At 43.7% G+C, this 288358-nt stretch overlaps 2 protein-coding genes, 1 long non-coding RNA gene and 3 pseudogenes across 9 annotated transcripts; 5 read left to right on the top strand and 1 right to left on the bottom strand.

Moving 5' to 3' along the window:
• The first annotated feature begins 38842 nt into the window (after positions 1-38842).
• On the top strand, positions 38843-65875 carry CNN3 (calponin 3). Its single transcript, XM_082672976.1, has 7 exons — positions 38843-39124; positions 59429-59550; positions 59758-59824; positions 60645-60782; positions 61131-61247; positions 63293-63439; positions 64764-65875. Exons 1-7 carry the CDS (start codon positions 39068-39070, stop codon positions 65103-65105), a joined length of 990 nt encoding a protein of 329 aa, XP_082529102.1. The 5' UTR covers positions 38843-39067; the 3' UTR covers positions 65106-65875.
• Positions 65876-67338: 1463 nt separating this feature from the next.
• On the bottom strand, positions 67339-146306 carry SLC44A3 (solute carrier family 44 member 3; the record flags this gene model as incomplete). 4 transcript variants are annotated; one of them, XM_082660945.1, is made up of 13 exons in its annotated part: positions 67339-67658; positions 68772-69008; positions 71534-71671; positions 92368-92451; positions 94921-95077; positions 105709-105874; positions 116755-116941; positions 120944-121068; positions 122498-122587; positions 124246-124406; positions 142809-142900; positions 143921-143963; positions 146164-146306. In XM_082660945.1, the coding sequence occupies 13 exons, from the start codon at positions 146304-146306 to the stop codon at positions 67560-67562; spliced, it is 1722 nt and encodes a 573-aa protein (XP_082517071.1). In that variant the 3' UTR covers positions 67339-67559. The 4 variants fall into 4 exon arrangements, with proteins under 4 accessions (XP_082517071.1, XP_082517069.1, XP_082517068.1 ...); XM_082660943.1 differs by having other exon boundaries at positions 142809-142902; positions 143827-143963; XM_082660942.1 differs by having other exon boundaries at positions 92368-92454; positions 142809-142902; positions 143827-143963.
• A 4385-nt stretch (positions 146307-150691) lies between these two features.
• On the top strand, positions 150692-192828 carry LOC309836982. Its single transcript, XR_014298194.1, has 3 exons — positions 150692-150717; positions 159842-159903; positions 192766-192828. It is a non-coding gene; the product is annotated as an uncharacterized lncRNA (long non-coding RNA).
• Positions 192829-198555: 5727 nt separating this feature from the next.
• Positions 198556-199259, top strand: LOC309818236 (eukaryotic translation initiation factor 4E type 2-like; annotated as a pseudogene). Its single transcript has one exon. The product of its transcript is annotated as a eukaryotic translation initiation factor 4E type 2-like (transcript).
• Positions 199260-232519: 33260 nt separating this feature from the next.
• LOC309828367 (hypoxanthine-guanine phosphoribosyltransferase-like) lies at positions 232520-233393 on the top strand (annotated as a pseudogene). Its single transcript has one exon. The product of its transcript is annotated as a hypoxanthine-guanine phosphoribosyltransferase-like (transcript).
• A 13975-nt stretch (positions 233394-247368) lies between these two features.
• Positions 247369-261743, top strand: LOC309828442 (phosphoglycerate kinase 1-like; annotated as a pseudogene). Its single transcript has 2 exons — positions 247369-247563; positions 260287-261743. The product of its transcript is annotated as a phosphoglycerate kinase 1-like (transcript).
• The last annotated feature ends 26615 nt before the right edge of the window (positions 261744-288358 follow it).

Raw genomic sequence — 288358 nt, forward strand, 5'->3', positions numbered from 1 at the left:
TAAATATCAGGACAGAGTTTTCGCTCCTTTCATTCAGCAGACATCTGTTGAGCGCTTACTGTGGTGTGCCCTGATTCCCCATATACATCTGGTGGCCATCCACCCTGGATTTTCTAGAACAATCCCAATTTTAGATGTCTTTGGCGTCTTTTCATGGAAATAAATTAACAAGGCAGGGGGGAAAAAGCCTTTGTCGGACCCGCTGGCCAGAGTTTTGTTTTGTATTTACTTTCAGCTGGGTTTTTGCTTGCCCCAAGCTTAGGAGCTGTCTAGAAACAAAGTCTCCAGGGACGCTTGTGCCAGAGGACGAGGTACCAGCCTGTATCCTCTGTTTCCCTTTTGGAGGAAGAGACTTAAATATGAAAGGTTTTCATCTGTAATTCTGGTTGTTTCTTTGGGTCTGGCAATACTGGAAACTAACTTTGTATATTTCATATTCTTGTAATGTTTGCTTTTTTCCCTTTTACAGTGAGGTGTATCACTGTGATAAGTAGAAAAGAAAGTTTTTTAAACTATTGACTTGTTGCCACAAATAAAATGGACGTTCTCTTTCTAAGCAACCCAGTACGGTGCACTCCAGGAAGCCAAAAGCTATATACTCTGTGGGGACAGGGACCCTCTGCTGTTCCCACCTTTGTATTCCCACAGAGCAACACTCGATAAATATCTGCAAAGGAATAACAAAGGCCTCTTTAGTGTACCTTGAAACATCTTTACTTTCCCAAATAGGATGACCAAACATTGTAGCTCACCTTAAACATGCCAAAAATTATGTATTATACACGTATGTATATGAAGTCTGGATTTACACACAGACTGTTGTTTACTTGATGAAAGGATTCCCCAGGTCCTGTAGATAGCAAATCTCAGTAGGTTTAAAGTGTAATTTGATTTACTTCATTTTTCCTATGAGATAGCGGAGTAGATGAAAAGAACTCTGGTAAAACGGAAGCCCTGACATTTGAATCCTGCTTCTACCTCTGACCTGTTGTATGTCTTGGGCAAGTTTTTGTTTGTTGACCTTACCTCTCCGTGCCTCAGTTATCTCTTCCGTACAAATGAGAATGCTTGGAGATGTTAAAGGTACCCGTTAAAGCAGCTGGTGCGCTGCCAGGAGCATAGTTATAAACGGTAGCTGCTATTATTGTTGTTGTTTTATTAAAGACTTTCAGAACATCCAGTGCATGCATTGAAGTATAATTACAGGGATAACCAGGAGTCCTGAAACAGATCGTGGAGGCTCATGCTTAACTGATTTGAAAAAGTAAAGCCTTTCATGCTTAATCCCAGGTGAGTAATATAAATGCTCAGACTCACAGCATTTCATGCTTGGCGTTGTAAGAGTACAGAAGCTTCCTTCACTTCCTTGTTTATGTGGGGAGGGGGCGGGAATCCCACCCTCCTCCAGGCCCTCCCGGCTGCCCTGCCCTTTTGAGGCTCAGCAGGGGTGAGGGCGGGGCTGGGCAGGGGGGCAGCACGTAAATTCGGGAGCAAGGACTGGTAAGCTGAGATGTTGGAATTGCAGCCTAGCCAGGGGAATTATTAAAGGTTCAATTCAACAAAAATACCTAAACTTCAATATAAACCTTCAGTCTGATAAATAAACCAAGAGCTGCACCATATGGGGAGGTAGGAAGTCTCCTCCCAATGGCCCCCTCCTCTCTGAGGCATGAAAGACACCGGACGGGCTGACAGGCCTGCACACTGAAGGCCTGGGCATCCCTGCCACGGTGCCAAACAAGGAGGATCTGCTCCAGGTTCATGGTTCCAAGACCCCCTGAGCTTCAAGAAGTAATGACAGGAAAATAAAAGGAAGAGGAGGGGAGGGAGGCAACGGACGGGTGGCTTCTTGCTCCAGCATCTGGTCTCCAGCAGTCAGGTTGTACAGGCACCAACCAAGCTGAGCCTGTGGGGTGGCCTTGCCTGTTGTCTGGGAGTGCAGTAGCTCTAGTTTTGCTAACACCCTTTGCAAGTCAGCAAGCGAACAGACTTTCTCCTCATGCCACACCTGCCATGATGTCCTTCTAGAATCGAGGAGGGGCCACTGGGAAGTGGATAAGGGGCCATGGGCTGCTGGGCACTCCCACCCCGACCCCACAAAAGAATGGGTCTCCATGTCCCCTCTTGTCCATGTCGTGAGTGTGTAATTTCATTACAGTTCAAAGATCAGAGAGATAGAATGGCCTTCAAGGGAGGAGACCCAGAAAACAGGCCCCTTTTTCCAGAACACATGGTTAAAATAGAATAGCCTTATCCTTTACATGTATACACACAGACACAAAGTTACCGTACATGGAGATTATATAGTAAGAGTTTACTGAGATGTGTGAGACTACAACTTGTACTTCTTTGAATCCTTTATAATTCCTGATACAGTGCTATAGCCATAGTAGATGCTCAATCAATATTTGTTAAATAAATGAATGCATGCCTGTTGAAATAAGGAGCTCTGGGTTGATTAGGGTGGGTTTCAGGGAGAAGATCATTATGCGGCATTGACCAGAATGTTGGGTATAGTAAACTTTTCAATGTTATTGTCAGAGCTACACAACCTGTAGTGTTGTGTAAACATTGAGAAGCAATACCAATTCCCTTCCAGCTCTTTCTTATAAGATATATGGGGTCAGTGAGACACTTAGCTTCTGAGTGAGCTTTTTTTGCTGTTGAAGGCAAGGAAGTTATTTCCTGAGATACGGATGTACAGCAGTCCTCTTTTCAGTCCTGTTTTTCTCCTCTGCTTACAAGCTTCGTAATAAGAACCATGTCATGAAATCCGCAGTGGTGAACAACAGGGGTCGGGTGATCTCACTTGAAAGACCATGCATCACAAGAATAACACATCACTTAGTTCTGTTGAAGATGGACACGTAGGGCAGGCTCCTTGGTGATCATCTTCACTGTGCCTGATTCTAGGAAGAGAGACACATTGTTTATTGAAACTCAGGTGACTGTATCTTTTCTGATGCAGACATGATGGATTACGGTGTAATGATTATAGTGTATTCTCCAGTGCTTTGGCAAATAATTTATTATGCCTTTGTAGAAAGTTTGATGTTTTCAGCATATTTTGAAAATAACGCGTCTTCCTCTACCAGAGCAGGAACAGCCTCTGAGTGAAGGCAGGGGCATGAGAAATATGCCATTTCTGCATGGGTGGCTCCCTATTCTCAGCACATCTTGGTGTAAATTCAGGCTATACTGGCTGCTTGTGATGGTTAATTCTGTGTGTCAACTTCGCTGGGCCATGGTGTCCAGATATCGAGTCAAATATTCTGGGTGTTTCTGCGAGGGCATTTTTGGATGAGATTAACATTTAAATCGGTTGCTTCCGTGTATAGCAGATTGCCCTCTGTGATATGGACGAGCCTCATCTAATCCGTTGAAGCCCTGACTAGAACAAAGATCTGACCTTCCCCAAGCAAGAGTGAAGCCCTGAGCAGATGGTCTTTGGACTTGAACTGCAGCATTGGCTCTTCCTAGGTCTCAGCCTGCTGGCCCACCCAGTAGATTTTGAACTTGCCATCTACCACAATCACATGAGCCAGCTCCTTAAAATAAATCTCTCTGTAAATAGATACACACATCCTACTGATTCTGTTTTTCTGGAGAACCCTGATGAATACAGTGCTATAACAAACAATCCTGCACATTTCAGTGGCTGCACACAGTAGAATTGATGTCTTGCTCAGGGAGCTTCCCAATACCAGGGCTCCTTGTCAGGGGCCAGTTTTCCACTATGTGGTGATTCAGAGACCCAGGCTTCTTTCATCCTGTGATCCACTTTCCTCCAGGCTTGAGTCCTCTACGTACAGCCAGCAGAAAGGAAAGTGAGAGTAGAGAAGGCACATCTTTTAACCACCTTGGCCAGATGAGACATATATCATTTCCACTCATTTTCCACTGCTGGATATTAGTCACATGACTCCATCAAGAAGGATGATGGGGTTGAGAAATGTGGTCCTTGACCAGGAAGCTGCTTCCTGACAACAACTCTCTACTATAGAAAAGGAAGCAAGAATTTGGTAGCTACCACAGTCGTCTTCGTGAACACTCATCTTCTTACACGTATTTTTAAGAAGATTTACTACACCTCAACTCTAATTCCTTTTGTGTTTTCTTTGGTGAATTTGTTTCCTTCTGAGATGACACAGAGCCTCTTGTGTCAGTTTCCTGAGTGATTGACCTCACATCATTAGACTTTTCACAGATTTAAAATCTCACAAGGAAAGCAAGGTTAAATAACAACAGAAAGCAGAACATATTACATGTGCAATGAGCAGGATGGAAGGTAAATACAGTGGGTGTTCAGAGGAAGGAAAGACTCTTGGGCTGTTATGTTCAGAGAGAGCGTTTATGGAAGATGTGCACTTGAACTGAGACATTAAGTATGAGTGGGATTTCTTTTTTTTTTTTTTTTTGCTGTGATGGGTCTTCGTTGCTGCGTGCGGGCTTTCTCTAGTTGCGGCGAGCGGGGACTACTCTTCGTTGCGGTGCATGGGCTTCTCATTGCGGTGGCTTCTCTTGTTGCGGAGCACGGGCTCCAGGGGCGCGGGCTTCAGTAGTTGTGGCTTGGGGGCTCTAGCTGAGGCACACGAGCTCAGTAGTTGTGGCGCACGGGCTTAGTTGCTCCGCAGCATGTGGGAATCTTCCCAGACCAGGGATTGAACCCGTGTCCCCTGCATTGGCAGGCAGATTCTTAACCACTGCACCACCAGGGAAGTCCCAAATGGGCAGAGGGAATGGGGAGGACATTGCAAAGAGGATGAATAGGAGGCTTGAGTAAGAAAACAGAGACAGAAATGAGAAAGTAATTTTTTGAGGAGTAGTCAGAAAAACAATTTGACTAGAGAGAATACCAGGGACAATATTGACTTTTTTAAAAAAGCAAATTAAATCTGGATTGTGTTTGAATTGAATCAAAGTAGTATATAAATAATGGAGATCCTCAGAATATTTTTGCATACAAACAATAATATTTTAGAAGAACAATGTAGTGGAAGTGTGCAGGATGGCATGGAGAGGAGTGCACAGAAGTAACAGACCAGAATCTTCATGACCCCTGATTGTACAATCTGTGGTTGTTTTTTATTAGTCAGAACATTTTTAGTTGCATGTGAAAGAAGTGCAACTTAAACTGGCTTAAGCAAAAAGAGGATTTCTCGGTTTGTGTAAAAGAGAAATCTTGGCTACATCTGTTTTAAGCATGGCTGGAATCCAGGAGCAAAAAGTGTACCATTAGAGTTCAGTCTTTCTATCCCTCATGAGCAACATGGCATTGGCAGCTCCAGCCTCATGTCCTCACGGCTTGGCAAGCCCAGCAGAAGGAGACAGTCTTACTAGACAGTGCCTGTGTGCCATCCCAGGGCAGTTGCTTCTCGTCCAGGTTTCGGACATATGAGCATCCCTGAACCAGTACTATGGCCAGAGTGGGGGACGCTCTGGCCAGTGCTGGACCTTGTGCCCCCAGAGTGGGAAGATATGTGTATTTGGGGGAGGATGTAGACAGGCCAACCAGTCCCATCTGAAACATGCAAATGGATCTACCAGGAGAAAGCTTCTATTATCAAAAGGAGAAAAGAGGGGTACACTTCACTACCACCTCTAATTTTTTGCATAAGGTTTCTCCTTTTCCTAAATATGTGTTTCTTTGTTTTTTGTTTTTTCGGTACGCAGGCCTCTCACTGTTGTGGCCTCTCCCGTTGCGGAGCACAGGCTCCGGACGCGCAGGCCCAGCGGCCATGGCCCATGGGCCCAGCCGCTCCACGGCATGTGGGATCTTCCCGGACCGGGGCACGAACCCGTGTCCCCCGCATCGGCAGGCGGACTCTCAACCACTGCGCCACCAGGGAAGCCCCCCTAAATATGTTTTAAGTTCCAACTTATACAAACATTTAAGTGCTTCTACATTGGCTGGATTCTGTTTTACTAGTATCTTCCATCTCATCTCTCTATATCACCTATACTAGTACTGAGCCTATAGTAAATACTCAACTCTCTCTGAATTCTACTCCAGAAATTCTACACTCATCCTTCTATTCACACTCCCCATCCTTACCCCATGACCAATGCCCTCACATTTCTTCCCTGGCCTACTGCAACAAACTCCCTACTGGGCTTTCTACCTCTCATCTCTGGCCTTTCTAATTCATTATGTACAATCTACCAGAGTTATCTTCCTAAAATGCAGGTCAGATTGTGATAGATCTTGACATAGGACAAATTCCATCATCCTTAGTATGGTCATGTGGTCGCTTGTTTCATGCCCGCAAATTCCTCCCATCTCAGTATGTATGCTCCTTTGCAATGTGACTTGGCCGCTTCTGCCGCTGAGAAGTGGAGTCCATCTTTCCGCCTCCTTGAATCTGGGTCGGCCTTGGGATTTGGGTTGACAACTAAAATGCAGCAGATATGACATGAGAGTTCTGAAAATTAGGGCTCACCTGCATGGTAGCTGCTGCTGGTTTGGAGCGTTGCCCTGAGACTGCTATGAGGGAGCCAGTCTAGCCTGATGGAGAACGAGAAGCCAGGTGGGGAAAAGCCGAGGTTCTCTAGCCAGCAACCAGCCCCCGACACCAACTGCCAGCCTCGTGAGTGAGGCCACTTGCACCTCCCAGCCGGCTCATTCTCTAGCTCTCTGCAGGCAGCGTAATGAGCCCAGGAGAAACAAAAGAGGATTTCCCAGCCAAACCATGGAATTATGAGAAATAGTAAATCGTTGTTGTTTTAGGCCACTAAGTTTGTGGGCATTGTGGTATGCAGCGGTGGATAACTGAAATAGGTAGAATCACTAGAATTTGTTGGAAGGTGAGGAATAAAATGACTAGAATGACTCCCATTAATTGAGGTTTAAAGAAATAGATGAAGGATGTAGATGAGGGTGTAATGAGCATTGGGAGCCTTTGGGGTATTCCAGTGTGTCCAGATGTCCAGCCGTTAGGTGAATACACGGGTCTGGGGCTGCCTGGATTGAACCATCCTTTTCAGTACTTGAGATTGGATTAAGTCACCAAGGAGCATCCAGCAAGTGAGGGGAGGCAGAAGCCAAAGTTCAGAAGAGACAACCTTGGGGAACACGAACTTTTAAGTTTGAGCAGAGGAAAGAAAGCCAGGAGAGGAGATGGAATTTTTTAACACAGTTAAAAAAGGGTAGAATATGTTTATGTACTTTGCTTTTGTTCTTCCTTTTTTTCTGGCTGATCAATGAGGAAAGAAAGAAAAGCAGTAGAAGAAATCAAGACTCTACCTGGGATGGTAATGGAAGGGTATCCCAAGGACCTAATCAGTCATTCTCAGGATGCAAACTACCCCTAGAAACACAGCAGGTCAGTGGTGAGACGTTCCCCATCGCATTCCAGGGCACGGGGGAGATGCTCAGCAAAGTGGCATGGCAAACCCTGAGAAAAAATTATTAAACAACCTTGCTGCCTGTGCTCCTCATTCACCCAAACAGAGATCTGAGGAAAACCCAAACAAATGCAGAGAAATATGGACAAACTAGCCACTTGTCAACATCAGAAGAGGCAGAGATGTGTGCAGAGGCAGCCGCAGGTGGACAGAAATCAAAATCTATAGAACATAGACAACACAGTGAGAAGAGACAAAGATACGTGAACATAGCAAAGGGGCATGTTTCTTGAACTGTGCGACCTCTTCCTCAAGTTCGTATCTCTCTCAGATACAACATCAGTGTCGCTTTATGGATAAGGTCCTGTGGGAAACTCAATTATTCCCTTGTATGTTTCAGGATATGTAAGTATACAATTACATATTTATGCCAGAGTCACAAGCTCCCCATCCAAAACCCACCATAACAGTTTAAATTAACAGAGCTACTGATACTCTTTACAATATGCAGGGTATGTGTGGATGTGTGTGTTTAGTAGTCACATCACATCCCTCAAACAAACTCAGCTATCTTGGATTTGGTCCCCTCATTTTACAGTTTTTTTGACATTTTTGATAATAAGACTGCAGCACTGTTTGCAACTCTCTACCTCTTAACCAAAGACTCACTTTAACAAGCACATGCTGAGCACCCACTCTCTGAGGTTCTGCAGGGCCCACACAGATGTAGGTAGTAGTGCCCTGGTAAACCAGCACTCCAGAAAAGATGCCCTGATTTATAGCATTTGCCAATTTTTGTAGTTGAAACACTCCCACTGTGGCTGATTTCAAGCCACCGAAGGTTTTACAACTAGCTCACAAAAATCCTGACTATTTAGCTGTCCTGGGACAAACATTTAATAATGAGTTGCAGGACTTCCCTGGCAGTCCAGTGGTTAAGACTCCACACTTGCTTCCACTGCAGAGGGCACGGGTTCAATCCCTGGTCAGGGAACTAAGATCCCGCATGCCACGTGGTACAGCTGAAAAAAAAAAAAAAAGCAAAAAGAATGAGTTGCCACATGGAGGAAATCTGAGGTACCCCAGATGACAACCAGTACCAGCCATCAGCTATGTGTGTGAAACCTTGTTGGTCCTTCCAGCCCACCTGACTCTCCAGCCAAAGTGTGCCCAGGTGAGACCAGCACAAGAACCTCCCAGCCAAACCAAAGAAGCATGAGAAATTATGCGTTATTGTTTTAAGCCACTAAGTTTTGAGACGCTTTGTTATACAGCAGTTGCTACCTAATACACATAAAGTACAGATTGCATGGGAAGGGTCAGTCTATAGAGAAGCAAGAGCCTTTTTTTAGCCTTCCCATCCCTTTTTTTTCATCCTCAGCCCTATTCCCAAGTTATCTGGGAAGTTTCAATCTCTTTGCTACACCAATACTTCCTGGACACCTAGTGCTGAACATAAGCATTGGCAGCTCCAATGCTCTAACCCCTTTGAATATGCCGCCCGTCCAATTTTTAATCAGACTAGGGGCTGCACAAAGCAAAAATTCGTATTTACAAACAGTGGTTTTAGGAAAATGTGTTTTACTGAAAATCAGGACTGATAATTCCATGAAGTGAGGGGAATTGGAACCCCCATGAGCAAGGCCACCCAAGGCAGACAGAACATTTAATAACACCTTCCTCCTCTGTTTTATTGTCTTCTCTGGATACTGACATTTCTTATCTGTCCCACCATCAGTAACGGACTTTGACCAACTGTAACTGATGTGTTAAATATTGACTTGGTACAGTAGCGAGGATCCAGGATCCATTTCTTCCAGGACAGTCCACTCCCATAGTGAGTATTTTGGGGGACGGGGTGCCACTGTTTCTGCACACTTTTGCATAGCGGGCTCCTCTAAGGGATCTTCTCCTACTAAAGATTTCCAAAGACAAGGTCTGTCACTTTGGCCTGTGTACTATCATCATGTGTGAAACACTGGTGACTCCAAAGTGTCAGGAACCAGGGATGAAAAAGCATCACCTCAAAAATTCAGTTTTCTAAAGAAAAGCAAGAAAATGACGATCACAAAAGTCAAGATAGGGTTTCCTCCCAGGAGAAGGGAGTGGGTTAATGATCAGGGAGGGACACAGAGAGAAGGCTTCAGGTAATGCTCCATTTCTTACCTGAGTGCTTGGGTCACATGGCATTTGCTTCATAGCAATTTTTTAAAGTATTCACGTAATTTTTTTTATTGAAGTATAATTAATTTACAATATTGTGTTAATTTCAGGTGGATAGCAAAGTGATTCAATTTATATATATATGCATTCTTTTTCAGATTCTTTTCCATTGTAGGTTATTACAAGATATTGAATATAATTCCCTGTGCTATAGAGTAGGATCTTGTTTATCTATTTTATATATAGTAGTGTGTATCTGTTAATCCCAAACTCCTAATTTATCCCTCCCCCTCTTCCCCTTTGGTTGGTTTTCTTATTTTTTTAATTTTTAAAATCTTATTTATTTTTTATACAGCTGGTTCTTATTAGTTATGTGTTTTATACATATTAGTGTATATATGTCAATCCCAATCTCCCAATTCATCCCATCACCACCCCCGCCCCACTTTCCCCCCTTGGTGTCCATATGTTTGTTCTCTACATCTGTGTTTCTATTTCTGCCTTGCATACCGGTTCTTCTGTACCATTTTTCTAGATTCCACATATATGCATTAATATACAATATTTGTTTTTCTCTTTCTGACTTACTTCATTCTGTATGACAGTCTCTAGGTCCATCCACGTCTCTACAAATGACCCAATTTCATTCCTTTTTATGGCTGAGTAATATTCCATTGTATATATATATACTATATCTTCTTTATCCATTCGTCTGTCGATGGGTGTTTAGGTTGCTTCCATGACCTGGCTATTGTAAATAGTGCTACAATGAACATTCGGGTGCATGTGTCTTTTTGAATTATGGTTTTCTCTGGGTATATGCCCAGTAGTGGGATTGCTGGGTCATATGGTAGTTCTATTTTCAGTTTGTTTTTTTTTTTTAACATCCTTATTGGAGTATAATTGCTTTACAGTGTTGTGTTAGTTTCTGCTGTATAACAAAGTGAATCAGCTATATGCATACGTATATCCCTATATCCCCTCCCTCTTGTGCATCCCTCGCACCCTCCTTATCTCATCCCTCTAAGTGGTCACAAAGCACTGAGCTGATCTCCCTGTGCCATGCAGCCGCTTCCACTAGCTATCTGTTTTACATTTGGTAGTGTATATATGTCAATGCAACTCTCTCACTTTGTCCCAGCTTACCCTTTCCCCTCCCCGGGTCCTCAAGTCCATTCTCTACATCTGTGTCTTTATTCCTGTCCTGCCCCTAGGTTCATCAGAACCTTTTTTTGTTTGTTTTTTTAGATTCCATATATATGTGTTAGCATATAGTATTTGTTTTCCTAATTCTGACTTACTTCACTCTGTATGACAGACTCTAGGTCCATCCACCTCACTACAGATAACTCAACTTCGTTTCTTTTTATGGCTGAGTAATATTTCATTGTATATATGTGCCACATTTTCTTTATCCATTCATCTGTCGATGGACACCTAGGTTGCTTCCATGTCCTGGCTATTGCAAATAGGGCTGCAATGAACATTGTGGTACATGACTCTTTTTGAATTATGGTTTTTTCAGGCTATATGCCCAGTAGTGGGATTGCTGGGTCATATGGTAGTTCTATTTTTAGTTTTTTAAGGAACCTCCACACTGTTCTCCATAGTGGCTGTATCAATTTACATTCCCACCAGCAGTGCAAGAGGGTTCCATTTTCACCACACCCTCTCCAGCATTTATTGTTTGTAGATTTTTTGATGATGACCATTCTGACTGGTATGAGGTGATATCTCACTGTAGTTTTGATTTGCATTTCTCTAATGATTAGTGATGTTGAGCATCCTTTCATGTGTTTGTTGGCAATCTGTATATCTTCTTTGGAGAAAAGTCTATTTAGGTCTTCTGCCCATTTTTGGATTGGGTTGTTTGTCTTTTTGATATCGAGCTGCATGAGCCGCTTGTATATTTTAGAAATTAATCCTTTGTCAGTTGCTTCGTTTGCAAATATTTTCTCCCATTCTGAGAGTTGCCTTTTCGTCTTATTTATGGTTTCCTTTGCTGTGCAAAAGCTTTTAAGTTTCATTAGGTCCTATTTGTTTATTTTGTTTTTATTTCCATTACTCCAGGAGGTGGGTCAAAAAGTATCTTGCTGTGTTTTATGTCACAGAGTGTTCTGCCTATGTTTTCCTCTAATAGTTCTATAGTGTCTGGCCTTACATTTAGGCCTTTAATCCATTTTGAGTTTATTTTTGTGTATGGTGTTAGAGAGTGTTCTAATTTCATTCTTTTACATGTAGCTGTCCAGTTTTCCCAGCACCACTTATTGAAGAGGCTGTCTTTTCTCCAGTGTATATTCTTGCCTCCTTTATCAAAGATAAGGTGACCATATGTGTGTGGGTTTATCTCTGGAATTTCTATCCTTTTCCATGGATCTATATTTCTGTTTTTGTGCCAGTACCATACTGTCTTGATCACTGTAGTATTTTTAGTTAAGGAACCTCCATACTATTCTCCATAGTGGCTGTATCAATTTACATTTCCACCAACAGTGCAAGAGAGTTTCCTTTTCTCCACACCTTCTCCAGCATTTGTTGTTTGTAGATTTTCTGATGATGTTCATTCTAACCAGTGTGAGGTGATACCTCATTGTAGTTTTGATTTGCGTTTCTCTAATAATTAGTGATGTTGAGCAGCTTTTCATGTGCTTCTTGGCCATCTGTATGTCTTCTTTGGAGAGATGTCTATTTAGGTCTTCTGCCTATTTTTTGATTGGGTTGTTTGTTCTTTTAATATTGAGCTGCATGAGCTGCTTATATATTTGGAAGATTAACCCTTTGTCCCTTGATTCATTTGCAAATATTTTCTCCCATTCTGAGGTTGTCTTTTCATCTTGTTTATGGTTTCCTTTGCTGTGCAAAAGCTTTGAAGTTTCATTAGGTCCCATTTCTTTATTTTTGTTTTTATTTCCATTACTCTAGGAGGTGGGTCAAAAAAGATCTTGCTGTGATTTATGTCAAAGAATGTTCTTCCTATGTTTTCCTCTAAGAGTTTTATAGTATCTGGCCTTACATTTAGGTTTTTAATCCATTTTGAGTTTATTTCTGTGTATGGTGTTAGGGAGTGTTCTGATTTCATTCTTTTACATGTAGCTGTCCAGTTTTCCCAGCACCACTTATTGAAGAGACTGCCTTTTCTCCATTGTATATCCTTGCCTCCTTTGTCATAGATTAGTTGACCATAGGTGCGTGGGCTTATCTCTGGGCTTTCTATCTTGTTCCATTGATCTATGTTTCTGTTTTTGTGCCAGTACCATATTGTCTTGATTCCTGTAGCTTTGTAATATATTCTGAAGTCAAGCAGTCTGATTCCTCCAGCTCCATTTTTTTCCCTCAAAACTGCTTTGGATATTTGGGGTCTTTTGTGTCTCCATACAAATTGTAAGCTTTGTTGTTCTACTTCCATAAAAAATGCCATTGGTAATTTTTTTTTTTTTTGCGGTACGCGGGCCTCTCACTGCTGCAGCCTCCCCTGTCGCGGAGCACAGGCTCTGGACATGCAGGCCCAGCGGCCATGGCCCACGAGCCCATCCGCTCCGCAGCATGTGGGATCCCCCTGGACCGGGGCACGAACCCACGTCCCCTGCATCGGCAGGCGGACACTCAACCACTGTGCCACCAGGGAAGCCAGCCATTGGTAATTTGATAGGGGTTGCATTGAATCTGTAGATTGCTTTGGGTAGTGTAGTCATTTTCACATTATTGATTCTTCCAATCCAAGAACATGCTTTATCTCTCCATCTGCTTGTGTCATCTTTGATTACTTTCATCAGGGTCTTATAGTTTTCTGAGTACAAGGTATTCCTGAGTACAAGGTACAAGGTATCCCTAGGTATTTTATTCTTTTTGTTGCAGTGGTGAATGCAATTGTTTCCTTAATTTCTCTTTCTGATCTTCCATTGTTAGTGTATAGGAATGCAAGAGATTTCTGTACATTAATTTTGTATCCTGCAACCTTACTACATTCATTGATGAGCTCTAGTAGTTTTCTGGTGGCATCCTAAGGATTCTCTATGTATAATATCATGTCATCTGCAAACAGTGACAGTTTTACTTCTTCTTTTCCAATTTGTATTCCTTTTATTTCTTTTTCTTCTTTGATTGCTGTGACTAGGACTTCCAAAACTATGTTGAATAATAGTGGTGAGAGTGAACATCCTTGTCTTGCTCCTCACCTTAGAGGAAATGCTTTCAGTTTTTCACCATTGAGAATGATGTTTGCTGTGGGTTTGCCGTGTATATGGCCTTTTTTGTTTTTGTTTTTGCGGTATGCAGGCCTCTCACTATTGTGGCCTCTCCCGTTGCGGAGCACAGGCTCCAGACGCGCAGGCTCAGCGGCCATGGCTCACGGGCCCAGCCGCTCCACAGCATGCGGGATCCTCCCAGACCGGGGCATGAACCCGCGTCCCCTCCATCGGCAGGCGGACTCTCAACCACTGCGCCACCAGGGAAGCTCCAATGGGGCCTTTATTATGTTGAGGTAGGTTCCCTCTATGCCCACTTTCTAGAGACTTTTTATCATAAATGGGTGTTGAATTTTGTCAAAAGCTTTTTCTGCACCTACTGAGATGATCATATGGTTTTTATTCTTCAGTTTGTTAATATGGTGTATCACATTGATTGATTTGCATATATTGAAGAATCCTTGCATCCCTGGGATAAATCCCACTTGATCCTGGTGTATGATCCTTTTAATGTGTTGTTGGATTCTGTTTGCTAGTATTATGTTGAGGACTTTTGCATCTATATTCATCAGTGATATTGTTCTGTAATTTTCTTTTTTTGTAGTATCTCTGTCTGGTTTTGGTATCAGAGTGATGGTGGACTCGTAGAATGAGTTTGGGAGTGTTCCATGCTCTACAAGTTTTCGGAAGAGTTTGAGAAGGATAGGTGTTAGCTCTTCTTTAAATGTTTGATAGAATTCACCTGTGAAACCATCTGGCCCTGGACTTTTGTTTGTTGGAAGATTTTTAATCACAGTTTCAATTTCATTACTTGTGATTGGTCTGTTCATATTTTCTACTTCTTCCTGGTTCAGTCTTGGAAGGTTATACCTTTCTAAGAATTTGTCCATTTCTTCCAGGTTGTCCATTTTATTGGCATAGAGTTTCTTGTAGTAGTCGCTCATGATGCTTTTTATTTCTGTGTTGTCCATTGTAACTTCTACTTTTTCATTTTTAATTTTATTGCTTTGAGTCCTCTCCTGCTTTTTCTTGATGAGTCTGGCTAAAGGTTTATCAATTTTGTTTATCTTCTCAAAGAACCAGGTTTTAGTTTCATTGATCTTTGCTATTGATTTCTTTGTTTCTATTTCATTTATTTCTGCTCGGATCTTTATGATTTCTTTCCTTCTACTACCTTTGGGTTTTGTTTGTTCTTATTCCTTTTTCTAGTTCCTTTAGGTGTAAGGTTAGTTTGTTTATTTGAGATTTTTCTTGTTTCTTGAGGTAGGATTGTGCTGCTCTAAACTTCCCTCTTAGAACTGCTTTTGCTGCATCGCATAGGTTTTTGATCGTCGTCTTTTCGTTGTCTTTTGTCTCTACGTAGTTTTTGATTTCCTCTTTGATTTCTTCAGTGATCTCTTGGTTATTTAGTAATGTTTAGACTCCATGTCTTTGTGGTTTTTACTTTTTTTTCCCTGTAATTGATTTCTAATCTCATAGCATTGTGGTCGGAAAAGATGCTTGATATGATTTCAATTTTCTTAAATTTACCAAGGCTTGATTTGTGACCCGAAATTGTAATCTGTTTTTTCTGGATGGAATGTCCTATAAATATCAGTTAAATCTTTCTGGTCTATTGTGTCATTTAAAACTTGTGTTTCCTTATTAATTTTCTGTCTGAATGATCTGTCCATTGGTGTAAGTAAGGGGTTAAAGTCCCCCACTATTATTGTGTTACTGTCAATTTCGTCTTTTATAGCTGTTAGCAGTTGCCTTATGTATTGAGGTGTTCCTATGTTGGGTGCATATATATTTATAATTGTTATATCTTCTTCTTGGATTGATCCCTTGATCATTATGTAGTGTCCTTCCTTTTCTCTTGTAACATTCTTTATTTTAAAGTCTATTTTATCTGATATGAGTGTTGCTACTCTAGCTTTCTTTTGATTTCCATTTGCATGGAATATCTTTTTCCATCCCCTCACTTTCAGTCTGTATGTGTCTCTAGGTCTGAAGTGGATCTCTTATAGACAGCATATTTATGGGTCTTGTTTTGTATCAATTCAGCAAGCCTGTGTCTTTTGGTTGGAGCATTTAATACATTCACGTTTAAGATAATTATCGATATGTATGTTCCTATTACCATTTTCTTAATTGTTATGGGTTTGTGTTTGTAGGTCCTTTTCTTCTCTTGTGTTTCCCACTTAGAGAAGCTCCTTTATCATTTGTTGTAGAGCTGGTTTAGTGGTGCTAAATTGTCTTAGCTTTTGCTTGTCTGTAAAGCTTTTGATTTGTCCATCGAATCTGAATGAGATCCTTGCCAGGTAGAGTAATCTTGGTTGTAGGTTCTTCCTTTTCATCACTTTAAATATATTGTGCTACTCCCTTCTGGCTTGTAGAGTTTCTGCTGAGAAATCAGCTGTTAACCTTATGGGAGTTGCCTTATATGTTATTTGTCATTTTCCCTTGTTGCTTTCAATAATTTTTCTTTGTCTTTAATTTTTGTCAGTTTGATTACTATGTGTCTCAGCTTGTTTCTCCTTGGGTTTATCCTTCATGGGACTCTCTGCACTTCCTGGACTTGGGTGGCTATTTGCTTTCCCATGTTAGGGAAGTTTTAGACTATAATCTCTTCAAATATTTTCTCGTGTCCTTTCTCTCTTTCTTCTTGTTCTGGGACCCCTGTAATGTGAATGTTGTTGCATTTAATGTTTTCCCAGAGGTCTCTTAAGCTGTCTTCATTTCTTTTCATTCTGTTTTCTTTATTTTGTTCCACAGCAGTGAATTCCACCATTCTGTCTTCCAGGTTACTTATCCATTCTTCTGTGTCAGTCATTCTGCTATTGGTTCCTTCTAGTGTATTTTTTATTTCAGTTATTGTATTGTTCATCTCTGTTTGTTTGTTCTTTAATTCTTCTAGGTGTTTGTCCTTTAATTCTTCTAGGCCTTTGTTAAACATTTCTTGCATCTTCTCGATCTTTGCCTCCATCCTTTTTCCGAGGTCCTGGATCATCTTCACTGTCATTATTCTGAATTCTTTTTCTGGAAGGTTGCCCATCTCCACTTCATTTAGTTGTTTTTCTGGGGTTTTATCTTGTTCCTTCATCTGGTACAGAGTCCTCTGCCTTTTCATTTTGTCTATCTTCCTGTAAATGTGGTTTTCGTTCCACAGGCTGCAGAATTGTAGTTCTTCTTGCTTCTGCTGCCTGCCCTTTGGTCTTGTTTGTTTTCTATGTCTGTGAGTCTGTTTCTGTTTTGTAAATAATTCATTTGTATCATTTTTTTAAATTCCACATATAAATGATATCATATGATATTTGTCTTTCTCTGTCTGAATTACTTCACTTAGTATGATCATCTCTAGGTCCATCCGTGTTGCTGCAAATGGCACTATTTTATTATTTTTTATGGCTGAGTAATATTTCATTATATATATATGTATATATATGTACATGTATATATATATATACACCACATCTTCTTTATTCATTCATCTGTCGATGGACACTTAGGTTGCTTCCATGTCTTAAGTGTTACAAATAGTGCTGCTCTGAACATTGGGGTACATGTATCTTTTCAAATTAGAGTTTTCATCTTTTCCACATATATGCCCAAGAGTGGGATTGCTGGGTCATATGGCAATTCTATTTTTAGTTTTTTTAAGGAACCTCCATACTGTTCTCCATAGCGGCTGCACTAATTCACATTCCCACCAACAGTGTAGGAGGGTTCCCTTTTCTCCACACCGTCTCCAGCATTTATTATTTGTAGATGTTTGATGGTGGCCATTTTGACTGGTATGAGGTGATACCTCATTGTAGTTTTGATTTGCATTTCTCTAATAATTAGCGACCCTGAGCATTTTTTCATGAGCCTGTTGGCCATCTGTATGTCTTCTTTGGAGAAACATCCATTTAGGTGTTCTGCCCTTTTTTTTTTTTTTTTTTTTTGCGGTACGCGGGCCTCTCACTGCTGTGGCCTCTGCCGTTGCGGAGCACAGGCCCCGATGCGCAGGCTCAGTGGCCATGGCTCACGGGCCCAGCCGCTCTGCGTGTTCTGCCCATTTTTTGACTGTGTTATTTGTTGTTTTGATATTGTTTTGATATGAGCTCTTTGTATATTTTGGAAATTAATCCCTTGTCAGTTGCATTGTTTGCAAATATTTTCTCCCATTCTGCACGTAATTTGTATACTTTTGTGAATGTAGGTTTTCTTTCACCATAAAAAAATACTTTAAAAGTAGTGCCTTCTGCATTCTGATTTCTTATCATGTCACCTGGAAGCTTGTTAGAAATGAAGAATCTGGACCCTACCTCAGACCTCCTAGACCTACTGAGCCCCAGTGGTTTGTCTGCACATTAAAGATTGAGAAGCACTGTCCAAGCTTAAAAGACCATAAATCACTAGTCCCAAGGTATTGGGAAAGTCACCTTATCCTTGAGTCTTAGTTTCTTGTCAGCAAAATGGGCATAATAATACAGATGTGGCCTCCCTTCCAGGCTGCTGTGAGGAGGATGTGTGATGATGAATGTGAAAGTACTTTGAAAAAACAGTAAAGCACCATCTAAAAATTAGGTATTTTTATAACCTTGGGGTAGAGCCCTGAAAGAATCGATTACAAAGAAGCAAACAATTATCATTCCCTCAGTTTCATACTTTCTGGAATCTTTTCAACTCTAATTTCCTGGCATCCTCACGCTTCTTGGTTCTTCTTCTTCAAACTTGCTTTCCTCCCTGCCCTAGGACCCAGATGCTGGGTCCTCCAGGCCCCTTACAACCTCTCTAGGACAGTTGGCCTCTTTCAAAAGGCACTGGGGTTGCCAACGTGACTTTCTCACAAATCAAATTGTGCTGTATAACAACAGTGTTCTGGCTTCACCTGGGCGGAAGCTGAGCTCCAGAGAAATCTGTGAACAGTGTATAGGCAGGCCTCCAATACACTTTCCATTGCTCATGGCTCTTGTTTTTTAGGGAAAAAAAGCAGAAATCCTGTGGTCTACACATTGGAAAAACTCAAAAAGTGATGAAAAATACATGCATTATTTTGTAAGATATTAAGTCTTCTAAACTTTGAAAAATACACAGCAATTCACAAAATGTCCAAATGGACAGGTAAGGAAAGTACTTATGCGTGTGGCTGGCCCAGGTTTCTTGCATTGGGCTCCTTCTGCTGAGTTTCAAGAATCAACATGATGTTATTTTTAAGGATGAATTTCATAAACACTAGGCATTCAGTTGTTAAGGTTAATCATTTGTTCATTTAAGTATGTCTTTAAAGGCTGGCCCACACCAGGTTCTGTTCTTGGTTGTCCTTGTGACCTACTAGTACAACATGGAGAGATATAGATTGTGTGTGTGTGTGTGTGTGTGTGTGTGTGTTTGTGTTTGTGTGTAGGTTTTTCAGTAACCACATTAAAGAAAGAGAAGATATCAAAGGGGTATAGTGAAATTTTTAAGAACTCCCCCCAGAGCACATGTTCTAGAGTCAGACCTTCCTGGCCAATCCTAGTACTACCAGTTATTAGTTGTAAGACTGGGTAAGTTACTTAATTGCACTGGATATAAATGTTTTCATCTGTACAATGGGGACAAAAACATGACCTGCTTTTTAGGTTTACTGTAAAAATTAAATGACTTAAACCATGTGCCTAGTATGTGATAAGGACTCCATAAATGTTAATTACATAACGATCAAAGAGAGGAACTAGACATCAACTTAGGAGAAAAAACTTCAAACTTATTAATGTCATTATCATGCTTATTGATGTTCTTCTGATGATATTTGTGCAGAAAAGAGTTAACATAGCAGGCTCTTTTATTTTCAGACAAATTATGCTCAGAGACTGAGAATGTGTTTGCCAATAATTTATCTAACATAGGTTCACTGTGGGAATTATAATAATTTCACAAGCCGATAACATACAGGATAAGTCTCTTAATAAGCCAGTAAAAAAATAACATAGTCCAAACCAATGATAGATTAATTACAGTATTGTTCCAGGTAAGGGGGGAGAGGAAACGAATAAAGTCCAAATTTAGTTGAGGTGTGCCTTTGCACGAGCTGGTTCAGAATAGTCAGCTTAGCCAGCCAAGAGCTGACTTCCAGCTGCTAGAGAAGTGGAAGTCCCTTGTTGCTAGGGATGCAAGCATTGGTGTTGGCGGGCAAGATGCTCCCCTTCATGAGGCTGCTGCAGTTTTCACCACTGCTGGCAAAGAGTCACCTTGCCGAGGCAGGGGCTGGTGCCCCAAGGTCTTCAGAGAGCTATTAAGATCAGCAAAGGGTAGCCTTGCCCAGACCGAATGGTCTTGGTAAGTCCTCACCAACTCTTGGTGTTTAAGGCTGAAATGTCCCCTAGCCAGAGTGGCTCCTCACGCGTTCTTATCCATAGGCCCCCAGCAGTGCCTGCCGACAGCTGAGCTACTGAGCGCTTAGAGACGACAATAGATGTTTATGACATCAGGACACAGCTTCCTCGATGTAAACAACTTCACTCTTGGATCAAAACTTCAGTCTTAGATCAAAAAAAAAAAGTGGGTTTGAAATCATGTGAAACCAATACACAGGCCTAAACTGCTATACACGGAGAGGTCTGCTTGCAAGGTTGGCCCTTGGTTGGTGTCTGGGAACATAGATTTTAAGAAGGTTCCCACCCTTAACTGATAAGACCGGCTTGCTGTGTCCAAACTGTTTATACAAACAACGTGGTTTATGCTCAACCCCCGCTTTCCTTCTGAGAGTCTGGAATTTGGGCTTGTTCCAGGCAGAGGCTGCCTGCGTGCACAATCAAAACCTTGGGCACCGAGTCTCCAAGGAGATCTGGTTGGCGTCTCTCTCACGTGCAGAATTCTTTGCTTAATCAAAGAACCAAGTGTGTCCTTTGGGACTCCATTGGGAGAGGACCCATAGATGCTTGTGCCTGGCTTTCCCCAGACTTCGCCTACCTGCTCTTCCCTTTGCTGACTGTGCTTGGTGTCCTTTCACGGTAATAAGTCAGAGCCATGAGCAGGACGGGATACTGAGTCCTGTGAGTCCCTCTCATAAATCATCAAACTTGGGAGTGGTCTTAGAGACCTCCGGATACAGTGGTAGACTAGTTGCCTCTGAAGGGAAAATATTTTTTTGGAAAATACTGGTACCAGGGTATTATCTAACTTAACATCAATAAATGAACATATCATTTTCATAAAAAGACACAGAAACATAGGACTTGAAAAAAATGTTCTTGAAAGAGTAAAGGATAAAAATGCTACCAAGCAGCGTTCTGTCCTCAATAACCCCTCTGTAAAATTGTAAAGATATAGGAATCTTTCAGCGCTGTAAAAGTTAACTGCAATGTGTAGAGGAAGGCAGAACATGGCAGTGCTGTAATTGATCATTTTTAAATCTTCACACTTTAAAAGTCCGCCTAGGGGCTTCCCTGGTGGCGCAGTGGTTGAGAGTCCGCCTGCCGATGCAGGGGACACGGGTTCGTGCCCCGGTCTGGGAAGATCCCACATGCCGCGGAGCGGCTGGGCCCGTGAGCCATGGCTGCTGAGCCTGCGCGTCCAGAGCCTGTGCTCTGCAACGGGAGAGGCCACAGCAGTGAGAGGCCCGCGTACCGCAAAAAAAAAAAAAAAAAAAAAAAAAAAAAAAGTCCTCCTGCTCCCTTCACACAATTTACCCCCTAAGGGACTTGATTTCATTGTTAGTATAAATTAATTTTGATATTCACTCACAAGTCCTGTGTTTTAAGAGATAAATGTAAATGTATCGTGTTACAGATATTTCTAGACTAACTGCTTCAGCATCAGTTTTGAAATGTATTCATTCAACAAGAATTGATCGAATACCTTCTATGTGCCAGGCAGACATGTAAAATCTTTAGTTTAACTTCCGTCCTGCTGTTTTCATTATGATACCACGGAATGCAGCTTACTGGCCCTGGTTAGGCGAGCCTCTCAAAACCCCTTGCTTTATTTTCTCTTGAAGCTGATCATCAAACCATGTATTTGGGTATGTTGTTGTGCTGGGCTTTGTATCAAATGAATTAGGCAAAAGTATTGTTTTCCATCCTTTTGATGACAGCAGCTTTCCCAGTAAAAAAGCAAATCCTTCGTTTAAAAAAAAAAAAACAAAAAAACGTTTAATAGCATGGTACTCTTTCCAGCTGGTTAAATTTAGAACACTGAAAAAAAAAGTTTCATAAAAGACTCTTCTCCAAGACTGGGCTGGAGTATTTTCAATTTGAGGGTGAGCTGGATGAGTTTGTATTTAACTCACATATCTACAATCGTTTGTCCCTTCACACGAGGGGCCCAAGCCCTGCTGGTCCTCCCAGTTTGCATAACGGTGGGTGAACGCTGCTGTTGCATTATTGCCGCTGATGACGGCGCCTCCCTCTGAGTGGTGACAGATTTCGGGGAAAGGCCCGTGCCAAAGCTGTTAGTATTTCCACTTCAAGCCTCAAATTGAAACATTCCTGATCCCCTCGGAGGCCCACCCTTTCTGTTCTCTGAAGTAATTTGGAAGCCTACAGTCTGTAACTGGCAAAAATGATGGAGACAGACAGTCAATACATCCAGTTGCAAAAGGAAGCAATACATTAAGTCAAATCAATGTTTGTCTACTGAGCACGGAAGCTGTGGAAAGGCTGAGTCAGGAGTAAGAAAGTAAAATGTTGCATTCATGGAGCATATAATCTGGTTGACTAAGACAAGGCTTTTTGGTGTCAGGGAACAGAAAGCACCCTTGGGCTGGCTTATGCAAAACCAAGCCTTTATTATAAGTGAGAGAAAGAAAGTTGCTGGGTCTCACTAAGAGCCTGAAACCGAGGACTGAGTGCCAACAGGAACCAGTGTGGCTCTCCTTGTAGGTCTCAAGTCTCTCGCTGCCTCTTTTTCTCTGAGTTTCTATTTCGTGGTAACTCCATGCTGACCAGCTGTGTGAACTTGAAACCAGCTGAGACTGCTTGTTGTATCTGCGAGATCATTCCTCCCCTTCCATGGGAATAGCGTTTTAGCTGGACACAAAGCTACCAGCCAAAGGCTATGCTTCCACGCCTCCCTTGCTGCTAGTTGCAGCTGCTGACTAGGCTCTGGCCAAATGTGATACAGACAGGAGTGACGTATGTGTACAACTTCCAGGTTATGCTCTTACATAGAAAGGCGTGAGCTCCTCTCCTCATTTTCCCTCCTCACTGCCTAGGTGTGGCTGAAGATGGCAGATCTAAAGCTATGTCTTCGACCTGGAGATGGAAACTGCCAGTAGAAAGTGGCAGAGACACGAGGTAGAAGGAGCCTGGGTGTCCAACTCCGTGGAGTCATCAGGCTAGCCTTGGACAGCCTAGGTTCAGACACTTTTAGGAAAGAGAAACATGCTTCTATCTTGTTTAAGCTGGTGTTATTTTGGTCTTTATGAAAGAAGCTGGAGCCTGGAACCTAACATATAAACCTGCTTTCTCTGCTTTTCTACATATAAAATGGAAAATGACCACCTCATATCTTCTAAATTTATAAGACCTAAGTTGAAATGACCAACCAAGGATCAAACTCCCAAGCAAGAGAATTGATTGCCCCATCTTGGTTTTCTAGTCAGCTAAACTGAGAGGGGAGAGTTGAAGGATACAGGCCTAGGGGCTGGGCTCACCCTGTGGGTGGGGCGGATTTCAGGGGTCCTCAGAGACGCCCATCTACTTTATTGACCCAGGCTTCCGTACTGAGACTAACCATTCCTAGAGGCATATATGTACTGTTTTAGAAATAAATAATGTGTAATATGTAAACGTAAAGCATATGCATTAAGTGGATTAGTGAGTGAGAAGGAAAGCTCAGAAATTGGAAGGGGAACCAACATCTCTCTCCCAATTAATAAGGTCTCCTGTAGACCCGTCCTCCCACGTGGATCTTCCAAAGCTGCTGGTTCTGCCAAGGAGGAGAATGATCCCAAGTAGAGAAGAAAGACTCTTCAGTGAAGGGTATCCCAGGAGCTGTGTTCTCCTGCTAGACTCTCAAACCAGACAGAGTAACTATGAGGTATGTTTGGTAGGTAGGTGAGAGTTTGGGATGAAAGGAAAGGATGCCAGAGTGGAGAGCAGCACTTTGGGTATATGGGTGTGTCACCCCCAGGGACTGAGATAACAGCAAGGAAGAATGAGGCAGGGGATTCTTTGTGTTCATCATCTTTTCTCTTCCCCTATTTTCCCTCTCAGCCAGCAGCCAGCAGCAGGGCGTAATAGTTAAGGGAATGGACTCTGGAGCTCCCCTGAGTAAGCTGGCAGGTCGCCCTCTCTGGGCCACAATTTCTTCACTTTCATCTGTAGAAGGAATACAGTAGCACCCACCTCACAGCATTATGTGAGGACTAAGGGAGGTAATAATATGGGGAAAGTGCTCAGAACAGTGCCTGGCACAAAGTAAGTGCTATGGATGTTAGCTATCATTATTAAGCCCGTAATAATCATTATTATCCTTTCATTAAGCAAATGCTTACTAAGCCCCTGCTTAGCGCTGAGAACAAGAGACCCAGCTGAGTTAAGTAACTTGCCCAAAGTTTCACAACTAAGAATTATTGATGCTGGGTTTAGACCAAGTGGGTTTGGACCAAATGGGCTCTGAGGGGAATTCTTATCAGTTTCGCCCCACATGTTCCCTTTCTTCTTTCTTTTTCTCTCTCTCTGTCTCTTTATTTAAAATACTTATTTATTTATTTATTTGGCTGCACCGGGTCTTTGGTTGTGGTATGCGGGATCTTCGTTGCAGTGTGCAGGATCTTTAGTTGCTGCATGCGGGATCTAGTTCCCTGACCAGGGATCGAACCCAGGCCCCCCTGCATTGGGAGTGTGGAGCCTTAACCACTGGACCACCAGGGAAGTCCCTTTTTTCTCTTTCTTTTAATATGGTCATCAAAGATGTAAAAGAATTAATCTCTAAATTAAAGGAGCACACAGTCTAGTGAAAAGAGAGGCTAGACAATTATAATATGCAATAATTTCTATGACAGAGGTTAAAAACTAAAAGTCATAGGACCCCAGAGGAGGTACTTAACCGGATTAGGGGGAGCCAGGGAGCCTTCCTGAAGAAAATGACTAGTGAGCTTAGTGAGAGAGAGAGAGCAGGTAAAGCAGAAGATGACATGGAAAAAGGCTTTCTGGACACAGATGGTTTACTAAATAACTAAAAGCAAGTCATTGCCTAGAACAAAGAATGTGAAGGTGAAATATATGAGGCTCAGAGAGTGTCCCCCTCCCTACCCCAGTAGTTATCAGTGAGACATTCCATGTGAGGAGAGCTTTGTAAACTCAAAGATGTGTGCATTCATCCTGGAAGCACAGGTGAGTCCCACGAGAGTAGGACAAGACTGGGTGTGCTGCTATCTTGGGGCACGTGTGTTTTTCGTTAAATCAAAGATATAAAAACAAACATCTTGACTTTTCATGAATCAGTTCAAATAGTAAAATCCAAGCAGGGAAAGCCATGACTTGGAAGGCATGTACTGTGTCTTGCACACTGCTGTCTCTCTAGAGTCTAAAACAGAACCTGGCACACAGTAACCACCCAACAGATATTTGTTGAGTGAATAAATGAACTGGATGAAAAGATGTGTGCATTTTAAGAGCACTGTTTGCCAACCTTCAGTTATCCTTTGTGGATTGATGCTGATTAGAACAGTATTTTTGGCTTACATCTGAAGGAGCTGATAAGTTACATATTAATCACTCTTTTGGATGGTTGTATACATAACTCAGTAGTCTTCAGGAGGTAACACGGCATTTTTAAACTGAGGTGTATGCAGTATAATTGACTATACTGCAATTTGAACTCATAAATAAGAAGTGGGCACCTGCTTTGCACTCAGAACTCAACTAGGGATAAAACATGACCCCATCCCATGGATGTAAGATGTAATAGATGGGGATAACATGTGAAGAGGATCAGAATATGCCGCCCCCACCAAATATGTTGCTTTGGCATGAGGATTATTTTGAAGTGAAGGCAATTAAGAAACAACAGACACAGGAGGAACCTGCTGCCTTCCCGTTTTCTGACTAAAATCAGGGCATAAGTTTCCCTTTGTGAAGGTGTCACCCCCCTTCCCTCTCCTGTACTAAGAAGAGACCCTTAATCACAAGAGATTCTTATCACTGGAGTTTGCATAGCAAGCCTTACTAAAATAACCCTTATCTGCATTCATTTCCCCCATATACTTACCTTCCCCCAATTTTATGCCACTAGAAGCCAGAACCTCTTTACTTTTGTCATGTCACTCTTCCATATTCATGGCCCTATGTTAAAATGGTATATAAGCGGGCTTCCCTGGTGGCGCAGTGGTTAAGAGTCCGCCTGCCGATGCAGGGGACACAGGTTCGTGCCCCGGTCCGGGAAGATCCCACATGCCGCGGAGCGGCTGGCCCCGTGAGCCATGGCCACTGAGCCTGCGCGTCCGGAGCCTGTGCTCCGCAACGGGAGAGGCCACAACAGTGAGAGGCCCGCGTACCGCAGAAAAAAAAAAAAAAAGAAATGAAATTGAGTTATTTGTAGTTAGGTGGATGGACCTAGAGTCTGTCATACAGAGTGAAGTAAGTCAGAAAGAGAAAAATAACATATGCCAACACATATATACGGAATCTAAAAAAAAAAAAAAAGGTTCTGAAGAACCTAGGGGCAGGACAGGAATAAAGATGCAGACGTAGAGAATGGACTTGAGGACACGGGGAGGGGGAAGGGTAAGCTGGGATGAAGTGAGAGAGTGGCATGGACATATATACACTACCAAATGTAAGGTAGATAGCTAGTGGGAAGCAGCAGCATAGCACAGGGAGATCAGCTCCGTGCTTTGTGACCACCTAGAGGGGTGGGATAGGGAGGGTGGGAGGGAGACGCAAGAGGGAGGAGGTATGGGGATATATGTATATATATAGCTGATTCACTTTGTTATAAAGCAGGAACTAACACACCATTGTAAAGCAATAAAGATGTTAAAAAAAGAAAGGGTGATCATTATCAGTGCTAACTGTGTGATAATGACTAATGGTGGTTTAACTGATATGCAAAGATAAGAGTATGTGAATAAATGTAAATAACTGAGGGATAGTTTTTAATGAAGTACGTGCAATTTCACCTTGGGAACATATGCTTAAAAATAATAGTATATGATCATTTAAATCTCATGAAACCATTGGAGGAAAAATATCCTTTTTTTCTTGTATAACTTCTGGCAGGACAGTAGTAAAACCGAATAATTCAAAGGCAAATTACAACAGCTGAAATTGATTTTTGTTTTTGGATTTGGAATACAAGAATGCATTGTTTTATTGCACTTCATTTATTGTGCTTTGAAGATACTGCATTTTATATAAATTGATGGTTTGTGGCAACCCTGCATCGAGTAAATCTATGGTACCATTTTTCCAATAACATTTACTCCATGTCTCTGTGTCCCATTTGGGTAATTCTCCCAATATTTCAAACCATTTCGTTATTATTATATTTATGATGGTGATTCTTGATGTTACTGTTGTAATTGTATAACATAAGACACCCATATAAGGCGGTGAACTTAACTGATAAATGTTGTACGTGTTCTGACAGCCACTCCCCAACACTCTCCCTTTCCTTGGGCCTCCCTATTCCCTGAAACACAGCAATATTGAAATTAGGCCAATTAATAACCCTGCAATGGCCTCTAAGTGTTCAAGTGAAAGGAAGAGCCCCACATCTTTCTTAAAGATGTGAGACTTTAAATCAGAAGCTGGAAATAATTAAGCTTAGTGAGGAAGGCATGTTGAAAACAGAGAATGGCTGAAAACTAGGCCTCTTGTGCCAGTTAGGGAAGTTGTGAAGGCAAAGGAAAAGTTCTTGAAGAAAATTAAAAGTGCTACTCCAGTGAACACACAAATGATAAGAAAGCGAAACAGGCTTATTGCTGATACATAGAAAGTTTTAGTGGTCTGGATAGAAAGAAAGTTTTAGTGGTCTGGATAGATCAGACCACCCATGACGTTCCCTTAAGCCAAAGGCTAATCCAGAGCAGGCCTTAACTCTCTTCAGTTCCGTGAAGGCTGAGAGAGGTGAGAAGCTGCAGAAGAAAAGCTTAAAGCTAGCAGAGGTTTAAGGAAAGAAGCCATATCCAATAACTTAAAAGTACAAGATGAACCAGCAAGTGCTGATGTCGAAGCTGCAGCAAGTTATCCAGAAGATCTAGCTAAGATCATGAAGGAAGGTGCCACACTAAATGACAGGTTTTCAATGCCTGGCTTCAGAGCTTCAAAGGCAGGCTGACTCGGTTAGGGGCTAATGCAGCTGGTGACTTGAAGTCGAAACCAGTGCTCATTTACCAATCCCAAAATCCTAGGGTCCTTAAGAATTAGGCTAAATCTACTCTGCCTGTGCTCTATAAATGGAACAACAAAGCCTGGATGACAGCACATCTGTTTACAACATGGTTTACTGAATATTTTAAGCCCACTGTTGAGAGCTACTGCCCAGAAAAAAAGATTACTTTGGAAATGTTACTGCTCATTGACAATGCACCTGGTCACCAAGAGCTCTGATGGAGATGTAAAATGAGATTAATGTTGTTTTCAAGCCTGCTAACACAGCATTCATTCTGCAGCCCACAGATCAAGGAGTAATTTCAACTTTCAAGTCTTATTATTTAAGAAATACATTTCATAAGTCCATAGCTGCCATCGATAGGGATTCCTCTGCTGGATCTGGGCAAAGTGAATTGAAAACCTTCTGGAGAGGATTCACCATTCTAGATGCCATCAAGACTGTTGTGATTCATGGGAAGCGGTGAAAATATCAACCCTCACAGGAATTTGGGAGAGGTTGATTCCAACCCTCATGGATGCCTTTGAGAGGTTCAAGACTTCAGTGGAGGAAGTAACTGCAGTTGTGGTGGGAATACCAAGAGAACTAGAATTAGAAGTGGAGCCTGAAGATGTGACTGAATTGATGTAATCTCAAGATAAAACTTGAATGGATAAAGAGTTGCTTCTTATGGATGAGCAAAGAAATTAATTTTTTGAGATGGAATCTACTCCTGGTGAAGCTGCTGTGAAGATTGTTGAAATGAAAGCCAAAGATTTAGAATATCACGTACACTGAGTTGATAAAGCAGCAGCAGGGCTTGAGAGGACTGACTCCCATTTTAAAAGTTCTACTGTGGGTAAAATGCTGTCAAACAGCACTGCCTGCTACAGAGAAACCGTTCATGAAAGGAAGAGTCCATCTGTGTGGCGAACTTCATTGCTTTATGTTAAGGAGCTGTCACGGCCACTTCAATGTTCAGCAATCACCACCCTGATCAGTCAGCAGCCATCAGCATCGAGACAGCATCCTCTACCAGCAAACAGATTACGTTTCGCTGAAGGCTCAGATGATGACCAGCATTTTTCAGCAATAAAGTATTTTTTAATTAAGGTGGGTACATTGTGTTTTTAGACATAATGCTGTTGCACACTTCATAGACTACAGTGCAGTGTAAACATAACTTTTCTATGCACGGGGAAACCAAAAGAATTGTGTGACTTGCTCTATTGCAACATTTGCTTTATTGTGGTGGTCTGGAACTGAACCCACAGTATCTTTGAGGTGTGCCTGTAAGGCCTATAAATCATACCTATACCTGCTTCAAGCTGAAAGTAAAGAGTGCTTCCATCACTTTACAAAGCAGTTTCTCTGAAAACTTTTTGAAACAAAGGCTGAGTGAGGTCAAAATATTGTTAAAATCTGTGATCATGATCCAAGCATTTTAAAATGCAAAATTGGAGAAAGAAATGGAAACTAGTAGAGTAGCCAATTCTAAACACACAAAAAAGAGTGGAAAAATGTTTTCCTGTTATGTTGACTACATTCTCCCCTAAGTAATAAGGATTTTACTTGAACAAGCATTATAATATAATAGGTGGTTATTTATCTAGAATGGCTGGGAAATGGGCCCACCTACTTAATTTCATTTTTTGGATGAGTTATCAGATAACTCACTCAAGAATTTCTTTCTTTCTTTTTTTTTTTTTTTTTTTTTTGTGGTACACAGGCCTCTCACTGCTGTGGCCTCTCCCGTTGCGGAGCACAGGCTCCGGACGCGCAGGCTCAAGTGGCCATGGCTCACGGGCCCAGCCGCTCCGCGGCATGTGGGATCCTCTAGGACCGGGGCACAAACCCGTGTCCCCTGCATCGGCAGGCGGACTCTCAACCACTGCGCCACCAGGGAAGCCCAAGAATTTCTATTTTTAAGTCACCTCAATACTTCACTTCTCTGGGCTTATTTTAATCTTCCTTTAATTCAGAAAACAAGCACAAAAGAATTTTTAGGGCCTCAGATCACCACTGTTACTCTTTTAAGGCCAAATTCCTCACAGCCTTCAATACCTTACTTGATCTGGCCCTCTGCCTACCTCTCCCACGTCATCCTTCTCCCTCTTGCTCCAGACCTCCAGCCACTTCTCTCTGTTTCTTGAATCCTCCAACTCATCTCACCATTCAGATCTCAACTTAAATATCACCTGCTCCCTGACCACCCTCTCGGAAGCTGCACACAGACTCTCTAGCACAATGTCGATTTGCTGTCTTCATGACTACAAGAAGTTATCTTCCCTATTGTATTTGCTTGATTAAGGCCTGTGTCATCGTCCCCCCGCCCCCGCCCCCTCCCAGGAGACTGAAAGCTCCTAAAGAAGGATTTTTGTTTTTGAGCAGGTTTTGGGGTGATTTTTATTTTATAAATTTTTAAAAATTTTACTTAAAAATTTTTTTTCTATTCTTTTTCAATTTCTTTTTCCATTGGGACTTCCCTGGCTGCCCAGTGGTTAAGACTCCATGCTTCCAATGCAGGGGGCACGGGTTTGATTCCTGATTGGGGAACTAAGATCCCACAGGCCGCACGACACGGCCTAAATAAATAAATACATAAATAAAAAGAAGGATCTTAACTGTCTCATTTACCATTGTATTTCCTGGGCCTAGAAGAGCCCCCAGTACAGGATGGGCACTCAACAAATAGCTAATGAATGGGGAAAGGTTGACCAAATGGCGTACCTTCAAAAATGCATTCTATAAAGTACATTGTTATCAGCTTATTTTTCATTCATTTATTAGATATTTATTGAATAGCTACGGTGTACAAAGTGTGGGAGATACAATGTTGAACAGATTGGTTCCTGCCCTCCTGGAGTTTATAATCTAATGAGAGGTAAAAGAAAAACCAGTTAGTTTAGTTTACTATGTTAATGTTTTTAATACTATTGAATAAAATGCCTCTTTCCCAAATGCCTTCATTGCCAAAAGTAAACATGTTTATTTCAAGAAACAGGTGCTAAGCAACTTTCTGTGGAAATACTCTCCTTTGTTAGAATAGCTGTGTGCTGAAATTCAGACCATTGAGAAAATGATTCCTGCTGCCTCAAAGAGTGAAAAGGAATTGCATTTCAATAGGGAGCTCTGGTCTTTGCATTTCTGAGTGAACAAGTTTACAGAGGAATTAAACTGTATTAGTATTTTGATACCATCTTAAATTATCTAAGCTTTCCGAAAAGCAACAAAGATTGGAATGTGAGTCATTTTGCACTTCAAAATGGTTGCTTAGCTGCGATTCTTGATGTTTACCCTACTCGCTGCAAACCGAACCTTTTAACTACATCCTTATCAAAATCAAGAACGCAATCATTATAAAGAATCTCAAAAGAAGCAACTGTATTTGATGAAGGTGAAAGGCAATGAGACTCTGAAACTTTATGATCCTCATTCCCTTTGAGAATCGACGAAAGCAGTAGGATCCTCTCCCAGAAAAGTGTCCCTGAGCACATACACAAAAATCACTTGCATAACAGTCTTGCGAAGGTTATGAATCCCTGATTGGGACCTCACTGCTCTTCCTAAACTCTTGCCACAGACTGCCAAGTTCTGGCAGCTGTTGAAGGATTGGTTTGATTTTGAACACCAAACTTCAACAGTCGGCAATTTCTTTGATCCTGAATGACAATAGATAAAATGACTGGGATTTAGCAGTGGCTTCAAGCAGGAATAAGGCAAGAATAAAGGCCAAAGGAGAGAGAAGGGCAGAGGAGACACAGGGAGAAAATGAATGAGGAGTGAATGAATATGGGAGTGAAGAGAGGAAGGAGAGAGAGAAAGGGAGACAGAGGCAGGAGGTGGGGGATAGGGAGAGGGGGGCAGCCTTCCCGTCCAGACCTCCAGAGGAAGCACTTACTCCCTCAGCTCCTCCTGGCCCCTCTGGTCCATGACCAGTCAATCTGTCCAGCTCTCCCGGGCCCCTTCCATTGGAAGCCTAGGGTTTCTTTGCTCTGCTTCTCTCAGCCCACCTGCCTTATTATTAAGGACCGCTGCACTTCTCTGCTTCTTCCCGCGAGAGATGGGGTTTCTACTCCTGCTGCCTCCATTTCTTTACCAACCCTTCCCTGTCTTACCCAGTTATTTGATTTGTACCGTGGTCTTGGGGCTTCTCATCAAGAAGGACCATAGTGAAAAATAAAATGTTTTTTCTTGTCTTCACTTATTTTATATATAGTTACTCACCTTTGCCCTTAAAACTCTCTTCTACCTTGTTTTCTGGGTTCATTTTAGTGACTTTTTTGCACTTCTTCGTTGTTTCACTTGCTCCATCTCTCTTTTCCCCTCCAAAACTGAGCAATCCCAGAGTTTAGCTCTCACTTTTCTGTTTTCTTTACACTCCCTCCCTGAGGAAACTATGGATTATAATGATGTAGTATAGTGTGGTAAGAAAAACATGGGGTTCAGAAGCAGAAAAAAACCCTAAATTCTGGTTCTAATATCACTGCTGTGCAACCTTGAACAAGTCACTAACCTCTCTGAGCCTCTGCTTCTTCCATCTGAAAAAAACTGAGGACAATAATATATCTCTAAAATTCTTGTCGTGAAGATTCAATGGGTTAAGATTTGTAAGAAAGTGCTTGTCATAGTCTTTCACTGAGTAAGCATCTTGACCATCGAGTATATGCCAGCCTCAATATAAGATGGTGCAATCAACAATACACAATTTTCTGCCCTAAATCTACTCACAGTCTAGGAAGATGATTGGCATGTAAACAAGTAAATTAAATACACTGTGTCAGGAGCAACAATAGGAATATTTACAAAATATTTAGAAAGGACACACAGGAAAGGGAATAAATACATCTACAGGAGGTTTGTGATACAAGGAAGGCTTCTGGGGAAAGGTGATATTTGAGTTGGATTTTGAAGGATAAATGTTAAACAATAGAAGCAGAAAAAATCAGGTCATGTAGAGGCACCTAACTGTGAAACAGCAGGGACTACTCAGGCTGGAAAAGTGTGGAGAGGCCAGAAAATACTGCGGTGATGATAATGGTGATAACACCCAATTATTGACAGATTGCTCTGTGCCAGGCACTGCCATGTAATTAAGCACTTGCACACGTGATTTCTTGCAATCCTCATTACAACAACCCTGTGAGCGGAAGAGCTTGGGGCTTGGCCCTGTGGCCAAATGAAGAGCCACTAGACTTTTAAGTAGGGCGGATACTATGATCATAGTGTATTTAGAAAAGAGATTAAGGCATCAGGGATTTTTTAATCATGGTGAAGTACACATAACATACATTTTATTTATTTATTTATTTTTTGGGGGGGTATGCGGGCCTCTCACTGTTGTGGCCTCTCCCGTTGCGGAGCACAGGCTCCGGACGCGCAGGTTCAGCGGCCATGGCTCACGGGCCCAGCCGCTCCGCGGCATGTGGGATCCTCCCGGACCGGGGCACGAACTCCTGTCCCCTGCATCGGCAGGCGGACTCTCAACCACTGCGCCACCAGGGAAGCCCCATTTTATTCATTTTTAAGTATACTGTTCGGTAGCATTAAGTATATTCACATTGTTGTGCTACCATCACACCATTCATCCACAGAACTCTTCATCTTGTAAAACTGAAACTCTGTACCCATTGAACAAGAACTCATTTCTCCCTCCCCGCAGCCCGTGGCAACCACCATCCTACTTTCTGTCTCTGTGAATTTGACTACTCTAGGTACCTAATATAAGTGGAATCATACAGTATTTTTCCTTTAGTGACTGACTTATTTCATTTAGCATAATGTCCTCAAGGGTTGTCCATGTTGTAGCATGTTTCAGAATTTCTTTTTATTTCTTTTTAAGCTGAGTGATATTCTATTGTATGTATATACCACATTTTGCTTTTCCATTCATCCATCGATAGACACCTGGGTTGCTTTCACCTCTTAACTATTGTGAATAATGCTGCTGTGAACTTGGGTGTACAAATATCTCTTCAAGGTCCTGCTTTCAGGTCTTTTGGGTATATACACAGAAGTGGAATTGCTGGATCATATAGTAATATTCTATTTTTATTTTTATTTTTTTGGCCGTGCTGCATGGCTTGCGGGATCTTAGTTCCCCCACCAGGGATTGAACCCGGGCCCTTGGCAGTGAGAGCATGGAGTCCTAACCACTGGACCGCCAAGGAATTCCTAGTAATATTCTTTTTTTTTTTTTTTTGAGGAAATCCATGCTGAAAGGCATCAGGTTTGAAGATAAATCTGGAAGAGGAAGCCTGTGGGCAGGATGCCATTCCCTGACTAGAGATGGTAAGAACCTCAACTTCAGGCTATTGGGAATGAAGAGAAGGGAATGTAGGTAAGCAATTGACAAGATCTTGGTGCCTAACTGGCGGGAAGAGAAGGGGATTCTGGATGACTCCCTTACAGGGTATCTCCAGACTTTTTGCCTGAAGTGTATATAAGTTTAGGGACCCCCTTTGAGAAAAAGAATTTTTAAAATGAACTAAAAAATTAAGTGCAAGGTTCTGAAAGGGGTCCATGGAAGTGAGGGGGCCCTTCTAATGTACACCTGAGGGAGAAGAGCACGTGCAGATGACATGGGCATCATTTTATCTGGCCTGCCGACATCCTTTTCCTCTGGGGTTATGCGTCTCCCCTTTCTCAGCTCCTGTGGTGATGGAGGAGCTGCCTACTCACCTTCCATACCATCTCAGGTCCAGACCTCCCAGTCAGGGCTTTTCTCCCTGTGGCTAAGACATTGCTGTGGAGAGGGGTAGGTGACCCAAAGTAGGTCAGTGAGACTCAGTTCTGGGACTTTTGTTGGAACTCTTGGGAAATGGTTCATTTTTCTATTATGCCTTTTTTTTCTTTTCTTTTCTTTGTGGCTACTGAGAGGTTAGGATGTAAGCCTGAACCTTTTGGTGGTAAATCTGACGCCAAAAGGGAAGAGTCAGTGGAAGAGAAGAGGTATATGGGGATACACTGGCTTGTGATACACTTTGATTGAGTCCCTGGGTCCAGTCATGCCTAAAGTTAGAACGACTTCAGCCATTTTTGTCTATGTCACTTTGAGTTAGTCTTCTGTCTGCTCTAACCAACATATGCAGCTTCTGTATCTGTTCACCAAAGAGAACAATGGTGGGCCCTGCTTGGATCACATGCCTCCTTGGACCCAGTAACTGTGCCTCGGGGGATAGGGCAAACACTTTGACAAGTCGGCCACGTGAAAGCCTCTGGTGGGGAAGGAGGTGGCTCTGAGATTGAGCGACTGACAGTATCCCATGAAGTGAGTGGTGGGTACTCCCGAGATGAAGCCAAAAATTTTTAAAAAGGAGTAGATGCGCCTTACAAAGGGTGATTTTAGATTCTTGAGGGATCTAGGAAGTTGGTTCTTCAGAAATCATCCTAAAGCAAGCCCAGTTTCAAATCCTAATTTTGCTCTCTATTAACCATCTGCTTTTGGCCAGGTTGTGCATCCTTTCTTACTGAGTCAATTTCTGAGTGTAAAATGGGTATAGATAATATTTACCATTTTAGGATTGTTGTGAGGGATGCCTATAAATGAATGACCATTTTATTTATCATCTAAACAGGGACACTTTTGAGAGCAAAAAGGAACACTGTCAAGGAGCCTTATCAGGACTGCCTGAGACAAAAAATATTAGCAGTACCCCCTTTCACTCTCAAAAGTATCCCTATCTGGGTGATAAATTGTATGATCTCTCTGCCCATGATGCACCTCTAATATTGTTTAGCACATAGTAGCTGCTGAAAAGTCGCTTAGCCTCCTCTGAGCCTTCTAATAGAACTGACTGTTTCCTACTTATTATACTTCTTTGTAATTCTCTGGCATTGTGTTTCTACAGGGGATATTCTCCAAAATATTTTTTACTATTGTCCTGGTGGGAAGGTACATGACAATACGATCTACAGACTTGTATCTGTGAAAGCACTTTCTTAAAGCTTCCCACCAACTGCTTTTAATTAATGGGCATTTGGAAAGGTAGCATTGACCTCTTTAAGAGCATTTATTTCAATTCAAAGCATTCTGCATATTAAAGACAGCCCCAGTTAAAATACTTGAGATTGTTGGGACATACCCTGGTAGCTATTTTGTAATGTGAAATTTTACTTAAACTCTAACATTTGCTGACACATTTGATTGTTAGACTTTGGTCAGGATTTTCTAAATCTGTCCTGGCAATGATAAGTTAAAGATGTATTCTATAATAGGAAAACACAAAAAATGGAGAAAAGATTGAACAGATACTCCATGAAAAAGATATACACATGAAAAAATAAGCACATGAAAAGATGCCTAACATCATTACTTATTTGAAAAACTAAAATTTAAGCCACAATGAGATACCACCTCACACCTATTAGAGTGGCTAAACTTAAAAATATTGACCATAATAAGTGTTGGTGAAGATGTAGAGAAGCTACAACTCTCATACACTGCTGGTGGGAATGTAAAATAGTACAATTATTTGGGGAAAAGTTGGCAATTTCTTAAAAAGTTAAATGTATAACTTTCATATGATCCAGCCATTCCACTCATAGGTATTTATCCAAGAAAAATGAAAGCATATATCCATAAAAAGACTTGTACATGAATGTTCATAGTTTTATTTGCAATAGCTAAAAATGGGAAGCAACACAAATGTTCATCAACAAGGGGATGGGTATATATATATATATATATATATATATATATATAGTGATATATCCTTACAATGGAATACTACTCAGTAGTAAAAAGGTATGAACTACTGATATATGCTACAATGTCAATGAATTTCAAAATAATTTTGCTGAAAGAAGCCATTTAAAATGGACACACTGTATGGTCCCATTTATGTAAAATCCTAGGAAACACAAACTGATATGTAGAGACAGAAAATGTATCCGTGGTTGCTTGACCAGGTTGGGTAGCAAGGAGGAGAAAGAGGGAGGGATTAAAAAAGACCCACTTTTAAGTATGTAGTGGCATTAAGTACATTTTCATTGTTCTGCGACTATCAGCACTATCCATCTCTAAAATTTTTTATCATCCCAAACTAAACCTTTGTACCTGTTAAACAATAACTCCCGTTACACAAAACTCACATTTCTGTCAAGTTTTCATGACAAAATTGAATATGATTCTTGTACATTCTACAAGGAATGACCTTGAAGCAGATTAAAGTGATTTTGACCCTGTGTTCTCCGTCGCCACTGTAGTGAGACAGGCTTACATCATAGCAGGAACGGAATGTGATAGAACTGTGATTTGTACCTCAGATCTGGCCACCATTTCCCACACTCTTTACTCCCAAAGAAAAGTGGGTAAGGTCTTGTCCATGACACTTGGCCACTATCACACTACTGGAAAAACAGCCCAAACGGCTTGCCTCACTCATCCTGTGTCATATTTGTGTGGGAAGACTGAGCTAATTATCATTCCTACCTCCTTACTAAATTAGCAAATCACATATAAATCATTCACCTTCCTCCCTATTAGCCTCCTTCACCTTCTCCCCCCCACCCCCCAGTCATTCAAAAGTCCTTGAAAAGCTAATAGCAGTCTTGTGCATTTTCTTTTAAAGTTGACTTATTCATTTCTGCTCCAGGATGGCTCAACTACGGTAAAATATTTGGTTCCTCTTCTCAAGCAGGTTGCCACACCTGGTTCCATGGTCTGTCCTGGCACAGTAGCTGGTGTTTGATAAACAAAACTCTTATACTAGGGTCTCAGGGATGGAAACATGTCCTAAGTGTGCAGGAGAAAGTGATGGCAGGAGGCACAGCTTTGGAAGCTGGCAGACCTGTGCCAGGATACTTAGGTCTCTGGGTTTCAGCTTTCTCACCTCTACAACGGACATGATGTCTACCTACCGGTTGTTTGGGGGTAGTAAATGAGAAAGTTTGGAAGGCATCTAGAACAGTGCCAGGCGCTCAGGCGAGTGACCAAAGTTCTGTTCCTTTCCTCCTCTCTATCAAATTACTTCGAGATCAGAGGGAAAGAAAGTGGTGGGTTGGAAGCAGGACCACTAAAGAATGGAGGCCACTTTTGGCCGAAAGGATACAAGGATATTTATCTCTACACAAAGATCTGGTTCAAAGAAGCCTACAGATTTTTTTAAAAAAAACAGCCACCTGGGTTTTTGGATTAGCTGAACCCCGTATAAAGATGCTTGTAAAAAGGAGCTGGTGCGAATACAGAAAAGGACTTGAAATGCCCAGGCTCTGCCATGGCACATTCCCCAGTATTTTCCGCACGGCACACACAGAGTGAACTCGAATTTGGCCCAAAGCCTTGACTGTTCCCATGGCGGCAGCAGGGGAGAGGTCAGACCAACAGGCGTGGGAAGCTGCTAGGTATGGGAGGAAGAAGCAGGTGTCGGAGGACGGGCCCCTTTTCTCAGGCAGAGGGGCCCCAAGGCTGCTCCTGGTGCTTCCCGCAGCGGGTGGAAGGGTCCTGCCCGCCACCTGCGCCCGCTGGGCCTGGAGGCGGGGAAGAGACAGAAGGAGGTGGCGGGTCGGCGGCGGGCCAGCCGTCGTGGGCTTCCCTCCCCTCCGCCGGCCCCCGAGCGAATGCCTGGAAGTTGACGCGAACTCCGGGCCGCTGGGAAGCCCCCGGGCGCGGGGGCAGGGCCGGCTCCCGTCGCGGGGCTGGCCTCCGCCTGCGCTGCCCCGTCGGCCGGGTCTGGAGGAGGGGCAGTCTCGCCGTGGGCCTGTATGGCGTGAGGGCGGGGACGGGGTCCAGGGACCCGCGCGGGGAGGGAGCGCCGCGCCCGCCGCCCTTCAATTGGCCGCGCCGCCCCTTCGCGGGAGAGGCGGGAGGAGGAGGCCCTCCATTGGTCGGGCTAGCCGGCCAATCCCTGAAGGTCCGGAGGAGGCGGTGGGGGGCAGTTCGTGCGGGACTCCGGAGCCGACCGGGAGGCTCTGCGGGACCTCGTCCGACTGATTAGCGGAGGCACCGCCCGCGACCGGCCGCCGAGTCCGGGCGATTCCTGCGCCGCCCAGGGGAGCGAGCTCCGAGCATCTTGTGGTGCGGCCACTCCTCGGGGCCAGGAGCGGGGAAGCCGAGTGCGAGAAACCCCCGGACCAGAGCTCAGCCTCTTCCCGCCTACCGAATCATCATGACCCACTTCAACAAGGGCCCTTCCTATGGGCTCTCGGCCGAAGTCAAGAACAAGGTACGCCTGGGCAAGGGTGGGGCGGGACCCCGAGGCCAGAGGTGGGATGCAGGGCGCCGCCCAGGGGACCCTGGGACGGGGGTGGCGTGGGCACTTCGCCCAGTGCGTCTTGTCTCTGGCGGGCTTCGCGGCGAGGAGATGTCGGGGCGGCGCGAGAGTCGCCGCGCGTCCCCGACCTATCCCCGGCTCCAAGCGCCGCCTCCCGGGCTCTCTTCTGGCTTTGTTCCAGCGCCGCGGGCCGGGACTGGCGGCGGGCGGTGGGTTCCTGGGCTCCTGGAATCCCGCAGCGCCTGCCTTCGGCTCCAGGAGCGGGTCTGCGGCTGCAGGACGCACCCTTCCGGGAAGGGGGCGCTCCTGCGTGGTCATTCGCCCTTAGGTGGGGTCAGTCCGCGCGGCTGGGGACCCAGCAAGCAGCCTTCGCCACCCGCTCCGGCCCGGGCTCCTGGCGGACCCTGAACCTTTTCGCTCTCCAAACCCCAGGCCGAATTCAAGTGCGCGAGTAAAGTTAGGCGGTTACGTGGCCAAACTGGGTCCCCCATTGTTCTTCGCCTCTTCCCGGGTGGGAGACCGCTGAGCATCCCACGCACAGACCTCAGGGACCACGGGAAGAACGGGAGCCGTCCAGAACCCTTCACGGTTGTCGAATACCGGTGCCAATTGCTGCTGCTTCTGCGGGAAGCGGAGACAAAGCCTGAGTGCGCCGCTTTGGGAATATCTGCTGTAGACTTGAGATTTATTTTTATAAAACACTGAGAAGTTTGTAGTACGTTAGACTTCAACGATATCAAGGAAATCTTTGTGGGTTGCTTTTGTTTCGGGTTTATTTGCTGAGGCGGGCTGTAGTTTGGAGTGATTGGGCTTTGGTAACGGTCGGTTCTGCCACTTTGCCCAGCATAAGAATGCGTTGGGTTTATCTTTAGTACTTTCGGTCTGGGAAAGAGATGAGAGGCGTCCCCCTCCCCAAATCCTCTCCTTCCTTCCTCCCTCCCTGCATTCCAAGCCCATGACATCAGGGGTTTCTGGGGGGAGAGAGCAGCCAATCGGCGCGGAACTGCTCACAGAACGCTCATTGTCTCCTTTCTGCTGTTCTGGCCAAAGCGCCACAAAGGAGGGCTGCTGTGGTTTAATTCCCATTAACCTCCCGGGAGCCGAAGCATGTCAGGATTGCCACCGCACCGTCCTACCGCTTGTAGAATTCACTGGCATTGTCAGAGCTGTAACATCCCAGCGTTGGGGGTGTACGCGCTGTGGAGTGAATTATGTAGAGGCCAAGAAGCGCACCATTGTCACACCCCAAGGGAGAATTGTGGCTCTTCTCACCCCGTTATATAGTCTCCAGATCATATTATAATTCAGTTGTTAATAAGTTCTAAACAATCTCTGAAGCAAGGAGTTGATTTTAGTCTAGGTATCCAGAATTGAAATTTAGATCTTTTACCTTGTCAAGTGTGTTGCCCATTTTAGAGGACGATTTTCTGACCATTTTTGTAAAGAACAGAAAAGTGAGTGGTTTGTGTATGATTGATTACAAACCCCACCAATTGAAAACTTGCAGAATATTGTTCACTTCTTTCCAAGGTTTGCAAGCGGAGCTTTAGGAATCCTTTCAGAGTACTCAGCATGTCCAAACTGCTGGATGTGATACCCTGGCCTGGCTTGTGCACATTAATTTTAATTTGCCCTTGTGATTCTTGGCTGGCAACCGTTGAGTCTCTACCTTTTGCATTGTAAATGAGGTACTGATAACTTTGGCAGTCCTTTTAGAGACTTACTTTTCTTGGACGTTAATATCCATGTTAATTTCTTCTGGCTGACTAATGAAGCAACTTCTGCCCTTTGCCTACTTATCATTGAGCAGACTGAAGGAAATGCGTGGACTGAGGCTAGATCATTGTAATTATTATACGTTTTTAAAAATAGTAAAACCTCAGCTTTCAGAACCTTTGGAAAGTTAGTTTTAACTTTAGGTTTATATAACTGTGGGTTTATCCCTTTAAGCATCAAACCATCCTTAATAACCCCTTTCATTTATATGGTTCTTTCATACAGTTCTTTCATAGGAAGTCTTTTTTATATATATATAAATTTATTTATTTATTTTTGGCTGCACTGGGTCTTCGTTGCTGCGCGCGCTTTCTCTAGTTGTGGCGAGCAGGGGCTACTCTTCGTTGCGGTGCGCGGGCTTCTCATTGCGGTGACTTCTCTTGTTGCGAGCACGGCTCTAGAGTCGCGGCCTTCAGTAATTGTGGCTTGCGGGCTCTAGAGCGCAGGCTCAGTAGCTGTGGCGCACCGGCTTAGTTGCTCCGCGCATGTGGGATCTTCCCCGACCAGGGCTCGAACCCGTGTCCTCTGCTTTGGCAGGCGGATTCTCAACCACTGCGCCACCAGTGAAGCCCCATAGGAAGTCTTGATCTCAGCAGTAGAGCAGACCTCCGAGGATTCCTGGGATTATCCAACATTTACAGATCAGAATGCTGAAGCTCAGAAAGATGGGATTTGCTCAAGATCACAGAAAAATGTTGGAATATTCTAAGAATTTTAATTCTGTGAAATCTTAGTTTAGTGAGGTACTTAGGGATGTTCTGCTACATGTCACTATTGTGCACCCTCCTCCCTGCTATTTTTACTGTTCACCTGTCAGTTCCTGGCATCATGATTATTCATTTAATGCTGTTTTAATCTCTTCTGGGCTTGGAAATCAAATATCCATGTTTGCTAGTCCTTTGTATGAGATACTGCATTTCATTTGAGGGCTCAGAACCACCTGATTGAGTGGGTCTGTGGAACATGATCTTTGTCATTGCTTGGTTTGGACACCTTTTGATTTCTTCCTGCTTTTTCTTTATGTATTGCATAACTGATATGTTGCTTAAATATTAATTTTTTTTCTTAAAACCTCTTTAACAAAGTGGGGGGAGATAGTGTGGAGTGGACCTTGGAGTGATGCAGATGTGGGTTCTAATCCCCCTTCTGCCACTTACTGCCTTGGATGATGTTGGGCAAATTATTTGGTATTTCTGTCCTAGTTTCCTAATCAGTAAAATGGGGGAAGTGATAGTTACCACCTCTAAACTCTGCATTGTTGAGATGTATCTGGCTTGCAGTAAGTACTCAATGACTATGTTGTGGCTATCAGTTCTTAGTAATAGAAAACTAGTATTGGTATTATATTTCTTAGACTTGTATGTCACTGCCTCTTTAAGTATTCCATTTCTATTAAAAAAGCCTTTGGTCTTTTTATATTTGAATTGAGGAAGTATTTGATCTTAGATAGTTTTAGTTAGTAAAATTTCAGGGAAAAGTCAGTAAATTTAAGATACTTGTTTGATAAGATAATAATGCCTGGTAGAACATACAAACTTACTTTTTTTTTAATAGGCAAGAAGATGTTTGAAAACAGCCTAAAAAAAGTAGAATCCTTCAGCCTGCGATATAATCAATATGTCTCTAATGACAAGTAAAGGATCATAACTTGCAATCTACAAAGACTATAATGGAGTAGAAGGTCAGGGAATACATAGAAGCTGGTGTAGATAGTTCAGTGAGGGATGGAAACACTCGTAAAGTAGTAAGGTCTTACATGTATCACACAGGTTACGCCAGGCCCTTGACTGCATCTTGGGGACCAAAGGTAAATACCTCTGTGCCTTATAAGCCATGGAAACATGACAGGTCCCAAAAGGAAGCACAGCATTTCCTGACACTTGGCTCTGAACAAGATGTTGGAGTCAGGTACTTTCCTGTAGAGCTGAGGATGCAGTGAAGCATACCCTCACCAGTCTTAGAGCACATGCTGCCGGGAGCTTTCTTACAGGTCTCAGGGAACGTGGAGGAAATTAGTTGTGGGGTGGGAGTGGGTGGAGCTGAAATGATCTTACCTGGGCATGTTTCTTAGGAGGAGTCTAACTGAGATACTAAGAAGAATGGAATTGGAATGCACATTCTAACAGTTTCTGCTCCCAGGGAATGTCTGATTTGAGCAAAGTAGCTTCTCACAGAATCTTGGTTTCAAAATGGTATCCCTCAACAGATAAAAACCACTTTGGAAGGCTAATAAGCCTTTTGAAGTCTTTACCAAAATTGTAAGTCATTGAAGAGTAAGTTAAACAATCATATAGTAATAATTAAATAGGACCAAATGTCCCATGAGGCCATGCTGGCCTACCAGCCCAGTGCCACTTGGACAACCGGTATGCTCTGCGGATCAGAGTAACCCCAGGGTGTCTGTGGACTCCTGTTGTAAACTGTATCCGAAGATAGTCTGCCTTGTTTTCTGCTAGAGGAACAGAAGCATGGTAAAAATGTATTGATGGGTTTAGCTTTAGCTTTTTTTTTTTTAACTTTACAGTTCAGAAATAGGTTTTTTAAGATTTTTTTTCATGTGGACCGTTTTTAAAGTCTTTATTGAATTTGTTACAACATTGCTTTTTTAAAAATTAATTTATTTTTGGCTGCGTTGGGTCTTCTCTAGTTGTGGCGAGTGGGGGAGGGAGGCTACTCTTCATTGCAGTGCACGGGCTTCTCTTGTTGTGGAGCACCAGCTCTAGGCGTGCAGGCTCAGTAGTTGTAGCTCGTGGGCTGTAGAGCACAGGCTCAGTAGTTGTGGCGCATGGGCTTAGTTGCTCTGCGGCATGTGGGATCTTCTCAGACCAGGGCTTGAACCTGTGTCCCCTGCATTGGCAGGTGGATTCTTAACCACTGCGCCATCAGGTTTTGGTTTTTTGGCTGCAAGGCATTTGGTATCTTAGTTCCCCGACCAGGACCAGGGATCGAAACCTGACCTCCTGCATTGGAAGGTGAAGGAAGTCTTAACCACTGGACCGCCAGGGAAGTCAGTCCCCAGAAATAGGTTTTTAATTCAGAACTTTTTGTTTATTGTTTCTTTCCACCAGCAATAAGATCTCGGTCTTATTCACTGATGAGATATATCAAGATCTATATTTTAGAATATAACTTGGCACATAGTAGATGCCCAATAAATATTCGCTGATTTAATGAATTTACCCATCAGGAATACATTTTACCATCTCTAGAAACTGGAAAGTAACCATATTTGACAAGTCTGTGTAAAGGAATTCTGTGGTGCAAGTGTGATGCTTTTGAAGGACATGGTGATTTTTATAGTTTGCTTTTCTTGAGCAGTTTCTTTTATTAGTTAATATTACACTGAAAACTTATCAGTAAGATAATTCCTTCTTTGTTGCTGAAGTTCTTTCTTAGACTCCCAGATTAGGGAGGAACAGTAGAGGCCCCTTCTGCAAGGCTCTGTCAGATGCATCTCCCAAAAGACCTCCTTCGAAGTGGCCATTTAGCCTGCCAGGGTACTGTGCTCCTCCAGGTAGGGATGTGCCATTGTGGTTTGCCTGCTTTTTTGGTTTGTTTTCCTGTCTTGGCCAAAACAGTTAAAGAAATAGACAGTTTGCTGAATTGAGAAGAGGTACCATGCTACCCCTTTAAAAATACTCAGACTTACTTACTCTGGAATAGTAAGTAGTGGGGATCATCATCAAGCTCTCTGTCCTTGGTCTACAGCTTTTTACACTCTTTCCTTTGCCTCTGTTCTTTAAGATTCCAAAAATAAGCTTGACGATGAAGACCTTGCTGCTACCATCATCAAGCAGAGGCATCTCCTCTATTTCCCTATGCCTTTTCCCCTTCCAGGTGGAATCATGAGGTTAGTGTCTTTTCACTTAACAGTATATCGGGAACCACAGTTAATATTATCTGTTACATTAAAAAAAAATTTTAAAAAGAAGAAGAAGAAGCACAATTGGTTTTTCAGCCAATTATGAGCATTATATCTAAGAGAGAGAGGAAATGTTTATTTCTCGTCTCAATATGACTAGGTGGTGGAAAGGAGCTTGTTCTTAGAATTTTCTGCAAGTTTCATTTTCTTCTAGGCATTAGCCTTCTATAGCATATACCACGTGCATTGGCTTTCCTTAACTCTGAACTTGTAGCCATGGTGGGCTCTTAGCTATTATTCATATGTACTTGTGCTCAAGTTTTTGTTAAGGGTTTTTTGAGCCTGGGGTTGATCCACACTGTTTGTGGGGCCTGAAGCTTATATAGTTTAGGGTTTATCATTACAAAAAGTACAAAAGAATTTTGCACATTTTATAAAAACATGACCATGGGAATCTTTGTGAACTTGAAGATGTCGGGTAGGTCCCCTCTAGGTTCCTCTCAGTGAGAAAGTAGAACCTGGGGGCCTTGGAGACTGACTGGGTTGTAATCTTGGTTCTGCCTCTTACCCTGTGACTTTGGGCCAATAACCTGTCTGTGTCTCATCTGTAAAATGAGGATGTGCTAGTTCCTACGTTTATAGGGCTTTGGGGAGAAATAAGCAAGATAGACAATCCACGTAATGTGTTTCAAATAATGCCTAGAACCAAAAGTACACATTATGTAAATGTTAGCAATTGTTCCATTTTGCTCTGCTGGGTAGGTTCAGTCCCGTGTTCTCCTGATTAGTCTTCTAGATTTTGAGATTATCGCCAGGACTTGGACATACAGGCACGAATCTGTTTGTATCTGAATGAGGCTTCTGGCAAATAGGGGACTAAGGAGCCAAGCAGTACCTCTCGATTTCACTTCTGTGTCAGGACTGTGATCTGCCCCCAGAGTCGTGATCCAAGCCTCCTACCCCGGCAGCCTGTGATGCATTCCTGCAGTGAAATCCTGGGGTCTCTCTCCCTGTTCTCACTCTGTCCACATTGCCCACAGGGCCACGGACTTCTTTGTAGAGCTAGAGGCCTTGTTTTCTGGGCATGCCATTACTTGGGTTTTTCTTCCTAAGAAGTCGATTTCTATTAGACAAGACACATCTTTCATTTCTTGGTTCAGACAGGGCTTGTATTCCTTCATCCACAGTGGACTGATAAACATATTTACCTTGTAGTGTTGTCATTGGAGGCCTCCAGTTTTAAATGGTCTTTGCAAGGATCTACCTAGACCTGTGTGGACCTGAAGGAAGTCCATGAGTAGAGAAGCCTAATTCCTAGCTTTCCCCCGGGTGGTAGGGAGAGGACCTCTTCAACATCTTCCTTCCTCCCAGGACCAGGAAGCTTCAGGGTGTGAGCACGGGCACTGTTGGGCAGGCACATCTGCAGTGGGAAGGCCAGGAATTAGGGATGTGAGTGCAGAGAAAGGAGAAGGCCCTCTGGGCTGGGAAGGACTCTTCTGGGCAAGTCATAAGCTAAGCATTTATGGCCCTTTTCCTCTCTTCCCCCACACATTTTCTGAGGGATCCTAGCTGCTGAGTGGTGGCTAGGCATGCTGGCTATGATATCACTGTTGTTTCTTCTCTCCCCTTCTCAAATGTTTGCACACTAATCTTTCTTCATTATCTCAAGCCTCTCTGGCTGCTTAGCACTGCAGAAGGCCCTACAAATGGATAGAGAGAGTGCTTTATCATTGCAGTTTTCCCTCCTTCCTTTCATTTCACGTGGGAGGAAATAGAGAAAATAATCAATACCATGTGTAGTGAGTCTCTCATCATTCAAACATGTGATTCTACTTTGGATGCAAAAATAGCAACAGCAATCATACTTATAATCGAGTATAGAAATTATACTTATATTAAATAGCATATTTTGAGCTTGTTGGAGTCCTTAGCCCTTAGCAGCTGAGCTGGAACCTTAGGGCTGCTCTTCAGAGTCCACACACAGCCAGATCTCTCCCCCTGAATGGACATGCATTTGTCTCTTCTTTTCCCTTTCCTCAGAGGCCTGGATGTTGAATAACCCCCCGTCCCCCAACCTCACCTCGGCCACACACACACACACACACACACAGGTGTGGGCTTTGCCAGTCAGGCTTTCGTTCCTAAATTTCTTCCTCTGTGGGCTTCATTTTTCCATTTTCTTTTCCTCCTTTCAGTGACAACTCTGCTATTGACATCCTCTTCTGCAGTCGGTTTTACAGCATTTTCTAAAACATGCGTGCGGTAGGAAGCTACTTTTTATAGGGGCCAGGGGAAGAATTAAAGTCTGAGGCATCTCTGCCAAATCTCTTACTGTGAACTTTTGAACCATGCTGGCAACGCCCTTTGAGACTACAGATTCCGGGGCTGGTTTGAATCAAAGCCGCAGCAAGTTCACGGTGTATCGGTCTGCTACAGTGATGGTGGTGGTGGTTACTTTTGGTTGCACTCTCATTTCTCCGTGAGTTGGAAGGACTTTATGTTAAGCCACAGTATCTAAGGCACCACCCTGTTCCTGGTTCTTGATCCTCTGTCTGCAAGCGGCGTAGTTGCCTGTGCTGTATTCTCTGTGTATAGCTTAGAGTTCCTATCTCAGTTTGGTTAGAGGGGTGGGGTGAGTGGGAGAACGTCCAGTGGTGGAAAAGCCTTAGACTTCGGAGCCAGACCTGGGTCCGAATACCCTGCTGAGCCCATGACCATGGACAGGTCATCTCTGCATGAAGATGATGCATCTACCTTGGGATGCCACCTTCCTTGCCTATGAGAACCTCTTCTCTTTTTTGATCCTTATTTTGTGAATGAAATATTTGTCAGGAAGAATGCAAACCGTACCAAAATACAAAAGTAAAGAAGTGAAAGCATCCTGCATCCCTTACCCCTACCCAACTGCTTGTACAGCTTTAAATATCATTTGAACATTTTAGAAAGTGAATTACTGTGTGGATTTCCACTACGTATTTATTCATTACTTCCCTACTGGTGGATATTGTCGTAAAACGTACTTGTGTGGAAAAGTGTGTAAGTTTTGACCTAACATTTAAATGTGTTTATAGGTATTACCAACTTGCTGTCTAAACAGTTGTATAGTTCCCACCAAAGGTTCAGAAGAGAAGGAAGATCTCCTCTTGATGTTAAGAACAAATAAAACTATCAAAGCAGCCTTGTCAAAATTCAAGTCACTTGCTTTAGTTCTTTATTTTCAAGTCTTGAGTCAGTGACATTTGTGACCCCTACGCCATCTGTCACCCCCACCAGACTCAAGTGGGAGTTGGCAATGAGATGAGGCCAAAGAATGGGGCGAGGGCAACTCTTACAAATTATATGATGAGATAATTTTTTAAATAGAAAGCTCAGACAGCATCACAATGACCTCTTATCAAAATAGCTATCAAATAGTAGTATCAAGTAAATGGTTTTTATAGTATATTGGATTTGAACGAGGAAATCTTTCTAGTATCTGGACAGAAGTGGCCAGCAAAGTGTAGATAGAAGGTTAGGGGTGGACATTTATTGAGTTCTTAAGATTTATGTAAATTAAGTCATTGATTCTTCTCAGCAGCTTCTGATGGAAGCGCTATTAATGATCTCTGATTTACTGGTGAGGAAACTGAGGCATGGTGGAGATGGAATTCTAAACAGAGCATTCAGTTTCCAGAGCCCACGCCCCTAACCATTTTAATTTGAGGCCAGAACTCGGGGAATCGGCATCTTTCAGGGGAGGAGGAGAAGGCAGACCAGAGAGGGAAGCTCCAGGTCCTTTAACAAGAAGCCAGAGGGAAGAGAGACGGGAGGGGGCCCCAGGAGTGCTGCAGAGAGGCCAGGAAGAGGAAACAGGCCACTGGACTTGGCCACAGAGAGATCACTGGTGACCTTTTAAGAGATTGTTTTCAGTAGAGCAAATTTCCGGTGGGGGTTAGGAAGGAGTAATAAGTGAGGAAATGGAGAGGTTTGTCTTGAAATAAAAGAGAAACAGGACAGTGTTTGAGGCTGGCAGCAGGTTCAAAGATGTGCTTGTTTCAGACAAGATAGGGGGTAGTCTGTGCCCACTGACGGACCAAATAAAGGAAGGGCTCGATACACAGGGTGGGTGGGAGCAAAGCAGCAAAGAAGCTTCTTCGCCATGAAAAGTTGGGAAAGGAAAAGGAGCAGGAAAACAGAACTGAGGTGGATAAGACATCCCCTTTTTCCCCTTTTCTGTTGCAAGTGCTGTGTTCCTCTTCTCATGGAACCACTGATGTATGATGGTGTATGCAGCCAGGGGTAGGATGAGAGGGTCCAGGCCAAGGCCTGCTCGTGGAATACACTGTTGATTCAGTTGCTTCTCTCTGCTGAGTCCTGCTGGGGCCCCTTTGCAGCCTGGGTACTGCTGTCTCCTCAGTCCCTCGGCCCTTGACCTGGAAAGGATGCGAAGCTGGGCTTATTTTGTTCTTTGTGCTTGGGTGTCCCCTAGCAAGCCTTCATGACATCATGTCCAGGGGACCTTGGTGTTGCGGTGCAGCACTCTGATGGAGGGTGCAATGCTTCCAGAGACACTCACTTTCTCCCCACATTTCTGTGCTCTCAGATGACATTACAATCAGGTAAAATGTGGAGTTAGTTTTTACTGTTGAGATGTGGAGAGTAGCATGTGACCTCACTGAAATTTCACACCCTCTAGTTTTCATTGGGGAGAAAACAGCAGTGATATCTAGCACAGTTAATACCTCTGTAAAACTCCATTGAAATCTCTCTAGCCAGCATCTATCCTACATTTAAAAGGAGGTGTTTCAATTCTGTTCTTCACTGGTTGGATAAAGCCATCTCTCCTATGGGCCAACTCAGCTGTAGTAAGCAGAAGAGGGTCCCCAAGAGGAGCTCCAGATGTACTGAAAGCTGACTGAGATGCTGGGGTCTGTTCCTCCTTTGGCCTCCTTTCCACCCTCGTCTCATGAGTAGTTCAGAGTCAGGGGGCAGTGTGTGTTTTGACTCTGTTCTGGGGTAGACAGCTGGGAGCACTTGGATGAATGTGGTCAGTGGTCTGGGAGCGGAAAGGGTTTCCCAGCTCCAGAGATGAGTTTACGGTTGACACTTGGGACAGTGGGGGTGGATTTCTTGCCTTCCTCCTCAGGTCATAATGGACTCCGAGACTCATCCTATGAAGCAGACTTGCCAAGTAATCGATGAGGAATGAATAGACATTCCCAAGCTACTGCCATGATTTTCCTTGTGATTATGGAAAAAGAAAGGAAGATTCTTCAGTGCTATTCACATGCCCAACTCAGATTATTTAGGAGGCATCTAGAGTCCTGCTGAGGAGACAAGTGTTGAAAACCTGGATAGCAGCGAAAAATCTGGTGGATACCTGCAAATACTGTGATGAGTGAGGTGTAGACCCTTAAATATTCTAGAGGTGAGGCAAAGCAAACAAAAACTTGAAGAGCATCTCTGTTTTCCTTTATCTCTGGGGGCTTTCGTTAAGATCCCCTTTCTGCAAGATCTCTACAGTGACATAAAACTCAAGACCCAGCCGGCCTCCTTCCCGAGAGAGAGGATGTCCTCCAGCAAGCTTTCTCATGGGTCTCCTTCCCACCGTTGCTGCATTGGCACACGTGCTCTCTCCACTCCTGTGTGCCTCTCTGGTCGGCTCCCTAGGATTTCTGCGTTTTTATCCGTGGTCTGCCCTATGTGTGGCATTCAGAATTTCTGTGTGACTTCCATCTAAGTAGTTAGATGGTACTAAGCTGTTTCTCCTGCCCCCAAAGTCCCTTCTAGGCCATATGTAGCCATTCCTGGCTGACCAGTCTCTCATGATAGGCTGTGTATGATTCTCCTAATCTTTTCTGCACCCAGTTTGCTCCTTCTCAAAACTGATGCCAGTTTGTAAATGTCCCTTTTTAGAGTGTGGCCCACAGAATTGACTACTAGGTTACAGTGGGATTATTAACTAGCTCCTTTGTTTGACTACAAAGCACTAACTCATTCTGTTTTGATCAATGCCATCACCTGGTGAGGTGGTTCGAAGGAGGATTCCAATCCTTGCTTTGGCAAGTTGATTTTCTGAGTCTAGAGGTGACTAATTGCCTAAGATTTTATAGTTCACATACTCCTCTCACACCTGTTTCATTTAAATAATTCTTTCCTTGATTACCTCATGAGGCTGTTTCCATCAAACAAATAAGATGAGCAATAGTATTTTATAAATAATTGTAGACCTGTGCAGACCAAGATAGCATTCGCTTTTTTAGGCTCACTGAGTAAGCATTACTAGTTAGTTCTAGAACATTGGACAGGATCTTACATATGTCTTGAAGAATTTGTTTTATTAAGCTAGGATCTTTCTGAATCTTGTTTCTTTTTAACTATTCCCAATTTATTTTTTATAAGTTTATTAAGTATGCCCAATAGTTTCAGATTGTTAGCTACCAGAACAGAAGAGCACAGATCTAAATCTAAGCCTCCGGGTACACATCCCTAGGAGCTCCTCCCACCTTGACGTAGATCAGCACAGTGGGCATGGTTGTTCCTTCTGACCAGGCCCTACTTCTAGGGTTACGAAACTGGACTTCAGGAGTGCCATAGACATAAGGGACTTTTATCAGAAAGTAAAACAGATATGTCCCTAGTGATCCATCTAAGATGAGATCTAGGAGATGTGACGCCCATAAAAACCAAGCATTCAAATGCAGATGCCTTTCCGTAACAAGAGAGATCTTTAGATCTGTGGCATTTCCCTAGTCTGGTAATACTATCGGTAAATAAAAAATCATTTACTGAGTACCCGCTATGGGTCAGGCATGGGCTCTAGGGGTAGAAAGATGAATGAAGCCTGTTTTGACCTCAAGAAGACATAGGCAGGTGTTCTTGGATATGCCTCACATACCTACCCGGGCTCCTGGTGATGACTACCCTGCCCGCCCCCCGCCCCCCCCCCCCCGAGTGCACACCCTCTCTCTGTAGTCCACTCGAATATGACAGCCAGGTTCTTCAGCCTGTAGTGGAGACACCCTTGGCTTCGGGTGGGAGTGGGGAGGAGTGGGCCCCTCTCTAGGTTCCTGTTACTACTGTTTGCCAAGATTTCTCACATTGTGAGCTATTCAATGTGCACATCTTTATTAATCATTATTTCTGAGTCTAGATTTTTCTGGGAATCCAGCCTCTATGATTACTTCCTCATTGTTTAAGTTTCAGCTTTCAAAATCCACCTTTAACTATGTATGTTCTAAGCTTTGTAGTCTGATGGTCATTTTCTAGATAGAGAAGACAAAGTTGACCTTCTATTGTTTCTGCATTTTTCCTACCATTTGTTAGTTACGGTATTTGCTTTAGACACTGGACCAACTCCTCAAGTTATTTTAACATCTTTCATTTCTTGTTAGTTTCACAATATTCATACATTGAGCCATAGTATCGTTGTATTTATTTGACTATACATGTTTGGAGGGAAAAATTTGCTGATACCTTGATCTGAAGATGTGGCCGTACCTCTCAGAGAAGGGCCAACATTTAAAATGCCCTTAGACGTCACTCTGGTTTACCCCAGGCAGATGTGATTTTCTCTAGTTTTGGAATATATAGTCATTTCTTCTCAAATATTTAGTAAGTTCATGCCATAGAATGAGTCTCAGATTCTATAGTGAACTTGAAGAAGGCACGCAATCTACCTTGACATCAATGTAAAGTGATTTTCTCTAGAATTCCTACCCCCTACTCCCCATAAAATACAAACCCACTTTTAATTTTTTTAATTAAAAATTTTTTTTCCAGTTTAAAGAAAAAATATATATTAAAAATCTCATTCTTTCTTCCCTGTAGAAACTGTTGTCTTACATTTGGTATTTACTATTCCCACAGGATCTGATTTTAATCCAGTGTTTAAAGTTGATGATAGTAGACTGAACATTTGTACTAGCTACTTCTTTTTTTTCTTTAATTTTATACTTTTTATTATTATTTATTTTAAAAGTTAAAAAAATTTTATACAGTTTTTAAATGTTCCTTTCCATTTACAGTTTTTACAAAATATTGGCTGTATTCCCCATGTTGTACAATACATCCTTGAGCCTTACACCCAGTAGTTTGTACCTCCCACCCCCAACCCCTAACTTGCCTCCCCCCCCCATAACTACTAGTTCTCTATGTCTGTGAGTCTGCTTCTTTTTTGACAAACTTACTTAAAAAAAAAAGTTAGTTCATCTCTTTCACCAGCAGTAATCTGGAAGAGAATGAGAATTTGGGATGCAAACACAGGCAGGAAGGAGAGTGGAGATGTGTGGTGATGGGAACGGACCGTGGGGATGGGCAGTATCTGAGGTGAGCCTGTCTGTGGTGGAATGCTTTTTGAATTGTAGACAGTAAAGGGAACAGGTTGCGGTGGGGTTTGGTTCATACCAGTTCTGTACTCAAGCTGATATAAATGGCGAGTGTTAATTCTGAGGTGTGTCAGGCACTGAGATGGGCTTCCTCCTCACAATGGCCCTGGAAGGAAGGAGACAACTTGCAAGAAATGAGGTCACCAGGGTTAAGTTACTTACTTATGTCACTCTGGAACTGGGAACACAGTTTTTGGAAGTTTTTGAAATTTGACTTCAAAGCATGTGATCTTTGGTTTGTTGTATCCCCAACGTGAATACTTAAAACTTTGCAAAGGTATTTTACATGTTTGGAGGATCTGTTGGGGGAAGGGTTTAAGGTAGGTCAACCCTGTTAAAGCCTGTTCATTCTCTTGCATGAGATATCAACAAGGACAAGTGATAAAGCAAAGGAAGGGAAGCGGCATCTTGATATTTCAGATGGAAATTTACCATTCGTTTCTTGTTTGAGTCTGTTGTGGACCCAGTCTTTCTAGTCTCCCCTTATTTTAAATACCCTACTTTATTCTTTTTTTGACAAATAACACACCTTATTTAATATTTGTCTCTTTCCACTAGAATGTCAGCTTTTAGGACAGAGACTTTGCCCTTGAACCATGCTTGTTACGAAGTGGCCATTTGAATGAAGGACAAAAGGAAGGAGTAATGCAGAAAGAAGTTGAAGGAGGAAACCAAGACACACAAGGATCACTTGAAAGAGAGGGAAGCTGACACTGAATATGATTTTACTCAGAGAGTTTGGGGTAATGCTGGATTATTCTGGTGGCTCAGAATGGCATCTAGTGAGAGAGTTCAGGCACGACTGACATTTGGGGGACACTCTTGTAACCACCAGAGACAGTAACCTGTCTGTCTGCTTCAGGTTTTAACGACTGCTGGGATAAAAAATGTATCGTGGGAAGGAATATAGAGGAAAGACATGTCTTAATTCCTTAGCAGACTCTGCAATATCCTGGGTGTAAGCCAGCTGTCAGACAGTTCTCGTACATATGTGATCATCACTCAGCCTCATGCCAGGTACAGCCCCCTCTTTCTACTAAATCGCGTCTTGGCCAAACGCTCCATAGAACAGTGTGGAACAGCACACTGGGTCAGTCTGTGGAGATGTTTTTGAAGCTCGGTTTCCCTCATTACTCAGTATCCCCTCTTAGGGATTCTGCGAGGGAAACTTCTCAGACCTCAGCGCCAGGCAGGGCTGGGCAATTCTTAACAGCCAGAAGGAGCGGGCTTTTATCTGATCTAGTGTCTCACTTTACTGCTAGGAAGTTTAGGCCCTCAGGGCTTGTGTTGTTGAAGGGGATCTTTTTCTAGTGCTGTTTTGTACACGATTCACTGTAAGACATGTGCATGTGGTCTGGAAGAAGACTTGGCAGATGGGAAGGAGCTTACTTCTGGGGAGGTGGGAAAGGGAGTAGGATTTGGAGGAGGGGTGAAGAGGGACCTGTGCTTTTTCGCTCTGTCTAGTGTTTCGCAACTTTGGTTTCCGCATCTCTTTCCCAAAGAGCCTTTTTTTAGACGTTTTTCCTAATTGCCTCCCGACCTCCACCAAATTTAAAACAAAGGAACAGAGTTTGTTGGGGAGGGTCACAAATTATTGTAATATCTAAGGTGGTCTTCACTCCCTTGGGGGGCAGTATCACCCCCACTGAGAACACGTGCTCTACATACTTATACCTGTTTAATTTTTTAAAAACAAGGGCTATGGGACTTCCCTGGTGGCACAGTGGTTGAGAGTCCACCTGCCAATGCAGGGGACACGGGTTTGAGCCCTGGTCCAGGAAGACCCCACATGCTGCAGAGCAACTGAGCCCGTGTGCCACAACTACTGAGCCTGCGCTCTAGAGCCCGCGAGCCACAGCTGCTGAAGCCCACGTGCCACAACTACTGAAGCCCACGTGCCTAAAGCCCATGCTCCGCAACGAGAAGCCACCGCAGTGAGAAGCCCGCGCGCCGCAACAAAGAGTAGCCCCCGCTCGCTGCAACTAGAGAAAGCCCACGCGCAGCAACGAAGAGCCAACGCAGCCAAAAATAAATAAAATAAATAAATTTATTTTTTAAAAAAGAGGTCCTCAACAGGTGGCCTAAAAAAATAAATAAAAATAAACAAGTGCTATTTTAGAAATCCAGAAGAAAGGCCTTTGTACTGGAGGGTGACTCCAGACTGGTGCTCTTAGCTGCTCTGAGGAGAATGCAGGGACGAGCAGAGGCTGCAGCCCCTCTGGGCATGGGCCCTGGGCTCAGAAGCACTGGATGGCAGGAGATGGTCAATCCCATCAGATGCCCTAGAGGCTTTTTTCTTAGTCTTCATTTCTTTGCTTTTTTATTGTATTGGGGGGGGGGAGGCGTTTGGTGAGCTTTAGCGAAAAGCCTCTAGCAGGTGTTCTCAGCGACCATACAAAAATCATTTGCAAGTGTGTCTTGATGTGAGAAGAGTTGGGAGGCCCCGCTGCAGAGAATTCGTGGGTGATTAGGCAAGGAGGCAGGGCCATGTGAGGAAGAAGGGGCTGCTGTGGACTTGAACGCATCAGGCAGAAATTCTGAAATCCACTTAGGAGGGTCAAATAAAATAAATCTTAAAGAATAGTAAAGAAGTGAATGTTTATAAACAACTTGGAGGAGTGATTTTTAAACAGACTGGAGTGAAATTTCCATGCGGTGTTAATGAGATAAGATTAAGTAATTTTTGAAGCTAACTTTCTTGTTCTGAGGAGGAAATACCTGCATTTACTTCCTGCCTGATGTTCAGTAATTAAGGCTTTTTAGATGAAAATAGTAAATAAAGTTTATTGGCCAAAGCTTACATTTATTTTTAATTGCTCTCAGTCCCTTGATTTTAAAAGATGTGTATAACAAACAATTTAAAAATAACCTGTGTAGTTAAAGAATATAATTATGTTAGCTTGGGTTGTATTCTAGTATACATCTAAAGGAAACTTATGATTTCTGTATCCTATGGAGCAGAGCTGCAGGCCAGAAGCCAAGAGACAACTTGAAATAGATTTTTTTCCCTAGATGATTTTGAAGAATTTTTTTCTTTTTTAATTTTGAACTTAAAAAAAAAAAAAAAAAAGGACGGGCTTCCCGGGTGGCGCAGTGGTTGAGAGTCCGCCTGCCGATGCAGGGGACACGGGTTCGTGCCCTGGTCCGGGAAGATCCCACATGCCGTGGAGCGGCTAGGCCCGTGAGCCATGGCCGCTGAGCCTGCGCGTACGGAGCCTGTGCTCCGCAACGGGAGAGGCCACAACAGTGAGAGGCCCGCGTACCGAAAAAAACAAATAAATAAATAAATTTTAAAAAAAGGACACATTCCTAAATCTTGAATTCTATTTAGCTGACGTGACTTCAGAAAACTCACTTATTAGCAGTATTTGGGTAGAAAAATCCTTGCTGCTCCTTCACTTAAAGGAAAACTCTAAGTCAAAACCAATATGATGTGGAAGCATACCTAGTTTTCATTTTTAGTTTACCACCTGGTCTCTTGGCTTTGCATGTACGTGCTTAAGAATTTTTTCTGTGCATGTGCTATTACATTAAGTCTCAGAGACGGAGTCAGTGAGCCACCCAGAGCCCCACGTATAACTAGTCAGAGTCAGGGTTTGAACCTGGGTTCATCTGAGTCCAGCCCTTGATTTTTCTTTCATCATTCCCTTGATTAGAACAGTGAACAGAGAAGATGAAAATTCTCCCTGGTGTTCCTACTTGGATATTTCATGTTAGATCTGTAATCACTCCGTGGTTTGGGGCACGGCACCGAACCTGTCAGAAACATTTTGAACAAAGGAAACATAAATACGCTTTTATGCTTTTTTGGTTGAATAAAAATAAATAAAAATAATAAAAATAAAAAAATAAAAATGGTTGAGAATTACCACCACCACTAACCAACACCCCTCCAAGAAAGACAAAACTCCTCCAACATAACTTCCAACTCAACATTTGAAAAAATGAAGAGAAAGAATTTCTTTACAATTTCTGCTGATTGACCAAGTTATTTAACACACAGCTTAGAATGGGAGGAGACCTAGTACCCTTATTCAGCCAGCCTTCCTGTCGTACAGACAGGAACAGGGTCGGAAGTGAGACGAATGAACCGGTGTCCCATGGTAAGATGGGGGGAGCCAGGCTCTAGCTAAGGCAGAGCCCCTCCTACCCTAGCATATTGTGTTTCTTTAGATTTATTGAAATGCATCTCCTAGTTGAGAGTGCTTTGCTTTCGAAAAAAATTCAACTCACTCTTAGATATTGCTTTTCATAGCTGATGCTTAAGGAGTACTACTTCCTACTTTTCTTCCTTGCCTGTGCCTTTCTGTTTCCCCCTACCCCCGCATTCATATAGAGAGAATTTCTTTTTCTAGCCACCTAGAACAAGACTCCAGTGTGAAAATATAGCCATCTTAAAATTTTTCTAATGTATTATTTATCCGTTTTCTAAAGGTGCCGTATGTAAGTGGATGCGTTTGATGTGTTGAGGAGGTACATTATCCAGGACTGTTGTCTGGGATGTAATAGGAACGATGGCTCCCTCCTGTGCACCAGAGGCTGAGTCCCTGTGGCAGAAGCTTCGCGCATCACTACCTCCTCCTTCCCTGTCCACACATCCAGATGCCAGTGTAACTCAGACTGGCAGGAAGTCAGAATAGATGTGCGATTTTTAGGGGTTGGGGGTCCCCGGAGCAGGAAATTAACACATTAACATTTTGCCTGATCTCTCTCATAAACTAACCTCCAAGCCAAAACTTGATCCGGGAAACATTGCACAGTGTTAGTTATCTTAACATGAAAATATAAACGCACTGAATTTCCATTTGTGATGCTGATTGAGTAAATCTACAGCTTAAATAAATTATCCATTATTCTTCAGAGGTGTAGAGCCATTTCTCTAACTTGGAAAGCAGTGCACACGGTGAGGACTTGCTGTCTCCTTAAATGACACAGCACTTGGTGAAGTCATTTGCCCTCTGGTGAAGCAGAGGCCCCTCCTCCACACTTGGTGGGAGGCAGGGGGAAGGTTTCCTCTGTGACTGGGGTAGACTGGAACTTGGAGGGCCTCTCCATGACGAAAATGTCCTCATGCCATCTCATTTCTTTCGGTAATTAAACCTAATCGTGTGTTACAGAAGCAAACATTTCTACTGATTATTTCCATTTCCAGCAACGCTGCCACCCTGCAGCTGACTCCTAAGCTCACCGTCATTACCGTCCCCCTGGGCATTGTCTGTGGCTTGTTGGCACTTTCACCTGTGCTAATGAGAAGAAAAATGACACATAATCTTTCCTTCTTCCCAGGCGTGTTCTTTTCCTTAATAACTCTGATTGATAAGGACTGACCCTGGGACGAGGAATAGCATAAGAACTTGAGCGTGTGATCTTTAACAGTACTTAAATTGATTTATTATTTTTTAATTGAGGTTTATGGTCTTATTATGAAGGGATCTTTCAAAACCTGTGTTTAGCAGGTAGTTTTAGCATGTATGATAGTAAAGCATCTGTGTTGGTAATGTTGCCTTTATCGTAGAATTCTGTAAGTAAAGTGTTAACAACTTTTAATTTTATTAAATGTTTGGGTGTTAGATGCAATGCTGGGTAGGTACTAAGGGTCCAAAAGCGAATCAAATGCTTTTCCTTCCTGTGAGGAGTCTAATATGACACAGACTATACATAAGCAGAATTTCAGTATTCTAGTGTAAGTACAGTAATTATTACAAGGAAAGCGTGTGTGTGTGTGTGTGTGTGTGTGTGTAGGGTGCAGTGTGTATTTGGCTGAATAGAAGGCATAGAAACACCAGAGCTTTCCAGGCAACAAAACTACTAGACTGGTAGGTATTGCAATACTGTGTAAAATAGTTGGATGTGTCAGAAAGCTGCCAGTCTCACTCCCTCTCACTCTTTTTTGGAATGTGGTAACTGATGGCTTAATCTTTAACGTTTCCTGTGGCTGCTGCCATATTGTAATGCACTATTAGCCCCTGTCACTTCCTGTCATGAATGGGAATCTGTTTTATCTTGATCCATATTTTCTCCCCCTTAGTCCCAGCTTCCCTCCATGTGTTGCTCAAAATGTGTATGACACCTCCTCAACCAAAAACGTTTATTAGTTACTGAAGCTGTAATGGTTAGGTTCGCCAGTGAACTCCAATGAGTGTAATTTACTGCAGGTCACAGCTGTGGTCTTAATGGATCATTAAACCAGAAGAAGCCAGCAGTTCCGGGTGCTTTAGTGAAACTTCTAAAGTTAGTTAACTTGTATTTCAGATTGCTTCCAAGTATGATCATCAGGCAGAAGAAGATCTTCGCAATTGGATAGAAGAGGTGACCGGCATGAGCATTGGTACCAACTTTCAGCTGGGCCTAAAAGATGGCATAATCCTCTGCGAGTGAGTTTTGGTCCTGATGTGGCCACTCTTCCAGTCCTTTCCACAGGCCTCTGTCTTGCCCACCTTGCCAGTCCAGGGTGTCAGACCTTGATATTCTGCACATGTTTTTAATGCTTTCCTTTACTGATGTCAGAAGAACCAACTTTACATTCCAGTCCTTGTTTGTTGTTCCAATAAATATGGTATCACTTATGCTTTTCTTTTCAGACTCATAAACAAGCTACAGCCAGGCTCAGTGAAGAAGGTCAACGAGTCCTCATTAAACTGGCCTCAGGTAACAGCCAAACCAGCAACCCCTGATTCCAGTCGGTTACTCTTTATGCAGTGAGAACTTGATAACAATTTTAAAATAGACATTTTAGCAGAAATTTGTGCACATGACTATGTTGTTTTTTACAATGTTATTTTAAATGTTTCCGTAATTACTTACAATTAGTTCTGTGATTATTAGATGTTTAGCTTAGAAGTTTTCTTATTATGTATTTAGTCTGTGTACTTTCAGAGAGGATTTGACACAGCTTACACAGAGAAATACAAGCTATGGTCTGGGTCCTAGAACATAAGATAAATGAAGGAAAAAGCAAGGAATTTAACATAACAACTAAGAGTTGACTGTAGAGCACTGTATTAAGCACAGTCTTAGTTCATGAATGTGTATGATAAGTAAAATTGGATATTTTGTCTTGAGCATATGCTTTGAGTTATGAGGATAAACATTTAGTAACCACACATTTTTTTAATTAAAATTTAAACATAATAAATTGTGCATTAATTTTGTACCTTTTGACAGAGAAAATTCCAGCCCTGGATAGGTCAGACACAGAATTCTTTAAAACATGCAAGGAAGATCTTGACTTTAAAGAACTGAAAAAACTTGACTGCTTAAAAATATTAAAAAGACCATTATGTGACCAACTATGAAAATACTCTTCCTTTTCCAGAGAGAGCTACACACACCGTGTATCTGGTTGAGAATCCTTGCCAAGGAGCTTTCTGCCTGGCATCTTGTACCCAGTCATAAAGCCTTAGAATTCTTAGATAATATGAATGTCAGTATTTAGCTCCAAAAGTTGTCTGCTTTTTTTTCTTTATAGTTGGAGAATATTGGCAACTTTATCAAAGCTATTCAGGCTTATGGTATGAAGCCACATGACATATTTGAAGCAAATGATCTTTTTGAGAATGGAAACATGACCCAGGTTCAGACTACGCTGGTGGCCCTAGCAGGTCTGGTACGTATATGTCTTTAATGACTGGTTAAAAAATTCCCCACTGTGTTGGTGATTAATTGCATCTTTGCTCTCATAGGAGTTCAGACTAGGCAGGGAGGAGCCTGTCTCTTCCGTAATTATTAGCTTTGTGGAAAGGCTGCTGACATCTGCTGCCTAGTACTGGATAGCTTAATCAGAATACTCACATTTCAGAGGTCTGGCGTGTTTTTGAATGGCTTTAGATGTGTTTTTACCCCTAGCTTGGGTCTTAAATGAAACCTTCATCTATGGACAGTATCATTTCTTTGTTGTTCCTTCTGTAAAACTCTGTTGGCAGAATCACTAGTTAGTGTGTATATTTCCGTCTAGGCTAAAACAAAAGGATTCCATACAACCATTGACATTGGAGTTAAGTATGCAGAAAAACAAACAAGACGTTTTGATGAAGGAAAATTAAAAGCTGGCCAAAGTGTAATTGGTTTGCAGGTAAGTAATGTATTGCGTATCAGTTACTTATTCAGTGTCATTAATTCTTACCATGCAAAGCATCTCTCATAAGTAAGGAACAGATAGATATACTATAGTGTATATTTTGGGATGGATCTGTGGTTTATACAATTTATGTCCATTTAAAACCCATGAGACGATGATGGTTTTAGAAGCCTCAGGCGTGCCATCTGACTTAGTAATTGTTTCTCCAGGAAATGATTTTTTTTCCTAATTACATTGTCCTATTTTTTTAAGAAAATGTACTTTATAAATTCCTAAATGTTATTGACCAAATGAAGCAATTTTAGAAAACCTCAATACCATTTTTTTACCCTAGTAAAGCATGATTTATCAGTCCTGCGGAATACTTTGTTCAGTTATTTTTTTCCCTTCGTGTTGTTCCCCTGCAGAGTGTCACAAAAACACCACTGCTAAATGCCTAATATGCTAAGGGCTTTACTGTCTGATACCTGCTGGATACAATGCCTCACTGTTGACTGAGTCTACATGAGTTGGGTTTATTTATTTATTTCAGCTTTATCGGGGTATAATTGACATGTGGATTTATTTTTATACAGTACAAAATCATGTCAGCGGCGAGAAATTGGAAACCGGAATTTCCAGACAGTAATCAGTTGTTTAAATTGTGAGAGCTCCATAAAAGGAACTAGTAATGAAGAAAATGATATACAAGAGTTCAAAGATTAAGGAAGACAAATCAGGTCATAAAATATTGGGTTGGCTAAGAAGTTTGTTTGGGGTTTTTCAGAAGATGTTACGAAAAACCCAAATGAACTTCTTGGCCAACCCAATACTATATAGTCAGTGTGATCCCAATTTTATTTTTTAAATGAACATGCATATTTTTGTATGTATATGTATGTGTATCTGGATATGTACACAGAAACCTAAGCTAAAAAAGCTAGATGGTTGGGCTTCCCTGGTGGCGCAGTGGTTGAGAGTCCGCCTGCCGATGCAGGGGACACGGGTTCGTGCCCTGGTCCGGGAAGATCCCACATGCCGCGGAGCGGCTGGGCCCGTGAGCCATGGCCGCTGAGCCTGTGCGTCCGGAGCCTGTGCTCCTCAGCGGGAGAGGCCACGACAGTGAGAGGCCCGTGTACCGCAAAAAAAAAAAGGCTAGATGGTTATACACAAATCTTTACAATGAATGTCTAAATGGTAGGATTTCAATGATTTTTTTCCCCTCCCTTCCTTTTTGCTTATATGTGCTTTTTTTTATCTTCTCCAGTGACAGGTTTGGCTTGTAGTAATAAAGTTTTCCTTTAATCTTGTTTTATAAGGAAAAAAGACCAGCAGTAGAAATGTGTCCCCAACCAGTAGAAGAACAAGGTGTACTGGTTGGTCCTGAAGCCGTGTTATTCTCAGTGGGGAATGAAAGTTAATTATTATTCCTCTGAATATTGCTAAGTTCAGATTCGCCATTCTGCCCCTCTCTGACTCTGTCTAGTGACATGAGAACTAGAGGAATAAAATGTGGTTCTTTTCCCATGAAAATGTTGGTGATTTTAATGAAACTTAAGCCCTTGCTAAGCTGCCATAGAAGACACCTGGCATTTACTGTCACATTTTATGCAAAACATGTTTGGAGTAGAAAAGCATGTTGTTTAGCCAAAGATTGCTCTGTCCCTTTAAATGGCTGAAGCAGGTACCTATAAATTTGGTTATTTGTGCTAAAGAGGGTAGAGGAAAGAGTTGGAGAGGAAATTATTCATCATTCTGCCACTGTAATAACTTTTCGTGTCTGTCCTTCTCTTTCTATGTGCATGTTTGTATCTGATGAATTATGTTGTGAGGCTTTATATCCAGTGAAGCTTTTGAAATTTTTCTTTTTAAAGTGAGCACCTTGAAATTTATTTGTAAAAGCGTAGATTTTGTATCTAGTTGACTGCAACCTCAGCATTGGAAGGGGCTTGTCAATTGTGTCCCTTCTAAGAAATCTCTTCAGTAGAACAGAAAGTTTTGTTTGTGTCATATATATTGGTGACTTCTGATAATTAGTGATTTTATTTTTAACTTAAAAGATGGGAACCAACAAATGCGCCAGCCAAGCAGGTATGACAGCCTATGGGACTAGGAGGCATCTTTATGATCCCAAAATGCAAACTGACAAACCTTTTGATCAGACCACGATTAGTCTGCAGATGGGCACCAACAAAGGAGCCAGCCAGGTAAGCAATCCCTTTTTGTACTTGTTTCAAAGAGTACAAAAGGGCTATTTAAATTCACACTTACCTTATTCTTATTAACTGAGTCCAAAGCGGTTATTTTTTGTACGAGATATATATATATATATATATGTGCCTTCAGGAAAGTAAGATTTGCTGAGAAAGCAAAAGAATCAAAGGGCCTTTTCTGTAGCCACACAAGTATGGTGTGGCCCATGGCTGTTATTGGCAGTTAGAACAGCTGGCCTTTCTACCTAACCAGAAGAAAAAGATATGTTTATTACAGTGTTCTTGTTCCAAATCCAAGTGAATTGCTCATTCTGATGCTTCTTTTATTTTTAAAGAAGCCCTCAGCTAATTTGGTGGGTAAAATTATCTGGTGTTTTACAAAGAACTCTAGCTAGCATCATGGAAAATGTGTGAATCTAAGGAGATGGAAATACAGCATGGTGAGAATGCTAGTATTCTACCACGACACGAGATGGAAGTATTTCCTGTGAAGAATAAATAGATCACCAGCACCTCGCAAGGCGGTGTGCACATAACCATATCAGAGCGGGACATGTCTTACATCCAACAGGAGTGGGGGTAAAGTTTGAAAAAGCTTTTCATCATGACCTCATGAGGTGTGGTGGTGGTGCCCTCTATGGAATATGTCCTGCCACACGGGGCAGTGTCTCAGAGCTACCACTCAGGTTTGCTTTTTTACCGATTAAATCTGAAAGCATGTGCTTGGCATAAGTGGAGAAATGAGGTGAGTTACAGTACCCTGAAAAGGAGGGGAGTGGGAGTAGTTGTTCTGAAGTAGCTGGCTCTTTGGTGTCTCAGAGCCTTCCGAAAGACTCAAGTCCTTAAGGACTGCTCAGCATAATTTTTGTTGAATGTATTACAGGCTTTTGAAACTGGTAACCTGGATAGCGTGTATGGTCATACTAGGTACTCAGATGTAGCTTTCAGGTATGCCAGCATTATGCTTTGTTTTTATATTCGTTATGTCCAATCTTCTTATTCCAAAGTAGGTAGTATTGTCTCCATTTTGCATATGAGAAACCTAAAACTGAAAGTAAGTTAACTTGTCTGAGGCCACATAGCAATTTTATAGCAGAGCAAGGATTTGAAGTAAGGGCTGACCTTAACTCGAAAGCCAGTGAATATTGCTTTGTAAGAGAATCAGCATCAGGATATTTTGGTAAGCTAGCTTTACCCCTGAACCGAATGAAAGTTATTAGTGTTCACATTCGATGGGAATTTCATAATTTATAAAATACAAGGAACGAGAATAGATTTTAGCTGCTGTTTTAACTTTTATACTATGTTTTAATACCAGGCGGGGATGTTAGCACCGGGTACCCGAAGAGACATCTACGATCAGAAGCTAACATTACAACCCGTGGACAACTCGACAATTTCTCTACAGATGGGTACCAACAAAGTCGCTTCCCAGAAAGGAATGAGTGTGTATGGGCTTGGGCGGCAAGTATATGATCCCAAATACTGTGCTGCCCCCACAGAACCTGTCATTCACAATGGAAGCCAAGGAACCGGAACAAATGGGTCGGAAATCAGTGATAGTGATTATCAGGCAGAATACCCAGATGAATATCATGGCGAGTACCAAGATGACTACCCCAGAGATTACCAATATGGAGACCAAGGCATTGATTATTAGATTCACAGAGGAGCTCAGTATTTAGCCCGTTGTTTTTATTCAGTGAGAACCAAGCTAGCCTTGAGTAATTTTTATCTTGTCTTCCTAAAACACTATTATGCTTATTGTACCTAAAGGAAATACTGCCTTACATACATTCCTTTTTCCTTTTTCTGCCTCTTCCCTAAATAGTTGCCTTTTAGTGCTGTAACAGTTAAATCCTACAGCATAACCAATAACTCACATATGAAGTAAAAAGGAATACTGTGAAAGGGGAGTACTCTTGTACAGTCAATTCTTTTATTAAAGATCTATGCATTTTTACAATCCTCTACTTAAATTGGTATTTTCAGACGATAGGAAGCTTTTTTTTTTTTTTACAGTGTAGTGTCTGGTTTCTCCATGGAAGACTAAACTCATGCTTATAGCTAAATGTGGTCTTTGCCAACTAAATTTAAGATGCAGCATTTTAGAAATTTATATATCAATGTTTCTACAGTATTGTTTGCTAATTTTTAAATAAAGTCCTGATCAGTGTGCATTTGTGATTATATGTGTACTCATTCTTACCTAAGCCGACAAGATCTTTTCCGAGTGGTGTTTCGAAAGGAGCATGTACAAAGCTGGCCTGCAGACATCGAGGTCTGGGGGGTGCGTTTGCTCTTCCTGTTTGTGCCAATGTATCGATGTAGAGTTGCTCTGTTTTCTTCCACTGTATTTATTGCTGCATTTCTCAGCATAAACTTTTATCCCATTGTATTTTTTATAAATAAATATTTTTTTTGAACATTCCTACGAGCCACAGGCTGATTATTTTCTGGCTAACTTCCAGATGGGTAGAGTCAGATTTTTTTTTTTAAGTATTCTTTCCCAGGTACTGTTGTTATAAGATACTTGAACGTTTCTTTACTGAATCTCTACACCAATGCACTGAGTACTTGAGAGGGAGGCTTAGAAAAACGAAGGGACCTGCCCATCGCACACAGGAAATGCCAGCTGGGATTCAGACTATCATCTGACCTTTGCTTATTCCATTGTGACTCATCTGCCTCCAGTTCATTCTAAATCCAACTTGGAATAATCTGAAAATCATCTTGGGGAACATTGGTGGGGATGGGGTGGAGCGATTTTATATTCATATTCTAGCGTGAATAAATATTAAGAAACATACTGGATCAGGAATAGGACACGCTGTTTGATAATGAACTAGGATTTATAGTAGGAAGTGTTAGCAAAACCTAACCTTCAGTTATGATCTAGAGGAGGTCAAACAGCTAAGTGTTGTAATGATAAAAAATTCAATCGCTAACACACTTTTTGACATTTTCTCAGCCAAGTGATTTCCTCTGATAGCACTGGTTCTATTAGGCCTTGGGGGTGAAATGTGCCTGCTTGTTTTTTGCTGAGGCAGATAATGAGGACATAGGGGTGTTTGATGAACCCACAAAAGCACAGTTGACTTGCTCATCGTGCTGCAGTGACTAAGGTTAATGCCTCGGAGAAACTGCTCTGTCGTAAATCCTTTTCCTAAAGGAGACTGTCAGAGCTCAACTAATAGTCTTGTTTAAGAGGAAAGTTGTAATTTGCATTGTTAAAGGAGACCTGAGCTAGCATGCTGTTTCCTGCCCTCCAGGAAGAGGGGTTTAGGGAAACCTTATATTGCACTGCTTGCCCTGCCAAATAAGCCAGATTGGGCGTCCTGTTAGGAGAGTTAGTAATTCAGTTTACCTGTTATCTAGTTGAAACGAGGCTGCCAATCAACACGTTAGATGTTCCTATTTGTTTAAAGCTTTAAAAAGGAAAAGCCGCCAGTGCACGCCCACCGTGGCCCTTTCCTCTGACCCACCACTGAATCTAAATCTGGGAATGGGGTCCAGGCAGAAGGACTTTAAACCTTCCTCCGGGCAATGTCAGGTGGGGCTGTGGTTGAAAACCCGCTTCTGCAGAACGTTTGCTAATTTGTAAGACTTAGCCTTGTACTTTTAACAAAATTTAACTCCTCACGTCTGGTTAATCTTCTGCCCGTTCTATACCACGCCCATCAGGTGGTAGTTCCTTTTACACTTTCGGTTTTAACTGTCCCTAAATCTAAGAATTGTACTTTGAAAAGCTATAACATATTTAGCACATTTCCAGGAGTGGAAGAGTAGGGAAAAGTCCTCTGTACTAGGGCAACATTCCAGAGATTTTTGCTAAGGTTTACTGGTTGTGAGTGAGGAACTGTCCTTCAAGTTAGTTTTTACATAATGTGCTTTTTAATTGACCACATAAACATGTTGTTAAAAGGTTTTTCAGTCCCTGTTGGTACAAAAAAGGTTGTATACTTTTATGGTTCTCGTATTGTAATGTGGTCAAATAGTGGGGACAAAAACAGGAAGAGTAGGGTCCACGTTGGGCCCTATCGTTTATTCTGCGCACAGCTCTTAGGAGAAGGAAACTTTTTCCAGGTACAAATACCTGATGGGCGCGCTTATCTTACAGAGGCCGGAGTTCTGTTCCCTCTTCATTCGTTAATGAGTTCTTGTCTCTCTGTGCCCTTGCATTATTTGATTTGTTGATCCTTTTTATAAAACTCTGAAAAACAAAAGAATGAGTTAGACCAGCGTTCTGTATCTGCACGGATTGGCAATCATATACTTGGCCATATCATTTCGGGGAATTTAATCCTTAAAGTTTTCCCTGTTGAACTAAAATATCTTAGGGGGGGTGGGTAGATTTCAAAGTCGGTTTTTAATCAGAAAAGTGTAAATTGGAGAAAGAAGACCTAGTTGGCTTCCTACCACCATCAGAAGTATTTTCTTTGGAGTACATACCAAATATGTTAAAGTGCTACTGTATTTTTATGTTTTATTTGGAGAAGAATGAGGATACACTTAATTATAAAACTGTAGAAGTGCCTGTTAAACTTCAGTGCCTGGCCGGACTAAGGAGTGCTTTGCATGCTCTGTTTAAAAGCAAAAGGGCCTATGTTTTAGGGTAATAGAATGAAAGAAAATTGTTAAAATGTCACTTGACCCAGACAACAGAAAGAGACGAGAGACTTCATTCAGCTGTTAAAATATGCCTGTCTACACAGGATAAGGCAAATCAGCAACAACTGTGTTGCAAAAGCTGTTGGAAACAGCTGCCTGCTATTTCCAGATAGCAGTATGGGGGCTCTAATGAGGGTGTGACATTTCTCAACATTGTGTGCTGTGGTTAATAAAGGGCCTCAGAATCGCAGATCTGTCATACTGGCGCTGAAGGTGATTGGTCTACACTGGAGTGGGTGTTCCCTAAAATACACCCACTGGAGTGGGTGTTCCCTAAAATACAACGATGCTTGGGGATGCAAAAATGCCTTAGAAAAAGATCAACTGTGAAACCTCCAGACCATCCAAAAGGCCAGACCAAGCCATTAGCACCAAAGGAGACTTGCACTGCTACTCCACCCAGACGCTCCTACCCTGGGTCATTTGCTTAGTGATAATGGCTCAGTTTCACTTCTTTCCAGGGAGAAGGTTTCAATAAGGGAGGTGGGGTCAACCTCAGAAAATACGGCCCAAATCTCACTCTCAGGACATTGGGGTCATGTGGCCCTCCGGAAGAGAAAATAAGCCGGGAACCAGCCTCCTTTATGTGTGGGTCTTCAACGCTTTTGAGATTGTGAGGATGGAGTCTAAAACAGGAAATGAGATGTTTACTTACCAAAAACTCTTGGTCCATAAAGTAGGGCTTTTCTGATGATCCATCATTTGTTTCCAGATCAACAGCAAAACACAGGAAAAGTGCATCCAGCACAGTTTCAAACATAGATAAAAAACTATGGGCTACTAAGTAGGCAAAAAAAGCAACCAATAGTAGTGGGATTGCCCACACCTGGAGCACACGGTGGTAGTTAAATGCCATCAGTCCTCCAAAAACCGTGAAACACACCACTAGCACCTGTCCAGAACAAGAGTTTGTTAAAAATGTTTATAAGTTAGTTAGGATATTTTAGAAAAGACATTTGTCAGGTATAAGCAATAGTTTTCATGTATGTGCATGTGTGGGAGTGTATGTGCCTTACTGTAAAGAGTGCTTGTCAGAAAATTGGGTACAATGAAATAGGAAGAAGAAAAACGAAAAGCTATGATACCAAAAGAAAACCCAGCTAATTTGGAGGATGAGAAGAGTATATATACTTTCATTTTATCTGTGCCCAGTTTTTGTATTTATGCAGATGTAATGGTACCTCACAAAATTTTTAGTGTTTTTTTCACTAAATGCGACAAAAAGCATCTTCATTAAAAAAAATTTTTTTTATAAATGCTATTTTTTAATTTTTATTTATTTTTGCGGTACGCGGGCCTCTCACTGCTGTGGCCTCTCCCGTTGCAGAGCACAGGCTCCGGACGCGCAGGCTCAGCGGCCATGGCTCACGGGCCCAGCCGCTCCGCGGCATATGGGATCTTCCCGGACCAGGGCACGAACCCGCGTCCCCTGCATTGGCAGGTGGACTCTCAACCACTGCGCCACCAGGGAAGCCCTATAAATGCTATTTTTAAAAACAACAGCACAACAACCCACTGAGTGAATATGCCGTAGTTTAATATGTGAGTACTTTTACCCTGGGGATTAAAGTGGATGGGCTTTCCAATGCTGGTGTAGGGAGCTAATAGGATAATAGGCTTTTGCTATATGTAATTACTATATTTCCAGGAATATGATTACAGGCCATGATGTACCTAACTGTTTAACAGACAAATTGGAGCCCCTCTGGAGCCCGCACTGCACTTGGATATCCATAAAGATGGACGCGAATGTCTGCATGCCACTTCATTCAAAAAAAAAAAAAATCAGCAATTATGCGTTCCTTTTGGGAAATATAGGAAAATGAATTACTGCCTAAAATAAAATACAAGTCTGTTATAGAAGAGTAGCTCCTGCTCACCCACCGCAACTAGAGAAAGCCCGCACGCAGCAAGGAAGACCCAATGCAGCCATAAATAAATAAATAAATTTATAAAAAAAGAAAAAATGAAACCTCCTTCCAAAAATTCTGGGAAGTAGTTATTACAAAATATATCATCCACAATCCTACCAAGCTAATGTAAACAATACCACTTATATACAACTACAACTTAGATTATTGGGCTGTTTTGAAAGGCGTAATCAGTTTGTTCTTCTAGAGCTACTGTCCCATGAAAAGTCTCTGGGGCCCAGCTGTGCCTTAAAATATATGTGCAATTAACACACACCTGTGAAGTCCATGCATGTTCTAACTTGTTACTGACAGCTAACCAAGACAGTAACGCACCAGAGATATACACCAAATGCCACAGAAACGCAAAATGCTAACAAGGAGCCCAGGGTCCCCATATTTGGCACTGGCACAACTGGAGCCTGATATCTTGCTCATTTTAGGGCACCACGAATGTCCCTGGCATTCGTGTCCTATGTGGAGGACTGGCTGGAAGAAGCAAGGATGTCTAGCTTAGAAGAGGGAAGATGTGGAGGGAGGGTCAGGACATCTGTGGTCAAGAATTTGAAGGGCAGTCAACTGGAAATAGGACGAAACAGGTGCGTAGAATTAAGCCCAGTGGGTGACATGGAAAGAGACACGCTAGTACAGTATAAAGAATCTTCAACTTGAGGCATGGTCAAGTAGGGGCTGCAGCACCACTTTCATCACTCTTTTAGGGATTCTTCCCTGTAACCCAGAAAGGGGATGTGTTATCTTTAGTTCACAGATAGGAAAAATGAGGTTTTCACAAGACTACATACAACTCCTTGGAAAAAGATGACAGCAGAAATGTAACTGGCTCCATTTGGGACATTAACCATTCTATCTTTATATTTATGGATTCAATGCTCTTAAAATCATCAGGTTGCAATACTATTTCCATATATTGTTATGACAAACAACCCCTATTAAACATTCATTTTCTGAGGTTAGTAGCATTTTCATTTTAGATATGAGAAAGCAGGATTCAGAATGGTAGAAAGAAATGATCATAGCTAAGAGTAAGACTAGGATTCGAATCCTAGCTCTACCTATCGTGGGATCCTGGACAAGTTATTAAACCTTAGTTTCCTCATCTGCGAAACGGGGTTACTTCACAGGATTGAGGATTAAATGAGAGGATGAGGCATAGCATCTACCACAGAGTAAGCACTTGGGAAAGAGTAGTTCTCCTTCACGGTCTTGTTGTATGGCTTAATTTTTTTTTTTTTTTTTTTTTGCGGTATACGGGCCTCTCACTGTTGTGGCCTCTCCCGTTGCGGAGCACAGGCTCCGGACGCGCAGGCTCAGTGGCCATGGCTCACGGGCCCAGCCGCTCCGCGGCATGTGGGATCTTCCCGGACCAGGGCACGAACCCATGTCCCCTGCATCGGCAGGCGGACTCTCAACCACTGCGCCACCAGGGAAACCCTGGCTTAATTTTTGAATCCCAAGTTCCTTTATTATTTTAGTGAAGACATCTCACCTTTCCTAGAAAAATTACGAAGTCTCCAAAGCAGTTAACAGATGTAAAATGACTTGAATTCTTGGATAAGAGTTTGAGTGCATCTTTTGCTGATGTACAAAAATCTGTCCCATTAATGGCAGTTGTAGTGTATGCATTCTGAAACAAAAGACAATAGTGAGAAAGATGATGAGTCTTACTGTTGTAAAGACAATATAATGCCAATGCAGAATATTTTCAAAATAGAGAAAAATAGTTACTATTAACCCACTATCTCTACCCGTAACAGGTCATTTCATTTTCAAAGTCCCTTCCAGTCTCTGGAATATATACACATATATTTTCATATAATTGTAATAAATGGAAAAGATAAATAAGTATTTCTGGTCAGTATGGTGGATTGAGCATCACCGCTACAAACACATGGAAATGATGCGTAAAGCATAACTATCTTAATGCACAGCAGAGTTTGAGGGGAGGAAAAGAAGTTTAGGCGCTAGAAACAAAGCAGACCCTAGCTAATGGTGAGCGCTGAACCCAAAGACTCAATGGGCAGGGAATCAGTAAAGGCTTTAGGAGTGAGGGGCTGGGGATTTAACACCTTGGGGCTAAGAAACAATGCTCAGGCCCATGCCAGGCAACTGAGCTGTCTGCATAAATACAGAATTTATATTCAAACTCAATCAGCCATTCCAGGAAAGTGGTATAGAAATGCAACATCTGCCTAGGACCATTGAAATTACTAGGGTCTGGCCATAGGCAGAGCAAAACCACATCCGCCCAGGCCAGGGAATGGTGGAGGCCCACAGACAACCATCCTTGAGGAAGATGAAGAAGCCTTCACAGGAAAAATGTACAGGTGACTCAAGGAAATGAACAGCACGTCAAACAAAAGAATCTGCACCTTGAGAACAATCTGAAATAAAGCATTCAAGGAAGTATGTTTAAGATGTTAAGGAGCTAATAGAAGGAAGAGTGACCATAAAGAATGAACAGCATGGTGTAAAAAATGAAGAGGCAGTGTAGAAAACAAACAGAATAGAAATTCTAGAAATGAAAAGATACACAATTTGAATGGTTCAGTGTCATTGTTATATATCTGACTTATTTTCCTTTATATAGAAAATAAGCATTTTCATGTTGCTCCATGGCTTATTTATAATTTTAATTTTTAATAAATACATATTTTATCAGGGGTGTGTGTGTGTAGCTAGGGCATATTTAGACTATTTCAAATATTTTGCTATTATAAATAACTATGCAATGAACATCTTAATTTCCTCATTTTGGATAATTTCTTAAGGATAAATTTCCAGAAATGAGATTACTAAGTCAAAGAGGACAAGTGGGTATATGTGTTCATATAAGAAGATTTCTTTGGTAATTTATCCAATATACCTTTTCCTTATAACTATACGATAATTTCAAAACCATCTATTTCTTACATTTCCCTTGAAATCTTTAAAATGCTACTTGCACTGCAGTTTACAATTTATAACTTCCCTGGGAAAATACACTGGAATGCTACCTGCTTGGGTTTTGCCTTGCCTTTTGGCTTAAAGGATGAAAGTTTTATCTCATGATATAAAAGTAATCCTTTCATACACTCATTCAAAAACATTGTAAAGAAACCAATTTGGAGTCTACTGCAGTAATTTAGCCCCAGTGATGCAGGTCTTAAGCAAGGTGAGTTACAGAGGAGAAGGAGACTAAGGCCGTGGAATTAACTGACCCTCTCTTGGTAACCCCCTCTTCCCCAAGGCCAACTAGAGAGGAATATTTGACTCTTAAAGATGAAAGGCTGGTATTCACCTCCCCACACAGGGTACCCTGCTTGCCTCAGAGGGGATATTCTCAGTCAGATGTCAGATGAGGTCCCTGCGGAAATGCCTTAATGGGGCTTCCCTGGTGGTGCAGTGGTTGAGAGTCCGCCTGCCGATGTCAGGGGACACGGGTTCGTGCCCCGGTCCGGGAGGATCCCACATGCCGTAGAGCGGCTGAGCCCGTGAGCCATGGCCGCTGAGCCTGCGCGTCCGGAGCCTGTGCTCCGCAACAGGAGAGGCCACAGCAGTGAGAGGCCCACGTACCGCAAAAAAGAAGAAAAAAAAAAAAAAAAAAAGAAATGCCTTAATGGTATTCCACAAGAAGTTTTGATTTCTGACTTATGTAGAATGCATGTGAAATTGCTTTTAATATCCCAAACTGGCTGTTGGTGGACTTAAGTCTTGAGTGGGGACGTGGAAACTCATTGCTCATAATTTGATCAAGCATCTTTGATCATCTAAGGTTCTCAGAGCCCTGACTACCAGCTCATCATCCTGAAGACACATGTGCAGGGTGGGTAGGTACAGACTGGAAACCAAGGTCAAAGGCATTGTCCCAGGTGCTCTGGAAAATCAGGGAACTTTTGTTTTTTCATTCTAACTTTATGGACATGACACTAGCAACTTTAATTAGAACAAAAGGCTATTTAAAAGCATGGTGGTTAAGGTAAGCACAGGCCCTGTAGCCAGTCTCTGGGTTCCAATCCTAGTTCTTTTTTTTTTTTTTTTGGCTGCGTTGGGTCTTTGTTGCTGTGCGCAGGCTTTCTCTAGTTGCGGTGAGCAGGGGCTCTTCGTTGTGATACGTGGGCTTCTTATTGTCGTGGCTTCTCGTTGTGGAGCATGGGCTCTAGGTGCGTGGGCTTCAGTAGTTGCAGCACGTGGGCTCAGTAGTTGTGGCTCGCAGGCTCTAAAGCGCAGGCTCAGTATTTGTGGCGTACAGGCTTAGTTGCTCTGGCATGTGGGATCTTCCTGGACCAGGGCTCGAACCCATGTCCCCTGCATTGGCAGGCGGATTCTTAACCACTGCGCCACCAGGGAAGTCCCTCAAATCCTAGTTCTTACCACCAACTGACTGTCGGTCTTGGGCAAATGATTTAACCCCTCTCAGACTTCAGTGTCCTGATCTGTAAAGTGAGTTATAGCACCTACTGCAAAGGGTTGTTGGGAGGATTAAAGAACAGATTCCCTATAAAGCAGTTAGCAAAGCGCAGGCACATAGAAAGCATGTAATAAAGGGTGGCTATTCTCCTCCAGACCTCACCAATGATGAACTCATTTACTACTGGGAAACACAGAGGCCATTCTTTAAGCGCGGAGGAGGTGCGGAAAGGACCCGTGGTTTCTTCATCTGTAGACTTTAATCCCTCACATTCTCAGGGACCCAGGAGGGGCAGGACCTGCTTCCCAGACCACGTCCCAGGCCCCCACGTGGTCTTGCTCCACAGCAATACCCCATGCCACTCAGCCTCTTTCTTTGCATTCGGGCTCTGTCCCCAGCCCCCCACGGCCCCACTTCTGCCCTCTGAACTGAGGTTCTTGGTGTTCTTCCTGATTCAGGCTGGGAACAGAGTTTCTGCGGGACTTCCTTTACCTACAGATCGTAACCTCATAGTCAGTTTAGCACAACTGCTTATAAGCAATAAAAATAGATTTTGCTCCCTGGCTAAAATGATTAAAGGTTAAAATAGTACTTTCCCATGCATGTGTTGACTCCACAGATCTTGGGGGCCCATAACCATTTATCTTTTCTTTAATGTATCATGCCCAGTGAAAGACGGCATTAAAACCACTCTGACAGGGAAATTATATATACGCCTTCCTGCAGCTACTACACCACTAGTATTTGACCACAGGTTCAACCCTGATTGCCGCAGAGAGACCTAGAATTAATGTCTGAATGAAGAACTGGAGGAGGGAAGAATTGCTCATGACACAGGATATGGAGTGCGAATTTCTGCAGTTTCAGCATTAGCTAATTTATACTTATTCTGAGGAGAAGTGCTTCCTTGCCAGGCAGCTGGAAGATGGACTGCAGTAAATGTTCAGTGTTGTAAGTCCTGGATTGGAGCATTTGCATTTGCCTGGCATGACAGAACGCTAAGGCAATCTGCAGACCCTCACAATATGTGGAAAGGATAGATATAAGGAAGAGGGAACACGTTTTGTTGGTTGTGAAGGTTAATCAGGAGATCCTGAAGCAAGAGAAAAGGAGGTAGAGGTACCAGGCTTTTATTACCAGACAAAATTCAGTGTGTCTGTTTAGCATCACCAAGCAAGTGGACACATCTATGCCTGAGACTGAACCCGTGAAAACACAAAATCGATACAGGGAAGGATTCCCCGCTTGACTATGGAAGCACGTCAACACTAGGTTGCATTCTCATTCCTTTGCCTGGGACTGAGGACTCCCTGCACGCACAGGTAGCTTTGCTTTCAGATTCGCATGCACTGTCCACCAAGGTCTGTCACAAGCTGCAGGGGAGGGTGGGTGGAGGTCTTGTGTGGCTGGGAGGATTCGTGAACAATGAACTACAACTCAAGCTCAGGTGAGACAGCAACGTGGAGTGGAAGCCCAGCCTGGGGTGAGGGAGAGGAGAGCGCATGGGGGAGGGGAGGGGGTAGAAGACGTCACATTAGTGGCATTAGGCCGGGCCCCTGCAGGGAACGTGGGGCAGATGGGGCCAAGGCAGCAGCAGAATGCGGTGGACTGAGACTCAGGGGTCAAGCAGAGAATTGTGGTGGGACTCCTCCAGACCCAGATCTCGGCGGGGCTGAAACGCCATGCTGTGGAGCAAGGGGAGTGACAGGAAGGTTCAGCCTGTGCTTCTGGAAGCTCTCCCAAGGCTGTCCTGTGAAGGTTCAGGGCAGATCTCTCATTACTGTCTAACGCTGAGCTACAAAGCCCTGCACCTCCCAAAGCTCATTCTCACCAAAGCCCTTGCGGAGCCCCCCAAGGCACTTCCACTGTGCCTCCTGGGCTCTGCTTGAGTTGCACATAAATGCCCTGTGACCACTCAAACATTGAGTGCGTTGGAGTCATTAGCAGTCATAAGCCAGGGGCCAGGCCCAAAGAAAATGAGCTCTTCTGTGGGGAGAAAATAAGTACTAGGAATTGTGGGACTTCCCTGGTGGCGCAGTGGTTAAGAATCCACCTGCCAATGCAGGGAACACAGGTTCGATCGCTGGTCCGGGAAGATCCCATATGTCACGGAGCAACTAAGCCCGTGCGCCACAACTACTGAGCCTGTGCTCTAGAGCCCACGAGCCACAGGTACTGAGCCACGTGCCACAACTACTGAAGCCCACACGCCTAGAGCCCGTGCTCCACAAGAGAAGCCACCACAATGAGAAGCCCGCGCACCACAACGAAGAGTAGCCCCCACTCACCACAACTAGAGAAAACCCGCTTGCAGCAACAAAGACCCAACGCAGCCAAAAATAAAATAGTAAATTTTTTAAAAAAAGAGTACTAGGAATTGTAACTCTTTCCAGGTGCTCTGCTCCCTTCCACCCCACTTCAAGAGATGCCTTAGTGATATGTCCCGAATGGCTTGCCACAGACCTGGCAGTAGCTTCCTAATTTGTCCCTGTGGCCTTTTTTTCACTTTCACTATCAGTAGGCAGGTGTGCAACTTCTGTGTGTAAATAAATAATAATAGTAACTAATAATGGCAAGAAACACGGAGTGCAGACTACGTGCCAGGCCCTATTCTATATCCCCCTGAATGCATTTAGTCCTGTTAACAACCACAACTGGACGATGAGGTAGCTGCAGAAACCGGGGTGCAGAGAGGTTGGGTAGCACACCCCCGGCACACGCATGCGACGGAAGTTGCATCACTTACAAGAAATGGACCTCTGACTCATTCAGGCCCATCAGGAAAACATTTACTTTGAGCTGCACTCTGTGCTTTTCCTTCCAAAAGGTTCAAAATAATAAAGTGGTGCTCTTAGGAGACGTGTCATTAAAAAGAGCCAAGGATGCAGCAGGATGGTTTAGTAGAAAGAGGCTGGGTTCCAATCACATTGCCTCCAAAGACTGGCTGAATGGCTTCCACTAGGTAATGTCACTTCGCACTTACACGAGCCCTCAGGTTCTAGCTAAAGATGCTACACGTCTGTGCGGTACTTCAAAGTGGACTAGGCACCCTCCTGCTATTGTCTTACTTAATCTGCTCCTCACCACGACTCAGTGAAATAACCACCATGGGTATATTATTCCTATTTGACAGAAAATTCTAATCTTTGAAGAGAAATGAAAGAGATTTAAGTGTACTTTTAGGTAACAGAAAAGTTGGATTACCTCTTTACTTTGAGAGTTGTCCAAGAATGTTAATTGCAGCTTTTACACAGAAAGAACATTTTTCCTCCTTAACTCAAGCCGGAAGCCAGCCCAGTCTACCCTGTATCCTTCATCAGCGAAGGGCAGCCATTCGTCCTCCCACGAAACTGAAGCGGGCCCTTCTTTTGGTGGCAGAACTGTGAACCCGAGCTTCTGCTGACTCTTCAAAAAGGTAAACAGTTTCCCTCCGTACAGGAGAGAAGGCATTTGCCAAAAGCCATGCCGTGAAGAGCCAGCTTTATTTCTGGAATGGCTTCCTAACAAAATTCTGATATTTATTAACTCAAAATAAAACAGGAACTACGAAAACAAACCTGAGAAACTGGATGATGAATAAATAACACTGGTATTCAGCCTTTCCTCAGAACCAAAAGTAATACAGTGAAATCTGAGGCCAGAGTGATCCCCGTACATCCAAGGGTCTTTTCTGGTGAAACCTGCAGGAACCGTCACAAGCTAGTTTCATCTCAGCCCTGTTTTTATCACAAACACATGCTGAGGGAGGTGGGGCACAGCCTCCAGACCTGGCGCTCGCTGCTTGGATCAGTCCAAGAGCTCACCGCTCACCAGTTGCAAAAGTCCGGCGAGACGGCGAGTGGGGGAATCTGCCGGCCCCTCGGGGTTGGGACCAGGTGGGGTGGAGGCACTGTAAAGCCGGGTGCTCGGCAGTGCTGTCCTGTTTGCGCCTTTTAAATGTTATTTCCTTTTTGCTTATTTTTTAGAATAATGGCTTTAGCATTTTCATGCTCATCATTAAAGAAAATCAAGCAACATGGAGACAAAGAAGAAAGTAAGAAAATCGCTCTGATCCCACCCCTCACATCACATGGACCTCACCCCAATGTTTCCCTGCAAAGATACACAGAAGGGAGACAGACAGAGAGAGGAAGTATGGGCAGGCAAGCAACAGTTATAAAAATGGAAACAAAAAGTACAGTTTAAGTAAAAGCACGAATGTGAATTTGACTTCAGCAAAGGAAACTGAAACTGAAGGAATATTTGAATGTCAGACACATGTATCTTCACACACAAGACCTAGGTTTCTAAAGAAAACTTTATAAAATTATTATGAAAAACATTAAGAGGTTAGAGTGCTTATTATTATTTTTTTTTTTTAACACTGTGGCTTAAGTTTCAGCAGCATGGATGGTGAAAGATGAGTTGTCTTACGCTTTCTCCCGCGTCCCGAACTTAGTGCGTTTCGTTATTATTCTGACTTTGTCAGGCTTTGAACATCTACAGCCTCTTCTGTGGTGACGGCTTTAGTTACTTAACGGAGTGTACCCAGCACAGCTACTGTGCCTGCCGCCTTACATTCCTGCTCTGTGCCAGCTGCTCTGACACTCTCCTGCAGGACGTGGTGGCGGGGTGGGATTCCTTGGCCAAGACGCCCTCCCTGTGAGGCTCGTGCTCATTGAATGGCTACAGGAAGATGCTGTGGCAAACCAAGAATGGCCTCCAAATAATACTTCTTCATGCAAAGCCAAATTCAATTCACTGGTACATTTGTTCCTTCCGTAGAATGTTAGGATTAAAAGGCTACCCCAGACGTCACCCAGGAAAACCCTCTCATTTTACTGATGAGGAAACGGAAGTCTCAACAGGCTAAGTGACCAGACAGAGGTAACCAAGATGGACATGAATCAGATATTCACAGCCACGCCCCTTCCTCCCCCAAATCCAGAAAAAGCCAAGGAGGCCACTGCATTTTGCTGAACTTGGCCATCATTGATGTGCTAGCAGAGTTCTGCCCTCCCAGTGAAAACCCACCGGGACAAGGATGTGATGCTTAGTGATGAGCAGATCCTGGATACGGGGCTGCGCAGCAAGTGCCGCCTGCCTCCCCACAGGCCCACAGAGGGCTCTCCCTGCGTCAACCTCATCCGACCTGGGTATAATCAGCGGAGGAAATGAGAGAGGCGAAGGGAGGCCTGGGCGTCCACAAGGCAAAATTAAAGTTGCAGCCTGTGAAACAGAAAGCGCAGGGGATGGGAAATGTGCGTACTGTATTTTTTTTCTTCTTTTTTTTATTTTATTTTTTTTTTCGTATTGTATTTTGATCTTAGGCTTTATTAGAAAGAAGACTAAATGGACGGGCTGTCCCCTGTGAGTGATGACCATTGGCTTCCTCTCCTCCTTACTCTTACTCTTGACAAGGAACTGCGGGCAGCACAATGAAGCCATTAAGGCTACAGACCTGGCGTCATACGGATCCCCACAGAGCAGCCAGCGTTCTAGATAAACTCTTCAGCCTCCGGGCCTCAGCTTCCTCATTTGTACAGCGGGGGTAATACCCACTTAACACACAGAGTCCTTGAGAGGACGAACTTAGACCGCATGTGTAAAATGTGTACCAGGGTTCCTGGCAGACCCGCAAAACTCAATAAATGGCCATGTTATTCACAGACCTGAGGAGGTTGGTTCTTTAGTTGAGAGAATGCCAAATATCTCTCATTTGAAGCTCAGCCCGCAGAAACGGCAAGAGGGAGATGGAGGGCAGCAGTGGGAATGTTTACATGTTTTCGTGTATTGCACATCCGGGGGAATAACTTTTGAAGTCAGGTGTGTGTCCCTCCATGAACACACTGTTGATGGGTGTGGGGCTGGTGAAGCAACGGCCGACCTGTTAGGCTGCACGAGAAAGGCCTGCTGACAGAGAGCCTGGTAGTCGACTAAAGGTCGCAGGCTGCTGGGAGTAATTACTGCTTTGTGCATGGCTTAGCTCAGCATGCAATGAAAACTCTTATAAGAAAAAAGCATGTATTTAAAGACACTGGCTGTAACAACAGAACTCTTCTTTCTGAAGCTCCGTAGACTATCAGCCCTTCCACTCTGGCCTTCTCTATCCACTGGCACTTCTGCCTGGAAAGCAGCTTTTCTTGCAGTCAGTCTTAGGTGTTGTTAGGGCAGCTCCAACAAGAAAGGGCAGCTCTTTGAGCTTGTATTTCCTTTTTCTTTATTGTCTCCCTGCTACTCTCAGCAGATGCTCCAGGCTCTGTGAAGGCCGCACGAAGCAGGGCTGGGCTGAGAAAGTAGGGGCTCATCCTTCCATCCACAGACGCGTACGGAGGGTGTGCCTCTACTAAGCTCGGGGCTGGGCACGGGCCACTGAGCCAGACCGACAGGCTTGTGTTCTTGCATCTCAGGAAGTTCCTTTGTTGCTGCCTTGATGGAGGCAAGACGTGGGCATGGCCAGCAGGCCCAGAGGGCCCTTCTCACCCCCACTGAGATTCATCCTCATGAAGTCATCTGGCCTCAGCTGTCTCACTGCTTAGATGAATGCAAGTCTAGCAAATGCTTCTCTCTGCCTCACCCCTATGCCAGCTGAGGCCTTCTATAAAAGGCAAAAGGAGGGGGAAGATGAAACCATTTGAAGAGCATCAAAGACTGGATCCACTTGCTGAAACTTTTAGGAACTTTCTAGTCCTGCCTAGATAAGAATGCTAACGGAGCCAAAATTCTTAGTCACTTCCTCTCCTATTTGTCACAGACCTCGTTTCTGAAATGTCTATAGAGATGAGACTCTAAACTGAAGGAGGACTGTCCAGCTATCCCCAGTGTGTGTGTGATCGTTCACTTTGCTATCCTGACTTCTGTTTCGCTTCCCTCATGTATTTCCTCCTTTCTTGCCTCTCTGCCCACCTCATTCCCGCAGGACTGGGAGGGCCCATTCCCCCAGGTGAGGGGAGGGAGCTGGGGGGGTGTGCAGGAGAAGACACCCAGTCTGCAATTCTTACTGGCTTTTGATTTCTAAAATTTTAAGCTCTTCAGGCCCTTCCTACCAGTGGAGAAGGTGAAGGAAGGGGTTTCCCAATATGATCCGAGTCTGGGAGCAACAGGTGGGTGTGCAGGTCTTCCTCCACCCCCGGATTAGAAAATGAGACTCCCCTGCACTGGGGAAAGAAGCGGGGGAAGAGATCTGTGGGTCCTGACCAGGCATCCAGCTCTGCTTTTTTTTAAGCAGAGCACGGAACAGTGGCAAGACTCTAAAGGCGAGTGCCCACGCCTAGGGTCTGAGTTTGCCAGGAAGTGAGGGGGTTCCAGAGACGTGGGGGGCTTTCATTGCTAAAACCAGAACAGTCCCAGACAAAGCAGGAGGGTTGGTTACCCTACCACTAGCACATCTAGGCAGACAGGGCCATAGGCGGCCTTCCAAAAGACTCCTGCTTCCCAAGCAGAGCTTGAAGGAGCCATGAAGATGGGAAGATGGATGTCTCAAGGGCAACCTGTGTGTACTGACGCCTGGGGCTACCTGACACCTCATATAACCCCATGGGGGGACAGCCCGAGAATAATGGATTAAACTTTTTGCCAATCCAGTGGAATGGGAGTTCACAGACAGAAATTAGGTTGAGAGACATGATAAAGTATTTCTTGCACATCTGAGATTGTGGATGAGGCGCACATCTGGGTGGAAGTCGGTCAGAGATGAGACTCAGGCAGTGGCAGCACAGAGCACTGTCAGACTCTAGCTTTGAGCAGAACATGGAATCCGCAGCCGCTGCATCAAAGTGGCTTTTATTCCCTTGACCACTGTGACTCACACCGCCTTCCTTTTTTTTTAAAAACATTTTTATGAATGCATTCTCTAGTCTCTGGCCAACAATCACTACCTTCTCCCAACAAGTCTAATGTCTAAGACAAAGACAACTGGGGAGCGACAGCTGAGGACCGTATTCACAGTGTCTTGCTTAGAAGGGGATGGAAGGGGATGAAGCATGGGCTTCAGAGGTGGCCACTCTGACAATGACTCTGTTCCAGAAGCAGATGCAGATAAAGAGAAATGACATGAAGAAACCTGCTCTCCATGATAAGGAAGATTAGATTTGGGGTAGGAGCTATTTAATGGTTTAATTTCATTTCCCACACTAAATGAATTTGGGAAATGTCGAAACTAATCTACAGTCTTTCCATTTCTTAAGCACTTCCATTTGAACCAACCCCCCACCCGGCCCCCACCCTGGCTGCCATCACAGATGATGGGCCAGCGTCGGTGGTAAGCATGGCGTCCACAGCGGACACTAGGCTGTGGATGAGAAGAACACAGGAGAAGCCAATGGGCAGCTGCCTCAGCCCCACGTGGAACACTGTCCATCAGAGCACAGTGTTTTCATGGGTCACCTGCTTCCTCACTTCTGGGGCAACTGGTGACCCCAAAGATAGTTTTCATAGAAAGTTAAACACACAGGCAATCTCCCTCAGCACATTTGCAGCATACCTAGAGCATGTCATGACAGGAAGGGAAGGACAAAGAAAATTAGGGTTTGCTTGATGTCCTGCATGGAGCTCAGACTTATGAGAGGAGTCTTACAGATAAGCAAATGGCGATTCCTTGGATCAGATGACCTTTTGAACCAATGTTGTTGGAGACAGTCCCAGTCATCCTCCCTAGGTTGTGGCACAACTACCCTTGAGAATGGGAGTGACGAGGAAGAAAATGAATGCTAGATGCAGAAAAGCGGGGGCCAAACCGATGTGCTATGCAGGGGATGTTTCCTTAACCTCGGGCCACAGTCATTTTCTGGTCCTGGGTTTGGATTTGAGTACTGGCTTTCCCTCACCATCATCCTTTGTGAGGGGAAACTTAGTCATTAAGTTCCCTGGACTGCAAGGACCAGAAGGGCTGCTCTTAGCAATTCAACTCCCCCCAACAAGTCATGAGTGTGGTGACTCTGGCTGAGGGCAGTGGGGAAGGAAAGGTGTTCTTGGAGAAGTTCCCTGTGGATGCTGATAGACCCCTAGCTGAATAATAACCCCAGGAACCCAGCATTGCTCTAAGTGCACAGGATAGAATCAGAGCTTGTACACTTAGTGGGTTGGTAATGATAATGACTCCCATTTATTCAGCACATACCTCAACATGCTAGGCATAAAAGCAAGAGTTTTGCAAACATTATCTCTTTAATTATTTATAATAATCTTGGGAGACAGGCATTGTTATACCCAATTTGTCTGGTACATGGTAGACTTCCAGTATGTGGTGAATAACTAGGCCTCTCCTTCCCCTCACAGAAGAAACGAACATTTATGGAGCAATACTAAGAGCCAGACACCACACCATGTTTATGTGTATTAGTTTAATTAACCCTCTCAGCTGCCTATGAGGTAGGTGTTAAGAACTTTGCTTTATATATGGGGAAACCAAGGCTAAGTAAGAGAGGTGAAGTGACCTGCCCAATGTCACACAGTAAGTGGAGAAGCTATGATCCAAACCCTGACCTGTCTGCCTTCTTCCCATTCCATCACACTGCTGGGAAATGAACAGAGGGTCCAGGTCCAGAGAGGGAGGAGGGGGAGGAAGGAAGAGCTCTCATAAGAGGTGGACAAACATCTTCCAGAAGAAGGGGAGCGCTAAGGTGTAAGAAGGGAGGGTGCTTGGAGAAGGAAGCTGGAGGAATGGTACCATTAATAAGAGGTGCGATCCCATCCTTCCCAGATCCAAGCATTCCCCACCCTCTGCCCTGTGAGCATGGGCCCTGACTTCCATGTTGCCCAAGGGAGTGGGGTGATCTACGTATAGTTCTTTTTATGAGGTGAGCCGGGGCAGCTCTCATCGACATTCTGTGTACTGTGACATACTTGTTTGTCCCCAGTGTCTCAGTGAAGCTCGGGAGGGTGGGGGGAGAGAAGATGCGAGGTAGAGAAGAGGAGAATCAGAGAGAGCCCCGCCCACTGTGTAAGCCTGGTTGAAGCACTCAAGCCCTCTGGACCCCAGATTCTGCTGTAATGAGGGGCAGGGCTTCCATGATCTCTTAAGTTCTGGGGTCTGAGTTCCTCCCTGGGGAAGGGGTACCCTGGTGGACTGGTAAAGACCTGGTTTTAAATCCTGGTGGAGGTAACCCTGTGTTTGTATTTCCATGGCCATTCGTTCCCAGAGGAGGTAGATGACTTGAAGGACTTAAGGGTGAGTTTGGAGGGAAGAGCAGAGCACAGGCTGGCTCAGCACTTTGCCACTGTCTTTGGGATCTACCTAGCACTGAGGACACACCTCCTCAGCTTCTCAGCTGAGTTTGCAGGGGAGACCCCAGGGGCAGGTCTACATTGTTGGCTGGGCCTGGGACAGGGTGAGTTGGTCTCTCCATTTCAAGGCTGAAAACTTTAATAAGCTGCTCCTACACTGTATTTTCCAACCCGGCCATTAGGTACTCAAGGTGATATTTTTAATCTTCACCTGCTGTCTCTTGGGTCTCTCAGTTGTTCAGAACTTTATGAGGAATAGGGGATGACTTATTATGGCTCCCAAACCTTAACACTCAACTCTGTTACTTTCCTCCTGTCTAACCTGGAGCAGGTTGCTACTTAACCTCTCTGAACCTAAGTGTCATCATCTATCAAAACAAGAAAAAGGGTAACGATTGTACCTTTCTCACAGGATTATTTGTGAGGATGAAGGGAGTTAATACATGTAAAGCAGTTAGCCTGGTGCTTGCTGCACAGAAGTGGCCAATAAGTGGTAGGAATTCCTGTCTTGAGGAGCCTAACAGTTGCCTCCCAAGAGGTTTTCTGATTAGCTGAGGGCCCCTTGCAAAACTCACCCTCCCTTCCCTATAGTGGGGCAATCATTCATTCGACAAACATTAACTGTTTCTCCGAGAAGGTAGAAGAATTTCAGGTCAGAAAGGACGGATGGCAGCTGCCCAGAAGGAGGAGAGGCTGCTGAGGCCCATTTAGGGCAGAGGGCTGTAGGGTATAGAAGTGAGCTTGAGCTCCCCCTCTTGAGCCCCAAGCCTTGCAACACACCCACAGCAGGTGGGAGCCGGGCTCCAGAGAGGCTGCTCCCCAGGAAGCCACATAAAGCCACAGCGCTGAGCCCAGTAGCTCCTGAGCCACGCACCAGGAAACAGGAGGATACAGTTGGTTTTCTCCCAGACAGCCTGGGGTCTCTGACAAATAGGCGTCTCAATTCCTTTCTATCTAAAGTCAGGACAGGAGCATTTGCCACAAAGCAGCTGGGCTGTGAGGATTACCATCATCTAGAAATGGGCTCTAATGTAAACGATCATATTGACACACATGCGAGCTTCTCCTACAACATGCACACACGGAGGCATCTCTCCGGGGCTCTCAGCATCAGCTGGCTGCCCCAGAATAGCTCTAAGCCAGTCGGTGGGGGGCAGGAGAATTCGGAACCGCCGCTGTCATGCAAAGAACAGCTGTCTGCATGCTCTGTGATGAGGCAATGTCAACTACCCCAAGAACTCTGTCCTCTTAAGAACCTTTATATCATTTTCATAATCGAGTTCGAGAAATTGCACAATATTCATGACTTTTCTTTTCTGAGCTGCACACATTTTTCTGGGGAGAGGAGAGGAGTCCCTGGAGGTCTGCCAGCTGGCTGACGATGAACCAAAATCAGACAAGGAAAAGTTACCCAGTGCCTTTGCTCCTGATGGACTGTGAGAAAGAGAAGCATTGAAGTCGAGCTAACTGCAAAGGAAGTGGAGGGGGGAGAGAAGGCTTTGGGATATTACAGAGTCAAGTCTGCCACAAAGGCTTAGAAGACAGAGACCGACTTTACGTGCCCTGAAAAACAAGCACTGGCAGGCAGTGTGGGCTGGGGTGTCGGGGTGGGCTATGAAGCAGGGAGGGGAGAGATGTGTATATTTTCCTAGTAGCGGCAAGTTTTTCTCTGCGCTGGACTCGACGAGATTATCTGGAGCCTTTCTGACCAGTATATTTGTTAGTTAGGAAGCCAGGAAGCTATGGGCATTTCAAATCAAATGCCAAGAGGCAATAATCTATGCATTTCTTGGTATCTCGTATCTAGACGGACGCTACAATAGAGCAGGCTGGAAGCCTGATGGGCTGCATGAAGGCAGATCTGACCAGGAGACACAGCAGCGATCCACTGGGCACCCAGCTACCCTGCGTAATGGCCCACGGCAGAAATGGGAGGTGAAAGCTGCGACACAGTACCCTCCGCTGTTGAGAATGACCGAGCTGACTGGCATTTTACCAGCATCTCATCACCAGTTCAATGTACTTATTGCTGTCACTACAGCAGCAGTGTTGGGAGAATCGCTGTAAGGGGATGCAGATAGCGGTCCACTCATATTCTCAGTCCACTCAACAAAGATTCTGGAGGCTTGAGATCTGGGCAACATAAAGCATCATTAACCTTTGTGATCCCCAGGTAAGTCCTCAACATGGATAAGAAAACCAACATTAAAAATAAAAACAGATCCTGCCATTCAGGACACAGTGGGAGGACACATCCTGCCCCACGTCCCGCACCAAGCGTGTCACGGATATGATGCGGCAACACGGTACCCGTGTGCCCCAGCCCTCGGCCGGCACCACGGCAAGGCTGAGCACGCCCCACGAGGACCTCAGATCATTTAAGCTGATCGTCTTCTTTAGAAGCTCAGTAAGGCGGAGGGATTTACCCAAGTTCCACAAAGACGGCAGAAGCCAACTGCTGCCACACCTGACTAGGGGTCGCCTTTACCTAAGAGCTCCTCCCAGGAGACGGAATGGAAATCGTCGTTCTCAAACTTGTGTGACCTCAGCCCACAGCTCACTTCCTATACCCATTCCCACTTCTGCTGGAAGAAGGAAGAATTGAAAAGGAACGCAATGCTCACCATGATAAAAGTACAACACATTAAACAAGAGCCAAATACGCACCAGAAGTGAGGTGGTAAACAAGGCAAGTATAACTGCAGTTGAATAACACAGCCAACCCAAGGCGACTCTGGTGGCACTCATAGCAAAGGGTTCCCTCCCCAGTCTGCAAAATCCCAGCTCTGCCTGGGCTCATTCACAAGCATTGCATGGTCACCAGGCATCGCCCTGGCAGTCAGAGGCATCTTAACAGAATTACGAATTTGAGTCCTCAGGAAACCAAGTAAAACATCAATGTTGGTTCATAAATGACACATTTCCGTAAGCTTTAAGTAACACACTATGCACTTTATTGATTGGTAAAAAGCCTTTAGTTGTATGCGAAAATGAAAATCCATGAATTGAAGAAGAATGAATTTGCCTGTAAGAATTGAAGAAAGAACACTCTGGAATATTCAGTCAGTTTGGAATCATCAGGAAGAGTCCTGTGGCCCACCAGTGGGTTTCAAACCTAGAGGAACACTGACCTAAAGCCACCATCAGCTCTGGGACAGACATCTGTGTCCTCCATGAACAAGACATGCACTCAGGGAGACATTTCCACGAGGAACCGTGCGTGGACCGAAAGAATAAGGGGCAGGCGGTTTCTGCCGAAGGATTAGCCTCCAGATTCCCATGAGGGGACTTCTCAGTCGGGCTCCTGGGAAGTGCTGGGGGGCGGGGAGGCTGCAGGATCTCCTCGTCTGAAAATCTCTGAGAACACCCAGGCCAGTTGGCCTCCCAGAAGCTTTGACACAGACTTGCCTGAGGGGAGGAGGTGGGCTCAGACCGCCCTGACTAGCCTTTTCTGCACGATGCAGCCTTCGACGCCTTCACTGTCCCCACACCTTTCCTGTCCTCCTCTACAAAAGTCTGTCTGAAGCCAGGCTTGCTCAACAGCCAGCAACTGACTTGTCTGGACTCTGGCTTGGGCAGGCGCTCAAGCGATCCACCCCAGACAGTGGGTGTGACTCCCGCTCTGACTGCTTCAAAATGCACAGTAAGTATGGGCTTGGGTCCCAGAGGCAAGGCAGATATGGATTCAGATGCTAGTTATGCCACTAACTAACTATGCGCCCTCTCTAAGCCTCGGCTTCCTCACCTATAAATTGGAGATAACTAGCTCAGGGGGCTGCAGTTAAAACTCAAAACTGATCCAATGCAGGGGAAGTGCTGAGCACACAACTGGCCATACAGTGAGTGCCAGGAGGCCATGGCTGTTGTTGTCGCTATCAGCCGGTGACCTCCGGTGGTGCTCTATGCTCACGCCTGACAAATCCAACCTCTTCTGTGCAAGCTCTCCTAATCATCAGTACCTCCCCATACCGACTCCCCTCTTCTGAACTTGGCAGTCCTCATTCCAGCACATGTTGCTCTTTAAACGTCTCATGCAAGCGCCTCATGATCTTCCTCATTCCCCACGCTAGCTTGTCAGCTCCTTGAAGGCCTGGCTTGCTTTATATTGACTCTGTTTCACCACAGTCCCCTCCCCCATTAACCTGGTTCAAATGGCTTGAATACAGCATAAACAAATAGATGTTGGATAAATAAACGTGTGAGGTGTACACACATAATATTTTCAGCTATCTACACATTCGGTATTTATGATGTAGAGAGACAAGTCATGAAAAATGATGGGATGTGGGATTTCATCCCCCACCCCGCAAGTGAATTACCGCTTAGCCTTAGGCTGGGTGTCGACAAATGTGGCAACTGCCACCAGCCTCCCTCCCTCCCAGGACCCGTGAAGACGGATTAGGCTTTTAAGCAGCAATGCTGAAACACAGCGGGCTACTTGATCTTAAGTAAAGAAGAGCATCTGGGTTCTGTTGGTAACAAATGGATCTCATACTCTTCTAGCATTTCCCAGCTCCTTCTGCACAAAACTAGCAAAATAAAAAATAAGCCTCAACTCTTATGAATCTGATTTCCAGAGCAAACCTTTTCCTAGCAACTCATTCCCGTGCCAGGACATTTTTCAAGAGGCTAATCTAAATTCCTTCCCTCACTTTGAGCTCACTTTCCTTTGTCTACTGCCAAATGAGATCAACAATAGCTTTGACTACCATTATACAACAACTATCTTTATTCTTACAAATCTTTAGTTCACGCTGCTTTCCAGTAGTTGATTTAGACTAGAGGTGACCTTTCCCTCCCCACCAATAGTCACGGCATTCTTTCTTTCTTCTCCATCCTTCCTTCTCTTCTTTCTCAATCTCCTAAGCCTTAGGCCTCCCAGTGGTGTCCACATCAGCTGGCAGTGCCTAGTCCTGTAGGAGTCACCCCACGTTAAAGCTGCCCCGACAGCTGGTTTAGGCCCAGGCCTAGTGCACGGGCACCATGAACAGAATCCAGAAGACCTATCCCTGTTTGCAGCACTGATTCACTATGAGCTGGATCCTCGAGGCTCGCTGAGCCTTCCTGTGATTCAGGGACAACCATTCCCACTGTAAATCTGTTATAAGGATTCCTCCCCTTTATAATGGTAATTATAGTGTGATTAAATCTAACACTACTTAGGATCTTGGAAACATTTTGAACTCCCCAAAGAAAAGGTACTGGGCTAATGTAAGGTGCTGAAACTTCAGAATGCAGCAAACACATCCCTTAGGATAAGAGGGCAGCGAAAACAAACATGAACATGGTATGAGACAGTGACTTTCAAACATGTTCAAGCAGCAGAGCCTGTCTTTAAATGAAACCTTCAGTGGAATCCCACTCCTAAACCAGATAAAAGTGGAGCTGCTCTGGTTGCAAGGCAGGGGTGGGTGCTGGTGGTGGTGCTGGTGGTGCTGGTGATGGTGCTGGTGATGGTGTTGCTGGTGCTGGTGGTGGTGCTGGTACTGGCTGTGGTGGTGGTGGTGGTGGTGGTGGTGCTGGTGGTGGTGGCAGTGCTGGTGGTGGCGGTGCTGGTGCTGGTGGTGCTGATGGTGTTACTGGTGCTGGTGGTGGTACTGGTGCTGGTGAGGCTGGTTGTGGTGGTCTTGGTGATGGTGGTGGTGGTGCTGGTGATGGTGCTGGTGCTGGTGGTGCTGGTGGTGTTGCTCGTGCTGGTGCTGGTGAGGCTGGTGGTGGTGGTGCTGGTGATGGTGCTGGTGATGGTGTTGCTGCTGGTGGTGGTTGTGGTGATGGTGTGGTGGTGGTGGTGGTAATGGTGCTGGTGATGGCGTTGGTGGTTTTGCTGGTGGTGGTGCTGGTGGTGCTGGTGCTGGTGGTGTTGGTGGTTTTGCTGGTGGTGGTGGTACTGGTGATGGTGGTAATGGTGCTGGTGATGGTGTTGTTGGTGGTTTTGCTGGTGGTGGTGGTGCTAGTGATGGTGTTGCTGGTGGTGTTGCTGGTGCTGGTGGTGTTGCTGGCGCTGGTGGTGGTGGTGGTATTGGTGGTGGTGGTGGTGGTGGTGGTGGTGGTGATGGTGTTGCTGTTGTTGCTGTTGGTGGTGCTGGTGCTGGTGCTGGTGCTGGTGGTGGTGCTGGTGCTGGTGCCGGTGGTGCTGGTGGTGTTGCTGGTGGTGGTGATGGTGGTGGTGGTGGTGGTGGTGCTATGGGCCCAGAACCCACCTTTCCTCCTCCTCACCCATTTCTTCCCCCTCCTGAGTGGTGGTCCCTGCCGCACCCACAGGGAGCCCCTAGGCTTCCATGGGGCAGTGAACGAGGGACATGGAAAGAACGTGAATTTACATAATACAATGAGGGCACTGCAACTCAACCTTCAGTTCTTAAAGGGCTATGTGGCCAACATATTAGTATATCAACGGTCCCACTGCTTTTGTCTTTCTCATCTGTCTATATGTTTCTTAGCTTGATTTTCATGTAAGTGTATTTTATCACAGTACTTTTTTGTAATGCATCTCAAAATCTTTGTGGAATAAGTTGGTATCTGGATATGTGCACAGAGTTCTAGGAGAGAGAGGCTGGCATATTACACTGCGACAAAACACTCATAGGGTTTGGCCTGACTTTGCTACAGGACCCACCATTCTGAAGGTGCTGTGGTATTTTACTGTGTTTTATACATACTGGCTTGAAGTGATCCAAGTGAAAACTAAATACACTCTAAAATGTATTCCAAGATTCTTAAGAAGAGCCTTAAATATAGGGTTTTACAACAAGACGACTACAGTCTCCCCAGAACAATGAAAGATATTCTTAATGCCACTTACAAGACATTAAACATAGATGGCCTCATTAGTCCCTTTACTGCTACTGGCATATTTATTGGGAAGAGGGGCAATAATAGGAAGTACTTTTCTAAGTGAGACAAAGTATAAAACAGCCTGCTGACTTATAAAAATAATGCTTTGTGTAAATTTTACTAAGGGTTATTAAAATTTCCTAAATTATCTACAGAAAAATAAAACATATATTTAAATTTCCATCAGTTTGAAAGACTCAGGAGAAAAAAAATCCGAAATTCAAACAATCACAGTATGCAAGTTTTCTGATTTTCAAAGGAGTATTTATAGCTTGAAAGGGAAAGGCTGGCAAAATATGTAAAAATTAGGGAGGCAATTCTTTTCCTATTTCAGGAAAATTATAGTTCTTGGAGAAGACATTGAAAATTAGCTCTCAGTTGATACACACGCCTTGTGTTAGAGTTTCTAAAGCCCCCTCCTCTTTTTATTTCTGAAAAGAGAGACACTTTTCTTTCAGAATTTGAAGAATGGCATTAATGACCTAAAGTTCTAAGGTAAAGGTCTGCAAACTACAGCTGAGGAACTAGATCCATCAGACACAGAGTGCTTCCCTCTGGCCGGAGCTAAGAATAATTTTCACATTTTAAAAATAGCTGGAAAAATTCAAAAGAAGAATATTTCTTGATACATGAAAAATACAAAATTCAGATTTCAGTGCCCATAGGTAAAAGTTTACTGGAACACAGTCAGGCCCGTCCAGTTACACCTTGCCTACGGCTGTTTCTTGCTGCCGCGGCGGAGCTGAGTAGTCGTGACCCAAACTGAATGACCCCAAAGCTGAAAACTTTTACACAATCTGGCCTTTACAGAAAAACTGGCCAACCCCCGACCTAAGAGATGACGCCCACTGGCAGGCCCCTCCGTGTGTCCCTGGGGCACGTGGCAGGAGACATACCTGGTTGAAATGGCCCAGGCATTTGTCAAGACACCGGAAGCAGCAGTAGCAGCATCGGGACACACAACTCGACCAGGCGCCGTGCTGCTGGGGTCAGGTTAAGAACGAAAGGATCAGTGTCAGAAACAACACAGGAGAGAGGTAAGCAGGCAGTTTCTGTGAACATACCGTGTTCCTACTTGGAGACCCACGTACCCGGGGAAGCACTGCGGCAGTTCTCACTCGGTAGAGAAGTTCTTCTATTCTGCATAGGCTACTCCTACTACTAATTATTATCATTTCTACTGCTGATGAGCATGATTTCTCTCCTGTGGGCTTACCTGTTAGGACTGCTGTTAACTTCAGCAGAAAGGGAAATGGGTTAGTCCATATGTACTAGCAAAGGTGAAGTAGACCTCCTGGTTCTAGTTAAAAAAAAAGAATCAATCTCTCTTCCCTCTTCACCTTCCCCTAAGTGTCTTCAATTATAAACTCTGCTTTTTCAAACCAAAGTCTGTATTCATGAAAAATTCACATCCCTGAGACAATAAAGCGAATGCACTGTAGATACTAGTTACGTGTTCACGTAAAAAGAGTCAGGTTTAATTTTTTTGGAAATACATCCTATAGTGAGCCTTTCAGGGCTAAATTTTTAGGGATAAATCAGTCCTTCGAAATGTAACTTGAACTTGTGTATAACTCAGGAATGAATAATTTAACGAAACTTGTTGCGGGGAGGGGTGATTGAATGTGCCCAGACCCAGAGTGGAGGATCCCTGAAAACAATCCTGAAATAGCTCTCTTTGAGGACCCCAGGAATAACTCAGCCTTACCTGGACATTTTCTTGTCTCAATGTTAATTCAATTGGATGAAATTTGACCGGGATACTTTTCAGCCTGGCCATGGTTGTAAATAAGACACTTAATGTAAGAAGGGTCTCACAGTGGCCGTGTGAAATGTTTCACTTGTAGGTACAGTATGGGGCTGTAAGGCTGCTTAGGAAGACCATTTTTTTTTAACCTAAGAAAGGACACATTTCTCCAACAGTGACACCACTAAAAGGGAGTTTGGCCCCTTAGTCCTTATGGGATCTGGCGAGTAATAAATAACCTTTTAGACCTCTGCCGGAGAGGATGAACCAGTAACTTCTCTTTCAGATTTATGGAGGCTGTTTCCCCAAAGAATTTAAGGTGTCTAGCTCTAGGGGAGATAGTTAGTCCCCTGCTGCTCATTAATTTGTGAGTATCTATTACTAATGCATACATATACCTATAATACCTAAATATGAATATATTTAATATATATAAACTATATGAATATATTTAAAATAAAAAAGCTGCTCTGTTCTTCAAGAAATCCTTCTCCCAAGTTTCCTAAGATTGAAGGATCAATTTCAAAATGCAAGAGCCGGAGTAGCTTGATTTGTCCTGGATGTGCAAATGCTTCTTTAAGTCACAGACATGTAGCTAAGCAGTGCTTCAACAGAAATACAAGAAAATACTCTCTGATCAGGGGCAACGGTTTAGCACGCATTTCAAGATGAGGAAGCTAGATAATTTTATGTGAAATTCAATCAATTGTTCCTAATTAATATACTAATCTTAAATCTTGATTACAGACTTAAATATCAACAATTCAGATTTCTGCTTAAAAGAGCAAACAAAAACAATTCTAAAGTATAATTATGAACCCACATGTAAAACTTCCCCAATTAACTAAGAGCACACACGTATACCCAAAAGGTTGGACTCATGTACGTTTGAGAAACTCTGACCAAGTCACCAACGCTGAGGTGGGGATGGGGTCGAGATTAACATTGTGTGAGAACAGAAAAGTTGGGGAAAATCCAACCTTCCCTTGTTTGGCAGGCCAGAAATACCATGAGAACAGCTGTTTTCCTGGTGTTTTGGTTTCCACTGCCATTCATAACCAAATGTGCATGGAAATAAAAACCAGGGAGGAGAAAAAACCCCAGGCACAAAAGCTCCACAGTTTTCTGTCTTTGGAGCTGAGATTGAGGTCAGCTTGCCCATTTCTAACTATCAAGCACGTGCGTGTGTGTGCACGCGCGCGCGCGCGCACACACACACACACACACACACCAGCAACTTCCCAGGTCACCCTCCAGGAAACACAAAAGGTGGGGAATATTTTAGCATTAAAACAGAAACAAACAAACATTATTCTTATCTTATAGTGTATTTTTCTTTCTTTAAAAAATAAAGCATGATAAATGTCCGTAAAAACTTGCTTAAGTTGCATGTTAAGAATTCCTCCCATTTTTTCAGCATTTAAATAAGAAGGAAAACCAGCAAACTCAGAGCTATGCCCTCTCCACCCCACCTCTGCCACCACATTGGAGAAAATCCAACAAACAAAGCTATGAACAAAACAGGGACCGGGACAAAAAGATTGCTGGGGGTGGGGGGATGGGACCTGAAGAACACTGGAGCTTTCTGAACGGCCACTGGCACAGGTCACATTCCTGTCCCAGGACCCAGTGTAGTTTTCCAGCGATTAACTTTTCTGTAACCCAAACACGGAGCGCACTCTGTTTTAGGGTGCTGCCTTACCTTCTCTTTCAGAGTGTTATAGATGTACATGAGAACGGCTCTTGGCATCCTCACCACAGTGATTAAAAATGACCCTTTGACAACTGTTCCCTGATGGTAGCAGAAAAGAATGGAGAGAGATGAAAGGATCGGGCGATCAGGAGGGTCATTTTTATTTCTGGGAACAGGAGAAAAAAAGACAGCATTTAAAAAACACTATTTAGAAAGAAACGAGAAACTTCTCTCTGGTTCAAATCATCTGTGGTACTAACAATTTAGAAAGCAGGGATGACATCCGCATTTGGCAAGTTTTTTACACTCCTTGGTAGCTAAGGTTAAATGATTTCTTGGACGAAGTTAATTCCATTTGGTGGCGCTCAATGTTACAAACATGGAACAGAAAATTAAAAAAAAAATACTGATGAGTTAAACAAGTTTTCCTCTTTACCACGCCTACCACCTCCACCAATCCATTAAATTGCGTATTGATTTCATTTTCAGAAGTTTAATTATATAATAATCCCCAAGGTTTAAATTACACACGTGCATCTGTAAATATTGCCAGTATTAGCTCGGTGATTAAAATCACCACCAAATCACATGACCAGGATTGGCAGCCAGAGAGGAACCAGCTTACAGCGAAGGGAGGAAACGTTCTGGCTTTCACACAGCTCCAAGCTCCTGAAACCCAGCTGATTTCTGCTCTGCTCTGTAAAGGTCACTTCACTATGAATCATTTACCGGACTTCATGACACAGCTCTCAAGAATGCAAAAGTCAGTTTCACAGGCAGGAAAAAAAGTGAAAAAGAACAGAATGGGCATATCCCCTACCCAAGCCTGAAAGATAAAACAAAGGAGGGAGGGCTGATGCAACCCCTCCCCCGACACTCTGATGCCAGTTCTAGAAAATGAGGCCCTTTCCGAAAAGCCACTTCACTGATTCCAAGTGAAGCTTGCTTTCTTCATAATGGATTATTCTACAACTTGCTCTGGTTGCTAATAAGTCACTATGAATTAAGGTTTTGACAAGAATCTAGGTTTTGAGGGAAGAAAAGGAAATTGTCCAGAAATGTTTCAAGAGTTGGCAACAGCCGTATTTTGCTGTTACTTAAATCATCCAGGAAGGAATAGAGAATATGAAAGTAATATTGCGAGCAGAATAACTGCAATCCAGTTGTGCCACAAAAAGGGCGATGTGTGTTTCAACTCAATATTGTTGAAAATAGGAAATACCAGGGAAGCTATTGCTGATATGAATTCATTTAGATCTGATAAACTAGAAAAGTAGCACAGCCAGGAAAATCTGACACTTTTTTTTCCTTTTCCTCATTCTTTTTTTAAAAAGGAAGAATGTTTACTTTCCCATTTAGGAGATTTATGTGCCTTAGAACATATTATGGTGCTCAAGAGGGGATGCAGAGAGAAGAAGGCAGCACCTGCTTTCCATCTGGTAGGGAAACAAAGGATTCACAGGCCACTGTGAACTGGGCCTTGGGGGCTGGTCCTCCAGGTACTGAAGTTTGGGGTTAGGCACCTGATTGCCAAGGCTTTGCTGGGATGGGATTAACCATTTCAGGCAGAGGAGTGTCTGCACTGTCTGGACTGCCCTTATCCATGTTGCATCCCAGTGATGGCTCCAGCCGCTCCAGGGCTTGGCTGGAAGAAGATGTAGACATTCCAGAAGCTGAGTTACCACGTGAGAGAGAAAACCTGAAAAGAAGGCTAGCTTGTGGAGCCAGGAGTCACTCGATACCCACCCTGAGAACTATAATGCCACCCCACAGGGAAAGGTCAATCAGTGGAGGGTCTTGGAGTCCCCACTTTCTCTCCCTAGACCTTTTTTCCATGTTCAAAGGTAACATCACCTTATCAGCCCTCCTCCGCTATGCATGTGGCTGGGGCCTTCACCTCTGTTACCTTCACAACCAGCAAAAACTGCCTTCAGGAAGAGGCTCTGATTACACCTGGTGAAGCTGAAACTGAGACTTCACCATATTTTGAGAATTGGCGTTCGGGACTGCAGTGCAGCGAGGGGTGTATTGGGCAGCTCAGTGATGGGCTTGTGAGGATGCTAGGGCCTCCCGTCAGGCCTGTGCCTCTGTCTCTAGGGAGTACTGCACGCTGAGCCTCTTCCACTGGGTTCTGGGGGTGGTGGCAGTAGGAAGACCCCGGGCAGTGTGAGAGAGCAGGAGACTCGAGGATGCGCCCCACACGCCTAGCTCCCCTACTTTTAAACTTGTGGCTGCTGAGTGCTAAAGGTGCCTGGCCCTGTGCAGTGGAGCCAGGGCCCCAGGACACTGCATCAGCTCAAGTCACTGGACAAAGCATTTAATGGTTCCATTCATCCAAGTCTGTAGCTCCTCTGGGTCATGGTACGTATGTGCTGTTTTGCAACTACTATCTGCTGGGACCGTAGAGCATAAGTCGAATCCAGCAACTTCGGGGTCCTAGAGGCACGTTTTAGCTCCAGTTAGATCCAGCCTAGTGCTCATTGAGAACTCTTCAACAGTATGGAAAATTCATTTTGTGCTATGGCTCCTGGACAAGGACTGGGCTGCACAGGATGGATGGATGGCCTCCAGTGCCAACCTGGTCCTGAGCAAAGGAGCATGGTGTGTCCCTGCAGAGACCTTGTCCTTTCCTGATATTTCTTTCAGCAAAACTACTGCAAGATGGGATTGTGATGACTGTGGGGAAGCTGTGAGATTCATCTTTCCAGTCTCAAAGAAAATGGAAGCTCTTTGCTCTGAGGAACAGGTCCTCGGCGGCTCTTCTCAGGGTTAGGAAACTCATCTGTCTCCTACCTACATTCCTTAGGCTCCGCTGTGATTCCACTTCCTCACTTCCTCCTCAGAAAATCCAAAGCAGCTGGAAACCATCTTTTGTATAGTTGCAAACGATGAAGTCATGCCTCATGCGTCCCTTCTCCAAACTGAGCGGTGCTGGTTCCTTCCTATCACATCTCAGCCACATCTTTATGGCTCTCAGTTGACCCCTCTTCAAGCAAATGGTTGTAAGAGGGAAATGACATAGGTTGCCCATGTCCTGGTACTTGATGGTCTTTGTATGAACTCTTCAGCCCTCTTACTGCTTAAATGAATGACAGAGATGAATGCACTCTGGCTATATTTAATTCTCACCCTGAGTGCAGGCTAGAACATGAGATTAAAGAATGGTGAGCCCTGAGATAAAGAAAAACCTTGAGGTTTCAAAATTAGCACACGGTCAAAAAGAATGCAGAGCTCTTTAATAAATGAAACAGTAGTGCTAAAAATAAATAGCATGCATTTTACTTTGAATTAGTTTGTTTATTTTTATCAAATATATGAAATATCTTAAAAAGTCAAATAGTACTGCTAGGCGTAACAGGAAAAACAACAGTTTTCTTTCCCCACCACTAATTTTCTCTCCCTGGAGGTAATATTTTAGCTGTTTCTTCTGGAACTCACCCTCACACTTCTAAATTACTTGTTCTTACTGCTATTTCTTGATTTTTTTTTCAGCCTCAGAGACTGTCAACTGACTTCCCACCATGGAAGATGCAGGTTTTATTCTCCTACACAGCCTAAACTCCCCAACACACTCATTTTCCCACCCCTCTTCTTCTCAACATAATTACACTGAAGTTTTTAATGTTTTCTTCCCAGCTTTATTGAGATATAATTGACATATAACATTATGTAAGTCCAAGGTACATAATGTGTTGATTTGATTCACTTATATATTGAAAAATGATTACCACCATAGCGTTAGCTAACACCTCAATCACCTCATATATTTAACCATTTCTTTTTTGTGGTTGTGAACATTTAAGATCTACTCTTTTAGCAACTTTCAAGTATATAATACAGTCTTATTAAGCATAATCACCATGTTGTACATTAGATCCCCAGAACTTATTCATCTTCTATCTAGAAGTTTGTACCCTTTAACCAGTTATCTCCCCTTTCCCCTACCCCCAGCCCCTGGTAACCACCATTCTACTCTGTTTCTGTGAGTTCAGCTTTTTTAGATTCCACATATAAGTGATATCATCCAGTAACTGTTTTTCTGTGAATTATATCACTTAGCATAATGGCCTCAAGGTCCATCCATGTTGCTGCAAATGGCAGAATTTCCTTCCCACGGCTGAATAATATTCCATTATATATATCACATCTTCTTTACCCATTCACCTTTCGATGGACACTTAGGTTGTTCCCATACCTTGGCTACTGTGACTAGTGCTGCAGTGAACATGGGAGTGAAGATATTTCTTCAAGATAATTTTTTTATTTCCTTTGGATATACACACAAGAAGTGGGATTGCTGGACTGTATAGCGGTTCTGATTTTAATTTCTTGAGGAACCTCCATACTGTTATACTGTTTCCGTAATTGCTGTACCAATTTACATGCCCACCAACAGTGCACAAGGGTTCCTTCTTTTCTACATCCTTGCCAACAGTTATCTCTTGTCTTTTTTTTTTAAATGCTTGGCTTTATTTATTTATTTATTTTTGGCTGTGTTGGGTCTTCATTTCTGTGCGAGGGCTTTCTCTAGTTGTGGCAAACGGGGGCCACTTTTCATCGCGGTGCGCAGGCCTCTTACTATCGCAGCCTCTCTTGTTGCGGAGCACAGGCTCCAGATGCGCAGGCTCAGTAGTTGTGGCTCATGGGCCTAGTTGCTCCGCGGCATGTGGGATCTTCCCAGACCAGGGCTCGAACCCGTGTCCCCTGCATTAGCAGGCAGATTCTCAACCACTGCGCCACCAGGGAAGCCTTCTTGTCTTTTTGATGATAGACATTCTGACAGGTATAAGGTGATATCTCATTGTGGTTTTGATTTGCATTCCCTGATGATTAGTGATGTTGAGCACATTTTCATGTGCCTGTTGGTTATTTGTATGTCTTCTTTGGAAAAGAAGTTCAGTTCCTCTGCCGATTTTTTAACTGGATTTTTTTTTTTTTTTTTTTTTACTATTGATTTGTGTGAGTTCTTTATATATTTTGGTTCTTAACAGCTTATCAGACATGCAATTTGCAAATATTTTCTCCCACTCCATAGGTTGCCCTTTCATTTTGTTGACTGGTTCTTTTACTGTGTAGAGATTTTTAGTCTGATGTAGTCTCACTAATTTTTGCTGTTGTCACTTGTGCTTTTGGTGTCATATTCAAAAAATCATTTCTAAGACTGATGTCAAGGAGCTTTTCCCTTACGTTTTCTTCTAGGAGTTTTATGGTTTTAGTTCTTAAGTTTTAAGTCTTTAAACCATTTTGAATTAACTTCTGTGAGCAGTATAATACAGAGGTTTAATTTTTTTATTCTTCATGGGGTTATCCAGTTTTTCCAGAACCATTTATTGAAGATATTATCCTTTCCCCTTTCTGGGATCTCAGTTCTCTTCTATTGATCTATGGGTCTATTTTTATGCCAGTACCATACTGTTCATATAGTACCATACAACACTATAGCTCTGTTGTATAGTCTGAAATCAGAAAGTATGATGCCTCCAGGTGTGTTCTTCTTTCTCAGGATGGTTTTGGCCATTTGGGATCTTTTGTGATTCCGTACAAATTTTAGGATTCTTTTTCTATTTCTGTGGAAAATATAATTGAAATTTTGATAGGGAATGTATTAAATCTATAGATGGCTTTGGGTAATATGGATATTTTAACAATATTAATTCTTCTGATCCATGAACACAGGATATATTTCCATTTGTTTGTGTCTTTCTTTCATCAGTCTTGTACTTTTCAGTAAACACATATTTCACCTCCTTAGTTAAATTCACTCCTAAATATTTTATTGTTTTTGATGCTATCGTGAATGGGATTGTTGTATTTTGTTGTTAGAGTATAGAAATGCACCCATTTTCTGTATGCTGATTTTGTATCCTGAAACTTTACTGAATTCATTGATTTAGTCTAACAGTTTTCTGATGAAATCTTTAGGATTTTCTATATATAAGATCATATCATCTGCAAACAAAGGCAATTTTACTTCTTCTTTTCTGATTTAGATGCATTTTCCCCCCCTTTTTCTTGCCTGATTGCTCTGGCTAGGTCTTCCTGTACTATGTTGAATAGAAATGGTAAGAGTGGGCACTCTTGTCTTGTTTCTGATCTTAGAGAAAAAACTTTCAATCTTTCACCACTATGTTTTAGTTAATGTTTAGGGTTTACATTATCAGTACATAAATAAACTAAAATCAGTACATAAAAAAAAATACAACTGATCCAAACAGTGTATTCTGATTATATTTCCTTTTCTGTACAACTTTTGGTTTTTCCTTAAGTTGATAATGTTTCACATTTTTTATTTGCTTGGTTTTCCATGGACTTCACCAAATGCTTCACCAAAGTATAAATTTTTTCTCCACATATTCAAACAACACATCTGATATTCTCTCAGTTTGCTTTTTATTTTTTCTTAGAGACATCCCTCCTGGAGCCCACTGCTCTCCAGCTCCTTCTTGGACTGGTTGTGCTATATACCTGCTGACTAGCTACCCTCCTGGGGATTCCCTTCTTTTCTTCACTGTGTTGGAGCCCATTTCCTGAAGCTCATGTTTTCCTCCCTGGCTTACTCATTAGTTTCAGTGGAGAAAGGATGTGGGGAGGAAATCTTTTGGGATGTTGTATGTCTGAACAGGACTTTATCCTCCTTTACCCTTGACTGATAGTATGAGTAGGTCTAGAACTTTAGGTTGGAAATAATCTTTCCTTAGAATTTTGACAGCCTTGTCCTACTGTCTCCCTGCTTCAGAGTTGCTGTTGAACATCAGATCTCATTCTAGTTTTTTTTAAATTTAATTTTACTTTTTATTGAAGTACAGTTGATTTACAATATTAGTTTCAGGTGTACAACACAGTGATTCAATATTTTTAAAAATTATACTCCATTAAGGTTATTATAAAATATTGGCTGTATTCCCTGTGTTGTACAATATATCTTGTAACTTATTTATCTTATACATAGTAGTGTGTACCTCTTAATTCCCTATCCCTACCTTAACCCTCTCCACTTCCCTCTCCCAAATGGAAACCACTAGTTTGTTCTCTAAATCTGTAGGTCTGTTTCTGTTTTGTTATAGTCATTCACTTGTTTTATGTTTTAGATTCCACATATAAGTGATAACATATAGTATTTGTCTTTCTCTAATTTATTTCACTAAGTATAATCCCCTCCAGGTCCACCCATGTTGTTTCAAAATAGCAAAATCTCATTCTTTTTTATGGCTAATATTCCATTGTATAAATATGCCACCTCTTCTTTATCCATTCATCTACTGATGGACACTTAGGTAGCTTCAATATCTTGGCTGTTGTAAATAATGCTGCCTGAACACTGGGGTGCATATATCTTTTGGAATCAGTGTTTTCATTTTCTTTGGATGTATACCCAGCAGTGGAATTGTGGGATCATATGGTACTTCTATTTTTAGTTTTTTAAGGAACCTCCATACTGTTCTCCATAGTGGCTGCACCAATTTACATTCCCACCAACAGTGTACTTGGGTTCCATTTTCTCCATGTCCTTGCCAACACTGGATATTTGTGGTCCTTTTGACTACAGCCATTCTGACAGGTGTGAGGTGATCTCTCATGGTCTTGATTTGTATTTCTCTGATGATTAGCAATGTTGGGCATCTTTTCATGTGCCTGTTGGCCATCTCTATGACTTCTTTGCAAGAATATCTATTCAGGTCTTCTGCCCATTTTTAAATTGGGTTTTTTTTTTGATATTGAGTTTTATGACTTCTTTATATATTTTGGATATTAACTCCTTATTGGTCATATCATTTACAAATATCTTTCCCATTCAGTAGGTTGTCTTTTCATTTTGCTGATGGTTTCCTTTGTTGTGCAAAAGCTTTTAAGTTTAATTTGTTTATTTTTGCTTTTGTTTCCTTTGCTTGAGGCAATAGATCCCAAAACTATTACTATGGCTTATGTCAAAGAGTGTTTTGCCTGTTTTCTTCTGGGAGTTTTATGGTTTCCAGTCTTACATTTAGGTCTGTAATCCTTTTTAGTTTATTTTGGTATACAGTATGCAAAAATGTTCTAATTTCATTCTTTTACATGTAGCTGTCCATTTCCTGGCATCACTTATTAAAAAGACTTTCTTTTCCCCACTGTATATTTTTGCCTCCTTTGTCATAAATTAATTGAACATAAGTTTATTTCTGGGCTCTCTATTCTGTTCCATTGATCTATGTGTCTGTTTTTATGCCACTGTAGCTTTGTAGTTTTGATTACTGTAGCTTTGCAGTACAGTCTGAAGTCACGGAGTGTGAAACCTCCACCTTTGTTCTTTTTTTCAAGATTGCTCTGGCTATTTGGGGTCTTCTGTGGTTCCATATAAATTTTAGGATTATTTGTTTTACTTCTGTGAAAAATGTCATGGGTATTTTGATCAGGATTGCATTAAATCTGTAGATTGCTTTGGGTAGTATGGACATTTTTACAATATTAATTCTTTCAATCCATGAACACAGGATATCTTTCCATTTATTTGTTTCATTTTCAATTTCCTTCATCAAAGTTTTATAGTTTTCAGTATATAGGTCTTTTACCCATTTTAGTTCTTGATATTTTGCCTGTGATCTGTTATTCTCTGTAAAGCTTCTGGGATCTTCTCTTTACTCATGTCCTCCAGATCTGGGAAATTTTGATAATTTCTTCCCTTCTTTTTTCTTCGTTCTCTATTTCTGGAACTCATATTAGTCAGATGTTGGGTGTCCTAAATTAGCCTCTGATTTTTTATCCTTTTTCTCCCATTTTGCATCTCTTTATCTTTTTGTTCTACTTTCTGAAAGAGTTCTTCAACTTTATATTTTAATCCCTCAATAGAAAAATATCACTCTGCAATCATATTTTTAACTACAAAGAGGTCTTTCTTGTTGTCTCAATATTCTTTTTTTTTAATTCTTATTTTATGGAAGCAACATTTCTTGGTTCTTTCTGAGGATATTATAGTTGTCGTTGTTGTAGTTTTCTTCTGCTGCCTGCATTGTCCCTATTTTCCCTAAGTTCTTTTTGTTTGTTTGTTTTGTTCATTTTGATCTTTTTCTTTCACTAGAGGCTCCTTCTAATGTTTAACAATCACTGGTTATCAGCTCACATTTAAGAGTGAGGCACTGAAAAGTGAATTAGAGGTTCTATATGAGGGTGACTGCTGACCGGTGAGTTCCACGACCTGGTTCAGAGTCAGGGAAACAGGCCATTTCATTGGGGGACCCCCACATGGCACCATCTGTAGGTCCTTTCTTTGGGTTAGACAATTTCTCCAAAGAAGAATCCGATAATCTCCTGCCAAGGAAATATCAACCTGGCTGTCAACATCCTGGAGGCTAAGCTGTGGAGTGTGGGTTGGTAGTAGGTAGAACACTATTCAGTATTTAGACTTTCACTTGCTCCCCCTTCTTTCAGTGCAGAGCCTTGCCCCAGCCTCAGCTGTGCCAGATGCCCCACGTCCAGACCCTCTCTGATGACTTCTCCAGAGAGCAAAGCTCCCGTCTTGTCTTCTGCTGGTGTGAAGGAGGGGCCCTGGGGCCCAACTGCTCCTTAGGAAGACCTTTTTAAACTAATCTTTGGAAGCACATTTTACACTTGAATTCCTGAGCCTCTCTAGTTTTTGTGGCTCAAACCAGCCTCCTCTCCCACCGAATGCACAGAGATAGGGAGATATTCATTTCACTGGAATTTAAATAAAAAGCTCTCATTGAAAATGCTTTGATTTTGTGGTACTAAAATAGCACAAAATCACTGCTGTCAGAGAGATATGACCTGCTGGCCAATTTGGTTAGAATAATCTCTGCTCCTCTACTCAGGAGTAAGCAGCACACATCACCCCCTCCAACGGCTCAAAGGTTCTCAATGCCAAGGTCTACAGCCCTATGTGCGTTCTATGGGCTCTCTAATGACGGAGGCTCCCAACAGCACCTCTGTAATAAAACCCACAGTACCCCTTACCATCAGGAGGTAATTGCTCAATGGCATGAATCATCCCTGGTTGACTTTCTTACCCCCACGAACCCTCATGTTTTTCTGCTCATTTAGGCTGAGAGATTAGAGGAGGATCAGCCCCATAGGAGTAAACTTCCTGTTCTGAGTCCAACCCTGTCATTCTACTGGCCGTGTTCTTCTTGCCTGTGGCTTTCTCTTTGCCTCATGGAGAGCAGCATACACAAAAGAGGTAAAGGGTTGAGATTGTGTGTGTGTGTGTGTGTGTGTGTGTGTGTGTGTGTGTATGTCCTCAATTATTTTGATGAGGTAAAGGAGGATGAACACTTAAATAAGTATCATAGCGAACAGAGAAGCAAGTAATTAATTCACTAGCACTTAACTATATGAACATGAATTATATTTTATAGTCATGTACACTTCCCTTAGGATTTAAAATTGCTTTTCAAGAAAACATTCTCCTCATTTTGCATAGGATGAAATGAAGCTTGCAGAATTTACTGAAGTGTGCTCCAAATAGATCAGTAATGTTTTTAAAGTTTGAAGTCCGTAAGAATGGATATTTACAGGAGAAGTCAACCCCTTCTTTTGGATATCTTTCAATTCTAAACGGTACAAATACTTCCCTGTTGGGCTTCCTTCTGGATTTTCTAGCTTAAAGTAAAAGAGGTTGGAAATGTGACAGATTTAAGATACAACATTTCTTTTTACTACCAAATGAATATCCCTCCTAATTTTGAGCTTGGTCTTTTACTCTTGCCAATCCTTTTTGAGAGGTCATGTCAAAATTTCAAAATATCTTTTGAGATACACAACATGAAGCACATAGACAAATCAATAGGAATAACATGCTAGACCTACCTGTTGAAATACCATGTAACCACTGCCCCAGCTATAGTCATTTGCTGGCATGCAAGGATGAATTCACTAGTCCAGATGAGGCCAATTAAATGGTACCACCACATATACCGAATGCCCGAAAGAGGCTTATATTCCACTTGGCCGCCTTCGATGACCTGTGCAGCTCCTAAAGTTTAAAACACAAACATGCTTTATACCTATGTTTTCCTAAGTATGGAAGAAGGTTCAACAGGCCATGCTTCCTCATACCTGGGCTTTGGCATTACACAAAACACAGATGCCAAAGTAAATTTTGAAATACCCACCATGATATAAGATCTTCATAGCAAAACTAAAAATTGAGCACACACATTTAACTTATGAATAATATTAACAGGGATAATTATGATGACTGATTGGCAGGCAATCTGCAAGACACTTGACCTATACTCTAACACTCGCCCCACTTTACAGATATGAAAACTGAGGTTTGGAAGAGTCAAGTGACTTTTGCAAAGTCTCATTGCTCATGACTGGTGGAGGGAGAATATAAACCTGGACACACTGGACTCTAAAACCCATGGTTTTTCTACCACAACACTTAGTGATGCAAATAAAAATTACGTTCATGGAAGCACACAAAGCCATTAGGACTCTGTTATAGAACCCCACTTCACCAGAAGTTTAGACTTAATAAAAGAGACAAGGATCTTCATTTTTTCAAAGGGATTCATTTCAGATTTCATTTCAAGAGCAAACTCTTCTAGGACATTTAAAATATCTACTGGGCCTCAGTGTTAAGCTTCTAGGTCCAAATCTCAGCTTCACCCCTTCTTGGGTAGCTTGGGGCAAGTTATTCGGCCTCTTGGAGTTTTAGTATCCTTATCTGTAATACCCATATGCTGGTGGTAGTTCAAGAGAGAGTAGAGTGGGATTACCTGGTCAGTGCTGGCCCAAAGAAATATCACTACGTAAGTGATAACGATTTTTATTATTATTATTAAATTTCAGGAGCACAACACTGTATTAAAGCGAGGCCAGTGATGCAACCCCAGCAATGCTCTGCCATTCACTGGTTATACCCTGCTTTATTTGCTCTCATCTAAAGAAGCCTTTGAATTAGCTCTGCAATTCAATTCAATTCCATTTGGATCTAGTAAAACCAAATCCCAGCTCTGCAGCTGCATTTGACCTCTAGGCGTCCTCTGCTGTGTGTTTTAGATAAACTACTGTGAGAAAGAAGACGGCACTTCGCTCTTTGGCAAAACCTACAGCTTGAAGAAAATTTAAAGATAGTTTCATATTTCCTTTCACAGCTATCAATTGCTTTTAGGTTCACAATTCATGTGTCTTTAGACATTCACAATAGGGTCTGTGCAAAGGAAGTGGGAGAAGATAATCATGCTGTAGAGCGAACTAATTCCACAGACTAAGGCTGGTCTTAGTAACTCACGCTCTGTGTTCTGCTGAACAAGAGTCACATTGTGAGACATAGTGCAGCAGCTTGGTTTACAGAGAGAAGTTAATATTTTATTGAACAGTGGGCTCATTCTGGCTTGGAAGCAACCTCTGATTCAGGTAAGGCGCTGATAAATGCTTATGCTTTTCCAAAATGGGTGTGTTTCAGAAAAGCATTCCCAATCCCAAACGAGGTGACCCCTCCCAACTAACGAGCAAGTGTAGGTAGATCAGGTGAGTGGAGACTTGGAGAGCCACTCCTGGAATAGCAGAAGTGATGGGGCCAGTCAACATGCACGCTGATGCCCCCACAAGGTCGCCAGTGATGGGGACAGACTACAGTTTGCAAGAACAGGTCTATGACATCACACATGGTTCGGAGGGTGGACGACGTTTCCAAAGAACAGGAGGGATGATTTCCTTGACAGACAAAAGGCAAGTAAGTACAAAGGCCCTGGGTGCTAAGGGGGGATCGTCTCTCCTTGGGGCTGCCCTGTGCTGCCAGGGGCACATTCACATACATCCCAGCTTGGCACACAGATGGCGACAGTCAGCAAGTAGAGAATGGCTAAAGGGATAAATCATGATCCACGCAGGCCTTCACACCCTTGGCATTCTGCACAGAAGAAGAATTCATAAATTATTCTTGACTGCCTACTTGTTTTTGAACATCTTTACTGAAGCCATCATCTACTTATTTTTCTGGTTCCATTATACCAGACTGTTTAAAGGTTTTCCTTTAGTACAGGGATTTTCAACCTCTCAACGTAGCAACTGGCATTTTGGGTCAGATAATTCTTTGTTGGGGCGGGAGGGATGGAGGCCTGTCCTGTGCATTGGTAGGATGTTTAGCAGCTTCCTTGGCCTCTACCCATTAGATGCCAGGAGCTTCTTCCCTCCCCTCCTCCAGTTATGACAACCCAAAATGTCTCCAAACATTGCCAAATGCCAGGTGGGGGACAGAACTGCTGCTTCAGAACCACTGCTTTAGGCAAACATTCTCCGAAGAATCAGGCGCTCTGGCTTCAGGAAGAAGCTTAGGGTGGGGCAGGCGTGTTTATGCGCACAGGACTGCCCTCTCCTGGATGGCTGGGTCGGTGCAGGCAAGAGCCTCTCATCAAAATACCAGTCGCTTGGTTACTAAGGACCATTACCATATAGCTACCACTAAGTGTAGCTAACGCGCGTGGATAGCTACCACTAAGTGTAGCTAACGCGCGTGGGAACTGGATCCCAAGATAAGATTGATCTAGGGGGATGGTGGTGGAAAGGACACTGAACTGGAAGAGGGCGTGGTTCCAATCTCAGCTTTGACGTTTGTGATAAGCAACCTGGGCCTCGGTTCTCTTATTTTAAAGATGAAGCGGGAAGATGAGATGAACTCCAGGGCAGTAGTTATACAGTGTGAGAGTCACGCAGGCTGAGATTCACATCTCCGTTCTGTCTCCTAATGGCTGACCAACCTCAGGCAAGTTATGAGGTTGTGGGACATTTTAAAATCTCTGTTTCATCATCTGTAATCTGAAGACACTAATACCACTCCCTTGTTGATTCCATCTAGTCTCACGGCTCTAAAAGCCATACACATAGCTGTTACGAGGATTAAACAGGTAGGTGCTTAGAACAGTGAGTACAATATAAGGTTAGCTATAGTAGAGGTACAAGCAGATATGATTCCAGTTCTGAAATGAGCAAATATTTATTTAGCATATACTGCATGCTAGAATTATGCTGGACATGAGCTATCAGGGGAAAAGATGAAAAAGGCAAACACAAAAATCAGATATCATCAGAGTGAATATCACATTTGCTACATTAGTTTATTCATCTCCCCTTCTTCTGGACTGTTTATAGTTCCTCCTCCAACCTCTAAGAGTTTTTTCCCATCCTCGCGCTCAGTCAGTGGCCTCACTTCCGGTTTCTCTGAGAAAACTGAAGCAATCGGAAAATCTCTGCTAGCACCTACCCCCATCTCTACCCCTTATCGGCATGTGTCCATAATCGGACCCCCCCTTAATATGATAAACTGTCTGTGATCCTAAGGCCAACCCCTGCACTAGATCCCCTTTCTCACCTACTTTAAGATATCACTCCAGAAATTTCCCCTCTCTTTCTTGCTTCATCAGAATATTCCTCTCTACTGAATCATTTTTAATCACCTCACATCTTTAGAAAACAACCCTACTTTTTTTTGTGTGTGTGTGTGTGTGGTACACGGGCCTCTTACTGTTGTGGCTTCTCCCGTTGCGGAGCACAGGCTCCGGACGCGCAGGCTCAGCGGCCATGGCTCACGGGCCCAGCCGCTCCGTGGCATGTGGGATCTTCCCGGACCGGGGCATGAACCCGTGTCCCCTGCATTGGCAGGCGGACTCTAACCATTGAGCCACCAGGGAAGCCCCCAAACCCTACTTTTTGACTCCCTTTCCTCCTCCAGCTTCCTTTCTATTTCTCTGTTCCTATTTACAGCCAAACTTCTAAGACTGTCTCTTATTCTTTCCAATTCTTTTTTCTCCACCTTTCTCTTAAACGGCTCTAATCCTGATCCAGCCCCCACGCTTCTCTGAAACTGCTTTGTTTCACTTCCATGTTGCTAACTGCAATGGTCAATACTTAGTTCTTACCTGATTTGTCAGCAGCACTTGACACATTGAACCCTTCACCCCAATTCCAGGACAGCACATTTTTCTCCTCCTGCCCACTGGCTGCTCCCATTCAGTTTCCTTTCTTTATTCTTCCTCGTCTCCAAGACCTCTTAACATTGACATGCTCCAACGCACAGTCCTTGAATTTCTTTTCTATCTACACTCATTCAAATCTCATGGTTTTAAATACTATTCATGTGTTCCCCAATTCCCAAAGGAGGTCTATAGCTCGCCCTCTCCAGAAACTTCAGACTCAAACAGCTAACTCCCTACTTGACATCTCCATCCAGCCGTCTAAAAAGCATCTCAATCAACACAACTAAAAAAGAACTTCTGCTCTTCCCCGAAAACGCTCCAAAGTCTTGTCCCATCTCAGCTGATGGCCATCCCATCTTCCAGTTGCTCAAGCTAAAAAACCTCAGTTTTATCCCCAACTCCTCTTTCTTTCACACCCTTCATCTAATATCCGGAAATCCTTCAGAATCTGATATGTCACACCATGTCCATCATTACAACCCTGTTCTAAGCCACCATCACCTCCTCCCTGGAGCACTGCCATGAAAATGTAAGTCAGGTCATGCCACTATGCTGCTTAAAATGCTGTAATGACTTCCCATTTCAGAAACAAAGTAACTATAATGGTCTACAACACCCCAGGATCTGACCCTGTGCTCTCTCTGACACTCACCTGAACCATTCTCTCCCTCGATCAGGTCACTCTCACTGAATGGGCCTCCTTGCTGTGTCCCCAGCACCTCTCCCTCTTGTGGTTCCCTTTGCCTAGAACATTTTCCCTTCCTTTGCTTAGTCTCATGGCTCTGCCCTCACTCCCTTCAAATGTTTGCTCACAAATTATCTTCTCAACAAGGCCCTCCCCAGTCACTCAATTCAAAATTGGACCCCCCTCCTTAAGCATTTCCTATTACTCTTCTCTGCTTTATTTTTCTCCTTACCACTTATCAACTTTTAATATACTATAAGATTCACGTACTCATTTAATGCCAGTCTTCCTCTAGCTTCCAAACTAGAAGGAGAGCTGTATCTCCAGCATCTGTAACAGGGTCTGATATAATAAATATTCAATAAATATTTGTTGAATGAACGACTGTATGAATGAATGAACCAACTTTCCTCAAGTAATACATCCTATCATAGAGATTTGAGACAACTTTCTAGAAGTCTTCCTAGAGATCATCATTATATCCTGGAGGAAATGCATCATGCAGCTAGCTATAAGTCTGGGTATTACAAGCAAGTTTTAAAGCATTTTGAAAGACTGAGGTGATACTGATATCATATTAATGATCAATGTAAATGGCAGTTTCTCAAGGGAGGCAGTCCAGTTGGTTGGCTAGCTAGCTATAAGTCTGGGTATTACAAGCAAGTTTTAAAGCATTTTGAAAGACTGAGGTGATACTGATATCATATTAATGATCAATGTAAATGGCAGTTTCTCAAGGGAGGCAGTCCAGTTGGTTGGGATAATTTCCCAAAGGATGCAGGCCCGACTTAAAAGGGTTCCGTATTCTGGCACATTCTGTGCACTTGGCCTCGTCCAGCAAACGGGCTCAGTGTTCTGCTGACACCCATCCTGCCTGTGCCTCCTGCTGGTTCAGCTTCTGCTCTGACAGCACGAGGGTTAGGGAAAAAGAGAAGAAAATCTCACTGACAGCGCACCTGTGGTTCACCGAGTTCCTTCTGTGTATACATCTCATTTAACACAACATTGATGTGAATTCACTTCCTGACTCAGCACACACGTAACTGAACTCACTCAAGGGCTGTGCACTGACCGCAGAGACAGAAAGAAAGAGACACAGTCCAGGCCCTCCAGATGTTCATTCTCTTGAGGGAAGACAACACACAAGTCATTATCTTGCATTATTGTTTTTTTATAGACCTTATCACTACCTGACATAATCTATCTACTTATTTATGCTCTCTTTCCCCACTCACTAGTACCTTTATCTGGTTCACCGCTGTATCTCAGTACCCAAGCCACATAGCAGGCATTTGAGGAATATCCGTTGAAAGAATGAAGAATATAAAAAATGCAGGGAAAAACGAAGAAGAAATATCTAAGTATGCCTGGGCAATTTATAGGAGATTTTCCAAGAAATATATTACTCAAAACAAATCTTGGATAATGACTAGTTTTCCATGAAGTTTGGGGGAAAAAGTTGGGGTGAAAGTTAGGAAGAGGAGCAGATTCTAGACAAAGACCACAGCAGGTGCAAAGGCACCGAGATGTTCACAGCGATTGTTTCCCCTCACATTTCCCCACAGGGACCATAAACTTCTGAAAAGCAGGGGCTGTTTTAAATTTCTCCTGAGCAATCTCCCTTCCCCCTGTTCCTAGGACAGGACTGGGCCACTAGGAAACTTTTGTGAAATAACTTTAATCATCTTCTAGATCTCTGATAACTTAAAAAAGGACAATTTTCTTTGAGACTGTGTTCTCAAATATAACAGGCAGAGCAGAGAATAAACCACAAAGCTGAAGCGAGTGCTAGACATTGTCTAGTTGACATTAGTTCCTAATATAAGGAACACATACTGTCCCTTATCTGCAGAGCAAAGCTCTGGTCCCATCTCAGCCTCCTAACATCATTATGAGGCAGCCTGGGGAAAGCACCATTTTTCCACTGTATAAAAGGAAAACATGAAGCCCAGAGGATTAACGTACAAGGAAGGCCGGAGCCATCCTGGATCCCAGGTCCCTTGACTGGAGACCCTCTGTCTGACCTTGCTGCCTCCTTTCCAAGCATGGTCCTTTGCCTTTAAACACGCTGAGCACATCCCTGCGATGACCTCTTCTAACTGCAGTACCACTGCGAGAGAAAGCCCCCCCTTCCCCAAATGGGCCTCCTTCTTCTACTGTTCCGACTGTGGGGCATCCTGACCACCTTACGGTAACTGGGGGTCATCAGATCAACTGGGCTCTTTCCAACCTGCCAACTGCACCTACTGGATTCCCAAGGTTATTTCCGTTTTCCTGTAACTACTATTTTCACTGGATTTAGTAGTCACTGTCACATTGCTGGTGGCAGACAAGTCCCAACTGACTCGTTACCATCATTACTGAGGGCCTGGTTATGCTCCACTGAAACAATCCTCAAACAAGCCAGAGTTTGTCAACTAGTTAAGAGACTGATTGACAGTCACTAGAGAAACAGCTCATCAAAAAAATGGCAAAAAATGATCAACCTAAAGTTCACTTTTTCTGCATTTTCTTTTCTTTTTTACACATTAAAATATTAACTCATTCAATCATCTGACACAATAAAAGTCTTACAGTATTTACCCACTGAGGACACCCCACAGCATTGGGAACATTGGGTGGAGACTGAAGAGAGAGCCTGAGGGTCCTGGGACTTCCTGAGGGACATGAAATGAGAGAGTCAGGTGCTGTGCAGGCATCTCTCACCACCCGGATCACCTGGGCACCTGCTGAAGATCAAAACAAGCAGCAGATGACCTGCCCAGGCGCAGAGCCCATCGTCCGGGCCCTGCATGAAAAGGCCTTTGAAGTCAAAGGGAGTTCTGTGCACCTGGGTCAGCCCACAGGTGAGTGGAAAGAAGAGGCAGGTGGCCTAAGGGGACGGCGGGTCTGGTCTCTATGACGCCCAGCCCCGGGGAAGGGGGAAGGCAGTCGCTCTGTGCGCCACCCTCTCCTGTGAAGCGGAACATCACCTGCCCACAGACCCCTACAGTAGGGCCTGGGCACCCGGCTTCCTCTTCTTGCCCTTCAACTCCTCTCACTTTTGCTCATTTTGCTCCTTCCACAGATAGAGAAGGGCTGTGCTTTAATATGTGACGCTCTGATGTGCTGCCTTCGGCCCTACAGAGCAGCGCATCCTCTCCCGGGCCCTCCTCTCAGTCCTGTGGCCCAGGCCCTGGGCCCAGCTGGGGCCGAAGTGGGGGAACTGAAGGACAGCCCTACTAGCAGCTCACCCCCAAGCTGGCCCTGGGGCGTGTTCCTTCCAGCTATATCCCCAACTCCCAGGACCAGCTCTCGCCTTGTCCCCTGTGAGCAGGCTCCCTCCTGAGCTTGGACATGACCCCACTAAATCCCCTTTGCCTTTTTCTGTACTTTCCGATCTTCTGGTAATTTCCAGCCCATCCTCTGAGAAGCCTTCCCTGACTCGCAAAGGGGGTTGGAGCCTCACCGTGGTGCTCCACAGCTCCCCAAATGTCTCCTCTTGCGATGCTCATCGGCCTTTGCCATCCACACCGTGGGGAGAGGTCACCACTCTTCCCCAGCGCCTTGCCAGGGCCTCGTCCCCCCAGTGCTCACCTAACGTCTGTGCATTAAAGAACGAAAGAACGTGTCCTGCTCCAAATCATTGAGGGTTTAACCACAGAGACAATTCCCTTCACTCAGACTCAGAGCCCATAACGACAGCGGGGCGGGCAGCTGTACCCTGGAGGCTGGAGTAGCAAGGTCCCTCCCTGGTCCTGAGCTGTACTTCCCAGGGCCTCACCTCTCCTCTGTGATTCTTTTTTTTTTTTGCGGTACGCGGGCCTCTCACTGTTGTGGCCTCTCCCGTTGCGGAGCACAGGCTCCGGACGCGCAGGCTCAGCGGCCATGGCTCACGGGCCCAGCTGCTCCGCGGCATGTGGGATCTTCCCGGACCGGGGCACGAACCCACGTCCCCTGCATCGGCAGGAGGACTCTCAACCACGGCGCCACCAGGGAAGCCCTCCTCTGTGATTCTTTAGGGCGAGGGCCCAGCACCACAGTCCACCACCAGGGCGTCAAGCCCTGCCACCTCCTGCCACACCTCACTCCCAGCCTGATCTGGTTTTAGCTTCTGGCCCTGTCATGTTGCCCTCTGGCCACAGGTCCCAAACACCACATTACAGGCACAGCTTGCATTCACCAGCCAGCTGCTGTGGTCACAATACTGCTTCAACTTGAACAGACAAACCTGAGGAGGTCTAATTTGATCTCCTAGCTTTGTATCCCAGACACAAGGGACATGCGACGTAGTGGAAAGAGCACAGGCTCTGTTCTAGAGCTCTGGCGTCAGTAAGAGCCATCACACTTTCTAGCTGGACCTTCAGCAAATTGCTTTCTCAGAACCTCAGTTTTCTTGCCTGTAACTTGAACATAACAACACAGGCATCGAAAGGGGGTTGCGACACTTAAAGGAGAGAACATAAGACAGCACCTAGTGCAGAGCTTAGAATTTGGGAAATTTTCAATAAACGCTTGCTTTCCTGGAGGCACTGAAGCCATTGCTTCCCTTTCCGCCAGGACTAAGACCACATCAAGGGAATGAGCTGGAAGATGTTTGTTCAGTGTTGCCCTAGTTAAAACTTCCAACTGTCCTGCAATTTCTGTTCTTTCATCTTTTCTTGGTAACAGAACCTCTTATTTTTAGGCTGTGCATGGCCGCCACCAACGAAATGACATTTCCTGTCCCCCCTTGCACAGAGGAGTTGCCATGTAACTGCGATTTGGCCAATGGGTGTAGGTGGAAGTGTTGTCATGACTTCCCTGCTACCTTCCTCACAGCCCAATAAGACGGGGTGGTTGGAACTCGAGTGTCTATTTCAGCTCTGAGCTGGAAGCAAGTGGTAGGCTGTGCAACAAGAAAAAAGGTGCGTGGGTCTGTGACCTCCGGCAGCCCATGCTGGCATGGGGTCTCCTCCCGTGGGCTTCATTTACATGAGAGAGGAATTGTCCGTCATCTTGTTTAAGCCACTGTTTTGAGGTTTCTGTCACTCTCACACAAAACTCATCCTGATTGATTACTCTCCTGTAATCAATTTGAACAAGGTTCCCTGCTGGATAATTTTCGGAAGTGCATTGCAGGCCTTCAGCAAGCTTCCAGAGACCCCCGCCAGAAGAGACTGCCCCTAGAGCATCTCTAAGCTGGAAACATGGGCTTTCAAGGGCTTGGACCTCCCGAGAGCTGGCTGCCCATCTTGAAGTAATCTCCATGGGGGCAGTTGACTCCAGAAGAGAGGTAAGAGAACCTAGTTTACTAAGAATCTACTACATGTAGTTATTCCTACATATACAACTGGAGCCTACAGGGAACAGAATAAACTTGATAAACATTAAGAAATTATGTTAGCCTGTTGCTTTGACATCTGCTGTGGTTCTTATCTGCCTGGTGAAAGTCTCCAAAAGCAACTTACTCTTTTGTACTCACATCAGAGTATGAGTTTGGGCCTTAACTAAATCAAATGGAGGAGTGAGTGAGAGAAGACCTAGAGCAGTATCACTCAAAGTGGGGGCCACAGACTAGTGGCCTGGGCTCACCCTGTATGTGATTAGTCCACAGTGAGATAAGGAGCTCGTGCCAGAAGTTAGGTCAGCTGCATCACGAGGCCTATCGTCTCATTCTGCTCACTTTTTTTTTTTCACAGCAAGACTTTCTTGATGGAGGAAGTGATGGAGGGATATACATTCTGGCATAAGCTCCTTATCCGGTGTCAGACACCCCTTTGAATAGCACTGTTCTGGAATGTGGTTGCTCTCTTACAGGGATCCAAAAAAACATAACCGTACCACAAACCAAGTGAATCAGAGTCTCCGAGGATGGGGCCCAGGCATCTGTATTTTAGTAAAGCACCACAGCTGATTCTGAGGAATATCTCTGGTGGAAAACCACTGTATAGATATGATAGCAGAATGGAGGGTAGTATTGTCTTCTCAGGAGCAAAGCAATGTGAACATCTGTGCACACTTGCTTTAAACTTAAGCTTGTTCTGAGCACAACGTTTTAACAGGGTCTTTCCTGGGTTCTTTTTTTCACATACTGATACAAAAGAGGAAAAAGAATTTCCTGCTTTTTCTCCCATTACAGAGACCCAGGCACTGTCACTGTTGGCATCAGATGCCTTTAGCTGCATGGGAAATTCGGTCCTTACAAAAACAGGCCAATGGTTCCAGAATGGTGAGGCCTTCCGTGCACGACTCCAGGGTGACGGACCCCACCCCCACTGCCCTTACCTGCAGTTCCCAGGCTCAGGAGCACGGCCACCCAGGAGACCCAGAAGAAAATGAGGATGGTAAACGTCCACAGTGGCTGGAACAGCAGGAAAGGAGAGTTGCTGATGGCTTTATTTGTGACTCGGAGAAGTTCAACTGTCAATTTTATTCTCTTTCTGAGGACAAAAATCAAGACGAGCAGAACTGCCTGGTGAGAAAGGGGTTAAATTATTCAAAATAATGAAGAACTGAGATGAGCTGAAAACAAACCGTAATATTTTATTGACATCTCAGCAAACAACTCTTTTAAGATAGTTACTCCCTACTTTTATTATAATAGAAGAGCCATATTCTCAAATACTAACTGAGCATCTACTATGTGCTGATACTTATGCTAGATCCTGCTGCTACAACAGTGGACAAGACACAGCCCCTGCTCTAAAGGAGCTTGCAATCTGGTCAGAGAATGAGAGAAAACGAGAATAAGGTCCTCTGGGGTCAGGGAACCGTCTATTTCTTTTTCCCTCCACAGCACCCAATATGCTCAGAGAATGCAGAAGGACTGCAGAAGGTCAAGGGGACACAAGTATGAGGGAAGAGGACAGTGATCGTGCCTCAAAGCAACCTTCTGTGCCTCCTCCTCTGCTGGCTTTGGCCTCCCTGTATATAAATATCATATTAAAGAAACAAACCTCCCTCTGCCCTCACACCGCGGCCCAGCCACCGTCATCTCTCATCTCCTTCACAGGCGAGCTTCTTCAAGTTCTAGTGCACACTAGCCATCTGCACGTCCACACCTGCACTCATCCTTCAGCTGCCTGTAAACCTCTGGACCCCAAGACTCTCCTGAAACTGCTCTCCCCAAGGTCACCTCATCTGACCTCCTGAATGTCAAATCCCACAAACATTCCAGATCTCGTTTGACCTCAGCATGGCGTGTGAATCTCTTGTCCCCTCCTCTTTTCCTAAAACTTTCTCCTTCGACTTCTGTGACTGCTGTTTCCTCTGGCTCTCCTTCTACTTCTTCAGTTGCTATTTCTTGGGATCCTTTGGGTGGCCTCTCCTACTCCTCTGTGGTTTTAGAATCCTTCTTAGATGCTGATAACCTTTAAATAAAAATCTCCAGGGTCCAGTGATTAGAACTCCACGCTTCCACTGCGAGGGGCACGGGTTTGATCCCTGGTTGGGGAACTAAGATCCTGCAGCCAATTAAAAAAAACATCTCCAGCCTCACCTTTCTCTAGGTGCTGGATGAGTAAGCACTTCAGTTACTGATCAGGTGTTGGGTGTCCTACAGTGTGTCAAACTCAACTTGTCCTGAACCAAATTCATTATCTTCATACAAAAACTTATGTCCCCTGGATTCCCTACTCCAGTGGCCCTAATTTTCCTGGACTCTCCAAAAAAAATCAGGCTCCTCTCTTGCATGCTTCCATCTTATCCCATACTTACCCTACCGTAGCACTCAACATACTCTCCTGTAGATGTTTATTGCCTGCATTTCACATTACGTCAAGCTCCTTGAGGGCAGGGCCGTCTGTTACTGCCAAGGACTGGCACAGTCCCAGCGCACAGCACAGTCTCAATCACCTTGGACTCAGTTTCCCGATAGAGCTCTCAATCTCTCCTCTCCTCTCTATTCCCACGTTGATGCCACAGCTCAAGTCTCAACATCTCTCACCCAGACCCCAGTAGCCTCTGTACTACCTTTTGCTTTTAATCCCCTTAGCCCCCTACCCTTGCCTCAATCCCTCCTCCAACCCAAGCTAAAGGGATCTTTGTAAAAGGTAGAGTCAAGGATATCATCTCCCTGCTCAAAATCCTTCAACATCTCCCCAAAGCTCCTGGATAAAGATCGAAATCATCATCACTGTAAATCAGGATCTTCCTGGCATGGTCCCTTCCTGTCGAGAGAACTTTCTGCAGGCTCCTCTCTTGTCTCTGTGACCCCTCCCATGCTACTCCCTTGGCCTAAGATGCCCTTCCTCTTCCAGCTGGGCTTGGGCATTGCTGCCCTCAGGGACCTCATAATCAAGTGGAGGAAAGTCAGAGGGCAGTGGGATAAAACTGTGCAAAACTGCTCCAGGGGTTGGGAACAGGGCCTCCTGCCGTAGCTGTGGGGACTGGCCTGAGGAGCCAGGGAAGATGCCCGGAGGAGACGGTAGGAATTTCCATCTCTGTCCTCAATGCCTAGCACAACCAACAAGGAAGAGGGACATTTTTTGTTGTTATCGTTTTTTACTAAAAATTTTAATGAGGCAAAATGATACAATCTTTAGGCAAATAAACTTGGCTTCTAGCTCCTGAGTGGAATGGTAAAATGTGTGTGTTTAAATGTGTGTGTCTTTCAACTATATTATATATATATATAAAATGCTCCCCTCACGTTCAAAGTACACCAGGATATTGACTACAAGTGATGAGTTAACTCTAACCCGTCACTTCCCCAGTCTCAAGGGAGATCAGCATTACCCACTGGGGATGGTGCTAGGGGTGCTGGCTGGGCGGGGTGGACAGCAGAGCTGACTCACCACAGGGGTCAAGCCTCAACTTCACCCTTCTGGGCTCTAAGATGCACCCCTAGGCTGACACACTGAGGCGAGCATTCGATGCCATTCATCCCATTTTCTTCATCGCTGCTAGTGGTTTTATTGAAACCACTGAAATAATATTCCTAGGCAGCCCCCCTCATAGGCCGCCATCGCTCCCTGTGTACCACGTCATGGCGTTGCTAGCCCTGTAATTCGTCTCATCGTGGGGCGTGTGCTACCTTCGTGTTGTGTCTTGCCAGGTCCATTGCTTAGTGCAGGGCCCTGGGCGTAACAGGCGCTCAGTGAACGGTGATGGTGACGAAGAAGCTAGGGCTCTTATGAGAACAGCTCCTCAGCAGCAGTCCTTGGTAGACTGAGCGGCAGTGACACGTGTGTTAAATGAACGGTGTGCGAGCCGCGGTGCGCTTCCTCACTCTGCTCTCACGGTCTGCCCTTTCCCTAGCCTTTTGCTTGGTGAAAAGCATTCCCCCGACCCTGGCATCGGGCGGCCATTAATGGCTCAGTGTGTGAAGACAAAGGGAGCCCTGTGGAGGGCTGGGGGTGGGGGAAGGGGAGAAGCAAGCTCTCCCGGCTCCCAGCCCTTCTCCTCCCTGGCCCTAGTGCCAACAGCCCAGCACGCGGCCTCGGGTGCGGGGGGCCTTTCTTCTCCAGCCTCCTGCACATGCCCTGGCTCAGCTCCGGGCCTGGTCCCGGGACGAACCAGGAGCTTTGCTTTATCGGATACTTGCTCACTGAGATGCAGTTCACGTGACAAACGCAAACCTGACACCTCACTAGAAAGGAGAAAACGGGAAGCCTGTACCAAACATGAGAACCGAAGGATCCCCGTAGAGGAGAGAGCTGAGCTGGTGGGAGAATCTGCCCTTGCTGAAAGATTTAATGGGCGTGTGGAAACCCCGGCTGCCATGCCTGCGTGAAACAGTTAGCAAGCAACACACCAAAGGATGCCCGTGGGCCACCTGAAATCAGTTCCCGACCCTTTCCGGGACCCTATGATTCCAGAGCTGCTATCAGCACCCGGGGAGGGCCCAGAATGATTTTCAGTTGCCAACCACCCTCCCCCAACAACCAGGATCTCCAGGCTCAATGCTCTCTGTTTGCCTGCTCTCAACTAGGGAATTCACCAAGGAGGCGGCGGTTCTCTCAAACCAACTTAGCCTAGCAGCCGCACGTCTGGAAACAAAGGGCTCTCTGTGTTCAAGGGCAGTGCGAGTTGTCACAGCCTTGAGAGCAGAGCATCCACTGGCTAGAGGGGTGGCGACTCTCCGCAAACCAGGAAATGGGAACTGTTGTATGTCTGGCTCCCTCTCCGCGCTGCGGCATCCCCCCTGTAGCCGCCTGTGGGTGCAAGCGGTTCTACTGTGTTCAAGGGTAATGAGTCAGCAAGGGTAACGAACCAACCTCTGAGATGGCGGACGTGACGGAACGAAGTCAGAGCGTTTACTCATCTTTTTTAAGGCTGCAATGCATTCCTATGTAGGTATCTCAAATAAAACACAAAGGCACTAGATGTGTGTGTACACTCACTACACTAACATGTATATACATTCTGCAGTGAAAGAAAACAAGTGCTCGTTGCTTTTTGGTTAAAATCTAATTATTTGGATTTCAGAGTTCTGCCTGGCTACTTGACCTACTGCTGGCAGGGTGCTTCTTACCGTGATAACTGTAGACACAACAGCAAACCCCAGCAAACACTTCATGTTCTCCCTTTCTGTGTCCAATTCTGTGCTGAGGTCACTAGTGTAGTCATAATACAGCCACCATAAGACACCACAGACAACTGGAAAGCAAAACACCAGCAGAACTCAGCGCGCATGCCATGAGGTAAGCACCCGCCCCTCCCTTCACACCAGGCGGCCCTGCTCAGGCAGTGGGTCCCAAACCCCTGGGGCTTTGCAGGCACTGACCGGCCCTCTGAAGCAGCTGGATGGGGCCAGCTGAGGACCTGCCAGACCTGGGGTGGCTGCCTGTCTCTGGGAGACGCAGGGAGGTAACTCCGGAACACAGATGTGTCCTGTCAGCCTAGCCCATGGGTGGGGCTGGGTGTGAGCAGGGAGGAAACCACACTGACGGCATGGTGAGAGGAACAATATTAGAGTCTAAAGTCTAAAATTTCCAAGTGAGCTCTGCGGGTGACAACTCCAGGGGCAGCCTGGATATTGGCTTGGCACCTACAAAACTGGGCGGACGCCTCGACATTGCACATGCTCTGCATTTAGGTACTCAGTACCACCTGCAGTGCATCCACAGCGACGACAGGGAGGTCACAGTCATCTTTCCTAGCCGTAGGTGGGGAAGGCACCCTCACAAGCCACAGTGCGTGTCCTCCAGCACCTGCACGCTGGGCACCTGTGATCTGCAGAACTGACTGTTTAGGGGATGAAACTCCTACGGTCATGCCAATTATTAAAAATTAAAATATCCTATACTCGTTCAGAAACAGCTGCTGCCTTGAGCTCCCTGCATGCCTCTGCCCCTCGGACCTTCTTCCCCGACATCTTCTGGGTGGATCCAGGATCCAGCACTGAAAAGGAAAACAGTGGGCACCGGGCAGGGTCTCCAGGACCCTGCCCCAGCTCAGGGCCTGCGTCTCTTCAGATTGGCCGGAGCCTTTGCACGACAATGTGGGTACCCACAGGTGATGTGAAAATTCAGAAGACATCCTTTAAAGCAACGGTCCCCAACCTTTTTGGCACCAGGGACCGGTTTTGTGGAAGACACTTTTTCCACGCACAGGGTGGGAGGTGGGGGGATGGTTCAGGCCATAATGCGAGCGATGTGGGGGGGGATGGAGAGCGGCAGATGAAGCTTCGCTCCATCGCCTCCTGCTGTGCAGCCCGGTTCCTAACAGGCCTCGGACCGGGGGTTGGGGACCTCTGCTTTAAAGGGCTTCCAACAGGCATTGGAACTGACTTTTAATGGTGTGGAAACCACTACCACTCACCTGGCCAGCTCATCTGAGAGGCGGCACAGTGCAGAAGAGACAGAAGGCTGAGCAGGAACTCTGCTGTGATCTGTGAGACAGAAGCAATCCTGTGGTCCTCCCTGACCTCTCTGGGCCTGGGTCTCCTCATATGTAACATGAGGGAGTTGGACGAGAGACTCTCTAAGACCCCATGTAGCTCAGCAATGCCAGCTTTTAAGTTCTACACTTAATGGAAAGGCTTTTCATTTAATCAAGAAGAAATCAATCAAGTGGAAATACTTACACAGCAATCCCAAAACAATCAGTGCAATGAAAATGTGAACCAGAAGGGTGGTGATGAATCGGAAGGTGAACATCATGGCCAAAGACAAGGCTAGAAAATTAAGCAAAACATATAAATTCTAACAAGCACCAAGGCATGAGGGGGATGATGATGGGGCTGGAATGCCTAAACCTTCCAAAAGAGTGAGGGCTGAGGACTTCCTTCAATCTCTAGATATCTTGGACATCTACCAAACAAAAAAACAAGACACACCCAGGCCCCTCTCTGAAGCATACACAAGTTAGGTCTGTGACAGTGCCACTTCCTGAAGGTGCTAGCATTCTTCTTGACTTAAAAAAATTTTCTTTTAAAGCAGGTATTATTCCCAAAAACCCCTAAACTTTCTTTTTTTCTTTTAAGTCCAAACGAACCATCTAAAATTTTTTATCAAACTTAACTCTTTTGATTTCATAACTTACCTAAAGTTCTAATTTTGTGTTCTCAGATACTCTCATTAAATATGAAAGATGAATGCCTTTAAAAATGAAAAATTTAAGATTATAAGATGTATGTATAAAAATCGGCACATCAGTTTCCAGTTCGGGGGTTTTTAAGCCTATGAATTTATTCTAAGTACTTCAGTGAATTTATAAATACTATATTACTTTTTTTTCTAAACAAGAATTCAAGATTACATATAGATATTTGGGTATAGTGGTTAAGAACATGGGTTTAGAATCAGATAGGTCTGGGCTGAGTCTCAGCTCTGCACCTCTGCTTGGCCAAGCCTCAGACCTCTCTAAGCCTCAGCTTCCTCTCCTGCAAATGGTGATAGGGTTCTGATGAGGTTTAATGTGTTAACAGCAAGCAGGATGTCTGGCCCATCCGGGTCATAAGAAGTCTGGAAGTTACATAACGGTGGCTAGTTAAGCATCCCCAAGCATTCAGGAATTAGTAACCTTTAGGTAATGAAATTATGGAAAACTCAATTTGTAAACTGGCAAAATTATGTTAATGGCTGATCAAAGAGTTTCTTTCAACCTTCCAAGGTTGGGAGGCAGCCGCTGTAAATAACAGGGTAAATAAGAGGCCACTACTATTGCCTACAGCAGCAGAGAGAACTAATTCGTTCAAAGAGAAGGTCGACTCTTAAAGGAGCTCATCGAGCTGAAATAGCAAATGGGAAGTCCAATGGTGATGAGCGCCTGGGGGGCTGCTTCCAGAAAGGCCGGGAAAAGGCATGATCTGGCTCAAGACCTTGACCCTCCTACAACCCAGCAGGCCTGTTCCTAGGAGGAGCTGGATACATCAGGCCAATGCCCTCTGATGCTATGCCCTCTATGCTATATGCAGTGATGCACACACCTCCTTCCCTTGCTCACCAAGCAGCCTTGTGATCGGGCTTGCCTAGGGGAAGAGGGCACACGGGCCAGAGGACGTGCGTTCCTGGTACTTATCATGGCCAGTTCACAAAGTGGCAATCTGCTCTGCACATCCATCCTTATGCAGAGCTGAGGGGCAGGCCCTGGAACGCGGTCACTCTCTAAGGCAGCCCCACCTAGTGAGGCCTCGGGGCAGAGAGCCAGCTGGCCTCTCCCCAGTCTTACTGCCCCCTGCTCCACTTGAACCTGAAACACTGAAAATAACTACAAAGAAAATATATGAAGTTTTATATTTAAGTCAAGAGGCTAATTTCCATTGTACAACATATATAAGTGCTAGAAACTTTGGTATAAATAGTCACTGAAATAAAATTAATTGAAAATTACCGAAGGCGAGGACACAGAGACCGAGGATTGTGTCTCTTCCTGACATTATTCCACTTAGAATTCGATGGAGGGCGTCAACATCATTGATCAAAACAGATGCAAACAGGGAGTAACACTCAGGAGTTTGAGGGATGCATCGATTAAACAAGGGAAAAGACTTGCTAAAAAATAAAAGAATAAGTGGCAAAGATGTTTACTTAATTACTTATCTTAAAAAAAGATGTTTATTTAAAATTCTCAGCAACCAAAATGTATAAGATCTACAATAATAAAAAGAAGTTTAACATCTTGTTTGCAGTCTACACCTTACAAAGCCAGGCATCTGTGCTGCCACAGTGTTCAGCTGATGCCCGGATGGGAAACTGATTATGGAGACCCATAGACACCAGGAACCTCATCTTGGGGAGTGACATTGCTGACTCTCATGTCTTGGCCCTTCCTGGATAACAAACTACCAATTCCAACGCAAGAATCACCTTTCTTTTAGGAACTATTAGAGATAAGGACTGGCTCAATCAAAAGCTGTACTAATGAAACCACCAGCTTTATTTCTGTCCTCTTTAAGAAGACGTAAAAGCCTTGAGAGTTTTGTTACAAACAGAGTGAGTGCTTAATAAATGAGTGATAAATGTATGAACGAAGCTGTGGTTGATAACTGCCTTGGGTAGATGAAAAAGCTGACCTCTTTTGGGGCCCTTCCTGAAATGGAAAAATGCCCAGGAATGTTCATCCTAATGAATCCTAATGAGGCCACACATACCTTCACAGCATCCTGCTCTTCTTTCCTTCTGTGGGCCCCAAACAGTGGAAATAATCCTGATCCAAGAAGTGCTAAATTACCCGACAAGTTGCTAAAACATTAGGCGGTCGCCAACATCGCATTGCCATGAAGGCAAAATGCCTTCTGAAACCCCAGGGAAGCTCAACACAGAACATACAGCAGGATCTTTCTCAGGAGTCACAACAGTATGTGAGAGTTCCCGAGTCGCTGAATGGTGATTTAAGAGAACAGTAATACAACCGAGCCGTTGTTTTTTTTACATTAAAAATTTTGCAAGGGTGATACATTCACACATTTCAGATTCCAAAAGGTGCAATAGGATAAACTGTGAGTAACTGCACTTTCTTCTCCTTGGGCCACGGAAATACATTTCCTCACAGGCGACCGTTGTTTTGGTTTCTTGTATATCATTCTAGAGACGTTTTTAGCATACACGAATGTAACAGGAAATTTAAATAGGAGTCTGCTGCTGGGGCTCAAAGAAAATAAAAATTATATCCCCAAATGAGATGCCAGACCCCACCAAGCAGGGCTTGTCAAAAGACAGGTAGGAGAAAACTGGTTATTCTCTTAAACCTTCACCCACACTGAATATAAGAGTGTTGGAAGTTGGAGATTAGAAGAGCATTTTATAAAATAAACTTTTAATTTTGGAATAACTTTAGTGTTACTGAAAAATTGCAAACACGGTACAGAGAGTTTCCATGGACCTTCACTCACCTCCACCTAATGTTAACATCTGACATAATAGCCACAGTACATTTGTGAAAATTAAGAAATCAACATTGGTGGGCTTCCCTGGTGGCGCAGTGGTTGAGAGTCTGCCTGCCGATGCAGGGGACGTGGGTTCGTGCCCCTGTCCGGGAGGATCCCACATGCCGCGGAGCCGCTGGGCCCGTGAGCCATGGCCGCTGGGCCTGCACGTCCGGAGCCTGTGCTCCGCAACGGGAGAGGCCACAGCAGTGAGAGGCCCGCGTACTGCAAAAAACAAAACAAAACAAAAACCAAAAAAAACATTGGTGCTACACTATTAACTAAACCACAGTCTTTATTTGGAAGTCACCATTTTCCACCAATTCCTTTTTGTGTTCCGGGACACCACACTGCATTTATTTGTTGTGTCTCTCTTGGTTTGTGACAGTTTCTTAGTTCTTCCCTATTTCTCATAACTTTGACACTTTTGAAGATTCATGGTCAGGTATTTTATAAAATGTCCTTCAAGCTATAGAATGACCCTCACATTTTCTCATGATTAGGCTGCAGTTATGGGTTTATAGGAAGAAAACCACAGAGGCGAAGAGCTATTCTCAGAGGATCACATCAGGGGACACGACAGCAACATGACCCCACTGCTGAAGTTGCCCGAAATCACTTGGTTAAGGTGGCTGGTACCTGCCAGTTTTCTCCACTGGAATGTGACTATTTTTCTCTTTCTACACTCTATTCTTTAGAAGTGATTCACTAAATCCAGCCTGCTCTCAAGAAGAGGGAAATTAAGTTCCACCTCCTGGAGGAGGAATATCTACACACATTATCTGAGATCCTCTGTAAAGATTTATCTCCTTTCTCCCATTTATTTATTTACTTAATCAGTCATTTATTTATATAAGTATGGACTCATGGATATTTACTTTATCATCAACCCTAGTACGTAGCTTCAAAATTGCTAAATAGTACCCCGTGAGAAACAAATTTACCAACTAGAGCACAGTGTTTATGTACAGTATTTTAAATTTTTTGGTGGTTTTTTTTTTTTGGCTTTAGCTTACAGTATGTAGTCACAGGGTTATTTCTCAAAGTTACCTAGGCCAGCTCCTTTTCTCTCTACCCCCTTCAGTTAGGTTATGTCACACATTTATAATAAGTTAAATTCATTTGTTGCAGTCAACATTTTATCCTGAGATCTCCTGATACCTTGGTTGATTGTATTTTTTATTTGGATACAGTTGACTGTGTACAGGTGTTGGCAAGTGCATAGACTCACGTACAAGAGCAATTCTAAAGAGATGTTTTTGTTTTTGTTTTGAGAGAGAGAACTGCCATGTGAGTCTATCGCTGTCCCTTAGGGCGAGGGATACTACTCCTAAGTCAGATGAGAAGTGTTTCCTGGAAAACTCAGAGGCTTTACAGACCTTAACCCATGGGTTAAGGTCTGAGCCCTGAGAACGGGGTGGGGCTGGTGTCCAGGACGGCTACATGGACGACTGTGGGGACCTCAGCGGAAAGAAGCTGTGGGTAGCTGCTCAGTGCCTCGGGAAAGGGGAAGGAAGGCCCGACCAGAGGAATAGGGAAATGATCAGCCAGGGCAGAGATGCACTCGACCATGTAAGGGGCACTGCTGGTGAGAAAGCCCATTGGTGGAACTTTCCAAATAACCCGAAAAGTGCTTCATGGAGAAAGCTGGCTGGAACATCTCCCAAGCCCAGAAGACTCATCCTAGAATCAGTACTAGTCAAGTAAAAATGCTCCTGGCTCCTTCTGTCTTCTCTTCACTTTTGGTGTGCCAGCCCCAAGAGTCAGAAGCCCGTTTTAGCAAAGCTGGGAAAGGAAGGGGTGAGGAAGTAGGAGAGGAGAGAGAAGCAGAGGATTGCACCTCCCCTGACCCAAGCCGTCCCCCTGCTCCTGACCCAACCTGGGGGATGGAGAAGCTTCAGCTTCCGGTCAAGTTTGAAGTCTGTCACACAGCGCTGAACATTTTAATCCCTGAATTGAAAGTGTCTTTTACCACTTAAAGTGACTGAGTCCTTACTACCTAAAAGTAACCAGAGAAGTCTTGCGAACTGTGTTTTCATTCAGGGGCAGAGAAAAAACTAGTCTGGCTGAATAAATTTAAAGGGACAGAGAAACAAAACTAGAGTAGCTTTCTAACTACATCCTATAGGTTATGTTTGATGTAATGATTATACAGGCAAATATACACACACACGTATACATACTTATATGTATATAAACACGTAAGTCACACTTATGATATTTCCTTTTTATGGAAAAGGTGGTACACTGCATACTGCTTTATAGTTTGCTTTTTTTTTTAACTTAATACATCTTGTAGCTCTGCTCATATTAGAATATAAGAGACTCCTCTTATTTTTACTGAGGTAAAATTTGCATATAGTGAAATGTACAGATCTTAAACATACAGTTGGTGGCTTTTGACAAATACATATGTCAATGTAACCACCAGCCCTTTCAAGGTGCAGAACAGCTTTTTTACCCCAGAAAGTTCCCTCATGCCCCCTTCCAATCAATCTCCATGGCTTTACAGGCACTATTAATCTGATTTCTATAACTAAACATTCGTTTTGGCTCTTGTCTAATCCCATTGAGATGGAATCACATAGTATGCACTTTTCTGTGTCCAGCTTCTGACACTCAGCTGTCACATGTATCAGCAGATCATTCCTTTAACTGCTGAGTACTCTTCCGCTGTATGAATATACTACCACTTGTCTGTCTAGTCTCCTGTTGATGGCCATTTGAGTTGTTTACAGTTTTGAGCTATTAAAAATAAAGTTGCTATCCAGGACCTACTGTATAGCACAGGGAACTATATTCAGTATCTTGTCATAACCTATCATGGAAACCTGAAAAAAACCATATTTATATACATACATATATATGTGTGTATCACTGAAACACTTTGCTGTATACCTGAAACACTGTAAATCAGCTATACTTCAGTTAAAAAAAGATGCATCATCATCAGTTTTAAAAAGCTGCTAGCAACATTCGTATATGTCTTTTTAGGGACCTACGTTTTCATTTCTCCAAGTAACTACCTAAAAGTGGAATTGTTGGGTCATATGGAAAGTGTATGCTTAGCTTTATAAGAAGCACCAAACTTTTTCCAAAGTGGCTGCAGCATTTATATCCCACCAGCAATGGCTGAGACTTCTAGCTGTTCTACCTCCTCACCAGCACTTGATATGGTTCACCTTTACAATGGGAGCCCTTCTAGTAAGCATGTAGTGATATCTCACGGTATTTTCAATTTGCATTCTCCTGATGGCTAACAATGGTAAGCATCTTTTTATGCACCTATTGGCTCTTTGTTTATCTTCTTTTGAAAAGTGGCTGTTCAAGTCTTTTGCCTGGTTTTATTGGGTTGTCTGACTTTTTGTTATTGATTTAAAGTAGGGATCAGCCAAATTCAGCCCACCATCTGTTTTTGTACATGAAGCTTTATTGGAGCACAGCACAATGTATTTCTTTATGTATTTTCTATGGCTGCCCTTGCCCTGCCCTGGCACAGTTAAGTACTAGTGGCTCCTGAGATGATAATGCCCACAAAGCCTAAAATATCTACTATATGGCCCTTTAAAGAAAAAGACTGCAGATGCTGATTTAAAGAAATTCTTTATACACATATTCTGGATTTAAGCATTTGTCATATATACATATTGTGAATATTTTCTCCAAGACTGTTGCTTCTTTCTTTTTGTTTGTTTTGCATCTTCTTCACGGTATCTTTAGATGAATAGAAGTTTTTAATTTTGATGAAGTCCAATGTATCATTTTTTTTCTTTTATGTATAGTGCTTTGTGTGCCCTCTCAAATTTTTGCCCACGTCAAGGCGGCAAAGATATTCTTCTACTTTTCTTCTAGAAGCTTTATAGTTTTAGCTTCTTAGGTTTAGGTCTAGGATCTATCTAAAATTAGTTTTTGTGTGTGGTATAAGGTAAGAGTCCTCAATCAAAATGACCAAGTCATTTTCCCCCATGTCTTCCCACTGATTTTAGCACCATTTGTTGAAAAGGCTTCTTCTCCCCATGAAATTGCCTTGCCACTTTCACTAAAAATCAATTGGCCATGTATATGTTACTCTATTTCTGGGCTCTCTATTCTGATTCACTTATCTGTCTATCCTCGTTCCACTTTTTTGTGGTACGCGAGCCTCTCACTGTTGCGGCCTCTCCCGTTGCGGAGCACAGGCTCCAAACGCGCAGGCTCAGCGGCCATGGATCACGCGCCCAGCCGCTCCGCGGCATATGGGATCTTCCCGGAACGGGTCATGAGCCCCTGTCCCCTGCATCGGCAGGCGGACTCTCAACCACTGCGCCACCAGGGAAGCCCCCACACTGTCTTAATCACTGTAATTTTATAACAACTTTTGAAATCAGGTGTTATGAACTCTCTAACTTGGTTCTTCTTCAAGTTTTGTGTGTGTGTGTGTGTGTGTGTGTGTAAACCTATGTCTTTAGCATTTTCTATATTTTTTAGAATAAACTTTTCAATTTCTACAAAAATTATATTGGGGCACTGTGTTGAATCTATAGAACAATTTAGGGAGAAGAGACATCCTAACAATATGAAAACTTCCAATTCATGAATTAGGTATATTTCTCTACTTATTTAGGTGTTCTTTAATTTCTCTCAGCAATGTCTCATCAAAGTTTTCAGTTGAGGGCTCACATGTCTTCTGTTAAATATATTCCTAGTTATTCTATACATTTTTGATAGTGCTGAAGATGGACTTCAAAATTATTTCCTAGTTGTTTGCTGCTAATACAGAGAAATGTAACTTGACTTTGCAGTTTGCAGATTTGCTAAATTCACTAAGTAATTATTTTGTAGATTCCTTTGGATTTTCTATGCAAACAATTAGGTCATCTATTAATAAAGATGGTTTCGCCTCTTCCAATCTATTTTTTTCCCTTACTTTATTGCAATTCCTAGGACCTCTACTACAGTGGTGAGTAGAAGTGGTAAGAAAATATATCCTTGCCTTGTTTCTAATTTTAGGTAGAAAGCATTTTATAGTTCACCATTATGTATAATATTAACTACAGACTTCTCATAGATGCCCTTTATCAGACTGAGAAAGTTCTCAGCTATTCCCAGCTAGTCTCTTATTAAAAAAAAAGAGCTAAATAGTGTTACATTAAGTGATATACCATTATTTATTTAAGCAGCCCTCTATTGAAAGCCATTTAGATTGCTTTAATTATTTTGCTATTATAAACGCTGCAGTGAATAACCTTATACAAATGTCATTTCACACTGGTACATGTATACCTGAAGATTAAATTTCTAGAAGTAGAAATGCTTGATTAAAAAGTGATGAATGTAGGGAGGGGGATCAAGATGGCAGGGCAGGAGAATGCGGAGCTCACCTCCCTCCACAAACACATCAAAAATATATCTACATGTGGAGCAATTCTCATGGAAAACTAACTGGAAACCAGCAGAAGAACTCCTATACCACCAAGGTTGCAAGAAAGATTTCTACATAACCAGTTGGGACAGAAAAGGCACTGGGTTGGGACCTGTGCCCCTGAGAAGCAAGCAGGTCAAGCCACAATCTGGGCATCCGAGTCCTGGGCTCCTGTGTGGAGAAGACGAGCCCCCTTTCCTGCTGGAAAATCTGCTGCGACAGACAGAAGGGCTAGAGAAGCCTAGACTCTGCTTGCAAGGAGTGTGCGACTGCTGTCTTGCTGACAATCAGGGTGGAGAGAGCCATGCGCGGGTGGCTGCTGCCTCGTCGCACTTCTTAAACAGAAGGGGCAAACACCCTGGCCCTGCTCATTCCACATCACAGTCTGCTGTGAGATTAGGGCAAAGATTCAGGTTAGCTATGCAGAACCAGACCAGGTCACCTGGGGGGTGATCCAGGGGAAGCCACAGAGGCCATTGCACATGGATGGGGCGAGTGGAGCCATAGTGGCCACTGTCAGGGTGAGCACAGGGAGGTGCCACAAGAGCACACAGAGGCTAAGGGCTGAATCTCAGGCAGACAGGCCCTGGGAATTCATCTAGCTACACAGAGACAGCCCAGAGGGCCTGGAATGCGGTCCAGGTGGGGCGGTGATGGCCACCGTCAGTGCATTCAGGAGTAGCAGATTATCTCCCAGTGAGAGCACCCCAGCTAAGCCCACTTCACACCACAGCTTAGCCTAGACCTGGGGCAGACAGGTCCTGGTAGAAAACTGGCACCGAAGCAGCATAGATGGCAGACAGGAGCATAGCCACCTAAACTCCTGCAGCCACAACGTCCTGACCTGCAACCCCAGCCCACTCCACACCACAGCCTTGCACTAGATATGGGATGAACACAACAGAGAAAGGGATGCGATCTTGGGCTGCTTCTAAGCAGAGCCATGGGGGCCCACAGGTCCTCTGTGACCGCACGGGCCTCACTTGCTTTAGTATTCACCTCCCTAGGGGTGGGGCACGCACTCAAGAGCAATAGAGCCTGACTGAACCTGACCTTCAGGGCTTCTAATCCAACAACTGGGGAGCAGACCCTGCCCCTGACAGGGTGACAACAGCCACAGAACAGAAGAGAAGCCCCACCTCATATCCTGCACAGGGTCTAGAAACAACAACACGAACTACACCTCCTATCAAGGGGATAATGGCCAGCAAACTCTGAGGAAAGACCTGGCTGGCAGCCATACCCAAGCCAGCAACTTGCACCAAAGACATTGGACATGGACAGTCTACACAGAGATGCTCCCACATAAAAACACCCCTTCAAGACCACAGTAGATAATTGTGTCTCCTAGATTTATAAAGACAGAGAAAGTTAAATAAAATGAAAAGGCAAAGGAACTACTCCCAATTAAATGAAAAAGAAAAATCCCCTGAAAGAACAAACAATGAAACAGACCTCTCCAATCCACTACACCCCAAGTTAAAAAAGTTGGCAATAAAAATGATAACTGAATTAAGAAAGATTATTGATAGAAATGCAAATCACTGTAACAAGGAGCTAGAAACTATAAAGGTGAACCAATCAAAAAGAGACAATTCAACTGCCAAGATAAAAACCAATCTAGAAGCAATTCATAGCAGAATAAATGACACAGAAGAATGAATAAGTGACTGGAAGATAGAATAATGGAAATCACCCAAGCAGAACAGCAGATAGAAAGACAAATGAAAACAAATGAAAGCAACATACGAGGCTTATGGGATAATGTAAAATGTGCCAACCTACACATAATAGGCGTTCCAGAAGGAGAAGGTAGCGGGGATTGAAAATGTATTTGAAGAAATTATGGCTGAAAACTTGCCAAACCTTAAGAAGGAAACATATAACCAGGTGCAGGAAGCACAGAGGGTCCCAAACAATATGAACCCAAACAGACCCACACCAAGACATATCATAATTAAGATGGCAAAAGTTAAAGGGAGGATTCTAACGGCAGCAAGAGAAAAACAAAGAGTCAGTTACAAGGGAACCCCCATAAGGCTATCAGCTGATTTCTCTGCAGAAACTTTGCGGGACCTGAAGGGAGTGGCAAGATGCATTCAAAGTCCTGAAAGGGAAAAACCTAGGATGCTCCACCCAGCATGATTATCATTTAGAATAGAAGGAGAGATAAAGATTTCCCAGAGAGGCAAAAACAAAAATCATCCAGCAATACTAAACCTACCCTAAAAGAAACATCAAAGAGTCTTCTCTAAATAGAAAACCCGCAAGAATTTATAGGAAAGGGAAAATCATAATAGAAAAGGCAAATATATAAAAGGATTGACGATTACTTAAATAAGCCAGTACATAGATTAAACAACAATAAAAAATTGTAAAAGCAATTGTACTTACAATAAATAGGAAAAGGATAAGCATGAAGATGTAAAATATGACATCAAAAGCACAAAATGTGAGGGAGAGGAGTATAAAAATGTAGATCTTTTAGAATGTCTTTGACCTTGAATGACTATTAGTTTAAAGCAAGTAAATAGATATAGTTGTGGGTCAACATGCTTGAACTTCATGGTAACTACAAATCAAAAGCAGAACAGATCCACAAAAAACAAAAAGAAAGGAACTCAAGCATACTACAAAAGAAAGTCATCAAATCACAAAAGAAAATACAAAAAGAAGAAGAAATGAATGAAGAAGAACTACAGAACAACTGGAAAACAAGGATTAAAATGGCAATAAATATATACCTATCAATTATTACTTTAAACGTCAATGGACCAAATGCTCCACTCAAAAGACATAGCATGGCAGATTGAATAAAAGAAACAAGAAACTACAATATGCTGCCTGCAAGAGATTCACTTCAGGACAAAAGACACTCACAGACTAAAAATGAGGGTATAGAAAAAAATATTTAATGTAACTAGAAACAAGAAGAAAGCAGGGGTAGCAATACTCATATCAGACAAAATAGGCTTTAAAACAAAGGCCATAAAGAAAGACAAAGAAGGACATTAAATAATGTTAAAGGGTTCAATACAAGAAGAGGATATTACACTCTTTAATATTATGCACCCAGTATGGGACCTCCTAAATACATAAAACAAATACTAACAAGCATAAAGGGAGAAATGGACAAGAATACAATAATAGTAGGAGACTTCAACCCTCCACTGACATCAATAGACAGATCATCCAGACAGAAAATCAATAAGGCAACAGAGGTCCTAAATGACACAATAAACCAGTTGTAACTAACTGATATCTACAGGACACTACATCCAAAAAAACCATAATACACGTTCTTTTCAAGCGCACATGGAATGTTCTCCAGGATACACCACGTACTAGGTCACAAAGCAAGCCTCAACAAATTCAAGAGGACAGCAATTATTTCAAGCATCTTTTCTGACCACAAGAGTATGAAACTAGAAATCCACCACAGAAAGAAAAAGAGGAAAATACTAAACAACATCCTACTAAAAAAAAAAAACCCCAAAAAACAAACAAAAATGGGCCATGATGAAATCAAAGAAGAAATTGGAAATTACCTTGAGACAAATGAAAATATAACCTTACAAAATCTATGGGATGCAGTAAAAGCAGTTCTAAGGGGGAAGTTCATAGTGATACAGGCCTTCTTCAAGAAACAAGAAAAATCTCAAATAAACAACCTAACCGGTCACTTAAAGAATTAGAAAAAGAACAAACAAAACCCAAAGTCAGCAGAAGGAAGGAAACAATAAAGATCAGAGAGGAAATACATAAAATAGAGATAAAAGAATTGAAAAGATCAATAAAACCAAGAGGTAGTTTTTTTAAAGATAAACAAAATCAACAAACCTCTAGCCAGGCTCACCAATAGGAAAAGAGAGAGGATCCAAATAAACAAAACAAGAAATGAAAGAGAAGAAATAACTTAATAACACAGAAATATTAAAACATTAGAAAATATCATGAGCAGTTATACGCCAACAAATTGGACAACCTAGAAGAAATGGTAAAGTTTCTAGAAACATACAGCCTGCCAAGGCTGAGTCAAGAAGAAACAGAAAATTTGAACAGACATTACTAGAAGTGAAATAGAATATGTAATAATAATAAAAAAAAAACTCCCTGCAAACAAAAGTCTAGGACCAGACAGCTTCACTGGGGAATCTTACCAAACATGTAAAGATGAACTTATATCTATCCTTCTCAAACAATTCCAAAAAGTTGAAGAGAGAGGAACACTCACAAATTCATTCTATGAGGCTACCATCACGCTGATGCCAAAACCAGACAAAGACACTACCAAAAAAGAAAATTACAGGCCAGTATCTTTGATGACTATAGATGCAAAAATCTCAACAAAATATTAGCAAACCAAATCCATACATAAAAAGGATCATACACCATGATCAAGTTGGATTAATTGCAGGGTTGCAAGAAAGGTTCAACATATACAAATCAATCAGTGTGATTCACCACATTAACAAAAGACAAAAATCACATAATCATTTCAATAGATGCAAAAAAATTTGACAAAATTCAACATTCATTCATGATAAAAACACTCACCAAAGTGGGTATAAAGGCGACATATCTCAATATAATAAAAGCCATTTACGACAAATCCACAGCCAACACAATACTCAACAGTGAAAAACAAACGCCTTCCCACTAAATTCAGGAAAAAGACAAGGATGCCCGCTCTCACCACTTCTATTCAACATAGTATTGGAAGTCTTAGTCACAGCAATCAGACAAGAAAAAGAAATAAAAGGTATCCAAATTGGAAGGGAAGAGGTAAAACTGTCACTATTTGCAGATGACATGATACTCTATGTAGAGAACTCTAAAGTTTCCACACAAAAACTACTAGAACTAATAAATGAATTCAGCAAGGTAGCAGGATACAAAATTAGTATACAGAAATCTGTTGTATTTCTTTACACTAATAACAAAATATCAAAAATTTTAAAAAGTCCCATTTAAAATCTCATTAAAAAAACACATAGGAATAAAATTAACCAAAGAGGTGAAAGACTATATGCTGAAAACTATAAACATTGAAAAAGAAATTGAAGAAGATTCAAAGAAATGGAAAGACACCCCATGCTTTTGGATTGGGAGAAGTAATATTGTTAAAATGGCCATATTACCCAAGGCAACCTACAGACTTAATGTGATCCCTATCAAAATATCCATAACATTTTTCACAGAACTAGAACAAATAATCCTAAAATTTATATGGAACCACAAAAGACCCCATACTGCCAAAGCAATACTGAGAAAAAAGAACAAAGCTAGAGGTACAACCCTTCCAGACTTCAGACAATGCTACAAAGCAACGGTAATCAAAACAGCATGGTACTGGCACAAAAGCAGACATATAGATTGATGGAACAGGATACAGAGCCCAGAAATAAATCCACACACCTATGGTCAATTAATCTACGACGAAGGATGCAAGAACATGCAATGGAGAAAAGACAGTCTCTTCAATAAGTGGTGCTGGGAAAACTGGAGTTACTTGTAAAAGAATAAAATTAGAACATTCCATAACACCATATACAAAAATAAACTCAAAATGGATTAAAAACCTAAATGTAAGACCAGATACTAAAAAACTCCCAGAGGAAAACATAGACAGAACACTCTTTGACATAAATTTTAGCAATATTTTTTTGCATCTGTCTCCTAGAGCAAAGGAAACAAAAGCAAAAATAAACAAATGGGACCTAATTAAACTTCAATGCTTCTGCACAGCAAAGGAAACCATCAACAAAATGAAAAGACAACCTATGGATTCGGAGAAAATATTTGCAAATGATGAGACTGACAAGGGGTCAATATCCAAAATATACCAATAGCTCATATAACTTAATACTGAAAAGATAAACAATTCAATTAAAAAATGGGCAGAGAACTCAATAGACATTTTTCCAATGAGGAAATGTAGATGGCCAAGAAGCACATGAAAAGATGCTCAACATCACTAATTATTAGAGAAATGCAAATCAAAACCATAGTGAGGTATCACCTTGCACCAGTTGGAAGTGCCGTCATCAAAAGTCTACAAATAATAAATGCTGGAAAGGGTGTGGAGAAAAGAGAACACTTGTACACTGTTGGTGGGAATGTAAATTGGTGTAGCCACTAGGGAAAACAGTATGTAGGTTCCTTTAAAAAACTAGAATTAGAGCTACCATATGATCCAGCAATCCCACTCCTGTGCATATACCAGAAAAAATGAAAACTCTAATTCAAAAAGATACATGCACACCAGTGTACATAGCAGCACTATTTATAATAACCAGGACAGGGAAGCAACCTAAAATGTCCATCAACAGATGAATGGATAAAGAAGATGTGGTATATACATACAATGGAATATTACTCAGCCATAAAGAAGAGTGAAATACTGTCATTTGCAGCAACATGGAGGGACCTAGAGAATATTATACTTAGTGAAGTAAGCCAGACAAAGACAAATACTATATGATATCACTTATAATGTGGAATCTAAAAAAATATTATAATACAGATGAATCTATATACAAAACAGAAACAGACTCATAGACATAGAAAACAAACTTGTGGTTGCCAAAGGGGAGAGAAAGGGAGTATGGGATTAACAGATACAAGCTACTATACATAAAATAGATAAGCAACAAGGATTTACTGTATAGCACAGGGAATTATATTCAATATCTTATAAGATATAATCAATATAATCAGAAAAAAAATAACTGAATCACTATGCTGTACACCCGAAACTAATACAATATTGTTTTTTTAAGAGTTCTTTAAATATTTATTTATTTTTGGCTGCATCGGGCCTTCCTTGCTGCACGCGGGCTTTCTCTAGCTGCGGTGAGCAGGCTTCTCATTGCGGTGGCTTCTCTTGTTGCGGAGCACGGGCTCTAGGCTCGCAGGCTTCATTACTTGTGGTTCGCAGGCTCTAGAGCGCAGGCTCAGTGTTGTGGCGCGCGGGCTTAGTTGCTCCGCAGCACGTGGGATCTTCCCAGGCCAGGGCTCGAACCCGTGTCCCCTGCATTGGCAGGCGGATTCTTAACCACTGTGCCACCAGGGAAGTCCCCTAACACAATATTGTAAATCAACCATACTTCAGTAAAAAAATTAATGAATGTATGTATCTTCATGACTGATGAATATTGATGAATTACCCTCAGGATCCTGCCTCAGCATTGTATGGAAGTGCCTATTTCCCTACACTCTTGCCAAAGGTGTGTTTTTAAACATGTTGCCAGGCTATGGGGTGAAAACATTAGAGTCTTAAATAGAATTTACCCTATCATGAGAGAGGTTCATTCTTTTTTAGTATTTTTAAAAAATATTGTGCTTTTTCTCTGCAGCATCTATTCACATTCTTTTTTCATTTTTATATTGAGATATTGGTCTTTCAAAAGTTGACTAGTAAGGCCTTTCATAAATTAGAGATTAATCTTTTTTATATGAATAGCAATTTATTTGCCTGTTAATTTTACTTCTAGTGTTTTGCCATGCAGAAATATTTGTTTTTAATGTAGTCAATGCATTTTTAATTTTATGCCTCCTGAGTTTTAAGTCATGGTTAGAAGCCTTCCTTACTTCCAGGCTATAAGAGAATTCTCCCATGCCTTCTAGTACTTCCTGGTTTCACTTTATAAGTTAAAATCTTTAACCCATTTGCAATTTATCCATATAAGCCACGAGGTGTAGATCCAGCTCTTCCCTCTGGATGCCTACCCAGCTGTCCCAACCTACATGTTGAACAGTCCGTCTTTTTGTCACTGATTTGAGGTGCCTTTTTTTTTTATCATTTACTAAATTCTTGTAAGAATTTGGGTCTATTCCTGGATTATATAATATCTTTCACTGATCTTTCTACATATGTACTAGTACCCAGCATTTTAATTATTAAAGATTGTTTTAAAAACTGGAAGGGCTGGTTTTCCTTCATTGTTTTTCTTTTTCAGATTTTTCTTGGCCATTTAAGAAACTTTTTTCCTTGCAAACTTACATCAGCTTATCTAGCTACTGAAAAAATCCTGCTATTATTTTTATTTTAATCATGATAAACCTATTGCTCAACTTAGACAGACATAACATCTTAATAATGTAGGGAGAAGTAACATTTTTATAATGTTGAGTCATACTGTCAAGAACAATTTCTGTCTTCTGATTTGTTCAAGCTTTCTTTGTAGCTCAGGAATATATGAAAGTTTTCTTCCTGTGGCTCTTGTATATTTCTTGTTAAATTTATTTCTAGGCACTTTTGTGTTTTTGTAGGTGTTTTTTCTTGCTGTGGTAAAAGGAGTCTTTTCAAAAAACATATGAATGCTACAGATTTCAGTATATTTATCTTGTTCCCTGCCACCAAAGTTTCTTGTCATTTGTAGCTTTTCAGTTAATTTTCTTACCACCTACAGAGTAATAATTTTACCTCCTGCTTTCCAACTTCTAAACCTCTATTTTCTTTTTCTTTGCTTTTACTAAACAGTCTTAATACCAAAGAATCTGAATTGTTTTGAAAGAAAATGTTTTCTGAACTTTCATTTAGTGTTTCTGAAAAATAAGGTCAGATGTATAGATTCAATGTCATTTTATACTCCCCCAAACATAATTTTCCCTAAGAGCTTAATTTTGTCAACATAGTTTGTTAAACATGGTGCTTTTTAGGCATTTAACTTCCCTGTACTGGTAAAGAATGACCCATCTTACCCCAGAGAGTGATGGAGAGAGGCATGTAAAGTGTGGGTCACCCCTAGTGACCAGCTAGCTGGTAGGTGGCTGACCAGGTAGCTGCCTACGGAGTACCTCATGAGCTGGGGCAGGGGATGTGTCTCTTGGCCACAAACTGTGATTTCTTCCCCACTTCTGCTTTTCCTCTCCCCACCAGCAAAGCCACTCAGATATGCTGGAAGTAATTTGGAGAGCTGACTGTATATTTAGGTGACTCTCTATATGGAATTTATTCAAGCAAACAATGCAGTGACATGCACAGGCACCAAGGTGAGAGGCTAGAATTTACTGGAGGGAAAAGCCCAAGCCTTTTACATTTTAAATATATGGGGGACTCAAAATACAAATATTACGCTGAACACCAAAAGGAAAAAGATATGCTTGCTTGTTATCTTCTGCAGTATTTTTTCACTGCTCTTAGAAGCTCATTCCTAGGTACACAAATCTTCTTGATACTCAGTCATTGCTCTAAAAGGGTATGTTATACCTCACGTGACCAACCCAGAGAGAAGAAACAATTGGCTTAGTCAAAAAGAGGTATTTAGAAAATGTGCTTTGGCCGTATAGCCACACTTCTCATGTTCTCAAGCTTTTCACTCTTGGCACTGCTCTTCCATGATAAATATGATAATTTCCATCTTAAAACAACCACTTGCTTGTGTAGGAAAAGGAAATGGAGCCCTCGAGCCTATTTCTATCTCCCTAACTCCATCCAAGAAAAGCCAATCAGCAGTTTTGTCTTCACTTGAAAAGTTAGTGTTGGAAAGGTCTGCATTTAAGGGGTGAAGGGCGTAGGATCGGCTGGAGCGGTAGAAAAGATGGTGCCCCGAGGACACAGTGTACAGGACCAACCTCCTGGCCCCCCTGCCCCCCCCCCCAAGCTTGGTGTGAGCCTAAGGAGGCCATTTGCCAGGCAAAAGAAAACCAACGAAGTCTCGACTGTTTGTTTTGGGTTACAGGAACAAACATGGACACTGTTTGGGTTTGAAGGCCAGCTCTTCCACTTGTGCAACCTTAACCTACCTCTGCATCAGCTTTCTCAGCTGTAAAATAGGGTTGAAACGATATCCACAACACAGCGGTTTTATGAGGTCCAAGTAAATTAATACATGTAAAGAGCTTAGAAAAGTACCTGGCAAGTATCAGAGCTCAATAGATGTTTGTTGTTATCATCATCAATATCAAGATATAAGCTTCCCATGGAATTACAGTTACCATCCCATTTACAGTAAGAGGAGAGTTTATCCAACTCTGGTTAAATTACAGCCTTAAAAATTCTCTTCTCTTTCAATTCCTTCTGCAGGTCCAGTTACAAATAGTGTTCTTTAAAAAATCCTTCTCAAAACACAAACACTGCACTACATTACTTATATGTGGAATCTAAAATAGTTAATCTCACAGAGGCAGAGAACAGAATGGTAGTCACCACAGGGGAGGGAGGGAAAAGGGGAGATTGTTGGTCAAAGGGTATAAAGTTAAAAAAAACTTCTCTCCGCCTGTTAAATAATTTTCTTTCAAGTTACTACAACATTTTTGGGTTTTTTCCCCTGGATTTAGTTATGTTTCATTGAGACATGTTTATGACATCTAACAAAAATCAGAATTAAAAAAAGAAGATATTAGAGAAAAACGATATGGTGTTCTCCTCTGGAAATAATTCTCCCCTCTTTCAGTTACTTATAACACAAAGTATTTATTTTAGAAAAGAAGGGCACAAGGATGGTTAACTATATTCTTCCTCCTATTCTGTTAAAATCTCATTTTTTAGCACCTGCTATCTCAGCATTTTTCAAGCTGCATCTGCAGCCTGTTAGAAGATTATGAAATAGATTACTTTTTAAAAAAGTGAAATAGAATAGAAACTATTAGTGTGAATCATATGCAGTAAGGGGAAGTCTTGTTTTGTGAGACTTTTATTTCTGTTCCATATACAGAAGTATGCATGAAGCTATGTATACTGGGGTCGTGATGTAATACATGTCTTACTGTGAATCCCAGTCACAAGTTTGATGAACACCATAGCAGGGGGTTGGCATGATGCCTTGGTTCTACTTAAATGGTCATTGTCTTGAAGGGATTGTGCACAGAGGTCTCATTCACTGTAAACATATGTACAGTTTTCAAAAGAATGGCAATGCAAAATAAACCCAAGTCCTCCTTCAGTACATCTCAGCATCCTGATGGTGGCAATGATTATTCACTGCATTTTTCCCTTTAGTCTTCTCAATGGCTCACACATGAGGCATTTACCATGGCAGTGCAACTACTGCTTCACCATTACAACTTTAACTATAGGGGACCTCCTCTGTGCCAAGTACTGCCCTAGTTGATTGGGATGAATAAGATGCTGAAAGCAGTTCACTGAGTGGTGTTCTTGAGAAGGACCTGTTTTCTATTCTCATTGAGAAGAAAGGTGTGGACTCATTTGGCCTTGCCCACCAAGGCCTGTTTCTTATGGAGGAATCTAGAGCTAAAAAAAACTAACAATGTCTGGTTGCAATAAAAAAGCAAAAGTAAATGATTTCTACTTTGTGATAAACAGCTGGAGTAGAAAAAACACACCAACTACTTGATAAAATCATTCATTTGGTAATAATTCATATAGTACTTTTTGCTAGCTCCAGGGTTGTCATTTGAAGACTACGTGTATTTTTACTGTTTGAGTTTTCTCCTTATTTAGCCTGGTTTCTAATCCATTGTCCTAAACCAATACGTATATTGCAAACAGCCCCTCCTTGTTTATCCCTGGCCTTCTGTAAACCGTAAGCTCCCTGCAGGCAGGGGCTCTACTGGATATCTCCTTTGCAGCTGCTTTCTGTGATACCCAGAGGAGTAACAGCCTCCCACCAAGTACCCAATAACTTTTGTTAATGGATAAGGAAAACGTATGGAAGCTTTTACCTTGGAGGAACTGGTAGCCTGGGGCACAGCGAGTCTGCATTTGGATTCTGGGTGTAGTTGAAGGAATTCAAACTATAAACACACAGGAAGGACCCTGGAAGCAGAAGACACACAGACTGTACCACCTTCCTACGTTGTGCTTATCTTTCTAGGGGAGCCAGTAAGGAAACCATAGTCATTTTACCAAACCAGGAAAAAAAAAAAACCCAATAAATCACTCAGGTTTAGAAAACAGGTCTCTGGGTGACCTAAGACAAAAAGAATCAGCATCACAACTGAGACTGAGCTAGGTCCTCTCTTTTTCTCTCTCCAAAATGCCAAATTCAAAACTGAAAGTTATACGATAGGTACTAAAACGATAGGAAGATGAATTATTATATAGGCTTCATATTTTTAACCCAGCCTTGCAAACAGTTTTTAAAACTCTGGCACCCCATTTCACAAGCAGATGAAATTTGCAGTGGGTTGTCTCGAATTTCTTTTTACTTTCCTTTGCTTGTTTAATGCTTAAAATATAAATCTGAAAAGCAGGCTCAGAGCAAGTTATACAAATGCTTTTGGAACAGCTTAAGGCTATCCCACTGGTCAGTGAAACTATCCATGGCCCGAACATCTTAATGAAAGAACATACCTGTCGGCAATTCAACCCAAAGCCTGTGGGTGCCTCTCTAGGACTGGATGTGCCAAGTGCACAGAGCTCTCTGACCTCCATCTGACCTTGCCTTTGGGCCCTAAATGTCTGCTGTCTCCTCCCGCTCTCTACGGCAGACCAGTCCCTGGCAGTTAGCAGAGAACAGCTAGGGTTTCAGATGAATTCCAGATAAACCTGAATGAAACTGAACAGCTCAGGAGAAAATGTTTATGGCCCTTTCTACACAAGGAGAGGCACCCACAGGAAGGACAATTTCCAGTTTTGCAGAGAAAGCCAGGGCAGGGCAAGTTATCTAGGTCTGCACAGGTTACCCTGCTGTGGTCCCCAGCCTCAGAAGGAAGAGTGACCCCATCCCTCGGTACCTACCAGTAGTGTTTGCAAAGAGCTGGACCTCTTCCAGGGTATTAAGCTGCTCTTCAGGACAGCTGGACACACAGAGAACGGTGGAACTGAACCTCACATCCTTGACTTCCAGGTTGCAGGAATTCATAAAAAACACGTGTCTAGGAGACAAATGAAACAGGAGAAGAATGTCGTAGAGCATTTCCTGTCATTGAGTTTGATTGTGGGACTTAAAAATACCCACACGCTATCAAATGTGGGAATAATTAAGGCAAATTTTCATCATCAAATACTTCCACATAATTTAACATGTATTATGCCTACCTGGGTTCATCTATGGAGTTGTGCAGCTTGGCAACCACACTCAAATGTTAACAAAACTTCCCTTTTCCAGATTCAGCATTTTCTGGGATGTTGATTAACACTAGGGAGTTCTCCGAACAAGTCACTGAGGAAGGGAAAGGACTGATTAAACGGTCCCTGGTTTGCTAGGTGAGGCCAGTGCAGGAACGACTCATGAAGTCCACAGAAAGCATATTTGCACCCAGAGTGTTCAATTATACCTCAGAGAATAGCTGAACCCAGGGAAGTGAGACGTGGAGAGGAGGAGACCGAGGCTGTGAATTAAAGGCTTACCCCTCCCCCTGCCTCCCAGTTTGAGACAGGAAACTCATGAGACCCTTCCTGCTGCAGCTGCCCAGCCACTGGGCACAAGAACAAAACTGGTTGTTGACATTAACAGGGTCACATGCTGGTTGGCAGTGGCAGCTCTCAGGCCCATGCCCTACACTTAACCGGGTTGCTGAGATCAGAGGAATGTCAGACCAAGAGCCCTGTAGGCAGTCCTCCAGGGGAGGGACTGGAGAAGGGGTGCCAGAAGCTTCTTCTTCCTCCAACTGGGGTTGGGAGAACGGTGGGTGGTGTAACAGGAGATGGGGGAACAGATTTCCTTGGTGTAGGATACATACGTATTTTATTCTACTTATTAATTTTAAAAAATTGTAGTAAAATACACATAAAATTTTACCATCTTAAAGCTTTTATGTGCGCAGTGGCATTAAGAACATTCACATTGCTGTGCAGCAATCCCTACCACCCAGAACTCTTTTCATCTTGCAAAACTGAAACTCTGTACCCATTTAACAATAAGTCATCACTCCCAAACCCTGGCAACCACCATTCTACTTTCTGTCTCTATGAATGTGATTACTCTAGATATCTCATATAAGTGGAATCATAAAATATCTTTTCGTGACTGACTTGTTTCACTTAGCATAATATCCTCAAGATTCATCTATGTTGTTACATGTGTCATAATTGCTTTCCTTTATAAGGCTGAACAGTATCCCAGTATATATATACATACACATTTTGTTCATTTATTCATCTGCTGATGGACACTTGGTTGCTTCTACCTTTTGGCTATTGAGAATAATAAAATATGTACTTTTCATTTCAAAGAGGATGACTGTTTCCCAGCATTGCATTATGAATACAATGTCTAAACAGGAGCACAGGTGCATCTGGGGAGCCCCTTCCTCTCCTGTCTTCTTTGTGAGTGACACCCACAAGTGCAGGGAGAAATGCCCCTCAGGCAGTCCATGTTCAGCAGTGCAAAGCCCCCCTCCTCAAGAGCAAATTCAGGGGTAGAGGAGGCCTGGTCGCAGATTTGTATTTGGTGATTCCAAACTTATACTCAGGACCTATCTAGACCTTTAAGATTTCTTTCCTAGGAGCTGCTTTTGATTATCAAGTCTTGAAATTATCACAAAGCTGTATCCATCTTAGAAAATCATGGCCAGGGATTTCTCTCCCCTCAGGGATTCCCGTCTCTTCTCTCCCCTTTTTGTTTCTGTGTTGGAGTTGGTGGGAGAAAAGTGAGACACCAAAGCTGAGAGTGCCGTAGCTGAGAGTGTAGGCTGGGGAGGGAGTGGGACACAGGTTCCCAGCATTCCCAGGTGGGATTCAGGTATTTCCACACAGAAACAATACTGTGGATGGTGTATAATTAGTAACATGATTCTGATACATTATGGATAATAATAGTGACAACTAACATTTATTAAGCCTTAGCTCATGCAGTGTCTCAGTGGATCCTTAAAACAATCTTGTGAGGTGGGTCTAATAACCAGTTTAAAAAGATGAAAACTCAGCTCAGAGAGGTTAAGTACTCTGCCCAATTTCAATTTAGGGCTGGCTGACTCTAAAACTTGTGTCCTTACTACCACACACGTCTCCCTCTCATGAGTTGGGCGGACAGAGTTTTGAGTGGGAAAACAGTTTCCAGGCTCAAACGACTAATTGATACAAAGTTTTGAAATCTAGCCCCTCTGTAGGTTGGGGACTTACTTGAAAACTTACTTTTTTAGGGTCATGTCCTGCCCCGAAAGAGGGGCCCCTTCTACTGGGGAGTTCTTCTTGCCACACACGTTGCCAAAGCTGTCGTAGCCGAAGAGGAGTCTTCCTGTGGCCCCAGCCGTCACTGAGTAGCCCATGATGAACATCTGGCAAAACCCAAGTAGCCGCCATGAGAGCCTGGCCAAGGGCTGGAAACTGGTCCCCCACATCCTTGGATGTTGATATAAAATGGAACCGGGTGGAAACGAATCTCCCCAGCATCACTGCACTTTCCTCCTTCATCAGTAATACCAGCGAATCAGAGCAGTTAGCGCGCTGCTCCTCTAGTACGTGCTTTACCAGGTTAGGGAGGGAGAACATTCTAAAACACTGAAGCAGATTCCTCTCTATTTTCTCACCAGTTTGTGCTTCTCACCTTCTTCTCCAAGAGTCTGTCATTTTTTTCTTCTTGGCCTAAGTTCACCAGGATAATTCAATTTTTTTCCACTTGAGGTTCTTGTTTTATTAAGGTCATAAGCAAGGCTATGCTGCCTTCCCTGAGGTTCTATCCATCCGTCCAACCCTTACTTCCTTCCACCTCCCTCAACTTTTCTTTTTGTCTTGTATTTAGGGGATTCTAACCCTCTGTCCATAACAAGTGAGAAAATGGTGTTTTGGAGTAAGTCCTTAAAAATACACAAGATAAAGAATCTCAGGAATTCTGCTGGACAAGAACATCACGCGATCTATAGTCACTTTTGTCCAATTCCGGAATGAATGTGGACTATTTAAAATATTCAGCTCAAACGACTGTTCCCTTAATATGCATTGACGGGCCCTCTACTCAGATTGAGTCTGTATCTTCCCATAACATAAGCTTAGTGTTGTAAGTTTCTCAATCTACAATGAGTAGAATACCATTTAATACTTGGAATCTATAGCACTGGTACCATATGTTCCAAAGGTACATTGTCCCAAAGTCAAATATGTTTCAGATACTCTACATTCATTACTAATTTAGGAATCAAAATAACAGTCTTACAGTGCCCAGTGTGTGCTAGAGACTCTGTTGCGGAGGGACATAGAAACAAACACAACCGAGCCCCTGCCCCCAAGGAACTCGGCCTAGAAGACAGGCAGGGCTCAGGGCTTATAAACAGCTGGCTTCCTGGGGAAGGAGGCTCTCTGTCCCTCCTACTCTGCCAGCACCTCCTCAGTCTTGAGGTCAAACTGCAGGACGAGTGGGTCACCCTTGCCGGCGGACAGACCCCTTACTCTTTACTCTGAGGCTGTGGTTCTGCGTGTGACCGTGGGCCCATGTGGCTGACGTGATAGGCTGACCCAGCCCCCGGGTGTTCCCTTCCTGCCCTTCCTTCTGGAGTGTGGTCAGATCCTGATTGGTTTTGGACTTAGAGGGAGGAAAGGAGTCCTGGGCTTTTGCCCGGCTCACCAGAGATCTAATAATGAAGTGATATTTCCCATTTATCAGCATTCTTTATGTTAATGTCCCCCTTGGGAAGCTTGTGGGGAGGAGTAGAAGGTTTTTTTTTGGGGGGGTGGTTTCTGAGGGGAACAGATTTGGGTAATCCTGAGTCCCTGTCATACTACTACTACTTTAAACCATCAAAAGTTTTTTCCAATTTCAAACACACAATTGCAATTCCAAAGAGTAGGCGTGTATAGCAGTTATAGTGGGTTATCAAGGAGGTCACTGTCAACTGTACTGGGGGAGATCTGGAAAAAGGAGTGTTGAAAGATGAGTAAGAAAAGGCAAGGTGGGAGAGGACACTGGAGAGGTAGTAGAGGCAGAGATGGTCCAGGATTTGAGCCGTTCTGTTCTGTGTCTTACGCACATATAAAGAAAGGCTGGCACTCTTTCTGTTTATAATAGACTGTCCCTGCTTGTAATTCTGGCCCCTCACCCCAAATCTCCTTCGTCTAGCCCTAACTCAGGGCAGCACCATCAGTAATCCCATCCCGCATGTGCCTTGTCACTGGTCAGGATGTCACAAGACCGACCAGAAAGCCGAACAGCAGAGAGGCAGAAAAAACACTCCTTGCTATCTTGGCTGTGGTTAAAAAACTGTTGCAAAGATACTAAAAGCTAGTCACCTAAGGAAGAACTATCATTATTCAAATTTAATATAGTAAAGAGAATGTGGGCATTTCAGATTTATTTTGCAAAGGACATATAAATTTAAAGCAGCTTCTAGCTCTGTACCACCTCTCAGATGGTTCTTAATTCTTCAGGCTGTGATGGGCCATCTACAAATCCTCTCCTCAGAAAGCCGTTGGTTGAAGGTTTGGTAGTGCTGCACTAGGTTTGCATTGTAGAGGGGCCAGGGAAGATCATTAACAGCCCAGGTTCAAAGCTGCCAGGTACTGGCAGAACAGCTGCTCCCTGCATTTATATAATAGCAGATCCAGAGAGAAATACCAGCATCTGTGGGCAAGTATAGGTGGAGGTGTTGTAGGCACAGTTTCTCGCAGCTCCTAGAGAAGAGCTCCAAGGGTCATAATAGAAGCAACACAGAACATTCAATTATGCCTTTAAGGACCAACCTTCCATTGTGCCTGTTACCCATCTGCCTGTGAGAAACCAGTCGGTAAGTCAACAACTGAATAAATGCCTTTCTTAATTGGAAAGAAGAACAAATATATTTTAGGGTTTATTCAAATTTGTTTCCTTTCAACAGAGGTAATTATGTGATAGCTACTGTCCAGCTTTATAGATTGATCATTTACCATGCAGCAAATAGCACGGCTCAGTCTGGAATGGATGCTTTCATGAACATACTCTTTGAAGAAGTTGAGTGAGCTTTTTTCTGCTGTTAACTACAACTCTAAAATAAGTACAAAGGCTACAAGATTCAGCTTCCAAGAGACCCTCCCAGGACAAAAATGGCACAGCATGATGAGGTCTACCATCAATCAGACGCACCTGGAAACTACAGTAGGAAGGGGGAATCCCATTACCTACCAAACTAGAGGGTTTATAGCAAAGGCTTGTTTACCTATTAGCTGCTAAACGCAACATATGGAGAGGGCATTACACTCAGCTAAAGTAAGAAGAATGTATTGATATTTCTAGGCTTGCACTGGATTTCCCTTTGTTAGAGGAACATTTTATCAATATGTGGGGGGGCTGAGATGAGATGGTAAAAGAACTTCCCCTCAGTGAGCTGGGATAATAAGAGACCACATATTGGCCTATTAAATAACGATGCCACTGCAAACGGTGGTTCTCATTTCCTAATGGAGTCTCGCATTAGAACGTGACTGACTGACGGCAACAAGCCAGCCTCTCCAATTCACCGAGCCTAGGAGGTTGAGACACCTGACAGGAATTTCGGAGAACTGCTGTTTACCCTGCGGTACTGGCAGATAGATCGCTTCCTGAAGCACAAACTTTAACCTCGTACCACCCGGAGCCTTCTCCCCAGGAAAGGCCCTGGGGACGCTATTTACATTTGGGGCACAGCTATCTCAGGACACACACACATACTCTGGTCTCTTCCCTGCCAGGCGCTCACACTTACCAAACCAGCCCAAAAGAGAAAGAACAGGAACAACCAGGCCTTATCTGTGCATTTCCTATAAATCTGAGGTCGCCACTGTCTTTGCCTGGGGGTTGTCTCCGTGGAAACCTTCCAGAAAAAGAAGGAAGAGTATTGAGGAAAAGAGGATAATCATATAGGTCCCAACCTGGAAAATGAATCGAAACTTACTTGAAGACTGCTCAGGAATCTGAGGAATAACCCATTCCTTTTTTTTTTTTTTTTTTTTAAACGTGGCCGCCTGAAGCTCTCATGGAGCCTTTGAAACACCTGTCCTGTGCAGAGTGGATGTTAAGGTCCCAGTCGCTGAGTCCTTACCTGGAGGTGCGCCTAGAGGCGGCCCCAAGTTGGTGCTGGGCGGCCAGCCTCTCCTGCGCCTCCGTCCCAGGACTGGGGTCCGAGGTCCTCCCCGCCAGGTGCCCCCAGGACGCGGCGGCGCCGGGGGGGGCGGGGCGGTGGGTATTGATCCGAGGGGATCCTGGGAGGCGGAAGCGTCCGGGCGAGCAAGTGCTTGGAGGGGCCCGAGCCTTCCCCCGCGGCCCTTCCCCCCCGGTCCCTCCCCCGGGGCCAGGTGCAGGCCTTACCAGGTGCTCGGTGCGGAGGCACTGCATCCTGCGCTCCGCCCCAGGGTCCGCGCACTGGGAGCCCACGCAGAGCCCACGGCGGGCCGGCCCGGGGCCCGGCAGTCAAGCGGGGGGAAGGGGCGCAGCGCCGCCCCGCGGCCGCCTTCGAGCGCCACGGACTTCGCCCCTGGCGCTGCCCCGAGGGCCCCCCGGCCCCCCGGCCCCCGCGAGCACCCGGGCCGCCCGCCTCAACCTCCGCGCGGTGGGGCGCCCGGGAAGCCCGTGTCGCCCGCTGAAGCGCGAGGCCCCCGCTGGCCCCACCACGACCCTGGGCGCGTCCTCTCTGGGGCGTAATGAGCCGGCGGCCACCGCAGTGAGCAGGAAGCCGAAAGTCTCAACAAACCCTTCCAGAGGGCGGGCCGGGGTGGGGTGCTGAATTACATCTACATAGCTAACAGGTGAGTGCCCTTACCCTGCCCCTGATTCTGTTTTAACTGATTTAAGACATTATTAAACAATCAAAAAGGCAGAAACTACCGTTATCCCCAGTCTACAGATGAGGGAAACTGAGGCACGGACAGCAGCCATGTAACTTGCTTGGGGACACACAGCGAGAAAACCGTAGAGCTAGGAGTTGAACTCCGCCACAACACTCGAGGAGTTTTCGCGGTGGTCCTCTTTCCATCAGGATGGCGGCCAGGGGCTGCTGGCTCTCTCCCATAACGCGTGACCTGGAGAAACTAAAGCAGCTGGAGGAACCACGGGTTCCAGGAAGTAAAACAAGAATAAAAAGCCTGGGGAGTCTGAGGACTGCCGTAATCTGTGAGCATGTGGGCAGTGGGTGGCGGGAGGAGAGGCCAAAGAGTTAGTTGGGATGAAGGAATTTCAGGTTCTGTTCTCACCTCTCTGTCCCAATAATGGGACAATCATTGTCAGGCTGTTTACAATTGAAATGATAGCCACTGCAGAAGCCACTGGTGGAGGAGTCCTTCGGGTAATAGCTGACCGGTGCAAAAGTGCTATCGGGGTGAGACATTAAAACAACTGAAAATGGGCCCCCTACCCCCTTTCACTCTCTACTCCTCCCATCCACACCCCCACGGCTGCTAGGTTACTGTTTCTTTTCAGCACTGCTTCTCCCTGAGGGGAGAAACCTGGCTGAGGAATGATCTGATGTAGTGTCAGAGAGTGGGATGGACAGACGGTGGTTCTCTGGTGCCTGAGACTTAAGTTCTGGGCTCATCACCGCCCTCCCACCCCTAACTCACTGGGCCTTCTGGTTGTATATTTATCAGAGTAGCTGAAACTCCAAGCGAGCATGGATTCACAGGCCAAATAACTAGACCTGTGAGGAGTACAACTACTATAAAACAACCACAATTGAACAATGCATACCATCTGAAACTGATTTGTTAGAACTGATGGACCAAGATTTTTAAATAAGCGTGATAAATCTATTCAAGAAGGTGAGGAATGACAATAGCAATATGAATCAGGAAAAAAAAATCATAAAACTAAAATGAATAGAAACATTAAACATGAAAGGTATGATAACTGGAATGAATATTCATTGATGCTATTTATTAACATGGGATAAATAGTAGAATAGATGCAGCTGAAGAGGAATCAGTGCTTGGAAAGAGTAGTTTCAGCAGCTCTCCAGAAGCAACAGGAAAAGGTTAAAACAAATAAGGCAGCTTATTTTACAATTTTCTAATTAATATCAAGAACAGAACTAGAACAGAAAGGGAATGATATAAAAATGGAGAGGAGGAAATATTTGAAGACACTGTGGAGATAAATTTCAAGGTTGAAAGAAAGACATAAACCTCAGATTGAAAGGGCAGGTCTCAAGCCAAATATCTTTATTGTTTTAGGAATTTCTTAAAAATCCATTCATTGGAGCAATAGACTGACTACCCAACTAATTCTCATCAGAATTACAGCTTCTCCTCAGAACCATAGATCAGTCAACTGGGTGATCCCATGACTGTGCCCTTCAAGGCTCACTTCAAACCTGCCCCTTGCTGTGACCATCAATCCTCAACTGTTGAATGACAAACTTGCCCAATCTAATCAGCCTCCTTGCATTGAAAGACCCATCTTATACCAGACCCTAAAAATCTTATAAATATCCTATTCTTGAAACACATCAAATATATTTATGTTCATGAATTTACAGTAATACCAAATAGAAATAAAGCTGCATTGACTGCCCTTAGAAGGTTCTAGGGGACAAACTTATTATTTCAAAAACTGGTAAATAAAGGGAAAGAATCAAGCACATATTCTGTCTCTTCTACCTGAACCATACATCAGGGTAATCACATAACTGATAAAGGAGGCTTCTCTTTACAGAAGTATTCTGGCTTCTAAGTGCAGAAGGAATGATAGAATTTAGGACCTCACAGTTTTCCAAACATCACAAAACAATGTTTGGAAGGCTGACAATCAGACATCAGCCTCCTCTCAGTGAAGAACACACTGTCACCTGTGAAAGAATTGTGCCAGAAAAGTTCACATGAATCTGACTATCGATTTATAAGAAATATAGGAAATAGAGGAAACAAGTCAAATGACACCACAGGGATGCCATCAGCAAAACCAAGAATGGGAACATCTTCAGACGCACGACCTAGGGTTTTAACATCAACAACAAAAACAACAGTAGCAACAGCAGCAAAAAGATTATAAGAAAAAGGACAGGGAGGGGAAACCTGTAAATTAAAAGAGACTTGGGGGATATTTTAACTAATGACGATGTATGGCCATTGTTTAGATCCAGATTAAACAACTGGGAAAATAAAAGGAAAGAAGACCATTCAGAGGACCGTCTAGGAAATGTGAGTCCCGATTGGATATTTGATAACTTTAAGTAACTTCTATTAAGGAATTTGGGGACCTGATGATGTCATTGGGGTCAAGTTTAAAAAGGAAAGTCCTTATCTCTTAGATTTACATACTGAAACTTTTACAAGATGATACAATATCTGGGATTTGCTTTTAAAAATCCAGGGCAAAGGGCAATGGGTGGAGGTGTGGGGGAAACAAGATGGACCATCAATTGATACTTGCTGAAGTTGGGAGCAGTATACATGGGGGTCCATTAAATTTTTTTTTCTACTTTTATGTGTTACACACACACACACACACACACACACAGAGAGAAAATAACAACACGTGCCACCTCCTAGTCTCCACATAGGAAGCTTCTAACCTGTATGCATGTACCTGTTATTGAACATACTTGCCTTCTCTCCTTTTTTACTCCCTACTCCCTCAACCTGAGCCCATCCGTTCCTCAGGAGCAACACTCCCTGCTGGGCCTTAGGATGGTTGTGTCTAGCTCTTAGCATAGCCAAGGTGCCAGCTCTCATGGTTTCCCTCCCCCTCAGTCTCCTCTCCGACCCCATCTGGGCCCCCAGTGCTTCTGGAGCACTTTGGTCGTAACATTTTCTCCTCTTCTACGTGAATCTCTTCATCCTCTCCCTCACGCTGCCTCTTTTGCCAATCTATCCCTAGGTTTCTCATGATTCTCGCACTTGTCTTTCCTGATATTCTAATCCAATGCTTTGGCACCTTCCTTAACTTCTAGCCAAAGATCCTGGACCCTTGCTCCTGTCCCAGTCCAGCCAGGGATGCAACTAGAACCACTCAAGTTGCCTGCTTTGCTTTCAAGTGTCTGACCATTACCCTTTGGGTCAGGTACTCCAGGTGCAGATTAAGGCTTGAGCTAAGCTTCAGCTGGTATGTCTTATTGATGCTGTGCTTTGGGGCCAGCACCTGGGAAAGGTCTGGTTTCCCAGCCTTCATTCCATGTTTCTCAAGCTTCCTTCCCTTCCTCACCAGCTCCCGTGGCTGAGTTCCCAGCCTGCTTTGAACCATAGCCTGACACCCTATGGTTAAAATACTGTGATGTTGGACTGTGATAAAGCAATTTCCCTTCCAGGAATTACGGCTCACCTTAGAGAGGCAATTAGTAGAGGCTCCAGGGGGGCCAGGACTGTCAACCCAGGCCTGTGGGATCTTTCATCATTCTTGCCTTTCCTGTCAGTTGTGAAGACTCATCCCTCAGATTGGAAGCCAGAAGTAAGTTGGATACAAGGGGTCTTGGGTTTGAACTTTGGTCTTTGTAGTTGGTCCAGGAATGGTTCAAGATGCACTTGATAGATAAGGGGGCTGCAAGAGGCCATTTGGCTATGAGATAGGGAAGGGGGTGGGAGAAGGGAGCCACGAAAGGTATGTGTAAAGGAGTCTCAGCCCTTTGGAGCTGGGTTGAGGTAATTTCAGGATGAAAGAGTTGGAGGCTCAGAAAAGTCTTTCTTTTCTCCTTTAAATCTTTGGACAGAAATCTGGTCTCTGGGACTTTGATTCTTTTTAGCCCATCTCTGTTCAGCAAGGATTGACTAAGCATTTACTTTGTACCAGGACTTGGCCAACCCTAGGGGCACAAACACCAAGCAGGAAGATGTGGCCCTTCAAGGTCACGCTTACTTGAGGGTTGGTGATGAGATATGAGACACGTGATGAGGGTTCTTTGCCCAGCGTGATGTTTCTTGAAACCTTCCTGGGAAAGGCTGCCTGAGTGGAGGGTCAAAGGATGAGTAAGAGATGGCGAGACACAGAAAGGTAGGGAGGGCATTCCAGGCAGGGGACACAGCAGGGATAGAGGCCTGGCTGCATGGAACCACACAGAGAACCCCAAGCAGTGTAGCATGATTGGAGGAGTGTGAAGTGAGGGAAGGAGGGTGTGGTGAGTCTAACGGCAGAGATTGTCAGGTCCGGCCTGCCACAACAAGGAGCTGCTTGTCCTGTGGTTATGTCTTTCCCATTCACCCTCACTTTGTAGGACAGCTTTTAGAGAATGCTGCCCTGCCCTGGTTGTGCTCAGAGGACTTGAAGGAGGGGGGCTTGTGTTCTCCTTGTACCTCAGCAGAGCCGGAAGCAAGAGTGACAACCTTGGGGCTGGGCTTGGTGAGGGCAGCAATAATCAAGTGAGAAAACTCTCATGGGGAAGTGAGACAGTACAGCCTCCAGGCTCCCAATGAAATGTGGTCCTTGGAACACAGCTGTCCTCAAGCCCAAAGGGCTTTCAGTTTGGTAATTTTTTTTTATTACAAAATGTTCTATATATTAAATTACATTGTGTTAATGTATTCCTTTGTATGCATCAAGTGTTGAATAGCATTGTATGTAACATATATATGTTACATATTTCACATGTGCGAGTTCTAAGGCATGTTAACATGAACACTCAGAGTCCACCAGCCAATCTCAGAGCTGGAATATTACCATGATGTTCCTCCTTGAACACACCCCTGCCAAACCTTCAATCTCAGAGGTAAACAATGTTCTGGATTTTGTTTATCAATCTCCTGCTGGAGCCTACTTATCTCACATTATCCTGTTCCTTATAATAATTTAGTTTGCTTTTCAGGGGATGTTATAAAAATGGTGGTATATGGTATAGAGTTATTTGGAACTTTTTCACTCATAATTGGGTTTTTTTTTTTTCATGCTTGGTTTTAAAAGTGAGGCTGGTTCTTCACAGGCTTAATCAATTTAAGCACAGACTTTCTGACTAATGTGGAAGAGCAGGACAATCAGATTCCCGAGTTCTCAAATTCTGTTGAAGATAAAATGCTTGTGCTGTGAGGGGCTGACTGCTGGGTCTCATTTGCTGGCTTTCCTTTGTCCCACCACTTTCACTTAGTCTGATTGTAATGTTGTGTAGTAATCAGATCTCTTACCTCCCAGGTTTCTATATTTGGGCGGTGCAGAGCCATCCTATGAATGACTTTGAGACACTTCCTGCTTCCCCTCACCAAGCGTTTGTACCTGTTTCTAGGACACCACTTGCCAAAGCCTTTTATGTCCATGCAGGTCTTCAGAAACCATTTCCTTCTTTCTGTGTCTTATGATGGTTACTGAGAGTTCTAAGGGCAAAGCCATAGGAAAGCCTTCAGAATGGTTCTTTGATGGGGCTGGAGACTGAGCGGAAGGAAGTTTATGACCTGATTCCTCTTGCCTTGTATTACTTTCCCAGGGCCGTTGCAATTAATTACCACACATTTGGTAGCTTAAAACAACAGAAATTTATTTTCTCCCAGTTCTGGAGCCTAGAAGCCTGAAATCAAGGTGCCAGCAGGACCATACTCACTCCGAAGGCTCTAGAAGGCGAGGAGTCTTCCTTTCAGATTCTAGTGGCTTTAGTGTCCCTTGGCTTGTGGAGATCTCTCCAATCTCTGCCTCTCTTCCCGTGGCCTTCTTTTCTGGGTCGCAATGTGTCTTTTTTCTGTCTTTTGTAAGAACACCCATCATTGGATTCAGGGCCCACCCTAGTCAATTCAGAATGACCTTATCTCCAGATTCTTACCTTAATTATCTTCATTCCAAGTAAAGTCACATTTTGAGGTTCCAGGTAGATGCGTCTTTATTTTGGGGGGAGGGGGTGCCATTATTTACCCACTGCAGACCTGCAGATGCTACTTGAAGGAGATGTCCTGTGGTTGGATACGTTTTGGAAGTATTCTCTACACCCTTCTCAGAGCATCACACTGTGCACCAGTGTATCTGGACCACAATGTGTGTGTGTGTATGTGTCAACAACTATAACACTGCTTTGGGAAGTGCTGTTAGGGACTATACATTTTTGGAGAACATGGCAAACTTAACTTGTGTTGAAATATTCAGGGTCTTAGAATGGATGGAATTATTTTCAAGCACCTGGAAAGCCCTCCTTCCCCATACCTACCTACCTGATCCATGCTCCCTCACATTTCTTAGACAAGAACGCCTTTTAGCTTACACTGAAGGAAAACTTCAAATACAAATGGCCCTGGAGAGGGCATTTGAGCAACATCTCCTTACTAATGCGAATGACTAACATCAGAGCCTTTCTTATCCAAGGTCTTGGTAGAGGGAGGAAGAGACCCGGACCTCGAAGCCACCAGGGCTTCTGAAGTCCCAGGGGTGGCAGGACAGGAGCCCAGAAGTCAAACTTCAGCTTCCTTCCTTTTAACCCGTTCAGGGCCAGTGCTTCTTATGCACAGTGCAATACATTTTACGGCTAGAAGTCCTCATCTGTTTAACCTGAAATATAAGACTACCTTTGCATTCTGACACCAATGCCCGATTCATTAAGATCCTGTCTATTTTTGCTTTTTGCCAAATATCTGATATAAATATCAGAATTTTTAATCGATACAAGCATACACTTCTAGAAGGCAGATTGAATTTTGTTTTATAAAATTGTACTGTATATGATTACCTGTGACACTTCTGTCTTCTCATTCAACAGGTAACCTGTCCCTTTGCATTAAACGGGCCACGTTGTGTTGTTGGTTGGAAAAATCCACCAACACAAATGTGCTCTGATTTTTAAGTTCTTACGTGCAACTCTTCTGAGAGAGACATTTGCCTATTTCTTCTGAATTTTATCAATCTAAAAATCTTATCTTTTTCTCTTCTAGGCTGGGGAAAGAGGAACAGGAAAGGAGAGAGAGAAGGGAGTGGGAGAGTGGTGGTGTGAGGGGAGAAGCAGCGGATGGAGAATGTGGAAGCTCTGTTACCAGCTGTAGGTTTTAGGCAAGTGCTCTTTCCCTCTGGGCCTCTTCGTAAAATGAGAGAGGAGGGCCACGTTCTGTCTCCTTCCAGCTCTGAAATTCTGTGATTTAAAATTACATGGTACAGGTATGGAAAGTAAGAACCCAAAGTAAGTAGAAGGAAGCAAATGACAAAGATGAGCAGAAATAAGTGAAGTAGAAATGAAAATATCATAGAGATGGTCAATAAAAACAAAAACTTATTCTTTTTTTAATAGATGAAGAAATTTTATTTTATTTTTATTTTTTAAAATACTTATTTAATTAATTTATTTATTTTGGCTGTACCAGGTCTTCATTGTAGCATACAGGATCTTTTAATTGCGACATGTGTGCTTCTTAATTGTGGCATGTGGACTTCTTAGTTACAGCACACGGACTTTTAGTTGCGGCAAGCGAACTCTTAGTTGTGGCATGCAAACTCTTAGTTGTGGCATGTGGTATCTAGTTCCCTGACCAGGGATTGAACACGGGCCCCCCCCTGCATTGGGAGTGTGGAGTCTTACCCACTGGACCACCAGGGAAGTCCCCAAAGCTTATTCTTTGAAAGACTGAAAAAAGAAAAAAAGGCAAGTCTATGTCAGACAGATCATAACTACAATAGTTTGGAGATAAAATATACAAAATACCCGGTGCGTAATAAGAGATAGATACTAATGACACGATGATTGGTGATGTGACACCTCCCTATGTTGCTATCCTTTTTTCTTCCATAGTCTTTAGTTTTCCTCCTTTAAAAATTTATATTTATTCTTAATTTCACTTTTATTCCATAGCCACATATCATATCTGATACTGGCACTCACTCTGTTAGAAACTTGGGGTAATAAAGAGATTATAACCTCAAAGCCCTGGTATTGAGGGCCGATGCCGTTTCTACTTTCTTACAACAGGTGGCACTGTAAGCCAATGGCTGCGTAGTCAAACAAGCCATAAGTTGTAGCATGTTTTTTTCCCCACTAATTCTAAGATCTCTTCCCCATCTTCCTTCCTTACTTCCTCCCTCCCTCCCTCCCTCCCTTCCTTTCACATTTCCAAAATTGTCATGCATCTTTCACTCAACATATGGATACTGTAGAGTTTTATGCCCCCTGAAAGCTGTTATCAAAACGATGTTAAATCTCATTAAATCTTAATATTGTCTTAGAATGGAAGACATTCAATATGTTATGAACTTATGAATCTGAAATGAATTGATTACCTGTAGAGAATGTTCAAAATCACTGGACACAAGTGAATTGAAAGTGGTGCATTATTTAGTTATCTAGGAATCACTTTTGCTTTGGGGTTAGACAGACTCAGTAGTTTGAAATGCAGCTTGGACACTGACTTGCTGTGTGATCTTGGACAAATTTCTTACCCTCTATAAGCCTGTTTCCTCTCTTTAAAATGGAGATAACAATGGCTAATTTGGAAAATTGTTATTCTATGCCTGCCGTATATCTTGGCTCAAGACAGTTTCCATAACCTCTAGCTAGGGTTGTGTAATTTTAAAAGCTGAGGTTAACAATGAAATGTGAAACAGACCTCTGTTGATTTATCATTATAACAGATAGGGAGAGTGCACCTGTGCTATTCCATGAATTAGCTAATTGACTTGGGGACTGTGGATATCGGGCCCTTGTTTGGCACTCAACCCAGATGGCATTTTTTATCATCTCCAATGGTTCCCAGAACAGAATCTCCTGGGATGTTTGTTAAACAAGTGGTGGGTTCCTGGGCCCACCCAGACCTACTAAATTAAAAATCTCTGGAGGTGGGTCACAGAATGTGTCTTTAAAATGAGTTCTCCATATTGTTTGTGGGGAATAAAAATGTGATAACTCTGACCTAGAGTATGATTTCCTACGGACTAGTGTTGGGATCGTATTAACTTAATTTCTGTAGTACTTGAATGATATGTGATTTTAATTTGTTTATTGGCATCGGAAAAACAAAACTAAAGGACAGCTCTGGTTCTTTCTGTTCTGTTTCCCAGCATGTCACTCATCTTTCACAAGTCAATTGCAGCTGAATGGGTCTTGAACTTGCAACTAGAAGGTAAATAAATTCTGGAGATTTAATGCACAGCAGAGTGATTATAGCCAACAATAATGTGTTATATATTTCAAAGTTGCTAAGGGACTAGATCTTAAATGTTCTTATCACCAAAAAAATAATTTTATGACTCGATAGAGGTGTTGGCTAACGTAATCATACTGTAATATATAAATGTATCAGTCAGCATGTTGTACACCTTAACTTACACTGTGTTATACGTCAATTAGTTCTCAATAAAAACCTACAACCTATGTTAAAAAAACGAATGGGTCTGCCATGACAGTGATAAGGTGTCATCTCTATTGTGTGAAATAGTCAGAAAAGGATAATTCTAGATTGGTGAGTGACAGTTCTAGATAACTGAAGTTGAACCTTTTTTTTCTTTTGCTGTACGCGGGCCTCTCACTGCCGCGGCCTCTCCCGTTGCGGAGCACAGGCTCCGGACGCGCAGGCTCAGCGGCCATGGCTCACGGGCCTAGCCGCTCCGCGGCATGTGGGATCTTCCCGGACCGGGGCACGAACCCGTGTCCCCTGGCATCGGCAGGCGGACTCTCAACCACTGCGCCACCAGGGAAGCCCCTAGATAACTGAAGTTTAACCTTTTTAAATGTCTACACTATTTTAACATTTTTGATGGAAATTATTTATTCGACAAATACTTGTTGATGGCTTCCTAGGTCCCAGGCTCAGGTTCTCTTGTCAGTACGCGGAACACAAGGAATAGAGCACACGGTGTGTGGAGCTGGGAGACCCAGCTGGACCAGCTCTCCACACACAGCAAGGTTCCCGAGAAGAGGGCCATCAGTCCCCTCAGTCAGGACCTGTCTGGACAGGCGTTCTTCCCGCTGCCCTTCACACAGTTGTCATCAGACTTTCAAGTCTCCCATGACTTTTATGATGCCCCTCAAAATATCGAGTTGCCTGTTTCTTCCTCCTCAAACGTTCCTTCTTTCCTTCCTTCCTTCTTTCTTTCTTTCCTTCCTTCCTTTCCTCCCTCCCTCCCCCTCCCTTCCTTTCCTTTTTTCTTCCTTCCTTCCTTTCTTCCTTTCTTTCTTTCTTTCTTTCTTTCTTTCTTTCTTTCTTTCTTTCTTTCTTTCTTTCTTTTTCTTTCTTTCTTTCTTTCTTTCTTTCTTTCTTTCTTTCTTTCTTTCTTTCTTTCTTTCTTTCTTTCTCTCTCTCTCTCCTTCCTTCCTTCCTTCCTTCCTCCCTTCCTTCCTCCCTTCCTTCCTTCCTTCCTTCCTACCTTTCATTGTGCTGGGTCTTAGTTGTGGCAGGTGGGCTCCTTATTTGTGGCATGCGAACTCTTAGTTGTGGCATGCATTCAAATGTTTTCATTGAAGGCAACTTAAGGTGCCAAAACCCATGAATATACAGCTATCTATATATCTACAAATGTGTATACACACATACATACATATGTATGTGTATTTGGGTGGAAGGTCCAGCACACTCTCGCTTCTGCACACTTGATCTACTTCTTGATCTACTTCTTTAGGTCAAAGTGGATTTCTAGGATACAAGTAACATGACAGGAGACAAGGTCATAGTGAAGTGAGCCACACACAGTGTTGGATGTCAGCGTGGGATGAGGCAGCAGAGGGCTCCTGGCTGAGAGCATTTGCAGATGCAAGTCAAGACTCACTGCCAGTGAGCACAGCTGTCATTGTCACAGAGCTTAGGACAGCGCTCAGAGCGTGGGAGAATATAGATTGCCATCTGCTGTATGGGTTGACATCTCTATTTACTTTGATAGCTTACTATTTCAGAGACAAATGGCATTATAATGAAACAGTAGTATGGCTGCTTCAAATGGGGGCATGTGTGTCTCAACTTTCTTAATGACAGAGGGCCATTATTAGGAACATAAATATTGTACTGTGAGATCATCTTGGGACTTATTGTGAGTAATTTGTGTGGCTGGTGGTGGGCAGGTGCATTTGCCCCCTGCTGAGTGGCTCAGCCCTCTCGGTGCTGTGACCGTCTCTGCGTCCCAGGGTCTTCTTGTCACTGTGTGAGCCTCTTGCCCCTCCTGGCACCTTTCTGCTCTCTGATGCCCTCTTCCATCTTCTCTCTTCTCTTTCCTTTCCTCTCTCATTCTGAATTTTATTATCTTAGATGCTTTGTTTTTAGAGCCTTTTCTAACCAATGAGAACGTGTCCTGCATTGCTAACTAAGACCGTTAAATAAATTTGTCCTTGCCCCAAACCAAAGCATTTTGCTGTATGTTTTTGAATAGCATACAAAGACTATTGAATCAGGCCTCACATATATGTAGCCTCCAGATGCCAGTTTTACAGTGCATTTTATTACACTAGCTTTCGTCTGCTTATCTCTAGTTCTTAGATTTTTAACAGGCTCTTGTTCTTGTGTTCAAGGCTTTTCTGGGTGCTTCTGGGTCAGTGGTTGTTCTGGACAGTTAAGGGTGCCAAAGGCCAGAGTGCAGGTCGTGACTCTATTGACCAGTAAAGCAGTTCAGACAAAGTGTTTCTCAGATTGAAATCAATGGGCTTCAGGGAGGCTGTAAGAGCACTCCAGTAGGTGTCAGGCTCTCACACTGTTCTAGGTTTTTTTTTTTTTTTTTTACTATCAAAATGCAAAAGTGACCTGGATAAGCACATATGGGGCCCATCTCCCAAATGCGTGTGGTCACTACCTGGCACCCCACAGCCAGCCCCCTGGGGTGCGGCCAGGACAAGGGTGAGGAGAGTGAAGAACCCAGGGGCTCTAGGAGCTCGTGCCTCCTGAAATTTTGCACCACGGGCACTGCACCTGCCTCACTCTTGTCCTGTTTGTCTCTGTGAACTTCCAAATGTCTTCACTCCAAATACTCGGAATTCCACCCTGAGGATGGAGCCAAATAACTTTAAAAAGAATATATGCCTCTCGTGTTCTAAGTGGTTATTAACCAGATAAAACGAACAGCTTAGAAAACGCTACCCTTCTAGTTACAGCTTGGGCCTCTTAGGGAGCACTTTGTTAGCTTATTGTTTAAGTAAATGAGAACTGATCCAGGATTTCTCATCTGCAGTAAATAAAAGTCCTATTGTGTTATATTTGGATGTACGCAAGGAAACAGGAGGATACAGAGTGAAACTGAAGTGGGCCAGAAGAAAGGGGACCAAACGTGACAAACAAGAAATAAAAGCACCGGTTTTACTAAGCAATGCAAAGGAGGCTGGAAGAAAGAGAAGGCCCCCGCATGTTGAGAAAAGGAACCATTGTGAAAGTGAGACTGTTTTCAAAATTAATTCAGAGGCTTGATGCAATTTCAAACTGAATCCAATAGGATTATTTGTGAGGGAGAAGTCTTGGCAAATTTAAAGTCTCAAAATTTATCTAAATGTATATTCAGACAAGATCACATCAAATTCTAAAGAAAAGGAGGAGGATGAGACTGCACCGTTAAGGGAGCGCTGGTGTCATCAGAGAGTAGCACAAAAATAGTAATGGGATGGAAGGATACAGTTCTTGGAGCAGAATCGATGGCCTAACGATGGTACATGTTATATGTACGTGAATTCAACATGTATTACAAAGAGAAAGACTAAATAAATAATAATAAATAAAATTAATCCTTGTTGGAACAAGGCTGCACATAAATAAATATATGAAATAAACAAATAAATAATAGTCATAAATAAAGAGAAGGAATCAGTATAAGTTCTCATCTCACACTATGGCCCCAAATACATTCTTCTTCTTTTTTTTTTTTTTTGCGGTACGCGGGCCTCTCACTGTTGTGGCGTCTCCCGTTGCGGAGCACAGGCTCCGGACGCGCAGGCTCAGCGGCCATGGCTCACGGGCCTAGCCGCTCCACAGCATGTGGGATCTTCCCAGACCGGGTCACGAACCTGTGTCCCCTGCATCGGCAGGCGGCCTCTCAACCACTGCGCCACCAGGGAAGCCCCCCAAATACATTCTTGATGAATTCGAGTTAAACAGATAGTACATCACAGAACGACTTCATGGATGTAAGTTTTAACATTTGTCAAACTTCTAGAAGATGAAAGACTGAGTTTCCAAGTGGTAGAAAGAAAATCATAATGGAAAATACTTGAGTACAGAACATAAAGTAAAATTTCTGAATTCAGGACTTCCCTGGTGGTGCAGTGGTTAAGAATCCACCTGCCATTGCAGGGGACACGGGCTCTCTCCCTGGTCTGGGAAGATCCCACATGCCGCTGAGCAACTAAGCCTGTGCGCCACAACTACTGAGCCTGAGCTCTAGAGCCCGTGAGCCACACTATTGAGCCGGCGTGACACAACTACTAAAGCCCTCATGGCTGGAACCCGTGCTTCTTAACAAGAGAAGCCACCGCAATGAGAAGCCTGCGCACCGCAATGAAGAGTAGCCCCCGCTCGCCGCAACTAGAGAAAGCCTGTGCACAGCAACAAAGACCCAACTCAGCCATAAATAAATAAATAAATATTGACTAACATTGTAAAACAAAACTTCTGAATTCAAAATTAAATAAGAGATTGTCATATTTGCTGCAAAGAGTTTCTAGTTTCTAAAGACCTTGGTATACTTATTCTAAGGTATGATCATAAAGACTACAGAGAAAAATGGGCAAATGAAATAATTGGCCAGTTCACAGCAGAAGACACACAAGCACAGGTATAAACACACATATGGAAAAATGACAACTCCTGATATTAAAATGAAACTGCAGGTATAGAACATTCATTGATGTAAACATTTTAAATACATGCATTTAAAAATAAAATGATCCGTTGCTGGAGAAAGGGTGATATAACAGGTATGCTCACACTTAGAAGAAATTGGTTTGTGTTTACCTTTTTTTTTTTAACATCTTTATTGGAGTATAATTGCTTTACAATGGTGTGTTCGTTTCTGCTTTTTAACAAAGTGAATCAGTTATACATATACATATATCCCCATATCTCTTCCCTCTTGCGTCTCCCTCCCTCCCACCCTCCCTATCCCACTCCTCTAGGTGGTCACAAAGCACCGAGCTGATCTCCCTGTGCTATGCAGCTGCTTCCCACTAGCTATCTATTTTACATTTGGTAGTGTATATATGTCCACGCCACTCGCTCACTTTCTCGCAGCTTCCCCTTCCCCCTCCCCGTATCCTCAAGTCCATTCTCTGGTAGGTCTGCATCTTTATTCCCTCTTGCCCCTAGGTTCTTCATGACCATTTTTGTTTGTTTGTTTGTTTGTTTTTAAGATTCCATATATATGTGTTAGCATACAGTATTTGTTTTTCTCTTTCTGACTTACTTCACTCTGTATGACAGTCTCTAGGTCCATCCACCTCACTACAAATAACTCAATTTCATTTTTTATGGCTGAGTAATATTCCATTGTATATATGTGCCACATCTTTTTTATCCATTCATTTGTTGATGGACACTTAAGTTGCTTCCATGTCCTGGCTATTGTAAATAGAGCTGCAATGAACATTGTGGTCCATGACACTTTTTTGAATTATGCTTTTCTCAGGGTATATGCCCAGTAGTGGGATTGCTGGGTCGTATGGTAGTTCTATTTAGTTTTTTAAGGAACCTCCATACTGTTTTTTAAGGAACCTCCATACTGTTCTCCATAGTGGCTGTACCAATTTACATTCCCACCGACAGTGCAAGAGGGTTCCCTTTTCTCTGCACCCTCTCCAGCATTTATCGTTTGTAGATTTTTTGATGATGGCCTTTCTGACCGATGTGAGATGCTATCTCACTGTAGTTTTGATTTGCATTTCTCTAATGATTAATGATGTTGAGCATTCTTTCATGTGTTTGTTGGTAGTCTGTATATCTTCTTTGCAGAAATGTCTATTTAGGTCTTCTGCCCATTTTTGGATTGGGTTGTTTGTTTTTTTGATATTGAGCTGCATGAGCTGCTTGTATATTTTGGAGATTAATCCTTTGTCAGTTGCTTGATTTGAAAATATTTTCTCCCATTCTGAGCGTTGTCTTTTCACCCTGTTTATGGTTTCCTTTGCTGTGCAAAAGCTTTGAAGTTTCATTAGGTCCCATGTGTTTATTTTTGTTTTTATTTCCATTTCTCTAGGAGGTGGGTCAAAAAGGATCTTGCTGCGATTTATATCATAGAGTGTTCTGCCTTTGTTTTCCTCTAAGGGTTTTATAGTGTTTGGCCTTACATTTAGGTCTTTAATCCATTTTGAGTTTATTTTTGTGTAATTAGGGAGTGTTCTAATTTCATTCTTTTACATGTAGCTGTCCAGTTTTCCCAGCACCACTTATTGAAGAGGCCGTCTTTTCTCCAATGTAAATTCGTAGCTCCTTTATTAAAGATAAGGTGACTATATGTGCGTGGGTTTATCTCTGGCCTTTCTATCCTGTTCCATTGATCTGTCTTTCTGTTTTTGTGCCAGTACCATAGTGTCTTGCTTACTGTAGCTTTGTAGTATAATCTGAAGTCAGGGAGCCTGATTCCTCCAGCTTCGTTTTTCTTTCTCAAGATTGCTTTGGCTATTCGGGGTCTTTGCGTTTCCATACAAATTGTGAAATTTTTTGTTCTAGTTCTGTGAAAAATGCCAGTGGTAGTTTGATAGGGATTGCATTGAATCTGTAGATTGCTTTGGAGAGTATAGTCATTTTCACAGTGTTGATTCTTCCAATCCAAGAACATGGTATATCTCTCCATCTGTTTGTATCATCTTTAATTTCTTTCATCAGTTTCTTATAGTTTTCTGCATACAGGTCTTTTGTCTCCTTAGGTAGGTTTATTCCTAGATATTTTATTCTTTTTGTTGCGATGGTAAATGGGAGTGTTTTCTGAATTTCAGTTTCAGATTTTTCATCCTTAGTGTATAGGAATGCAAGAGATTTCTGTGCATTAATTTTGTATCCTGCTACTTCACCAAATTCATTGATTAGCTCTAGTAGTTTTCTGGTAGCATCTTTAGGGTACTCTATGTATAGTATCATGTCATTTGCAAACAGTGACAGCTTTACTTCTTCTTTTCCGATTTGGATTCATTTTATTTCTTGTTCTTCTCTGATTGCTGTGGCTAAAACTTCAAAAACTATGTTGAACAATAGTGGTGAGAGTGGGCAACCTTGTCTTGTTCCTGATCTTAGTGGAAATTGTTTCAGTTTTTCACCATCGAGGACAATGTTGGCTGTGGGTTGGTCATATATGGCCTTTATGATGTTGAGGTAAGTTCCCTCTATGCCTACTTTTTGGAGGGTTTTTATCATAAATGGGTGTTGAATTTTGGCAAAAGCTTTCTCTGCATCTACTGAGATGATCATATGGTTTTCTTCTCCTTCAATTTGTAATATGGTGTATCACATAGATTGATTTGCGTATACTGAAGAATCCTTGCATTGCTGGGATAAACCTCACTTGATCATGGTGTATGATCCTTTTAATGTGCTGTTGGATTCTGTTTGCTAGTATTTTGTTGAGGATTTTTGAATCTGTGTTCATCAGTGATATTGGCCTGTAGTTTTCTTTCTTTGTGACATTCTTGTCTGGTTTTGGTATCAGTGTGATGGTGGCCTCGTAGAATGAGTTTGGGAGTGTTCCTCCCGCTGCTATATTTTGGAAGAGTTTGAGAAGGATAGGTGTTAGCTCTTCTCTAAATGTTTAATAGAATTCACCTGTGAAGCCATTTGGTCCTGGGCTTTTGTTTGTTGGAAGATTTTTAATCACAGTTTCAATTTCAGTGCTTGTGATTGGTCTGTTCATATTTTCTATTTCTTCCTGGTTCAGTCTTGGAAGGTTGTGCATTTCTAAGAATTTGTCTATTTCTTCCAGGTTGTCCATTTTATTGGCATAGAGTTGCTTGTAGTAATCGCTCATGATCCTTTGTATGTCTGCAGTGTCAGTTGTTACTTTTCCTTTTTGATTTCTAATTCTATTGATTTGAGTCTTCTCCCTTTTTTTCTTTATGAGTCTGGTTAATGGTTTATCAATTTTGTTTATCTTCTCAAAGAACCAGATTTTAGTTTTACTGATCTTTTCTATCGTTTCCTTCATTTCTTTTTCATTTATTTCTGATCTGATCTTTAGATTTCTTTCCTTCTGCTAACTTTGGGGTTTTTTTGTTCTTCTTTCTCTAATTGCTTTCGGTGTAAGGTTAGGTTGTTTATTTGAGATGTTTCTTGTTTCTTAAGGTAGGAATATATCGCTATATACTTCCCTCTTAGAACTGCTTTTGCTGCTCCCATAGGTTTTGGGTCATCGTGTTTTCACTGTCATTTGTTTCTAGGTATTTTTTGATTTCCTCTTTGATTTCTTCATTGATCTCTTGGTTATTAAGTAGTGTACTGTTTAGCCTCCGTGTGTTTGTATATTTTACAGAATTTTTTTTCCTGTAATTGATATCTAGTCTCATAGTGTTGTGGTTGGAAAAGGCATTTGATATGATTTCAATTTTCTTAAATTTACCAAGGCTTGATTTGTGACCCAAGATATGATCTATCCTGGAGAATGTTCCATGAACACTTGAGAAGAAAGTGTATTCTGTTGTTTTTGGATGGAATGTCCTATAAATATCAATTTAGTCCATCTTGTTTAATGTATCATTTAAAGCTTGTGTTTCCTTATTTATTTCATTTTGGATGATCTGTCCATTGGTGAAAGTGGGGTGTTAAAGTCCCCTACTATGATTGTGTTACTGTCGATTTCCTCTTTTATGGCTGTTAGTATTTGCCTTATTATGTATTGAGGTGCTCCTATATTGGGTGCATAAATGTTTACAATTGTTATATCTTCGTCTTGGATTGATCCCTTGATCATTATGTAGTGTCCTTTGTCTCTTGTAATAGTCTTTGTTTTAAACTTTATTTTGTCTGATATGAGAATTGCTACTCCAGCTTTCTTTTGATTTCCATTTGCATGGAATATCTTTTTCCATCCCCTCACTTTCAGTCTGTATGTGTCCTTAGGTCTGAAGTGGGTCTCTTGTAGACAGCATATATACGGGTCTTGTTTTTGTATCCATTCAGCCAGTCTATGTCTTTCGGTTGGAGCATTTAATCCATTTACATTTAAGGTAATTATCGATATGTATGTTCCTATTACCATTTTCTTAATTGTTTTGGGTTTGTTATTGTAGGTCTTTTCCTTCTCTTGTGTTTCCTGCCTGGAGAAGTTCCTTTAGGAATTTCGTTGTTCCTTGCTGTACAGCTGGTTTGGTGGTGCTGAATTCTCTTAGCTTTTGCTTGTCTGTAAAGGTTTCAATTTCTCTGTCAAATCTGAATGAGATCCTTGCTGGGTAGAGTGATCTTGGTTTTAGGCTTTCCCCCTTCATCACTTTAAATATGTCCTGGCGCTCCCTTCTGGCTTTCAGAGTTTCTGCTGAAAGATCAGCTGTTAACCTTATGGGGATTCCCTTGTGTATTATTTGTTGTTTTTCCCTTGCTGCTTTTAATATTTGTTCTGTGTATTTAATTTTTGATAGTTTGATTAATATGTGTCTTGGCGTGTTTCTCCTTGGATTTATCCTGTATGGGACTCTCTGTGCTTCCTGGACTTGATTAACTATTTCCTTTCCCATATTAGGGAAGGTTTCAAGTATAATCTCTTCAAATATTTTCTCAGTCCCTTTCTTTTTCTCTTCTTCTTCTGGGACCCCTATAATTCGAATGTTGGTGTGTTTAATGTTGTTCCAGGGGTCTCTGAGAGTGTCCTCAATTCTTTTCATTCTTTTTTCTTTATTCTGCTCTGCAGTAGTTATTTCCACTATTTTATCTTCCAAGTCACTTATCCGTTCTTCTGCCTCAGTTATTCTGCTATTGATCCCTTCTAGAGAATTTTTAATTTCATTTATTGTGTTGTTCATCACTGTTTGTTTGCTCTTTTGTTCTTCTAGGTCCTTGTTAAACGTTTCTTTTATTTTCTCCATTCTATTTCCAAGATTTTGGATCATCTTTACTATCATTATTCTGAACTCTTTTCAGGTAGACTGCCTATTTCCTCTTCATTTGTTAGGTCGGGTGGGTTTTTACCTTGCTCCTTCATCTGCTGTGTGTTTCTCTGTCTTCTCATTTTGCTTAACTTACTGTGTTTAGGGTCTCCTTTTCGCAGGCTGCAGGTTCGTAGTTCCCACTGATTTTGGTGTCTGCCCCCAGTGGCTAAGGTTGGTTCAGTGGGTTGTGTAGGCTTCCTGGTGGAGGGGACTAGTGCCTGTGTTCTGGTGGATGAGGCTGGATCTTGTCTTTCTGGTGGGCAGGTCCACGTCTGGTGGTGTGTTTTGGCGTGTCTGTGGCCTTATTATGATTTTAGGCAGCCTCTGTGCTAATGGGCGGTGTTGTGTTCCTGTCTTGCCAGTTGTTTGGCATAGGATGTCCAGCACTGTAGCTTGCTGGTCGTTGAGTGAAGCTGGGTCTTGGCGTTGAGATGGAGATCTCTGGGAGATTTTCACCATTTGATATTATGTGGAGCTGGGAGGTATCTTGTGGACCAGTGTCCTGAACTTGGGTCTCCCACCTCTGAGGCACAGCCCTGACGCCTGGCTGGAGCATCAAGAGTCTGTCATCCACATGGCTCAGAATAAAAGGGAGAAGAAAGAAAGAAAGAAAGGAAGGAAGGAAGGAAGGAAGAAAGAAAGGAAGGAAGGAAGGAAGGAAGAAAGAAAGAAAGAAAGAAAGAAAGAAAGAAAGGAAGGAAGGAAGGAAGAAAAGAGAAAGTAAAATAAAATAAATAAAATAAAAAGTAATTATTAAAAAAAAGTAATAAAAAAAAGAAAGAGAGCAATGAAACCAAAAAACAAATCCACCAATGATAACAAGTGCTAAAAACTATACTAAAAAAAAAAAAAATTGGATGGACAGAACCCTAGTATAAATGGTAAAAGCAAAGCTGTACAAAATCACACACAGAGAAGCATACACATACACACTCACAAAAAGAGGAAAAGGGAAAAAAAAAATATATATATATATATATATATAGTTTCTCCCAAAGTCCACCTCCTCAATTTGGGATGATTCCTTGTCGTTCAGGTATTCCACAGATGCAGGGTACATCAAGTTGATTGTGGAGCTTTAATCGGGTGCGCCTGAGGCTGCTGGGAGAGATTTCCCTTTCTCTTCTTTGTTTGCACAGCTCCTGGCGGTCTGCTTTGGATTTGGCCCCACCTTCGTGTACGTTGCCTGAGGGCATCTGTTCTTGGCTCAGACAGGACGGGGTTAAAGGAGCAGCTGATTCGGGGGCTCTGGCTCACTCAGGCCGGGGGGGAGGGAGGGGTACGGAATGACAGGTGAGCCTGCGGCAGCAGAGGCTGGCGAGGCCAGCGTGACGTTGCACCAGCCTGAGGCGCGCCGTGCGTTCTTCGGGGAAGTTGTCCCTGGATCCCGGGACCCTGGCAGTGGCGGGCTGCACAGGCTCCCCGGAAGGGGGGTGTGGATAGTGACCTATGCTTGCACACAGGCTTCTTGGTGGCGGCAGCAGCAGCAGCCTTAGCGTCCCATGCCTGTCTCTGGGGTCCGCGTTGATAGCTGCGGCTCGTGCCCGTCTCTGGAGTTCCTTTAAGCGATGCTCTTAATCCCTTCTCACGCACCACGAAACGAAGAGGGAAGAAAAAGTCTCTTGCCTCTTCGGCAGTTCCAGACTTTTCCCAGACTCCCTCCCGGCTCGCTGTGGCGCACTAGACCTCTCAGGCTGTGTTCAAGCCGCCAACCCCAGTCCTCTCCCTGTGATCCGACCGAAGCCCGAGCCTCAGCTCCCAGCCCCGCCCGCCCCGGCGGGTGAGCAGACAAGCCTCTCGGCTGGTGAGTGCCGGTCGGCACCGGTCCTCTGTGCGGGAATCTCTCCGCTTTGCCCTCTGCACCCCTGTTGCTGTGCTCTCCTCCGTGGCTCCGAAGCTTCCCCCATCCGCAGTCTCTGCCCGCGAAGGGGCTTCCTGGTGTGTGGAAACCCTTCCTCCTTCACAGCTCCCTCCCACTGGTGCAGGTCCCGTCCCTATTCTTTGGTCTCTGTTTTTTCTTTTGCCCTACCCAGGTACGTGGGGAGTTTCTTGCCTTTTGGGAGGTCTGAGGTCTTCTGCCAGTGTTCAGTAGGAGTTGATCCACATGTAGATGTATTTCTGATGTATTTGTGGGGAGGAAGGTGATCTCCGCGTGTTACTCTTCCACCATCTTGAAGCTCTGTGTTTATTTTTTGAACACTATGAATCTTCTAATGTCTCCTGTCTCCCTGTCTGCATAGACCACTGGAAAGCAGACTTCTATTTTGGCTCACACCTAATAAAAAAATGTGAAGCCCCAAATGAAGTACAGCATAAGAGCTCAAATTCTGAAATTTAAATAGCTACTCTGTGCCTTACTGGTTTTGTAAAATTGGTCAAGTTACTAACTTTCCAGGCCTCAGTTTTCTTATCTGTAGAATGGGCATATTAATACCTCCCTCTATGCTATGGGAATTAAATGGGATTATATATGATGGACTTAATACAGTGCCTGATACACAATAAGTATTCAATAAATGCTGGTTGTTACTTTTCTTATTTTCACCCCTCACCTTAGCTGTCCCACTTTTAAAAAATATTTGTTTAGTTGTGTTTTCTTTTGTAAATTGCTTCAAATCCTTTTTGGAACAAGGCTGCATGTAAATTAGTAATCTGTATTGCCGGTGCCTTCTTTAAGAATTGTATAAATTTATTCTGCCACCTCCAATATAGGAGAATAATTAGACACAAGGTGAGTTGCAATTTGTCAGCATCTATCCTAAGACTTAAAATACTCGTTAACTTTGACACAGTAATTTCATTTTTTGACTCCACAGGTGAAAAAAAGCTGAAACACTTTTATATACATAAAAAGCTCATTCACAAAATTCTTTCATAGTTTTATCTATAATAGCTAAAACTTGAAAATAATCTGAATGCCCTTTAAAAGAGAAATGGTTACTATTCGCTCAAGCAAACTTTATGCAGTCCTTGTTTTTGAAAACTATGTGATAGCATGGTAAATACCTATGATATAAAACCAAGGGAAAAAAGCAGTTTACTTAATGGTGTCTGTAATATGACTACAGCAACCTATGAAAATTTATAAAGAAAAAGACCAGAAGGAAATGTACTAACATGTTAATAAGGGAGTTTGAGTGGAGAAACAATGGATGCTTTTTAAATCCTTTTTTCCGGACTTCCCTGGTGGTGCAGTGGTTAAGAATCCGCCTGCCAATACTGGGGACACGGGTTCGAGCCCTGGCCGGGAAGATTCCACATGCCGTGGAGCAACTAAGCCTGTGTGCCACAACTACTGAGGCTGTGCTCTGGAGCCCGTGAACCACAACTACTGAGCACACACGCCGCAACTACTGAAGCCCGCGCACCTAGAGCCTGTGCGCCGCAACAGGAGAAGCCACTGCAATGAGAAGCCCGTGCACCGCCCTGAAGAGTAGCCCCTACTCACCACAACTATAAAAAACCCGCATGCAGCAACGAAGACCCAACACAGCCAAAAATAAAATATAAATAAATAAATTTATTTATTTAAAAAAAGTCCTTTTTTCCATGTGTTTCTGTAATTCCCGGCTTTCTCTCATAATGAGTCTCCCCACCTACACACAATGCCATCTAAAGTCCCTGTTCATAACTCTTGGATTAATGCAAAGGACAGCTCAGTTTGAACTGTTTTCTTTGGACATGATGTCATCTTTATTTCATTAAAAATGCAATTGCCTAAGGTATGCTATTGGGTCAGGGGAGCAGCTTTGGGGGCTGTATAAGGGGATAATTTAGTGTAGATTCCTGTCAGCGGCCTTGCTTGGACTGATAAAATGAGAGAAAGCAGAACACCTTTAGAGAAGGGAGTGAGGAAGCAGATATTTTGTACCAGTCACAGACGTTACAGAAATTCCAAAATCAGGAAAATGGAATTCCAGAGCAGAATACTTTGCCTGATTGGACAAAGAAATCGCTCAAACCTTATCTTTTTAAGAAGGAAGAAAAATCCAATTGAAACATGTTGTTACTGTCATTTTTGTTTTAGTAATAATTATTTTTTAGCCTAAAGTCATCAAATTAAAGACATTTTAGAATCCGAAGATACAATTATATACTTTTAATTTTTATGCAGTGTATTGTCTTTTCTGGTTATAACTTTTAAATATATAAAATGTGTAAATTAACGAATGAAGTTCATTAGTAATCCCAGCACCCAGAGAATCACCACTGTTAGTTAGGATGTACAATGTGAGATTTCTTATTCTCCCTCTGGTATAGCTAGAGCTAACATTTCTTGAGTGATTAGCAAGTGCTTGGCGCTGCTTGGAGACTTCTACATGTATTAACTAAGTTCAGTCTTAGAGAAGGAGAATTATCTAATTATCTACAATAATTACTTTGCATTGGTGAAGTTCAGTTTCTTATCGAAGACCATGCAGCTGGGATGTGGTGGAGCCAGGATGTGGAACAGGCATCCCGACTCTGAGTCTGTGCACTTAACCTCTCTCTCTCCATAGCTTCAATATCTTAATAAGTACATATTTTACCACAGTGGGGTTATACTGCACCTAACCTTGTAACCTGCTTTTTCTTTTTAATGTATCTGAACATCATTCCAAATCAGTAGAGATAAATCTACATCAGTATTTTTAATAGCTGCATTGTATTTTATTGCATGGATGTCTCATAATGTATTTAACCATAATCCGTATGGTTGGATATTTAAAAATTTTTCCTATTGTAAACAGCAAAAGAATGCACATTCCCACGTGCAAGTGTACACTTAAGAGAGTATTTTATTAGGGTAAATTCTTAGATAAGAGATTTCTGGGTCAAAGTGAAGATTTTCAAGGTTTTAAATACCTGTTGCCAAAAGGCCTACAAGAATGTTGTGTCCATTTACATTTCCCCCTGACAGGACAGGAGAGTATATTTTTCTCTACATTCTAGAGTGTTTCTCGAACTTTTGCACCTTGACTTACTGTAAGATATGCATTTTATATAGTGATTCAGTACATACACATTAAATAAACACATTTCTATTTTCTTCACTAGATGCAATGACCTCTTTTTCTCTCCTCTCTCTCCTTTCCTTTTCAAAATTCTCTTAAATGCCAGATATGATTCACTAAGTTAATTACATAATCCACGAATGAGTAGTAACTCACAGTTTGAAAAAACACTATTCAATGCTTGGATATTAACATTCTTTTTAGTATTTGTCTATCTGATAATCTGAGATAATGGCATGCTATTGTTTCTATTTTGACCTCTTCAACTACTTGAGGCTGAACATTTTGGAAAATCATGTTTTTGAAGAGAGTAATCTATAATTCATTGTTTCTTAACTTCCAGTGCATATTAGAACTAAAAAAAAAATCACATTCTTGAATTAATTGCTGGACCAAGTAATCTCTAGAGATTGGGCTCAGGTATCAAAATTTGTGGCCAAGGCTAAGAATAAATGCTGCAGATGGTTAGAGTAAATTAGAGATTTGTGTGATGGTATTGTTCATGACATAACTAGATTGTCACTTTATAAAACTGCATTTGGGTTGATATCCCTTTGAATTTGATATTTATTTCAAAATTTACTCCGCAGGCATTTAAACAAATAAATAGGATTAACTTTCTAAAATGTTTTGTTCAGTTGTAAGAGTTCTGACTGTTAAGCACATGTCATTTCCAAGGGTCACTCTTTATTTAACTTTAAGTCCCCTATATTTTTTTCAGGCCTACTGTGTGCAAAGCGTAGCCCCAGATGTGTGGAGTTAGAAGGTGAGCCGGCAGCTCACCATGTAATAGGTACTCTAACCTAGGCATGCAAGTAACTGTAATGCCAGGGAGAGAGTGGTACTTTCATGATCATATTTATAAATAATACCATTAAAAACCTGTTTCCAATATCCTCATAGTATAGCTCATTTATGACAATTATGTTATTTACACCAAAAGCAACAGGAAAATTCGGAAACTCTTTTAGCCGGATTCAAATAGAGTATGATTGCCCTTTAAACATTACATATTTTAAAAATATCGTGGTCATCTGAAGGTGTGATTTCACTCCATCTTAAGTATGGAGTTAAAGAAAGGGTTCTAATTTTGGCTTATGAGCTGTTAGCTGTGCAAATCACAGTTATGCTTGTTTAAGTCTAATTTAGTGGTGAATTAAGGAAGCTCATGCGTGATGGTTTAGATTCTCATGAATAAAATCATGTTGTGGGAGAACTATGGTGCTATTTAGTATTTCAGAGTTCCATCACAGAGTTCCAGTTGCCTACTGGACAGTCCACCTACATGGTCCTCTGGAACCCCAAATTTAATGTATCTCCCCAAAAGAGTTCTTAGCTCCTTCTTGCCTCTTCCCCAAACCCATCTTCCCTCCTCTAACTGTGGCACAGTGGACAATCATGTGCTTTGCAGTAGGACAGAGGTTACCTTACATTTCTCAAGCTGTCTCCTCAGTTAGAGAGGGGGAAACCAGGCTGGGGTATTGTGGGTGGTCTGTGGGCCTCAGTGCTGGCTGCAGGCCTGACTACTGAGATTCCAGCTCTGAAAGCCCAAGAAGTCCAGCCTGAGACAACTTCCCCTCACCCTTCCCCCTCCTGCTTCGGGCTTTTGCTTCTCTGTTGTACATGGAGGGGGCTTCAGGAGAGGAGGGATGCTCACAGGAGGCTCTCAGAGGGCCACCAGGACCAGCCTCTGGTCACAGGACTGTCCTGGAGAAGCGAAGCCAGCAGAGTAGCACGTCTACACTGGGTGTCACTCTGAGGGCTGGCACAGGTGAGAGATACAGACGAATTCCAGATGTGTTCCACAGATTGGTGAATGGCAGGTGGCTAAGAGGAGCTGGGGGGTTGAAGTCGAGAGGAGTCATTCATGCCCTCCCATGGCATTGGTCTTGAGTCTGCTATTGGTCATACTTGGCAATTCCCGTCTCCAGGTTCCTCTATTGCTGCTCCCTTAGAAGTGTGCTGTGGTAGAAAAAGCTTTGTCCTTGAGCAAGGTACTTAACCTTTCTATGCCTCAGTTATATCATCTATAAAAACTGGATGAATGACAGCTCTTTAGAAGGAGCCAGCTCTGAAGACGAGGATCAGACCCCCTCCACACATGCAGCTGATCGCAGATGATCAAATGGAGTGTCCAGTAAGGGAGCTGGGGTGCACTGGGTGGGTTGTGAGTTCACATGTGGTCCCTGCCATCTTCCCCTGCAGTGTAAAATGATCACCCTTCGGTACAGCACAGCCTTGGCAGAGTTGTAGCAGAACAGGTATAGACCCAGTCAGATGATGGATCAGCTGTTCAGTTTTTACCTGCTCTTCACCTGTGTCTGGAGAGGAGACTACTGGTCACCTAGGAAAAGAACAGGAAGTCTAACAGTCTTCGAGGCTCAGATTATTGGAGTGTGGATTTTCCCCTTGTTGGCCGTGGTCACTAGAGGTCGGTGATCAAGTCATCAAACCCAGACATCAGGTTTTCAGAGCTGGAAAATGGAAAACGGGACAGCTACATCCTGTTGGGTCACATCCTGTTCATGAAGGCAGGAAGTGTGGCAGCAGACCAAGATGGTTAGAAAAACATGACGCTTACGAGGTGTTTGCACGCTATGTGTGTGTATTGATACGTAATTTTTTTTTAAGACACTGCAAATCAAAGTCCATATATCATGATTTTGGAAGACCTCAAGCTTCTTGTGAAATAATACTGGCTAAAAGCCAACTTTTTATTCTATGACTGTGCTCAATCTGTAGCCATACCCATCTAAGAAATAGAAGAATATCCTATTTGCCGTCTGAAAACTGGTTACAAGCGCACTGGGTGTTTCCTCTAGGAATAGGAATGTAATGCTGGGAATTCCTCAGTGGCAGTCCTAGTGAGTATGAGATTGTGGATCATGTCCAGAAATAGAAATGTTGCTGCCTCTCTCAAAGGGAAGGATGGATTTTCCCAGTTGTGGGAAGCCCATAGTCATTGCGTGAGAGGCCTGTGGCTCCTGCGGAATTGCTGGTGCACAGCGCTCCTCGCTCAAAGCACAGCTTGTCATTCCTTCACGCAGCTGCCTCAGAAGGGCTTCCTGGACGCAGGAATGTCAGAAGTCCCTTCTGCTTCTTTCTTTTTACCTTCACTGCTCCGATTCATCTTCTCTTTCTTGTTCCCTTTTCTTACATGTGTTTCAGTCGGGATAATGATCACACAATGGTTCCATGCTGCTTTGCGTGGGGGTGGGGTTAAGCAGAAAGCTATTGCCGTCTCTCGGGTTTTATGTTGATGATTAGCGTCCTTCAGGAAGTGAGAGGCCTCTTCCAGCTCTGGGCTATCCAGTAGCTCAAGACTGCAGTGTGTCTAAGATAAATCAAGCATTCAAGATGGTGGTGCTAAAACTTTTGGGCTGCTGGTCCCAAGAATCTGACTTTAAGATTTAAAAACCATGTGCTTTGCAATTAGTACTCAATGGTTTGCTGAATTTCTTCTTGAATATCCTTTACTCTATGGTAAGTAATTGTGCTAGGAATGGGCCACAATTACTAGGAAATTATCTCTTAAGAATATCCATGCATCATGGAACTAGATGCGAGGGAACGTTCCAGGTAGGTAAGACTGCTAAAGGCTTCATCTATCACCTAGTGATTTCAGATTTTAGTATTTAGAGAAAGAGATAGAAAGAAAGCAAAAGAAAAGAATAATATTGACTACTAAGATCTATGCATGGGTAGTGTAGGTTTTATTATAAAAATTTTCAATAATGGAAATCCAACACAAATATTGCATATAATTTTAGCCCAAAATAAAATTGTGTTTTTATTTGTCCATGTGCTCTTCTAGTTCTTGTGATATGTAATTTTTAACCTGTTTATGTATCATCATAAGTATTTTATGTCTTCGCCTAAATTCATGTATAAGAGATGTTCTTTAGAAAAGAAATGACATTTAGACCCACTTTTGGTGCTCATGGACAGAGCAACAGAAGTAAGTTACAGACCACAGTAAGCTGTGGATTTCCTTTTGGCTTTGCCCATGGGGACTTCATCGTTTTTGTATTTCAGCTTGACCTATGAAAAATGGGAGTGGGTGACTAGTCACCTTACAAACATATTGAGTGGAAAAATAACTGGTGCGTGATTTCAGCTTCACCAAGATGGAAAGATGTGGTATCAAATGCTGCAGTACTTAAAGGACCTCAGTACTGGGCAGGTCACCAGGACTGTTATTGTCCTTTCACTTCTTTCTTTTCATTTTATTTCTTACTGTTCCCAGCCACTCCTTACTCAAAATCCCGTGTAAATCTAAGAGCGAGGCTCCTACTGATAATCCCTGGGTGCTGGCTGTGTGACAGGAAAGGTGCTGAGGTCTTTGCTCACATACCTCATTTAATCCTACTCTCTGATACAGGAGGTACCATTATCCCCACTTTACAGATGAGGAGGCTGAGATACTACTGATTAATTATCTTGCTAAAGATCAGTTGGTAAATGATGGAGCTACTGTTCCCACAGAGATCTGGCAATTACGTAGATGTTTCTAAGAACAGATTAGGCTCTTTTGCAACACTGCACTGCCTCAATGCAGAGCCTGGGACAGAAATGACAGAAAAAGAAGGCATATTTTAGAGTCGGCTGCTAATTCTTTGAATGATATGATCTCTCTTTACTTTCTTTCATTTTTGCAGCTTGGATTTACTGTCACCACCTTCTACAAGCTGGGGACATTCATTAACACACGTAATTGTTTAGAGAGTATGGTTTTATGTAATAGGAAGAGGTATTTCAGAAATGTAAACTGGAGGAAAAGAAAAAAATATTGAGTTTCCGGATAGGTCGGTTCCTTTTTTTTTTTCTTTTTCTTCTTTTGTGAACTGGCTGATTCCATTCAGAATGTAACGTGAACCTCCTGGAGGATAAAAATAACTTCTTTTGTAATTTTACTTCATACAGCAACAACATATTGTGCTTCTTCATGGAAAGATCTATTTTGAAAAAGAATGCAAGGCACCCTCAGCCCCATGAGTAATAACTGGCGAGATGATGCTTATGGCAGATAATCACTCTAAGTCCTTTTTTGGAAGGCTTATGAATTGTTTTTTACACAAATCGCGCATGTTATTTTGTGATATGTGAAACCTCATTTAATAATAATAAAAAAAACCCAAAGGATATATGTATATAGTTTGGGGAATTCCTTGATACTTCCCGCACAGTGACTCACAGTTTAGATGTACTGAGTTAGGTAGAGGAAGCATCTCTCTATCGCTGTCTCATAAAAATACAAGCTGTGAACCAGAAACAGAAACTGCAGACCTCTGCATGCTCCTCTGTCCTGCCATAGGCAGGAGGTGGCATCTGGAGATAGTATTTGAGGTCTAGCAAATGAAGCAACTGGGGGACCATGAATAGGATGATCCTGGGAAGAGGGAAGGAACAGTTTTCTTTCTGATACTTAAATTCATGACCTTTACTTTTTATTTTTGGTATAAGTCTCCCCAGATTCAGAAGTCCAGTCACCTAATCAAACACAGCCACACAGCCAGAACTGATTCCTTATCCTGAAGTATATAAGTGGCTAAACAAAACAGAATATGGATGACTAGAATATGGATTTCCAAACTTTGAGAGTCACTAGAATTACACAGAGGAACCCCAGGGAAATTTTAGGGATGATTCCTGAGGAGGTGGCTGGTCTCCTTCACCTCTGTGATTATATCATTCTATAACCATGCTGCTAGGTCTGATATGTTTCTTCTAGGAGACAAATTTTCATCTTCCCAGAATCTCAGAGAGATTTGACCAAAATAATCTTCTGAATAAAAACTCAATGACATACACTTTCTTTTCTTGGGAAGCAGTGCTGACAATAGCTGGGAAGAGCTGGTGACCTCTAAAGGAAAAACAAATTTAAAGATACAACTATCATTATTCCCATTGGAGAAATATTTATAAATAGAGCCATGGGTTTTCTGCTACTGGATTTGAGCAACTCTCCTCAGAATTGTGTGTGTATTTTGCTTGGAATTTCATTGCACAAACTGGTAGGTATAGTTTGGTTCAGTTTTTAGGTATAGTTTGGTTCAGTTTCTAGCCAGCTGAATTTTTTGGAGTGATAATTTCATCAGTAGTTCAATTAAGTTGAAATTTATAGATTTAGAAAGAGATTCTAAACATGATTTGATTTGGGTTTTATGTTTTGTGAAAATTTTTGAAATCTTCTAAGTCGCTCACAGAACTTTCCAAGTATAAAAGATTTGCAAAGTGTGGCCAAAGGGGCCAGGGAGGTTTACCTAGCGTTTCCAAGATCCCAGAACTCAGATCCCGGGTGGCACTGGGTCTGGAAGGCTTATATTTAGAACAGGCTCCAGATAGGGGCTTCCCAATAATTTCATCTCTATGTTAACGGGAGGAAGATTCAAAACAGTTAGAAATTAGAAGTCTTCTTATTGGTTTTTCAGCCTTTAAAATGCAGTAATCTTGGCTTCAAGTAATCATTGCTATAGATTTGGAAGAAAGATGGTACATAAGGGGATGGAAACTTACCTGGACCTTATGATTACTGTGGATTCTTGTGTTCTGACCCAATAGCTGAGCCCTTCTCAAGTGGAATAATTGCAAAGCAGCATAAGTTTTGAAGGAGAAGGAATCAAAGGCATGTAACAAAACCTTTTGCATTTTCAAAATAAATTACAGGATGATGAAGGTAGGTGACCATCTTTTGTCCAAACTGATTCTCGTAGTAAAAAGGATGATATCTTCTTGGGGAAAACTAAAACTGATGGAATAGGTATGAATTTAAATCTGCAAACTCAATACCAGAATTAGTCCAGTTTTTAAAAACAACTTTATTGAAGTGTAACTTACAGTTCATCCACTGTAACTGTATGGTTTGATGAATTTTAGTAAATTTATGTAGATTTGCCACCATCACTACAATTCAGTTTTAGAATACTTCCATCATCCCCCAAAATTCCTTTTTGTGTATTTGCAGTCAATCCCCACTCCCAGCCTCAGCCCCAGGCAACCACTAATCTGCTTCCTGTCTCCATAGTTTTGCCTTTTCTAGGAATTTCATGTAAATAGAATTGTGCAGTACGTAATCTTTGGTGTCTGGCGTCATTCACTTACATGAAGTTTCGAGTTTCATCCATGTTGTTGCATGTGTCAGCAGTTTGTTCCTTACCATTGCTGAGCAGTATGCCAGTGTATGGACAAACCACGTACGTTTACTCATTCACTATTTGATGGACATGTAGGTTGTTTCCAGTTTAGGGTTATTGCTGATAATGTTGCTGTGATTATTTGCTTACAAGTTTTTGTGTGGACGTATGTTTTCGTTTCTCGTAGATAGATAATTAAGAGTGGAATTGCTTGGTCATGTGGGAAGTGTATGTTTAACATTTTGAGAAACTGAAAATGTTTTCCAAATTTGCTGTACCATTTTATTTTCCCACCAACACTATATGACTTGATATAATCAGTCTTTTGTATTATAGTCATCCTAGTGGGTTAAGTATCTTATTGTGGTATTAATTTGCATTTCCCTAATGAAAGTTTGAGAATCTTTTCATGTGTATATTAGCCATGTGTATATCTTTTTTTGGTAAAGTATCTGTTCAAATTATTTGCCTGTTTTCTATTAGGTTGTTTATCTTATTGTTGAATTGCAAGAGTTCTTTATATGTTCTGCATACAAGTCCTTTTTCAGATATATGACTTGCAGTTATTTTCTCCCAATTTGTGACTTGCCTTTTAATTTTCTTAATGGTTTCTTTTTAAGAGTAAAGGCTTTCAGTTTGGTGAGGTCTGGTTGACATTTTTTTTCTTTTATGGATCATGCTTTTGGTATCATATCTAATAAATGTCTGTCTAACCCAAGGTCACAAAGATTTTCTCCTATGTTTTCTTCCAGAAATTTTATAGATTTAGAATTTACATTTACATCTGTGATCCAGCGTGAACTATGTATGGTGTGTATGGTGGGAGGCAAAGGTCTAAGTTCTTTTTTTTTTTTTGGCGTATGGATATCTAGTTGTTCCATCCATTTTTTGAAAAGACTATCCTTTCCCCTATTGAATTGCCTTGGCGCTTTTGTCAAAATCAAGTGACCGTAAATATGAAGGTTTATTTCTGGACTCTCTACTCTGCTCCACTGACTATATGTTGTTCCTCACCCCAGCAGCACACTGTCTTGATTACTGTACATTTATGTAAGTTTTGTATAAGTCCTCCAGTGTTGTTCTTCTTGTGCAGTTTTTTTTTTTTTTTTTTTTTTTTTGCGGTACACGGGCCTCTCACTGTTGTGGCCTCTCCCGTTGTGGAGCACAGGCTCCGGACGCGCAGGCTCAGCGGCCATGGCTCACGGGCCCAGCCGCTCCGTGGCATGTGGGATCTTCCCGGACCGGGGCACGAGCCCGTGTCCCCTGCATCGGCAGGCGGACTCTCAACCACTGCGCCACCAGGGAAGCCCTTGTGCAGTTTTTTATTGTTGTTGAAGTATAGTTGATTTACAATGATTCAGGTGTACAGAAAACATATATATGTAATATATATATATATTCTTTTCCATTATATGTTATTACAAGATATTGAATATAGTTCCCTGTGCTATACAGTAGGTCCCTGTTGTTTATCTATATTATATATAGTAGTGTGTGTCTGTTAATCCCAAATTCCCAATTTATCCCTCCCCCCTCTTTCCCCTTTGGTAACCATAAGTTTGTTTTCTCTGTCTGTGAATCTATTTCTGTTTTGTAAATAAGTTCATTTGTATCATTTTTTTAGATTCCATATACGAGTGATATCATATGATATTTGACTTTGACTTACTGCACTTAATATGGTAATCTCTATGTCCATCCATGTTGCTGCAAATGGCATTATTTCATTCTTTTTTATGGTGGAGTAATATTCCATTGTGCATATATACCACATCTTCTTTATCCATTCATCTGTCGATGGACATTTAGGTTGCTTCCATGTCTTGGTCATTGTAAATAGTGCTGCAGTGAACATTGGGGTGCGTGTATCTTTTCGAATTAGTTTTTGTCTTTTCCAGATATGTGCCCAGGAGTGAGACTGCTGGATCATATGGTAACTCTATTTTTAGTTTTTTAAGGAATTTTCATACTGTTCTGCATAGTGGCTGCACCAACTTACATTCCCACCAACAGTGTAGGAGGGTTCCCTTTTCTCCACACCCTCTCCAGCGTTTATTATTAAACGTTTTGATGATGGCCATTCTGACTGATGTAAGGTGGTACCTCATTGGAGTTTTGATTTGCATTTCTCTAGTAATTCTTATGCAGTTTTTTGTTGTCTTAAGTCCTTTGAATTTTCGTATAAATTTTATAAAATTTAGAATCAGCTTGTCAATTACTGCAGAACAAGACCTTTTATCCTGTGACTTTATCAAATTTGCTTATTAGTTCTAGTGCATTGTTTGTAGATTTTATAAAATTTTCTTGTCTACGAGATTATATCATCTGCACATAAAGACAATTTTGCTTCTTCCTTTTAATCTGTATGCCCTTAATATTTTTCAGCTGCCTACTGTGTTGGCTAGAACGTCCAGTACAATGTTGAATAGAAATGGTCAGAACAAACATCCTTGCCTTATTCCCAGTCTTAAGGGGAAAGCATTCAGTCTTTCACCATTAAATATGATGTTAACAAAGGTTTTTCATAGATGCTCTTTATCAGGTGGAGAAAGTTCACTTTTATTTCTGGTTTGTTGAGTTTTTCAGATATCATGAATAAATATTAAAATTTGCCAAATATTTTTCTGCATCTGTTAAGATGATCATGTGGGTTTGTCTTTTATTCTTTTGATATGGTGTGTTATATTTATTGATTTTTGGATATTAGGCCAACGTTGTACCCCTGAGGTAAATCCCATTTGGTCATGGTGATTATTTTTAATGTTGCTAGATTTGGTTTGCTATTTTTTGTGAAGGGTTTTGCATCTATATTCTGAGGGATATTGATTTATAGTTTCCTTTTCATGTGACTTCTTTGTCTGGCTTTACTATCAGGCTAATACTGAGCTACTAAAATGAGTTTGAGAGTGTTCCCTCATCTTCTATTTTCTGAAAGAATTTGTGTAGGATTGGTATTGTTTTTTCATTAAACGTTTCATAGAAGTCAACATCAGGACCTAGGCTCTTCTTTGTGGGAAAATTTTAAATTATTAATTCAATGTTCTTTGTTGATGTAGGTCTATTCAGATTTTCCGTATTTTTTTCACGAGTCAATTTTGATAATGTGTGTGTGTTTTAGGAGTTTGTCCATTTCATCTAGAGTGTCTATTTTGTTGGAATAAGTTGTTCATAATAATCCTTTAAACTTCTATAGGGTAGTCCTGCTTGAATTGGGTGGTTATAGTTTTCCATTGACTTTAATCACAAGGGCATGGTACTGCTAAGAGATGCCGTAAGGAATCTCCTGTATTCCAGAAATATTCTTCCTCACTTCCATTGTGTAGTAGCAGTCCAGATTCCCATTGGTAATCAGGATTAATAACCCTCACCATCTGTGGGCATATAGAATACCTTATCTACCTTTCTTTGTCTGTTGATTCAGAGTTATGAGGAGACCAAAGTGGCTGGGTCACAGTCTTAACTTCCAGTTCAGTGGAATCCTTGCTGTGTCTCCGGTAAATGCATTTTCTACCTTGGAACCAAGACCTCTAGACCAGGAGAGAATTAGGTTGTGGGGTCAGGAAGCAACAATTTTGCTGGTGGATCACGAGGAGTAATAGTAAATGGTGCCACTCTTATTTCCACTTTTTCAGTGCTGGACCTTGAGTCCTGGATATGGGAGAAATAGCACCTTGTATCAGATGCTGATTCAGAGCATACACAGCCTTCTGGAAAACCTTGCCCCAGCCACCTAGCTGGTGCTGTAACTGAGTCTTTAAAAGGCTGAGCCAACAGCTTCAAGACGGTGCGGAACATTGTAAGATCGGTTAATTCCACAAGCATGGGCCCATTTCTGCATTTCATTTGCTGGTTAGAAACAGTGCTGTGTGGAATACCATGGTGGTGGATAAGGTATTCTATAAGCCCGCAGATGGTAGTTTGGGCTGAAGCACTGTGGGCAGGGACTGCAAATCCCACTCTAGAGTGTCTATTTCAGTAAGAACAAAGTGCTATCCCTTCCATGATGGAGTGGGTCCAGTGTAACCAACCTGCCATCAGGTAGCTGGCTGATCACCTGGGGAATAGTGCCCAATCTGCCACTGTTGGTGGTCTCTGCTGCGTTGGTCTCTGCTGCTGGCAGATTGGGCACTCAGCAGTGGCTGTAGCCAGATTGTTGCCCTTGGTGAATAGAAGTCCTTGTTCCTCAGCCCATGTATAACCTCCATCCCTGCCACCATGGCCACTTTGTTCATGAGCCTATTGGCTGCGGAAGGAGTCTGACTGGTATCCACAAAATAGGTCATCCTATCCATTTGATTATTAAAAGCTTCTTCCACTGAGGTTACCCTTGGTAAGCATTAACATGGAACATAGATATCTTCTTTTTCACAGTGTCTTGCAAGGCAACTACTTCAGGAGAGGTCATTATAATTTCCTTGGGCAAAGCAGGACTAATATGCTCAGATGGGGGTGGAAGGGATGCTTCTACTGGCAAAGAAGACTCATGTGAGTCCCCATTTCACTTGACTAGGAGGAAATTACAACCCTATTATTTTGAGGAATCAGCTTTGTCCCAGGGTTTGGTGCATTAAGGCATTACGGAGGCCCCTCCAGTTCTAGGTCCTCTCTAGTTACCACCTGTTTGTCCATTCTCTGTTTTCCCCTCAGGGCCAAGCCTGGGCTCCAGGAATCTTTGGTGAGTCTGTAACCAGTTAGCAATTCCTCTCTGAAGTCTCGTCATCTCCTTTCCAGTTCCAGGAATCTCTATTTCCTACCTTACTTCTCCTCAGAGACACTCTTCCTGCCCCGACCTCTAGAAGAATAGAGACTTCAGTTGCTCTAGAATTGATGTCTGCTTTCTGCTCTGCCGAAATCCTCTTTCAAGAAATTACAAAGCTTGGCTTCCTGCCTGAAATGAGGGTAGGGGAAAATACAGGGATCAGGAACACAGTTTACACTTTATTATATTACCCCGTGGTGGGGGTGAGATACCAAAGTTGATGAAAATGGAGGGAAAGACTTCCTGACTTCTCTCTTTCTAGAGAACTTAATTTCTCTATCTGCATAAGGCATAATAGACTTTCCCAAGAACCAGACGCTGTTCCTCCCTTTACATCCTCCACCCCTAGCCTCGGAGGGTTATGTTTGAGAGTTTTTTAGTGTTCAGTCTGTGTGACTAGCTTCTGGTGATAAATCTTATGTGTGAATTGTGGGACGGCCAGCAACCAAAGTAAGTAGTGCTTGTTGTGGGAGGGCTGCTTGGCTGGCCTGCTGGCTGCACTTCGGCTGCCTGACTGGCCCCTCGAAGTCACTGCTGATTGTGGATTCCCCAGGGCTCTGCTGCAAGGGTGGCTCAGGTCTCTGCGGAGCCCTCTGGTTCCTCATCTCCCTCAATTAGGACCTGAGCAACTCTGCCCTTCCCACGGGGGATCAGGCCTCCTCTCCCCACATCAGGGTGATGGCAAAAAGAGTGCCAGGGTTCTGTACATCCCTTCCTTTGGAATCGCCCTCTCAGCCCAGCACCACAGGCTGTGTTTCCTGGGCAGAAGAAGGCAGAAGAAGATGGTTCTCTGCAGTGCACTAGACAAGAGGAAGGCCTCTGCTGTCGTGCACGCAGCTGCCCAAACTCACCTTGTTCATTCATTCCTCCATACCTTTGCTTCTGACATGTCCTCTGCCTGGAGTGTCTTACCTTACTCTCTCCTTTTCTCCTGGTGAAATTCCTACTTATTCTTTAAGGCTCAGTGAAAACACCATCTCTTCTGAGAAGCCACCACTTCTCTCCCCTAACACTTGGTCCCCAGAGCTTTTTGTTCCTAGCTCTGTCATAACACTTACCATATCGGATTATGGTGAGTTACTTACCTGCCCAGGTGCAAGAACTTTTTTTAAAAAAAATTCTTTATTCTTAGGGTCTAGGTTGATGCCTGATGCACATCAACGATGATGATGATTAGGATAATAATAACAGCTATTATTCATTATATGCTTAGCAGTTGCAAGGCACAGTGCTAAGAGCTCCACACACATATCATTTATGCCCATCACACTTCTAAGGGTAGCTACTGATGTTATCCTAGTTTTGGGTGAATTTTTTGAAATTCCTTAGATGGAGAGGGAGAAGAAAATTTCAGTTTAAAAGAAGGAGCAAGGGTGGGGAAGCATGGCCTGTTGAGGGCAGGAAAATTGTCCTGGAAGGGGGTACAAAAGAGAAGAATGAGGCTTGAAAGGTGAGCTGCTACCATATTATAAACGCTTTTGGATGCCCCCAAGGCATTGTAGTTTCTTGATAGGCAATAGGGAGCCGTCAAGGAGGGGCCAATGTGATCTGAGCCAGAGGCTAGAAACTGGTGGCAAGCTGTGGCAGTGACCTAGGTGAGGCCCAAGTGTTTATTACACATCTCCTGGGGGCCATGCTTGGGGCTGGATTTCAGAGCCCAGGCCTGACGTGTGCTTACAATCAGGCGATAAGGCAACGCAGAGTTGTAGTCACCAAATTTGGTGGGCATACAAGGAAGGAGCGTGGTGGGGGGGGCCTGCAGCTGGGGAGGGTAGGCATCAGGAAAAATTTCAGTAGAGATGATGCTTGACCTGAGACTCTATTTACCTGGTCAAGAAGGTGGGGAGGAGGAGAGGAGAGGGAGAGGGAGGCACCAGCAAGAAGAAAGCACTGAGGAATCAACAACACAACCAGTTAGTGGGAATTTCTGGGTTTTGTTCATTCGTTATTTTGTTTTATAAAACTTCTTTTGCTTACTTAAGTAATGCTTGTTTATTGTAGAAAATGTGTCAAATATAGAAAAACAAAAAGAATAAAGCTATAATCCCACTACCTCGAGATAAATATTTAAAAATTAGGTATATATTCTGCCATTTTTATGTGAGTGTGTGTGCTTGAATAAAAATAAATGTGCATTTATGTGTGTGTATATATATATACACATACATATATTAATGTATCAATAAGTAACAAAATGTAAGTGTACATGCTTAAACCTCTCCATCTTATGTCTATACTGTATATATCAAATATCCTGCTTCACCAGCCTTAGGTATAAAATAAGATCACACTTCTTTAATGTACAAACTTGACAGGCAGGCTAGGTTTCCTCTGGGATTGATTCTCAAGTAGTTTCTAGGAATATTCAAAAAACTCTTACATATTCCTCAACCTGTCTTAATAACTGCTCTCCATCTTCCCCCAGACGTATGTCTAAGATTTAAATAGGAAAAAGCTGTATGGGTAGACTATTCATTCCAACTAACCCTAGAATGAAAACACTTCCTGGGCCAGGAACCATGTCTTTCTTGTCAATTGCTATACCCCCAGTGCTTAAATAACACCCACCACACGATAGATGTTCAGTAAATATGCTGAATGAATAAATGAATTCAAACGTCTACTTGTTCATACAGTGAACATTTTTGATGTGACGAGTTCTGTGCTGGGGAATAAAACTTTCATCTATGATGGATATAACTTAAAGATTTTAAAAACAAACTAGGCTTCCTTGGGAGGCAGTGAGCTTCCTAGCATAGAATGTATTCAAGCAGACTACTGACCAAGATTGTAGAAGGAATTCCTGCTTTGGGAGGAATGTTGGACTAAATGACCACTAATGACCCTTTCAAATGTAAAATCTATGATTGAATAAATTTTAGATAATAACTTCTAACTTATGAGTCATAACAACCAAATAGGTGACAGAGGTCTCCAAAGGAGATATATTTGCAAATGAAAAGCAAATGTTCTGATGGGATCTAAATATTTGTTGATAATAAATGAGATTTCTTGAGAAGACAACAGGCTGTTGCTCTTGATTAGAGATAGATCATTTTAAAATAATGGAATTAGAGAAGTATTGTATTTCAGAATGTGTTTAAACATTTGTTCTTTAATCCATTTACCATATTCAAAACCCATATTTACAAACAAAATTGCCAAGACCTGAATAAGACAACTAAAACAAGCTTTGGATGAATCTTTTTTGAGAAAGCCTAAAGATCTGGACTTTGTTCATTGTTTGGGAAATCTGACTTCAACACTTTAAGACAAAAATTTCAATATGTTGGTCTTAAAGACGTGGGATTCAAAATTCATTCATTTATTCCTTCATTCAAGAAGTACATAGCTGGAAAAAAAAAGAAATATATAGCTGGGAAAAAAAAAGACATAGTTAACATCCACTAAAACACTACAGACTGAGCAATATGAATAATTCCAAAAGGAAAATGAGATAATCTATGATATATTTTAACAGGCTTTTAAAACATTTATTCTATTACAAAGTCATAATCATCCATTAAATAAAAATTTTTTTAAAAATGGAAACAGTAAAAAGATCACCCATATCATATTATTTAATAAATAACTACTGTTATTATTTTTTTATTTCTTTTGAGTGTTTTTACACGTGTAATTTTTCTATAATTATAATATCACTGTAGAAGTTATTTTGCACTTTAAAATACTAATCTTTGGATAGGTTGGTGGAAATTTCTTAGTTTGTTGGAACTTAAACCTAACTCCCTAGAGCTTTAGTTTATGTGCCTTGGCTTTCCTTTGTGGACCTTAAATATAAATCTTTTGAATTAAAAAAAAATTATAACATAGGTTTGTGTTTAAACAACATTAAAGTGGCTTTAAAAAAACTAGAATTAATAAAAAACAAAAGCAAAACTAGAATTTTATAAATTGAATGGCCAGATTGTAAAATTAGATTACAGATTAGTATCTGGATACCTAAATGGGCAGAACTGACAGTTGTTGCCATCAGCCTTAATAGCACATAGTGTCAACCATAGATCATTTGGCCACTGTTTGTTTAATGGCAATCTCCTTTTTAGACTCTAGGCTCTGTGAGGCCAGGGCTATGTCTGTCTAGTCCACAGCAGTATCCCTAGTGCTTGCTTATTGCCTGGTGTAGGCTTGGTTCTTAGTAAAATTTGAGTAAGTCAGTGAGTGATTCATTTACTGGGAGGTTTGGGGGTGGCCATGCATCCATCCATCCATTCATTCATCCATCATCAGATACCTTATGGAGAACCTGCCATGCACCAGGCACTTTGCTGGGCACCACAGACACAGGGTTGAACAGATGTAGCCCACCCACCCTGGGAGGAGGAGCTTGCCACCTGGTGGAAAAGGAGTAAAGTCCTTCACCATGGGCCCTCCAACACCTCTTCCATGGATCTCTTGCCTGATGGTCTACTATGGAAGCTATTCCTTTGTATCAAGGCACTGTTCCTTTAAATCACAGATATGCCGGGAGATGGGCTTGTCAGTCATTCACAATTCAGGGTTTTTGAGAACTAGTTTCTCAAATTTTGGAGGGGAAAGGGAGAAGGCAGGTCATACAGCCATGGAAGGAGCATTCAGGGAGTCATTTTCTCCCTTCTCTGTAGCAGGAGGCCCCAGGCCGTGGGGAGGCAGCAGTGTAACAGCAAACATGCTCAATTGGCTGAGTCCATCACCACCTGTGAGGTGACAGGCAGCTCGGGTGCCCTATTTGCCTATAGACGATGCAGATCAAATGGGGCTGCAGGTCTGTTGGGGCCCTGGGAGTCACACCGGCCACGCTCTCCCCCCATCAGGGAGGAGGCCAGCCTCCCAGACCTGCTGCTCTACAGACGCCTCTCCTGTGCAGCTTCTTCTCTAGAGGAAGCCCTTTTGGTCTCCTGCCACAAGAACACTAGCTGGGTCTCCTTTTCCCTCTGTCTTGTGGGCAGAGGCTGGAGCTGAGCTCCCAGCTGCCCCAAGTAGGAAGGAGGCTGTGCTGGAGAAAAGTCAGACCTTGGGGGAGAGGCAGAGCTTGGACCAAACTCTGCTTTATTGCCACACAGTCCCAGCCACCAGGGCAGCCCTCCTAGCCCCCTGCAGCTCCTGGCCTTGGGGCACTGAGCCTCCTGAGAGGCGGCCCACAGAGGCCTGCCATGCTCTGTCCTATCCAGCAGGACCTCATTTCAGTCACATGAGCATGAGGACAAGGCAACTCCCCCCTCCTTCCCTGACTCACATGGAGGTGATTTTGCAGGGCTGCAGTCAGGGTGGAGGTGGTGATTGTGCAGGGCTGCAGTCAGGGTGGAGGTGGGGAGGGGCTGGAGTGGAGGCCTCACTTTGCCTCTCCTTCAGCTCCGGTGGATTTCCAGTTTCTAGCTCATTCTCTGTGTAGTTCTCACACTCTCTCCTCTCCCCGTGAGGTGGACCCGAGAGGAGGAGAGACGCTCAAATAAACACAAGGCCAATGGCTCCCTCAGCTGGTCTCAGACAGGAAGCTCTGTCTCTTAGACCTCAGAGAAGGCTTGGGGAAGGGAGGAAAGATGGCCTTCCTACGCTGCATTCCTGAGGGAAGCATGCATTGTGTCCACGTGGTTTTACCTGTTAGCAGTGCCATAGTTTTAAAAAGTTACAGTATAAAAATTAGAGTTGGGATGGTTGAGGAAATGAGGTCTGTTTTGTTGAGTATAAATATGAATGCAAGGAAATAACTGCTCATTTCTGTAAAAGATTTTATTCAAGTATTAATTTCACCCTGTATTTTAAAAAGACAAGTGCGGGCTTCCCTGGTGGCGCAGTGCTTGAGAGTCTGCCTGCCGATGCAGGGGACACGGTTTCGTGCCCCTGTCCGGGGAGATCCCACATGCCGCGGAGCGGCTGGGCTCGTGCGCCATGGCCGCTGAGCCTGCGTGTCCGCAGCCTGTGCTCCGCAACGGGAGTGAGGCCCGCGTACTGCAAAAAATAAATAAATAAATAAAATAAATAAAAATAAAAAGACAAGTGCTTGAGCATTGATTTTTCACATTCAGATGTGAAGCAGTTAGTAAACGTGTTATTATTTCTATTTCTGACAGGTGGGGAAACTGGGGCTGCAGAGGAGCCATAGGACCTTCCCTGTGGGAGAATCTTGAGTCTGTGCCCTGAGCTGGTTCTTGAGGACTATGGTCACACGAGCCAAGTCTGAACATTGCAGAATCCTGACACACAGTGAGTTCTTAATAAATGCCAGCCAATCAGAGCCCCCGCCCTTTACATAATTTCTCTGGTATGCTATGCTTTTCCTCTTAGCATGCCATGCACCAGGCAGTTGACCCTTGAACTACATGGTTTGAACTGCGCAGGTCCACTTATACACGGATCTTTTTCAATAGTAAATACTATAGTACCATACGATCTGCAGTTGGTTGAATCCGAGGACGTGGAACGGTGGATAAGTAGGAATCATGTATACGGAGGGCTGACTATAAGTTATACACAGAGTTTTGACTTCGTGGTGGGTCAACGTCCCTAACCCCTGTGTTGTTCATGGGTTCAATGTATATACCTATTTGTTCAACGTCAATCCTTCCACACCCATTTCTTTTTTTTTTTTTTTTGAGTATAGTTTTTTCAGTTTCAGGTGTATAGCAAAGTGAATCAGTTATACATACACATATATCCACTCTTTTTTAGATTCTTTTCCCACGTAGGCCACTACAGAGTGTTGAGTAGAGTTCCCTGTGCTATACAGTAGTCCTTATTAGTTATCTATTATATGTATAGTAGTGTGTATATGTCAATCCCAATACCCCAATTTATCCCTCTTCCACCCTCCATTTCTTTTTTTCTTTTTTTTCTTTTTTAGATTTTCTTTTTTGATGTGGACCATTTTTAAAGTCTATATTGAATTTGTGACAATATTGTTTCTGTTTTATGTTTTGGTGTTTTGGCCCAGAAGCATGTGGGATCTTAGCTCCCCGACCAGGGATTGAACCCACATTCCCTGCATTGGAAGGTGAAGTCTTAACCACTGGACCACCAGGGAAGTCCCATCCCACCCTCCATGTCTTGATGACAGATACCAAACCTGTTTTTTTCAACACCTGTGTGCTAGCAAATTGCCTGGCACAGTGGAGGCCCTCGCCAAATAGGTTCTAAAGTAATGAATGAAAAACAGTCTTTCTCATAGCAATTCTGCACAGTTGTGACACTTGGCCACTTTTTGCCTCAATTGCTAATTAATTAAATGGGAGTAATATATCCTTTCTCAAGGATCAGTTGCCCTTCTAAAAGTTGGGAAATGCTGAGGCTTGGGAAATGCTGCTGTCCCCATGGAGGTTCCAGGCTGGTGTGCTGGAGAGCACTCTCCCAGAGGCTCCACAATGCCACGGCCAATTTCTTCTCTTTCCCCACCCATGTATTAATTGGAAGGAGATGTTACCTTTCACAAGGCCCAATAATATTCTTAATTTATACCCCAAACAGAAGTTTGTCCATTGCCATATTATGAAGGGAAATCAGATCAGGAACTATCTCAAGGAACTCCTGAAGTAGAGGCCCTTTGAAGGCCGCCATTGGTCATGGATCATTTGTCTAAAATCTTCTGTTGTGTTCTCTTTTCCATGCCCCAGGCCAGGCACTGGGAGTCCATTCAGAAGCTACCCAGTGTGCAGACACTGAGGCATGTGTTAATGACACCGTGTGTGTGTGTGTGTGTGTGTGTGTGTGTGTGTGTGTGTGTATGTGTGTCCTGGAAGCAGGCCAGGTGCTCAGGGAGAGGCCTAAGGATCTCTAGTAAGTCTTGAAGGACAAATGCAAATTAGGAAGCAAAAGAAGATGTTCAAGGTCAGGGGTCCCCAACCCTCGGGCCATGGACCAGTACCAGTCGGTGGCCTGTTAGGAACCGGGCCGCACAGCAGGAGGTGACCTGCGGGTAAGCGAGTGAAGCTTCCTCTGTATTTAAAGCCACTCCCCATCGCTCGCATTACCACCTGAGCTCCCTCTCCTGTCAGATCAGCAGTATCATTCTCATAGAAGCGCAAACCCTACTGTGAACTGCGCATGCGAGGGATCTAGGTTGCGCGCTCCTTATGAGAATCTAATGCCTGATGATCTGAGGTGGAGCTGAGGTGGTGATGCTAGTGCTGGGGAGCGGCTGCAAATACCAATTATCATTAGCAGAGAGGTTTGACTGCACAGAGACCATAATAAATCAATGCACTCGAATCATCCCGAAACCATCCCCCCAACCCCATCGGTGGAAAAATTGTCTTCCACGAAACTGGTCCCTGGTGCTAAAAAGGTTGGGGACCACTGTTCTAGGTGAAGAGGACAGGACGATGAAAGCCACAAAGGTGTGAGAACTCCCAGCAAGTCTGGAATCCATCTCTGCATGTTTTCTTAGGGTGTGTATATGGCTTAGTGGTTTCTGTTTGTTCCAGGTGACAATGCTTTCTCACCTTGGAGTGTCTGCAAGAGTGGTTACCCAGTGTGATTCTGAGAAACCACACTCCTGGCCAGCTGATGCCAGTGGGGGGATGAGAAGGCACCCCATTTCCAGCTACTTCCTTAACAGGAATCCCAAAAGAGCACTGTATTGCTATATTTATGATTCAGTTTTTGGCAATGGAAAGACCTCTTGCCAAATCCCTGCCAACAGAGGTGGGAACGAGAATGGGGCGCCCAGGGCCTGGGAGAGGTGGATGGGCTAAACCTTGGGGTTTCCCAGAATTTCAGAATCAGAAGGGGCTGAAATGGGTAGGTTGGCTGGCCTCCCCTGGACGCTGACGTCTGAGACCTCTGTGGAAAAGTCCAGTGGGTTGCACGCTTGCCCTCTGGCTGGCTTGGGAAGGAACACGGCCTGAGCCAGTTTGGGCCAGTTTACCTTTAGGGTGGACCACTGGGCAGTAGGCCTGGGAGAGGCACCCCCTCAGATCAGCCTGTTCCTCAGCACAGGAGGTTGCTGTGTTTCCCTCAAGGCTGGTCTGCTTATGTTGACACTGATTCTTGTAAAGTGATGCATGGGCAGGGTTTTACTCACAGGTGAAAAGATCTCCATGAGGTCATTTTGCTCCTACCTGGGAGGTAAAGCCTTCTTTCTAACTCAGGCTGATACAGGGTTTTGTACCACCATCGTCACCATAAACTAATGAGTAGCCCATTTTCTTATTGAGGCTCCTACAAGTTACCACGTTTCTGGGGTGTCCAACTCTCACCAGCAGCTCAGGTTTCTGTGCCAGTGAAGTAATGTTCTCATCAGTAGTTCCCTCTGATAAGCTGAGGAAAATGGAGAATTCAAGGACTGAAAACTAATTGGGGAAAGTGGGCACTTAAACATCCTACCCGATCAATGATCCCTTTGCTCTAGTCTAGCCTTCTCAGGATTTGGGGTGCAGTGACAAGTGGATCTGCTATTTATCTCACATATTTTCATGTCTCCGGGCTCCTCCTTCACTGGAACCACAGACCGGAAGGGACCTTCGGGATGATTTAGCCCACCCTGCATCGCGCGTTGCGCTCAAAGGCCCAGAGACATTATGCCTGAGAGCACACAGTTATCAGTGAAGGGATGGACCCAGAACCCAGGCTTTTTGACATCCAGCTCAGTGCTCAGTCCACCAGCCCATGCTGCCTCCATGCTTATGTTCAGCCCTGGGTATTTTATTACCTTCTTTCCCCCAACCCTTTGTGGCTTTGTAACCAGAGCACAGTGGGCTTTATGCAGATGATACTTAGGAAAAGTGTAGCCTAACTTTTGGTTTGCTGGGGGTTGTCATGTCAGCTTGCAGGAAATGCACTAGAAGTGTGTGAGGAAACACTGCAAGGCATCCTCCATGACTTCCACGTTCGGTTTTCAAGGAATGGGGCAGTGATATCATTCATTCTTGAACAGAAAAAACAAACCAAGCTCGTTTTCAGGGTCTAGCACAGCACTTCACACAGAGGCTGGAATTCCCCTACTGGCCATCATGCTGAGTACAGGGCATCACCAGTACTGTAAAGTTTCTGGATCTTTTGGGCTTAAATGGAAAAACATCATCTCTAAGGTGGGGAAGAAAGTACAGGCTTTGTAGTTTCACATAAGTAAAATCCAAGTGATATCCCTTGAAATATTAGCTACCACTGTGGCCTGTTTTCTATGTGTCAGTTATGGTGCTCCTAGTAACTCATTCAGTGCTCAGCCCTAAGTGGTGCAATTATATTATTCCCAATTTTATGAATGAGAAGAGTGAGACTCAGTTGCTTGTCCAAAGTCATAAGGTAGAATGTTGCAGAACGTGGAGTCAAGTTGGCTGACTGTAAGGCCTCCAATCCAGAAATGTCTGAAGACATGGCGGGAGGGCTCCCAGGGATAAAGGCCATTGAGCTGCCATCTCCTGCCAGATGCTGGGCTTCTGTTCTCCACGCTCAGACTCCTAACGGGGACAGCAGAACACTTGTTCACGTTCTCACCTCCACATCCTATGCCCATAGAAGGGTGAAAAAGAAGCAGAGGAGATCCAGCCACCTCCACTCGCCCTCTCAATGTTTGTCACCATGAGCTGCAGCAATGAGGATGGACTGCACTCTGGTGTGATGGGTTGGCACATGGTCTCAAGTTTCTGGTCCAGGGGTTTGGAACACAGCTGCACTTGCTCTGGGGAGGAAGAGGGATGTTGTTTACCAGCACCAAGTCTCTGAACTCATTCTAGTGACCTTTGAGAATTCACTCTCTATGGGAATAAAAGTTATGGAGAAGGAATTTTTTTATCCTCTACACACGTCTAGGTCAAATTATTATTGCCAAATAAAACAAGTATAAATTTCCCCTCCCATAATCTTAAACAGACATATTCTAGAAACATTTCGTCCCTGTCTTCAGAAGATTGCTTTGCTTTTTCTGGTGTCAGATCAACAGAAAAATGTGACACCCTGGTCGTGAAAGCCTGGGTCAGTTTTTGAGCAGTATCTGTATAACTGGTAGATTTTATTCTCTTATTACTTTTTGTTTGCCCTTCATCATACACTCCTCAATAGAACTAAAGACACTCTCTGTTCTAAGGAAGCTCATGATCTAATGATGCCATTGGGAAGTCACTGGTCTTTATTTTGGATATTTTGCAAATCAAAAAAACAAAAATGGCCAATGCAAGTCGTAATCCATTTAAATAAGCCCATTAAGAAGGAAATGGAGAAGCTATGAAGTATCACTGGAGATTTGTTATTCTTGGAGTTTGTTTTTCTCTCTGTAAGGAAATGGGTTGGTTTTTTTTTTGGTTTTGTTTTTAAAACCAATTGCAAAAAAACCCCATTAAACATGGTGGGAGGATGTACCCATAGGACCACTTTACAAGGAGCAATGAGCACTTGAAAATTATCAATATTCCTTTACATTTAGGAACACTTTGAGTGCTCTGAGTGAATTAACGAGAGGGAGTAAAGAGCTAGGTAAATATGTAAAGTCCATTCTGCAGTTAGTTTTCCAGAGGGATGCTCAGTTATATAAGGAAGGGAGCAAAGGTTAGAGAGCTAGAGTCCAGGTGGTTCTACCCGGAAGGTTTTCCCAGAGCAGTGGGGAAGAAGAAGAATGCCTCACTCTCTGGACTGGCTGGAAATGCCCTGGCCTGGCGCTTCCCTGGCGTGAGGAGTGTCACCATCCCTCCCTGCTGTTCCCCTTCCCACCCTTGCCCTTTCATAATTCCCAAGGAACCTGAAGCCCTCAAGCCAGTCAGGCTCACTGAGGCTCCGTGTATCTCCCACGATCTTCTCTGACACATGGAAGAAGAAGGAATATTTCTGAGTTCGATGATTTGCTTCTAGTTCATTTAAGAGTCAACAGCCAAAGGTGGAAAAGGGATGTAAAGACTAGATCCAGGTGAGGCAGTGGCGACGGCGGCGGCGAGAGGATGAGCAACAAGTTCGACGCATTGAAAGATGAGGACAGTGGGGACCACGATCAGAATGAAGAAAACAGCACACAGAAAGATGGTGAGAAGGAAAAAACGGAACGAGACTAGGCTCAGAGCAGCAGCAAGAGGAAGGCTGTTGTCCCTGGGCCAGCAGAGCACCCCCTGCAGTATAACTACACTTTCTGGTACTCCAGGAGAACCCTTGGCCGTCCCACTAGCTCACAGAGCTACGAACAGAATATCAAACAGATTGGCATCTTTGCCTCTGTGGAGCAGTTCTGGAGGTTTTACAGCCACATGGTACGGTCCGGGGACCTGACAGGCCACAGTGACATCCATCTCTTCAAAGAAGGAATTAAACCCATGTGGGAGGATGATGCAAATAAAAATGGTGGCAGTGGATTATTCGGCCATGGAAGGGCTTGGCATCCCGTTGCTGGGAGACTCTCATCCTGGCCATGTTGGGGGAACAGTCCATGGTTGGGGAGGAGATCTGTGGGGCTGTGGTCTCTGTCCGGTTTCAGCAGGACATTATTTCAATATGGAATAAGAATGACAGCGACCAAGCCACCACAGCCCGCATCCGGGATATGCTTCGGCGAGTGCTCAACCTACCTCCCAACACCATTATGGAATACAAAACCCACACCGACAGCATCAAGGGTAATTCAAGCTTTCGAAATACAAAAATCACATTGTGAAAGTGCACAAGCTGGCAATAATCCTTTTCTGTATGTGTGTGTTTGTCCGAAACGGATGGGAGGTCTCCGGCTGGCCCTTCCATCTGCTCACTGAGGGGACGTCCCTGAGCCTCGTGCTCCCCTTTTGCACTCATTCTGGGAGAACGGATTCCACTAGATACCCTTCAGCATCGCTGACTTTATAAAGCAGAAAAAATGGAAAACGTGACTTTGTAATAGACAAACTTTTTTTTTAATGGGGTTCTGTGCGGGGAGCTCAGCCTTTCCTTTTGCTGTGTGCTGTCCAGATGCCTCCCGGGCACCCTGTCGTGCTCTCCTCTGCTGTACGAAGGGCGTCGTGACCACGTGTACAAGCCAGAGCTGTCGACTGAGCGTGACCAGTATTATTAATGTCTGTGCATCCAGGAAAAGCTTTTCGTTGGAGAGTCCCGGAATAGCTATAAATACTGTCTTCTAGATCTGCCATTAAATTATTGGGACATTTTGTTTAAATAATAAAAAAAGACTAGATCTAAACATTGTTAAGGTAGAAAACTGGTACTTTGAGAGCCTGCATTTCTGCATTCAAGGGTAGAAATGGAAATTTACCTTTGGGGCACCCTAGTCATTTTTGAAGAAACGGTTAGATGGCCCTTCCTCCATGATGCCGGCCAGTATAGCGGCAGGTGACCTTGTTTTCCCATTTTGGAATACCTGGGAGGTGCATTTTGTTCATTGCTGTATCTGTAGCACCAAGAGCTGTGCCTGGTGCAAAACGGGTAACTATCTGTAGGAATGAATGCATGTTTGATCAGTGGAGGTAATTCTCTTAGGCTGCCAAGATGTGAGGGCTGGGAAGCACGTCTGAGAACCCTGCACGGGAACTTGACACGCACTTTTTAAGAAGTTATATAATTAATAGTGACCGGAAGGAGTTGAAATAGCACTCTTGGCACCACAGTTACCGTAGGCACTTATGGCTTGACCTGAGGCCCTTGCACAGTCTGTCACACTGTTTCCATTGAAAATGCATCTGAGTCCCAAGAATTGGCTTATAAGCGACCTTGGGAAATACAAACCAATCTTAGTTGAAACCTGCCTGAAACTCTGGTTCAGCTGTGGCTGTTTAGTAATATGTCCACACATAAGGCATTGCTGGGAAACCCACTGGCCTTTATTCTTGTGCTTTGTTCCTAGCAGGAAGCGTTGGTGTAGTATCAGGAATGTAGACCACTTTGCAGCTGTTACATTTTCCTAAGTGTCCCAAGAAGACCAGAGGATCTTAAATGGGCCAGGGAGTGGTCCTTCCTGGTATGTTAATACCTTAGATGCTCTGGCTGAGCAGAGCGTGACTCAGAAACACCCGAGTGGCCACGAGCAGTCACGAGTTTCAGTAAGATGCAGATGAACCAGAGAAAATCAGGGTAACATCACAGAAGATCATAAGGTTTGACATGAGGCTGGTTGATCAGCTCTGAGAGATGGCTGGCCTATCACACACAGCAAATAGCATTGCTGCATAATGATGCAGGTTTGAAGGGATATTCTCTATGTAGGCTCATTCAGGCACCCCAACTTGTTCTCCTGGAGGTTGGGGTTTGTAAGAAGCAGGCAGTCTCAGATGGCATCTGTGCTGAGGCCACAGATATGCAGGCAGAAGCCTGGCACCTTGTTCTTCTGCATGAGGACCCTGGGGCCTCAGGGGAAGGTGGAGAGTCTAAGGCCTTCTGGCCATAAGACAGTGCCACCCTGCTGATGGAGGGGCTGATATCAGCTCAGAGAGAATTCCAGACTGACTGCTTCCTGGAACATGAAGAAGGGGCTAGCAGGTCTTGGCAGGACATAAGGACAGTGTTGTAATATACTAAGCAAGAGAGAGATTTTTAAGTAGTAGGAGAGGTTATGCAATCTCCACTAGGATGTGGGGAATCAAGGTAGGGTGAGGGGCAGCACTGACCTCTTCCATAAAGGCAGTATCAGTGGTCACTGTGTCCCCTGTCAGGGGCTCCTCTGCTAGTGTCCGGTTGCAGTGACACTTGTAGCCTCTTGTGTGGGGAGGGAGAAAGCCATGAAGGGCATTAACCAGCCTGAGCAGAAAGATGACACTGGGTTAGCTTCATTTTCAGGTTGGCTCTGCTCAAGCGGTGACAAAGATAAGCACTGGTAATGCCAAGTTCATATCCCACCAGCTTGTTACCAAAGTGGGAAGAATTTTTCCCTTTCCCAGGAGGACCAGTGACAGTTCCAAGGCTGTCGGTGCTCACTGGCTCAGCATGAGTCAGGTAGTATGACTGCGACCTTGATCAACTAGGCCAGGGGCAGGTAACTACTCTCAAGCCCTTGGCCTGAGACTGGGGGAGAAGTGGTTCTCTAAGAAAAACTGAGTTCCCTTCATCTAAGGAAAGGGGATGAGTGCTGAGCAGCAAAAAAGTCACATATCCACACATTCTGACTTGAAATGTGTGACTGGGTGTAAGTCAAAGCCAGAATTTCAATGAAGAACCGGTTACCTAAGGTCTTCACGTAGCTTCAGTGTGCCTAGAAAGTGAAGGGGTTTCCCTGACCGTCTCTAGAATGTTTCTTAAGAAGTAAAGTATGCTCACGCACTTAGCACTGGAAACTAATCACGTGACTAACAAACAAATGGACTGGAAACGGGGGGAAGGGCAGGCAGGAACGTAAGAGAGAAGGCTCATATCCTTTCAACAAATAAGCAGCATTACTTAGAATAAAGGAGGAAATGAGGCAAGAATTGAAATAATGAAGTGGTTATTTTTTTTGGCAAAAAAAATGGTGCAACATCTGTGTTAATATTTAGCCTAAAGAAAACCCCAGTAATTTCCGTTATTGTGATGTTATTAGATGACAGCGACATTTTTTTATTTCTTCCTTATCATTTTCTAAGTTATGAGTTAATCTAATCTGGCACTCAGGTCCTTCTCCATCAGGTAAAGTCCCTCTCATTCTTCAGTGGTCCCTCTTTGCAGGTACCATTCGTGTACCTTCTTTCCAGATTCACGTAGGGGGAGATCCTTTTTCTCTCTTTCTTGTCAGCTTTTCTGTTTTTGTACATACCACTAAGATAGCACTTGTCATGTTGCACTGTGGTTTTTCATTTGTTCAAAAAGTTCTTTCGGGCAAGACAGACTTGAGGTACATCATTTGACTTCTCTGAAAGTCAAAGGGGGAATAACAGTTCCTTCCACAGAGAGGTGCTGTGAGAATTCAATTAAAGAAGCTGATGCATGAAAAGCACGTAGCATGATATCTGGCACATGGTGAGAGCTCAGTAAATATTAGTGCATTTTAGTATTAATTCTCATTGAAATAATAGTTACTATTATTGATATGTATTTTACCAGATGATGAGTTCCTAGAGGACAGTGGCTGTTCTGAGGTCATAGTAGATACTCTACATATGTGGAAAGAAAAAAAGACAGGGAAAGGAGGGGAGGATAGGGGAAGAGAGGGAGAGATGGAGGGGAAAGAGGGAGGAAATAATAATGGGAACAACTAAGAAGGGAGCACTGCCAGGTTTGTCCAGTGAAGAAGGATCTTGAGAACGTTTGTTTTATAGATGAGGAAATGTAGGGGCCAAGAAAAGTTAAGGAGCAGGTCTAAGACCACGAAGTGGGGCTGGAATACAGGCTGTCTCCCGGGGTTACTCGTCACAGCCCCTGCTGTTACCGGATCAGCTTCTTGTCCTCTCCATTTTCCTTAGCAATGCCACGGCATCCACACGGCTTGATAAACCTCAGCTGACCTCTGCCGCTGGGAGAACAGGGCATTTCCTATCCACCCCCAGATGCAGACTGAGGAAAACGTAGGTACTTGGTGGGAATTTTTCAGTGTCTCCTGTGAAAACCAGAAGACAGCCATTAAGGAGTAACACGGTCCTGGCCTTAATGTGGTTGGCTCCAAGGGATCAAATCCTACCTGCACCCATACTGAGGATCACTGACTCTGATTGCAAGTGATGAGGCAGTTAAAGAAATACAGTGTATGTCCTTCTTGAATATAGGTTTGGACTGAACTGCCTACAAGGATTACTGCCTTCCTTGGGAAATGGGCTTGCATTTAGCTGATATAAGAGCCTAGACAGGGTATCTGCAGCTCCTTCTAGAGGGAGTATCAGAAAAGAAACCCATTCCTGTGTTTGGGTGGATCCGGTTCCTTAGAAGTGAGTGAAAACTAATATAGAGACTTGCAGGGGATGCTTAAGAGGGGATGTAGGAATGAACTTGAGAAAAAAGAGCCACACTGGGTGTTGTAAGGTCTGTAATATATTTTAAAATATTTCTTCACAGGCAGTGTGCTCTCATGCATGTAGTTTACATTATACTCTAGGTACAATCATTTGCCCTAATCGGGAATTCACACACTAAGCTGGCAATCCAGCATTCTAATTAGGAGGGCTGTATTCCAGAAGCAGCTACTATAAGAGCTTCCACGATCTTTATCTCTGGTCAATAGCAGTTGCTTTACCAGTTGACATAGAAATAGGTTTCCATTGATGAAAGCAGTGGCTTTTTAATTGGCATAATGGATGCTCCCAGTGGGGTTTCAATAGTGAGATTGCTAGTTGTAAAGATATGTGGATTGTCTAAAATATTTTAGAATAGCCCTTGCTTGAAAAGAGTATAAAAAAACCAGATAGTTCGGTAGCTCTTGGTGAGCTTCCTGTGTCCAAATTTGAATTTAGAAGATTCTGGTTGCTCGATAATTATTGTAAGATTAATTGAATTCTGCTCCTAGAATATTGTCACATTTTCTGACATCATGATGTGATGTCAGGAGCTATAGCAGCTTTGCCTTGACTATGAAGGACGAAAGCCAACATGTTGAATGTTATTAGTTATGTAATGCTACCTAACAAATTACCCCGAAATTTAGTGGCTTAAAACAACAACAATCATTTATTACTTTCCAGTGGGTTCTGTGAGCCAGGAATTTGGGAGAGGTCCCGGCTTTGGTGTTTCTCATGAGGTTGCAATTAATGTTGGCTAGAGCTGTAATTATCCAAAGGCTTGCCTGGGGCTGGAGGACCCACTTCCAAGATGCCTCACTCATATGGCTGGGATAGTGCTGTCTGCTGGAGGGGAGGCTCAGTTCCTCCCCATGTCAGCTCCTCCGTGTGGCCTGAGCTTCCTCACAACATGGTTCCCAGACAAGCATCCTGAAAGAGAGAGCACCAAGGGGAAGCTGAATCCTTTCTGTGACCTAGCCTCATACAGCATCACTTCTGCCTTACTCTGTGGATTGGGATGGTCATAATCCCCTGCCTAGATCTGGAGAAATATGTAGGTGTGGCCATCTTTGTGAAATACAATCTTCTGCACTGTCTTAGTCTACTTTGGCTGCCATAACAAATACCATAGGCTGGGTGACTTAAACACTTAAGAAATATTTATTTCTTCCAGTTCTGGAGGCTGGAAGTCCAAGATCAGGGTGCTACCATGGTCACGTCCTTGGTGAGGGCCCTATTCCTGGTATGCCCTCAAATGGTCTTTCCTTGGTAGGTACACAAAGAGAGAAAGATCCCATGCCTCCCCCAGTTTCTTTTTTTTTTTTTTTTGCGGTACACGGGCCTCTCACTGTTGTGGCCTCTCCCGCTGTGGAGCACAGACTCCGGACGCGCAGGCTCAGCAGCCATGGCTCACGGGCCCAGCCGCTCCACGGCGTGTGGGATTTTCCTGGACCGGGGCACGAACCCGTGTCCCCTGCATCGGCAGGCGGACTCTCAACCACTGCGTCACCAGGGAAGCCCTCCCCCTCTTTTTATAAGGGCATTAATCCCATCACGAGAGCCCCACATTGGGGGTTATGGTTTCAACTTATGAATTTTAGCAGAACACAAACATTCAGTCCATAACATACATTAAAGATAATGTAAAGAGGAAAGATAGAAAAAACCTAGGTCCTTGATACCATAATTGTGCTGCTGAAATAATAAACCTTAGAAACATTTCTGAATGTCTTGTTTCATAAGATAGTACATTTTCTCTATTGATTTATTCTATTATTGTAGCTGAAACTATATTACTTGGTATAAAAGCCAGAGCAAAAGAATTGGGTTCAGATTCTCCCAAAGCTGCTTAGATGATATGGCTTCAACCAAAGCATTTAATCCAATTCATTTATTCAACAGATGTTTATCAATGGCCTTCAGTGTGCCAACCAGGTACCAGGTACTGTTTAAGACACTAGGGATGCAATATAGTGAGTAAATAGAAATTCCTGTCACCGTGGAGCTAACAGTCTCCTCTGTGTTCTGTGGGTCTCTATGTGTGAGGGTGGTGGTGGAATGTGGTGGCAAGTGAGAAACCAGATGAATAATTAAACTGATGTGAGTGGCGAGGAGTACGATGGAGAAAAATAAAGCAGGGAAGGAGGATAGAGTGGCAGGGGAAGTCCTCCCCTCTAAAAGTGACATTTGAGTAAAGACTTGAAGGAGGTGAGGAAGTGAAGCAAGTGCAAAGGCCCATGTGGGAACAGACGTGTGTGTGTTAGGAGCATGGAGGAGCCAGTGGGACCCGGGGACTGAGGACCGTAGGAAATGAGGACGGAAAGGTTATGGAGGGGGCAGCAAATTGTATAGTGATATGGGAAGCCATCTGAGCTTTTGATTAGAGAGTTAATGTGATCTGACACACTTTAACAGGATCACTTTAGCTGCTGTGTCGAGGATTAGATTGAAGAGGGGCAGGCGTGGAAGCAGGGTGACTAGTTGGGAAGCTCTTGAAATAACTCATATGAGGAACGATGGTGAAAATTTGATAGCAATGGAGGTGGTAAGAAGAGGTCAGATTCTGGACATGCTTTGTTAGAATTTTTTGACAGATTGGAAGTGGGCTACAAGAGACAGAGAGGTGGCAAGGGTGACTCCAAGGGTTCGGGACTGGGCAGCGTGAAGAACAGTGTTTTAGGTTTCTGTGGCTGCATAACAAGCCAATCTTAGTGGAATAAACAATAGCGACATTAATTTTGCTCCCAAATCTGCAATTTGACCTGGGCTCTGAGGCAACAGTTTGTCTCTGCTCACTTGAGGCAGCTTGAAGTTGGGGGCTGAAATCATCTGAAAGTTTGCTTGGTCACATGTGCAGTGATTGATGCTGGCTGTGAGCCGAGGTTGGGTCATCCCTGTGTGGCCTTTCCATGTGGCTGCTTGGCTTCCTCACAACATAGTGGCTGGGTTGCAAAGGTCCAAGGGTGAGTGTCCCCCAAAAAGAGAGCAAGCCAGGTAGAAGCTGTATCAACTTTTATGACCTCGCCATGGAAGTCTGTGTCACTTCTGCCACATTTATTGCATCAAGGCAGTTACAGAGTTCTGCCAAGAGTCAGACAGAGGGAAACAGACTCCCTTTCTTGATGGGGGAGTAGCAAGAGCACGCAGGAGTAGATATATCGTCGCAGGATTTGGTTTTGGAAAGTAAATTTTGCCACGGATGGAGTGGCCATTTATTTGACATAAAGAAAACTATAGAAGTAGCAGGTTGGGGTGCTTTGAGACCAGGAGCTGATATCAGGAGTTTGAGATAAGTTTGTTTGACATGCCCCTTGGACTTCCAAATGGAGAAGTCAGGCAGGTAGGTGGATATGTGAATTTAGAGGTCAGGGGGTGTCCCCAATGTATAGTTAATATTTAAAATCAGAAAGCCAGATAATATGACCAAAGAAGTGAGTGTAGACAGAAAAGAATATGATCCAAGAATCGAGTTCTAGGACACCCGACATTTAGCAGTGAAGGAAAAGTGGGGCAAATGAGACTGATAGGGAGAGGCCAGAGATGTAGTGTGGCGTCCTGGAAGCCGGGTGAGAAAAGCTCTGAAGGAGGGGGCCCTGAACCAGATTGTTCAGTTTTGAAGATTGTGATTCCGTGATGGGAAGCACCTGAAAAGGTGTTTGTATTCCTAACTCAGGCTGTTAGGCTCCATCAATCCAAATTCTTCTCTCTTCTGCTGGATCAGAATCTTCTGGAGGGCAGAGATGTTAGCTTTGGTCATCTCCGGACCCTCTAAGGTCCTGTCATGATGTTCTCCACACAGTAGATACCTAATAAGTGAGGGTGAACAGACATTAGCAACAAAGGGATACTATATAAGTTAAATTCCCTTAAAAGGGCAGTTATAAGCTCGAGGAATTAGTCGATTCTCATTATTCGTGGCAGTTATGTTCTATAAAGTTGTTGTGAACATCGAATTAGTGAATACTGAAACATCACTCCTGGTAGAAATACAGGGTTAGATTCCTGCGAGCCTCTGATCACAAGTTTCGTCATCCAAGCAATATATAGCCATCTATTCTGTGTTTCTGTTTAAAGACACCTTATTTACAATATACTGCTGATTCATTAATATTAAGCTCATGGTCAACAACAGCACTATACCTCATGCCTGAACAAAGCTTATCTAACACATATTTTCTCCATCACAGCCTGTCTTCTGATTAGGAACACTAGACGGCACTTCAGCACGGGCTTGGGAGTTACCTTAAACAATGGAATCACCAAAAAAAAGGCACGAAAACGTGAAAAACGTGACACTAAATAGACTGTGAAAAGAAGGCTTGTTTACAGTAAGAGAGCGTAGAGCAGCCCCCTGTTCTGTACCCCTCTCCTTGCTCAGACCTTAGCTAGAGATACGTGCATTGGGTGACTCAGCTTTTCTTCTCCTCTGCGCGTGTCTGCTAATGACCGCGGAAGGACAGAGCGTATTCATTTTGCGATTACAAATAAATTTTAGCGAGTACGCAAATTTGAGAATACGGAATCTGAATGATGAGCATAACTGTATCTAACTTGCCTTAAACTGAACGTAAAGGCCAAAGAAGAAGGGTTTTATAGCTTTTTCTCTGTACATGCATTTGGAAGGGGCCATAACTTCAGTATTTTTTTTTTTAATTTCAAGATGTCATCAATACTTTGGGGCTTAACACCTTGCACAAATAACTGAAATTATAGCTTACTCTGATCTCATTAGTTTGAAATCAGATTTTATTACTTTGAAAACGCCTTACCATTTCTGAATCTATCCTCTTTGGTTAGCATGTTCTTCCTATAGTCCCATAAATCAGATGGTCTGAGCAGGTTTTTCTATTTGGACACTGAGGTCATTGAACAGAACATAAGTTGGGGCACTCTAGGGGAAGACAGACTTCTGCAGTGTGTTTCAGGGTCTAATTTTTTGCTCTGGGCCATAGCTGAGTCCACCTAGAATCCCGCCACAGTACAAAGGTGTTTGTACAGGCTCTCAACATTGTGTCAGTGGCAATTTACAGAAATTTCCTGGAAGATTTAAAAGCCCATAAGTGGGCCAGGTAGGTGGAAGTTGGGAAAAGCACAAACTAAATAACAGTATTTATGGAGATTGAGCCAAAGCAGCACTAGATCACCGAGGAGAGGTGACCCCGTCCCTCCTGAAGATGCTATGAAAGAAAACTTCTTCCCGTGAAGGAAAACAGACCACATTTGGCTGTAAGGGAGAAAAACATCTTGATCTTTTGGTTTTAATAAGCAATTTCCTAAATAGCTAAATTAAGTTAAATTTAAGAAGAAAATTTAAAATAAAATGAACAGAAATATGAACCCTAATGTCCTTTAAAAATGCCTTTATAATTTTCCAAGGAACAGTTTTCTGTTTCGTTAAGGAAAAGCAAATTTGTCATCTTTTCTGGCAGCCTCAAACTATTTGGTTTCTAATTCCTAAAGGAGTCATTTAGCTCATTGAAGAGTAAACCCAGCTCCCCCACCAAACACCCACTGCCTGCTTGGAGCCTGGGAATCCCTTGGGGAGGCCCAAGGGCATGGCTCTGTGTCCAGTCCCTGCTGGACACTGCTGCATAGCAAGTTCAAGACAAGCCGAGGGGCTCCAGGAGAGAGGGCAGCACCAATCTTGCCATTAGGGTGGTCAGCTTTCCTCTGCCTCTTCTCTTTCCCTAAAATATTAAGTCTGCCTGCCAAGATAATGTCCCGGCTTGTGCAGATGCAAGAAACAGGGCAGAAAGCTACTCCACTTTGTTTTGCCTGGAAGTTAACCTCGGACTCTCAAAGGAGCACTTAGAATTCTGTGGAGGCAACACCCTCCAAATACAGCAACCCCAGCATTCTGGAGGGCAGATTGCTGTTGACCTCAGCTTTCCCAGCCACAAAATATTGGGAAAGGGCCTTTGAGGAAAAGGTGGTCACAAAGCCTATCCACTTTTCTCAGGCCGGTGGACCAGGCAGATTAAGGAGGAGGCCCCAGGAGCGGTAGGGACATTGCCTAGGATACTGGTTTTGAAGGAGTACTAAAACCCAAGTGGAATAAACTAGAAATGTGAAGTCAGTTACCTCGGGCTTTCACTTACAGCTTTTCAGTGGAAGTGAGAGGTTCCTTGTTGCAAGGAAGGGTCTTCTCAGTGAAGCATTCAGTTTTGTGATGCCCCCACGCAGGCAGCGGGGCACAACTGCAGGCCGGCCTCAGCCTCCCCCTGCTTGGGTCCACAGGTCAAGACTGGAGTCACATTTCCGTCAGCTGACCTGTGAAGCTAAACAATTCATGGCTTCTAAGATGCTGTTTCCTGGAAATGAGGGTTTTAAAAAAGCTTTTATTGCCTAAACGATAAGCTCTTTAACATACCTCATAAACAGTCTAGCTTAGAGAATTGCCCACAATAAGTGTAAGTAGCCATTCTCTTGTTTTGAATGTGAAGAAAGAACTATATGATTTTTATTCATAGAATTTTCTAACCTTCACTGTGTTGAACAAAATCTGCTTTCAAGGAGAGTGACGTTATTACTGTCTTGGGAGCCGCTGTGTCTGTCTGGCCCTAGTGGTTTGACTTCCTTGGTTAATGGTTCTTTCCATGCCCTCAGCAGCTAGGGATGGACCACTGACAGGAGAACATCCGGTCTCCAAGAGCCAAGTGTTATGGTGAGTGTTTTCTTGCTCTCAAGTGAGGGTGACCAACTATTGTGGTCTTTCCCGGATGGAGGGTTTTCAGTTCTAAAACCAGGAGAGCCCCAGACAAGTCAGTCACGTTATTTCTGGCCAACTCGTGTCGAGGGAAGCAGCAGAGTAAGGGTTTGCCATGTGCGGGCTCTGGAGCCGACCACCTGGATTAGGGCCTGTCTCCATCATGTCACTCGCCATGTAACCATGGGTAAGTGACTTAACCTCCCTGCTCTTCAGTTTTTCACACCTAAAAATAACATCTACCTCTTAGGGCTGTAGTGGAGTGCCTCTCAGTGTACTGTGCACGTAGGAAGTGCTCATAAATGGTAGCTGCTGCTGCTGTTGTATGTATTATTATCTGATGGTATAACGGCAGTAGTTGGTGGGGCAATCATGTGGGGAAAATAGTAACTGATAGATCTGTTGTCAACCCAGAGCTAGCCAGAAGTGATCAAATAACATTCATGAAAGCTTAAGAAGGGGGGAAAGTGGGATTATGCTCTTCCTTTTGGAAACTCTTTATCAAAATGAATTTTAATTTGAAAAGTTTGGGTGTCTATAGGGACAAATTTCCACGATCTGGAAAATCCAGGCAGATGGATTTTTTGGATAAGGGAGGCACAACTCTGTGTGCAGGCTCAAAGCTCTGCAGGGAGGGAGCCTGTTGTTCATCAGCCCCTCTGGGGCACAGTATCAGGCTGCAGACCCTTGGCATGTGTTATGGAAAACCTGAGCTGGGGCTCCAGACACATGTGTTTCAGATCAGTATTAATAGAGTCTGCTTCTGAAACTCTTATTTCCTGTCAGTAAATTTTTGCTGAGTCATTTGAGCTCATGCATCTTCTGAGACAGTGGTCACGTGACCAGAGGAAACTTGTGGGCCCACTGCTTGCCTGTGGGCACATATTTTTGCAAACTTGATCGACTTATATTCCTTCACAGATCACACACTGCATGCCCTGCATTGACTTAGGGGCCTGGAGCTTACTGGAAGGGGTAAGATCCAGCTTTGTCCACAAAGAGATTGCTTTCTAGCTGGAGGACAGGTCCATATTCAAGAACTACAAGTTGAATCTTAAAGAGTTTTCTAAACCATAAACAGAAGTATAAACCGTGTGACCGTTAAGCACAGAGTAATACCTTCTGACTGGGGAGGATCGCAAAGGAAGGCACATTGAGTTAGGCTTTGGAAGAAAAATAGAATAAGTAGGACTTTGAAAAGCTGAGAAAGGGAAAGAAAGTTTGGGCAGGGGGCGTGAGGAAGCTATAAAATGTATACAGGTTCAGGGCATCATGTCAGGCAATCGGCATGCTTTATTGGACCATAGGAAGCCCAAAGGCAGTTTCATGGGAGATCAGTTGGGCCAGCTAGTGGAAGATGTGGACTGGGTGTGAGACTACAGAGTTTGTGCTTTCTTTCATATGCAAGGAGGGAGGAAAGGCAGTCAAGAAAAAGAGCGGTATGATCATGGCTAGGTCTTAGAAAAAGGAATTGGTCAAGGAGGGAGTCTGTCGGCCGTTCTATGCAGGATGCAGGAAGACAGGAGAGAGCAGAGGTATTAGCTACAAAATGCAGGTCAGAGTCGTTGAGGCCCTGAACTTTGGAAGTGCCAGAGAGAATGGAAGGGAGAGAAGAAAAGAGACTAAGGAAACACTTGCGAGGTGGAAAGAGAAGATTTATCTACACTTATCTACATCCAACTCCAGTGTGGGAATTGGGCAGGGTGGGAACAACTGGGAATGGAAGAGGGGATAGAATAACAACCTGGATGACAGGTGGTGAAGATAAGGGAAATGGGGTTGTTTAGCTCAGAAAAAAGGTTGACCAGCACCTTAATGAGAGTGTGAAAGAGACCAATGACAACTGTTCTCTGATCTCTTCAGAAAATGGGTCAAGTTAAGGTCTGAAGAATGTGGAGGAGAGGTAAGAAAGAATTTTCAAGTGGGGACCCCACAGCAGGAGACGTTTTACTGTGAGCTCCAATCTTGCATCACTGCCTGGAGATGGGGAGATATGCCTCCTTCCATCCCCCTTACTAAAAACCCAGCTCAGTCCCTCCTTGGTCAGTTGTTTCCTCCTAACCCAGAAACGTCAGCATCACTGTTGCACAAAGCATGGACATGGATTCACCACTGGAAATAGCTGTGCTAAATTCCTTTGTTAATTTAAAATAAGCATACTGAATGTAGCAGGAATAAGTGGGTTTGGGTTGTAGAACTATCAAGGACAAATCTCTAGAGATGATTGGTAACAGAATGCCACTTAAAACAGCTTTGCCAGAAAAAAGGGTGTATTGGTAGGTTACGGGGGCATCTCGGGTCACCCAAGACAGAAAGTGACTGAGACTTACTGAGTCCTGAGAGCCCTGCTTTGTTCCCTGCTTCTGCCTCTTTCTCAGTCAGCTGCCATTTCTCTCTGCAGGCTGACCTTGACTGTTTCAGCCACCCCACAGCACCCAAATGGTCTGTGCTCAGTGCAGGGGGCCAGAGACAGCCAGATCTTGTCTTTCTATCCCAGTTTCAATTGCCTGTGGTCTCTGGCCCAGCCTGATGAGCAAGGTCCTACAGCACAAGCATAGCTGCTGAAAAGTGTGCATTGCTGTGGACAGGGTGGCAGTTCTCAGGGAAGGGGTCATGGACCAGACAGTCACCTCCTAACATCTCTTTAAAAATCATGACAGGATAAAACCTCAAATCTTCTCTGCGTATGTGGCAGAATATTTGAAATGTAGAGACCAGGAATATATCAACCAACATAAAGAACATCTAACAAAATTATTTAGAAAAGTCACCATTCAGAGTTATTGAATCATATTATGCAAATAAATTATCTATTAAGGTGACAAAGAAAACATTGACCAGCCAGCCTTTGGCATTCTTGAAACTCACAAGGGGTCAACCAGTCATCACTGTTCTGTGAACACGCAGGAACCACCACTTCCGAACCTTCTTCAAGCTTCAAGTTTATGGCAGCTTTGTTTTGATTATGTCACTTCCCTTCTCAGAAATCATACGTATTTGTGTTGCAAGTCACCATCAAACTTTTTAGCAGGGATTTCAAGGCCTGTACCGTCACGTCTCATTACGCTCTAGTCCCTCCTATTTGTTTCAATTCTGTTTGCTTACCTCCTATGGTATCCAATCTCAGTGGTTTCAAATCCATGTCGTATATTAGATTCCTGTGTCTCACCCCTGAAGATTCTGATTCTGGGTCTTGGGAGTGTGTATATTTTTTAAAAGGGTTTTTTAAAAAAATATAATTGGCATACAATAAACTATATATATTTACAGTATACAATTTGACAAGTTTTAACGTGTATATGCCTGTGAAACTACCACCAAAATCAAGACAATGAACGTATCCATCGTGCCCCAAACTTTTTCCATGCCCCTTTGTCACCTCTCCCTCCTGCCCTGCCCTTCCTTCTGCTCTGTCCCCAGGAAACAACCAGTCTGCTCTCAGTTACTATAGATTAGTTGTATTTCCAAGAATTTAATACAAATTCCAGCTCTTTCTCGTCTAGCTTCTTTTACTTTCTTTTTATAATGATTTTGAGATTCATCGTGCTGTTGCACTTATCAATAGTTCATTCCTTTTTATTGCTGAGTAGTATTTAGTTGTGTGGATACACCACAGTATGCTTATGCATTCACCTGCTGACGGACTCAGATTGTTCCCAGGTTTTGGCTATTAAAAATAAAACTGCTGTGTATGTTTGTGCACAAGTCTCTTATGGGCATATACTTTCATTTATCTCGGGTAAACATCTAGGAAGAGAATGACTGGAGAATATGGTAGTTATACATTTAACTTTATAAGAAACTTCCAAACTATTTTCCAAAATGGTTGTACCATTTTACATTTCACCAGCAGTATATGAGAGTTCTAGCTCTTCTACATTCTTGCCAACATTTGATCAGTCCTTTTTTTTTTTTTTTTTTTTTTTTTGCGGTACGCGGGCCTCTCACTGCTGTGGCCTCTCCCGTTGCGGAGCGCAGGCTCCGGACGCGCAGGCTCCGGACGCGCAGGCTCAGCGGCCATGGCTCATCGGGCCCAGCTGCTCCACGGCATGTGGGATCTTCCCAGACCGGGACACGAACCTGCATCCCCTGCATCGGCAAGCTGACTCTCAACCACTGCGCCACCAGGGAAGCCCCGGGAAGCCCCTGATCAGTTCTTTTAACCGTAAACATGCTAGTAGGTTTATAGTGATATCTCATTGTGGTTTTACTTTGCATTTCCCTAATGACTAATTATGTTGAATGTCTTTTCATATGTTTGTCATCTGTGTTGTTGTTGGGTTTTTTTTTTTGGTGAAGTTCCTGTTAAAATCTTTTGCTGATTTTTAAAAATTGTGTTGTCTTCCTTTAATTGAGTTTTGAGAATTCCTTATATAGTGTAGATACAAGTCCTTTATCAGATATGGGATTGGCAAATATTTTCTTCCAGCATGTGGCTTATCTTTTCATTTTCTTAACAGTATCTTTTGAAGAGCTCCTAATTTTGTCTTTTAAGAGTTCTAAGTTTTAAGTTTCGATTATTTGGTTTTTCTTTCATGGATCACACTTTTGATGTTATAAGAAACTTCTGCCCAACCAAAGGTCACAAAGGTTTTCTCCCCTAATTTTTTTTCTAGAAGTTTTACAGTTTCAGGTTTTTCATTTAGACTTATGATCCGCTTTAAGTTAATTTTGGTTAGTTGTAAAAGTTATGTATTGAAGTTCAGTTTTTTTGGTGTGTATGTATAATCAATTTGTTCTGGCACCATTTGTAGAAAAGACTATCTTTTCTCCATGAATTGTCTTTATGTTACACTTTTGTTGAAAATCAACTGACCATTACATGTGAGTCCATTTCTGAACTTTCTGTGCTGCTCCATTGATCGAGTTGGCTATCTTTACACCAATACCACACTGTCTTGGATACCGCAGCTTTGTAATGTCTTAAAGTCAGGTAGTGTAAGTTCTCCAACTTTGATTTTCTTCTTCAGAGTTGAGCTGTTTTAGTTTATTTAGGTCTGTCATGGGCTGAGTGTTTAGAGGATTATGTCCCCAACAAAACTCATATGTTGAAATCCTAACCCCAAGTATCTCAGAATATGAGTGTATTTGGAAGTAGGGCCTTTAAAGAAGTGATTAAGGTAAAATGAGGTCATATGGGTTGGCCCTAATCCACTGTGACTGATGTTCTTATAAGAAGAGAAGAACACAGGTATAAATAGAGGGAAGACCCTGTGAACACATAGGGGGAACATGGCCATCTTCTACAGGCCAAGGAGAGAGACCCCAGAAGAAACAACCCTGCCTCCAGAACTGTGAAAAAATAAATTTCTCTTATTTAAGCCACCTAGTCTGTGGTATTTATTATGGCAGCCCTAGCAAACTAATATAAGGACCATCACATTTCCACATGGATTTTTAAATCAGTCCGTGATTTTCTAAAAAGTGCCTGCTGAGATTTTGATTAGGATTGCATTGAATCTATAGATAAATTTGAGGAAGATTAATGAATTAACAACACTGAGTCTACCAATCTATGAACACAGTTTATCTGTCTTTATTTAGATCTTCTTTAATTTTTATAAGCAGTGTTTTATAGTTTTCTTTGTGTGTCTTACCCAGCTTTTGTCAGGTCTATCTCAAAGTGTTTAACATTTTTAATGTTATTATAAATAATATTGATTTTCATTTTAATACCTAATTCTTCATTGTACATAAACAGATTTTTAAATGTTTTGTTTCCTTTTTTTTTTTGCGGCATGCGGGCCTCTCACTGTTGTGGCCTCTCCCACTGCGGAGCACAGGCTCTGGACACACAGGCCCAGCGGCCATGGCTCACGGGCCCAGCCGCTCCGCGGCATGTGGTATCTTCCCGGACCGGGGCACGAACCCATGTCCCCTGCATTGGCAGGCGGACTCTCAACAACTGCGCCACCAGGGAAGCCCAAATGTTTTGTTTCTTAATCAAACTTTTCATTTTGAGATAGTTGTAGGTTCACCTGCAGTTGTAAGAAATAATACAGAGAAACCCAGTGTATCCTTTATCCAGTTTCTCCCAATGGTAACATCTGTAGTACAATATCACAGTCAGGATATTGACCTCAACACAGTCAGGATATAGAATCATTCCATCACCATTCCATCACCGTAAGGATCTCTCTGTTGCCCTTTTATAGGCACATCTACCTCCTGTCTCACAACTCATCTCTGATCCCTGGCAACCACTAATTTGTTCTTCATTTCTATAGTTTTCTCATTTCAAGAATATCATATGTATGGAATCACACAGTATATAATCTTTGAGACTGGCTTTTTTTTTCACATGGCATAATTTCTTGGAGATTTATATAAGCTGAGTATATTAATAGTTCATTCTGTTTTATTACTAAGTAGTATTCTACCCTATGGATACACCATAGTTTATTTAACCATTCACTCTGTTGTTCCTTTTTATCCTTTTTGTTACAGTTTTATTGAGGTAAAGTTGACAAATAAAATTGTAAGCTATTTAAAGTGTACATTGTAATGATTTGCTATATGTATACATTGTGAAAGGATTCTTGCATTAAGCTAATTAACACATCCATCACCTCACATATTTATCTTTTTATAATTTATCTTTTTTTTGTTGTTGGCATTGGTGAGAACATTTAAGTTCTAAGCAAATTTCAATTATACAATACAGTGTTATCAACTATAGTCACCATGTTATACATTAGATCCTCAGACATTGTTTATCTTATTACTGAGAAGTTATTGAGTTGATCATAATTTTTCTTTTGGAGTCTGTTAATATGAAGAATTACACTAATTAGTATTCAAATAGTAAACCATCCTGTATTCCTGAGGTAAACTCCATTTGGTCATAGTAGATTTTTTTCCAATATATTCTAGGTTTTGACTTGTTAAATACTTTTTACTAATTTTTGCATCTATGGCTATGAGGGTTATTGATTTGTAGTTTTCTTTTAAAATCTGTTTAGTTTTTATAACAAAGTAGTGGTGGCCTAATAGAATGAGTTGGGAAGATTTCCCTCTTCAATTTTCTGGAAGAGTTTGTGTAGAATTGGTATTATTTCTTCTTTAACTATTTGGTAGAATTTCCAGTAAAACCATCTCTTCCTGAAGGGTTTTTGTTTTTTTGGTTTTTTTTGGTTGTGTTTTGTTTTTTATGGCAAGGTTTTTGAGTATAAATTTTATTTCTTTAATAGATATAGCAGTTATCTATATTTTCTTGAGTGAGACTTAGTAGTGTGTGTCTTTCAAAGTATTTGTCTATTTCATAGACGTTGTTGAATTTATTGGCATACTGTTCATGTGCTCTTATTTTTTTAAATATCTATAGAATCTGTAGTTATACTACTCTCTCATTTGTACCATTGACAATCTGTGTCTTCTTTTATCCTTATCAGTCTGGTTAGAGTTTTTTCGATTTTATTGATCTTCTCAATGAACCAGCTTTGGGTTTCAGTGGTTTTCTTCCCATTGTTTTTCTTTTTGTTCTATTAATTTTAAAATATTATTAACTAAAGTCTATACTTTATTGAAATTTCTTTAGTTTTTACCAGTCTGATCTGCATGATAGCAGACCCAGGTGTTCAGACAGTCAAACATCTGCCACTTGGAACAGGCAGGAACATATTCTGTGTGACTGCCAGAGGGTCACCTCACACCCATTAGCTAAAGTTAGGGAGGCGCTTAGACTCAGTGGTAGCAAAACTGCCACTCCAGCATGAACTGTCCAAAGATAAAGTGGCCTTCCTATGAAATATACCCATGGTGATCTAGCTCCCAGCTTTCTCCCTGCTTCCTCTCCTGCTCATACTCCTGCCCCTTCCTCAATAATCTGCCAAGTTGCTTGAAATTCTTGCCTTTAATAATGCTACTTACATGTCTCCAGAAATTCTGGTTAAAAGGAGCGAGTACCATGGGATGGATATCTCACTAACCTATTAGTACCCGTCTTAGCAAGAATGGCTTGATCACATAGGCTAGCTGAGAACCTAGATTCTAGGGTGGAGACAGAATGGGATCTAAGACAAGCAAATTTTGATGGAGAAGGAAGGAGAAGCAAAGGACCTGATGGGGCAGAGTCTAGGGAAGGAGACAGGGCAGACAGGGGCCCTATAGGGCAGATGTAAGAATCAAATGAGAGTGTGAACATAATGACTAATGTGTGCATTTTCTGCCTTACCGTATACAAGAGTATTAATGGGACGAGGATTTGGACTAGCTTCCCAGTCTCCTGAAAGCAGCATCGCGAAGACTTCTCCCACCTGGGGCTGCTGCTTAGGGCTGCTTCCTACTGATGAAGCAGGAAAACCACAGAAGTAAAACCTGCCGGCCCCAGGGGCAGCCTGTGCTCATTTCCAGGCCTCCCTCAGAGGCTTTGGAGTGGCAGGAAGCGTGCTGGGCCTGGAGTCAAAAGACTTGGCTGCAGGCCCAGCGATACCATGTACCCACTGAGAGATCTTGGGCCAACCTCAGTTTCCTCATTTGTCAGACTGTTACCAAATTAAGTCTTATGGACCCTACTCAGGCCCTAGCCTGGCCAAGGCTCTCTGCCTGGGTAGGGGAGGCTTCTTTTTCCTTTCGGGTTCGAGCAGCCGAATAACGACCTAAGCTGAGATCAAGACAGCACAAACTTCATTCAGTGGCCAAAGAATGGAGAAGCGGGACCTAAGTACCCAGATCAACTTCTCACCCGTGTGGTGAGAGGGATTTAATTTTACAGAGAGGAGGAGTGAGGCTAATGTTGGGGAGGCCTGTGCATTAGTCTACCGGGGAAGGGACAGGGCTTTTTCCCAGGAAGCAGGGTGCCACCCCCTTTTATTCTTTTCTTAATGTCTGGTCTTGGCCACCGGCAGGTGTGTCATTTAATATGCTAATGTAGTAAATCAGTGTGCAATAAGACTCAAGGTCTGTTGGAGGTCAGATTTGTCGCCATCTTGGTCCCAGCTGGTGCTGTCTCTTTTCTTTTTGTTTGTTTGTTTTGTAGCTTTCTTTTTCTTAAATCTCTGGACCCTTTAACTTAAAGACTTATGTTAACTCCTGCTAAAGGTGGGGCTTGGTGGGTTTTGAGCAAAACCTGGAGCAGCTCTGGCGAAAAACTGACAGCAGGCTTCTGCATCCACCCCCTGGGTGACCTCACGTACTCCTGTTATAGCAGCTACTGCTAATATGCCAATATCTCCCAAATCCAGATCTCCAAGCCAGACCCCTCCTCTGAATTCATGAGGCCTGAATCCAAACTTCCCTGAACGTCTCTATTTGGGATTCACAGGCCCCTGGAGTTTAGCATCAATCTATCTGCTCACCTTTCGTTCCACACCTGCACCGCCCTCCTAGCCACACTTAGGTGAAAGGCAGTGTCTCCCACCGATAGGCCCCCAGAGAAGGCTGGATGTTTGCCTTAGCTTCTCCCAGACCTCCCACATTCATCCAGTCACAAGTCCTGTATAGTCCTCTTAAATCTCTCTCTCTTTTTTCTTTTAAACATCTTTATTGGAGTATAATTGCTTTACAATGGTGTGTTAGTTTCTGCTGTATAACAAAGTGAATCAGCTACACGTATACATATATCCCCATATCCCCTCCCTCTTGCATCTCCCTCCTACCCTCCCTATCCCGTATCCTTAAATATCTCTTGAATCCATCCCTCCTCCCCAGCCCCACTGCCACTGCTCTGAATTGAAATCTCAGCGTCTGTCTCTCCCAGACCATGTCAGTAACCTCCTGCCTCACCCTCAGTCTGGCCACTGCCCAATTACTTTTTCTAAACTGCAAATCTCATCATGTGCCTCTTTTACTTCACACCCTTAGTGATTACCTGTTTATTCCCCTTAGGGTAAAAATCCAAACTCCTTAACATGTCCTGAAATATAGTCCCCTGTGATCTGGCCCCTGAGTTCCTCTCTTGATTCCTTCCTTGCCCACCTTCCCTACCCCATTTTACATTCTATCTCAAACTACATTCAACTACTCAGAATGCCACAAATGGGCCAGACTTGCTCTTTGATAACTTGAATGTCCTGCTCCCTTGCCTGGCATTCCTTTGGCCCCCTTCTTTTCCTGCCCAAGCCCTATCCGCTCCCCCTCAATCAGGAGTGAGATCCGTATTCTCCCTCAGGAAGCCTCCCTGGTCCACCTGAGTTAGCATGCACTGTCTTGAGGCACCTCCTCCCAGACAGCTAGCATACTGAGTGGTGCTGCCTATTTCCCCCAGGGGTCTGTGAGCTCCTCTTGTGTGGGCAGTATGCCTCAGCCACCCCAGTCTCCCCAGTGCCTGGCATGGTGTCGAACCCTCCGTCAGTGCTTGTTGAATGAATGAGTGACTGAGTCTCCGTCACCTCACAGAGTATCTGTGAGAATTAAATGATGACATGTGAAAAGACTTTGCAAACTGTAAATGTGTTTTTTAGGGATATTCTGGACAGTCAAAAGATTTAGGGAGGAAATGAACAAGCTAGATAGGTCCCCTGGACAGTGAACATAGAAAGATGTTGAGCTGCGATGTCCTAGGGAGTCAGGAGAATGCGAGGACAGCCCTGAATACAACACATGACCTGGGACTACTCGAGAAGGGAAATGACATCTTGGGGAATCACTCTAGGTCACGTATGCTCGGGGGGATCATTCTTGTACAGCTCTGGTCTGTTCATGTAGCACAGTCATTCCGATACATGCTCGGGCGGTGAGCAAATATATTTATAGCTTGAAACCAGAGCTTCCTTGTGTTTATATGATGGAACGCAGACTTTTAGAACAACAAACACATGGTCCTCATTAAAGATGTAGATTAGATTTTGATGACATTTTGGCAGAGGTCCTGGGAATGTCCATGTTCTCCTTGTCAGTGATGCCTTTCTTGGTGTGTGTGTGTGTGTGTGTGTGTGTGATAGAGGGGTGGGGGGGATGATAGCAAATGGGAAAGAAAGTACTGCTAGTTTTTGTGGGCGCTGCACAAGACTCACTCTACTCTCTCCCACCCGCACTCCCCTCCCCTCAGAGCAGAGGTCTAAAGCTAGACTGAAGTGGGGTCTCCTATTTCCCCCTAATAGTGAATACAGGTCTCAGGCTCTCACACTCCATGGGCTACAGAGAGAGTGTCAGAGGGACAGAAATAGAGAGAAGGGGCCAGGAGAACCCAGTGTGCAGGCAGGGTGGGGATGGAGGTGTCTGGTCGTGGACATGTGGGTGTTTGTTGATTAATGGATGAACGAGGCCCTGTCACCTCATAGGGACATTGTAAAAACTACACCCTTGATGACCTGGGTAGTGCCAGCATATTGGCAATGGCATTTGCCTTGAGGAAGACTAAGAAGGATGTGGGTAAAAGGAGGGGCTCCACATATCTGAGAAGGCAGGCAGATAGATCATTAGTTAATTAATTAACCATACGTGTTTGTTCAATATGGTTGTGAATTAAATTGTGGTCCTTGCCCAAATTTGTATGTTAAATAACCCCCAATGTGACTGTATTTGGAGCTAAGAGCTTATAAGGAAATAATTAAGGTTAAAAGAGGTCATAAAGGTGGGACCTTAATCAGATAGGACTGGTATTCTTTTTTTAAAAAATAAATTTATTTATTTTTGGTTGTGTTGGGTCTTTGTTGCTGTGTGCAGGCTTTCTCTGGTTGTGGTGAGCGGGGGGCTACTCTTCATTGCAGTGCGTGGGCTTCTCATTGCGGTGGCTTCTCTTACTGCGGAGCACGGGCTGTAGAGCACAGGCTCAGTAGTTGTGGCGCACGGGCTTTGTTGCTCCGCGGCATGTGAGATCTTCCCGGACCAGGGCTCGAACCTGTGTCTCCCGCATTGGCAGGCGGATTCTTAGCCACTGCGCCACCAGGGAAGCCCAGGACTGGTATTCTTATAAGAAAAGGAAGAGACACGAGAGATTTCTTTTTCTCCACATATACATACAGAGAAAAGGTCGTATGAAGACACACGAAGAAGTTCTGCAAGCCAGGAAGAGAGCCCTCACCAAAAACAAATCGTGCTAGCACCTTCATTTTGGATTTCGAACCTCCAGAACTGGGACAAATAAATGTCTGCTGTTAAGCCTCCCAGCCTGTGTGTTCTGTTATGTCGGCCCCAGCAGACAAACAAATATCCATTGTGTGCAGAGTCCTTTGCCTTTGGGGCTTGCAAAAAGGATGCCTTGCAGGGACCCATGGTTTCATAGGGATTTTCCTGTTTGAGTCCCATTCTTTGAGTCTCGTTAGGTAGCATTTCTTTCTGTTACACTATGGTTTAAGATACAATGTGGCTCTCCAGAAGCTTTGAGAGAAGGCACCCTTCATCCTTCATTAAAAGCCACTCCCTCCTGTTGCTCTTTCTTCCTTCTAAATTCAGAAGTTCGTGTACCTCTGCAGTAAATGGGAGAAGAGTCATTCTCAAACTCTTGCTGCACATATGGCTTTCTGCCACAAATAGACTCACATCTCCAGTGGCCCCTGCCAGGCTGGGGGTGGGGGAACATGAGCTCTGAATTCCCCAGATCTTCCCAGTTTGCTGCATGAATGTACTAAAACTCCTTGTCTTACTTAAAATAAAATTCCTAAGAGGCACATATATGACTTCAAGTTTTCTCAGCATCATTGTGACTTTTCAAGGATTAATTTTCAGGAAGGGTTTGATGCATGCCCCCAAGTAAAATACTTTGTTCAAAGCGTGCTCAAGTTATTGAAATAAGCTGCCATGCGTATGGTTCTGAGCTGCAGGGGATGGAGAGAGTTCAGCTTATAGAAGCCAAGGTGAGAGCCCCTGGACTGCTGACAGAGTGGGCACTGGTACCTGCCAGTGTGTCCACCAGCTGCCACTCAAAGAACCTTCCATCTCACATTTATGTCCTGCTGGGAAGTGGAATATCGGGCAGGGCTGCCAACCCGCCATGTTCCAGAGGATTGTTCTGGGCAAACAGAGGTGGCTCCAACCACAGGTCTCATGTGGGTCAACTATGAGAGCAGAGGAATTGTGAGGGTCACAATTCAAGTAGGTGGCAGGATGGAGCCTGACTCAAGGAGAGAATACGCAGTGTGGTGCAGCCTTTCCTCTTCGCCCTGAATTTCTCAATGAAGTGAGGAAGGAGGAGCAGAAGGGAAAGTTGGAGAAAGAAGATTATCAAGACTTTTAAACAGACAGTTCTATTGTTGTGGATTAATAATTCATAAAGAGTTATGAGTGGGACTTCCCTGGCAGTCCAATGGTTAAGACTTTGCCTTCCAATGCACAGGGCGTGGGTTCAATCCCTGGATGGGGAACTAAGATTCCATTAGGATTTCAGCATATGAATTTGAGCAGACACAAACATTCAGACCACAGCATTGAAAGATTACTTGTGTGTACACTCCAATAAGATGAAAGAGGAATACAACAGAGAGGAAGTCATGGGATTAAAACATATTAGAAATAAATGTGCAATTAAAATCAAAAAAACATGGCAGCAGCTGTGGTGCATACCTGGAAGACAATGAGGCAACATTAAACCATTCAAAAATGATATGTTTTAAGAAATTGGATGATCATCATATGGTAATGAGCATATATATTTCTACTGTCAATTAGTTAAAAAAGAAAAGCAAATAGAAACCCCAGGAAAACCAAAAATCAGAGGGAAACTCTTAATCCAAATAAGAAGCAACCTATATTAAGGGATAGTTGTGAGAAACTGATTAGGTTAAGGAAAGGGAATTCATTTGATTTTGACTTTTGAACATTCTCTTCAGTGGTTCAGGATTATTTCCTTCCTTACTTGATTCTTCAGTAAATAATTTTAATATATTTACAGAATTATAAAAGCTGCCTATTGATCTTCAATTTTTAGAATAAATTTTTAGACAAAGTATGAAAGGCTTAATTTTGGTTTCAGAATAGAATATAACTATTGCAAACCCAATAAATGTAAAAAGGAATGGGGCAGTGATGGCAGAAGACAGAAGGTGAAGGATGTGGGGAGAAAGGGTGGGGGAAAGAGTAGAGGGACTGTTTCTTCAGTTGCATAGTGACAAATCAAGGGGAACACTGTCTAAAATTATGAAGGTGAGAAGAGACTGTGAGAGGATAAGTTAGCACAAATCTCTGTTCAGGAGTCAGTAGATACTGTAGAGAGTTGATAAATCAAGAAACTGAGGCATAAGCATATTATTTAGTATTTTGTGGCGACCACCAGAATAACTAAAATCAGAATTGGCTAAAGTTGGTTAGCATAGGGAGTGGAACAGTGTAAGGAGGGGGAGAAGGAGATTTTTCACAGTGTTATATACTATTTAAATGTAATTTTCATCATGTGTCAGTATTACTTTAAAAGTAGAAATAATAATACTATTACCAAGTGTTGAAATTGGTGAAGAAAATAGACCCTCTTATACTCTGCAAGAGTGAAAATGAATTGGTCCAAACTTTTGAAAGAGCAATTTTGTAATATTAAAAAGAACCAGACTGTCCCTCAAGTAATAATATTGTGTAAGTCTCCAATCCACAAGGATACTGTTGAGTGGCAGCTGGCAAACCAAGAGGAGGCAGAAGGACACACAGAGGCTCTCCTTCATTGAACACGAGTGTGAACAGGTACACACACATGCTCATGTCCTGCCACGTCTCACATATTGACTCACTAAGACGGAAACATCAGCTGCCCGGGTTCTTAGAGTTCTCCCGTCTCCAGCTTTAATTCTTTATAGTGATCCTCACATGGAAAGCTGTCTCTAGAGGTTTCTCCATCCTCACATGACTCATCTTGGTTTACTGTTGTGGAAGCGACTACCTTGGGAGCTGGGACTTGTCCCTTCTGACAGAGTCTGAGGCTAACCACAGTGTTCTAAAGCCCGTGGACACTGGCCAGCCACTTGGAGGCATGCCCTTGAGTCTGCTTGGCTTCTCCTTGTGGTTGCTCAGAAGAGGCTCTGTTTGTGTTCCAAATGTGGTCAGCCTATTAGAGAGGCAGTCCCCGTGGCCTGACATGCTCACTCTCCCTGTGTCATCACTGATGTTATGGGAAAGAGGACACCATCGCCTTTGGACAGCCTTGGCAATGGCCGTCCAACTTGAGTAGGGAAGCCAGGTTCTTCCCGTGATTTGGTGATGAGGCTCCTGGGAAATACCTATGGGCAAAATACATTTTTGTAGAGTATAAGAGTTAATACATAATTACCCACAGAAACCCTTAATCTCTGTTTTTTTTTTTTTTTTTTTTTTTTTGCGTTATGCGTGCCTCTCACTGTTGTGGCCTCTCCCATTGCGGAGCACAGGCTCCGGACACGCAGGCTCAGCGGCCACGGCTTACGGGCCTAGCCGCTCCGCGGCACGTGGGATCTTCCCGGACTGGGGCACGAACCTGTGTCCCCTGCATCGGCAGGCGGACTCTCAACCACTGTGCCACCAGGGAAGCCCCTAATCTCTGTTTTTGATGAGGAAACTGATGCTCAGCAATGATAAGGCAATTGTCCATGATGATTCCACTAGAAAGTAGGAAGGTATGGATTAAGATCCAGATCTGATTCCTAATCTTTGTTTCTTCATACTACTCTGTGAGATGTTTTTAGGACTTCTTAGTGTGATACTTGTTGGGATTAGACAAGAAGCTCTTTACTCCGCTTCAGAGTTTTGTAGAAAACCCTATACTGAATAGTGATATCCAACATCTCACTTTGTTGGGCTTTGGATTGGATCCTAAGTTCGCTACTTAATGACTGTGTGCCTTTGGTCATGTTCACACGACATCTCTGAGTTTTAGTTTCCTAACCTGTGAGATGGGGATAGCTATCTCCAAGAAAACCTCACCAGGTTGTTGTGAGGTTTAAATGACATAACGTACACCAGGCACTAAGTAGGAGCTCAAAGCAGTGGTGTTGATGGTGGTTTTCAACGTGTAGAGAATTATTTTGAGACATATTGGATACAATAAACAGCCTTTCAAAATTTCCGCTTCAGATAAGTTCCTAATTAGCTACTCTCCTGTCTTCTAAGATGTCAACTCATCTTCACAAATTAACTTTAAAACTAGCTGGTTATACTACTCTGTAAAGATAATTTTGAGTTAGCAAACTCTCTTGCCAAAAACAACTGTAAAAGTCTTGTTATGTGCCAGATACTGAGCATCCAACACAGGCATAATGCAATCAGATGACAGAATCTCATTCTTTTTTGTCCACAAGAACGTGGTTTCTCAAGGAGGAATGAAAACTGTGTGCATGGTACGCAGGGTCATTTTCAATTCATGAGACAGCATCCTTTCTGTGTGGGAGAGAGGCATTTGTTAAGTGACTGCCAGCATCACAGGTGATCAGAGCATTTGTACTTGGTAAATTCATGCTTATCAGGTTCATAGGCAAACAGGTGGAGACTATTAATGACAGCTTTTGCACTTTGGAGAAAATGAATGTCAGATAAAACCATAGGCTGTGCTCTTCAAAGGAGGGTAGACAGGAGATGGGGAGGAAAGCAAGCATCTTGTCTGCAATGCGAGGACTGTGACACTGGCCCCAGCCATCGGGGGGATGGAAAAGTTACGTCATTGCCTGTGAATTGGGGTAAGTCCACAAAGACACCAAATGCAAAGGAAGGGAGGGAGGTGAGGAGCAAAGGTACATGTGTAAAAAGGAAGATAGGTGCAGATCACTTAGGAGAGACTTGTGCTTGGTGGTAATATAGAGTGTCCACACCTAAATGTATACATGCTATAGACCTAGGGTCCCTCTAGTGCAGTGAGGCTCACAGAGGGGCCTTGAATATGTGTCTGCTTGGGGGAACTCTGAGAAGTCAGGCCATCACAGGCCCTAGGAGTAAGAAGCTTACTTGCTTCTTAGAAGAAATGGTGATGGAATTGTAGGATTGGTCTTCAAAGTCTTGGTGTAAGGGATAGATATTAAGGCTGTACCAACCCCGAGTATGGAAGAAGAATAAGGGAGAAAGAGGGAATTTCTCTGGCAAGCTAGGAAATTCTCTCTGACTAATCGAATGTGTTGAAGGACATGAGTACCTTCAAATCCAAGTCAGTGAAACATGCTTTGAGTAGGACTCAGACTGGTCTTATTTTGCAGCACTTAAGAGACATGAGTTCATACATTTCAAATATTGAGAAAGTTAATACTTAAAGATGCAAGAGAAAAAAAGCATGAGTCAAAACTTCAGAGCAATAGAAGGGATGGGGGCAATTTTGCCCCCTCTCTCCTTCCAGGGGACATTTGCCTTTTTTGGGTGTTACCTTGGTGGGGGGGAGGGTGATACTGGCATCTGGTGGGTTGAGGGGAGCTGCAGTGCTGCTAAATATCCTACAATGCACAGAACAGCTCCCAACCCCCAACAAAGAATTATTTGGCCCAAAATGTCAATAGTGCAGAGGTTGAGAAACCCTGGGTTACAGTTATCATCCTTTATACCAAATGTATCAACCATTAAACAACGTAACTCACTGAATGAAAACAAAAGAAAACAAAACCAAAAACACCACATGTGAGAACAGAGGCTTATGATAGAGACAGAATAAGTCATGTGATTAATAAAGTCACTGTAAATGAGAAATCTTAGCTTTTCCTCATCAATCCTTTACCCTAAGCTTTTCAAATGTGAAATAAGACGAATTTGATAGAAGCATATTTTTAAAAGCTGTACAAATTTTATAATGGCTTTGTTATAACTTTTAGACATATGTATTATAATTCTTTATCGTTTATAAATCACATGAATTGCCTCATTTAATGTTTATAATTTGGTATAATTATCTCAATTTTATAGACTTCTAGAGGTTACATTTGAGTTTTTCTGGACATCTGCTATGTGTCAGGCACTGTACTAGTTATTGTGGTTGTTACCCAGACAGATAAAAGCTTAGTCTTGAGAAGTTCAGAATCTCCTAGGGAGCACAGAGAAGTGATACATATAATAATAGACGTATAAACATAGCCATGGGAGAATGGGGGAGGGAACTGAAGTCATCTGCCAGAGGTTACAAAACTAGTAATTAGCAGATCTGGGGCTTGTCTTAAGGCCTGCTGAGTCTCAAGCAAGTCCTCTGTCTTGGCATAAAAATATAACCCCCTTAGCTTTTCCAGAGATGTAAAATGAAACCTGAAGAAAATCACTCAAACACATCCATAAATTACGGAGTTGGCAGAAGTATAGAAACACGGTTGAAAAGTCAAGAGTAGGATATTGAAAGGCAAGATAAGACCTTGCAGGACCGAAAAACAGAGGCTACTGGCTTCAAACCCACCCGTGCGTGGGCTGGTCTTGAGGTTTGTAAGTATTTTAGGACCCACGGCCCCCGCGGAGGAGTGTGACTTTGAGTTGGAGGAGCAGGAAACAGAAATCACTTGCGGTTGGGCTAAGAAGTTCCCTCACACGCCACCAAGTGCCCCTTCCTCCCAGGAAGGGGGAAGCGGGGGTGAGGAGTTCTCCATTCAGGGAGAAGGCTTGAGGGGTGGGAGGAGCGGCCTGACGACGCAGGTAAATAGCGGGGAAGGCGCAGCCTGCTGCCTGCTGCCAGCTCGAGAGGCTTGCCTCCCGCTGGTCAGCTCTTTCCCGCTCGGAGGGAAATATGAAGCGACAGTCTACCTACAGTTATTCATCCTAATGACAAGCAAGAAGCTGATTGCAATGAAGCATCATGTCACAGCTGTTTGCTTCCGCTTCTACTTCCGGGGAGACGTACTTGGTGCCACCAGGCCTTGCTCAGCCGGCCCTGAGCCCCGAGCAGTCAGGCCGCGCTGCTCCTGGGAGGAGGGCGGCCCGGCAGCCCCAGCGGCGGAAGCCGAGGGACTAAGTTATTCCCTTTGTCCTTTCAGGCAGAGACGGCGTAATGGCACCCGTGCCAGTGACACAAAATACTCTGTCCACTCAGGCAAAGGCTTTGTCCCCAGGGGAAGGAGCAAGAGGTGAACGTGAAATCTGATTTGCCTGTGTCGTGTGGAACCACAAAATCTGGAAGTCATGGGCTCTCCTGCCTCCCCCTCCACTTCCTTGTCCCTGACTGACTTAACCTGGTTATTCTGACCTGTGCTCCACCATGAACACAGTTGATTGGACCAAAGCAAACACCTGACCTGGCTGGGCCAATCACAACCTTTCCTGGGAATTTGGAATGGGCCTCAGAGACACGGAACAAGTCCCACTACTATGGGTTATTCACCTTTCCTCTGTGTTGATATTGCCCAGGGAATTCTAAAAGCACACACACACACACACACACACACACACACACACACACACACACACACCCCTGATCTGTCTGTAGTACAGCGTGCTCTGCAGACCCTCCTAAGTGCAGCTAGGCACAAGTGCACAGAGAAGCAGACACAAAGGATGATGAGGTGGACCTTCAGAGAGAAACTGGAATGAGAAACCCTCGCTCTAGAAAGAGTAGACAGTGATCTCGACCCATGATAGTTTTCTATTTCTGGATTCCAAGCCCCCTCAGGCCTGGTTGTAGCTCTTGCCCTTGAATCCTCCTTTTAAAATGTTTCTTCTGAAGCTACTTCTAGTAGCTTCTATTATGTATAACAAAATGAAACTTCACCAAGGCTTTCTCACAACCCAGCCGGCACTGGTCACCACAACCTGCCTATTTTACCTCAGAAACCTCTCTTACATCTCATCTTTGTGCCCTTTTCAGTGGGGTTCTCATCCTTACCCTTCCTGAGTGGGCTTCCTGGCCTCTTCTCTCTCATCCAGCCTCCACATAAAACAGATCTGACCCACTCACTCCCAAACTTAGAGTCCTTCACTGGTTCCTCATTGCCTATTAAAAACAACAAAATAGTTCTATATAAATTGATCCGTAAACATATCTCCTATGTTACTAACTGGGGGAAAAATGCAGGTCAATACGTATAGGATCTTTTAAAATGTGATTTAAATTTGTATACATAAAAATACCTGCATAAATTTAGGAAAAAGGGAGGACATTTATTAAACTATTAGCAGAGGTTTCCTTGGTATGGTGATTTTGGATGGGCAAAGAGGAAATTTCCATTGTGTCATACTTTCTATAACATTAATAAAGGATGGGGAGTATAGGTAATTTTTAATCTTTTCTATTTTCCTCCAATATTTTTTTAAAACTTTCCAAGGTCCTTCACATTCTGCCCCCACCTACTTCCCAGTATCCCTCCCACTACTCTGTGTCCAGCTATTCTAAGCTTTTCATTCTTGCCCAAACTTAGGATCCCCTTTCATGTAACTGTGGCATTGCCTGTTCTGTGCCTTCTTCCTGAAATGCTGGTGCTTCATTCTTCATCTGAAGTGCTTCTACTTTTTCTTTTGACCCAGCTCAAATATCACCTCCTCTGAGAAGGCTTCTTAGACTGATCCATCTCTATCCCACATCAGAGTTAGCTGTTCTGTCCCAGTGACCCTTTGGTTCCTGCTTCTCTGTCTGCCGTTACACCACCAAACTGTGTTATGATTGATGAGGTCGCCTGATTGTCTCCCCAGTTTGAGGTGTGCTCCTTAGGTGAAGGTTGAGACTTATTCGTCTCTCTCTTCTGTATGTAGCACAGAGCTGGACTAGTAATGGCTGCACAGAAAAATCTTGGTTGGTTGAATAAATGAATGAGTGAATGAATGAATGGGTGAACAGGCTCTGCCACACAAGGTAGAGCCATGATGCAGTTGCAGCCTTCCCTACCTCTACCAGATAAAACTGACCAACTAGAACTCATCAGAATCCTGTTCCTGAGCCAGTCTTAAGCACAGAGCTATTGCTTTTCACCAGCCAGCTGGCTCAGTTACCAAGCTGGGATGGTAATCGTTAACATGACACTTTAAACATCATAAGATCAGTAGGAACGTGTTTCTAGTGGTTAGTGACTAAGAATAAAATCATGAGGCTATGCCTATTCTGAAAACTACGTGATGGACCAGAGCTGATTTCTGTGTAAGTACTCACTACTCCCTCTCTCCCAACATATAAAAAGAATTCTTTAATTGTACACTCCTGACTTCTCCCCCACTTCCAAAGAGGAAGGATCCTTGTTGCTGGGAGAGAAGCTAAGTCAAGCTATATAACCCAGTTCTGGGGGAGGAGGAGAATGGAGGTGGAGGCAGAGAGTAGAGGAGTTTTCTTCAGGGATAGGAGGAGAGCCTCTCAGAGCACCTCTGAGCAAAGGAGACGGAAACGAAAATGTAGTAAATGTTTATGAGTTCCAATCTTTATCTAGCTTCCATAATGACTTGCATGAGGGATGAGCAAAGACATTCCTTTTAATCTATTTTGGCTATTGTCCTGTGCTTCTGAAATGTGACACTGTCCCAAGGCCCACCCACAAGAGTTCAAGTTTTGTAAAAGGTATACCTATAAGTGGAGGAGAAGGGACTGCAAAAAGATCAAGCGTGTCTTTCACTCAGGGCTTTGCTAGCTCCACAGCTGGCTCTGCCAGAGAGAACACAGCCAGGGCAAGCAGAGGCAACAGAAGTCCCAGAGCTGGTAGTTATGGCTGTGGGCGAGGAGACATCCTGGACAGTGAGGCACTGCATCGTGGGGGAGGCGCGGAGGGCGACCCAAACAAGACACTGTCCTCACCATTCCCTGGGACCCTTAATCCAGGGATGTCCAGGAGTCCGTGGGGATGACTGGAGGGAAAAACTGAAGGGAAACTCAGTCTGGAGCCAGGTTACAGCTTGATGTGGGTACCCTGGGGCAGCCTGAAACTAGACAGGCTTCCACCCCGACCAGGGATGCCCCAGGAGCTGCCAGACCACCACTGGGTCGTGGAGCTCACTACTGGCAGGTGGTGGCTCTGGGGGCAGACAGGGTTTCTAATACAGTAAGTACCCCACATACGAACGAGTTCCATGCCGAGAACGTGTTCCTAAGTCCAATTTGTTCGTAAGTCCAGCAAAGTTAGCCTAGGTACCCAGCTAACACAATCGGCTACATAGTACTGTACTACAACAGGTTTATAATACTTTTCACACAAATAATACATAAAAAACAAACACACACACAAAATAAAGAAAACATTTTTAATCTTACAGTACAGTACCTCAAGAAGTACAGTGGTACAGTACAACAGCTGGCATACAGGGGCTGGCATCGAGTGAACAGGCAAGAAGAGTTACTGACTGGAGGAGGGAGAGGAGGTGGGAGATGGTAGAGCTGAAGGACCGTCAGCAATAGGAGACCGAGGGCAAGCTGTATTTCACTCACGCCTGACACTGATGGCACAGGTTCTGGTTCCTTGCTGGATCAATTCTATCTACCCTCTTGAAAAAACGATCCAGTGATGTCTGGGTAGTAGCTCTTTTTTTCTTGTCATAGATGACAGTAAAGTGCACAAAAGCACAACCCCTTGTGGAGGATGCACGCACGTGACAATGTATGCCAGACACGTGAACTAGCTTACCTGATTGGACATGCAAATGCATGTTCGCATCTTTGAAAGTTTACAACTTGAACGTTCCCATGTGGGGGACTTACTGTATCTCAACAATAGTTTACTCAAAGAGAAACCACTGGAGACTGCCCTCAGCCCACACGCAGCCGGCTCCGTTATGGCGACCACAGCCCCAGCATCGTGATTAGTGGTGATGAACCAGGTTATGACCTAGATTTATTTTGTATACTTAATCATTATGCTGAGGATTTGGAAAAGGTATTTATTCCTCATGGACTAATTATAGACGGGACCGAATGGCTAGCTCGAGATGTGATGAAGGAGATGGGAGGCCGTCACATCCTGGCCCTTTGTGTGCTCAAGGAGAGCTATAAATTCTTTGCTGACCTGCTGGATTACATCAAAGCACTGAACAGAAATAGTGATAGATCTATACCTATGACGGTAGATTTTATCAGACTGAAAAGCTACTGTCATGACCAGTCAACAGGTGACATAAAAGTAATTGGTGGAGATGATCTCTCAACTTTCACTGGAAAGAATGTCTTGACTGTTGAAGATATAATTGACACTGGCAAAACAACGCAAACCTTGCTTTCCTTGGCCAAGCAGCGTGATCCAAAGATGGTCAAGGTTGCAAGTGTGCTGGTGAAAAGGACCCCTCAAAGTGTTGGATATAGACCAGACTTTGTTGGATTTGAAATTCCAGACAAGTTTGTTGTAGGATATGCCCTTGACTATAATAAATACTTCAGGGATTTGAATCGTGTTTGTGTCGTTAGCGACACTGGAAAAGCAACATACAAAGCCTAAGATAAGAGTTCAAGTTGAATTTGGAAACATCTGGAGTCCCGTTGAAATCACCAGGAAAATTGTCAGATGTTCTAGTCCTGTGGCCAGCTGCTTAGTAGAGCTTATTGCAAGTATCTTCTAAGAATTTTATCTGTTTTGTAGTTTAGAAATGTCAGCTGCTGCATTCCCGAACTCTTTATCTGTACTATGAGCCTACAGACTGTCAGTTCCCTTTGGGCGGATTGTTGTTTGACTTGTGAATGAAAAGTCTCTTAAATCACACCACCACTGAATGAAAATATTGAAATTGTATCTATAAGAAACATTTAAAGAAAAGAATATATTAGTTTTTTAATTGGTATTTGAATTTTTATATATTCAGGAAAGAACAGAAGTGATTGAATATTGTTAATTATACCACTGTGTGTTTTGAAAAGTAAGAAGCAGTCAGTTTCATATCAGTGACAGTATTTAGAGGTAACGTTATGTCAGATAAACCATCTATCCTGGAGTTATTTTAGTCGGTTTCAGCAGTATTAACTATTTTCCCGCTTGTTCAGATTATTTCTGGCGAATCTTTGTCAACGGTTCCTTTTAAATACAGGTCAATAAGTTCCCAAAACCTACCACTTTTTGAAGTTTTCAGTGTAAAAATCCTTAAAATAAAGGCTGTCTCTTTAAAAGAAAAAAAAAGAAAAAAAGAGAGAAACCTCTGGGATAGACACAGAATCTCCCCCAAAGTGGCTGCAGATCGTAAGATCAGAAGGAGAAGATTCTGGGTCAAGGCAAACATTGAAGAGACAGTAACACATATGGGTTAATTAGCTGTGGGGAGAGGAGCTCTTGATCATGGCAGCCGCTGTGGTCCAGGCTTATTACTGAAAAGCTGAGCTTGGGCTAGGGAATAGCGAAGGTAAAGCAAAGTGGCTTGTTTGAAGGGAGGCATCTTGGACGGGAAGCAGTGGGGTGCATTTGACTACAAAAGCCAGAAGGTCTGTGGTTGAGGCCTTGCCCACTGCTGACATGAGAGTGTTCGGCACACAGTGTGCATTCATTCATGTATTCATTCTATAAAAACAGTAGGCACTTGCTATGTGCCAGGCAGCAGGCTAGGCACTGGGGACACCGGTAAGCAGGTAGACGTGGCCCCTGTCTTCATGGGGCTTACATTCTACTGGAGGAATCAGAATGTTGGTTGAGTCTGGATCCCTCACTGCTTGCCCCTTCTGGGGACCTCTTTCCTATGGAATGGGCTTCAGCCAGTACTTTTTTTTTATTTTTTAACATCTTTATTGGAGTATAATTGCTTTACAATGGTGTGTTCGTTGCTGCTGTATAGCAAAGTGAATCAGCTATACATATACATATATCCCCATATCCCCTCCCTCTTGCATCTCCCTCCCACCCTCCCTATCCCACCCCTCTAGGTGGTCACAAAGCACCGAGCTGATCTCCCTGTGCTATGTGGCTGCTTCCCACTAGCTATCTTACATTTGGTAGTGTATATATGTCCATGCCACTCTCTCACTTTGTCCCAGCTTACCCTTCCCCCTCCCCATGTCCTCAAGTCCATTCTCTACGTCTGCATCTTTATTCCTATCCTGCCCCTAGGTTCTTCAGAGCCATTTTTTTTTTTTTTAGATTCCATATATATGTGTTAGCATATGGTATTTGTTTTTCTCTTTCTGACTTAGTTCACTCTGTATGACAGACTCTAGGTCCAACCACCTCACTACAAAGAACTCAATGTCATTTCTTTTCATGTCAGCCAGTACTTTTAGAAAGTGTTAGCTGGGAAGGGAAGACTCAGAACACCAAATTTTAGGACAGATAGGGAAGTAGAATTGGTCTGGCCACAACCATTTTCTCCAGAATAAGGGACTTGTGGAGAAGCTGAAGAGGCCCCACAATAAAGCCAGGAGATGGTTACAGCCTCCCTCCAGGCCTTCCCAGGAAAATCATCCAGGCCTACAACAGCAGCAAAGATAATCACAATCGGCATTTTAACAGTTCTTCTGATATCAGCAGGATACTCAACAGGTCATTTCTACAGGCCCACTAGAAAGTCGGAAAAGAGGACCATAGGAGAAAAATGAAAAGAGCTGTGATGATCAATTGTAAAGGTAAAAACACTATAGTGGTGATTTAATTAAGGCTATCTATTTATCCATCTACATACCAGTTCTTTCCCCTCTCTACAGAGAACTGTTTAAAATACAATATATTTCTGTCGTGGTGGGAATATTTTAAGTAAGACATAGGAATGGACTTCCTGACTCTAAGAATTGTTAGGTGCCAACCAAGGAGAGGATTACAGAATGAAATCAGCTTTCTTACATTTGAGAGAACAAACTTGTAGATAAAGTAACCAAAATTGACCCATATGAATGCTTGTTATCTGATTCTATCCTTCAAGGCCCAGTCTCAATGATTATTATCTATGGTATGTAAGCAAGACTTGACACCTGCAGGCTGAAGGAGGCTCAATCCCACTTGAAGTCTCTGCTCTCGAGTCTCCCTTTGGGCCTCCAGCCCATCTTCCATCTTCCCCATCAGCTCACTGCCCAAGAGGCTGACCTTCAGGAGCTGTGTGAGTACCGCTTGCCCTGGGCTTCACTTGGATTCAGCCAGTGGGAAGCACCGGCAGGGCGTCCTCCAAATAAGCTGGAGAAAATCGAGGTGGAGTATCCCTTCAACCCCCATCCTGATGGTTTGACACCTGCTAGGTTCCTTCATTGAGGTTATAGCTCCCGTTGGGTGGCCTTTCCTCCAGCTACAGTTCTCACCGGGTTCAGGGACATGCTCCCCCATCACACCTTCATGCCTACAGGTGGTAACAGACTGTTGCCAACCCTGGACTTCCCTCAACCCTGCTCAGACCTTTGTAAAGAGTCCTTTAACAAGCCCTCCCTTAGTCAGCCCTTTGAGTGTATGTGCTGTCTGTCTCCAGCTGGAGTTCTGACTCATACACTCTCTGAATCGGACATGAGGAATTTCTGAAATTTCATTCAACATTTATTTTAACAAAAGTGTTTTGAGCAACTACTTTATACAAATGATAAATGCTGAAAGACTTAATAATATCTAAACATTTTCGAGTGTCTGGTATGTGCCAGCTAATGGACTAAGCAATTTATATAATTTAATCATCACGATAATCTTGTGATGATGTGTTTTTAAACCTCTCTTCAGGTATGGAAACCAGTGTTTGTTATAAATGAGTACCTTGACTGAGGCTACATCCCCAGTAAGTAGAGGAGGCAGGATTCATACCCAGAGGGGTTTCATTTTTAAACTTATACTTTAAACTGCTTCTTTTTATGGTCTCTTATATACAGTGATAATTATGATAGGGTATTCAGGGAAAAAACAGAGGAGGAGGGAGGACCTCATGTACTAATTGCATACAGAAAACTAGGCTCTTTTTTCAAACTTGAAGACTAGTAGGAGGGCAAACCTACACAGACAGGATGAATGAAATGATAAAATGTTTGGATGAAATGTTTATCAGGTGAACTAGGGGTGGGAGAAGACGATTATGGAGGGGTGAGTATTATGTGCAGTGATAGGCAGTGATATGTTTAGCAGGTGGTCTCCATCCTCCCCAAAAGCCTGGTTTACAGTGTTTGTCAGTCTCTGTGGCATAAATACTCCCACGATGGCCAATGTCAAGCTACCAATATGGCATCACCGAATGGCACGTGGGGAAGAGATGTGCAAAATTGGCTCTTGAGAGTGGGTACAGGCCTACTGCTGTGCACCACTGTATTTATGTGCAAGGGCAGGGAGTCAGGAAACAGCACGTGTGTTTGGGGTACTCTAGGTTGGTCAGATCTGCTAGAACACAAGGAACAAGTGGCAGGGGAAGGTGGAATGGGAACAGGGATGAGACAGGAAAAGTGGTAGAAAAAACCATGAGAGAGGGCTTTGTCTGGAGCTGCACTGTACAGTTTGGTACCCACACGTTGCCAATGAGTACTTGAAATGTGTCTGGTCAAAACTGGGATGTGCTGTAAGTGTAAATTATACACTGGATTTCAAAGACTTAGTAAATATACATATATTATATAATTAATAGATATATGAATATATATAATTAGTATATTTGTGTTGATTATATATTAAAATGATAATATTTGGATATATTGGGTTAATCACATATTTACAATTAATTTCATCTGTTTTCTTTTTACTTTTCAAAATGCAGCTACTAGAGAAAGCCAAACTACATGTGTAGCTCGCAATGTATTTCTTTTAGACAGCTTGGAGCCAGAGAATTTGGACTTTATTCAACAGGCAACAGAGAGTCTTAGAAGAGTTTTAAACGGATATGGTCTGCTTCCCATAATGATCCATCTGGTGCCATGTAGAGTTTGCTGAGCCCAGGCCAGAGGAGGGAAACTTGAGAGAGTCCAGGCCAGAGGGATGCGGCACTGAATGAGGCAGAGGACGTGGGGATGAAGGAGGAGAGAGCAGACTGGATGGGATAGGGTGGCCGACTGCATGTGAGAGGTGGGCAGAGGGAGGAATCGAGGGTGATGCCCAGGTTTCTGGCTGGACCACTGTCCAGCTGGAGTGGTATTACCGGAGATGGAAGTGTAGGAGGAATGGAGATATCTTGGGGGAAGATAATGTGTCCAATTTCAGACCTGATGAGTCTGAGGTGCTAGGAGATTTCAGGTGTCCAGCAGGCAAGTGGGTACAGGGGTCTGGAACCCTGTTGGCACCGTCTACAAAATGCATCCCGAATCAACCGTCTCCTGCCACCTCTGCTGCCTCCTCCTAGTCTAACCACTATAATATCCTGTCTGGAGGATCGCTGCAGCCTTCTAGCTAGTTTTTTTGCTGATGCATTTGCCTTGCTTTTTCTAAAGTCTCAATCAACAGGCAGAATAACCTCATTAAAAGCACATCAGAACATGGCATGCCTCCCCTCACAGTCTTCCAGTGAATTCCACGGCACTCACTCCACTCTGTACAGTGGCCTAAGGTCCTATGCGACCTGACCCTGCTACTCTGAGCTCCACTGCCCTCTCCCTCAGTGACTCTGCTCTAACCACGCTGAGCTCCTTGCTGTTCCTGGGACTCACCAGGAATCTTCCTTGCCTCAGGGCCTTTGCACCTGGTACTCTTGCCTTGGATTTCTGAGGCGCTATCTCCCTCACCTCCTTCAGGTCTGTACTCAACTACCCCTTCTCTGTGAAGACTTCCTGCTCACTCCATCTAAAATGACACCCCACTCTTTCCTTCCCTTCTTTATTTTTTTCCCCAGCTCTTACCACTATTAATCATACTATAAATGTTACTTATTTATCGTATTTAATATCTGTGTCCCTCATTTGAATGTAAACTCCGTAAGGCAGAAATTTTCTCTTTTATTTTCTGCTGCATCCCTGAACCTGGACTGGTTCCTGGTGCATAGTAAAAACTGAAATATTTGTTAAATGAAAGAATAAACTGCAGAAGATCAACGGGCTGAGTATATAAGGCCTAGGAATAAACAAGCCCTTGGAATCCTAGCTCTGACACTAGTCATTGTGACCTTGGACTGGTTATTTACCATCTCTAAGCCTTAATTTTCTCATCTATGAAATGGAAAGATTAATAGTACCGCCCACAAAAGATTTTCGTGAGGATGCATCCAGCCAAGAAATATTTATGGACCCCCTCCCATGTGCCAGGAGCTGTGTTTAAATGGGGATTAGATGAGAGAATTTATAGAAGAGTTTGACATTGTGCCTGCCATATTGCAAACCGGCCGTAAAGCCTTTACTGAGTATTAGCAGAGGAAAGAGTGTTAAGCAGTCAGAAGACAGGACTGTGTGAGAGCCGCTGAGCTGGGAGTGCGCGTACTGACCCAGAGGGAGTGAGCAGAGTGTGGGGTGAGGGGAGGGGACTCTGCTGACCTTGCCGATTTCTCAGGGATGAACCCCGTGAGGGGGAGCCAGGAAGCAAGGTGGACTTTGAAGGATGATTAGGGAGTAGAAGGGGAATTCTGGTGTCATCATCAGCATACCAGTGCCAGAACGGAGAAGAATTGCAGACACAGACTCTCTCCAAAGCCACAAGTCATTGCTCCCGGGAGGAATGACACCGTGGGCGTCCCCCTGCGAGAATCGAGGGGCCTTGAGAAGAACACTGTAACTTGGCAGGGTCCCACATACTTCAGACCGGATTAGGGTTGGACTCCCAAGTGCCGTGCTTCACCGCTTGGAAACCCCATGAAAGAGCTGGAGCCTCGTTCTGGGCAGCAGTGGACAATGGCTCTTTGTCACCAGCCAGTGAAGAGTAAGCGAGGAGAGTGATGGAAGCTGAGGTCTGAGGGGTGCTGTGTTCTGGGGGTCTCAGATGGTGTGGAGAAGAGGGTCAAGGCCTGGGAGGTCACAGTCAGGCAGGATGAGAGCGTGGAGAACTGAGGGCCCTGCCCTTTCCCTCCGGACCCACCATGGCTCTGGCCCTCTCTGCCTTGGGCTGTACCTTGCTCTGGCCTTCCTGGTGGATTATTCTGGAAGACTTCCCAGGAAGTTTGGAGGTCCCTCAGGTCCAGGCCCCAGGGATGAGGGAGCCCAGGATAGCGGTTATTCCAATGATGTGAGCCCCTCAGGCACTCCGGCTTCTTCAGTGCCCAGGAGGCCCTGTGGTGCCACAGAGCCAACAACATGAAGCCGGGGACCCCACTGCACTGTGGGGAGGAACAGGCTGAGAAGTCAGACCCTGAGGTGTGGCCTCTTGCTTTCCACCCACGTTAAGCAGAAACCACAACTTCAAGGCCTACTGTGCTCCTCCCTCCAGCCCTCAGTAGTGTATGTTGCGTAAGAGACACCTGCAGCTCAACAAGTAATTGCAAAGTGAATCCTATGTAACCACCACCTAGGACATGAGGGGACCACTGCCATCTCCCCTTCATCCCTTTCTGATTTCTATCCCTGGCCTCCCCCTGAAGGTAATTACTATGCTGACTTCTAGAACAATCATTCCCATGTTTTTTGTGTGTTTGTTTTGTTTTGTTTTTACAAGGCAGCATAGTACAGTGGTAAGAACATGGATTCTGGAGACAGAAGGTGTTCATTCACTTCTTGGTTCCTCTACTCACTTGCTGCGTATCCTTGGGCCAAATACTTTATCTCTCTGTGCTCACTTTCTTCATCTGTGACGTAAGGGTCATGAGAGAATGCAAGCTGATGAGGTTGTTTAAAAGATTAAATATGAGTTAATATATGTGCTTAGAACAGTGCCTTGGGTAGTATGGGTGCTCTTCATAGTACTGTCACCTAAATATACACGCCTTAGCAGATATGGTCTAGTTTGCTAGTTTTTGAACTCTATGCTAACGAATCATACTCTAAAACCAACCAACAAATAAACAACCAAACAGATAGGTACAAAGCCTATATGATGACGGCAGCAATGATGATTGAAGGGGAAAAGGATGTGCCAGTGGCTGAAGTTCTGGAAATAGGTGGAGCCTGTCGTGATGGGCTGGGACGTGAGGACAAGAACACACAGGGGTGGCATAAACAGATCATGGGGATTAACACTCAGCAGAGAGGTGTAACTGAGGGTGTTACTGAGTCTAAGCTCATACTGCTCGTTGCAAGAGAGGCCAATAAATCAAGTTGTTGGGACAAGGAATAGTGACTTTATTCGGAAAGCCAGCAGACCGAGAAGATGGTGGACTAGTGTCCCAAAGAACCATCTTGCCCGAGTTAGAATTCAGGCTTCTTTTATACTAAAAGGGGAAGGGGTGTGATTGGTTGCTGCAAACTTCTTGGTGTGGAAATCCTTTGTTCTTGCAGCTGCCCACGTAGGTCATGTCACAATGTTCTTGTAAACCTCAAGCAAGACAAATGTTATTCTCTGTTCTGCAACTTTTTATCTCTATGTGAATGGAAAAGTGTTACACCTTTAAAGGTCAGTGCCTTGAGAATGGGCCATCCTGTATATTTCAGGCTATAGGCAGCATGCTTTACTTGTAGCAAAAGCAATGGAATACAGAGGTTAAAGTAAAAGAAACAGATCCATATGGAGTCAGATCTGTTCTTCCCTATTACAAAAGAACACAGCACGGGTCCAAGGAGTAGGAGGGACCCTGGGGAGTGAGGCAACCTGTCCGTCCTCTCCCACCACCCGACACCCAGCGTGGTTCCTGTGGAACTCATGCTGCTTCCTTCACGGTGCAGTGCAGACTCCATCTCCATTCTGCCTCTGGTTGCGTGACGTCACACTTCCACTCCCGGCTGTGGGGCCTGGCTGTAGGTCACTGCCCTGATAGTAGATGCTTCAGTTTCAGTGCAGCCTGGACAGTGCCCAGAGCCTCGTGGGCCTCTGTCTCCAGAGGGAACAGCCCTGTGCTTGGGGAACAAGAAGCCCCAGCTCCCAACTGCACTGTGGGCAGAGTTAGATTGAAAATGTCGTTATTCAGCAAACTTGTATTAAAACTTAGAAGTCCCAAATACTTCACTGAACTGAGATGGTTTTCTTTGCTTTCCCTGGATCTGCCCACTCAGTCTTCATAGCAGCCCTGAGCTCTCCTGCTGTCTCTGTGTTATAGAAGAGGAGACAGAGGCGGGGAACTGGCTCCCGCTCACACGGCTAATAAGTGCAGGAGGCCTGGCCAGGGCCGTGCTCACTGCCCTGCTTCACCTCACTTCCTTGCTCAGCAGTCCTGGTTCTGCTCCGCTGGCTATGTGGGCACACTGCTGAACCTCTGCGGGTTTCAGGTTCCCTGCTTATGAGGAGCAGGCCTATGGGCCCCAGTGTTTGCATCCCCTGATTCACTGCCCTTCATGGAGGACTCCCACAGATGCCCTGGGCACCTGGGGACTCCACGAGAAGTAATATCACGGCCTCTGGCCTCCTCAGGGAACTTATATCTGGGGACACAACTGATGATACAAGATGGTAAATAATTAACTTTCCAAAGTGTGATTCAGACCAGGGTGTAATTAAGGGCTCTGGGAGGGCAGCTGAACGAGTCTTGCCTAGTGGAAAAATGGGTCATCTTAAAGGAAGAGCAAATTCTCCTTAACCACTGCTAAAAATTACTTCTCTGTTAGGCAAGGGTCAGAAACACTTTCCTGGCAGACAAGTCGTTACCATCCGGCTCCCAGTCGGCCCTACCTGCCCCACCCGCAGCCGGGAGCCCTGTGCAGCTTGTGGACGTGCCTCATTTCAGCAAAAGCATCAACACTTAGAGGGAGGGTTTTTTCTTCCTCCACATAACATGCTTCCTTATGTTGAAATATTTCTCCACAGGGCTATGCGTGGGATGAAGAGGATGTATGGTGAGCATACAGAAATAGAGGGCTAGTTGGGGTTGTGCAAAAGTCAGTGGATGAACCTTGTGACAGAGACACCACACACCCTGAGGCTGGTTGCTTCAACCATAAAGAACTAGTTGTGAGAAACAGAGTTTGACTGGGTTGGGGCCATGACACCGGGGAATGGAAACACTGGAGACAGTATTTTAAAATGTTGAGCTTGGGCTGAAGAACGAATCTTAGGTTTGTGCTGACTCATACTGTGGCATCGCAGAGCCTGTGGAGAGGCGGCATCTATCCCGGGATTCTTGGTCTCCCACTGTGTCTCTTCCTCTGTTGGTTTTCTTCCCTATGGTTCTGTGCCAGCTCTGCTGTTCATTCTACTACTGCAAGGGATAATACCTTTCCAAGATTTCAGTGTTTAGTAGCAGGCTGATGGCTCACAACTTTACTTTTTAATTTAAAAATTGTATATTTTTATTGCAGTATAGTTGATTTATAATGTTGTGTTTCAGATGTATAGCACAGTATGTGTATATGTATTATATATTCTTTTTCAGATTCTTTTCCCTTATAGGTTATTATAAAATGTTGAGTAGAGTTCCCTGTGCTATACAGTAGGTCCTTGTTAGTTATCTATTTTATATACGGTAGTGTGTATCTGTTAATCCCAGCCTTAGAGTTCCAGCTGGGAGCTGGCCGTAGGCTCTGGACTCACGAATGTGGCTGCCTCCTGGGTGTCGTCGTTTCGAGTCCCACAGGTACCTCTTCTCAACTAAACTCCTCTCAAACTTGCTTCTCCCCATCCGCCTTCTAACTCAGTGAATGGCACCATCACTCACCCTCCCCATCCTCCACGTGCAAAGAGTCACCAGTTCCCTCCACGTCTTTCCACTCCATGCGTGAACCTCAGTTCAGGCCCTGCATCTCCGTCCTATAGCAGCTCTCTCAGGGGTCCGCCTGCCTCCCAGTTTGCTCCCCTTGAACCCACCCTACACACAGCAGCTAAAGTGCTTCCACAGCACAATTAGGAGGTGTAACTCCCCTCCTTCAAGCTCCTCGAAGCCTGCCAGTTGCTTTGGGGATTCAGCCTACACTCGTTCAGGGTAAAGCGCCATTCCCGAGTGGGGCCTGGTGTGTCACTCCAGTGATGTGAGGCTTGGCTCTCACGGGAACCTCCCTCCAGGCCTGGGCATTATCTGACAGGAACAGGAGATGGACGAGGTGAAGTTGTTAAATGGAAATTACCATCTCCCCAACACCCGCACTCTATCATATTTCTGAATTCAGAACATCCCAACAGAGTCCAAGATGCTGTTTCTAAAGATAGTACATCAGAGTAACCTGCTTACAAATCAGTAAGAAAATAACCTATAGGAGAAAAGAATCTGAAAAAGAATCTATACATATGTATATAACTGAATCACTTTTGCTGTATACCTGAAACTAACAACATTGTAAATCAGCTATACCTCCATTAAAAGATGCTTTACTGAAACCAAGAAAAAAAGAAAAGAAAAATACAAGTAGCCTAAGACAATGACAGAAGATAACCAGGATAACCGGGGAAGAAAGCTGGAGCCTTTACTGCTCTTCCAGACCAGAGCCTGTTAGGCCCTCAGTGAACCTTGCCTGTAACTCTCTTACGACATTTCATACTGTGTGGCATCTATGTATTTATTTATCACTTGGTTTAGCTCTTACTTTAAAAAGTCAGCAACCCGAGTTCGGGGAAGATTCATCTGTCTGCATCTTCTATGTGCCTCCTGTGCTGTGCATACCTTCTATGCATGGGGCAGAGGAGGGTCTCGGGATATGAACGGCCAATCATTAAATCACAATATTATGTCTTTCCCCATTAGCCAGGAATATTTATTTCATCAAAATAGCTTTCTAAAAATATCTCCCCATATTACAAAGGATTATGTTCCTAATGAGTATTTTGCACTTATGAATCAATAATAAAAAGACAAATTCCCTAAGAGAAAAGTTGACCAAAGATGATAGACAATTTACAAAAGAATTTACAAAAGAAACAATACCAATGGCCATGAAACGTATAGCAGAGGCTTAATCTCCATGTATGCAATGAGAGCTACTCTTTGCAGGAGGTGGGGAAAACAGGGACTTGCACTGTTGGCAGGAGTGTAAATTTGTAGAATCCTTCCTGAGGGCAATTAAGCAATAATAATTCAAAATTTAGAATTTACATGATCTTTGACCCAACAATCCCAGGATTCTGTCCTCTAGGAATAATCAGATAAGGGTACCAAGTTTATGTGAAAGAATAGTAATTGCAACATTAATAACAGAATAGTTAAAAATGCAAATAAGTCAAGCTTTTATCATAGTGATACGGTTAAATAAATCACGGTACAGCCATATAATGGAATATTATGCACTTGTTAGAAGAGAAGCAAATCTCTAGATGTGTGTTTCTACAAGGAAAAATGTGCACAATATATCAAGTGAAAGAGGCAGGTTATAAAGCATTTTATCCATCTACCCATCCACCCTTCCTCTCATTCTTTCATTCAGCAAGAAAATAGTAAAAGAGTGTTATTAAGCCATTAACAGTAATTATCACTGGATCAAGTTAGACTTTTTAGTGCCTTCCACACTCTATTTCATATTTTGAAGATTTTACAATGAGCAGTGTGGTATATTATTCTTGAAACAGCAAAAACCATAGGTAATGCTAGTAGGGGGAAAGTTTTTCTTGATTGAAAGAGCAATATGAGAGATTTCTCTCTGCTGGCATTTGGGGAACACGTTGCCATATGGGATAATTTTTTATCATGAGGCATCTTGGCTTGTTGGATTAGCCCCTGGTGGCAGAGCCTTGCATCATGTGGAATTTGTCCTGCGTTTTTGACCCCAGCTTTCACTAACTCCTAAGAAACACAAGATAACATTTGCACAGTCCATTCCTGTGCCAGTAAAGGGGAACAAATTACATTTAATTTCCAACTATCAGTGGTTAGGAATTGTGTGGGTATATGAAATCAGCAAATAATAAACATTTTATCCATTTGTTTTCTCTCTTCTACCTATACTCTCAATCATCATTTTATTTTATTTACTCATTACCAAGACAAAGTGAACTGATTTCTGGCTTTTATTTTGCTCTTCCCCACATGCTCTTGGCCTGACTTGGTCTTAGAGAACACTGGCCGGTTCCTATTGGTCACTAATTTCTTTTCTACCTAATCACAAAACGTTAACTAATACAAGTTTACACTTTTCCTTGGTGTTGATGACATGCTCATCTAACAATGGCTCCTGGAACTTCATCCTTTTTCCTTCTTAGGAAACTGTAAGTGCTTTGCCCTTTGGTCCACCATGTTGATGTCTTTATGTTGATTGGACTTGGTAAACTGAACGTGGCATCTCTGGATGCCCTGGGAGGATACATGTGTTCTAGAATGTTGGAAATAAACCCTACAGAGATGCCAGGGGCCAGCCGTATTGGTGAAGGTTTTAGGCTCCAGTGTCCTAGACTATGCTGAAGAACATTCTCTCCAAGGTAAAGGACCAGTGGATGCATCTGCACCTCATACAACCACGAAAGAAGCACAGCACTTTGGAAGTCCTGCAGATGCTGGAGGCAATATGTATGGCACTTGGGACAACTGCTCCATCACATTTATCAGAGGACTCACGTTGCTAGCAATTTTTTTTTTTTTTTTTTTTTTTTTTTTTTTTTGCGGTACGTGGGCCTCTCACTGTTGTGGCCTCTCCCGTTGCGGAGCACAGGCTCCGGACGCGCAGGCTCAGCGGCCATGGCTCACGGGCCCAGCCGCTCCGCGGCATGTGGGATCTTCCCGGACCGGGGCACGAACCCATGTCCCCTGCATCGGCAGGTGAACTCTCAACCACTGTGCCACCAGGGAAGCCCTGGCAATTTTGATTGGGTCTCAGAGCAAGAGGGGGCTCTGCAGCAGGTCCAGGCTGTAGTATAAGCTGTCCTGCCACTTGGGCCACGTGAACTGGAAAATCCCATAGTGCTGGAGGAATCTTGTGATAAATGAGAGCACATTGTGGTGTCTCTGACAAGTTGCATTGGGGGTTGCAGTGCAGATCTCTAGGCTCTGGAGCAAGGACATGCTATCTGTTGCAAGAAATTACGCACTTTTTGAATGGAAGCTCTTGGCAGGCTACTGAACCTGGGAAGAGACTGAGCATCTTGCCAGAAGTCGTCAAGTACATGTGCGTCCAGAGCTACCTATCATGGACTGAGGGCTGTCATTCCCACCAAGTCATAAGGCTGGAGAAGCCCAGCATAGTTCATCTTAAAGTGATCATGGTGCAGCTAGGAGTGGGCCTGGGCAGGTCCAGAGGGCGTGAGAACGCTAACTGACCAAGTGGAACAATCTCACGTATCACCTGCTTATGTTGCATTGATGCCTCTCTCTAAGCTCATGCCGATGGCCAGGGGTTTCCTATGACCAGTTGGCAAAGGAAGAAAAGAAAATCCAGGCCTAACTCATGGAGGGGTTGACTGGGTCTGTTGGTGTGAGCTGAAAAGAGACTGTTCTGCATTACAGCTCCACTCAGGGGACTCTGAAAAGAATAGGAGGGCAGGAGAAAATCCTCCCCCCATGGGCAGAGCTGCAGACACTGCTTTAGTCTTCCAGTTTGTGAAGAGAGAGAAATGGCTTTAGCTAAGACTGTGCTGTGAGTCCTGAGCTGTGGCAAGTGGTTCGGCTGGTGGGTCAGGGGTTTGGATGGAGCAATATTGGAAGATTGGAGATGAGGTGATATAGGAGAAGAGCATACAGAGGGGGCCCAAAGTGTAGGGGTTGTTACATCACCTATGAATGCCCACCAGAGAGAATCTACTACAGAATCAGGGACTCGACAATCAGCTGGACAGAATGACGTGGCCTGCTCTCAGCCTTCCCAGTGCCAGCACAGTGGGCCCGTGAAATGGAATCACCATGGTTACAGAAATGAGAACAACGCATACACCCATCATGGCAGAGCAGATGACTCTGATCGTCATGAGGAGGTAGGCTTGCTGCTGCATCATGGGGCCAGGAAGGAATAGGTTTGGAAATTAGAGGATTTATCGGGACCATATCTTGGTGCCCAGGTTTAGCTGCAGGTGGGCAATTATTGCAACTACAAACTGATAAGAGCATGGTAACCAAGGGTTCAGACTCTTCAGGGATAAAAGTCTGTCCATTTCAGCAAACAAGCCACCTAGACCAGTAGAAGTGCTGGTGGAGAGTGGGGGAAATCTAGAAAGAATGGTGGAGGAAGGAGATGATGAATATCAGTTCCAACCTAGGGACCAACTGCAGTGGTGAGTGGGGGTCTGCTTTTCTTCTAATCGTCCCACACCAGCCACTCTCTTTGGAAGACTGCCACCTGGTAACTACACTGCTTTGCCCACAGGTGCAGAGCCCAGAGGTGCCTGGGAGTTTCCATTTCCTCAGGGCCCCCCTTAGCCAAGGGCTGACAGAGTTTGTGAACATGAAGTCCAGCTCCTTGCCTCGATGGGGACAAACTCACAAGTCTCTCCCTTGTGAGGCTCCACCTGAAATCTCACAACCTTGGGTCCTTCCCTTTCCATGGCCTGCTCCCCTCACTCTCCTATCAGTTTCTTCCAGGGCCGGTCTTACTAAACCACTGCCCTTACAATCTTCCTCTCAGAGTCTGCTCTGGGTAATCTCCCACTACTTAACGGGGAGATTAACGGGGTGGGGGGTAATAATAGGTCACATTCCCTGGGCATCTACCATGCGCAGGGCACTGTGGTGAGAGGTCTTACATTACCAGGTCCACTGAATCCTCTAGAACTCCCCGCTCCCCGACCCCAGGTGCTGAATAAACTCTCAGCAGCAGAGCTTAGGGCTGTAGGGCACAGGCCCAGGAGCCCAACTATCTGGGGTCAAATTCTGGTTCTGCCAATGACTGGCTGTGTGACCTTGGGCAGGTTACTTTCCTCATTTGTAAAATGGGGATAATAATAGGGTCTACTTCGCAGGCTGTTTATGAAAATTCGAGGAGTTAATGTAAAGCATTGGAATGCTTTGTAGATGTTTGTTAAATGAACAGATACTTCACAAGGGGCAAGTAAGACTTAGAAAGATTAATGAACTTGCTCAAGTTCACCCAGCAAAGGGGCAAAGTCAAGATCTGTATGATTTCAAAATCCAATCTCTTAACTACGACGGTATGCCACCTCTGGTCAGGCCTACTGCTCCTTCGTTCCCCTTAGTATATTTCAAAAGCCCCACTTTTCTCCAAGACCACCCATCGCTGGCTGGTCTTTGCTGGGAGACCACAGGAGGGGCCTGGGTCTCCCTGTGGCCGCCCTTGTGGTTGGGGTTCTCTATCACTGTGGATATTGTCTTGTCTTGGAGGTGCTGCTGTGTGTTAATTCTCAAGGGGATCTCTCCCCAGACCTTCATTTTCTTTATTTCATTGCCAACCCCTGTTCCCCACGCCTCCCAAAAAAGTAGAGAGAGACTTTCCTTCACTACTGAAGTGATAGCTTATGAGAACCTTTTTTTTTTTAACTTGGAAATCCTTTTCTCAATTGCCAAGGTAAATGAGATAATAATTTAAAACATATGGAAACATGTAAGGGGGGAGGGAAGTGAGAAAACTCTCACTTGCCACCCGTGTGGCTTTCTGAGGCTGCTTCACTCACCCAGCCTTGGCTCACTGGGGCTGTCACCGGCCTCCCCTTGGACTTCGGGATGACACACCTGGCAGGCTTGGTGAATGTCCTTATAAGGCAACTGCGGTGCCGCCCCCGTGGCTTCCCTGGCCTGCTTTTCACTAGGGCAATGAAGCAATGTCCCTGAACTGGGGAGGGAGGGGACAGCTTGCTCTTAATTCTCTGATAGCCCCACTCCGGCGGCTCTACTTCCTCTTCTGATGGTTTGAATGTGAGAAATCCAGCTACAGGAGAACATCAAGAAGGAGGCCATTTATCTCCGTGCTATTCACGGAGCAAAATGTATCAGGCAGCTGCTGTATGCCATGCTCTTTAATCTCATGGGGTCACATGAGGACTGTTACAGGAAAGGGAAGAGATCCAGATGTGGTGCTGAGCTTCGAGGCTGCCCGGGATCCAACATTAGTTTCATTGTTTCTTATTTTTGTGAGGCCCTCAAGGTCCACGCAGGTCCCAGGACTTGGGAAGGGAGGTAACTCCTTTTGTTAGAAAGGAGAAGGGACATCGAATATTTAATGTCATAGGTACCAAGCCCAGTGCTTTACATCCATCACCTCATTTAATTCTCAAGGTTATCTGTGAAGTAGGTATTTGGGTTTACAGTGGAATTTCCCTGAAATATCTGCTCTGATCTATCTGGCTGCTCTCTACATCCCGGAGTCAGCCAGGATGAGGCCCCTTGGGTTATTTACATTTTAACCTCAAAGGGTGTTTTCTGTTTTTCAGCCTAAATACTTACGGCTCAGCTCAGTCCCAAGGGTTTCCTCCCAGCTCAGATACCCAAATCAGCTGCTCCCGCCCACGGCAAGTGCTCGACTCCTGGCTGCCCACAGCCACCAGGGGCCCAGGAGGCCTGGCTGACCTGCAATTCCACCTCCCCACCCATCATGAGGGGAGGGGTGGAGGCCCCAGACCTTCTACCACTTCACCTCTGGGCTCCCGGCTCACACCCTATGCCGTCCCCTTCAGTTAGTCTGCTCGGGATCCAGCTTCTGTGCTGAGTAAAAGACCAACATCACGTTGATGCTGGGGGTTTCCCAGGGTTTCACCTTCTTTGGAGAACAGGTGCTGCAGACATAAACATCTTTATGACCCAGGCTAGATTAATTCCCCCTGCGACGCGTTCTCTCCCATCTCCTCTTTCACAGCTCTTAGCACACGTTTTTCTCATGAACTGCCGGGAGAAAATTGCACTAGAAAATCTGGAAGCATATCTAGATGGCTTCTCTGGGTATGAAATTTCAACCACCCTCCCCTCTGCCAGTTTCCCCCTCCGTCACCTTCCTCCATCCTCGCCTTGCTGCCTCCACTCTGGCCACACTGGTCTCTTGCTGCTCCTTAAACATCCAAGGCTAGGGTTGCCAGATAAAATACAGGTTTCCCAGTTACATTTCAGTCTCAGATAAACAACAAATGATTTTTTAGTATAAGTATGTCCCAAGTTAAATTACTTCTTGCTTATCTGAAATTTAAATCTAACAGAATGTCCAAACTTTGCTTTCTTTCTCTTTTCTTTTTTTGCTAAATCTGGTGACAATGCCAAGCTCATTCCCGTCACTGGGGATGTTTGTCAGTCACGTGACTCCCCCCTCACTGGACTCTGGCCTTGGCCCAGATGCCCTGTCTTCAGGGAGGCCTCCCCTCATCCCTGCATCTGAAAGCATGGCCCCATCCCGACCTTCCACCTCCCCTTGCCTTATTTCCCCCTCAGCAGCACCTGCCTGACTTGCCCTCACATATGTGTTTTCTGTCCATCTCTCCACAAGCACGATCACGTCATTAAGTCAGGGATTCACATCAGTTTTGTTCACTGCCATGTGCCCAGTGTCTAGAACAGGGCCTGGCACAAAACAGTCACCCCAAGCCATCTGTTGAATGAATGGATTATTCTGCATAATCAGGAGAGAGAATTTTGATTTTTTCCAGTCAGCCCAAGAAAGAGAAGGTAAGAGAAGAAGGCCCTGAGATAAGAGGGGGAAGAGTGAGGAGAGGGGAGGGGAGGAGAAAGACAGAGACAGACAGACAGAGTGAGACATAGAGACAGAGACAGACAGAATGAATGAATTGAGAGAAGAGACAGGATGCAGTCTGAGACCGCTCTCATCTGTGGGTGACTTCAGAAGTGTGGGAGCCCATGCAGCTGCTAGAAGACTTTTGCACGGAGGGGCCATACCATGCATACGATGTAGACTTTGAGAACACAGGCTTTGCCACAGACTCAAAATTTGAGTCTGGGCTCCACCACTTAACACTTGTAAGGCTTTAAGCACGGAATGCATCTCTAGGCCTCAGTTTCCCTATCTGTTAAATGGTAATAACAATATTACCCAGTCGTGGAGCAGCTGGGAGGCGTAAATTAGATACGTGTCAAGCACGTAGCGCCAGGTCTGACCCCTGGCAAGTGCAGAAGGGAAAACAGCTGCCAGTGCTCCTGCCATCACAGCCATGCTCCTCCTGATCATGAAATGATGCCCCCCCCACCCCATGATTGCCTCTTCAATTTTTACTGACTCTCAGTTGCTGACCATTTTTTAAAAAGCAGCAGTGGTTTTGTTTTTGTTCTTTTTTGGTAATCACTGTGGCCCATTAGAGATTAGAGAATAGCTGGCGGGTGTGCTCTGGGTGCTGAGAGGCCAGTGTCGCTTTTCTGCCTGTGGCGTGACTCACCCCTCATGCAGCCCCAGGGATAAGTCTCTGCACTCAGGTGGCTTGGAGGTTTTGGGAAATAGTTGCCACCAGTGTTAAACCCAGGGCGTCAGAGGCCCCTGTCGCTGAGCACACAGGACAGGGTGCAACCTGTCTGGTCTTGACATGTGCTGGCTCTGTGACCCCCGCACCCCTTAACCACTCAGCTGCACGTTCTTCCTGTGGAAAACAAGATGGTGTTTCCTGGTCTGTCTTTCTTCCAGGTTTGGATGACCACGAAATGAAAGAGGCTATGACAAAAGCTTTGGCAACCCTCAACTGCTATATAAAGCCCAGATCGTGTCATCGCATTGTCTGCATGACAAGGGGGAGGGTGTCCTGACCTGCTGACTGGGGATCATGGGCTCTGTGGACATCTTGGTGTCACCCACTCCCTGTACCTCATAGACACACACCCTTTTCCTGGCGCCAGGATCAAATACCACTCAGTGATGTGTCCTCGGCGTGGGGGTTAAAATGACACAAGGCCCTCATTCCTGGGAGCTCCACCACTGCACCCCCCTCAGTCAGGCCAGCAGGTGTCTGCCAGATGTTCGAATGCAGGAAATTAGCGCCAGCTCTGAATAAACATCTTTGCACTTTGCTATATTGGTAACTGGCTGTACTCTTGTAGGAGTGGACACACTCCTGGAAGTCCCCCGGTTCCCAGCCCCGATGAGACACACACGCTCCAGCCCCTCCCCATCGTAGCCTCACCGTTTCTGGGGAACACTCATTCTTAGGTGGCAGCACTGTCCAGGGCCAGACGATGCCTCCTGCAGCAGACAGGCAGGCTCAGGATGTACTGGTGCCCATGACCTCAGCCTGTGGGCCCGGGCCTTGGCCCAGCCCATAAAGCCAAGTCACCTCTGAGAAACAACCTTCTCTCATTTGGCCAGAGCCAGCCCCCAACTACAGCAGGCAGGGTCCTTGCCTCAGGCTCTGCAACTTAATGCATTTATAAGACAAATAATAACCAAGTGACTACTATGCACTATGTACTCGGTGCTAGGAACTCACCAATGAACAAAACCAATACTGAATTTCCCTTCCTTCATGGAACTTCCATTCTAGTGTGGGGAGGGTACGGGGTACAGAAAAAGTAAATAACTAGATTCTGAAGTGTGTAAACAGGTGACAAATGACGTGGAAAATTAGCATGGTAAAGAGGGTAAGGGTGAGTGCAGGGGGAAGGGAGCAGCAGGTTCCACGGGGAGGTCCACAGAGAATGTACCACCTGAGTCAACACCAAGGAGGTGAGCACCTGGGACGGGAGCTGGGAAACATTCCACGAAGGGGGAACAGCCAGTGTGAAGGCCCTGATGCCTTGGCCACCGCCTGGTGTGTTCAAGCAATCAGGAGACCAGTGCCTAGAACCCAGTGAGTGGGGGAAGTAGTGATTTGGGAAACTAGCAGTGGCCAGGTGTGGAGAGCAATCCTGGCAGGTGGCAGCGGGAGAAAAGTGGCTCCGAATCAGCTGGTGGCAAGGGCTGGCTCTGGTTTGGGAGTCCTTGAAGTCTTCATAATGTGGGAATGCCTTCTTTAAGGAAAAATTTGCAATTACAAATATGAAATTAAGCACAGGGTTTTGGAAATGCAAGCGAGGACCCCTGAAGCTTAGGTTCCTTAACTTCCCGATGGTGGAGCTGTGGACCCAGGGCCTGTGCTTGGGATGGCTCCGGAGGGCCCCACTCACCCCAAGGCAGCACCCTCCTCCCTCTCTCCCTCCCCTACAGCATTGCCCTTCTGTGACTTCTCTCCTGGTCCAAGCTTCCCGTGACATCCATCTTAACCAGTGTTTGCACAGATAGCAATGGGGACAGAGAGAGGACCTGAGGGACCACCGTGTCCCCAGCCTGGCCACATGGGTCAGAGTCCAGCCAGCAGGGATGACCGTGACAGTGAGGGTGGCAGGGAAGCCCGCCTAGGAGGGGAAGGACAGGAATCACGTCTCCGCAGAGGACATTTCTCTGATTTTGTGGTTCTGTCCCCATCCAGGAAAAGAAACCAGGAGGGCAAGCACACACGCAACATGAAAGGAGGCTGGGGTCCTCTCCAGGCCCCGCACTATGACCCTTCAGGGAGTAGCTGCACGGGGCTGGGTCCCGGAAGATGAGCTGGGGGACTCTCTTAAGCTGGCTGGTGAGCGCCACCCAGGGAGGCCCAGGCTCTGCTTTGGAAACCAGGAAGGGGCTGGGGACAGGAGTGGAGCAGGCGGGGAGAGTGAAGAAAGGAATTATTCAGAGACCAGTTATGAACTATTAGCAGTGGGGAAAGAAACCAAGATGTTTGGGGGAGTGGTCATTACGTTCCTCTATGTGATGTGGCTTCTGCGGGGCCTGGTTAAATACGAACTATGCCCGCCCTCCCTCCCTCCCTCCTCCCTTCCTCCCTCCCTCCCTCCCTCCTCCCTTCCTCCCTCCCTCCCTCCCTCCCTCCCTCCCTTCCTCCCTCCCTTCCTCCCTCCCTTCCTCCCTCCCTCCCTTCCTTCCTTCCTTCCTTCCTTCCTTCCTTCCTTCCTTCCTCCCTCCCTCCCTCCCTCCCTCCCTCCCTCCCTCCCTCCCTCCCTCCCTTCCTTCCTTCCTTCCTTCCTTCCTTCCTTCCTTCCTTCCTTCCTCCCTTCCTCCCTCCCTCCCTCCCTCCCTCCCTCCCTCCCTTCCTCCCTCCCTCCCTCCCTTCCTTCCTTCCTTCCTTCCTTCCTTCCTTCCTCCCTCCCTCCCTCCCTCCCTCCCTCCCTCCCTCCCTTCCTCCCTCCCTCCCTCCCTTCCTTCCTTCCTTCCTTCCTTCCTTCCTCCCTCCCTTCCTCCCTCCCTCCCTCCCTCCCTCCCTTCCTCCCTCCCTCCCTCCCTCCCTCCCTCCCTTCCTTCCTTCCTCCCTCCCTCCCTCCCTCCCTCTCTTCTTTCTCTCTCTTTCATTCATTGATGAGAAAAGATCCCATTTAAAAGTAGCTGGTTTATGTAGACCCTTCCCAATTAAAAAAAAAACATAATAATTTTTCTTTAAAGTGCCAATTGCTATCTTTGTCTAGATAGAGACATTTAAGCAAGTTTGGATATGATATGGAAATTTTGATTAATTTGTTTGAATGGGACTCTTTTTTTTTTTTTTTTTTTTTTGTGGTACGTGGGCCTCTCACTGTTGTGGTCTCTCTCGTTGCGGAGCACAGGCTCTGGACGCGCAGGCTCAGTGGCCATGGCTCACGGGCCCAGCCGCTCCGCGGCATGTGGGATCTTCCCGGATCGAGGCACGAACCTGTGTCCCCTGCATCGGCAGGCGGACTCTCAACCACTGCGCCACCAGGGAAGCCCTTGAATGGGACTCTTGTTGTAATATAATCCTTTGTCTTTTGGAATAAATCAACCAAGAAGCATTTATAGCACAGCTGCTATATATGCAGTTTTATTTTAGGGCCTCCTTATTCAAGGAGGTTGAATCCAAAATCCTACTCCTGGAGGTGATTTTGGTCTGGCTGTGAAGTCAGTGCTTCTGTCTGTGGGGAGACAGGTCGATGACGCCATGGCATTGCTTCTCAGGCCTTACACGTGACTATTTCTCTTGTTATTCGATGTATTTTCCCTGGACTGTCGCACCCACACCAGAGACATCACCACCCTCTGTCAAGCTTTCAGTGCCAAATCAGTCCCCAGCCTGACTTCCCGCTACCTCCCAGGTGCTTTTCCAGGATGCGGAGGACTGCAGGCTCACTCCGTGAAACCCCCTCTCCCTTTGGGGTGGCCTGCCTGAAACACACGCATGTGACCACAGCCCTGGTCCAGCCAGGAGCCTCCACTGGTCGCTGTTATCCACATCAGAGGTCCAAACATCCGGAAATGTAACTTGTTTTTCAAGTAAAGTATTGCATTGAACACCAGTAGAAGAAAGATGGGAAGTTATTTTATTGGTAGACATGTACTTTACAGGCAAATGTTTATAACATTTGCTTGCTCTAAAGCCAGCCACTCTGAATAATGAGGCTATTTTCAAAAGCATAAACATTTGACATTTATGGTCATGGATGCACTTGCAGTTTTTATTTTTTAATTCATTAATTATTTTAGTATAGATGATTTACAATGTTAGTTTAGTTTCAGGTGTACAGCAAAGTGATTCATATATAGATAGATAGATAGACAGATAGATAGATATAGATATAGATATAGTCTTTTTCAGATTCTTTTCCATTATAGGCTATTGCAAGGTATTGAATATAGTTCCCTATGCTATACAGTAGGTTCTTGTTTTATCTATAGTAGTGTGTATCTGTTAATCCCAAACTCCTAATTTATCCCTCCCCCACCCTTTTCCCCTTTGGTAACCATAAGTTTGTTTTCAGTGTCTGTGAGTCTATTTCTGTTTTGTAAATAAGTTCATTTGTATCATTTTCTTAGATTCCATCTATAAGTGATATCATATACTTTGTCTTTCTCTGTCTGACTTACTTCATTTAGTATGATAATCCCCAGGTCCATCCATGTTGCTGCAAGTGGCATTATTTCATTCTTTTTTATGGCTGAGTAATATTCCATTGTATACATGTACCACATCTTCTTTATCCATTCATCTGTCAATGGACATTTAGGTTGCTTCCATGCCTTGGCTATTATAAAAAGTGCTGCAATGCACAATGAGGTGCATGTATCTTTTCAAGCTAGAGTTTTCATCTTGTCTGGATATGTGCCCAAGAGTAGGACTACTGGATCATATGGCAACTCTATTTCTAGTTTTTTAAGGAACCTCCACACTGGTCTCCATAGTGGCTACACCACTTTACATTCCCACCAACGGTGTAGGAGGGTTCCCTTCTCTCCACACCCTCTCCAACATTTATTATTTGTAGACTTTTTGATTATGGTGCACTTGCAGTTTTAGATCAGCCTCAGCATCCAATTTATTCCTGTATTTGTTTCTGTTGCCCAGTGTTGAGAAAGTTTGGCTCAAGATATAAGTAATAAAACTAGCAACATTTTTATGTTTTATTTTTACACATCTTGCCTTGCCATCTCAGGATGCTCTTAATTAAACAAATCCAAGATCTTGAATACAGAGTAGGAGAAAATGTTGAGTCTAATATTGAATCATGAACAATATCTAACTGCTTTCATTGCTTACGTTAAATGCAAAATTCACATCAGAAGTAGCTCAAATTTAAGATAGGTGCTCATGCAGTATTATCCTGACTGCACAGCTAACCATTATGCAGTAGGGAGTGAATGTGATCACCTAGGTTTTGTCAGCCTGCATTTGGTTATTCAGTTTACCATGGTCATGTATCTGTACAAATTGATGCAAGAGGGCATACACAGACCTGGATTTTAAGAAATCACCCGTAAAGAGCTACAGTCTTTCTAATCAGTGACACCTTTATTAAATATTCAAAATCATGAACCAAATCAGAAGAAAAGATCAATTCTTACGGTATCAAAGAGCATTTGCCCAGCGACATGAATTAGTGCATTTGTGGTCTCTGATATATTAGCATTTGACATAAAGCACTTGTGACTATGTTGATATAAAATTACAGTTGATTATTTAATGATTTAAAGTACATATTTTGGGTGGCTTTTTTTTAAAAAAAGAAAAATCCATGGACAGAGTCCAAAAGCCAAAAGGTAAAAGAAGGATATTTAGTGACAAATAAATCTCCCTCCACCTCATCCTCAACCAGTATTGTTCTCCCCAGTATTTTTCTTCACTGTTACCAGTTTCTTTTAATCCTACCAGAGACATTCTGTGTGTGTGTGTGAGTGTGTCTTAATTTGGGCTACCCTAGAAACAGACCTTGACACAAGGATTTAAATGAAGCTATGTATCTGGGAAAAGCTCCCAGGAGACTCCTGCAGGGGCTGGGGGTATGAGAATGGGGACGGAAGGCAGCCAATAAAGGGAAGATCATCGAGTAAATTCCACCATGAACAAACAGAGCGTAATGCCACCAGGGAACTCTGGGAGCCAGCATAGGGCACGTGGCCCAGTATTATTTCTCCTGTGGGGAAATGAAGCTGGTAATTTATAACCAACTGCATTGTTTGAGGGCTGTGCGGTGTGGGCAACCAGCCATGCGGCCGGGCACAGTGGACCCTGGTGGTCAGAGAAAACTCTCAGTCAAAGAAATGCAAGAGCTGGCCCTTTAGAATGTGCAGGTGTACCCTGAAATGGTAAGGAGCACGAGGTATGGGCAGGGCACCAACAGCATCTGCTACAACATTCTCCTAAAAACATTTGAATGAAATTTGAACCAAACATTTGCAGCAACCGTGGCCTAGCCCCGCGATTGCCAGGCTTCCACAGAGCCCAGTCTGAAGGCCATTGGCATTCGTGGGAGCAGCAAACGAAGCTTTCCAGGGTCTGGCTCCTGTCAACTACTTCTGGTTCCTTTCCCTCCTTAATCACAGTCAAGTTGTCCCCAGTGATACAAGCGATTTGTGCTGGCGGGCCCCACCGGATGGTGGAGCACACCTCCCTGCCTTTTCTCATGATGCTGTCTTGGCCTGGGAGCACCTTTCCCTTCCTCTTAGCTGTCTGATGCTACTTGTTCTCCAGATTCAGGTGAGTAGAAAGAATAAACTTTCCTTTTGGTGTAGTAGAGGGCTCACCGAGGTGTTTAGCCCAGAGCCTGACAGAGACTGTGCTCTCAGGGGTGATTATCTGCCCATATCCCCATCTGTCTTATGCCTTGGGGAACCTTCCCTGTCACCCCTGGGCTAGATTGGGATTCCACTCTGCTCACTGTCCTAGCACCCTGGGCTCACCTATTGGAATGATCTGTTTGCCTGTCTGTCTCGCCCAACTGTACCAGGAACTTCTTCAGGGCAGGAAGCAGGCTTTGCTCACCTCTGAATCCCCGTTGCAGGCAGTGTGGCTCAGTAGATGCTTTTGAACAGAATTCAACAGAGGGCACTGCACAGTGCCCCTTCTTTGCAGTATTTGTAGGAATCCTGAGGGAGCAATTGCTGCAGACAAGGTGGCCCTTGAATGTGTGTTAGGGGGCCTTGAATAAGACACATGCCTGTAAAGGAGGTTGCTGCCTCCTTCCTGGGGAGAGACCTGTAGACCTGCTCCTTAATTTGGCATGCAAGATTGTTTCTGCTCTTTTCATTTTTGTATTTGTTTAACGGATAGTCAGTCCCTCAGTCCATAAATATTTTCCGAGTCCCTGCTATTCTGGGCACCATTCTAGGGGATGGAGATATAGGGGTGCACATGACAGAAGGAGGTCCCACCTCAAAGAACTTCCCTCCCTTGGAAGGTGTAGAATAGTACAGAATGGAATATTCATTTGGACTAGCCCGCTGTCACTGGCGGGATCTGAAGAATCTGGAACAAGTGGGGCTCATCAGGGCGTGGCTGATGGAAACCTCAGGCAGTTGTAAGTAAAGGCATGGGGGCAGACATCCCAGTAGGAGGAGGGAACCAAAGGCGGTCAAGGACAGCCGTCATTTAGAAACATATTTAATGCATCTGTGGTCAGCATATTGGAAGTCACAAAGAGATAGAAGCCTCAGTCCGTCCCTGTGAAGATCTTCTGTCTACAGTGGGAGAGGAAAGTCACAGTTATCCTGAGGATTATCAACCAGTGAGGACCATCCAGGCAACCATTTTTAAAGACTTTTTATTTGAAAATAATTATAGACTCGAAGAACGTTGCAAAAAATAGCACAGAGAGGTTGTGTGTACCGTCACCCAATTTCCCCCAGTGGTAATACTTACATAACTACAGGACAATACCACAGCCAGGAAACTGACATTAGTGAAAGGCACAGATCTTGTTGGGATTTCCTTTGTTTTACATGTGAGTTACAAAATCATTTCACATGTGTAAACCCACATAACAACCATCACAGTCAAGATACAGAAGAGTTCTGTCACCACAAAGATACCCCTGGCGCCACACCTTTATAGTCACCAGCCCCTGCCCCCAACCCCTGGCTAGTGTTGAGTTTTGAAAGTTCTTGGTGCTCTAGACATGAGCCCTTGGCCACATGTGCGGTTTGCAAATATTTTCTACTTGTCTATAGCATGTCTTTTCAGCCTCTTTACAGGGTCTTTCGCAGAAAAAAAGATTTTAATTTTGATGAAGTACAACTTAATTTTTTCTTTTATGGACTGTGCTTGTAGTGTCACGTTTAAGAACTCTTCATTTTTCTCTAGGTTTGAAGGTTTTCTGTTTTCTTCTAAAAGTTTTATAATTTTACATTTAAATCTATGGTCATTTTTCAGTTAATTTTGTATAAGGTGTGAGGTTTGTTTCAAAGTTCTTTTTTTTTTTGCCTATAAATATTGAATTGTTCCAGCGTTTTCTGTTTTAAAAAAACTATCCTTTCTCCATTGCGTATCTTTTGCTTCTTTTTCAAAAATCAGTTGGCTGACCTGGGCCTGCCTGATGGTGTCCCCATGCCTGACAAGTACTCCTGGCAACCAGTTGCTGTAGAAATCAAATCTCTGCTGGGCAAGGATGTTTTGTTCTTGAAGGACTGCCTGGGCCCAGAAGTGGAGAAAGCTTGTGTGGACACAGCTGCTGGGTCTGTCATCCTGCTGGAGAACCTTTGCTTTCATGTGGAGGAAGAAGGGAAGGGAAAAGATGCTTCTGGGAACACGGTTAAAGCTGAGCCAGCCCAAATAGAAGCCTTCCAAGCTTCTCTTTCCAAGCTAGAGGATGTCTATGTCAATGATGCTTTTGGCACTGCTCACCGAGCCCGCAGCTCCATGGTGGGAGTAAATCTGCCAGAGAAGGCTGGAGGTATTTTGATGAAGGAGGAGCTGGACTGCTTTGCCTAGGCCTTGGAGAGCCCAGAGCGACGACCCTTCCTGGCCATCTAAAGTGGGGTGGAGCTAAAGTTGCAGACAAGATCCAGCTGACCAATAATATGCTGGACAAAGTCAGTGAGATGATTATTGGTGGTGGAATGGCCCTTACCTTCCTTAATGTGCTCAACAACATGGAGATCGGCACTTCTCTGTTTGACGAAGAGGGATCCAAGATCATCAAAGACCTGATAGCCAAAGCTGAGAAGAATGGTGTGCAGATTACCTTGCCTGTTGACTTTGTCACTGCTGATAAGTCTGATGAGAATGCCAAGACCGGCCAAGCCACTGTGCCCTCTGGCATACCTGCTGGCCGGATGGGCTTGGACTGCGGTCCTGAGAGCAGCAAAGAGTATGCTGAGGCTGTTGCTCGGGCTCAGCAGACCGTGTGGAATGGACCTGTGGGCGTGTTTGAATGGGAAGCTTTTGCCCGAGGAACCAAAGCCCTCATGGATGAGGTGGTGAAAGCCACTTCCAGGGGCTGCATCACTATCATAGGTGGGGGAGACACTGCTACTTGCTGTGCCAAATGGAACACGGAGGATAAAGTCAGTCATGTGAGCACTGGAGGTGGGGCCAGCTTAGAGCTCCTGGAGGGTGAAGTCCTTCCTGGGGTGGTGGATGCTCTCAGCAATGTTTAGTACTTTCCTGCCTTTTGGTTCCTGTGCATAGCCCCTAAGTCAACTTAGTGCTTCCTGCATCTCCACTTGGCATTAGCTAATATCTTCCCCCATGTCAAGATTTGGCTAGTGGCCAAGAGATGTAGCGCCAGGAACGCTTAAGCAGTTGTACGGCATCTCAGCTCACCTTTACCGCACCCTGGATTTGCCTACATTCTTCAAGTTCCCATTTGAATTCCTTAGAGGCTAAACCATTGTGCGTTCTAGAGTGCGTATATTTATATTATGCCTGTTAAAAGAAAGTGAGCTGTGTTAGCTCAGTTCTCTTTATGAAGTAGCTTATTCTGATTAGCTTTGTCATTGTTTCACCACTCAGCATGGAAACAAAATGAAATGCCAGTTGTTGGTAGGGAGGGAGATGAAGTTGGTGATCTATTAAATAAATAATAAAAATATACACTGGGAAAAAAAAAAACAGTTGGCTGTACCAGTGTGGATTTATCTCTGGCTTATCTATTTTGTTTTATTGGTCTGGGTATTTATTCCTCCATAATACACATTGTCTTGATTACTGTAGTTACATAGTAAATCTTAAAATTGGGTACAGTGATTCCTTCCTCTTTATTCTTCTTTTCTAAAATTGTTTCAGCTATTCTAATTCCTTTGCCTTTCCACATATATTTATAATGATCGTGTCAAAACCTACACAAATTTTGCTGGGGTTTTGATAGAAATTGTGTTAAACCTATAGATCAATTTGGGGAGAATTGACATCTTTACTGGGTTGAGTCTTCGAAGCTGTGAACACGGTATGTTTTTCCGTTTATTTACATCTTCCTTAATTTCTTTCATCAGTGTTTTGTTGTCTTCAGCAAACAAGTCCTGTACACCTTTTGTTATAATTATGCCTATACATTTTATTTGCAGGGATGGTATAAACGGTATTATGTTTTTAATTTTAGCTTCCACATGGTCATGGACAGTATATAGAGATACTATTGATTTTTGAATGTTGACCTTGTATCCTGCGACCTAGCTAAGCCATTAGTGCTAGATGGGTTTTGTTTGTTTGCTTCATTTTTGTTTTGGGCTTTTTAAAAAAGATTCTTTGGGATTTTCTGCATAGGCCATATGTCGTCTGAAAATAAGGATAGTTTTATTTGTTCCTCTCCAATATGTATGCCATCATGGTGATTATCAACTGTGAGAATCATCCAGGCAAAAAATGTATCTAATTCCAACGATTCTGTTTTCTTACTCTTTTCTAGATTATTTCCCCTTGTCTACTGTGTGTTCAGGGAACACAGACTCACTCTTACATTAGATCAAACAACTATTATTAGGAAAAATATCTGGAAATAATAAGATTAACACATCGTAGAGCCAAAGAGGAAGGATTGGGGGACTTTTCACATCCCGCCTGCTCCCTGAGGAAAGGTCATTGAAAGATGACTCTGGGTACTGTGTGTTCCCTTGGGTCAGGGCCATCTGGGCCTCAGCTAGCCTTCTCGATGTTCCCCCAGTGAAAAGCAATCCTTCTTCCAGGACTGGCCCAGGTTGGGACCCCCTGAAGGCAGACTGGGATGAGGGACTGACCACAGGGTTGGAGGGGAGATGGAGGGAGTCCTTGGGAAGATGGAGGAGGGCCTCCCCTCACGTTGATCCAGATGGGTTTTCAGCAGGTGTGTGGGAGACATCACTGTCCTTTGCTTTGAGCTGAGACACAGCTTCTACACGTCCCGTGGGATGGGGGTCTAGGTGTTATTGAAGAGAAGAAAAACAAGACAGTGTTCTTCTTCCCACTGGTGATGAACCTGGGCCATGCAAGGGGGACTGTGTCCTTGACACCAGGAAACTGAAGCCAGGGCTCAATGTGCAGACCCCAGAATCGTACATGCTGTATAAGCCATGCTGTGTGAGCAAAACGATCCTGTACAATGAAAGTTCTGCTTATCCAGATGGCTTAAAGTTTTTTAATCCCAGTGCTATTTACTTTCCTGATAAGGTGTTGGGCAATTCATAGCTAAAATATACTGAAACATCATACCATGTGCAATGCTTAATCCACACATTTGTTAAAGGTGGGTATGTTTAAAGAGGTTGAAACAAAGGGAATGCAGTTCCCTGATAACATGCTTAGCTGCGGAGAGCTTTATTTAATCTAGAATAGTAAGATATTTTTATCCACTTTCTGAAAACAAAGAGATTTTTAAAAATAAGTTTATTTTATTTATTTATTTTTGGCTGTGTTGGGTCTTTGCTGCTGTGCGCGGGCTTTCTCTAGTTGCAGCGAGCGGAGGCTACTCTGCGTTGCGGTACGCGGGCTTCTCATTGCCGTGGCTTCTCGTTGTGGGAGCATGGGCTATAGGTGCGCGGGCTTCAGTAGTTGTGGCTCGTGGGCTCTAGAGCGCAGGCTCAGTAGTTGTGGTGCACGGGCTTAGTTGCTCTGTGGCATGTGGGATCTTCCCGGACCAGGGCTTGAACACGTGTCCCCCGCATTGGCACGTAGATTCTCAACCACTGTGCCACCAGGGAAGCCCAAGAGATGAGTTTTTTAAAAGCTAAGGCTATCTTGAAAATGGTAAACTGGAAAAAAATTTAAAGGCAAATTTAGTTAATGGGGGTCGTAACTTCTTATTGTTTCCGTGTTCTATACCACGCCATACATGAATTAATAAGCTCTTACAGCCTTGCAACTATGAGGCTGGCAAGTCCCTTGATCTGCTGGATGAGTCTGCAAACTGGAAGCCTGGGAGAGCTGGGGGTTTAGTTTCAGTCCAAGTCCAAAAGCCTGAGAACCAGGAGAGCTGATGGTGTAGTTTGTGTCCAAAGGCTGGCAGGCTCAAGACCCCGCAAGAGCCGATGTTTCAGTTCAAGTCTGAAGGCAGGAAAAAAAACCGGTGTCCTATTCTGAAAGCATTCAGGCAGGAGAGGTTTCTCTCCTACTCAGAAGAGGATCGGCCTTCTTGTTCTATTCAGAGCTTCAACTGATAGGATGGGCCCACAAGCATGAAAGAGGGCAATCTGCTTTACTTGGTTTATACCCTCACGGAAACACCGAAAATAATGTCTGACCAAATATCTGGGCACCGCGTGGCCCAATCAAGCTGACATAAAATTAATCATCGTGGAAACATAGGCACGGACCAGTGAAAGACTATTTCAAAAGAGCGTGAAGTTCTGGAGCGGACTTCTGATTACCTTCTCAAAGAGGACCAGGTTTTCGTATCTGCCAGTTGAGAAAATGTTCCTTACCCCCTTGTAAAGTCTGAATGCTTTCTTAAAATTACAATAATGAATATCATTCACTGTGTACCTACTCTGTGCTGTTTGCTTAGCAAACATCTCACTTAATCCTCTCGCTAACCTCTCACTTAATCTTCTCACTAACCCTGCTCTCTACTAAGCTTATTCTCAAAGGAGGGGATGAAGTGGCATCTACATATGAGAAAACCAAGGCTCAGAGAACTGTATACTCATCAGTGTTTACAGTACCTGGAACACAGTAGGTGTTCGCTAAATATGTGTTAAATGATGTTAATTAAGCCTCTTGTTAAAGGCCATACAGCTAGAAATGGTAAAGTTAAAATTCAAAACCAGATCGTTTGACCCCAAAGTCAACGCACTTTAGGGAAAACTAGTGAACACAGGCAGGGTAGAAAATATGTTACTTGGAGTTTAGGCTGTCGGACCACTGGCATTTCATATGACTCCTACATGAAGTAGGCCGACATGACAGAGCCTGAAAAAATTCCAGTAATTCCAACAAAGCTGGTCAGCCTCTGGTACACGTCCTTGAAAGTGACCTTGAGCAATTAAACCACACACATCGGCAGACATTAGCTCTAGTTCTGGTTGACTCAGAAACTCAACAGCCCTATTCCTGGCATGATTGAGCATAATTTTCTCCCTGTTATTAATTCATCCTTAGAATGCTTGGGTCACAGCTAGAAAGACAGGGTCAATATATGTTTCAAAACTGTCTGGTCTCTCTCTGATGAACAGTGTTCAGTTGGTGGGGGATGAAGTTGAGGGAGGAGGGCTGGTTATTAATTTCACAGCAGTTATGTTGTTCAGCCTCAGTGAGATGTTTATCAAGGGGCTAAGATTCTTCCCAGTAACTTATTAGCTATATTTGGAAGCATGTTAAGTCTTGGAGGCCACAGGGTGCTGTTTGATGTTTTTCGGCAGTGATTCATGACACAGAAGGTATCTTAATCACTCCCCCGAGGGTCTTCTCAACTTTCAACCCAAGGGCAACTTTACTCCAGGAACATTGGCCCTGAGCATACCTTACTGTCTCCCTGTCCTGCTCCCTTCCAAGGCTACGGGAAATCTGTTTTTCATTTTCAAAGAAAATGTGTAGATTAATTTTAAAGGAGAATTTTGCTATTTCATCTGAACTTGCCAAAGATGTGATAAGATCTCAGAAAGGACAATGTGGTTCTTCCAATTATTTTGGACAATTGGTGGTGAACAGTCAGAAGGGAGGAAAGTTGGGAGTCGTTTAAGAAAGAAGATTCATCCAAGCAGAGACCCGTGAAAACGCCCTATTGTCTAAAACCAAAATGAGTCATGTTGTGCAAGAACAGTTAGTGGTTGTTCCTGGGAGGGACATGTTGACCTCCAACCTAAACCTGGAACTGGAGCCAGAGCCTTCAGTTTGGGCGGTCTTTCTCTAGGATATCATGTCTGCTGCAGTGTTCCAACTTCAAATCACATCTGGAATGTGGTCTTGCCTCTTCTTACCATGGCTGTTACTACCATCCTCATCTGCAGTCCCATCATCTCTCCCCGGCGTTGCCACAAAAGCCCGCTTCCTGGCCTTCCTGCAGGCCATTTTCCACGCAGCAGCCTGGATCATCTGTTACAACCCAAGTCATATATGCCTCTACTCTGCTCAAAAGCTTCCCGTGTCTCCCCACGTTACTAAGAGTAGAAGCCACAGTCCTTCCACGCCCTCCGTGATCCAGCCATGCAAGCCGGCCCCTCCCTTTACCTTGCTGACCTCCTCTCCTACCTAAAGATAGGACCCAAAGCAAGGGCTCAGACTGCACTTTCTGGTCTTAGGTTGGAGGTCAAGGCTTCCCCTCAACACGTCCCTCCCAGAAACAACCTCTGCATTTCTTGCACCTCCCGTGTCCTCCGATCTCATCATGTTTTAGGCATGGGCCCGTTTCCCATTGGCAGCCTTGCTGTCCCCATTTCTCGCTCTGCTCCAGCCACATTGGTGTGATTGCTCTTTCTCAAACACACCAGGCTCTCTCTGCCTCAGGGCATTTACACTTGCTGTTCTTTCTGACTGGAATGCTTTTCCCCCAAATAATTACATGACATGCCTCATTTCCTTTAGGACCCTGCTCCTATGTTTCTTTCTTCTCTGACGGTGTTATTTACAGTTGCAACTCCTTCTGCCTACCATCCCTCCACCCTGGTCCTCCCTCTCTTCTTTTATCTCTCTCATTAGCACTTGTCATGAACTAACATACTATATATTTTATTTATTATATTTTGCCAATCCATGGGGCAGGGATTTTTGGGTCTATTTTGTTTATTGTTGTATCCTCAGTGCTCAGAAGCATACCTAGCACATCATAAATACACATTACATATTTGTTGAGTGTAGAAACAAATAAATGAAGCATTAAATGAAAAACTAAACTCTGCCCAGTCTTGAGCTACATGAGCACGGTGTGGAGAACAAGCTGCTTACTCTAAAGAAACGCATGATCCGTTTGGGAAGACAGTGCTGGGAGCACTGGCCGTTCAAGGTAGTTTTGCCGTGAGACACAGAGACTCGCTCAAAAAAAACTCTCAGGGGACTTCCCTGGTGGCGCAGGGAATCCGCCTGCCAATGCAGGGGACACGGGTTCGAGCCCTGGTCCGGGAAGATCCCACATGACATGGAGCAACTAAGCCCGTGCGCCGCAACTACTGAGCCCGCGCACCTACAGCCCGCAAGCCACAACAAGAGAAGCCACCGCTATGAGAAGCCTGAGCACTGCAACTAGGAGTAGCCCCCGCTCGCCGCTACTAGAGAAAGCCTATGCGCAGCAACGAAGACCCAACACAGCCGAAAAATAAATAAATAAAATTAACAATTAAAAAAACATACTCTCAGAAATTGGGGTTGATTTTAAGGACACCTGTGGACTAAAATAGGTCCAAGAAGCAGAAAGCCCTCAGGAGCCGAGGGCAGCATTGGGAACCCCCTCCTTTCCTTTTCTCCCATGGTTTCCCCCTCCTACAGAGCCTCTGGCCCATCTCGGAGGCCCTGGTTTGTTCTCCTCACCTGCCAGGCTGCCCACCCCATTCCCCACTCTCTTGTCCAGATCCCACGAGGGCTGCTCTGCCTGATGTTCACTGTCCCCCTGTTGGACAGAGGCCCTCACACCTCGTGGGTCACTGGACCCACCCACGGGTGAGCTGCCCTTGACCAGGGACCTACTCTTACAGCCTCACTCTACTTTGCTGAGCAGGGACCCAGGTTCAGGTCAGTCAACCAAGGTCACGACAGGAATAATACAAGACGGTTTGGAAGTCTTTGAATTTTCTATGCATTACTTGTAATTATAGAAAAACTGAAAGTGTAGATAAGAAAAAATAGGTTAAAATCCTAACTACTATTGACATCTTGGTATACCCTTTTCCTGGCATACATGATATGCTCATTGTTTTTATAAACACTTTAATACACTGTATCTACTATGTATCTACTATGCATATTATTTTATATTTTTGTTTTTATCACATATTAATCATATTTCATGAGCATCATTCCATGTCATATCCAGAGATACACTGGTATTTAATTATTGAATAATGTTTCATTTTATAGGCATAGTATAATTTAGTCAACCAATTCCCTGTCCTTGAATACTTAGGCTGTACCTAGATTTTGCTATTATAAGAAATTGCTGAAGGGTAGTTTTTTGGTATAAATCCATGATTACTTTCTTAGAATGAATTCCTAGAAGCAGGATTTCTGGGTTAAAGGGCATAAACATTTAAAAAATAATAATAGCTGACATTTATTGAACACTTGCTGTATACCAATTACTTTACATGTCACAGTCACAACACGCATATGAAGTAGACACCCTTATTGTACCATCTTGCAGATGAGGACACGTTCACAGAGACATGAAATAACTTCCCTAAGATCCCACAGCAGGTAAGTGGCAGAACCAGGATTTGAATGCAGGAACTCTAGCATAGAGCCCTTAACTTCTAAATGGTACTGCCTCCCTGGAAGAATAGGACCTTTTTGTAGAGGGAGAGGCCCTGTTAGTGCCTTGAAGGAAGGGTAGCCGGCTATAAGCAGACCTTTAACCCAGCAGGCCACATGCTACCAGTAGACAGACAGACCACCTGCTACTGGTGGACCCATTCATTTATTTAACAAGTGACATCAGGAGGTCTCCAATGAAAAATAATGTCCCCCTTAGCAACATGCAGCTAAGATGTTTCATTTTTGACCCTTTCAAGGTAGAGTTGGCTTGATGCCCTCTTAAGCCCAGCCGATGGCCCCTTGGTTGAGAAAATGTTGCCTTTCCTCATGAAAGGACTGGCAATTGGGCTGGCGAGATCACTCATCTGTCTTAATAACTTGCATTTCTGGGAAATTACCTGTACCTAAATGTTATAGAAACCCACTCTAAAAATTGTAACTTAAAAGTTGATAAGTCCAACTTCAGGGTGATAGAAGGGACAAGAACGGGCAAAAGGGGGCTGTAAGTGACTCTCAAAGAGCAGGCTGGAGTGGGAGGCCAAGAGGCTGTCGGGTGGCTCCCTGGTGGTTGAGTCACAGGTGAGCAGGTGTGTGCCGGGGCTGGGATAACAAGTCTGTACTTCACGAAATAACAGTCCTCCAGACATCGGCAGCAGCAGGACTAGGTGGGACCCAGAAAGTCAAACATATCTTTTCACCTGGAGATAGTTTATGATGATGTGGAAACTTCACCTGAAAGCTCTTGGCTTCCTCATAGGTACATAGAATTCTTAGTTCTCAACTAAGAATTGGTACAGTCATCTGAAACATAGTCATCTAATGAGTCAGAGTTTGTAGAAGGCCATTCCCAGGGAACACAGGAAAGTATACAGCACAGCTGGAGAACACCCGATTGCTTGACTTGAGAATTCTACCCCCTCCATCTTTTTAACTCCATACTTTCAAGATACTTACACAGGTAAAATACATACATCTTTTAGGTCCATACTTTAAGATATTTATACAGATAAAAATATAACATTATGTTACAAAATACATACATCTTTTAGGTCCATACTTTAAGATATTTATACAGATAAAAATATAACATTATGTTACATACGCAAGCATGTACTGAAAGGGCATCCACTAGGTTTGACCTTGTCTGTTTTCCCTCCAGTCTCCTAGAACAGAGCTCCCCATATCTGTGTGGAGAATGAGGACCAGGCAGCAGCATCCCTGAAAAAACATCCTGCCCTGAGTTTATTGACTTGCCCATCACCTTCCACCCTACCAGGGTCTTTAAACCTGCTGCACTTTCTCAGGCATGTGGCTAGATGTCTGTAGTGGGAACTGTTAGGTACCCCCCATGGGCATGGTACCCACCCTCCCTCCTAACTGAACCCCAGTTCCATTCGGTATCCCCTCCTTAGTGAGGCGCTTGTGCTTCCAGGGAGGCTAGGACCATCCCCTGCTTCCAGAGGCTGGGTCTTGATGAAGTTAAGCCACTTCGAATGACCCTGTTCCTCTTACTAGGGATAGTTTAAGCCTGAACATGTGATACAATCCCAACCAAAATGAAATGAGAGGAGTCTGCTGAAGGGATTTGAGAAGATTAGCTCCTTAAAAGAGAGACAGGGATATTTCTTTTATGTGACATTTTTGTGTTTTTAAGTGATACTTCTAGCAGTGGCTGCCATTTTATAACCACAAGTTGATAACCTAAGGATAAGCCAGTGGATTTGCACTAAGGATGGTAAAGCAGAAACGTGGAGAGAAGCTGGGTTCTTGATGATGTCACTAACTTGGGGGCCATCCTATTGCAGGGCTTTTTGTAATGTAAAATAAGAAATTCTCCTTGTTGTGTGAGAGCCAAAAACATTCTAATACAATCCCCCAATGTTTTCATACCCAAAGAGTTTCTGACCATCATTTGGTGATGTTAGAAGCATCCAGCATCTCCTCTCCACCTCCCTCTCTCCCAGCAAAAATATTCTAAAAGGCATCTTGGCTATGAATACAAATTAAGCAGAATTTCACCACATCCTGTTGGAGGTAGAAAGAGGTAGAGCTGATTGATACCAAATTTAGTTCTGAGAATTGTTGCCAGAACTCTATTACCGGAATTCTTTTTTTTTTTTTTTTTTTGCGGTACGCGGGCCTCTCACTGCTGTGGCCCCTCCCGTTGCGGAGCACAGGCTCCGGACGCGCAGGCTCAGCGGCCATGGCTCACGGGCCTAGCCGCTCCGCGGCATGTGGGATCCTCCTGAACCGGGGCACGAACCCGTGTCCCCTGTATCGGCAGGCGGACTCTCAAGCACTGCGCCACCAGGGAAGCCCTATAGGAATTCTTAAAATCAGGATTCTGAACCCTAGATTTGAAATGTTGGTGGTAAGCCTTCAAGAATTATAATTTTTGGCACACCAAATGTTTCCAGATGCCTATTTATCTTTTATCTTCTTTTTTAAATTAAAATTTTTTTCATTCATTTACTTATTTTGGCAAAATATGAGGTCTTATTTCACGAAGATTTTGGCTATAAACTAGTGTCATTTCTTAATCCCAATTGCCCCACCTGTCCCTAATTCCTTCCAGGAACTTGCTGAGTTCTTACAAACTCATGATTTCCTGACAGCTTGCTGTCCTCTCTTCCCCCTGGTGAAGAGTTAGAAATCTGAGTCCTTAATATAGAAGTCTGGCAAAGAAGAAAAATCATTGGCTTAGCTTTCGGGGTATGAAATCATGAAGATAATGAATCACATAAATGAAATCTGTGTCCTAACAGGTTATCAACAGTTCAGTTAACTTCCACCATTTATTGAAAGCCTATAATATATAGGCTCTGGGGATTCAAAGACGTTTAAATCGTATCATCTGACTTTAAAGAGTTGAAGGCCTAGTGGAAGTGTTCTAACCCTTCACAAAGAGGAGAAGAGTGAGTTGTTTGTTTGGAAATCATGAATTTGTAGGTACTCAGCAAGTGCTACTTAGGAATTAGGGATAGTTTAGATTAAGAACACCAGTTTTTAGCCAAAATGTTCATGAAATGGAACCTCGGATTTTTCACACACACACACCCTCAATTTTAAAGTAGAGTGAGTAGGGTTAGGGTCTGGGAAGGCATGGACTAATAAACACATCATTTTAGCACATACATGCTAAATGCTAAAATGGGATCTTGTGCAGCATTATAGAAGCACTGGGCCCAACCTGGTATATGAGAAAACTTCTAGAAGACAATACCTGGGCTACACTTTGGAGAAAGAGTTACCCAAGTAAAGAAAGGTGGGCATTAAGTAAGAAAGTAGAGGGAACAGTGATGGCAGTCACAGAGAAGTGAAACAATTTAGCATGTGAGACAGGTAAATGCAACTTTGTGCCCAGGACAGAAAGAGGCTTTGGGGGCTGGGCAGGACCCAGAGGGCCAGGCCAGGCCTTAGACCCGCCGCTGCGTACAACACCTTGGATGTTCACCCAGCCCCTTAATTTATTATTCTCCTTAATCCTGCTGCCTCCCTGGGGCTTAAAACAGGTAGAGCCTTCTCACATTGCTTTAGGGGGAAAATAGGGGTGATTCCAGGAAGGATTAGTCCTCACGCTGCCCTCACCAAAGTAGGGAGTCAGGCCGAAGAGAGGGAGTTCTGGCTAACTGGCAGTGGCTCCCCTTCCCTGGACACATCTAAGTGAATGGGATGACTGCCAAATGGAGCAGCTCCTGCCCCCACCCCCGGCCCAAACCACAGGCAGGACCCGGAAGAGTCCAGGGAGTGTTTAGGAATGAGGACTTCCAGGTCCCCCTCCAGTCAGAGAATGGGAACTGGCATTTTCAAAGCTCCCCATGTGATGTGGATGTCCAGCCAGGTCTCAAAACCATTCTTGAAGCAGCATTTCTTAAACTGTGTCCCAGGGACTTCCCTGGTGGTCCAGTGGTTAAGACTTCACCTTCCAATGAAGGGGGTGAGAGTTTGACCCCTGGTCAGGGAGCCAAGATCCCACATGCCTCAGGGCCAAGAAACCAAAACATAAAATAGAACCAGTATTGTAACAACTCAATAAAGACTTTAAAAATGGTCCACATCAAAAAATCTTAAAAAACAACAACAACAAAACACCTGTGTTCCATTGTTCTGGGAGCTACTGGGTCAAACACATTTAAACAGTTGTCTTAATTACAGGACCTCTCAGTTTTCTTTATCTGTTACTACACGGTAAGACTCCGCAAGAGGAAGTGGGGCAAGGGTACGGAGAAATATATTGTATTATATTTTCTAAACATATTTGACCATATGGTGTTTCTCTCTCTCTTTCTCTCCCTCTCCCTCTCTCTCTCTTTTGGTGGAGTATTTCTTAAGACTGGACTCCATGCAGCACATATTTTGAGGAAAGCTTCTCTAGAAGCTCAGGAAAGTGGTGTTAATTTTCCTGGTGATGGTTAATTTTATGTGTCACCTTGACTGGGCCCCAGGGTACCTAGATACTGGCCAAACATTCTTCTTGGTGTTTCTGTGAAAGCATTTTGGGTGAGCTTAACATTTAAATCAGTAAATGAGCAAAGCAGATTGCCCTCCCTAATGTGGGTGGACCCTATCCAATCAGTTGAAGGCCTGAATAGCTGACCCTCCTCCAGGTAAGAGAAAATTCTTTCCTGTCTGACTGCCTTCAGACTGGGATATTGATTTTTTTTTTTTCCTGCCTTTAGACTTGAACTGAAACACTGGCTCTTCCTGGGTCTTGAGGCTGTCAGCCTTTGGACTGGAATTATACCATCAGCTCTCTTGAGTCTCCAGACTGCTGACTCATCCTGCAGATCTTGGGACTTGTCAGTCTCTATAATCTCATGAGCTAATTCCTTATAAATAAATGTCTTTCTATCTACCTTTTGTAGGAGACCATACTAGGCCACCCCAGAACATGCTCTTGGCATAGAGATTATTTCGAGGAATAGTAAACACAGGAGAAGCTATAAAAAACGGACTAGAAGTTACTCTTCGGTACGGGAAATTTGCATTTATTTTGAAAACATCTCAGTTTACAAGGATGTTTCCTTCTCTGTACCTGAAAGAGAAGGATGACTGAATTATCAGAGACATCAATGGAGAAGACATCGATTCAAATCTGTATAACAAACTTTGCTTTTCTTTATCATACTTTTCCTGATCTCCCCCATAATTGGCCTTGCCACACCCTTGTCTCTTTGATTTAGCTGAAGATGGTATTTAAGCCTGAATTCTAAGATACTTCTTTGAGAGTTTCTGGGTGTCTCCCGTGTATACATGAGATATACATGTTAATAAACTTCTGTCTTTCTCTTGTTAATCTGTTTTGTTACAGGGACCCCAGCTGAGAATTTTGAAGGGTAGAAGGAAAAGAATTCTTTTTCCGCCCCTACTCTATCATCTGTCTGTCTCTCTCTCCATCCATCCATCCATCCATTCATCCATCCATCCATCCATCCATCCATCCATCCTATTGGTTCTGGTACTCTGGAGAACCCTGACTAATACTGGTGACCTCCATCACTCACTGCAGGAGTGGGGTGAAGGCAGGGCACGCTGCCTCCCACCAGCTGGCCAGAGAGTGCCATGTAGTCAGGAGCCATCATGGTGATAGGCAGCAGCCTTGATGCATAAAACCTACCTGGTGAGTACTTCCTTCCAGAGCCAAGGCTTTCTCTAGGCACCTGGGAAGGGATGACCACCCTCTCCCCAGGACGCTGCTTCTTACTCAGGAGGTAGTTACAAGGCCTGGCTGGTACACTGTGATGTGTGGGCTCCAAAGTGAGGGAATGGATTCTTTATGGAGTTCTACAATTGACCAAAGGACCCTCCCTTCCCCCAACCCCTTCCTGCTTACTCAGGTGCTTCACAGGGACAAAAATGGGTCCATAGAGCAGTCACAGGACACCTCACAGGTGCACAGTGCTGTTTTCCAAATAAGCCGACGGCCCAAATGAGTCGGAAAGGAAGCAAACTAGAGCTGCATCCCTCGCAGGAACCTGCCTGCTCTGGAAGATGGTGCTCAAGCTCTGGAAAGGCAGCAGCTAAGGGAGACCCTCGTTTCATTACCTGACACGGTGAGTGTCATCTAATGCAGAAGTTACTGCAGGTCACACTGTGGGTGTGCCAGTGATGATGGGGAAATCCTGCCAGGACCCCTTTCCTGTGTGGCGGCTGGCCTGAGAGAGCAGTGCAGTGTGCTCCAGAGATGGGCAGAGCTGGGAACTGAGTGAGAATCAGATCCCTCACTGGGGTTCCATCTGGGAGTGGGACACGCCCAGCTTACCACTGAAGCTGAGATGGAGGTTTGAGCCTGGAAGACTTAACTTCAGGAAAAGGAAGGAAAGATTGTGGAAGGAAAGAAAAGAGGGAAGGAGAAGAGAAAAAAGAGAATTAAAAAAAAATCTCCTGCACTTGCTCTGGGCTGGGTGCACACATTTTCTCATCATCGCTCACCACAGCTACAGGAGGAGAGTGCTATTATGCAGACGTAAATGGGAAGTACAGTGGTCAGGAGACTTTCCCATGGTTGCCCAGCAAGGATTCTAACTCCCACCTGCCTGGCTGCAGGGTCTGGGTGCCGCGTGGGTAGGAAGAAGGTGAGATGGAGGGGACAGAGGACAGATGTTGGCAGCAAGATGTACAGAGAGACCAGCTCCTGGCTGCTCGGCACGGAGGATGGTTCCTGGGTTCACAGGACTGGAAACGAGAGCAACGAGGGGATGGAGTGTCAGGTCCCCCAGGGTGAAAGAGGGCACTCCTTTAGCATCTAGGGTGAAGGCTCCAAACAAGCATCTAATGTTTTCTCTGGATTCTTCTCCCTGGAAACATGTGCTTTGTAAGTTGCACTCTTTCTTTTGATGTCTGTCTTCTCTCTGTTTGTTGACCTGTTTTCTTGGAGCTGCTAAGAAGGGCTGTGGCCTGTGGCTTCTTTTCCTCTGAGTGGAACCAGGAATTGGGAGCAATGGGAGAAAGAAGGGAGGGGCCTGTAAGGCCTGTGGGTGGCCAGGAGAGTACTCAGGGCCTCGTGGGAATGTGGCCCACCCACGGCGCCCTTCCGTCAGTGGAGCTTTCCCTATTAACAGCAGACCCAGAGGCGTGTCAGCAGACCCAGGTCCTCTGCAATTTCCGTGGGCCCAAATGTTTCTCCTGAGGCCCGTGTCTTTGCCAAAATGGGCAAAGGATCCTGTGGCCGGAGGGATAATTGGAGATGTGTGGGCCGGGCAGATGTCCACATCTGACAAGAGCAGCAGCTTAAACAGCCTGGAGAAAATTTCAGAGTCAGGCAAGGAGACTTCGGTACCAATCTCCCGCTGTTCCTTGGCCATCACTTCATGCTGGATATTGCTCAACAGTCCCACCAGTCACACGGAGCCCCATCCCCAGACCATGTGGAAACGAAATCTTATCTTCACCCCGCTGCCTGGGAAGCCTGCTTTCGGCCTCCGGGCTGGGTTCTTCCCGCCTTCTCGAGGGGCAAGGAGGCTGCCATGGCGGTGAGGCTGACCTGCAGGCTCTCCCCACTCTCTCCTCTGCTGAGTGTTTAGCACCTGGACCTGCATCTGGTCTTGCTGTTTTCCAAGGACGTGCACAGGTCTGAGAGGAAACGGTCAGCCTGGAGGGAAATCAGGTGGGCGAAAGTGAAAATGAATCTCCTTTAAGTTCCTCTTGCGTTTCCGTTCATGGTATTACTGAAGCCAGGGTCAAGAGGTTGCAATAGTTCATGACCCGGAACCGATCCACTCCAGAAGACTGCAGGGGCCGGCAGGGAGGCGGTGTGAGCAGTGCCTTGCTGGCCGCGTGGGCGGAGTCACACTTTCCAGCAGCAGTAAAGCAGGTGGCCGCCAGCCTTCTGTGGAGGTGGGTCCCTCCCAGGCTGGGTCCTTGTACTCGCTCAAAGCCAGCTGATAACCAACCCCTGAACCTTTGTGTGTGTGTGTGTGTGTTTTAACAGCGTTATTGAGATATAATTCATCTACCGTACAATTCACTCTTTAAAGTGTACAATTCAGTGGCTTTTAGTATATTCACAGGGCTGTGCAGCTATCACCACTCTCTAATTCTCAACATTTTCATCATCCCCAAAAGCAATCCCACACGCCTTAGCCATCACCCCCTCTAATCTTCCCCAACCCCCTAGACCTAGGCAACCACTAATCTGCTTCCTATCTCTATAGACTTGTTGATTCTGAACATTTCATTTAAATGGAAATCATATAGTATGTGTTTTTTCAGGCTGGCTTCTTTCACTTAGCATACTAGTTTTCAGGTTCATCCGTGTTGTAGCGTGTAAAAGTGCTTCACTCGTTTTTATGGTGAAAAACATTCCATCGTGTGGATGTACCACGTTAATTTAGCCATTCATCATGGACATTTGGGCTATGTCATCCACCTTTGAGCTATTGTGAATAATCTGCTATGAACATTCATGGACAAGTTTTTGTGTCGACATGTGTTTTCTGTTCTCTTGGGTATATACTTTAGGAGTGGAATTGCTAGGTCACATGGCAAACTCTGTTTAGTCTTTTGAGGAACTTCCAGACTGCTTCCCAAGGCACAATTTCAATGTACCATTGTGCATTCTTTCCAGCAATTTGTGAAGGTTTTAATTTCTCTACAACCTCAACAGCCATTGTTTATTGTCTTTTTCTGGGTGTGAAGTGCTATTTCATTGTGGCTTTGATTTGCATTTCTTTGATAGCTTGACCTTTTGTTTTTGAGAGATTAAATCTGTTTTAGAACTTTAAACATTTCATCTTTCAACCAGTCTCCTGCTCTTGGCTCCCAGAGGAGTGGAAACTTTTCCCTGAGCCATGACAGCATCAACTCCTTGACCACCCTGAAAAACTGGGGGTTCATTCTGTCATGTTTTGAGATTCCTCACCACTAACCCCTTGTCAATTGCTCTTCTTTGAACTTTCCACATCTCTCTTTAAAAAAGCCTGGATTCTTCAACAAGTTAATAGCAGAAGGAAAAAAAAAATGTGAGGGAATATTGTTCTAAATTTAAAAACACATGAGATATAACAACCAAATGTAATGTGGGTGTTGTTTTTGTATCATGATTTAAACAAACTGACAGTAAAAAGACATTTGGGGTGCATTCTGAGAAAACTGGGTACGTACAAAGGGTCAGATGACAGCAAAGAATTGTTGCTAATTAAGTTAGGTATGATGATTGTGTTGTGGTTAGACAAGAAAATGTTCACATTTTTAAGAGATAACTGCTAAAGTAGGGATAAAATGACACAATAGCTAAAATTTTCTTTAAAATATATCAGAAAGGAAAAAAAAGAAATAGATGAAGCATGGATAGCAAAATTTGCGTGATGGAATATGGAAATTTACTTTTCTCTCTACTTTTATACATGCTTGAAATTTTTTATGGTAATAGTGATAAAAACAATGGAGACACCCTAAGAACTGAATGTTAACTGTAAAATGAAAAACTTGATCAAATATTTGGGTCCCAGACTGAACACTGTTCACCTATGTTTGGTTGAAATCTTATTAGGTCTGATACGTGAAAAGTAACTAATTTGAGCGTATCTTATGTATTGTATTTTAACTTACAACCTACAATATTAGCCAATGTTTTGATATTGGGTAAAGGTTTTTTTTTTTTTTTTGAGTATGGGGTCTGTTGAGTGGCGTTTGTGTTGTTTCTCTTACATAGAATCCAGCCATAGTGTCTCATCTACAATTTTTTATTCTGGTTTCTTCAAAGTGGAACAAGAAGATATAGACACTACAGAGCAATCTGAGTGATGAATCTTTCTATATATTTATTATTTTCACCAAACACCAACATTTTTTCCACAAGCCAAAACTGACTGCAAATATCTTTAGGAATTTAACTTAGTTTACTCCTTATAAGCTAAATGCTTTGGCTTTTATATAACCAACAGCTCTCTGTTTTGCACTTGTATTTAATTGTATTTAACATGTGAGTAAATCGCCTCACTGCAATTACAAGGACTGCTACCATAAACAGACTGGGAGACAAGCACAGCTGAGATTCTTGGTAAGCCCAGAGCTCAGCTGGTGGGAGCAAAGGGCATGGTGCAGCCTCCGAGTGTGGGGCATCCACCAGCATGTTTTGTAGGAAGATGGAAAGTATGGTTAATATAGTGGGCTAGGAGGAGGTCAGTCTCCTCTATTTGGGAAAATCTGAATTAGCTGACTGAATTTTTCCTCTTACATCAAATTCTTTGAGTGATGGGTACCTGGCCAACAAGTGTGCTGAGGCTGGGGAAGGTCAATGTGGTACCAGCAGAGTGTAGTTCATTCCACACACAGGCACGTGGCTGGGACCAGAAGCAGCACACAGGGGAAGGGAGCTGGCACGTGAGGTGAAGAGGGTGAGCTTTTCCATCACGTAGCGTTGGAGGTTGCCCTTTCCTCTCCAGAGATTAAATTTGTTCACCTGGTTCCCACAACAACTTATGCTAAGAATGGGGGTCAGTGACTAAAATTCAAGCCTCTGGGCTAGGTCGCAGCCTCCTCCTCGAAATTCAACTACCCTGGGGTGAGGCTGGGAGTAGCTGAGTATTTGTTTCTCACTGCCAGGTGGCTTGGCGGCCAGATCCTTGTAGAACATGATATGCTCTTTGCGGAAGCAAGAGAGAGAATAATTATGGATCATGGAACATCAGAGTTGGAAGGGGCTCACTCCAACCATCCCATTTTACAGATAAGATTACCCTCTAGATAGAGGGTATGGCTCATTATCAACTTGACCGACGTGCTGACCATGTGCAGCTAATAAAAATATGCTAATGATGTATTAATTCCAAACTTCTGCCCCTAGTTCTCTGAGCTCAGAGGGGCACTGTATTGCTGGATGTTAATAAAGGAGCAAAGTGGCCATTGAAGTGATGACAAGGTGGCTCCAGCATGTAAAAGAGATTCACTGTTGAGTGAGAAAAGATCTTCAGTGACCTTGTAGCCCAAGGCTTTTACTTTGTAGTTGAGGACATCCAAGCTCTGAGCAGGTAGTGAACAGATTAGCTGAAGAATGAACTAGGAGAAGGCAATAAATTTTGAAATTCTGGAAACTCATCAGTTGAAATAGGTACTACCTGGGCTGCTAAGAGCCCCATGTTGGCTGAGTTAACTTTATCTCACACATCTCTATCTCCAGTGCCTGGCACAGCACACAGTACGTTCTTGATAAGTGTCTTTCAACTGAATTATGAAGCTTATCATTTAAGGCAACACAGCGTAAGGCACAATATATATTCCACACAGAGATTAAAATGTAGTCAAGACCACAGATGGTTGAAGGGGTAGGAAATTCTTCCTGGAGGAGATAGCATTGAGGTGGACCTTGAAAAATGGGTGGAATTTTGAGGGGTGGGTTATACCGGTAGGAAGTGGGAAGAGCATGTTCTCCGCAGTGGGAACAGTATGTTAAGGATGCAGAGGGCAGGGTGCCTGGGGTTCGGGAAGCGTCTGGACATCCAGTTACACCCAGTTGGCTGCAGTGCAGCGCTGGAACAGGGGAGTAGGGCTGGTGGGCTTGCCACCAAGGGCCCAGAACTTTGTCCTTAACTCATCACGAGGCTCTGGAGAAGCCTACGATTTTGAGGGTTGGGAAGGACATACAAGACCCATCGTTAGGAAAGAGACCCTGCAAGAAGCCAACAGGTCACAGACAGGAATTTCTCCACTTCATCCAAATGCTCTCTGGCTCTACAAAAAGGTCAGAAAAACACGGGTGACTGTCTTTGTTGGGAAATACTTTCAGACCATTTAAGCTGTCAGGGAGATAAGCAACCTTATGATGGTTCTGGTGATCCAGGCCCATTCTGGCTCAGGAAGTACAAGGGCTCACAAAGATTAGCTATGCCAGAGGAAAATATTTGCTAAACAGTCTCAGTTCTTCATAAAAGTTCAGGATGAGTTCAAATTTGGGACTGAGGCTGGAGCCAATGTGGATTTTATCAGCACCTGTTTGCTCCGAGACTTTAGAAGAAAGGTCATTTGTATTAGTACTGTTGATGCCGATGGAGGAACCAGTAATGGCCATTTATTGAGTGTCTCCTCTTAGGCACTTACGTACATTTTCCCTAATCTTTTTGGCAATTTTGGAAGGTGCATAGCTTTAGGGGTGTGTGGTAGCTATCGATGTTGTCTTTCTAGCAAGCTTTTCCATCACCCTCCTTTTGGTGGCCACATGACGGAGGACAGGCCAATCTTGAACCAAGGAGTGGGCATAGGACCCAACCTGTACCAATCACAGACCTTTCCTGAGACTGATACCTTGATGTTGGGGAGAGAAGCACTTCGTGCTGGGTTAAGCTGAGGCTGAGGTGACCACTGCGACAACTGCACTGCAGGCTGGCCTCTACCTCTGCCTGGTCCTGCTTCCTTTACTCCCTTACAGGTGTGGGACCTGAGCACTCACCTCAAACACCTTCTTGCTTGTTTATCTATTTCTCAGACTGGACTCCTAGGGAACAGACCAAAGAGGAAGAGGAGGCGGATGATAGTGGTGGTGGTGAGGTGCTGATGTCCGACTTTACAGGGAATTTTTCTTCTATTCCATAGTATAATTAAAAATAAAAATACAAGCATTCAGGAAGACTTCAGAGTCCATCCGAAATCTTTATGCAAGGAAGGCTTAAACCTACAAACTTTCCATCGGCTGCCAGGAGAGCTAGGATAGTTTGGAGGTGGTTTTGCCTAAAGGCTGAGGAATGACCCAGGTGACCTCTCAAAGATGCTTCCGACTTTGAGTTTCTGTTAGTTATGTTTTACATACCTAAGAGCTGCTTCGAATGGATGATTTCAGAAAAGTTTGCAGTTGGCATGGGTTGAGATTCAATGCTCTTTTTTGCTGAGTGGGCATGGGTGACGAGTGCCTCAATACCCAGCGGGTGATGCAGCCATTGGCCAGCCCGTGAACTCCAGTCACCCTCACCGCTCCATCTCTGACATGACGGCTGTTCTCGGGTCTACAGTGGGCCAATCTGAAGCAAGCATTCCAAGATCTAAGCTACCAGTAACTCTCCAGAACACGACAGAGACCATCCCAGCAAAGCTCTGTGGTCAGGGGCTGGGGCTGCCTCACAGCCTCCAAGGGGCCGAGTGGGGCCTGAAATCAGCCTGCGCTCTGTTTGCCGAGCTGTGTGCCCAGGAGCCGCTGCGCCCACCTGGAGGACAGGCTTCCTTTCTCCAGTCTTCACACAGGCACCACACTGACTAGTTTCTCCTGCCGGGCACACACCTTCCCTCCTTTCTAATCATTTTCCCACGTGAATTACAAAGGAGCCTGGGGCCCCGGCATGAACGATTGTCAGGAACTGGGACACACCTGTAATGGGTAAGTTTGTTCACAGTTCACGAGGCATAGAGATTTAATTTGTTTTCACATTAAATAGGCTGATTAGATATGACAACTAAATTTCTCATCGTCCTCTCAGTGACAAAAAGGATTTGGAGCACTTTTGATTCATGCAGAAAGTTCATGGAGTTTACCTGTAGACTTAGCTCACAATCAGACAAAAAGATTAGAGCTGGGCATGTAGAGTTTATTGAAAAGTTTAGAGTGAGACCAAAGAAAAGCAAATATAAGTTTTCTTTGCTTCTTTTCCTATGCCCATGCCAAAATATACACAGTAGTCAACACCTTGAGAACTTTGCACGGAGGTAACTCTTCCTCCCTGTACTGCAAGTACCTGAAGGTGAAGGTGGGGTTCTTCCAGAGGCACGCTGCAGCCCAGGCCTCATGGCTGGGGCCTCTTGGTCACTCTGAAGGGGCACATAGACGCCATGTAAGGGGCATGGCTGGCCACTTCTGGTAAGTTACATCCGCTCAGTGACACATAGACTGAGGGGCCTGAGGCTGGTGAGAGCGTTTAGCACGTTTGTGCCCCAGACCCTCATCCTGAGCAGGATAGGACGAGCCTCTCTGGACATACTAGAGAAATGAGAAAAGAACTTGGCCTTGAGCTGTTCTCCAGATCCATGTGACTGACTAATATTAATAAACAAAGACATAAAACTAATATCACAAATGAACAAGCTAGACTGAATGACGGGCCCGGGGGTATCACTTGCTTGGTGCAATTTGAGCAGCTCCGCCTTTGAGTTTGACATTGCTTTTCTTGAGGAACTTCTTTCTAATGGGAAAGGAACGTAGTAGGTCACGATACCTTAGCAAGAGTGAGTTTGTCATCTGGAACCAAGGGAACAAGAAGAGAGGTCTGGAAGTTGTATGAGGGTTGGAATGATTGTTACCAAACGCAACTTCGTGAACCTGACACGCAGCGAGGCCAAACCAAAACATTGAAGTTTGGAGCAGAGGAAGGTTTATTGCAGGGCCATGCAAGGAGAATGGGTTACTTATGCTTAAAAAACTCCAAACTCCTCAAAGCGTTTTCACAAAGCATTTTTTTTTCTATTTTTTTGGCCGCGCAGCATGCGGGATCTTAGTTCCCTGAGCAGGGATTGAACCCGTGCCCCCTGCAATGGAAGCGCGGTGTGTTAACCACTGCACCACCAGGGAAGTACCCCACAAAGCATTTTTAAAGGTCAGGTGACGGAGAGACGTCCCAGGGTATGTGATCAGTTCGAGCACAATTTTCTGATTGGTTGACGGTGATCAATCCTTAGGCGCCAGAAAGTCTGGGGGCTATGTGCTCATGATCATCGAGTAGTTAATTTCTTCCATTTGGTGGTGGTTTCCAGCATCTGAAAGACTCAGGAAATATGCATGAAATTCGATCTGGGTACTTCAGAGAGGAGCTACAGCTGAGGATCTGGGGAGGGGTCTGTCCCGGGAAGGCCTCATATGGTTCCCCTGGGTTACATGATGGTGGGGGAACAGGAAGTGAAGGGGGGAGAGGGCTTGATGGGTCAGTTTGTCCCCCTCTTGCAAGCTCACCTTTTCCATGAACTTGTTGCGGGTTAAGAGGGCAGGCTCTGTCCAGTCTCAGCCTCTGTTTTGCAGCAGGGAATTGGGAGAGGTGGATTTCCTTGTTTCTGTACAGCAGTGCCTCAGACTTCTCAACATAAACAACAACTCCCACAGCCTGAGTCAGGCTTGGGCCGCGGGACCCCACTAGGATCAGGGAACAGCAGACTTACTAGAAACCGAGCCTCCCTGAGCAAATCTATTTTGAATTCCAAAGTTAGCAGGAAGCATCTAAGAAAATAAATGTTAGCAGAAGTAACTGTTAGCAGAGCACAGCTGCTCTATTTGTTCTGTGGGATTAGGTACCCACAGAAAGCCCTCCTCTTGCAAACAGAACAGCAAACAGTAGGATTTGGAGAAAAGAAGGAAGAAAACCTCCAGAGATTATCTGAGTTCCTTGTGTTCCAAAATGTTTTTCTGCACAGAAGATCCTAAATCACGTGGCAGTCCACCCATCATCCACCCGTCATGCGCTTACCCACCCATCTCTCTACCCATCCATTCACCTGTCCCCCCCATCCATTCATCCATCCACCAAATGCTTCTTGATACCCATTACATGTGTCAGGCCAAGGACAGTCAGCCACATATACCCATCTACTCACTTGGTGGGCAGGAAGTAAGTAGTTCTTTTCTTTGGTAAAGGAAATAGCTGGCAGACATACTAAGGCCCAGTAAGATGCAGTGTGGCATAGACGTAAAGAGCATAGGCTCTGGACTTAGCTGTGTTTTAATCATGATTCTGTCCCTTTCTAGCCATGTAGGAAAGTTATCTAAGCTCTCCTCAAGTGCCTCAGTTTCCACTTCTGTAAAGCGAGACAATAATAATAGTTCCTACCCTAGGTGAGACAACGAACGTAAAGTGCTTAGCATGGTGCCTGGCACATACAATGTGCCCAGTGCAACTTAGCTAGGGATGTTCAGAGTAGGAACCTGAATAGAACCACAGTGAAATCTGCAGAGTCGAAAGAGGTAGTGAGAAAGAGGAGTTTCCCAAAAGGCAGAAAATTGTGTCAGAGGCCAAAACCAGGCTCTGGGGACACTTTACATACACTCCAGCCACTGGGCATGTAGAGATTAAGTTGATGGTGGGGGGGGGGCAGTTAAAACCTAGGGTTTTTTCACTACGTTTGTCTTCATGTTCGCAGAGGCTTAGCAACAACTCAAGCCAACAGTTCTGTCAAAAAGGGTTCCAGTGGGGAAAGCCAGGGAATGGGGCATGTCCCCAGAAGAATAGAGGGGGCAGATCAGAAGACCTAGGAGGCAGAAATCTTGTAGGATCCTAAAAAGAGCAAATTGACAGCGAGGGGAGCCTGCAAAGGCTTTGAGAGTCAAGGCACATCAGAGCCTTTGAGCGTGCGGGGTCCTGGCTCTTTTCTATTAAACATTCCCCAGGGAAGCAGAGATAAAGGGGAGAAATTGGAGGAGAGACAAAGCCCAGGTCTAAGGCCGAGGGTTCTGTGGCCGTGACCACAGCAACTTCTATTTTATAATCCCACCTGAATGTCTGGAGAAAGAAGAGACCCTGTTTAAGAATCACACATCGGGGTGATATAGAGAAGCCAGGTACTGCCTCTGGTGGAGGAGAGAGGTAAACACCCTAAAGTCCCACAGTCTTCTTTTGACCAGCTGGTCCCTGGAAAACGGGAGTTAGGATTGGGATGGGGGAGGATGCCATGATTAGTAGGAAAAGGGTCCCTCTGATTCTGGGACCTGCAATTAAACTTCTCGGGGACTCTTTCTGTGTGTCTTGAAGGTAGAGGGTAGGTGTCTGGACACCCTGCAGATGGCAGGAAGGCCCACCATCTGACTGCCTCCATCTCAGGGAGACAGGATTGATGCAAAGCCTGAGGAAGACTGGAGACCCAGGGCAAAGGAGAAAGGATTACTGTACCGAAGAATTCTGCCTGCTGGTGGTGGAACTGCTCTGAGAGAGAGCCAGGCTACAGGGGAAGGTGCTGGTTATCTCCAGGCTTACACAGTGCAGAGTGCACTGCTTTAGGGGCAGACACTCCTCAGATTCCAGCAGGGCTGCCCTTGAAGATGCTGGGACAAACTGGTTGAGTTTGTCCAGTATGTGCCATGTGCACAACACCCAAAGAATCCCACCTTATCCTTTAAGACTCATCAAGGTTGGCTCAATTACCCATTCCAAGACCGGTAGAAAGTACAAGTCACCCCCAAAGATATCTGCAAATTCTAAAGGAGGCTTGTTCATGGGCAGCCTTGGCTCTGAGCTCCTGCTTCCCCTGAATTAGTTCCATGTCTGACTCTGCTCCCTGTTCTGTAGCTGCTGTCCTGGTTTTACATCACAGTGACCCTGTGGAACGCAGCCCCTTCCCCTGGTTTCCCCTAAGAAAGCTACTCCTACCAACCTGTGTGAATGCTTGTGAAACAGACTCTCCTGAAGGCACAAGGAAGCCGTGGAGGGGATTCCATCCGAGCAGAACAACCGACTTCAGATTCTGAAGTAGACTTCCTTGTTTGTAAGGGTTTGTTGGCCTCTCAGTAATGTGGCTTGTCATCGTCCTTCTCCCTCCACAACTAGTGAAGACCAAGATGCAGATGTCAAAGGTGCGTCGGAAGAGTTTGATCAAAAGTACTGCGTTGTGGGCTTCCCTGGTGGTGCAGTGGTTGAGAGTCTGCCTGCCGATGCAGGGGACACGGGTTCATGCCCCGGTCCGAGAAGATCCCACATGCCGTGGAGCGGCTGGGCCCGATGAGCCATGGCCGCTGAGCCTGCGCGTCCGGAGCCTGTGCTCCGCAACGGGAGAGGCCACAGCAGTGAGAGGCCCGCGTACCGCAAAAAAAAAAAAAAAAAAAGTACTACATTGTGAGTCGGTAGAAGCAATATTTCTACATTATAACCCTGTTGTGATTTTTTAATATATGATTTAAACTATTAACCTCTTAATCGCTATTTATAAGTTAGCACATATTATGTGATTTTAAGTATGTATATGTAATTAAAACAACGCATGAACTGTTATACACAGACGTGTCTATTTCATTTATATTCTGACACATTTTTGTATTCTCATCAACCAAGTCTTACCTTTAATACTCACTGGATAAATAGGGATACTCCAATATTCAGAGTTACCTCACCCTCAGCACTCACCCAGTGTTTTGTGTCCACTACTTCACTCTCCTTGAAGTGAAAGCTATATCTTCTTTTTTTTTAACATCTCTATTGGAGTATCCAATAGAGATTTACTATGGAGTATCCAATAAAGATTTAGAGATTTACTAAACTGCTTTACTATGGTGTATTAGTTTCTGCTTTCTAACAAAGTGAATCAGCTATACATATACATATATCCCCATTTCTCCTCCCTCTTGCGTCTCCCTCCCACCCTCCCTATCCCACCCCTCTAGGTGGTCACAAAGCACTGAGCTGATCTCCCTGTGCTATGTGGCTGCTTCCCACTAGCTATCTATTTTACGTTTGGTAGTGTATATATGTCCATACCACTCTCTCACTTCGTCCCAGCTTACCCTTCCCCCTCCCCATGTCCTCAAGTCCATTCTCTACCTCTGCGTCTTTATTCCTGTCCTGCCCCTAGGTTCTTCAGAACTTTTTTTTTTATATTCCATATATATGTGTTAGCATGTGATATTTGTTTTTCTCTTTCTGACTTACTTCACTCTGTATGACAGACTCTAGGTCCATCCACCTCACTACAAATAACTCAATTTCATTTCTTTTTATGGCTGAGTAATATTCCATTGTCTATATGTGCCACATCTTTTTTATCCATTCATTTGTCGATGGACACCTAGGTTGCTTCCATGTCCTGGCTATTGTAAATAGAGCTGCAATGAACATTGTAGTACATGACTGTTTTTGAATTATGGTTTCCTCAGGGTATATGCCCAGTAGTGGGATTGCTGGGTCGTATGGTAGCTCTATTTTTAGTTTTTTAAGGAACCTCCATGTTGTTCTCCATAGTGGCTGTATCAATATACATTCCCACCAACCGTGCAAGAGGGTTCCCTTTTCTCCACACCTTCTCCAGCATTTATTGTTTGTAGATTTTTTGATGATGGCCATTCTGACCGGTGTGAGGTGATACCTCATTGTAGTTTTGATTTGCATTTCTCCAATGATTAGTGATGTTGAGCATCTTTTCATGTGTTTGTTGGCCATCTGTATATCTTCTTTGGGGAAACGTCTATTTAGGTCTTCTGCCCATTTTTGGATTGGGTTGTTTTTTTTTTAATATCGGATAGCTATATCTTAACACATACCGTGCAGCCCAACATACAGTCTGTCCTCAGTCAAAGGTTGTTGAGTTGTTGCTGTCATTTTAGAGATAAGAAATAGCAACTCCAAAGGGTTAGGAGACTGGGCCAAAGCACACAGCTATTAATGAGCAGAGTTGGCTGGACTAGAACAGTTTCCTAATGTTCCAGCCAGGGCACAAGCCACTCTACCAGACAAGGAAACGTTTCCTCCTACTCCTTTGGCAACAGGGCCCCATCATGAGGCAGAGATTCTACAAAGCTTTGGACTGGAAGCCACAGAGCTGGAGATATCTGGAGACGTGTTTTTCTTGGATGTGGCGATTGCCCAGGCCGCACATAATTATGGCCTTTTGATAATTTGTTATCAATCATGATAGCTGGCAAGCAGAATTGGCAACATTTGATTACATGGTTTAGAAATTCCCACTTTTTTTCATTTCAGACATTATCTCCTTTATTCTCACATTCTTTTCAATGCGTGCTAGTAGCACTACACACTGCCCACAGTACACTTGTATGAAGAACACTTCCCCGGAACTCCCCACTTTTCAGAGAGGACAAGGTTAGTGGAAAATTTGCAGAGGTATGGTAATGTACAAAACGCTAGGAAAAGGGCTTTGACACAACACGCAT

The sequence above is a fragment of the Grampus griseus genome (genome assembly GCF_964374135.1).
Source record: "Grampus griseus genome assembly, chromosome: 1".
Classification (NCBI taxonomy): domain Eukaryota; kingdom Metazoa; phylum Chordata; class Mammalia; order Artiodactyla; family Delphinidae; genus Grampus; species Grampus griseus.

Coding starts and splice junctions, on each gene's coding strand:
- CNN3 (XM_082672976.1), top strand. CDS start 39,068: ATGACCCACTTCAACAAGGGCCCTTCCTATGGGCTCTCGGCCGAAGTC. Junction 59,551..59,757: donor GATGGCATAATCCTCTGCGA/GTGAGTTTTGGT, acceptor TTTTCTTTTCAG/ACTCATAAACAAGCTACAGC. Junction 59,825..60,644: donor CCTCATTAAACTGGCCTCAG/GTAACAGCCAAA, acceptor TTTTCTTTATAG/TTGGAGAATATTGGCAACTT.